Here is a 232,373-nt window from a genome sequence, read left to right as displayed (position 1 = left end):
GGAGATGGGGGAGAGCACAAAGAAAAGAAAACGAAGGTGCACACGTTCGAGGACACAAATGAAATAAAAGAAAAAAAAAATAAGTTCGAGCGCACCAAAAAAAAAAAAAAAAGCGCTCAGGTTTAAGAGCGAAAAAAAAAGAAAAGAAAAAGGAGCTCAGGATCAAGGGCGCAAAAAAATCGAAGGCGCTCACGTTCGAAGGCACAAATAAAATGAAAAAAAAAAAAAAAAAAAAAGAAAAAAAAACCGTTCGTGAACGCGGGGGAAAAAAAAACACACACACACAAGGGCGCATAAGGTTTTTTAGTTCCGTCATGGGAAACAAGTGAAGGCGCAATCACCTTAGTTAAGGCAGTGACTGCTTGCAGGGACGGACTGGCCCGCGGGCCGATGCGCCCTCGAACGTCCACTGTGTGCCTTCGTTTTTTTTTTTTTTTTGGCTCCCTCTAACCTGTGCGACTTCGTTTACTTTATTTATTTATTTTTGGCGCCCTTGAACTTGTGCGCCTTCGTTTTTTCACTCCCTCAAACCTGTGCGCTTTCGTTCATTTTTGGAACTTCAAAACCTTTGCGCACTTGAACCTCAGTTCTTTCGTGCCCTTTTGTAGTTAAGGTTGGCGCCCTCTTGGGGGACCCAGTCCGCCCCTGACTGCTTGTTGTTCTTTGCGATTTATAATCCTCTCCAACGAGATTGTCCTCTCTCTTCTCGTCTTTCTATGTCAGTGCCATTGATAATGGTCCGCATGCATATCAATATCGAGTATGTAGTGCTTTTGTGCCTCAACGAGATAAATTTCCTGAGACAAGCTAGAACTGGAAAAAAAAAAAATTGATGTTGATTTAGGGATACATCCGTAGCAAAGAGCCGTCTTAATTGAAAAAAAAAAAAAAAAAAAGCCTTTTCGATGTTAATGTAGTGTTACAGAATTTGCCGCCCCTAGCAAAGTGCCGCCCGGGGCGAGTGCCCCCTTTGCTCCCCTACGATACACCACTGCTATAATTGCCCTATCTGATCTGTCAAGTTCCTGAACCGGGTGTTTTAGTTGCGAAAATTTAAGTTTATTGATGGGGGAAAATCCAACACAAAAATTAAACTTTTTAAAGATTTTTGTGATTTGAAGACTGATTCTCAGAAAAAAGGGTAAAACAACCGAATATTAGAATGATTCGCCTTAGCCAGTGCTTGATTTTTATTAGTTGAATTAATAAGTTTCCGGAAAATAAAAGTTCTGAAAGCCACTTTTTGTTTAGGGGGATGGACAGATATAATTTATGTGGGGGAAGAATGACCGCAAAGGGTTTGCTGAAAACAGTATACTTTTATTACTACTGTTTCCAGGAAAAATCCTTGCGGTCGTCACTCTCCCCCCCCCCCCCATAAATTATCTGTCACCTCCCCTAAACAAAAATTACCGCCTTTCAGAACTTTTATTTTCCGGGCATAACGAATTTGTTCTAATTCCAATTTACTTTCCTCGGAATTGAATTACATTTAAAAAGTGTTGCATTAGATCGGGGGTTTACAATTGATATCGTAGACACCATAGACAGGAAACTTATTAATTCAAGTAATAACTAGTATGTTGTGGCCATCACGAAACTTTCTCCTATATTTTTCCTTTTTCTGATCCCTCCCCATGCTTGACGAGGAAGCAATATTCCCAACAAAAACAAAATTACATATGCAAAAACTTGACGACCATCCCAATGTCTGAATTATTGCAAAAGCAAAGCAAAGAGCGAAAATTGAAAGTTATTTTAAAAGCCTCGCTTGAATTAATTACAAATATTTTATTTGTTATCAAACATAAGATGGCAACAGTTAAAAATTTTAAATCATTGAAATAATATTTCCGATGCTTTCCGCATATTGACCGTTCCCAAGCGGTAATTGTGTAATCCACGCTATGGCTTGGTTTCTTCTATGCTCGATAGATGGCGCCACTACTTTTTCATGAAATTGTTTTTGCTTTCTTTTCAAAAATGTCTTACGATCAAAACGAAAATTTAACTTACAGAGTAAAAGAAATCACTGATGAAAATGCTGCAAATGTAAGTTTTAAAATTTTTTTTCTTAATTTAATTGCGGATATTCCCGAAATAAAAAAAGACATTCTTAAAGGGACAGAACAGCCGATTTAAATTATTGGAATTAAAAAAAATGTGAAAATTCATGTGCCTAAAGGTTTAACGTTGTAATTAATAATTTAATCAACGGTCTAATTGATACAACTATATCAATTAGATAAAATTATATGCAGTATTCGGGGGGGGGGGGGAGTACATGTATATAGTGTGAAATGTAAGTCAGAACAGCTCTTTTACAAAAGTACTCCAATAGGCTTTCTAGTTTTTTTATTTATTATTATTATTATTTTTTTTTTCTTTTTTTTTTTTTGAAAAACACAAAGACACACGCATATATATATATATATATATATATATATATATATATATATATATATATATATATATATATATATATATATATATGCCAATGATTTTTTTTGGTGGGGGGGGTGTGTGATCGCTTCATTTTGGGGGGGGGGGACACATTCACCCTTAGTTTTATTTACCCATGTTTTGTAGCATTTTTTAAAATTAATTTTCTGTTTAGTTTGTTCTTTAAGTTTTGTTGTTTTTTCCACCAGTACTTACATGTTCTGAACTTAATTGCTATGTTGGGCCTTTTTTGGTTAAAGATTTTTTTAGATTGTATTTGTGTTTTAATAAAAATTGAATTAACTTCTCTTTTGATTGGCTTATACAGATTTAACTTAAATATGCTTGTTAATTTTATACACGGAACTGGTTACAGCAACACAGTGAAGATACAAAAAGTACTTGGCGTGTTGCAACAACATATCCGAAATCAGGGAGATTTAATAAATACAAAATCAGCTATCGCTGTGTGCATGACAGACAGAATAGTTTCTGGGGATGGTCCTTCAAAGCATACAGGATGCACTGCTAAATTGACAATCACAATACAAAGGCAAGTTACTTTCAATTAAATGTATATATAACAGGGTTTGAAATAAGGTTCAATTTCTAGAAGGGGAATGTCCCCCGTTACTTCAGATTCCAGGGGGAATTTTTTGAATTTCGGAGAGAATTTTTATAAGTTCTGAAAATTTGTTTACAATTTTTTTTTATAATTCATTTTTATTTCATTTTTCTATTTATTCATTTTTAAATTATAATTTTTTTGGTGTAATATCAGTCCCATTTTCAAATAATTATTCCTTAATTTTGCAATTTTACTTTATTATTTCATTTTCAATAAAATATTTTACAACTAAGTAACATCACATACACTCAATTATTTTTTTTCAATAGAACATTTTCTGGTTCTAATTATCCGAATGGGGTTCAGTCCCGATTGTTTAGAAAAATATTTCTGCTGAACAAAGACTTTTTTTCTGGCGATCAAAAAGTTCAAGTAAAAAATTGCCTATAATTTTCCAAAACGGACTGTCGTTTCCAGCAGTTTTCGGATCGCATTTCGACCGGCGGATCGGAATTAGTTGATATTGGCAGATCGGAATCGGTTGATGTAACCAGTTCTGTGTATAAAATTAACAAGCATATTTAAGTTAAATCTGTATAAGCCATTCAAAAGAGAAATTAATTCAATTTTTATTGAAACACAAATACAATCTAAAAAATCTTTAACCAAAAAAGGCCCAACAAAGCAATTTAGTAAAGAACATGTAAGTACTGGTGGAAAAAACAACAAAAGTTTAAAGAACAAACTAAACAGAAAATCAATTTTAAAAAATGCTACAAAACATGGGTAAATAAAACTAAGGGTGAATGTGTCCCCCCCCCCCCAAAAGGAAGCGATCACACCCCCCCCCCCACCAAAAAAAAATTCATTGGCATATATTATATATGTGTGTCTTTGTGTTTTTCAAAAAAATAAATAAATAAATAAATAAATAAAAAACTAGAAAGCCTATTGGAGTACTTTTGTAAAAGAGCTGTTCTGACTTACATTTCACACTATATATATGTACTCCTCCCCCCCCCCCCGAATACTGCATATAATGTTATCTAATTGATATAGTTGTATCAATTAGACCGTTGATTAAATTATTAATTACAACGTTAAACCTTTAGGCACATGAATTTTCACATTTTTTCTTAAATTCCAATAATTTAAATCGGCTGTTCTGTCCCTTTAATAACATTTTTTTTTTCCGGGATTATCCGCAATTAAATTAAGAAAAAAAAATTTAAAACTTACATTTGCAGCATTTTCATCAGTGATTTCTTTTACTCTGTAAGTTAAATTTTCGTTTTGATCGTAAGACATTTTTGAAAAGAAAGCAAAAAAAATTTCATGAAAAAGTAGTGGCGCCATCTATCGAGCATAGAAGAAACCAAGCCATAGCGGGGATTACAGAATTACCGCTTGGGATCGGTCGATATGCATCATTTCCATACAATTACTAGTATGTTGTGGCCATCACGAAACTTTCTTCTATATTTTTCCTTTTTCTGATCCCTCCCCATGCTTGACGAGGAAGCAATATTCCTAACAAAAACAAAATTACACATGCAAAAACTTGACGACCATCCCAATGTCGGAATTATTGTAAAAACAAAACAAAGAGCGAAAATTGAAAGATACTTTAAAAGCCTTACTTGAATAAATTACAAATATTTTATTAATTAACAAACATAAGATGGCAGCAGTTAAAAATTTTAAATCATTGAGACATAGACCATAGACTAATAATAAGAGTAGACCGAGCTATGGCAACCCTTTTGCTGCTCATAAACCAAACCATGTGACTGGTGGATATCCTAGCAACAGCGGGCGTTAAACGTAGCAGACGATCAACGCCAGCGCGAAATAAAATAAATAGAATTGATGGAACACGGAAGAATGATCTTTTATGGAGTCCGATTTGTAAATTTGTTATTCTAAATTGTAAATATTTTGTTAATATAGTGAGTTTTTCCTTTAGATAGTATTGTGCATTTTCTTTAGTCAATTTCAATAACTTTCTAAGCAATAAAAGATGCAAGCGACCAAGAAGAATCAGCAAACGGTAAGATTTTTACCTACAGTTTCAATTTAAGATACCGATTAGTACATTTTTGCGTTAACGCAAAACGTTTACGCCATTTCGTTCACGCCAACGCTGACAGCTCCAAATGAAATAAAAGTTACCGAAAACTGATCAAAAACTATTACTAATGTCAAAATAGTGCATAACTAAAAGCAAATCTCTGCACCTGGAAGTTTTTTTTTAATGAAAACACATTGTCTTAAAATACATGTCGAGTGCCAAACTATAGATAATGCTGCCATCTAGCAACCATGCTGCCAAAGTCTTCGCCAAGCCCTTCCACTAGTCACATGATACATCTATGAACCAATTTTCTTTATCAGCAAGAATGAGAAAGCTCGGTCTACTCTTATTATTAGTCTATGACATAGACTAATATGCATTGAGATAATATTTCCGATCATTTCCATACAATTAAAATCACGAGAAATACGCAGACGACAATCTATTACGATTTATCTTTCTTATTGTTGCATTAATAAAAATATTTTTATTCGCAAAAAAAAAAAAAAAAAAAAAAAAAAAAAAAATCAACACCTCTTGGAACGATCGGCGTCAAAATTGAACCAAAGCCTGTTTACATATGGATTCACATATATTCCAAATTTCAACCAGAACGTAGCATTACTTCTTGAGATAGGGCACTCAAAATGGAAAAAAAGAACGGGTGATTGCGCTACCCCCTTTTTAGCTGTTGACACAAAAATAAAATCAGTTCTTATACCCACTAAAGGCTACTTGCCGATAAATTTTTCTTTCATTCCGTTCATTATTTCTTGAGATATAGCAGTCACAATTGACGACAAAAAACGTTCTATAGCTCAACCCCCGTTTGAGTTATTGACACCAAAATTGAATCAGCACCTGTTCCTGTTAATACCAACATATGGACCAAATTTTGTTTGATTCCACCAGTTACTTCCTGAGGAATAGCAAGCACGCGTAACTCGAAAAACGTCCCATTGCTCCACCCCCCTTGGAGGAATTCGCGCCAAAAACTAATGGGCACAAGTTCACATAGGGGCACATATGTGTACTAAATTTCGTTCGATTTCATGCGGTAGTTTTTGTTGTAGAGCGGCCACAAAAAACTGGTCACACACAGACGTGACACACATACACACACACACACACACACACACACACACACACACACACATACACACAGACAGACAGACATTTTCCAAAAATGCTCGAAATGGACTCAGCACACCTCAAAACGTTCGAATCCGTCAAAATTCGAAATTCGAAAATTTGCACGAATCCAATACTTTCTTCTATATATTAGATATAGAAGAAAGTAAAAATCACGAGAAATACGCAGTCGACAATCTATTACGATTTATCTTTCTTATTGTTGCATTAATAAAGCTATTTTATTCGCTAAAAAAATAATGATAATAAAAATAAATCAGCACCTCTTGGCGCGATTGGCGCCAAAGTTGAACCAAAGCCTGTTTACATATGGATTCACTTATATTCCAAATTTCAACCAGAACGTAGCATTACTTCTTGAGATAGGGCACTCACAATGGAAAAAAAGAACGGGCGATTGCGCTACCCTCTTTTAAGCTGTTGACACCAAAATAAAATCAGCTTTTATACCCACTAAGGGCTACTTGCCCATAAATTTTTCTTTCATTCCGTTCATTATTTCTTGAGATACAGCAGTCACAATTGACGAGAAAAAACGTTCTATAGCTCAACCCCCGTTTGAGTTATTGACCCCAAAATTAAATCAGCACCTGTTCCTGTTACTGGCCACATATGGACCAAATTTTGTTTGATTCCGCCAGTTACTTCCTGAGGAATAGCAATCACGCGTAACTCAAAAAACGTCCCATTGCTCCACCCCCCTTGGAAGAATTCGCGCCAAAAACCAATGGGCACAAGTTCACATAGGGGCACATATGTGTACCAAATTTCGTTCGATTTCATGCGGTAGTTTTTGCTGTAGAGCGGCCACAAAAAACTGGTCAGACACAGACGTGACACACATACACACACACACACACACACACACATACACACAGACAGATAGACATTTTCCAAAAATAGTCGAAATGGACTCAGCACACCTCAAAACGTTCGAATTCGTCAAAATTCGAAATTCAAAAATTTGCACGAATCCAATACTTTCTTCTATATATTAGACTAGCAAAAATACCCGGCGTTGCCTGGGTCAGTAATAATTATTAGAAAAAATCGTTACTTGCTTTTGTTTTCTGCTTTAAGTGAAAGAATTTAAAACACATCTTTTTGGCGTGATTAAAAATCGAGTTTCTTCCTTACCCATGAAACTAAAATAGCAATAAGTATAAAGAACAAAGTAGTATTGATTTAGAAACGAGAGCACTATATTTAAGCATATACAAATTTAAAAAACATGAAATTAATCTTCTCATGTTTAAAAAGATTAATCTGTTGATACTTTTTTTTAACATGGAGTCTAAAACCTTCTCTGTATGGCTAATGAAGTACGAAGTGATTAAAAAATAGTAGCTGCGCTCGTAATCCCCTTATACTTGCCAGGGCCGATCCTAGGGTGTCGGCCGCCCGTGTGCAAAGACCTAATGTGCCGCCCTCAAGAGTAATTTGCATATTTTGACTGATCTTTAACGTCTGTATAAATCTTTCTTTAAATTTCTATATCAAGTTCGAATTTTAAAAGGGGGGGGGCAGAAGAATGATCGTATAAAAAGGAAGAAATTTTTTTATAAAAGGGTGTCCCAAAGTTAACTCAAGATTTGAATTTGCCACCATTTTTTCCATAAATTGTTGGCAGCCATAAAAAAAGAACAATTTGACAATTGAGAGTTTAGGGTTAGTAAAAATGGGGTGTTATTGTACCATACAGCTAGAGAGAGTGAAACATTTCAGTTACTGGATAAGGCATTTCCTGGTCGCGTACTCTTACATTTCGGTGATCAGAATTGGCACCCTAGATCGTGTGATTTAACATTTTTAAATTTCCTCTTATGGGGTTATTTGAATTCAAAGGTCTATGTCAACAAGCCCACAACCACCCGTGCATTACCGTGTTGCGATACCGAGCGCGAATAACAGTAACTGCTTGACCAACCTCAACTTTCATTATTTTTGAAACAATTGTTCAATAATGAAAGCGCGTTATTGTATCGTATAACGCTCCATTTTTGATTACTCTAAACTCTCAGCTGTCAAATTGTTCTTTTTTCATTGTTGCCAACCATTTATTGCAAAAATGGCGGCAAATTCAAATCTTGCATTAGTTTTGGGACACCCTTTAGTAAGAAACTCCTTAGGTGCAATTTATATTTTTGAAGAAATTAATAGATACCAAAATTTACTAGTCGTAAAAACGCATTTTATGGTCTTTCTTCGGTGACATCAGAGAAGGGACGGAGGAAGGGGAAGCATGGGGGGAGGTGTCAGGAGTTCAGGGGAGGAGGCTTGCTCCAAGAAAATTATCGAAATTGGCGTATGAAAAATATTTTTAGTTAATCTTTAGTTGGTTTGGTTGCAAGGAAAAAAAAAAGTATGTCCAAGGTGCATGGAGAAATTTTCGATATTGACGTCAAATATCGCAATTTTAGGAACTTTTTCGAGACTTTAGGTGAAAGTAATGTTGCAGTTCTTTCCTAAAATTCTTTCAAAATTGAAATCAATTTGAAGCTATTTTTTTACGACCGTAGATTAGGAAGGATCGGCGTTTTTCCCGAAAAATCTCCGAATCTGTAATTTTAAACCCGCAATTTTGGGTTACCTTTGTTGACGTTGCAAGTGGGAGGGAGATTCAATCGTCTCCCATCGAAAGATTTCGAGATATAAGTTTAAAACGCAAATTTAGGCCGTCTTTGGTGACGGTAGGGGATCTGGCGGCTATCCTCCGGTAATTTCTTGGCACTATTTTTTCAAAAACCCGTTTTTGGCTAGATTTGAAAACAATAAGGGAAACATGAAAATATTCCGAACCAAAATATTTTTCGAACTGAAATCCATTATAGGCTATTTTTGGAAAAGAAGGGTTTTGGGGCTCTTAAGCGGATATTTCTAAAATCGCAATTTTATATTATCTTTCGTGACGTTAACAAAACTGGGAAGCTTCTACGAATCTTTCGGATATTTTTCAACATTAATACCTGAAAAATATATCTATAGACTTTTGTCCACCTCACCTCGACGATTGATGGATATTCCCTAGTACCGTAAAAAGTTACATAAGCCTGGCAGTTCTCCTCCGGAATTCTTCAGAAATATAAATCCCAAAATCGTATTTTAAGCACTGTTTTATAAGAGCGGGTGGGGGTTCAGTGTGCCCTCACGAACTGTGTTTTTGAAACTGAAGTCAATTTCAGGCTAGTTTAGGCAAGAAGCTGTGGCTCCACGGAACCGTCTAAAAACGAAATTTTCAGGTATAGTGATTGCGATGGAGAAAAGGGAGATCCGGGGTCTTTCCTCAAAAGTTCTTGAAACTGATGCTTGAAAAACGCAATTTTAGTTTGTTTTTCAATACGTTAAGTGAGAGGGGGTGGAATTAGGGGCTTCTCTAAAGACGCTAATTGAGACTGTCTTTGGTAGTAATGTTTGCGAATGGATTTCGTAACTCAAAAACCGTTGATAAAAAGCGCAGGACTTTTGTGCTTAGCACGGCAGTATAGAGCCTGTCCTCCTACCTGATCTGAAACCGGGCAGTTCATTCAAGATTTTAATCAGAAAAATTGTCGTAAAGGGGAAAAGTGCAACATTTTAGTTCGTCATTCATGTATGTTACTCTCAAGGGAGTCGCAATTTTCCACTTTATCTCCACGCATCCACGATTGTTAAACACAGAGTTAGTTACATAGTTTGTTGTTTGAAATGCTTGCGAGAGTATCTAATCAGTATAGCTTTTTTTTTAAATAAATAAAATATGTCTTCATTGTTTAGATCTATAAAAGCTTGGGGAGGGGGGTAAACATTAGTGGTCGCCCTCGGTGCTCCTTCTAGACGGCACCATTTCATGCTTCAGAAGGGGGCCTTTCCCCTCCTTTGTATCCATGCCTGATTACCGGTTCTGTTACAAACGTTGCAACCAAATGAAGCATGTGTGTTAAGAGCAGATATTAATGGACAATGAACCACCAACCACAATGTTCCTTGACCTTCTATTTTTCTTAAACTATGCTATGCTGTCGGGAAATCGACACATACTTTGACAATTAAACATTTAAAAATCAGCATATTTATTCTACTTATTATAAGTTATCTTGTGAAAAATTCTTGAGGAATTTTGTTTGATTATAAGAACTATATGATGCGGCCTGCGGCCGCCCCTTGCTTTGGCCGCCCTTGTGCGGCGCACACTCTGCACACCTGCTAGGATCGGCCCTGATACTTGCTTTAGTTATTTCGGGAAATTTCAATCATTGTGGCTCTTGGTGCGATTTTACCGAATTTGCGAAAGTCGTTTCGGGGTACCTTCGATGATGCTCCCCCATTCTTTCCATACTTTGTAAAACGATATGATATTAATTTTCGTTACAGAGATATTGCCGCCAGATGCTGAGATATTTTTGGTCACCATAAAATGGCGCTAAACAGTTTCATCCGAAATGTTACCAAAATAAGTAATAAAATTTGGTGATCGTTTGAAATTGTGCAAAAAGGAAAATTAATGGAAGTTTTTGTGCTGTTTATGGATTTGCCTAATTCAGTTGCTGGATTATTTAACACGGTAAAAAAAGTCTTTTGAAAATTCTTTGATTGGCGATATTTTGTTTACATGGTGAAAGCTGAGAAACATTATGACGTAGTCTTCGGCTTCAAAAACAGCAACGTTGAAAAAACTGCCAAATGCATCAGCTACGGAAATCTTTCTGCAAAAATTTTGGCGATCTGCTGGTTGTTTGGATAATGAGTAAGTGTTCAATCAGCATAAATAATGATAAAAACCATTAATTTCATTAAAGTTCCGTTTAAATGGAAAATCATCAGCCAAATCATGTATTATTTGCCAATTTTGTGCAAAAATCTTACTTCAAGATTTGACTTGAGAAAAGCCTTGAACAATCACGAAAAGCAAAGAAAGTCAACAATACAACAATTGTCGCTATCGACAGGGAGTTGAGATGATACACTAAATACTGTACTGAGTTGAGGAAAGCCTTCGAACATGGATCTAAAAAGCTCATAACTCGTTTTTTATTCTACTTAGAAATTTCAAACAGGTGCCATCTTCAGCAGAAAAATCAGAGCTTTCGATGGACATATAATGTAAATATGTGCAAGTATTTTTTCATCCCAATATTAGAGAATTTATACAAAAATTGTGTTTTATTGCCCCCCTAAGGGGGTTTTGCCCCCCATAACGGGACGAAAACTACCCTATGTGTTATTCTGATGCATAAGCTATATTATTGTAAAGTTTCATCAAAATCCGTTCAGTAGTTTTTGCGTGAAAGAGTAACAAACATCCATCCATACATCCATACATCCATACAGACAAACTTTCGCATATATCATATTAGTAAGATATAGAAGAAAGTAAAAATCAAGCACTGACGATGGCAGATGGTGTTTGGAAATCTTATCTTTAAAAATTTTTTGTCCGTGACGATTTTCCTCTGTATAAAAAAAGTGTCTTTGCTGTTCTGGTAACGTAACTGCCAGTTTCTAGTCTGTTTTACTTTGCTTCCTTTCATTTTTCGTTTATTTGTCGTTTGGTTTGCATTTGTGATAACTACTAATTCTTCCTTTTTATGCACTGATGCAGAGGAGTTTTTAACTCGCGTTCAAATGCTTTTATTTGTACAGGTTGTGTCATTTTACTTATTTACTTAAATAAACAGAGAATCAATAAGTTTAAAATATGATTTTGGTGGTCATAAAAAATTGATTCAAAAAAAAAAAAATCAATCGCGTCGGTCATCGGGTGCATGACTTTCACTAGCTTCGGAGTGCTAGTGTTGCACATTTTTATACATTATTATTATCTTTTTCTTTTCTTTCTTTCTTTTTATTTAAAGTATATTATTCTGAAACAGACGTCGTATTTTTGTGTAAAAAATTTCGATATTTAAAGCACTATACGTTTATCAAAAAACAATTTAATTAACTTTGATAAAGTTTACATAGATATTTTCTCCGCCTGCCGTTCATTTGAATGACTAAAATAAATTATTAGTAATAATTGTGAAGTAAAAGAAAAAAAAGAATGGAAAGAGAGATTCACTCTCTTAATAGCTTCATTTATTCTTCACATTGCCTAGAAGTTGAATCAAAAAAGGTCACAAACCTTTTTTTCTTTTGTTTTTTTTGTTTTTAAGAAGGTATTAGAAAAATTAACTTCAATCCCGCCTTCTGAAAACATAATTTAAAGTGCAAGAACTTATTGAAGTGGTGACTGCTTGTACAACTAACCAATAGATGGCAGCATGATTGATAATTTCGACGTCTAATTTTCGTGTGACGTCAGAGATAAGACACAAGACAAGTCTGAATTTAACCGTTTGTGTTAGTTGTCGCATTCTCTTTCATCAGATTTATTATTGTTAATAATTAATGAATTAATTAATTTAAGATGTGCTTCTAATTTGTCTCCATGGATTCTGATAAGCCTTTGCCTAAAAAAACTTTGTTTCCTAAAAGAAGACTTCCATCAAAACATTCTCAATCCCTCAGTGAAATAGGTACATGTCCAATTTACTTTAATTTTTTAATTCTTGTAAATTTAAAATAGTGTGTTCCGGTTATTTTGTTACTCATTTCATTTTTTTCTTATTTGAATTCTTGAAACAATCCTATTAGTTGCATAAGTGTTGGTTTTGTGCTAATCCTGAATAATATCTCGAAGCATGCCATAAAATTATCCTAGTTGTCTAAAAAGTTTTTTGAAATATAATGTGTGTTTTGCTTGTTATTAACTGAAAATATTAAGTTCAATGTATTATCTTTGTATTTTTCCAACATCTTTCACGCAACCAATGTAGTAATTGAAGGGTTTGGTCGCGAAAAGAGTAATCATCTGGAATTTTGTATGATATTGGAAAATGGAAAAGTAGTTTTGAAATTTGTGTGCAAATTTCATGAATTATATTTTCCTTTCATATGTTTTGTATGTCTTTATGCTGGTACTGAAGCCCGGGACTTCCGTTACACCAAACAGTAAAATGATTTTTTTGACCAGGATGTTAACTTCTCTCAAAATTTCCAAAAGTGATTGCGAACCCCCTTTTGCGGGGATATTTCGATAATTGAAAATCTGCCGCGGTCGTCCCATTTTTGGCGGAAATAATTTTAGTTTGGTAAACCTGCTGATTTGTAATCCGATGTGAATAGATATTTCTGGTCTCATTACAATGAAAAAAAATATCTCTCGCGCAGGCACTGAAGCCAAAAATTGACGCCAATGAAGAAAGATCGCCAGATTCAAAATTATCGAAATCTTCCCTTTGTCATGCAACTTGAGAAGAAATGGGCGGATTTAGACAAAAATTGGTCTAATGACATATGTTGGTGGGTAGAGATGCTGATTAAATCGTAGTGCCAATATCTCAAAAGGCGGTTGATCAATTGAACATATTTTCTAGTTACTTGTGACTATCTCAAGAAGTAACGAACAGAATGTAGCGAAAATTTGTCCACATTTGGAGCTTTAAAGGTACAAGAGCTTATTTGATTTTGTCATTAATAGCTCTTAGGGGCTATATTCTTTCTTTTTCATTACGACTGCTATATCTCAAGAGCAAATCCTATGATTTGGGAGAAATTTGGAAAAAAAGTGAACTAACTCAGAAACAGGTGCTGATTCAATTTTGGTGTGAATTGCTTCAGGAGGGGGGGGGGGGGGGGGGATTTTTGATATCATTTGTGCAAGTAAAAATTAGCGGTGCAGCGCATACGTTTTTTTTAATATTTAAAAAAATATTTTGTCATGTTTCGGAGAAATTGAACCACATAAAAAAGAAGAAAAACAAATTGCAATGAGAACATTTCAAAAACTATCTTAAATGTATATAAACTTTCAGCCTAATTTTTGAAAAGGTTTTATTTTTACAATTCTGAATGTTGAAACTGGTTATTTCAGCAATTGGTTTTCATGTTAATTGTTACTTTTAATTTAAATTAATATCATTAAAATTCTCCTATTTAATTTTTTGTAGCATTACTTCATGTGCATTTTTTTAATACACTCATACGTGATAACTATGTAAAAAAAATGACAAATTTAGAATTTGACATTTCTCTCATTTTTTGAGGCTTGACCTTGACTGTGATTGAAGCTTTAATTAGCTGGAAAGCGATATAAAATTTTTCTAGTTGTGTTGGTATTTCTTTATTTAATAACTAATTACAAAAATTGAACAAAAATCAGAAAAATGTTCAGATTTTCGAAAATTGTTTGTGAAAAAATTTCAGAACTCTTATCTCATGAATAAGTCTGATCCACCAGCTTTAAACATAGTTTCTGAAACTAAATTGCTGAAATTGAAGTCTATTTGTATGGTAATTTTTTCAATGATAGTTCATAACTGTTTAAAACATCTTTAAGGTTAGATATTTTTACATCCAAAATTTTGACATTTTTAGTAGCGATCTAAAAATGGGCAAAGTCTAGTTGGTGGATTTATGCTAAGTAATAACATTATTTATGTATTAGCGGCAGAGCTCGTTGATTAAAATCATGATTTAAATCGTGATTATAAAATCATGATTTAAATCAAGTGATTTTTAAAAAAAATCATTCATTTAAATCAGTTGATTTGAATTAAGTGATTTTTTAAACAAAATTATTAATTGAAATCAGTTGATTTTACTTTTATTAATTAATTTTGCATTTTTACGATATATTGCTCTAAATTTAACTACACTGCATAATACTGTCTTAACTTCAACAGGCAAAACTACATAGAGCCCTCTTTCTGTTTGTGTAACAGATTTTCACTCTATATTGCTTTTACTCCAAAATTACAGTTTAGAACAAAATTAAAATTTGGAGTTTTTCTTATACACCATGACTAATCTAGTTCAGAAAAGTAATTGTTCAACATCCATCCAGTACCTCTCTAATTGGCATAAAGTGGGTGATGGTACTTGTGTTTCTATTACGTATTAACAAACTGGAGCATATTTCTTCTTTTCGAGAGGTGCATTTTCAGTGGATTCCATCTCACGTTGATGTACCACGGTAACGAGATGGCCGATATCTTGGCTAAAAAAGGGACTGGTGAGCCATTATATACACCTGATTCTTTGACTTACTTGGACTTTTTTCTAGGGCTAAAAGAGATGCAAAGTCCTCCTGGACTGTCCCTCCTACCCATAATTGGTACCAGGCAAAGTGCCCGGGAGGTGCATTATCTCTCAAGTGTGGTAGGCGAGATCAGACGACCATCACTAGGCTCATTAGTGGACACCTAAAATCATTGACTTGTTGCAGTGGAAAAAAGACTTTTCTAACCTGTGTGAAGTGTGCCGACCATCAGGCCACCCCCGAACATATACTGAATTGTCTGGGACTTTCAAGATTGGATGTTTTGGTGGATCCAATGTTGGTGTTGGATTTTTTGAGAGTGATGAATTTCATAGACCTGGTTTAGCGCTGCTAAGCACCAGAGATTTGCAACAACAACAATTGTTCAACATATTATTTTACACTAAAAATGTACATGAAAATGGAAACCTTATCTTTGAGCAAAACATAAAACAAAATCACATCTTATTAAAGCATTATAATGTACAGTAGGCACCGGTTAATGTATGTGATCACAATTACAGTTATCATTCACTTAATGTTATCAGATCACTAAGTCCCAGAACACTTGTATATTAACACATGCTTTAAAAATCGGATATTGTAATCAGTCTCTTAGTTTATTGTTATCATTTATTCATAAACTTTCAATTCTACCCCTCCCCCCCCCCATTTTTTGTCCTCAATCAACAGAAATACAAAGGCAAACATTGAGAAGACCAGAGGCGTAGCTAGACCCGACTTTCGGGGGGGGGGGGTCTTCTTTTATATATATATATATATATATATATATAAAATTAAGCAAACAGAATTACAAATATTAAACAAATTATAAATAACAAATGATGATAAAAAGGAAAACTGCAAACAGCTATTAAGTAGGAATAGATAAAGACTGAATCCAGAGCTCATCAGCCGTGGAGGACTCATTAATTATGGTCAAAAGACCAAAATTTTAACTATAAACTAAAATAGAATGTTTAAGCTCCAGTACATGTAATATAGAGTAACAATGGGCAAACGCACCACTTGCTAAGCTAAAAACAATAAACTAGAGCTCAAACCTAAAACTAAAAGCAGGGGGTTTCGCCTCGACTAATTAAGAAAACAAGTTCCGATAATTAGCCTTCCACGGGACAGTACCTGCCAATAACAAAATTGTCTTACCTTGAAATCCGCGTAACCAAATCCAATCCATTGTTCAGCCTGATAAAAAAACCAATCCATTTGTCAACAAAACATTAAAAACATAAAAACATATCCCGAAATCGGTCCATAGACATACCGAGTCGCTTGTTTCGCACGTGTAAAATTCATCCACCACGGTGTAGAGGTGCAGATTAGCGGTCGCCACTCGCCAATTGGCGACCAAAAATTTTCAATGGCTACCAAAGATTTCAGCGCCGATCGCCACCGGGTGACTAAAGGGGAAAAAAAATCCCCCCAAGTTGAAGTTATCGTAGTCACTCGTAGTACGCGACGTCACTTACTGACCCTCAAGAAAAGTTGAAATGTTGCCTCTCTCCTCGTTGATTCGTTGACCACTTCCCATTTGCTACACCTACACTGCGTTCGGGGCTTAGAGCATTGTTCGGGGGGGGGGGGGGGAAACTGAACCCCCCCCCCCCCCGCGGTCCAGTAAACATGATCCCCGAACCCAATCAAGGTCAACACCGCAGTGCCTGAGGAGGGGAAACGTAAATACGGCGGCGTAGCTAATTCTGATGACTTTTTAAAAGGTTGAAAATGGCGAGTAGAGGTAGCTCAAAGAGAATAAAATTGGATACATCTTCCAAGACTTTATTTCAGTTCTTCAAAACGAAGATAACCAGCATCAAGTCAGTTCATTTTTCATTATTATAGAAAAAAATTTTTTTTTTTGGAAAGATTACTGTAACGTGTGTAACAAACTAAACATGGCACCAAATACATTATTTTTCTGCTGTATAATACGCTATTGATTTAAAAATCAATTTTTAGAAGTACCAAATTACTTTAAAGTGGCCGACTTACACCAGTGTCATGAAACTTTTCACGACTTGCTTCGCGAAAATATGCTTCCCTTGTTCCTTTTACATCTTGCAAATATTTTAATATAATATTTTTTTTTTCAATCTGAAAATATTTTGACAGATGCAGCGTTAAATTAGCTTATTTAATGTTTAATTTTCATGACTTTTTATTTAGGGAGCCATTACTTCGTGCGAAAAATTGCACTTCGTGATTTAGATTTCAATCCTTTTACACCTTGTAAATATTAAAAATATTTTTTAAAATCGGAAGTTATTTTGCTCAGGCTAAATTTAATTAGCTTATTTCGTGTTTGATTTTAATGAATGGATTTATTTTTGGATCCATGCTTCCTTTGTAATCGTACTTCGCGGGGAACTGCACCTCGTGGTTGAGTTTTCAATAGTTTTGCATCTTGTTCATTTCTTAATATTTTTGACAAATGAAAGTTATTTTGACGTATACTACCTTAGATTAGCTTGGTCTATGTTCCATTTTAATAAAAGAATTTATTTTTGGATCCATGCTTCCTTTGTAATCGTACTTCGCGGGGAACTGCACCTCGTGGTTGAGTTTTCAATAGTTTTGCATCTTGTTCATTTCTTAATATTTTTGACAAATGAAAGTTATTTCGACGTATACTACCTTAGATTAGCTTGGTCTATGTTCCATTTTAAGAAAAGAATTAATTTTTGTTGCCACGCTGCCTTTGTAATCGTACTTTGCGGGGAATTGCACCTCGTGGTTGAGTTTTCAATCCCTTTGGATCTTGTACAGATATTAATATTTTTGATAATCAGAAGTTATTTTGGCACAGGCTGCCTTAAATTAGCTTATTTTTATGTTTATTTTAAAGACTTGATTTATTTTTGGAATCGTGCTTTCTTTGTAATCGTACTTCGCGGATAACTATAACCACGTGGTTGAGTTTTAAATCCTTTTGCATCTTATACATATATTAATATTTTTGACAGCCGAAAGTTATTTAGATAAATGCAACCTTATATTAGTTCTTTTATGTTCTATTTTTATAAAAGAATTTATTTTTGAAGCCATGCTTCCTTTGTAATGCACCTTGTTCAGCACCTCGTGGTTGAATTTTCAATATTTTTGCATCTTGTACAATTGTCTTCATATTTTTGATAAGCAAAAGTTATTTTGATGTGTGCTACCTTAGATTAGCTTGTTTTATGTTCCATTTTAATAAAAGAATTTATTTTTGGAGCCATGATAACTTTGGAATCGCACTTTGAGGATAATTGCATCTTGTGCTTTAGATTTCCTTTTGCATCTTGTACCAACATATTTTAATTTTTTTGGCAGTCGGAAGTTGTCAGCTTATTTTAAGTTTTGTTTTAATAAATAATAAATGCAATTATTTTCGGGAAACGTGCCGACATTGCACACCAGTTTTGCTAATCTTTTTGCATTTTTTAAATACTTCAGAAGTTTTGATAATTGAAAGTTATATTTTAATAACTAAAAAGTAATAAATCCTGTTCATATATTTATTTTTACAAGCTTTATTTTAATCAATTTAATTTTATCCTAAAATATTAAATCTAAACATATTTTTTTTGCTGTTGAATTTGAAATGTATTATTTCTATTAACGATACTAAATGTCGTATGTTGATAGGCAGATTTCTAGAGTAGTGGATAGCTACTTTATTATTAGTTCAATTCTAATTCAGATTTTTAAAATAACCATTTGTTTGCAAACTACAAATATTTTTCTAGTTTGTTTTTATTATGTGGTTTTAAATTTTAAAATTTGGTCCTACAAATTTAAATTTGCAAATATGTTGTCTAGGGGGATTCCATGAAAAGTGAAACCAGTAGGTCAAACAAATATTAGATTTTTAACTTAAGGGGATATCACACGAGAGAAATTACAGGACATCGCAACCGCAATAGCAACCGTAACGCTATCCGGAACTGGTTTTTCCACTCATTTCCACAAACGATTGCTCCAAAATTCTCGTGTGCTATGGAAATTTGCAGTTGCTCGTATAGGGGCAAACTTTTTCCTCCGCTAGAAAAAAATTGCCTTTAATTCTGGGCAAGTTACGAAGGAACCAATCAGGGCGCTGGGATTTCGTGACGTCAGGCAGCGTCACTGTAAAATACATTTGCAATCGTGGTGACAGAAATGTGGGGATTCCTTTTTATTGTTCTATTTATTTTATGTTTCAAAAATTTTCAGTTACACTTTAAAAAACGGATGAGCGACATTGAATCTTTGGTTTTGCATCTGATTTTGAATTTAAATTGCTACTTATATGTTAGTTCACATCAGTGCAAATTTTATGCATTTCTTAATTTATATTGGTGTTTTTCGTTTCATTAGGTTTTTGAAAATTGTTTTGCACAAATGTTACAATGGGGTCGTTTCTAAAATTTTAAACGTATTTTTTTCTGAAAGAGCATGTTTAAAAACATAGGATCTGACTATTTTTTAAATAATTTGTTTTTGTTTAATATTTTTAAAAAATTACTTAAATCGTGGCGCTTTCATTGTTTACATTTCTGTCGTGTGACGTCACGAATGATGAAATGCCATTCGTGTTGACATTCACAGAGCCAAATATTTAATTCGCATCTTTACTCACGTGTATTTGTAACGTCATCAAGACCGCGCTTTGTTTGAAAAATCGGACATTTAAAAAATTAATTAAAAAATAACGGTTGGGAAAATAAAAGTATTTTTGGGTCCAAGTTATTTTTTTTTTTGCTTATTCTATCAATTTCAGTGATAAAAGTACTACTTTTGACTGGAGGAAGCCACCCCATTCTGATATTTGAACAATTACAGTAAATTTTTTCCTTGAAAAAGTTACGTGAAAATTCCTTTTTAAAAATCATAGCATTGAAGCTGTACTTTTCTTTTTTCATTCAAACTGATGGGTACATACGGTATGTACCATTTGAAAATACTTAAAATGTAGGAGAATGTGAGGCTTAGAGAAAAGGTGAAATATTTACTCTACTTTTAGCTCCACCTATTTAGTAATATTTTGACTGTGTAGTAACACATGTACTCTATTCCAGTCAAGAAAAATAATCCCTCTGAAAATCAAAGAATATGATAATACAAAGATTTTTTTTAAAATGATACGCACATTGTGATATTTTGTTGAGATGTCAAAAATTATGTTTGGCATTATTAAATGATAAAGTTATTTTTATTAACATTTGAAATATTGATTGAGACGTACTAATATTCAATGCAGTGTTAATTTGCTCAGTATTAAGCTTATTTGTATTATAAATGCTTGTATAGCTTGTATAAATGCGCATCATCGTTTCATTACATTTTTTTTAAAGCGTCACTTTATTTTTAAATGTCTGAAACTATTTTAATAAACTCGGCCACAGATTTTCCTGTGTGCAATATGTATCTAGTGGCGTTATATTTGTGTAAGTTAAAGTGTTAGCACATCTCCAATATATGTATGAACTCGAAGTTTAAAAAAATAATTATAAAAGGCCTATTGATCAAAGTTTGCTGGCTTTTTTTTTTTTATTTGTCATGTTTGTTTTTAGCTATGAATTTAGGTATAATTTGTTAGAATTAAAATTTCTTCTTACCTGTCAATAAGTGACTAATAAGTCCTATCTAAAATTAAGATTTAATTTAGTAGTTATGGGAAAAAATAAGCCTAGAGAAGTCATATATTCTGTATGTCTTCTTTAAATGTAACAAGAGTATCGCTTTAAATCAAACATTCAATTAATAGTAATAAAAGTTTTCTGTTTTTCTGAAATTTTCACCATAAGTTCTACAAATTAATGTTAAAACTCAAATATGAATTTAACAGGAGGAGCTTTGGTGACTGCATGAAATAATAATTGATGCTCTAGCTCTGAAATCAATCATTGCCTTGATCATTTCCCCCTTTTTTTTTTTTTTTTTGCCATCTTTTCACAAATCCACATACAATTAAAGCTGCAAGAGCTGCATTAAGTATTCGATTACTAATTTCATCCATAAGTGTCGAATTAACGCGACGCAGCGTGATAACCAAATGCGGAATTGACGAAAAGCGATGAACAAGCGCAAGCACATGGATGTACACTAAAAAATGGTAGCCCCCGTTGTGAGCAAATCGAGCAACCGTCCGAGCAACCGGCAGTAACCCTGTAGGCAACTTCCCGCCCGAAAAACCAGTTCCAGATAGCGTTGACGGTTCCTATTGCGGTTGCGATGTCCCGTAACTGCTCTCGTGTGATATCCCTTTTAATGTGTTCCTCCATCCTATTTCAATCCAAATCATTCTCAGATTTCTTCAATGAGAGAAGGAAAATACTTACCTCAATCTTCACTGGTACTGATTTTTATTGTGCTAAGATTTTTAATACATAGATATATAAAATATATGTACAGTGAAGCAGAGTTTATACGTTTTTGAAGGGGACTGTATGAAAAAAGTGTGTAAGGGGAAAAACGTACAATAGGTATGCATTAAAATGTATTGGATTCTGCAGGGACCAATTCAAAAAATGTAACAAAGAGAAATGTATAAACAGTGCTTTTCTGTATATATATATATATGTGTGGGTGTATGTTTGGCTACCAAAAATTTGAAGTGGCTACCAAAGTTTTTGGTGTTGGTAGCCACTGGCTACCAAAGAAAAATACCAGTCTACACCTCTACCACGGTGATTCATAAAAAAATGGTTTGTCACGGTTGTATCATACATTTACACAGTCAAACAGTTTCAAAGGAAGCGAAATGTTCATCGAAGGCTATACTTAAGCAGATGGTTTCAACTAGATTTTTAGGGAAGTTATTAAAAAGTAAGTTTTTGAGTACTGAAATTTCTTGCTTAAATGCAGAAATGGTATTGCAAATTCTTTTAATTCTGAAAGCTTGCGAAACAATAATGCAAATAAAAACCTTTTTACTTAGGCAGGAGGAAAAATCTTGTAAACTGTTAACTGTGAAATTGAATTCACGTCTTTTATCATAGATTGTAGTGGAACAATTTGAGTCGATTTGTATGTTGATATCCAAGAAATTAAAGCTATTTTGATTCGAACTGGTCTTTTTGAGCGTTAATGAACTATGATAAATAGTTTTGCTGAGTTCAGTTGCGCATCTATGGGCTTTTGGTGTGGTCTTTTCAATATTTTTCACTTTTATTATTATATATATATATGTGTGTGTGTGTGTAAATTTTTTTAGTATTAAAAAAAATAAGAGGGAGGTGAATCTTACATACTTTGGAATGGGGTGCCCCAATTCCGATACTTGTGTCAAACAAAACAAAAGCAAAGAATTTTTTATTTTTTTAATGTTATGGAAAATTCAACTTTTTTTTCTTTTCCTTCCATTTAATTTAAAGTGAAATTTTCTAGCAACGTCTTGTCAAAACCAGTCTATCCAAATCAGGGGGAAATCAAATATCTGATGAGCGTGTTCCGTTCATTTCAGTGTGACTGCTTAATTTAGAGGCTAACACACATTTACAAAAGCTGGCATCCCTGAAAGCTAATAGATACTTCCATTTCCGCCTGTAAACTGGATGTTTGGCTTTCAATCTCATTGGTGGTCAGACTATAAAGATATTATATTTATAAAGATATATCTATAAAGGTATTTATTTTTATTTTATTAGCTGCTTTAGAATTTACATAAATATCTATTTGAGAGAGCAACAGCAATTTTCGGGTATTATGAACAGAAGTCTTTTTTATTTTCTACTTTTTAATCCGAACCAAGCTAATAGAAATAATCTAGATTCATCTCATTTTTAAACATTTTATTCATGTAATGCTATGCAGTTTTTGTTTTTTTTTTGAATTAAAATAAAATTACCTTCAGAAGGGTCCGATGGGACTAACGTTGCTTTGCAGACTGTACTTCGTTTTCTTCAGACGACGTTAACTTTCTCTTTTTAGAGCAATCCTTTTCGTCATTTAAATTTTTTTTCTTTGAGTTGAAAAAAGCTTGTTATCGGTCTTGTTCGTTTCATTATGCAACAACTTTCACTTAGAATGTACTACTTTAAACAGACTGTACGTTTCCAAAAGAATATGCAGTAAATACTGGCTGAAGAATCAATGTGATTGCAATGGATACTCTGGTTAGCAAAGGTAGTTTTGACTATGACCTATGACACACACGAGACCAGACCAACAAAAACCTCTATCGTCTCGAATTCCGGTTATTCGGATTCGAATTCGAAGCCCAATGATCTTCAAAGCAGCAAACAAGAACATTTTCTTCAACTCAGAAACAGAGGAATTGTCTTCGAGAGCTGAGGAGGCAGTAAATGCGTTCCACAAATAGGCTTTCCGGGAAGATTAACCAAAGGATAGTCGTTTCGCGCACTCTCTTGGAAGAAGAGTTAAATGGTGAAATTCACAGGTTTGGCATGTTAAGATGAACATTAAAGTTCATAGTTAAAGGTCATTCAAGTTAAAAGTCATTTCGCTCTCTTATCTGGATTAGTACTGTTCTTTGGTTGATCTCTTTCTTAAAATTGTGATTCCTTAGAAAACCGAAATGATAGGAGTGAAAAGAAAGTATAAGTTTTTTTTCAAGTGATGGAAAAAGGAAAATCGTGGACTACTGGCCAAGTTAGATTTGCTGCAATTGCTAACCTCAAGAGGATAAATAATGAATCCAAAAAAAAATCAGGTACCAAATAGCAATAAAAGACTTTTTCTTGAAAAAGACATGCTTAAAGTTTCTTTTACTGTCAAAATGATTCCTTAAACTCGCAATAAAGCACTTAATAATGTAATAATAGAATAAATACCTAACAAAACTAATAAAGAGGAATTTTAATCAAGAGCCCATATTGTCTTTAGTATCGATTTCAAATTTTCACCATCATATTTCAAATTTCTATAAAAAGTTTCTTAAAGACTCCGTAATTCAAAACCTCATTATCTCGATTTTTTTAATGTGAAATTCGAAATATACAGATTCGACTGTATGCAATATTCTCACTGCGCGGCTCATAAAATTAAACATATTTAAAAATTTGCAGAATCTATGACAAAGAAAGGCTGCCTATACGTGGATTTAACAAACAATCTAATTTCTAAAGTGAAGTGTCAAATTTCACTCAATTATCAAAAAATTGTCGCAGCAGAGGGAGGCGTCTTTATACTTGAGGGTCACTCATGGAGCAGATTTTCAATGGCATTGGGGGGGGGGGGGAGCGAAGTGAATTTTTGACCTTTGTTACACAGAAAAACGTCGTAGTGATTTTCTTTCTTTTTCTTCTTTTTTTCTTTCTCTTCCCTCTTCTTTTTCTCTCTTTTTTTGAGACTAACGTTTCGAGGGGGGGGGGTTGTCCCCAACCCCCCCCCCCCTTAGCTACGCCCCTGGAGAAGACCAACTTTCTGTGAAGCATTTTGTAGTTTTCAATAGCAATGCTATCTTTTTCTAGGAGTGGAACTACAGGCAGTTCTTTTTTAATCGCCACCAACTCCCCCTAAGAGGCCTTTTGTTTGCATATGAAAAAATTCATTAACGTCAATTGAAGACTTATTTCCGATCGGGAGTCATATTTTATTTCACCTATTACTATGCGTTTAAAAATTACATGTTTTAATTTTTCTCTTTTATGATTTGGATATTCCCATTCTACTAATTTAATAATTTATAACTTAAAACTGCGGCTTATAGAGTCATTGTGATTGTAATTTGCAGTTCAAAGAAAAAATGTTTCTTAATTTGAAAAAAAATCATTATTTAATGTCGCCGGGATTCTTTTCTGTTATTGTTATCAATCGGTTATTGTTATAAAATTGTACATGTCCCAAAAAGATCACATTAAACAGCGCCTACTGTATTTATAAATCTTAAAATATTATTGAATAGTTCGAGAACTTACCTTAATTTTAAAAGTAAGTTGAATGGATTCATCTATTGTATAAATATATTATATGTTTAAAAATGTAAAGTTATTAATATCTAAAATATTTTGAACATTAAAAAAAAAAAACATTTAAATTAAAAAAAAAACCTATTTTTTTGATTTAAAAAAAAAAAATCACAAATCCTGATCAGCGGTATCCGCACGGCCTTGCCCGTGGTGAAAAGTTAGTCATGGCCGCTTATTAGAATATCTGTTTTAAGAATATCCCGCTTAATGTAATAATATATTTTCAATGTACCAAACCGTTAATGTCTATTATAATAGACCCTCGTTTTACACGGAGGTTATGTTCCACGAAAAGGTCACATAAATTAAGACCTAATAATAGTGTTAAAATAGGGGTTAGGTTGCATAATAGATGAAAAAAAACTTCATTCTAGTGATAAATGATGGATAAAAATAATACATGTAATAAGTTTAATGTGTACATATTCCAATACATATGCACTACGTGTAAAGAAAACATGTATTAACTTAGTGTTTATAAAAAGAGCTGATTATGTTTTTTTTTTTGGATTCAATAACAAAAAAATTTCTTCTGTAGTTTTTTGTGGGACACTTCCATTATCACTCTAGGGTTTCTCCTATGGTCAGTAGCAGATTAGAGGGGGGGGGGGGGCTGACACCCCCAAAAGGAAAAATTATTTTAACTATTTCATTTTTTTAAAAATTGACTTCTCTGTATTACAAGAAGAAATGTTTTAGAGTTATTCAAAAAGAGAGGCAGTTTAACTTATTCTTTTCGAACTCAAAGGAACATAACACCTCCATTCGTCTGTTAATTCTTCTTTGGATGGAATCAGTATTTGATATATTTTTTAAAAATATGTGAAGATGTGCCTGGAAAAGTCATTTCAATCCAGGAAGCTGCTTGTGAAGTAATAGATTTTTTTTTCAATATATAAAGAATGCAAAATTATGTAAATCACATGATAGTTTCTTGGCAAAACCTTAATATTAATTGAAACAGAATGTAGTGTTTAAATTTTTCAGAACAAATCGGCAACTACTTCCAAAAATTAGTATGATTCGTTCCCCCCCCCCCCTGACGAGTACCGAATGCCATTGCTTCTCATTAAATCGCCTTTTATAGCCTAAAATTGCATTTTTAACTCTGCAATTTCTAAAATTTCTTTCAGGGGAGCACCCCCAAACCCCCTTTGGCTTCAAAGGAAGACAAAAAAAGAAATACATCCCTCATTTTGTTAAAATAAGGGGAAGCGCGAAGTTTTTACGTGTTCCACTGGATGCTGCTAAGCATCTGAGAATGGCTTGCGGGAGGGGGGGGGGGGTACAATTTCATTAGAAAGCGGATATGTGAGGTGGGGCATAACCCCTAATTTTGGCCTAGGGCTTAAATAGATGCTAAACCGGCCCTGAACAGGAGTGTAAAAATTGACAATTAAGTAGTAAAATATCAGAGATTGGAAAGTACAAATGAAGTGAGTTGAATAGTTTTAATTGTTCTAGAGTCTTTGAAAATAATCAGATAAGTCTTTGAAAATACAAAGCAAAGTTGGACTCCAATTTTAATTCTTATCAAGTGTATAAATTATGAATTGTTCAAATGGGCAGTGTGATACTCTCTTTTTACCTATATTTTCTAAATTTGTACACCATTTCTTTTAAAGCATTTTTTACAATTGATTGTTTTATATTTAATTCATTCTTGTATTTGTTGTTGGATTGGAGGGGTGATTAATACCAATTGCACCAATTGCCAATGTGAGCAAGTAACAATGCATTGTCTTTTCTCTTCCCACGCTCTTTCTCTATGTCAACTGTTGTCAATGATTTGTCAAATGAGGCAGTGAGAAGCAAAAGGATGTAAGTGGCAAAATTTAAAATTTAGAGATAGCCAGTTTCAAAATCTGGACTGGACAGTTTTTGACCGTTTTTCCTATCCAATCAAAAATTTTTTGTTTTTTGAATGTGCTTTCTTGAAACTTTTTTATGGTTACATCACTGCATGCAGGGGCAAAATTCAAGCAAATTTGGTGAGAGCTAGACAAAGAGAAGTGCCTTTTGTTTGATTCTAAACAGTTATGTTCTCAGAAATTGTATCTGCTTCAATGATACAAAGAAAACAAATGTTTTGGAGACTTGGAGAGAGGAATATTTTCGTACCCTAGGAAAAAATAGAGATTCATTGCAGTGATTCTCAATTTTGTGTGTCTATGACTGTGTATCTATGATACACAAAATGAGAGGGCGCAGTAAGACCCCCCTAATTTTATACAATTGGGGCATTTTATAAGATGATGGGGCCCGAAAGGCGCCCCTCGTGAAAATGTTGTTTTCGTGTGAATGCTGTTGTGTTCAGGGTTGGCAAAAACCCGGTTTTTTTTAAAAAAGCCCATGGACCCAGGGTTTTTTGGGGGTTTTTAAATAAAACCCAAAAAAACCCAACTAAAGCTTGGTTTTTTAAACGAAATGTGGGTTTTTTTGTCTTTTTTTAAGGGAAAATGTGGGGTACTTGTAGCATATTGTAGCGTAAGTATATGGACAAAGCAAAAAAATCGTCTTGTAGTAAAAAAAGCTGGGAAATTCAGCGTTTTCTGAAGAAAAGTAAAAAAGACAATGAAACCCAAGAATGGTGAAGTTTCAGATTTTTTAGTTACCATGATTGCCAACAGTTAAGAAAAAGTTACTTCTCGAGTTATAAAATCTATTGTTCGTTTGTAATTACTACATTTTTTTTTTGCATTTTACTTTATTGTATTTCATTTTGTTACGCAAAACTACTGTAGAACCTCAAATAGTTTAAATCCCTTTTTAATGAATTCCAGCTTAATCGAAACATTTCTTTGAATTTTATGTTGCCTGTTTTTCTATTTCTGTGTACAGAGTAAGAAATATTGAACTTTTTCGTAAGATAATGAAAATACTGTACATCCTATTCTGTTTTCTGTCCGACCGTTTGTGAAACCTGTTAATTTCTAAAAAATATACCTTGTTTATTCGAGATTTGTGACTTGTTGGTTTGCAGAAAATTGGTTTGCTTTAATTCACATGAAAGCCTTTTAGCTAAAGTAGTTTCCTCTGTACAATCTACAAATATTGAGAAAATCAGACATGACAGGACTTAGTCAAGATAATTTGAGTTATTTATTGACCAGTTAAAGAAAAAAGTTAAAAATATTTATTTAAAATCTTTGAAGTATTTTTTAATGCTGTTAAGAGTTAAAAAATACTATTAAAGTTCAAAATTCATTTTTTATGTCCATTGGCTGTGGTGAAGAACAAATAAAAAAGAAGTTTAAATTGTTAAAGTGTTTAAATTAATTAATTTTTTTAAAAACTTCTCGGAAAATTTTAAAAAACCCAAAAGAGGGCTAAATAATGGGGTTTTTTTAAATGGGTTTTTTCAAAAAAACCCATTGGGTCCAATCCGGCCAACCCTGGTTGTGTTTCGTCGAAACAAGGGGTGTCCTCTGGCACCCCCTCATTTCGTGGTGCTTGGGGCGATTGCTCCGCTTGCCCCCCCCCCCCCCCCTAGGACGGCCCTGACCACAGGAGGTAAAAAAATTTGCAAAGACGTTTTAATATTGAACTTTACTGAGTATGTGTTCTTTGTTTAGAAATTTTTTTAATTATGAAATGATTTTAATGAATTAGGTCATGATGATATAGTGCTTTTTACATTCCTTTGTGTCATGGTGATTTTTTTTTTCTTTTCAGCTTTTGAAAAAAATGAAATGTCAAACTGCAAGGCTAAGATACAGTTTGAGCATGATTTAGAAATAAGCTTAAAATCTTTTGAGAAAGGTAAGTATTATAAACTTGCTTAAAAATGTATTATTTTACCAAAATAAATACTTTTGCTTATTTTTTAAATTTTTGGTGGTAGAACTTTCTAATTTCATTCTTGCTAGGAGAGTTTGGTTTTTGTTGTTTTGAGTGCCTTAAGTTTTCATACTGTATGAATTTGTATTCTAAATTATAATTCTGGAAATATAATACAAACTAGCAAAAATACCCGGCGTTGCCTGGGTCAGTAATAATTGTAAGAAATAATCGCTACTTTCTTTCATTTAATGTTTTAACTGAAAGAACTCAAAACATACCGCTTTGACGTGCTTAAAAATCGAGCATCTTCCTTACTTATAAAAGTAAAGTAGCAATAAGTATAAAGGACCAACGAATATTCATTTAGAAACAAAAGCACGAATTTAAGCATATAAAAACTTGAAGAATTTTCAAAATATGAACTAACAAAACCAAAGATCACAAAAAAAAAAAACCGTGCGCTTGGTAAATAGCACACACAACACAAAGAAAAAAAAAGCTCTCTACTATGTTTCCCTCAGAGTGCGAAAAGTAGAGTTTCCAAATGTTTAAATGACTTTAAACTCATGTTTACTCCGGAGAAGCCTTGATTCAAAATTTTCATTATGATTACTTTTAATATTCCTGTTGTTTGGCAACGAATTTTTGTAACAATGAGTTTTATATTTAATCACATAGAGTAAAGAAATTAAATAGAGAGGCCCTGCTATACTAAGAAATTGAAGCCGGAAGTTGCACCGCTGTATCCCAAGATCCTTAGGTTCTTGCTAAGTATTTTAAGATACATCTTGATTCAAAACATTCCATTACTGAATCTCAATTGGACGTTAATTTAAACTTAGACATTGTTGCAAGTATATGAAGCACGTTTTAAAAATTGCATTAAAACATTAATTAAAATGCAAATTAATCCGCCAGCTACTTTATACGGTTTCTTTGCGAAACTGGTGAAAGCTATACTCGCGAAGCGATCACGTTATCAAAACCCCGCTCATCATTGCACCGCTGTATCCCATAATTCCGGCTTCAATTTCATCTCCTTTTTACCGTAGATAAGGCCTCTCGATGTATATTTCTTTACTCTATGTTTAACCATAACATGGGGAAATTACATGAAATTTTCTGTTTTCCAACATAACTTTTTAAACTAAGCTTTTAAGCAATAAATTATAGTATAAGTTGCTCCCTGATAATGTAGCTATCTATGGTGAAGAAATGGTAAAAATCCGCACAGTAGTTTTGAAGTTTACGCCGGACATCCGGACAGAAGTAGCCCTTTATGTATAAAGATAAGGATGCAACTCCTAAGAAAGCAATAAATGTCATGCTTGCTCTGGAGAAGCCTTGATTCAAAATTTTTATTGTGATTACTTTAAATATTGCTGTTGTTGGGCAACAAATTTTCATAACAATTAGTTTTATATTTGATCATAACATGGGGAAATTGCATGAAAATTTTTCTATTTTCTACCATAACTTTTGAAATCTAAGTTTTTAAGGAATAAATTATAGCCTAAGTTGCTCCCTGATAATATAGCTATCTATGGTGAAAAAATGGTAAAAATCCGTATAGTAGTTTTGAAGTTTACCCCGGACATCCGGACAGAGATTAGCCCTTTATGTATAAAGATACAAAAGTGATGACCAGCAACAGGCTCTGGGCCCAGCTAGACTGGTCCTAGTCAATTTAAAATCCCCAGTGAAGATCAATGACCCTCTTAAAACTATCTACTCCTTTGCTCATTACCACCTCTTCTGGTAAGCTGTTTCAAGGTTCTACTACCCTGCTAAAGTAATAATTTTTCCTAATATCCATGTTAGCCTGAGATTTAAATAGCTTAAAACAATGACCCCTTGTCCTATTTTCAGTGCTAAACTTCAGCCCCCTAACATCTTTCATTTTAATTGTCTAAATGAGAAAGTCCATTTATTACAGGGTTCGTACGGGTCATGGAAATCCTGGAAAGTCATGGAAAAAAAATAAGCAAATTTCAGACCTGGAAAAGTCATGGAAAATTTAAATTTTCAGTCTAAGTCATGGAAATTTATTTTCAGTCATGGAAAAATGTTCTGGGAAAAAAGTAACAGTAGCTAAAAAAAATTCATTAGAAATCTTGAGTGACTTAGTATTGCACCATGAAAGCTAGTTAAACAGGAAAATTGAACGATCTCAAAAAACATTGCATCCAAGTTCGTTTCCATCACTCCTAAATCTTTATTTTAAGATTTATCAGAGTTTATCTCAATTTGTTGAAGGTTTTGGACAATCTTTGGTCAGGCGATAGAACACAGAAATCAGGGAATTTTAATGCTCAATAACAGTAGTGCCCAATATACGGCCCGCAAAACTAATCCATGCGACCCACTGGTACGTTCAGTGTCATTATTCAAACATGTTCTGGAATTTCTGAACCTATTAATTTATATATGCATTTGAAAATGTACAAATAAGTAAACAAGTACATTTAAATCAAAAGATTTATTTACTATGAAACGTTTTTTTTTAAAAATAAATATCTGGTTTAGAAACATGAATTTACTAAAGAATGTGACTTTATTTTAAAGAACCAAAAAATTGTCAAGTTGACATTAAAAGACAACTTTTGAAGCAAATTTATTGAAACTTAGTAATGATTCATTCAACCTTTTCCCCAATCATTATCATTCTGCCTGTTTAAAAAAAATAGTCGCCATGTTTAAGCATCATTCACTGTAGTTTTAACTTAAACTTATCTGATGAAAACAGGTAAGAATTCAGTTTTTTAGGTGTACACTGATATTTTTTCAATCAGGCAGTGGCATTCACATAAAAGTTTTGCTAATGGGTCATTCCATAGAAATGTCAACCTCAACCTCAGAATTTTTTTTTCAGCAAAGCCCTAATTGTGACTTATCATTTCATTCAGCATACTTTTTAGCACATTAATCCAGGAACAGTTTGCAAAAATTTCATTCGGTCATTTTCTTCTAGCTCTAAACGTGCGAGGTTGTAGAAAAGGCTTAAAATATGCTAAAAACATGCGTCTAAGTTTTCTTGTGTAACGTAAAAGTTTTTGCAAATTTTTAAAAGAACTATTTTTATTCTAAAAGATTAGATGTTGGCCCAATAAAATTGACTGTTCTTTTTGCATACATTATAAGATAAGTATTTTAATTAGTTTGGCTATTTTACTGAAAATATTTACGTTACGTTAGTCACGAAAATGAACTTTTTTCTGCATAAAAACTAAACCAGATGATTGAACCAAACATCACTTTTTATTTTCTTACATCTATGTCATATCTACTTAAAAAGTGCAAAATATTTATTTTTGTATCAGTAGATATAAAATAATTAGTGTGACTAACGTAACAGTTTGAATGTGACTAACATAACATTTTAAAAATGACTGCTAATATTTAAAACTTATTTAATTTAATGTACATTTTCATGAACAATTTTGAATAAGTAGGCATTTTATATTGATAAAAACTATAAAGGGTGAAAAATGTCAGTAATATTACATTGTAGACCTTCTGTCTATTTAGAAAAATATTTTTTTAAAGGTCTTTAAAAATATACTTTCAATTTAAAGAATTATAATTAAAAAAAAAAGGGTGAGTGAAGCAAAATGAGTACTCTGTTGAATGTGCGTGCATTCAACGCAAGAATCCAAGCTAAATAATTAAGAAAATAGAAAGACATTTTTAACAAAGAAGAACGTCTATTTTTTAGAAAACACATCTCCACCTATTATTAAAATGAAGTAATGGCAGCTCGTTGGAAAACATTTGAAGATGTTACATGATACACTGAGAATAAGCACTGCTGCCATACATTACAGAAAATGCAAGAATGATCATTTAGAAATTCAAACATTTGCGGTGATATCCGGAAATAAAATTCATTCTGCAAAAATGTTTGAATATTTTTTTTCAATGTTACATTTTGATTAAGGATGCACAACACTATTTGTTCGATGAATTAGTAAACCTTGAAAAATAATATGCCATTGAAAAGTAATAGGAGTTTCTTATGACGATAATTAGTAAATCTGCAGAATATTAGAATTCGGCGAAACTATCAACTTGAATAAAGTTAATTTTTTAAAAGAGAGATATATATAAGATTTAATTAGCCCAAAATAATATTATTCAGTTTGTAAAAGCAGTTTTTATTTTTTTTTTTTTTTTCGCACATTCAAATTGAGTTAGTTGAACTGAATCCTTCCATTTAATTTTTACACTAATGTAGAAAAAAAGTAAAGAAAGAACCATAATGCAACGCAAAGGAGGTTCCTAAAAAGTGTAAAAGTAATATAAGAGCAAAAGATTAATTACAAAAAGTTTTTTATATGCATTCATTGCTTGTTATCCGATGGTTACGTTAGTCACGTTACGTTAGTCACACACAGTTTTTCGTAAACGCACCATTAAGGGCCAAAAAAGATTTATGTGTAATAAATCTGTAGTATATTTTTAAATATAGACTGTTTACCTCTTACAAATATATAGGCCAATGTTAAATGCCTGCGTAACTTTCAGAAAAATTTGCCTCGTAACATAAGCATTGTTTCTCAGGGTTGCAAAAATATTACGTTAGTCACGATGCCTTTTTTGGCAAAAAAAATACCTGCCAGCGCTTATTTTGCTTTAAATTCTTGGTAGAAATGAAAAATAGTCACTTTGTACATTTTAAATCTGCATATTAAAGCAAAAAACATTTATTTTTACTCCCGGTGTAGGTAAAAAGAGTAAGAAAATCAGCTGCGAATGTTATGTTAGTCACTATGGAATGACCCTAATGCTCATTTCCAAAAAAAAAAAAAAAAAAAATCGCAAGTTTGATATTAAATAGTACTATTCTCTTCGTGTAACAAGGTCATGAAAATTTTCATGAAGTCATGGAAAAGTCCTGGAAAAGTCATGGAATTTTTTCATCCAAATAGAGAATGAACCCTGTTATTAGCCTTGTAGCCTGCCTTTGAACCCGTTCCAATACATTAATATCTTTCTTAAGATAAGGAGACCAAAACTGAGCAGCATACTCCAAATGAGGTCTTACCAAACTTCTGTATAAGGGCAGAAGAACTTCTTTAGATTTGTTTGAAATAGATCTATTGATAAACCAAAGCATCTCATTGGTTTTGTTACTAGCTATGCTGCACTGTTAGCTAAGCTTTAAATCCTGACCTATTAAGACGTCCAGATCTGTAACTTTTTCTGCCTGACTAATGACTGAACCTTGTAAATAATAACTTGTACACTTATTTCCATGCCCTAAATATAGCAAAAATGGAATTTAATGATTGAAAAAATTAATGAATTTAAACAAAACCAATTTATCAAAAAATATATCAAAATAGGGGTTTTAGGAATTGAGTTAAAGAAAATTTTTACTGTCTCATACTTGAAACTAATAAAAGAAATGCAAACTTTTCTCTTAAATTTCTACGCAGTGACATCTGACAATTCTAAGAAGGCTTTTCTGCCTTTATGTAAAAGTTTAGTAAGATCTCATTTGGAGTATGCTGTTCAGTTTTGGTCTCTTTATCTCTTGAAAGGTATTTCTTTGTTGGAAGGGGTTCAAAGAAGGGCTAGTAAAGGGGCTTATACAGGGTTATTCAGAATAACATGTCGGAAATGTGCAAGCGCATGGAGGTCCGGCATATAGTAAATACAACTAGAATCCTATGGGAACATAGGGTCGCATGCGGAATGCAGACCCGCAAGAGGGTGTTGAATGTCGGGAAGATAGCTGGCTGGGGTGAAGTGTAAGTGTCTGTTGAGTGTAGGTACTTTAAATGTTCTTGTTAACGGGTAACCTTACGGGTAACCTTTGTTAACGGTAACCTTATGTAAACTTCACTTTCTGTAGTAAAATTTCTCAGTTTTGGTCTCCTTATCTTAAGAAAGATATTAATGTATTGGAAAAGGTTCAAAGGCGGGCTACAAGGCTAATAAGTGGACTTTCTCATTTAGATTAAGATTCCAGGTTTAGAATGCTAAAAATGTACAGTCTTGAGCAAAGAAGAGACCGATGGGACATGATTCAGTTGTTTAAATTTATTAAAAGGAAAGATGTTATGGGGCTCAAGTTTAGCACTGAAAACAGGACAAGGGGTCATTGTTTTAAGCTATTTGAATCTCAGGCTAGCATGGATATTAGGAAAAATTATTACTTTAGCACCTTGGAACAGTTTACTGGAAGAGGTGGTAATGAGCAAGGGAGTAGATAGTTTTAAGAGGTCCATTGATCTTCACTGGGGATTGTTAATTGACTAGGAACCAACCTAGCTGAGTCGAGAGCCTGTTGCTGGTCGTCACTTTTGTGTTTGTAGTAAAATTTCATTCTCTCTAACAGTTTTTACGTTTTCTTGTGTGAGTAAAACCAGCCTAGCTGGGCCCAGAGCTTGCTGCTGGTCATCACATTTCCATTTGTATTAAAAGATTTACGCTCGAAATAAGTATAAATAGTGAAAGATTCATAAGGTATAGGGCATCTCACTGGTGCATCCACACACAGAGAGGCCCACAAGGCCTATGCCCACCTTAGCATGCTAAGTTGAATGTTTTTCGAATGTATTCTTTCTTACTGAACAGAAGAAAAAGAACATGTCTTTGGATATTGAAGTTATTTCAATAAGAAAAACTAAAGAATATTGAAAAAAATTGGAACTTCTGAACCTCAAACCCGATAACATCATTTTATTAAAAAATCTCTTTTAGCAGTTCAAGTTCGAAAAATTGTGGGAGGAAAGCCCTTGAACCCCCTTTTTTGTAACCTCATTGAAGATTGTTTATAATTGCATTTTTGGAACTTCAATTTTGAAATATTGGAAGGAAGATGTTGGCAGACGATTCACGAGTAACATTATTTTCTGTAACCTCAGCAATTATGGTATACAATCATGTTTTGAGACTTCTATTCCAAAAAATTTCAAAGAAGGGCTCCCAAACCTTTCCTTTCCTTAACATCACCAAAGATCATCAAAATTACTTTTTTACACCTGGAAATTTGAAAATTTTCCAGACCCCCATTATTTTCACATGCTCATACTAACCAACCCCCTTCCAAAACTAGAAGTTTTATCTGCTCATTCTCTCCATATTAAATTGTATATCATCACCTCAGAGCAAAAGTACAATATCTTAGTGTTATTTCTGGGATTAGATATCTTACTGTTGCTCTGAGGCGACGATATATTTAAATATGTTTGAAAAAATGTCTGCGAAAGAGATATAGAGATGATGGACGGATTGACGTTAATTTCCATGTAGGAAAAAATTTTAAGTGCCCCTTCTAAAGTGATTTTTCTGGTTACGCCACTGCAGAATCTGTTCAAAATTTCTTCATTACCTGTGTTTCCTAACCAGATGCAAAACATGTGCAAGTATCAAAGCTAAGTTCAGGATAAATTTTCGCCTACAATTTAAAATTAAAGAAAATGATTAAAAAAAAGCGTTTTTTAAAAATTTTTCCACTTTAAGAATTTATTAAACTGATTGTTGTTTTTTTTATGAGTTAGCCTTTTATGATTTTTGAATTGTTTTTTAACAACAAGTTTGACTACTCATACATACAAGGCATATCAAACTCACTCAATGTATACTGTGTCATTTCTAGATAGGGTGTAAAATGTGATGCAAGTACAATTGGGGGAAATTTTAGATGATAAATCTGTTTCTGTTGTGGGAAAAGTTTAGGCCTGGAAAATGCAGACTCTTTTTGGATCTGCCCTTGAACTTTTTCAATGTTCTTTAATATTTGTCATTTATGAATCTTCTTTTTACTGAAAATATTTCTTAAATAGAAACTTTCTTAAATGAAAATTATTTACCTTTTTTTGCAGATCTTCACCTCTTGCGTTTAAAAAACCTGCGTCATTTAGCTGAGACTTTAAAAGATGATGCTTGGATGTACCCCGATTTGGAGGCAAAACTAGGTATTTGATTTGAGCCCACGCCATAGGAAAAACCATGTCTTCTTGTGACCCTGTAGTTGTTAGCTATGAAAACAGCCTGCTACGACAATCTGATGTTGAATTGTTAGATCCACCAAATTGGCTCAATGATAACATTATTGCCTTTTGGTTTGAATACTTGGAATATGATGTTTATAAAAAGCATAAAGACAAATTTGGGTTTGTTTGCCCTCAGGTTGTACAGTACTTAAAATTTGGACTTCCAGAAGAGGTCAAGTCAACCATTGAAGAGCTTGAGTTAGATAAAAAGCAATATGTATTCCTTCCAGTTAATGACTGCAGGGCACAAACGGTTCCAGGCGGGACACACTGGAGCCTCCTAGTTTATAATGCACAAGATCAAGCATTCGAGCATTACGATTCTTATCCAGGCAGTTATAATTTATCAGTAGCTGAGAATTTAGCTAAAATCTTGGGAAGTTTTCTGAGGAGTTCCTCAACATTCGGACAGCAGCCTGTAATACGGGAAATGACCTGCACTCAGCAGAATAATACGTATGATTGTGGCATGCATGTGATCTGTAACACTGACGGATTGTGTAGAAAATATATTCACCAAGACTCAAGACCTCTAACGGAAATCGTGCCTTCAAAAGTTGTTTCAAATTCTCGAGATTTTATCAAAGACATTATTCGTTCCCTGAAAAAATAATGTTGATTTTTCATTTTAATAGTTTTTTCTTGCGTAATTTATTTGTTTCTTTTCTGTGATCTTCTTACCAAGGGTACTTACTGTAATTGAAAATTCGCTTTCAAAGTTGAGAAAATACAAATAAGTTCTGTGGATATCTAGAAAATTAAATATTTTGCTCTTGCTGCAGATATGTTTTTGTAATATATTTTGTGCTGTTCTTATACATTATATTTTCCATTCATTTTTCTTGTGTTGTCACAGTGATTCAATTATAAGACCAAACTTCAAACTAAAACTAAATGAATTCCTGCTTACTTTGAATTATTTTTTCCCAACTAAGTTCTTAAGTGAACACTATGTTACGTACGTAAGTAAAACGTTGGCTTTATGTGTGATATGGAATACTTGTAACATTTACATGCTTCAACTTTGGTGTATTAATTTGTAATTTTTTTACTTTAAACTTAATTTAATAACAAAATATATTTGAAATGAAAAATTTCGGTGAAAATTATAAAAATGACCTCTACATTTCCTCCAGCAGTTGCAGAATTTTGCCTTGTTCAGGTAATTTAATATCTTATTTTTTTTTATGTGACATGAATTTGAAAAATATTCAATATAATTTATTTGACTTTTTATTATATGTATTGAAATTCTCCTAACCAAATTCATTCTAAATTTTCAGATATTGTTCAGGATTTACCAACAGTGGTGCATGTATGCATTTAGGAGAAATAAAAAGGCAAACACTTAGTATATTAGGAATAAAATATATTTATTTACAGTTGAGTATACACATTTTTGTAGAGATTTTCAACAAATTGAACATTAGTTTCTAGCAAGACACTGGAACGAATTATGTTACAAAATTAAACTGTATTTGCAAACATAGTCAAATAGAAATGTACAAAGTGAATAATATCATATATACTGTAAATTTGTCAAAGGATTTTGAATTTGTTACATACACTATTCAATGACTAGATTTTTTTCCTCAAGATTTTCTGTCACATGTACAGGGTGTCCACAGGGAAACGACCATGCTTTAGAGCTGTCTAGTGGTGAAACAATTGCTCAGAAATTAACAAAATTTTATGTACAGTGTAATGAAGGGATGGGACTTGGTTTGAATGAAGAAAAAGAAAGGCTAAAAATTTCGCTGCCAAAGGGTGTTTTTAACATTACTTCCCGATCGTCAAACCTCGGCCCGTGTGACTTTTAGCTTTTTAGGCGTTTGAAACATCTTGAAGATCGTGATAATCCTCGATTGTTACCTGATCTTAAATACGGTATATCATGACATGCTCTTAGCATTTCTCAGAGCATATTACTGTATCCTGTAAAACATGCTATCTCATGTTTTCAGGAGGTAGACGAAAATGATAGCCATCATGTTGAACATGTTTTGATGTAAGATTTGTTTTAAAACCATCGTAAACATACATTGTAACATATGCATAATAAATGTAACTCGTAAAAATCCGCCTCAAATGTTGACTATGTTCTGAACTATTTTTTTATTTGATCAAACAAAGTCCCATCCTTCAATATGTTGTACACAAAATTTTGTTAATTTTTGAGCAATAGTTTCCCGCTAGACAACTTTTAAGTTGGGTTGTTTAATTATGAAAGTCCTGTATTAATTGTCTTGTTTAATTTACATTTTTATTTGTTGCTTTTATAAAAACACTGTATTTTAGTAATAAGTTTGAACTGTTTTGTGATACATTTTGGAAATCAAATTCTGGATTAATTTCTTCATAGCCTAAGTCTAATAAAATTGGTTTTTCACTGGAATGTTTTTTGTATTATCATGATTGTTTTTATTTTTATGATTTCAAATGGCTCACAAATTCTCTTGGAACAGTGGTGGATTTACATGCTTAGGGGCCAATCGCAATGCACTTTAGGTGACCGAATGTCTATCACATGCCTGTGTTAAATATCTATCAGACATTTTTGTACTTTCTTCTGGGCGCCTATGATCCTGGGAGCCTCTCGCAATTAGGACCAAGTAAATACGCCACTGCACTTGAAACCTGCATTTTCAGGTTTGATTGTGTGTCATAAAGGACAAAATTAGCAGTTGCCACTGGTCACAAGGGGACTAAATGAAAATCAAAAACAGAATTGACAACCTTCAAGTGTGCAAAAGGAATTAAGTAATCTTTTTCCACCAAAATCAAGATGCAGCCTTCATGTACTTGAAATATACTACTTACATTAATTTACATACTTAGCTATATTAACAAATTATTGTGTAAAAAGGGCTACTAGTGAAATTATCACTACTGACCATTGGTGACTAAAGAATTCTTTCCTTTACCCCTTTTGCTCACCAAATAGAATTTGATTTTGCTCATATTTTAAAGAAGTATATTTTAACAGCAAAAAAATTCTTGAGTTTTGTTTCAATAAAGCATAATATATGCCTCAATTATTATAGAATATCATAAGATAACATTAAGTAAGACAGATGCACAAATGTTAAAGAATATAGTAAACTGTCTCTCCACAGTTGCTTTGGAATTGACAAACATCCAGCTATCTGAAGGAAGAGGAAAGTGATTGATGCACGTGTTTTGTTCTTTTCAATGAATCTGCTTAATTTAGCAAACATCTGCAAAAGTTGGCATCCCTGCAAACTAAATATTCATCCATTTCCACCTGTAACATTGATGTTTAGTTTTTTCCATCACATTAGTGGTCAGACAATGTAAATGCATTTGCAGATAATTAACTTATCTGAAATAATGTTTTCATCAAAAATTTGGGTTTCTTTTGGTACTTTTAAGATTTTTTTAAAAATATTTTTGAACATAAGCTTATTGTTTATTTTACAAGATTAATCTTGAATAAAAGTAGAATATTTTGAGCTGTACTAGAAATAATTTTTATCGAGGCATGATGGTATGTTTTCTAGCCATCTAAATAAAGAATCTGGATGCCATATTTTAAGTCAAAGTTTTATTTAGTTCTATTAAATAGAAATAATACTTTTCTGCTAGATAACACGAAGTATATATTTAAAATATTTTATTGTAAGCATAGAAGGAAAATGATATTTAGCAAAGACAAAATTCACTGTGTCGGGGGGGGAAAAAAATTCTACAAATTTTAGCTGTTGTGCAACATTTGACAACTACTTATCACTTTTTTATTTAAAATTGTATTAAAATCTTAACTTCAATAACGGTTTGCGTTCGCCATCAATTGGGAAGAGTCCATGAGATCCAAAATTACGGGAATCAGTTTTGAATTTTAATTTTTTAAATGTTGTGAAAATATTTTGGTTGTAAAGTAGGCTTAACGACACCTTAATTTTAGCAGTGATCTTGTGACAGTTTTAATTTAGTTCTAATTTACCCCTTCCAATTCCATTTTATTTCGGTATTCATATATATAATTAAGTATACAGACATATATTTATATTTCTGGAATTTCTTGAAATATTTCTCACCTTACCAAAGATTTATTCTGTTGAAATCAAGCTAATCCATCAGATAGTAAAAATTTCCCCAGAAATTGATTGATACAATGGAATGCTTTAGAGACATATTTATTACATTTAAAATCGTGTTTAAAATTCATAAATTTTTGTTCAATGATTGGTATAGAGTCAATTACATTTTCACCCAATTAGTTCCACTTTTTAAATATTCCTCAAATTCAGTTTTTAAAATTCTCTTTTGACATGTATGCCATTCTATTGTACAGTTTTTCCGTAAGTATATTTCTAACCATTTAACAGTAAAAATTACGACTTTAGTGTCCATGCCCAGTAACTTCTTTAAAGAGATCATCTTCACCAGTTTGTCTTTGTTTTGGCAGCTGAATTCCTCAAATATTAACACAGTTTTTTTTGTTGTTGCATTTCAGCTGATTTTACTGTATTTCTATGTTTTATTATTAGAAGAAAGAGTTCATTTCCTCACACAGAAAATAATGGCAAAGTTGCAGTTGATACTGTACATGGCATAATGGCTTGCTTGACTACATTCATGCTGAGGTTTCTCTTTTTGCATCACCATTTGATTGTTCTGTTTGAGCTGCAGGCGTGGAGTTTTGCTGAAAAATAATATAAGGTTAATACATTTGAAACAAAGGTAGATCCAGAAATTTTCCAAGAGAGGGACGATTTTTTAACTAAAAAGTTTTTCGCAGCTCCTATAGATCTGGAGTGTCGTTCTAGGTGTCATTTTAGAGCTCTTTTGATAGTCTTTCATATGATATACTTGGCAAGGTTATGTGACATTAATATTTCAATGTCATGCAAATCATTATTTGACCTTGAATATTTTAGTGAAAATTAATTATTCCTTTTCAATTAACAACCGCATATTGGGAAAATTACATTATACTGCGGAATCGAAATATTTCATAATTAATTTTCAGTATGATCCCATTGCTGTCCGATTCTGAAATTTTTGCCACGTATAGACCACATTAGTAAGCAAAAAATATATTTCTTTCAGATTTTTTTAAAAAATCTACTTTTTAAAATATTCAAGGTCAAATAATCATTTGCATGACCTTGAAATATTAATGTCGCATAACCTTGTCGAGTGACATATGTGAAAGCCTATTAAAAGAGCTTTAAAATGACACCTAGTATGACATTTAGCTCCTAAAGGATGTTGTTTGTATTGATTGTGGACGTTGTTTATATTGATTTTCAAAAAGCTTTTGATAAGGTACCTCATGTTGCTTTTCTCAGCTACCTAGCTGATATAGGAATAGGAGCAAAAACTTGACTTTGGGTTAGAAATTGGCTGACTGGAAGGAAACAAAGAGTAGTTGTGAGGAGAAATCATTCTAACTAGAGTGATGTTTTAAGTGGGGTTCCTCAGGGTTCATTTTTAGGGCCATCATCAATGAGAATATTTCTGGAAGTATGAATTGTTTTGCTGATGATGTGAAAGTTATGAGGATTGTAGAAAATGAAGAACAGGTAAAACAGCTTCAACGGGATTTAGATTATATTACTAAGTGGGCGGATATGTGTGGTATGACAGTTAATGTAGGGAAATGTCAAGTGCTACACTTAGGTCATGGAAGTAAGCGTACGAGTTATCGTTTACAGGGTTCAGTCATTAGTAAGGCAGAAAATGTTATTGATCTGGGTATCTTAATAAATCAGGACTTCAAGTTTAGTCAACAGTTCAGCATTGCAAGTAACAAAGCTAACAAAATGCTTGGGTTTATCAATAGATCTATTTCAAACAAATCTGAGAAGGTTCTTCTTATAGGAGTTTAGTAAAACCCCATTTGAAGTATGCTGTGCAGTTCTGGTCGCCTTATCTGAGGAAAGATATTATTGTATTAGAAAGGGTTCAAAGAAGGGTAACTTGACTAGTAAGGGGACTTTCAGATTTAGATTATGATGCTAGACTTAATAGGCTTAATATGAATAGCCTGGAGCAAAGGAGGGCCAGAAGGGACATGATTCAGTTGTTTAAATTTATCAAAATGAGTGATACAAGATGAGTGAGCTGATGTTACTGGATTAAATTTTTGCACGGAAAGCAGGACGAGGGGTCATTGTTTTAAGCTATTCAACTCTCAGGTTAATCTGGAAAAAAGGAAAACGTACTTCTTCAGTGGGGTTGTGGGCACTTGGATAGCTTTAAAAGGGCTATTGATCTTTATTGAGGACTAATAAATTGACTAGGACCAGCCTAGCTGGGTCAAGAGCCTTTTGCTGATCGTCACATTTGTATTTGAATTTTTCGAGTATTTTGAGGGGTCTCACAGAAGAAACTAATGGTTAAAAAAAAAGAGAGAACTATTTTTTTTCTATCATCTTGTGGGTAGACTGAAACCTGTAAATTTTGTAGAAATCGATGATGGATCAATTTCAGAGGCTCATTGATTTGGCGTGTAATGACCCTATTATGTTGTGACAAGGTTTCAGTTGCACTAGAAAATAAATGGAAGTGGGTTGGTAGACAGTCTTTAGAACTCTAGTAGAAAATCTTAATTTTTATTTTAATTTAAAAAATAAAGTCATAATGTGTATAATTTTACAAAAAATGTGTATACATGGATGAATTATTACCTGTGGCAGGTTATCTCTCATGTAAGTAGGGTTTTCGAAAGAAACTCCAGGCGTTATTCCTGGTGGTAGCTTCATCAATCGGGATCTTTGGTAAAAGAAAATGCCTAGTCCACCCACCAACACTAAAAACAGCGCTGTACCAATCACACCTGCTGTTGTTTTCGCAATTGGACTGCTCTCGTCTGTAAAAAAGAAACAAAATTGAATGAGTTGTTTCTGTAAAATGATTATAAATATACAATTAAATACTTGCCTGCCAAGTTTTCGAGTTTTAGGTGAGAGTTCCAAATTTTGGGCTGATTTTATAAGCAAACGAAACAAAAAAAAAAACTTTTTTTTTTCTCTCTCTCTCTCTCTCTTTGTATACTTCCAGGGCCTGATTAACGCACGGTCCGGCGGGCCCGCGGACCTGGGTACCACAAATTTAGGGGCACCAAAATAGACTAGCCTAAATTCACTTACTTACTTTAAAAAAAAAAAGCTTATTTCACTTTTTCTCAACTTTAAGGGAGAGGAAACTCAAAAGTTTTTAAAAATCAGCTCAAAACCTCATAAAGTTAAAAACATTTCGGGTAAAAAGAAGTCGTTGTCCCTTAGCTCTGGAATTTCGAAATAATTACTCGGATGACATAGATGATCATTTTCCAGAAGAATTAACACACTTTCAAATTTTTGCAAAAGGTAACCCTTTTGGGAATGTTGAATGTTCCTGGAGAATGTTTAAAATGGATAAGATCACTAAACATTACACATACATTTCCGAATGTGGATTCAGCCCTGCAGCTTCTTCTTACCTTGCCTATCAGCAGCTGTTCCAGAGTGAACGTTCCTTTTTATTTTTGAAAAGAATAAAAAATCATTTGAGAAGATGCGTTTCTCAGGATAATTTACAGGCGTTTTCCTTATTGACCATTGAAAATTCTGTGACATCAAACATAGATTTCGATTATTTGATCGACACATTTGCCTCTGTTAAATCCAGACAGAAGCCTTTTTAAAACTTGATGGCAGAATTAGTAAGATTTTTTTTTTTTTTTTGCAGTTTTAAATTGTTTTTTTAACTTTTTTTTTTTTTTAAGGTAAGGCAATTTTAACTGTGATTAGTATGGTGACTATCAAGTGTTTGGTATTCAAATCCCAGGTTCCGTTTCAAATGTAGTGATGTTCCTTTAAAATGTAGTTTCTAGTATATTAGGTTTCTAGTATGAAACATTGATTTTAAAATTGTGCGGATTTTCTCATGGGGGGGGGGGGCGGCACCAAAATCTACTCAGGACCTGGGCACCAGTTTGACTTGATCGGACCCTGTATGCTTCCCTTGTTATAGATGAGCAAACTAACTCATATTGTGTCTGATTGTCTATTATTACAAACAGGGATTGTGATTTTTTTTTGGTTCAAATACATTTTTTTTTATTTATTTATTTTTTAATCGTCTTTAAAATAAATAAATAAATATTTTTAAAATAGACTTCTAGAATTTTAGATATTAATTATGTTATTGTTACAAAATCCTTTAACTTCGCATTCCAAATCTGCCTCTGGGGGGGGAGGGGTACTGATCTGGGTCTTGTTTGGCTTCTGGTTTGGATCAAAATTATCGCCATGTTGATAGATGGTGCTTCCATTTATCGTATGCTGTCTGAGCTAAATCCGACCTCCACGTTAGCGGTGCTCTGGAAACGGAATCCTCACATTTCTGCTTTAAATTGAGTAGCATTGTCTACTATAGCTTTTGTACCCGAGTGCGGTTTATGCAACAACAAAATAATAGTATTTTCTTCTTAATTTTGCAAAAGAATTAAAGACTTCGAAGTTTGTACAAGCTTTATACATTTTAAGTAACTCCTGTCATGAACGAAAACTGCTTGATTATGATGAACTTTTTTTCATTCTGTAGAATAGAGGCTCCAAAATTTTGGCATTCAATGATTTTCATTATTATTAAGCAATTCGAGAACATCATGGAAAAACTTTGTTATGGAAAAAAAATAAACAATGAAAACATATGAAATTTCGTCACTTTTTAATTCATATTTTCTTAGTTCTTGTTTCATGGTAATTATGAAGTTGCTACTGAAACATTCCGTTACATTTCATTTTATTAACATTTAAATTGCGATCGGTGTTCCATTATTTTTTTGACCTTGATATATAGAATTGGACTAAAAAATACTTACAGCTTGCTGATTCTGCGATGTAGTTGTTCATTCCATCTATATCTGAAAAGGAAAAATCCGAACTATAGTAACGATTTTTTAAGTACTAATAATGATTAAATATCACATTTTACTTTCAAATGATTAACACTATGAGCTAATAAACTATGAACTGACTGAAGAAATGCTGATATAATTCTAAGTAGGGGAGACCGGGGCAAGATAACTATGTTAACAATTTTCGTTGTTTATTAATTTATTTTTAAGGATAGTAAAATTAATTTCACATGAGCTGTTACAGTAGTCCTTTGTAGCATTAAATATATTACCATTTAGTTTTTAAGATAAAAATAAAATAATATAAATTTTTAGTTTTTCATAACCTTAACAAATCGTTATCTTGCCCCAGTACTGAGGCAAGATGATTTTGACGTTGGGGCAAGATGACAACATTGAAAAAGGTTGGAGATAGTTTATGATTAGAACATGTTATCTAGTTTAACAATTGATAACTGTGTTTTTACATCTTACAAAGTATTAAATTAAGCAATTTAATAGATTGCAGCGTAATGTTAAAGTAGTAAGTTGTGCAGCTAACAATGGGCACAAATAAAAATGCCATTTTCATAATTAGAACATTCATGCCACCACTCTTGACTTTTACAGCACTGAATCCATTCATCTGTTGGATGGTCACAATATTCCTCTGGCCAAGCAGGGCATATTATAACACCATCCTTTGAAGTTGATACAACTGGATTGCTTGGCACAAATTGTATAGACTTGGAAGTACAGGAACTTAGTTCGTGTTGTTTTTACTCCCTTTTTAGCGTCACGTGATTATTTTCCCTGGTTTTTTTTTTTTTTTTTTGTTTTAAATAATCTATTTTTTCCTTCCGTTTTGCTCCTTGTTCTGACATTTCTCTGATGGGTGTGCTTGTAAGAATGTTTTTGAGCTCAGTTTTCTGCCTTTTCTTTTTTTTCTCTTATTGTGTTGCTTTAGGAAATGCATTGAAATCAGAAACACTAACAGGCTTCTTTGGTGTATCGGAATCAGCAATTGCCGTAAGTTCTGCTTCGTCTGGAGGATTTATATGTTGGTTATCTATCAAGGACTGAGTATTAGCACTATTATTCTCAGTTTCATCACCAACGAGCTCGTCATCTTGCCCCGCGTTTCGGCCCGTCATCGTGAACCACACTGCCTGTTTGAACGGATTCGTCTCCATTGCCATAAAGGGTGGCGATTAATTGACATTTATCCATGGTAATAGGTAGTATTTAAACTAAGTTACTCATAAATACTAAAAAAACACGAGAAATCTTATCTGTATCTATAGCAGAGCTTATTTACATATGCACAAAAGTTATATCGTAGCAACTATAAACATTCAGAACTTCAGAACCAACACAAATATGGCGATTTCAACGTCTCTATACTATTTCTGAGCGAACAGCGGATAGGAGAGCGAGCGATATCCAGTTGATGCTGTTACCTTCTGGAAAACGGAAAAATTAAGATATTCGTCATCTTGCCCGGCTCGTCATCTTGCCCCAGTCTCCCCTACATGTTGTAATTTTTAACTTTTGAAAAGGCTGAATGCAGACAGGGGTGGATACAGAAATAGTTTTTGGAAGGGACACCAGAGAGTAAAAGTAAAAAGCGCCTCCTCGTACAATTTTTCGTAAGAAAGTTAAAAATTTTTTTTAGCTCCAATAATGTTGATTACCGATTTTAACAAAGAATTAAAGGCCAAGTTGCTATATTATGTACCTTTCAGGGAATTAAGTCAGTTTAATATATTCTTTTATATTGATCTCTGAATCCCATGTTACTCCATGCGAAACAAAATGATTTTATTTATGTGCTATGAGTTTTTAAAATAATAGTTGAAGGAATTTGATTTTTGCTATTTAAAAATAAATTTAAGAATATTTAATGGGACAGTTAAATCAATTTTATCCCTTTGGGAGGGGACCTGGACCTGGGTGAACGCATCCATAGAACTCGCCAAAGGAGAAAAGATATATTTTTTAGATACAAATTTCAAGTACACAACTATAGAATAAAGTAGGATGATTTTTCAGAGCCATGTCGGTGGTATGAGAAACTTCTTTTCTTAACGCAAAGTGGTAAAAAGCTTGCAAAAACTTAAAGAATCCGGGGGGGGGGGGATATGGGGTGTGGCTGTGTCATGGACACGGCCGTGTGTTGTACGTGAATACATTTATGTAACGGGTACGGGTTGTTAGTATTACCATTGGATTATTCTTGAGAAGCCCTTTCCAACCGTATACGATCTCTATATTTGGTTTTGTCTTTTCGACGCGTATAGGTCGACATTATATATTTTTGATAACATTTTTTTATTCAAGCACCTTATTATATTCACTTTCTAAACAAATGTTGCATATATAATCGATAGATTTTGATGATAGCTGACGATAGAATGGCGGCGCTTCCTCCTCCACGCTCGATGCATCACTATTCTCGTTTATCGTAATGAATTCTTTGATCCTTTAGCTGTCCCGTGGTATAATTTAATTTTGGATATAAAGCTTAGATTCGAAACTACAGCGAAATTTTATGTATCATTTATAGTGCTAAGTGTAATAGTTTATGAAATATAAAATTTTAAAACTGGGGTATTTTTTTATGCTAGCCCTGTATATTTACGATCAGCAAAGATAAATTTAGTTCTTACCAGCAACAGGCGCGATTTTTCCACTTTGAGTGGCATCTATTAATTAATTACATTCTAAAAATTTCAGAAAAATATTTAAAACCGCAGACTAAAAGTAATTTTAGAAGGAACGTACATCAACGAAAAAGAATTTTGTCAACCTTTCGTGTTTCACAAAAGCTAATGAAACTGGCAAGAAAGCTCAGACAATATTTAATATATATATATATATATATATACACACACACACACTGGTGTGCAAAAATTAAGGACGAAGTCGAAAAATTAACATATCAGCTGAGCGAAGAGGCAGAGCGGACAGAAAGACCAATCAGGAGATTAAGTAAGGTGATGTACGGTAGCACATGCGCAGATATGCAGGCAGACGTAATGGGGGAGTGTCTGAGTAGTATAAAGCATGTTGTCGGTGTAAAATCAGTATTTCTGGCAAAGAGATTGCACGCCGTATAGCAGTTAAAATCACAACGAGTTGCTGCCTCAGCGAGAAATGGCGAATAATCAATCTGTTAGACGACATCTGGATGCTTTTACCCGAGGTCGAATCATTGGGAACTTGGAGGAAGGCCGCAGTGGGACAAGTGTGGCTGCAGAGTTCGGAATTGCTCACAGCATCGTTTCGCGACTTTGGAGACAATTTCAAACTACAGGAACAGCTATCCGGGGGTTCAGTAGTGGTCGTCCACAAGGAACCACACCCGCAGATGACCGGTATATTGTCTTACAGGCCAGAAGAAACAGGCGGCAGACAGCGGGAGAAATCGCTAGACATACGACACATGCGACTGGACGACCGATATCGCATTTTACCGTGGCCAGAAGACTGCACGGTGGTGGTCTGTTTGCACGACGCCCTATTCGGTGTGTACCTCAAACGCCTGCTCATCGGAGAAGGCGTTCTCTGTGGTGCCGGGAACACCGAAATTGGAGAGACAATGAATGGGGACGAGTACTCGTTACAGATGAGAGCAGATTCAGTCTGAGTAGCGATTCTCATCGCATACTCATCTGGAGAGAGCGGGGAAGCCGCAATCATCCCTCGAACATCAATGAAAGGGACAGGTATGGAGGTCGCGGTGTTCTCGTTTGGGGAGGCATCATGCTTGGTAGTCGCACAGACCTTCACATCTTTGACGCAGGTTCAGTCAGTCAACGGGACCCGTTATTGTAACGAGATTCTTCTTCCATATGTGCGTCTTTTTAGAGGCGCTATGGGTCCGCAGTTCCTTCTCATGGACGACAATGCACCATGTCATCGCACAGTAGCTGCCGAACAGCTCTTAGAGAGTGAGGATATTGAACGTATGGATTGGCCGGCACGATCTCCGGATCTCAATCCCATCGAGCATGTATGGGATTTTCTGGGCAGACGCTTGGCAGCTCGTACCTTACCACCAGTAACGATTTGGGAGCTTCGATTGGCGCTGCAAGACAAATGGGCAGCAATGCCTCAACAACTCATTGACACCCTCATTCTCATGCATGGGCAGACGCTGTGAAACTTGCCTAACAGTCGGGGGAGATCATATCCCCTACTAAAGACCGGATGTTTCTTGCTGGACACCCATCACAGGGATGTTTCGGCCTTCAGTCGCATTGCGCTCCATGCTACTCTTTCAATAAAGCTTCTTTTTATCCCTCTGATTTCTCTTTTAGTAAGTGTTGCTTACACTACACATGTCCTTACGTATTGGGGATCTTACGGTATTAAATGTGTTGATTTGGAAAGCTTTTGTATAAAGTTATATTGAAAAAACCGTCTCGTCCTTAATTTTTGCACACCAGTGTATACTAAACCTATTATTTTAATGTATAAAAAAAAATCTTTTATTCATTTTTCATCAAATAACTATGATTAGCATTAGTATCTCAGAGACCTCCGTACCTGCCTATTTTCTTGAATTAACCGGTTTGGAGTGGGTCTCTGGGAAATTTATTAATATACTTGTAGAACAAAATGCAATCTTTTTTTTTTACAATTAACGATTTTGAAGTTACGCGTTACAAATAACTGATTACGAATCAGACGATATTTTACTAAGAGAGATAAATTTTCTTTTTTTTTCTTTGGGAATCTAATTTTACAATTTCAAACCAGAAGATAATTTGAATTGTTTATGATGTCTGAGCGTTACTCGATCAGTGTTTTGACTATTACATATGAGAATTTCGTTTTAAACTCAAATATTTGTCATTAAATTTATCCACGCAAACTCTTCCTAATTTTTAGCTTTCAGAGGTTGGCAGTTATGCAATTGGTACATGACAGTAAAAAAAGAAAAAAATAATAAAATCTATGAACTTACGCTATTATTGAAAGAAAAATAAACTTGGTAAACTTCAAAAGATTTTCTGACCTGAAGCAGAACTATTAAATTACTCGAGTGGTTTTATTTTCATATTTTTAAAGTGCATTTGGTAATACAGTACAACATCGTTTATCCGGACCCTGTCTTTCCGGATCTTCGGTTTATCCGGATCAGAATTCCAGAGTTAAAAAATATATTCATTTAAATTATAACTTTCAATTCAAGAACGAAACTATAAATGCGCCAAATAGTTGCTTTTATTTTGAATCAATGTACAACTCCTGCATAGATCGTACAATAATTATATATTAATAGTCTAACAAACAACATGGCGTAGTACACGTAGTAGCGTCACACAGTGGGGAGAAAACGCCAAAAAGCGCTTAAAAATGTTTTTAAACCTCTCTCGCTTGTTTGTTTACACAGGCATGTTATTATGGAGTTTTTTCGATTTGTTTGGGCTCAAGGTTCAAAGTTCGCAGGTTTACGCAGCTAATTCTTTTTCAGGGTCTTTCTACAGACCATTTATGACTAATTAATATTAATTTCTAAGAGGAAATTGTTTTTGTAGAGCGTTTTGAAAAAATAACCTTGAACTCCAAAGTTTTTGGTGCTGATCAAAACCGATTTTCGGTTTGAGAAATCAATTACTCATTTTTTTTCGTCCTATTACTATCATTGCACACGGGAGAAATTAAAGCAATTTTTTATAAAAGCAACTTTTGTAAATTTCAGCACTCATGGTTCTTCAACTTTCTAAAGGCTTCCTTCAGCTTTGTAGTGGACGAAGGGCTCTAAAATACCAGTTCTGATTGGTTTAACGTAGGGAAAAAAAACCCATTTAAAAGCGCTTTTTGGCGTTTTTGCCCCACTGTGCGTCAGTCCGACACCACTGCAGCTGAACTATGAATGATAAAGTTTGCGAAAAACTACAGGGTGTCCTGAAATAGACTGACTGTTTTCAAAAATTTATAATAGGAGAACGGTTTATGATAAAAAGAAATTCTCGCAGAAAATTCATGTGGTGGGCCCTAATTTTTTACCCTCAGAGTTCCAGATTTTAGTTCAAAAATGTTTCAATACATGGATAGTAAGCCTGTAAGTCAAAAAAGAAGAATTGAAATTCACCGATTTTTCCTCCGATTGCGACATGGGATTAGAGCCAACGATTGTTTGGAATTATGGTGTAATTTTCTATATATATATATATATATATATATATATATATATATATATATATATATATATATATATATATATATATTTATATTTACGGCCTTACTATCTACAGCGCCATCTATTGTAAAAATTTTCAAGTAAAATTTGGAACTCAGGGGGGAAAAAATTTACCGTTTTCCTGTTATAAATTTCTCAAAACAATCGGTGTTTTTCAGGACACCCTGTATACAATGCAATTTTGTTACAAAGATTTTTTTTTTGCTGCAATGAAAAAAAAGTCTGTTTATTTGAGAATGTGTTTTGCTTATTACCCATGCTACTCGGATTATTCGGATTTTTTTTTTTTTTTTTTGGACTGTCTCTAATCTCCGCTAGGCCGGATAAGCAAGGTTGTACTGTGAAAGTAAATAAATCAAAAAAATTAATCAGAAATGCATATTTGACGATGTTTTTGATTTTGAAGGTTTCAGCGAAAAACAAAAAGTAAGCTTAAAACGTACAAAAAAGGGACAGTTTTATTTGTTTCCTTTGCTTAACAATATATATGGTGGAAGAGAAAAATAACGTACCTGTTACAGTAAATTGTAGAGGTTCAGAATGAAGACTGATTCCATAATGATTACCGGCTTTCACAACAACTTCATATGTTGTTCCAGGTTCCAATCCATGCAATGAAATCGAACGTTGCTTTGTGTTATTCTGATTGGGAAAGAAATAATAATATTAATAATAATAGTTATGGTTAAATAAAAAGAATGAAAAGAAAAATCAAAATAATCCAAATAAAGTTAAAAACAAACAAACAAACCAAAACAAATGAAGAAACAAAGAATGATAAAATTTTTGTAAAATGTGACAAAGCAATCACTCCAAGCAATAAGCCCACAAACCACGGAAATTCTACTCTTTCATTAGTACCGAGGAGTGTTATCCTTAAATCTTTTTCAAGTAAAAATGTCTAATAATTGAAAAATTTTCCCTTATTTAAATTTTCTAAATGCGAGTACTAAACTGAAATGTTGCTAGTTCTCTAAAAACTTTTCACGGTACAGTTAAGTTTTAATATACAGGGTGAGATTGAAAAGTAACCGAACTTTTACTAGAACATCAATTTTACTGAGCTTTTTGACAAATGCACTTAATATTCTTTGAAATACATCACTTGGGCTTCAATACACCAGCGGCAGCTGTCCTTCCACTGTTCAAAGCATTTTTTAAACGCAACTTACGGGATGGCATTTAGATTGTTGGTTACATTTTTTTGAATGTCCGATATCGACTGGAAACGCTTCCCCTTCAGGTTTCTTTTTATGAGCTGAAACAAAAAGAAGTCTGGGACAGACATGTCTGGGATTCTAGCACTTCACGACTCATTTGCACACGTGTTTCCTTTTGCTCGGCGGTCAAAATCTTGGGGAAAAAAATTGGGGGATAGTTGAAATCACAAAGCAAGCCATATGTAGGTACCTGCTGATTCCTAACAATGTTTTATGTTACAGTACAAGGTAGGAACTCTTCAATTTAACCAGATTTTACAAATACAAATTTTAAACACTCATTAAATATCCTGCTGTGTTTGAGTCTAACAGTACTATAGTTGAGTCATGGATTTTTTTTCCACTGATATTTTCTTTTTTGCTTGAGTCATTGCTTTCTTCTTTTCTCTTTCTGAGAGCACGTTTGAAAAGACTCGGTACTTGTAACTTTTTACGTTTTATTGGCGTAATTGCATGAGTTTGAACGGTGGTTTCTACAACATGCTTTGTAAAATTGTTAGATTTAACTGGTGTATTGAAGTCATTATAAACAATAGCTTCTACAGTTATCAACTGATGCGGCTTAAACTGGATGGATCATCCAAGTCTGTTTTTTTAGAGGTGCTGGAGATGGGAGGGGGGGGGGGGTGCGAAAGTTCACAAAGTCTTTGAGGAATTCGGAGGGAACGAGATCAATGGCATTTTCATCTGCCAGTAGTGAATGTTGATTGGAAAGATATCGTTTGCATTACTCATCCCATCTCTGAGTGCATCGTCAATGAGTTCTCCTTGAAATGTATCCAATATCTCTTCCCTAGCAAGGTTCATGAGGCAACACCTTCGCGTTCTTTTCAAAGTTATTAGGAGAGATGAATCCTCAATATGACCAGTACCTCGTGGTGATTCTTTAAATATCTTTATGGTATCTTCACCGATGAATCGCTCCAGGACCAACAACGCTTGCTGAAAGCCTTTGGAATGAGGTTTTGAACCAGTAGGATTCGAGGTAACCGTTTCTTCATAGAACTTCCACTGTGACTGTTATGTCCCAGGGTACAAGTCCGCATTTTCTGAAACCACTTTTCACTATTGCTGGTGAGATCCCTCCTATGACCTCATCCAATAAGGGGCAAATGTATTCTTTTCAGCATCATGTTCATGTGCTCCACTCACCAATGATGCATTGTCGTCTTCCAGATTTCTTTTAAGGGCCTAAACACGGGGACGTCCATCGCCGGCTTGGAGTGGGTCTTATTCGGGGGCAAGCACTCATAATTATATTTTCCTTCGCACAAAAGTCGTTCAAATTGACTTTTAGGCGCGATGAGTGGCCATCCATGAAAAAAAAAAAAAAAATAAATACTGGGCGTGGAATCTCATTTTCTTCAAGCCAAGGTTCAAATATTTTTGCGATATTTTCAAAAAATGTGGCCCCACACTGTAAAAAATCTCGGAAAACTCTCTGAATATACAAAAAAGCTTTCCGTAATAAACAGATTCGTACGCCCTCAGCAGTTTTCTGCTCTTATCAAATACCTTTCCCGTTTAACAAAAAAGTAAGAGTCGACGCCTGCGCAGCTCACACGGCAATTTTATAGTCCAGCACCAAATCCAAACTGAAACTCGTGAAAGCACGCAATGAAAACAAAGAATCTTATTGCGCAAGAAAAAAAAAATCGGTATTTTTTTTTCAGAGAAAAATTCTTTGGAATAAACAAAATCCTCCCGTCAAATGCATTTTTCTGATCTAAAGCAATAAGTTGTTCTTCTCTCTAGAAAAATAATAGGAAGTGCTGACTCATGTGCGAAGTAACACTCATCAATGCCATTAGCAGAAGTTTTGTTCCTCGCATGAATTCACTGAAGATAATTTTAAAGTCTTATATTCTTGCTAATGTATCGTCATGAGATTGAATTTGAAGCTATGTCACTTATTTTTAAGTACGAAGTGCAACTTCTCAACGCATGCTCGCGGAAGGAATACAAACTGAAATTAAAAACCAAATAACTGCCGAGAGGACGCCATGTAAATTCGTTGCGTAGCATAACTTATTCTATTCTATTCTATTCAAGAGTCACAACTGACTACAACTGTATTTATGTCGAGGACTGCATACTAAGTGCCTTGCCTCCATTATTTTTAGCATAACTTATGTAGGTAATTTACTTTTTTCTTGGATACTTTTCTTCTTCCTACCAAATGGGTAATTTTTGTAGGCAGAATTTTATTCTGTCGTAAAAATCACCTTTTTGGTGACCAAAGCCTGCAAAAGACCACCACCGACGAATAGGTAAGTCGCTTTGCAACTCTATTACTTTAAAGTGATTTAGTTCATATAAATCTCGTTTAAAAAAAAACTATTTTCCTCAGTATCATTTTTTCATTGTGAACTATTGCAATTTGAAAATATTTTACATTACATAGAACACATATTTAAAGTGCAAGTGTGTCTAGTTTTATTCTGTAAAATTTATGAATTGAAGATTATAAAAAACTTTAAATAAGTGTTATTGTGTACTTTGTTTTTCATGTGTCAATCTCAGTAAATATTTGGCTGAACATTTATGTATCAAGCATTATGAATTAAATGTTATATTATGCAAATTGTCAGGTTTGATAGTTCGTCTTTAAGGTTGCATGTTTTTATTCTCTTGTAAACAGTGTAGCTAGATTGTATGAAGTAAAAAAAAAACTATCTCTTGTAATTAGGAACATAGTGCTTCAGTATTATCTAAATGACGATATCTCTTTAAATATTTGCATTAGCGAAACGCTTTAAATTAGTTAAATGTGTATTAATTTCTTTAACAAATAGATTTATATATGTATTTAAAAGTGTCTTCATTTTTTTTCGTTTTACAAGCCTCAATTTTACCAAAAGCAAAAAAAAAAAAAAAAAAAAAAAAAGACTTAATAAAATAAATAATTTTGTATTTTTACCCCATATTAAAGTATTTGACTTATAATTTATATGATATTTTGATTTAAAATGTATATGATACTTTGATTTATAATTTATATTATACATGAAATATTATTTATCTCAGCAGAGCTTCATTAGTACGATTTATTTTAGTTGCAATGTACCTGCCCTTAAGGGAAAGAAGCAGCAAATATAACAAACAAGAATTATTTCTGAATAATATATTTTTGTATATATATGAAATACGCAAGCAATGAATAGCAATGAGAAAAAGAAAATTAAAAGTAGCAATTATTAGAATAAAGTTGAAAGGTTGAATTCGGAGCTCATCAGCCGTGGAAGATTCGATAAATATGGTCAAAAGACCAAAAGATATTAAACTACTTACTAAATAGAGAGTGTTTAAGCTCTAATATATGCATTACATTGGGCCAAACGCACCATATGCTAAACTAGATGCAATAAACAAGAGCTTAAACCTAAAATTAAAAGTAGGGGTTTTTTACCTCGGCTAAATTAAGAAACAAGTCCCTATAATTTGTCTTCCTCAGGACAGTACCTACTGCATGCATACTAGTTTAATGCAGGACAGTCAGGAGGAATGAGTCAGTGGCAAAAATGGAACAGTTGCATTTACATGCCAAAATAAAAAGTAATATCATTTCATGTCATTGTTTTAAAAGTGAACATTTTTAAAAAACTATGTTATTAATATACAATGTACATATGGGGAGAAGACGAGGGGCGTTCACCACGCAGACTGTGCCATTGACATTTTCAGGGGGTTGCTTTTTTAAGGGGGGGGCGCTTTATAGCATTTTATGTGTGCACCATCACTCTTATGGTGGGGGGGGGGATTCTCGTATATATGAAATGGAATAATCATGTAATAGAGTTCGATGTTTTAATAAATAAAATATATATTGCATTTTGCGCACACTGCAAAAATAAAATCAGTAACCTATTTTGAATAAGTATTCATATTTGTGATGAGCTGGAAAAGGGCAAGAACAGAAGAATCAATCCGAATGGTTCCAGCAGGGGGACTTGGTGTCATATTTAAATTCATCAATTTCTCTGTTGGTACTTTTCGGTACACTTTGTTCGTCAGCGAAATTGACTTGAGGTGAACGAATTCCGGAACGCGAAGGGTAAGCAAGTCCTGTCAAATTTTATCCGAAGATAAAAGCTATCAAGTTTGATACAAGATATGTTTTTAAATTCTGCATTAAAAATACAATATTTTGATAGTTTTGTCTTGAAAATATTGAGAAAAAAACTGAAGTTTAAGATTGTTTAACAAACAATCCCACTTTTGAGAAAGAAATCCCCTTCCCTCCCCCGACGATTTTGTGATTATGAATGAAACTACTATATTATTTCATAAATTTTCACAAATTTATAACTGTGCATATGTTATGCTGTTAACCATGCTATTTTTCATTAGAAATTCAGAAAAAAAAAAAATCCACGAATGATTCTAAAATTGCTTGTTTCATTGCTCTTAGATATGAAAGAATTGAAACTGATATGGCATGCAATACTATAGTAAAGAATTATTTTTTAGAAAAAATCACGGAAAAAGAATTCCGAAATTCTCGGAAACGTTTTTGAAAATTGTTTGGAGAATTCCGAAATACTCGGAAACGTTTTCGAAACTTTCATGAACCACAGCTGCACAGAATACTCAAAAATATTTCTGGAAATTATGGAAAGAGGATTCCGAAATACTCAGAAATGTTTCTGAAAATTACAGAAAGATGATTCCGAAATACTCAGACACGTTTCTGGACATTACAGAAAGAGGATTCCGAAATACTCAGAAACGTTTTTGAAACTTTCATGAACCACAGCTACACGATATACTCAGAAACGTTTCCGGATTTTTTTTACAGTGCAGTCATCCACCTGTTTTCAGATTTCCCCATGCCCCATTCATCAGGAACGCTTTCCGCAATGACGTCGGGCACTTAAATACCACCATTGGAGGAGCTATATCACCAAGTGCATTGGCAGTTATCAAAACAGTGAGATATTCTTTTCCGTCGTTGTTAACAGTTAAACATTTTTTGCTCCTATGGGAACCAACACTGTTTTCTCTTCAGGATAGAGAAAAAATGCTATCTCATCCCCATTGAACACCCTTTGTAGATTTTCTAACATATTAAACAATTATTTAACACGTAAATATTTTTCAATACATTGGAACCCACCGACTATGACTTCTTTTGTGACTGAAGATCTGTTGACTGTTCTCAGCTAAATTCTGCTCGATCTTTGATAGACGGTTGTCACTTCATGAAACATTGAATCCCCTTTTTCCCAGGCTGATTGTCTTTGAATGGTGACTGTCTTTTTTGTTCCTTCCAGAGTAGATGTTGAACACTGCCTTTTAGTTGCTCGCCAGTGACAGTTAACCTTGCTTTGAACATCTCAATGATCCATTGAACGCGAACTTATTCTTCACGGTTCAGAATATTAGCAGGACCAGGTTTACCAGAAACAGAATATTTCCCAGTTACCTTACACTGAAGAGTGATACGAGGTTCCCTGTGATTCCGAGCTGCAATCGCCACTGGAAGTCCTTTCTAACGTCAGCAATGGCTACTAGTATCCTCACTGCAATGTTTCCTGCTTCCCTTCTGAAGCACGCGATTCTTCTTTTTCTTGGGGGTCCTCTTAAAGGGAGCCATTTGAACTTCTCTGAACAGAAAATGCACAAATTCGAGACCGTTCCTAATGATAGACATTAAGAATAGGAGGGTAAGTACGAGCAGATTCTGACCTGGTAGAGGGGTGTCAATGATTGGATTTGCTCACTGTTAGTATCTGGTGTGTGTACATCTGAATTACTAACACTCCCACAACTAGTTACTGACACTCCCTGTTAGGAAATGGATCCTTTGCTTTTTTCAAAAGGCGGTTAGCACCTTGATTTTCTACTTAAAAACCCCAGTTAATTGGGCTTTGGAACTAAATTTTTCCGAAATCCCCAATTACTAACACAAGTGTCTGTAATGGGGTCGTTTCCAAAATTTTAAAAGTATTTTTTACTAAAAGAACATGCTTAAAAACATAGGATCTAACTAGTTTTTCAATAACTTGTTTAAGTTTAATATTTTTAAAAAATTACTTAAATCGGTGCGCTTTCATTGTTTACATTTCTTGCCGATGACATCACAAATGATGAAATGCCATTCTGTGTTGCCATTAACAGAGCAAAATATTTTATTCGCATCTTTACTCACGTGTATTGGCAACGATATGGTTGATAGCAAGCATAGAGCGCAATTTTAATTCGCTACTTGATTATCATAACGTGGAAACGCGGTACACAAAGATGCGCCAAAGAGCATCATTTGTGACATCATCAAGACCACGCCTTGTTTGAAAATTCGGAAAGTTAAAAAAATTAATTAAAAAATAACTGTTAGGAAAATGAAAAAAAATTCTGAGTCCATGTTATTATTATTATTATTATTATTATTTTTTTTTTGCTTATTCTATCAATTTCAGGGACTAAAAGTACTACTTTTGACTGAAGGAAACAACCCCATTGGGTAAAGGTATGTTTCTCGTAACTCAAATCCTAACACTACAAAAAATGTTGTTTTTATCAGTAATTTTAACAGGATTTGTGAATGCTTACTACCTAGCTAACATCAGTGTTGGAGTGTTAAGAAATAATTCGAATATGGAGACAAGCATGAAATATAATTTATTAAATAGCGACTCACTTTCTTAGCAAAACCGCTAACGATCAGTCAGCTTGAGTTAAACTGCTGATAAAACGTGATTTCTGAACACTTTATCATGAATACTGACTAGATTTTGGCCGGAATCGGTAGCATTTTACTGTAGCATTGATTTGACGCCGATTTTGAATTCCTAGGTGACCTGAACCGATTGTTTTTCAAGATTGAATGAGCATGTGTCAGTAATTGGGGTGGTGTCGGCAATTGGTGCCTTTACCCTATATGGAAGACGTCGTCTGCTACGATCAACGCCCGCCGTTGTTACGATACACACCAGTCACATGGTTTGGTTTGTGAGCAGCAAAAGGGTTGCCATAGCTCGGTCTGCTCTTTTTATTAGTCTATGCGTTTTATTTTTTTGTCGGCCAACAGTGAATTCGGTTATCAATCGCGTGAATAAAGGCTTAGCCGTTATTAAAATCTGCTTTAAAAGAACGTTATAATTCGAATTCTATGAAACATGGAAGTTCTAAACATTCTATCAGACGCGGAAAAAAATTATTTTTATTTTGGTATTAAATTTTAATATTTCTAACTATGTTTTCACAGCAAAAATCGCGAAAAACCTTTTTGGAGGTTTTTAATTAATATCTTAGTTAATTAATGTCATTCAAAGATGCAACCTAGCTAAGAGCACTCCCGATCAACTTTCTTTTCGAACGTTTCTTTTTTTTTTTTTTTTTTCCAAAATCGGTCGATCCGTTTATGCGCTCGAGTGCCACAGATACACAGACACGTCAGACTTATAACCCCCTTCCTTTGTGTGCCGGGGGTTAAAAACAATGCGACTCTTTTGTCGTCATTTTTACATGGAAGAAGTTTTTTTTATATTTTTTTACACCTTTTTTAAGAGTCGTTTTTTAGGAACTCGCGCTAACAAAATATTTTTATTTTCAAATAAAAAGTAACTTAAAAAAAAAGATTCCTGTTATATTGCATGATAAATGATAGCACTTTGTTGTCGAATATCGCCAATTTGCCAATTTGACCTACGTTTTCGCCAATCCCTTGTCAAGTAAATTTTTAGAAGAGATTTGAGGAATTCTGTAAAAGTAATTTTTTTGCGAGCGCAATATCAATGCGGAAAAAACAACCTGCCCGTCCAGCAGCATTCAGGCCTCCTCATTAGCCGTTTTATTAATGATTGTGCATTAAAGTCAAATAAAACGTGCGTTGGTTGTTTAAAACATATTTCACTAACATTAATACATAAGAATTCATAGTGTTACGTTTATTATTTAAATGTAAATGTACAATTAGGAGCGCAACTCCGACGGTTTTATTTATTTGTTTATTCATTCGTCTTCAGCAATCAAGCTTGCTTATTGATTTCCTTTTGCAGTGACTTAGCGATACTTTTATTCATTTTGTGATTGGTAGATAGTAAGTCTCAATGAGCGTGGTCTTTAAATAAAACAGTGTCGGTTGAGTGCCTTACCTTAATCCTTAGATATGGTAGATACGATAATTATGAATGATTATTCCTTAAATGATATCGAACTTATTCCTGGTTCTAAATGTATTTAAATATGTTTTTCATTTTTATTTTGACTTCTTTAAAAAAAAGTCTTTTCTTTGAAATATTACCACTTTTTATTTTTTTTAATTATTACAATTTCACACATTTCTTATTGCAGGCTTTTTTTTTTCTTTTGATGATTGCTTTGTGTGCTAGGGTATTACTTAAAAAATATCATGACTGATGAGTTCTCTCTTGTAGGGTATTTAGTAGTGGCGTAGCCAGCAAAAAAATTTGGAGGGGTATAATTGAGTTTGGGGGGGGGGGGCAGAATAGGGGAGGAATATGGTAAGTTTTAGTTGCGTTCTAAGGTGCAAAATGGAAATTCCTGTGTTTCGTGTGATATATCATCAAATCACACCTTGGATACGCCACTGATGTCTCCTTTAACAAAATCTGTAAAGGTAGACTGAAATGTGTGTGAAATTATATGTTTCAGAAGCACGGAGAAACCATCTATATATAGCACAGAGATTCAAAAAACGTTTCGAAAAATAAATAAGTAAGGGTCATTCCATGCGAAATGAGCAAATCAGCTGTGGCTGACATGTCACAGATTTCAATGAAAATTTTTATTTAGGTAAACCATGCATATCTATGAGGGAATGCAAAGTATGGAAGTTTAAAAATTGTTTGTTGCTTTGTTATTGACATTAGAAGTTGATGCTTATGCTAAGCCTAAATTTTCAGAGTTCATTGCTGCCAGTTTGTGACTCAATAACTCCATAAGTTATAAACGTACACTTAAAAAATAAATATTTCCGCATTCTATAAACAACACTCTATTGAGAAAAAGCAAAGTAAAATTTATTCGGATCTTTTTTTGAATCTGAGATATTAACAAATATTGAAATTTTGCCAATTTACTTCAGATTTCAAATCACTCTTCTAGCTCTTTTAATGAAAATATAAGAGTAAAAATGATTCAGATTGAAAAACTATCTGTAACTAACTATCTGCTCTAATTTAGTTATTGTTTATGAATTTCTTGATGACGAAATCGTACTTTAAAAATTCGAAAATTTCAGTTTTTCCTTTATTTCAGATGTTTTTTTGAAGATGAGGGAATGCTCTAAATTCACTCAAGTTTTTTTATGTAATATATTGAAGTGTCTTTTAGATGCTATTAAATTTTAATCATTGGTATCAGCGTATTTTTGTTACTAGAGTAACTTGAACTTAGGCAAAATTTCATTAGTTAGTTCTTTTTATTGTAAGTTTAGCAAAACTAACCATTTCTTTCGTGTTTCATTTTCTCAAAAGCATGTTTATGAAGTATTTGCTAAAATGTACATTTTTTAAAAATCGAAATAAATGTTAGATATACTTGCTTTTGCATCATTGAGTCTTTTATCTAGTGTTTTGAATTCTTGTAATTTCACATAAAAGTCAATCCATACAGGTTTCATACAGTGTAAACTACTCATTCATGTTCAAATATTTCTAAGTTATAAAATTAAAATAATTATTTTGAAAATTACAATATGTTTTTTCAGTATAATGTATTATGTAGGGCACAATATATGTAATTTAAGAAGGTGCAATGAAGTTTTCACACTTTTAATTTCTCTTTTAGTGTGTGAATTGACTAGCAAAATTGCTCAATTTCAAAGACCTGTATCATTTTTACAAATCAAATACAAAAAAACAATATATATAACATGTATAGTACTTGAATGGAATATTCCAAATTGCTCAATTTCAAAGACCTGTATCTTTTTTTTACAAACCAAATACAAAAAACAATATGTATAACATGTATAGTACTTGAATAGAATATTCAATTGGCCAAGAAATTTTATTTTTAATTCCATCTCCTTTTGGTTTACAGGGGTCTAAAAATGTCATTTTTTGTCATTTTTCCGATTTTTGAGGTATAGCCCCTCAAAAAATTAAATTTCAAAAAATTTCAATTAATTTCAAAAAATTAAAAATGGTCGAGCGCAACCATCCGTCGATCCTGTATGGATTAACCCATAAAACAGAAAGAAATCTATAAAGGGCGCACAAACACACAGCAACAGTTACATATTCTTTTTAGCATGGTTCCAGTGATTAATTTTTGCCGTATTTCATTTTGTGTTTCCATCCCCTACGCGAGTTATCCCCCTTTGAAATGAGTAAAATTTTTACATTTGGTCTTGAACTAACCTGTTGCCATTATTTTAATTATTAACGTACAGCTACGTAACTCAGCATGTAAGACTATCAACTTATGCACTTTAACATCAAAGCGTTAAATTAACTGTCATAAATGTAATTCAAATAGATTTTGGCCATAATGCAAAGGTCTAAAAGTCCCATTTTTGAATACGAAAATCACTTTTGATGACCTCCAAAAAATCAAAGTTGAGATAAAAAATAAAAGAGGTTTTAAACATCTTTCATATGCAGCTTTAGGGATATGAATTTCAAAAAAATTAAAAATGGTCGAGCGCAACCATCCGTCGATCCTGTATGGATTAACCCATAAAACAGAAAGAAAATGCTATTTTTCTGAATTTTATTTTACGTTCGGAAATCAAAAATCAATTTCGAGTTTCTTCAAGCAAATAGTAGAAACACAGTTCTATATTCTTGAAAAATTTTAAAGTTGTCTGAATTTTCCCTCATTTGAATTTTTGTGTGTACGTGAAGGGGAAAATCATCATTTTACAAAATGTCACTAAGTTTAAAACTGATTTTGAAGACAAATGAGTTAAAATACAACTTCAAAAGTAAGGTATTTCTTTTATGATGCTTAGCACATTATTGGGTATTAATTTCATCAAAGCTAATGCATTCCTTAAAGATTGAGATTAAAAAATAAAATGCTTAATTATGAGAAAATTGAAATATTTTCAGTTTTTGAGACTCGGTTAAAAGTTAACTCTTTGAAAATTTTACTGATACCAGATTGATTACCCTACTCCATAGATTGCAAAAACATATAACTTTTATTTTTTCATTAAGTAGTTAACAAGATACAAGCCTTCAAAAGTGCAACATTTAGCATTGATGGGAATGCTGTTCAGTTTGACCAATTTTCAATCGCATGTAACTATTTAAATAAAAAAATTTAAGCAAAAATATTTTAGATATTTTTATATAGGCATAAAAGGAACCTGTATACCAAATTTCATAAAAATCTGTTACCATGCGGCCACCACTTTTTTGCGAATTTTGCTCATTTCGCATGGAATGACCCGTAACTAAATTAAAATAAATAAACAAATAAATAAATAAATAAATAAATAAAATGATATAAATAAATAAATAAACAAGTTCAAACACTTATTACCATTTTTGTAATCGAAACTTCAATTTGTCAAAACAAACTCAGTTTTTTACTTTGTTGTCCGTGCCACAAACACTGGTTAGCGTGAACTAAACCAACCTTTTCCTTTGTCAAGATTAATCAGTGGCGGATTTACAATGTCCTCCGTCATTTCTTCTTCGTCTTTATCACTACCATCGGAAACGGGTGTTAAATCCTATACTGTAGGAATTCGTAGTGTGATGAGACGATACATGCGTCATCGAGTTCTGGACTATTTTCAAGAAAAAGAATGTCTGTATGCAGCCTCGGTAGATTGGGCGATAGGAGGAAACCTATCTCATAGACAAAGTACGACTTGATGACTAAAAAGAATGCCAGAGACTTCAAACAGCTATAAAACAAATTTATATTGAAAAAAAAAAAAAGGAAATCTAAAAAAAAACCGTTTGCGTGAGTCTAGTAGATAAAAAAAATATTTTGTTCAGTTTGTAGAAAAACGTATTACGCGGGGTTTTTTTTTTTTTTAAAGGGTAACGTGAAATCCGGAATATTTCAACATTATCAGTTTAGGCTTTTTCAAGGACCAGCAGAAAATGACGTCGGAAGCAGGATAACGTATAAAACGGGCACCGTAAAATCGGAGTTCCACTATATCTCTACATAGGGGTTCAAAGGGGATTTAAAAAGGCACATGAAAAACTTTTTTATCATTCTGTTCAAATCTAAGGATCCTCAATAATTTATAGCGACGGGTCCTCAAACCTGTAAATCCACCATTGAGATAAAATAGTAAAGCAAGTCAATTTTTTCTTTATTTTTAATGGAAAATTTACCTTTTGAAAAAGCACGTTTGTATAACCATCTTCTAAAATTTTTTACCATGTTATTTAACTAAAACGTACTTACTCTGTACATGAGACGAGAACCTACAGGTCTCCAAAATATTTTATACCACTGTACAACTTTAGGGTTCTTTTGAGGAATATCCCACGTGATCTCCAGATCGTTGTTGCCGATTTTATGGTACTGGATATTCTGAGGTGGCCCTGGTAAGACGGCTGCAAGTACGAATTTCAATATTAAGAAAACGGTAAAAAGGGAAATGGTACATTTATATCTGTGTTGCTTTATTGATATTTTGCTTTTAATTTTGCATAGATTTTGATGGATTTTTTTTGTTGATAAATCTATAAAACGCTTACGAGCTTGCTTGTTGTATTTAGTGCTGCTCCCTCTTTTTTTTACCCGGGGGTCGCACGTCATTTAAAATAAGCCTCGCTTGTCATAACTTTTATAAAAGTTTAAAACGTTTAATATTTTTTCTAACATGAAAAAACATGAAAAGGGAAAGAAAACCACAGACAAAAGTTTATTATTACTTGATGCTTGAAGCTATTTTATTAATTTCATATGTTTTCCAGAAATCAACGGAGAATGATTCCAGAATTTCGGAATATTTGGCTCAAAATTAATAAAATTGGGACTAATTGTGGTTTTTGATTTATAACATCGAACAAAACAACAGTCACACAAGTTAGCTTCGCAGGCCACTTGTTGGCCGTAGGTTTAGCACCACTGGTTTAAACAATTAGTGACTTATGATTATTCTTACGTTAGCTCACATTAAGAGAGTTAATTTAAACAGTTGACACCATTCGTGAGAAGAATATCTTTCTAAATCACTATACTTTGCCGCCGTTGAAGCGTTGAAAGTAATATATTATTTTAAAAAATAAATAAATAAATAACGTATCATTTGCCGATATTGACGTATTTTATTGCAAGGCATTGATTCCAATAAATTGTCTTCATCTTACTAAGGCAGTATACGCTGACGACAATTTTTCACTGCAGAAATTTTTAACATCTAACCCGGGAATCACACGAATAGTGTAACAATGAAAAAAGTTTAAATAGGTTGCAATCGAAAAAGCATTTTTTAGCGCAAAAATTATTTGCTCTCGTGCTCCCGTTATCGAGATATATGGTCTTCTGAAATTTTAAGTAAAGTGTTAAATTTAAAGTCTTCGTGAGAAATTGCATGTGGCCGGACATCCATCTGCAAAACGTGTGAAAGATGTCTTTCATTACGCACTGACACCCGCAAAATTCGGCGACAATTCCTTTCTGCAGACTTTAGGACTTCATACTTCTACAACAGGGATACGAGGGCAAATAATTTATGCGTTGAGAAACATATTTTACTCTGCTCTTTCAGTTGCTGATTATGTCTCATTATTTTCATTATTACTCTGCCGTATAGTTTTCTTGTAATTTTACTAGTAACCTTTCTTTATTCATTAACGCATCACTCTTACAGAATGTATGAACTAAGGCCCAGCTCTAGTATGAACCAAAGTAAATTTACTAATAACTTTTCTTTACTCATTTAACGCACCACTTATATTGAATGTATGAACCGAAGTGGGCTCGTGTTTCGAGCGAAAACAGTCAGCTATCCTTGAATGTTAAATGGAAGACGAATTCACGCTGTCACTACTGAAAGTGCTCAGGAAACTTGAACTTCCACTCAGAATTTGCCGGAAGGCCTAAAATGACTTTTAAATATTGATTAAAAAATCCAGTTTCTGTTTTCAAATGCTTTTTTTTTTTTTTTTGAGAAAGACAGTCAAAACAAGATAAAAAACTGATTCAGAAACTTTTGGTTATTAAAGCCAGAAAATAGCTACCATTTTGAACGAGTTCAGGCATATGATTTAACAACTAAATGTAGAGTTACATTGCAGCCATATATCGTAAGCAAAATTTCAATGTTATGGAAAAGAGGGGGGAATTAGGAATTAGACTTGAATCTTAATTCTTTTGGACCAGTTTTTGAAATAATATTTGTAGCAAAAATGAAATTGTTTTCAATGTGTGTAGAATTTATAAAAAAGAACCCTCTTCCCCCAAAAGAAACAAAAATTAGGGCTTCCCGAAATTACGCCCCTTTCGCTATTTCCCTACTCATCCCCCGATTATTTTTCAAAAGTGAATGCCTTGTTGCCTGTTCAAGCATCCAAAATGTTCTTAATCTGGCGTATTTTTTAGGACACATTGATTATCGTGACGAATTATAATACACATAATTACCTTTTCCTTCTTCAAAACAGCTGACTATTTTGGAAGCATGGAGGATGCAGAGATGTGTGTTGATTATGGGTCTTCCTTGGCACCATCTGAGGCAGCTGCGTTGAATTCCTTTATCTCTGCAGCATTTTCGATGATCACTACCATCTAAAATACAATTCAATTGTCACAATTCAAAAGCTATTAGTGAAGTGCAATTCGTTTTTTCATCTTCATATACAAAGTTCGAATACTCATTCGAAGAAACGAATCAAAAGTAAGTTTTGTATACATAAATCATGACGACGGAAATGGTTTTTAGGTTAGTATGCAAAACATTTCGAAGAGCGGAAACGAGTGGGTAGTTATAAGCGGAAAAAGGGTTAATTTAAACCAACATACTGATGTTTTGTTAAAATTTCTTTCCACCAAGTTTTACACGATGGAAAGAAATTATTAGTCTAATTTTGAATGAATATAGACGTTCAGGATCCAATTGCAATTTTTCGCTTTTTTGGAAACATGATTTAAATTCTACGCATTAAAAATGGTGTTTCTTGTAACACTGACACAAGTACTGCAAAAGCACTTATTTTTACGAGGCTTTAATGTTCGCGAGCTTGTCGTTATCGCGAAAATTTAAGCCTCGCAAAGTACTTTTCTAGCGAATTTATCAACTTTCGGTTCTGTTCACGTAAAATTTGCGAAATTTTCACCTCGTGAAATAACTCATGTTTTGATTTTCGCGAAATTACGGCTCGCGTAAAAAAGTGCTTTTACGGTACACGATTTACTATTTTCTTCTGCTATTTGTTTACCATCAATTACGTTTCGCTAGCAAATAAGCATAATGATTTTATCTATAAATTTTTCAAATTCATTTGCAGTTAGGCTGCAAGTTCAATTTATTGCTTTTTTCACTCCTTGATTGACATCTCAGACAATTCGTTCTACGAAGCGGACGGCATAGGCTGGAGTGAATACATCGGGGACTTTGATTGTCTGTAAAATATTATCTAGTGTTGTGGGCCTGTGAAAGGTTCACATCATAACTATTATAATTAAAAAAATAAGTTAATGCTTATTATAATGTTCATTTTCTCGGCAATGCTGTGAAGAAGAATTTTTATTCTTCGAGGGTACACAACTTGAGAAAGTATACGAAGCAATTATAAATGCAAGAAAATTAAGCAATGCAAAATTTAACCAAGATCCTCATGCAAATTTGGAGAAGATTATCACTTTTGTGGGCTAGAACAGTTGAGATCATTTTTATACGCTACGCCAAGTAGCTTGGAAGTTTCCGAAACCTCCCTTCTTTTCTGGAGATTTTATATTTCTAGTAAATTGCCAATTCAGTGATTAATTTCCTTGCCTAGTCGTTCGTTAAGAAATTTTCTTAAACTATGAAGGAATTCTGTAAAAGTTGTTATCCTGCTAGCTTAGTGTCGTTGCAGTGGAAACATAATCTGTTCTTGTAGCAGTACATACTTATAATACTCAGATGACCCAAAAAGAACCCATTATTAAGCAATAAATAAATACCTTTGTGGCGAGAAATAACAGGAAATATCCAACGTTGTTTAGCACAAATAAACAGTTTTCAGAATACAAGTGTTTCGGGGTTTCAAGAAAACCCTTTTTCAATTCAAAGGTGTGAGCTTCTAGATGTAAAGACACCCAGTAAAAGCAATGAAAAATGGACAGCAGACAGTTTAAATACCAAAATAAGCAATAACAAAAGCAAAACATGACAAAACGGAACTCAAAGTCAAGATTTATTGCATGATTCCCTCCCAGAGAAAATCGTTAAGCAATTAATTTCAGTAAAAAGACCCATAAAATACATGTTGCTGTCAAAATGAAACCGCTTATTAATAAATTAGCAATAAATTTATGTCCGAAAATTTTTTACTACGAATCAACTGCCACATTTAGCGAAAGGAAGAATAAACATAATTTAGGAAAACAGAAAGAGGTTGGGAAACAACAAAAAGTTAAACAAGTACAAAATAAAACATGAAATGGAAACGTAAAGACAGAAAGAAATTCCAAAGAAAGACATTACCATAACCACAGTACCATACCGCAACGAAGAAAAAATATGAGATCAAAGAAGAGGGGCGAAAAAAGACTACCAATTAATGGATGGATGCCACACTGCAGAAAAATGCGGAATGGATTTAAGATCGTTAACTAGATTAGAACGATTTTTCAGAATGTGGAAAGACTCCCAAAAATCAAGATCTGATGAATTTGTGCATTTCTGTATAATTTTAAATGAGTTGAAATCAAAGGAGTGATTTGAGTCCCAGCAGTGTTGAGCAATACTAGACTTATTGAATTGTTGTTTTCTCACATAAGTTTTATGCTCTTTTAAACGAAATTTCAAAGAACGGCGGGTCTGTCCAATATAGGCAAGGCCGCAAATGCAATCAATTTTATAAATTCCACAATCATTAAGAGGATCAATGGAATCCTTAAGAGACGAGAACGAAAGTTGATTAATTGGTGAAAACACAACATGGAATTGGAAACGTTTAAATATCTTAGCGATCTGAAAACTAACAGAAGGAAAGAATGGTAAAACGACCAAATTCTTAGTGATGTAAGTTCTTTTTCGAATATTACTTTGGGATCTTTTAGAAAGCTTTTTATAAATGGAATCAATCAAAGTAGACGGATAGTCTCTATCAATTGCCACAGCTCTAAGATAGTTAAGTTCAACATTAAGAAGTTCCTCTCTATCAATTGCCACAGCTCTAAGATAGTTAAGTTCAACATTAAGAAGTTCCTCAAAAGAAGTTCCTCTTTTGAGGAACTTCTTAATGTTGAACTTAACTATCTTAGAGCTGTGGCAATTGATAGAGACTATCCGTCCACTTTGATTGATTCTATTTATAAAAAGCTTTCTAAAAGATCATAAAGTAATGTTCGAAAAAGAACTTACATCACTAAGAATTTGGTCGTTTTACCATTCTTTCCTTCTGTTAGTTTTCAGATCGCTAAGATACTTAAACTTTTCCAATTCCATGTTGTGTTTTCACCAATTAATAAACTTTCGTTCTCGTCTCTTAAGGATTCTATTGATCCTCTTAATGATTGTGGAATTTATAAAATTGATTACATTTGCGGCCATGCCTATATTTGACAGACCCGCCGTTCTTTGAAATTTCGTTTAAAAGAGCATAAAACTTATGTGAGAAAACAACAATTCAATAAGTCTAGTATTGCTCAACACTGCTGGGACTCAAATCACTCCTTTGATTTCAACTCATTTAAAATTATACAGAAATGCCCAAATTCATCAGATCTTGATTTTTGGGAGTCTTTCCACATTCTGAAGAATCGTTCTAATCTAGTTAACGATCTTAAATCCATTCTGCATTTTTCTGCAGTGTGGCATCCATCCATTAATTGGTAGTCTTTTTTCGCCCCTCTTCTTTGATCTCATATTTTTTCTTCGTTGCGGTGTGGTACTGTGGTTATGGTAATGTCTTTCTTTGGAATTTCTTTCTGTCTTTACGTTTCCATTTCATGTTTTATTTTGTACTTGTTTAACTTTTTGTTGTTTTCCAACCTCTTTCTGTTTTCCTGAATTATGTTTATTCTTCCTTTTGCTAATGTGGTAGTTGATTCGTAGTAAAATTTTTTCGGACATAAATTTATTGCTAATTTATTAATAAGCGGTTTCATTTTGACAGCAACATGTATTTTATGGGTCTTTTTACTGAAATTAATTGCTTAACGGTTTTCTCTGGGAGGGAATCATGCAATAAATCTTGACTTTGAGTTCCGTTTTGTCTTGTTTTGCTTTTGTTATTGCTTATTTTGATATTTAAACTGTCTGCTGTCCATTTTTCATTGCTTTTACTGGGTGTCTTTACATCTAGAAGCTCACACCTTTGAATTGAAAAAGGGGTTCCTTGAAACCTGGAAACACGTGTATTCTGAAATCTGTTTATTTGTGCTAAACAACGTTGATATTTCCTGTTATAACCCATTATTATTTCAAATCTTTCCCAACACTGCGTTTTTTTAAAAGAAAGGATTCTGTGCAATGCATGGGTCCGATAGAGATATGCTACGAAAAAAAAAAAAAAAAAGTCTTAAATTTTTTTTTTTTGAGTTACGAACGTTATTAAATCTACATGCGACTTAGAAAAATTTCTTTACTTTTTACGATAAGAACTATTTATGTAGCAGCTTTATTATCAGCATTTCCGATGAAAAAAATATTGCAAAATTAATTTTTTTTTCACATTTTTTAAACTGACCTGCTGCACAGTACATCAGTTTATCCAAGTCTTTAAAACACTTGGGTTTATTCAAAGCCATTTGGATATCAATATCTATATTGCAAGCTTCTTGGCATTCGTCGCTTACTTTCTTTTCTTCACAACAAGCTGTAAGAACAAAGAAAAGTAACAATTTGAACAATGATGCTCATTTTAAAGATACATTTATCTAATTAAAAAGAAGATAAATTCTGAAGTGAAGAACGATTGTTAATCAGTATTATAGTTTGAATAATAAAATCATAATTATATAAAGTACAATTCAACTGTTATTTTATTCGAAAAAAGAAAAAAAATCACAGCTTTCGAATTTAGCTAGTGAAATAATATAGTAATAATAAGTAAAAAAGTCATGGTAATATCATGGTAATCATGGTAAGTCATGGTATAAGTAAAAGTCATGGAAGGAAAACGGTGGGGAAATATTTCATGATTCCTAATCTCGCCATTTAAAGATCAAATGGCGTGGTGAATTAGGCCCAATGCGTCCTAAATGAGCAGTAGCGGGAGAATATTTTAAGTCCCAGGATTATTTTTTTTTTTTTTTGAATACCTTGATGGTGCTGATGTCGCTATAGAAACATCTAATCGTTTCATAAGGCAAATACAGGACCGTCATTTCGAATTTTTCCTGGGGGTGAAGAAAGGTACATACTCAATGTAAATTATATCAAAAAAAAAAAAAAAAAAACCGCATGAACCACGCTACATGTAAATGCATTAATTTTTCAAAGCCCCCTCCCCCCAAATGATTAACCTGGACAAATACTTCATGAAACTTAAGCTACGTTGTACCAAATTTAAATTCAACAAAACATTTTCTCTAATTGGTCGTTTAAGAAATAAGCAAATTTACAAGAATTACAAATAATAACCACGGAACACGCGAAGAATTAAAAAAAAACATTTTCACTTGGTTACACATGACACTTAGAAAAAGTTACCCAATTTCTGCATACAATTGCACTCAATCTTGTTTTTGTATATGTTATTGAACATGCGTACTTACCAGATGCATTAGTGTACAACTTTGGCAACACATCAAGGTTTACGAATACTGTATCTTTGCCATATTGGTTTTCTGCGTAGCAAAAGTACTGGCCCTCATGAACAGTCGTAACCTGAGTTATAGTAAGCGTTGCAATGTATGTGTACAGCTTCTGCAAAGAGCAAAACAGTTGTAAAAGCAAAAATAAGAAAACAAAGCCAATAACTTGTGAGAAAGCTTCAACAAAAGTAAAACCGTTGTAGAATAATACCAATGTATTAATTCAATAGCAGGTACGTGTTTCGAGGTTTCAAGAAACCCCCTTTTACATGAAAAGTCATCTAAGGAAAGCATAGACAGTCTTTTTGGCCTTTCTCGGATGACTTTTCATCCTATAGCTTACACTTCGTTGCACTGAAAAAGAGGCGCCTTGAAACCCCGTAATACGTGTCTGCAACCAGTTTGCTAATTTGTTCTTGATATACGGTGCTTACTATTGTTACTTTGTTCCACAAAGGCATTTATTCATTTCATAATAGCAGTACTGTTTAAAATTATTAGGGTCATTCTGAAGAGTTACATTTATAAGTATTGAATTGTATTTTGAAAGTCTATGTTTCCAAACAACTGTTCAGGCGTCATCATTGTTTGAAGACTGTGAAAAAGTGGTTATTGTTCCCCTCACTATTGTTGGTACACGACAAACTGCAAACATCAATTTTTTTTTATACACACCGCTAGCAAAATTGTACACAAATGACGAAGTTTTCCGAAGAAAACATTGTCGAAACACTTGTTTCGAAAACCCTGATTTCTCCTATTTTCAATCAGTTTTGAAACAGATACAGCAGACGACGAATGCCAACAATCGTGAGGTGCACTGTAATTAACGTTTTGTGATTTAATATTTTTCCTTTCAGCAGATCGATGAACGTGAACAAGGTTGTTTTTTTTTTTTGTCAATGAATTTCAGTTGAACCATAGTAAGACACCTGAACCGTCGATCGTTGGCTTCTGATAATCAATCCGCTGATGGCTTCAATCGGCGGTCCAGATGTCTGACTAAGGTTCAAGTGAGTTGGTGATTATAGCCATAATTGTGGTTGAAAAAGGTTCCAATCGACTGCTCGGACGGCTGACTGAGGACGAATTCGGCAGGTGATTACGGCCTTAACGGTCGCATTCCGATTCCGAGTCACAATTGACTACAACTGTATTTATGTCGAGGACTGCATACTAAGTACCTTGCCTCCATTATTTTTTATACCGATCGATGGCAGCACCATTACCGGATCGTACAGTTAATGAGAATTTAGAACTAGTCCAGGAACTAATAGCTACCTGGTGCTAGCACCCCCAAAGGTATCGTTTCACTTGGAGGACATTGAGACCACGAGCATATTTAACGTCGCCCAGTCCCCTTTAATGACGACGGTGGATCTTCGACCATCGAGGTTCAAACTCAGGACCCTCCGGCCCCGAATCCGACACTCTACCGATCGGGCTACCACGGCCCACGGTCGCATTCACCATCGATTTAAACCTTGGTCATGCAGTCAAACCGCCGGTCGAAGCCTTTTTCAACGAACCACAAAGCTCCAATCGATGGTTTGGGTGTCTGACTGAGGTTCAATTCAGCTGGTGAATATGGCCGTAAGTAGTTTAAGATATATTGCCTGTTCACACAGTCCAGAGCAAAAGTGCTCGTTTTTTCAGTATCGAAAAGCTAAGAAAAAGTAAAATGGGTTTAAAAATAAGGAGCTTACCTCTTTGTAAGGTTTCATGCTGAGGTCGAAGTCCTCCCCTCGAGTGATTGGTTCTTTCAGTTTCCGATCTCGGTACCACAAAACTCGAGGTTCGGGATGTCCTGAAACGCGACATCGTACGGTGGCAACGCTGTCCTCTTCAGCAGGAATTCGTTTATCCAGCGCTTCAACGTGGGCTGGAACTGATGGTGAAAGAAGATTCACAATTAAAAATGAAACTTGCTCAATCCATTTGCATGGATGTGACATTTTTGCGAATATATTTACACTTTATCACCGTAATTTTAAATTTTGGATTTTATTTTTATGCATTCGAATATAAGGAAACATTATGTGTCATAATGTATATCATCAACTCTTTAAATCCCCCCCCCCCCGTTTTTTAACTAGTATGTTGTGGCCATCACGAAACTTTCTTCTATATTTTTCTTTTTTTTTCTGATCCCTCCCCATGCTTGACGAGGAAGCAATATTCCCAACAAAAACAAAATTACACATGCAAAAACTTGACGACCATCCCAATGTCTGAATTATTGCAAAAGCAAAGCAAAGAGCGAAAATTGAAAGTTATTTTAAAAGCCTTGCTTGAATTAATTACAAATATTTTATTTGTTAACAAACATAAGATGGCAACAGTTAAAAATTTTAAATCATTGAGATAATATTTCCGATCATTTCCATACAATTAAAATCACGAGAAATACGCAGACGACAATCTATTACGATTTATCTTTCTTATTGTTGCATTAATAAAAATATTTTTATTCGCAAAAAAAAAAAAAAAAAAAATCAACACCTCTTTGAGCGATCGGCGTCAAAATTGAACCAAAGCCTGTTTACAAATGGATTCACATATATTCCAAATTTCAACCAGAACGTAGCATTACTTCTTGAGATAGGGCACTCAAAATGGAAAAAAAGAACGGGTGATTGCGCTACCCCCTTTTTAGCTGTTGACACAAAAATAAAATCAGTTCTTATACCCACTAAGGGCTACTTGCCGATAAATTTTTCTTTCATTCCGTTCATTATTTCTTGAGATACAGCAGTCACAATTGACGACAAAAAACGTTCTATAGCTCAACCCCCGTTTGAGTTATTGACACCAAAATTGAATCAGCACCTGTTCCTGTTAATACCAACATATGGACCAAATTTTGTTTGATTCCGCCAGTTACTTCCTGAGGAATAGCAAGCACGCGTAACTCGAAAAACGTCCCATTGCTCCACCCCCCTTGGAGGAATTCGCGCCAAAAACTAATGGGCACAAGTTCACATAGGGGCACATATGTGTACTAAATTTCGTTCGATTTCATGCGGTAGTTTTTGTTGTAGAGCGGCCACAAAAAACTGGTCACACACAGACGTGACACACATACATACACACACACACACACACACACATACATACACACACACACATACATACACACACACACATACATACACACACACACACACACACACAGACAGACATTTTCCAAAAATGGTCGAAATGGACTCAGCACACCTCAAAACGTTCGAATCCGTCAAAATTCGAAATTCGACAATTTGCACGAATCCAATACTTTCTTCTATATATTAGATATAGAAGAAAGTAAAAATAGTGATTTGTACATCTTGTGGGCGTGACCGTACAGTCACACCCGCAACATTAAGAATTCATTAATTTTAAAATGCAAAATATTTTCTAGAAAGTAATTACTTCATATTAGGATACATAATGGTTCCTTCTATTCAAATGTACAGAAATTTAAGGTTAAACTTTAAAACTCCGAGGAAAAGGTGCAAATATAAATGCCATGTCTGTGCATATGGATGTAACAAACTAAAATATTATAAGAAAAAAATTGCAATAGCAACCTGGTGAAAAGCACAGTAAATGGCACCGTAGATTTTTTGTGAAAAAGTTGTAATAAAATCGTAACAAGTGTTTCGTATTAACATGTAATTTAATTATCAAGCTCGTTAACACAATGGTTATGCAAAGTAGTACTACTTAACAAATACATAAATCACAATCAAAAATGTATAGATTCTTTTTTTCGAGGTTGCCGTAGCTCTTGCGTTTACTTGACACTAATTTTTTTTTTTTTTTTAAACAAGGCTAAGTTTTTTAAGTTGCTTCTGATGAAAGCTTTTCTCTGATTTACATTTTCTATGATTCTGAGCGTATTTACGACTCAGGTGTGACGAGATCGTTAACTTTTTTAAAATTTTCAACTGAATACCAATTTTTCCGTATTGTTATGGCAAATAATTTTATCGTTTCACTTGAGGTCTTTGTAGTGCTTCCCAAAACTTTTACAAATCTCTTCACAAACTCTTTACAGTGACGTCTGATTCAACGTCCTAGCTGAACGCATTTTTACACTGTACTAATTTACATGATGGCCTTGAGAAGTTTCTACTTATATGCATGTTGAATAAGGCTTGTGAATTTTACTATGCATTATGCATACAATTCCTTTTTCTACGTTAATTTCATTTTAAAGCTTTACACTTTAAATTGTTATTTTCTACTCATGACGTCTTCTCACAGAACCTTTTATAATGGTTGGTGTTATTTGTATAACTAGTCACTAAATAACAGGAAGATCTATAGCGGGGAACAAGGTAAACCTAACCTGGAATCGTTGTAATGCTGTGATTAGGATCCGCGTAGCATTCACACCGCTGTCAGGGTCAGGTTAAGTCTGCCCCAACTATAGATCTAGAACCTATCAACTAAATAAACACTTTTCAGCTTATCTAACTTTTTGGATAAAAGTTTGATTTTTGAGGGAAAAAGTTGGGGTCAGTTTATGCCAAAAAATTCGGTATAAACTTTAAAATTCAATTTTTTTTATAAATAATATTGAAATCATGCACTTACAATTGACTTCTAAAGAAGTAGAACTTTGTGCCCCTTGTCCTAAACCATTATCGGCGAAACAATCCACTTTGGTGACATTTCGTTGAATATGAGGCACAACAAGAGCTACATGACTTTGCTGTTGTTGAACTATCAGCTGGCCATTGAGAAATAAAGACACAACAGGAACTGGCATCCCTGTTGCCACGCACAACAATGTAATGTTAGCACCCTCGACGATGGGTTCAGGAGGTACAACAACAGGTGGGTTTAGGAACGCTGGAATTGCTGGATCAGTCCATGCTAGCACTATCTCGGAAAGTGGGCTTTCTTTTTTCGAAGTTCGAGCCCTGACGGCTATGGCGTACTGAGTGTTCACTGTAAGATTGTCTAGAGTGATGTAGTTGTATATCGTGGCTAACCTAGAATAAAAAATACAGCATATTGTTAAACTAGCAGTGCAATGGATTGCAGTAAGGTGCCTAGATATACTGATTTGATCAGGATTGTCTTGAATTTTAGAAATTTGTCTGATTCTGAACACTTTCTGATTTTGTCCTGAAATTCGAGTTCCACCCTCATTTATCATGAACTTTTGTAAAATTTTTGAAAAATCAAGTTAAAGGCACTGCTATTGACCCCTAAAGCGGTATATTACATTAATGTCCGTGATGAAAACCGAAATTTAAGATAGCATATTTAAATTTTATCCTGGATCATCGTGCAAAATAGCAAGAAATATTGTGTCAAAAAATTTTCTGCATCACGTGATGACATATTTGCACCTTACCACCAGATTAACGCAAGCCCAAAAATGGAGATTTTCGGATCACTGCTTTTCATACAAGCGGCGGTTACTGTAGAAGTAGATTCCACGTTCTTCATAAAGTTCGTGTAATGAAGCAATAAACTAATATGTATTTGGGTCTTTATAGGCTGTTTTGTGCAGCAACTGATACTTCTATCAAAGTGGAATTTCCCGTGAGTAGCAAATCAATAAATGTTGTCGTGAGAAGTGCTATTTCTTTAAAACCTGTTTTGAATTTTGATCAAATGTACCGGTGCACCTTAGACTACAGTCATTAGATACCATTTAAATTTCTAACTTGTAGACCATCAAATTTGTGATTAACTGGTTCTAAGAACAATGAATTACCTAAGAGGAGTATCTTCAATGTCCTTGGTTGAGTTGGCAGGTTGATAAAGTATGATGTAACTCAGAGTCGATTTGGACGGAACGTGGAAAGGAGAGCGCCAACTAAGTGAAACGCTGTCCATTGTCTGATGCGTCACTTCTAAAGAGTGCGGCGGACTCAGTGTTGCTGAAAAGAGAATTATCAATATAAGAAACTAACAATAAAGTTGCCTCAAATTAAAATAAACTCCATTACTGATATGCTTCAAAGACTTTGTTCAGAGGGCTCGCCAATCTAAATGATTCAATGAAGAAAGAGTAAAAATAATGAGGCATGACATGCAACAAGATGCATAATTTAGAGCAAGCATTTCTATAAGAAATGAAAATCCATTAAGACTGATTTAAAAGAAAAAAACGAGGAATTTTGCCTTTTCCGATTAGTCCAGGATCTGACAGCACTTCTGTAGGAAAGTTCGAGTAGGGAGAGTTTCTTTTCAAAAATGTTTAGTAGGTGTCCTAGAAAGTATTTTGGACTCGGGTGGACATCCGCCACCTGGTCACTTCTCCTGCTATGACGTCATCAAAGATGGCGACCGCTCGCTCTCATAAATGCTTAGTACTTCGATAGGAAGATTGAGTACGGAGAATTTTTTTTCAGAAATGTTTCGTAGGTGTCCTAAAAAGTATTTAGAGCTTATGTGGACTTCTGCCGTTTCGTACATTTTTTAGCTATGACGTCATCAAAGATGGCGGGCGCGCGCTTTCGTCCCCATATAAGTTCAAATTTATGTTAATATTTAACCAACAAAAATGAAAATTTGGCCAGTAAGTTACAATTAGTGCTTTTAAGGCAAATAACAATGTATTTTTACTACTGCTATAGCTTAATAACTATTTTTTTTTTAATTTTTTTTGTTGCACTTAGTAAAATTATATTTAAAAGGGGTTGTTACAAGTTGGTTGCAAACCCGTACTATTACACTTACAGAAAGAGCAACAGGTTACTTCATTTCCTCTACAAGTACATTAAGACTTGGCACATTTCAAGCAATTACATGCTCCAATAAAATCAGTTGGAAATCTCTAAGTTCTTTTCTGGTATCAAATCATCATCTACCACTGCAAAACCAAATTCACAAGGATCTAAGTCAACAGCAACATCGTCAATGCTATGTCGTTGTAGGAATGTGTAAAAATATGATCTTAATAAGTGGCCCTTAGCACTTCTGCAAGTAGGCGGCAAGTTATCAGTGTCAATATTTTTCGCATGCCATATAACCTACAGCCATATAACCTAAGTTCATCTAAAGATTTACAGAATGACCCTTTTCGCAGTACTTGCACTAAGTATTCTTCTGCAGATTTAAGGCTTTGCTCTGTATAAATACAGTCAGACGATACGCCAAAACTCTCCAAATACTCTACATATGCACAATGAAGAGAAGATGTTTTGGTATCAAATTTACTTGTATAATCTGATCCAGATAGTGTTTGGATGGCAGGAAGCAACTAACATAAATTTTCACCTATTTTTCGGTGAATATCATTAACAGATAAAAATCGTGTATTATCATCAACTCCAGTACGCATCCCAAAGTTCCTGAACACCAAATCGTTGAAGAGTAAGATAGTGAAACAAAACTAACTCCATTATATCAGTGTCAGCGCTAACAATAATGATTTTAGTGAACCCACACAGGGATGCATGTTTTGAATGAATCAACATTCTGAAGTCAGCTTCCTCTACTGTCAGACAGTTTAATTCTGGGTGATTTATCTGTTTTCCACTTTGCACAGATGTACAGTTAAATATTACATCATCCCCTTCATCACCATGAAAGGCACTAAAAGTGTGGTTGGTATTATGTGGTGTTTGAGTCAAAGAAGCTGTCACTGTATCAGCAATGAACTTTTGCAACATCAGTTTGTTTCTTGAAGATCCCCAAAAGCTGCTGAGTTGGACAGGCAATGGAATATCTTCTGAGATTTTGACCACATCCATAACGATACTGATTGATATTAAAAAAGTCAAGTATTAAAATAAATATGAGCATTTATGTGATTGAGATGCCGCCATCTTTGATGACGTCATAGCAGGAAAAGTGACCAGGTGACGAATGTCCACCCGAGTCCAAAATACTTTCTAGGACACCTACTAAGCATTTTTGAAAAAAAATTCTCCCTACTCAAACTTTCCTACAGAAGTGCTGTCAGATCCAGGACTAGATCTTTCTGAGTTAGGGATAAAGAAGAGAAGTTTGAATTAGGTTAAATCTGAGAGTCGATCGCATGCTCAAAGTATCAAGTAACTTAACCAAATAAATAAATAAATAAATAAGTAAAAATTATTTGCATTAGAAATAAACAAATGTCAAAATAATTTACGAATCATAAATGTTTCCAGTCACAAAGGAGCGATCGCAGAAAAAAATGTGATGATAAATACAAAATTTATTTATTTGCATCTCTTTACGACATTTCAATTCTTCCGGTTTCCGTTGGATATTGAGAAAAGCTCAATGTTATATTTTCAAGTTAACCCTATACGTATACTATATGTGTTATTCACCTATTATCATATAAGTACAACAATCTTTTTTTTTTTTTTTTTTTTGAAAAGGTGGACAAGTGTTTCTTGGCAAAGTTTAATATTCTTCTACGTTTATTTAATGAGGATGAGGGAGAATTGAAAAGAAAATGCATCCATCATTTTCTAGTTGCCGGCATGTTCATGTGCTACATTTTAGAGCCTGTTCACTACGTAACAGAGCGTCAAAAACTTACTTTATAAAGGGATAGATCATTTTTAAAATTTAAACCATGCAAATTTCACTAAGCTAATATAATTGAAATTAATGTCCATTTTTTTCTAGACTGAACTTTTTCTCTATACTATGTTAGAATCTATTTCATCGCAAGTGATATTAAACGGTAAACAATTGCTATAGTCGTGACTGCTTTTAAAGAGTACATCATCATCGCAAATACAGCTCTTTTTTTGCCGGATATGATGTAAATCAAAGAATGGATCCTACTCACAGTTTTGCAACAGTTCCTTCAGCTGTCGGTCTGCGAATATTTTGACCAACTGCGCAGTGTTAGTAGTGCTAAAACAAGTCGTTTTATTTAATGATTTCAGGACTTCATTTGCATCATGAACATGCTTAAGGCTTGTTCAGACTTATGACTGCATGAAAAATGCCGAGTAAATGGAAAAGTAAAAAGAGAATTTTAAGTTTTAACCATGTTTCTGATGAGGAACCAAGGAAGAGGCTTAAAACCATGAAAATGCTATTATAAAGAGAGTATTTCGTATTAAATGCATCGTTCATCATTCTTTTTAAGCGTTTCTTAGTTAAAAACTTCGAAAAGATATTTTTTTAAATAGAAAGATGAGTTTATAAGCCGCATAAAAGCAAGTGTTATTACACGCTGTAGTACCGGATTTTTGTCCGCTACAATACCCACAATGCAATGCAGTGACGTCATATACCCGCAGTGACGTCAGGTAATTGGGATCCATTATCTTCTTATTAAAATTAGTCATTTTGATCTGGATCAAACCAGATCCATGAGTTCATTTGACTTCATGACCTAAATAGGGTCTCTTCAGAAGAACATTCCTGCTTAAGCCAACACAACAAAGAATATGTTATGCTGTAGATTTTCAGGTGTTAAATTTGGTAATAAGCTGGTAAAGGTTTTGTAACATATGAGAATCTGAGCTTCCTCAATCGCCCAGAAGTCATTTAAGCCAGAGTCCCTTCTGTTATCTTTGGACCCAGCTGCAGTAATAGGACCAGAAAACAACGCAAGTCGGGTGAGGTGGAGAAAAGTATTAGGATACCATCAATGTGTGTGTACCGTCACAAATAATTTCCAGGTTTAGACTTGTTTCTCGCAAAAAGCAGGTATCTTTGCGAAAAGTTTCCTGCATTGCTTCAAGTTCCAAGCATGCGGACTTCTCACTGCTATGAAAAATATATTTATCTACCTGTATGAAAAAGATACTCAGCTTCTTTATTAGGTGTTTCGCTTTTAGCTACATTACGACCCTTACTGAATAACTGAGATCCTAAGAGAGAGCGAAATGCATCCTGGATATACTGTAGCATTGCAAGAATGGCAAATAAGCTGTTCGGTATTTATTGGTAATTCTGTCTTCACTTTGAACGCATTTTCTAAAATACTTTAGGAGATTTCATGGTAGATGAGGATGGTGCCAAGCTATTACTATAAACATATCTAAGTTTTCTCGAAAGGTTTCTGATTGATTCTATTTGCGAGGTTGGTTCTAATTTGAAAGGTCTATGAAGTCTTCAGAAATATTCCTAGTTAATTTTGGGAAGGTTATGGACTTTTAGTCAGAAACTTTTTTCTGGGTATTTTACCAGCAGAAATTGGGTAGAGTAGCTGCCCATTATTTTTCAGGAACGTTTCTGAATTTATTTACAGTGTAAAAAGTTGAAAGGAAACGAGAATTTTTTTTTTTTTTATAACAAGATTAAAATCTCGTACAAGCATTTAATGATAATGAAAGCGTACTTACCTTCAATTGTCTCATTGTATATCTCATCTCTTTCAGGCGTGTACACTAGCAGCACCAATGATGGAAGAGAATTCCCATGATTATTTGCAGCGACTACGTAGATGCTATAGTACGTACCGTTTTTCAAATCTTTTAAGGCAAAAGAAGTTTCAGTGGTATTTACACTCTGGAAAAATAAACAACATGTATTTTACTCTCCCGAAATGAATTATAGAGAAATCTAATTTTAAACCGATGAAATTGGTACTACAGTTGCTTATGACAAGCCCTGATTTAACGAGAAGCTGGATTTAATGAGGAAATCAGAATTACTTGGTTGGTTAAGTCTACGGGAGCACAAATTTATAATATAGATTAAGGGTACCCGACTTCAAATTATATTTATTAAACTGAGGAACAGAAAATAATTAACTTACAAATGAATAATCCAAAGGATAGAGGGTAGCCTTTTCTTCAGTCTCCATATATCGTATTTCGAACCAAATGGGATCGTCTGATGTCGCATGATGTTGCCACTTGAGATGGATTCTTGTGGGTAAAACACTGTCCGTATGCAAACCTTCAGGAGCTGTAGGTAACGATCCGACTCCATCAGACATGCACTAGTGTATAAAAACGGTTGAGCTTACGTTAAAATTTCATTATTTATTTAATGATGCATCACACAATGCGTTAAAGAGAGTTTAAATGAAAAAAAAAAAAGAAGTTTTTACCCCTCTTGGCACTAACTAAGAAATTCCATCGCACTTCATTTTATAAGAAAGTGGCCTTTTGACGACAAAATGAATTTGCTTTTACAAAAATGACTTGAACGAAAATTTTATTACTTATTTATATTGATGTATCACACAATGCGTTGAAGAGAGTTTAAATACATAAAAGTAAAAAAAAAAAAAGTGTTTACTCTTTTGGTTGGTTGATTGTATTTGGTTTAATGGCGCAAGATACTCTGCTTGGAGTTCTAAGAAATTTCTTCGCACTTCATTCCACCATAAGATGGCTTTTGACAATGAATTTACTTTTACAAAAGAGGCTTGAGCATTAAGTAATCCGTTCAATCACTCATTTTATCGCTCTCAATTTAAGCAATTAAATTTCTTTGTTAGCTCCGACTCAGAATTGGAGAATAGCATTAAAGTCAAAAATTAGCAAAATTTCGAAGTATTGCATGAATTTCAAAAAATATACATGTTCTGCATTTTTTACCGGCTTTAACGTGTGGCAAAAATTGAAAATGTAAGGCATGCTTTTGATTAAGAGCTCTCAGTCTTAAAGTTGAAATAAAAAAAGAAAAAAATTGTTTCGAAAAAGTCACTTTGAAGTGCTTTAGAACCTGGTTCAAGGTACTTGTAGTCAACTTCGTACCTCTGATCTTTTGACCTTTTAATACACGCACCTAAAGAGGGGAAGAAATTTTGTAGTCTAGCATAGAATTTTTGCACGTTCTATTAGCTAGATTCTGGAAATTATTCATTATTCCTGGCTTCTTCATAAAGATCTCAGTAGGCGCGATTATTTAGCATTACATCATTTACTGAGCAGGTGCAGTTAAAAGGGAAAGTCAAATTATTACGCCATTATCTGTAAAAGAAACTATTACATGTGATGGTAAATGCTAAGTTTTGAAAGAGCTAAAATATTTATATTCTACTGTATGATGACGAATATAGCTAAAATTACGAAATTGAAACTATGGAAACATTATACGCACGTTAGCTTTGTGATATATTTTCAAAATTGTTAAGCTGGTTTCATACCACCAGTGACGGTAACGATATGTTTTTACCACTCTTTTACGCTCGCCCACATACTTAAATGTCATAGTTACGACTAATAAAAATCACAATATTTGACACTAATCCAACTGCCTTTGGCATATTAACCACAATAAACAATAAATAAACAAATAAATATCTTTTTTGAAGCATAAGTTTTGAAATGTTTAATATTTTTCGGAAAAAATCGAAAATAATCATTGAAACATCATACAGGGTGTCCGAAAAGTCCTTGACACATTTAAAAAATTCATAGAAAACCAACAAATTGTCGTATGAATTTGCGGCCATAATACTTCACAGGTTCAAGAGTTTTTATGACATCGAAAAAAAAAAAGAAAAAAAAAGAAAAGGGGGAAAAAAGAAGAAGAAAAAAGGCATTTCGCAACCATTGATTAAACAACAGAGATGGAAACAATGTATTTTGTCTCCGTTGCAGATAGTATGAAACTACGAGTAGCATGAGTTCCCCGAAGCCTTGCATTGCTACTTTAATAAATCATCTTCAATTAATTGTAATGACATTGATCTACAATTTATATTTTTCATTTACCTGTATGATCCTTCCTGCGTCTCCAATACAGGTGCTGACAATGGCTTGAGGTGGCATCTCAAAGACAGCAGAACAGATGGGCAGACACTCGTTTCGAATGCCTCGCCTTTTGCAGCAAGGAGCGTGGTCACGTCCGCCTGCACCACATCGAACAAGTATTTCGAGCTGGTCTGCACACGCGATGGCGAACATCTGCAGATCGGACATCTTCATCTATGGGACAAACACTGAGATTGCCTTCAAAATGGCATTTTTTTACAGTAACAAGAAATAATTGTGAATTAAAAACTTAGCCCTCCCCCCTCAAATTAACATGAATCTCGCGAGTTAAAACATTATTTTTTTCTAGATAACATGGGAAAGCATGGATAAGGAAAGATAATAACAACTCTCTCAGCTTTTCTAATCACAAAAACAGAATCAAGAGAGAAAAATTGAAAATCCTTTTACAAGCTTTGTTGGCTAAAATCAATTCCAAGTACTTTGTTTCGTAACAAATAGAAACTGGCAAAAAATAAAAGTTTTAACTCATTGAGCTTTCTTTACTCAATGAAATCCTCATCAACCGCGTGAATAATGGCTTAGAATTGCATTTAAAAGTTGAATAAAAAAAAGGTTATAATGAGAGTTCTATGCAACATAGATGTTCGAAACAAATTTCATTACTTTCAGAAAAACTTATTCTTTCGATTGGTATCTATATTTTAAATGGGCGAGAAGTTTTCCTTACCAAAATTGCAAAAGCATGCCTTTCTGGTTATTAATGAATACATCCGGTAATTTAAGTTTGCCAAAGATGAGACCCAGCTGAGAAAACTATTTATCAAGTCACCTTTTGACCAAAAAATAATTAAATCGATTCATCCGTTTAGGAGCTACGATGCCTCAGACAACCTCTCTCGTAGCCTTTACAATGCTACAAGGTTAGGTTTTTCTCAACTATAGGCAATGAAGATGTTGAATTATTGTTTTGAAACAAAGTTTCATTGTGACTTTTTTTTATCCTGTAGTTATTTTGTGCTTATCTATTTTTTTTATCCCATCTACTAATTACTTTCCATTGGTTCCATAGCTTTCTGGATAGTTTCTTTCCTCGTCCCTTTTCCAAAAGGTTTCTGTAATTTCTTCCACAGACATAACTGGCTTTTACCGGGAAGGTTTTTGAATTCTTCAGAAAGATTCCAGGTTAATTTCTGAAAGGTTGCTGACTTTTAGCAGAAAACGTTCTTGTTTTGTGCAAGCTATCTTACTGTCATAAATTGTGCACATTAGCTGCCCACTGTTTTCCAAAAACGTTCCTGAATTGTTTCTACTGTGTAGTATTGTTACTGTTGCGATTTTATCTAAGAAAAAACTTCAGTTTTTTTTTTCAAAGGTGGTGTGTTCATTTTCTGGTTTGGACTACCCTATACATGTAATCAAATTTGCCGAGTTCTTCGATACGGGTTAATACTCACATCATAAGTACAAAGATCAAGACACCCTTTCTTGAGACCAGCTGATACGCAGCATGCAGTTTCGTTGTAGGCTCTCGGTGGACCTACAGCAGTTTCCGTAGATACTGTTTCAGGAGGTGTGGTGAAAACTGCTCGCACAGAGCCTCTGCTCAAACCAAATGAATTTTTCGCTGCTACGTAGACTTCATACCTTGATTTAAAAAAAAAAAAAAAAAACAGAAGGAATATTATAATTTGCGATGAAGTGCGAATAAAACATACTTACTTTTGTTCAAAGAAAATTATACATGATTGGTTTAATGGTAAGATTATAGGCGTTAGACTTCTCTTGCTTTAAGAAAAGCTGTTTGAGCGTGGAGGGATTTGGTCTTTCCGACATTTGAGGCAGTGAGAGGCAAAGGGATGTAAGTGGACGTTTTCAAGCTTTGAGTAAAACCTATTTAAAGATAAGGTCCTAGGTAGGCTTTGATTGAATTTTTTTTTCTAAATCATGCTGTATTACAGAATCTACCATGCCTACTAGTACCATCTCTAGCACCAAGAGAGACGAGAGGTTCACCTACCATTTGTACTGGTTATCTCCAAATGTTTAGTTTTGCCACTTACATCCCTTTGCTTCTCACTGCTTCGTTTGATCTTTTAAAGTAGCAAAATTTATAGGTAGGCTGATGTCTGGTCAGAGCACGTCTTTGCGGGGCTGTCATAGTATCGCTTTTGGGTGGAAGTCGATGGTAAGGAGACAGATGATAAACGGGCTAAAGAGGCAATGGATCTAAACAATAATACCAACAATCTGGTCACATTAGATGACGCAAATGCAATTGCCCGATATCGACTCAAAGAGAAGACCACCAAAGAAGATCATCAAATATGCGAGATAGATGCTAACGGAGAGACCACAAAGACAGTAACCAGATTAAAAACAAGCCACTTTGGTGGTATGAAAATAAATGCAGACAATACTAGAGGACTTAAGTAAAATGAAGAAATTGTTCTGATAAAAAACTTTCTCCTGAGTCATATTTTCAACTGCTCAGCAATACTGGCAATTCTCCAGGACATCGATCATCCCCATTCAACGGAGACCTATACACAAAAGATATAGTGGCGCTGGATAGAGCAGTCGACAAAGCCCACGGATCCATTTGACTTCTTGTTGGACACGCCACCAACCAACAATATTTCAGAGCGAGAAGTTTTTGGCGGATGTTTTCATGCTGCTCTTTTTGTACAACTAAACACAATTCGTGCTCTATAGTGCTCAAAATATTTTCCGCTGAACAAATCGTCATATTATACCTTAAAAAATAGTCACAGAACTTCGTTTTTAAATGCAAAAATCTAACCTGCAAATCCAACGTGGCGGTTATATATATATATATATATATATATATATATATATATATATATATATATATATATATATATATATAAATACATAAAACTCAAAGAAAACTCAAAGGTGACTGACTGACATAGTGATCTATCAACGCACAGCCCAAACCACTGGACGGATCGGGCTGAAATTTGGCATGTAGGTAGAGGTTATGACATAGTCATCCACTAAGAAAGGATTTCGATAAATTCTACCCCCAAGGGGATAAAATAGGGGATGAAAGTTTGTTTACCGAAACACCCATGCAAAAAGAGTCAAAGGGCAAATTGAAAATCAAAGTGAAAGCCTTGCTTGAATTAGTTACTCAAGTTTTATTTATTAGCGAATTGAAAATGGCAACAGATAAAATTTTAACTCATTAAAAGTTTTCAGGCATATTTTGGATTTCATTTGCTTTGTTTCGGTTTAGTAGTTTTGGTTATAGACTCTGCTTTGTATTTGGCATTTGTTGGGGATATTTCGATAACTGCGTTCAGAAATTGTCAGATATGTGGTTAATGACTGGAGCAAGTTTTCAATTATGACCCACGACAGGAATGGTGATAACTACTTAACACCTGACGAATATTTTGCTGATATGATGAAAAATGCTACTTATGGCGGACTTTGTGAGTTAATAGCAGCATGGTTAATATTCCCATTTACGTTTGGTTGCTTAGTTACTACGGTTCAAGAATTACTGTCTAAAGTTTATCCAGACAGTATTCATATACATGACAAACCTATTCAATGGTTGTGTGGGCGTGCCAAAGAGCGATCGAGCAGCAACTATCAACGATATGTCGATTGAGGGCGAAGAAAAGGTCTATACTTCGATTGATACTGTGGTTAATACAGATGAAGCTACTAATTACCCTGTAGAATTTTTTAATTTATTGAAACTGCCAGGTTTGCCTTATCATAAGCTTATTCTGCGCGTGGGCGCTCCAATAGGGAAGTTGCAACCTACTAAATGTTCATATTTTGGCTATTGGATATTGTTAATTGACCCTCAAAACTAAAAAATTCACCATCGCCGAATTTTAAAACACCGTGGTTGATTTTTAATGAATTTTTAAAAATTCACGCGCAAAAGTGCGCGCTTCTGAAACGTCACGAGCCTACGTCACAGGGCGCGAATGGGCAGCCTTCCGCCGAAGATCCCTTGTTTTCGCTAGGGACATTTTGAGCGCGCTGATATTTATATTTTTTAGAAATTCAATAATCCTTTTGAACACACTATGGAGGCCGGATTCGTTAAAGCACAATCTAAATAATCTTCCTCAAGTAACACCAATGAGATATTCGAATATTTTTGAGAGGATGAGAGGTTTAATGTTCCAGAAACGCGAGGAGTTAAATGCGAGGAGAAAGCCTTTTACGTTTCGCCTTCGAAGTCGAATGCGTGACTTTCGCTTCTCCCCTATCAGAAGAGGGGATGACGTCACTTCCTATGCCATTTGACGTCACAAGAGCTTGAACTTTAAAAATTAATTTAAAAAAAACTACTTATCGTATCTCAAAAATTTTTTCACCTATGATGTTCATACATGCTACTCTATCATATAAAAATAAAATTGAAAAATCGAAAACTTCCCTAATAGGGGCGAAATTTAAAACCACCAAAACTTTGTAACGGTACGAGACTGCAAGTGAAAGCGTTACATCGCAATATAGTGGAAGCCACTATATTCACTGGGTGTTCGAAAGGGGAAACTGTATTTATACCTCGAATCCCATTAATACCGAATGATATCCCGTTCGAATTTAAACGATTACAGTTTCCCCTAAAAGTCTGCTTTGCCATGACAATAAACAAGTCTCAGGGGCAAACTCTCAAATTTGCGGGTATTGACTTGAGAGAACATTGCTTCTCTCATGGACAGTTTTATGTTGCTTGCTCACGAGTAAGTTCACCCAGTAGCTTGATAGTTTTAGCGCCTAGTGAGAGATTAGTTAAGAATATTGTGTACAAAGAAGTTTTGTAGGCCCTAATTTTTTACCCACGCTAAACAAAAGTAAAGCCGCAAACACTATACCTAATTAATAATAATATTTCTTAACGCGAGCGAAGCCGCGGGCAAAAGCTAGTATATATATATATAGATGCTTTTTTTGACACTTAAACTTTCTACAGAGAGAGCTCTTTCAAAACTTTCGACTCTTTATCACTTTCGCCGGCAGAGTGGTGTAGGGGTTAGATTTTAGTCTCTTACGCCCAAAGGTGCAGGTTCGGTTTTGGCTCCAGTCGGTGGATTTTCAGGTGCAGAAAATCGACAGTGTTCATGTAGTATGATTATGCGATCTGTAAAAGATCCCTCGAGCACTGGTTTAACCTAGAGTGTTCGTAGTAAAAATTAAATTCCTAAAGCAATTTTGCATCAAATAGAGCTCAGGTGCCTCCATCTGGTGGGGAAACTGGGTGTAAAAATTCTCGTGGTAAACCATCCGCCGATAGTGGTGCAAAGTGCAAGAATGTATGCTATTTCCAAGAAACGCTCTATAGGTGTGCAAAAGATAGTGATCCTTACGCAGCCGCATCAGGGGAAAAAAAAAAACCTTTCTACAGTTTAAGCGAGATTTGACGTTGTTTCGAAACTTCGATTTGGTAACCATCGGTATGTATAATATATGTAATAGTAGCTCAATGGTGGTAACCCTTGCTTTTCAACAGTGAAAAATTTGAATAAAAATGTTGGATGCATCGGCTCATACATATATTATTAGCCTGAGTTTTCACCAGTGATTGCGTCCCGTGAATTTAACTGTTTTGGTAATATAATTCTGCCATCAAGAAGGACTAAATACAAGAGCCTCCCTAATTTTTTGAATGGTATCCGCCTCGCCCTGACAACCGTTTGAAACAGTGAGACTTATTTTATATCACTTTTGCCCTGAGAATGTAAACTCTTACTCATCGTAGTCATGTGAAGAAATATTTCAATTTGAAATAGAAAAACGTACCTAGTTTTTGGGTTCAAATTGTCCAGTAAGTAAGGTGATTTGATGTCATTCACAACATTATATTCAGTGATCTCATCCATCACGACTTCTTTCCAATAAAGGGTGTAACTGAGAACGGTTTCTGGAAGAAAACTAAGGAACATAATTATTTAAAGGGAAATAAATAACATTATTTATTAAAACACTTAAAAAATTTAGATATTTATAGAAGGATAGCCTCTCAACATGCTCTATAGTCCACTCGTGATTAATATCTCATGAAACTACGTATAATCTCATTTCTTTTTATGAGCATCTATTTAGCTAAACTTTAGAGCAGGAATTAGTAACTGGAGGGAGCAAGTTCAATCATTGGCTTAAGAAACACTGAGGCAAAGCTCTCAAGTCGCATGGTTCAACTTCGGCAAACGGGAGACATTTTTTACTTGAAACGAGTGGAAGAAACCGGATTTCTCACGTGACTTGGGATCCTTGCATCAAGGCTTTAAACCTTCACTCTTTACACCTTTTATTCCTTCTCAATGAGCTAAACCCGTTTGTAAAACGCAGTCCTTACCAGAACCATTTCAATAGTGCAATAATGAAAAAAAAACCTATTTAAGTAGCAATCGAAAGGTATAACGAAACATGTTAATGGAGAAATAACAATGTTTCATTGCACAAGATTGCAGATTACTGCAGATACGTATTTCAGGGTAACAAGGAATCCCTTTTTCAATGCAAAATAAGTGAACTTATGTATAAAAAGACATCCAACAAAAGCTGCAGTAAAATACAGTAATCTGCAATTTCGTGAAATGAAACATTGTTATTTCTACTTTTACTTTTTAAGCACAAAGGTATTTATTCAACTTTATAACAAGTATAAGTTATTTGCGCTGGTCTTCCCATCCTTGAAATATGAGGTCTTAAATTCTTCCAAAATTTTAAAAGTCACCAAATTTAGCGAGTTTCTGTGCGAAATGGAAGATCTCTTTCACACGCCTGTCACATGTAGAAGGTGGAGTCTTGTGGTATTCAATTTCTTGCCAAGTCTTTAAACTTGGTAGCTTTTCTAAAAATTTCGCAATCAGAGTCAGACCTTATATCTCATGTAACAGGAAGACGAGGGCAAATGAATTATGTGTCAAAAATGCTTCATTATACCCTTTTGATTGTTATTTTTTATTATTACACAATTCGTGTGGTTCTTTGGTCAGATTTCAGTGCCAAATCCTATCAGAGGTAGCAGATTGATACAGGAAGCGATTAATACCAGCAGCAAGAAGGTTTTGAAATTGTGGATCTTTTGCTAAAAACCATTTCGTGGGGAGACCATCATTGTCCATAACACATGCTCTTTTACTTAAAGACTTGGAAGTTTCTTGTAATTAAGTATTTTAATTAATTATAAAGATACTCCAAAGTAGTCACCCTTGAGTTAACCCACTGTTTCAAGCATTTTTCTCTGCAATGGGCCGCTACTCATTCACAGAAACTTAGTCCCATTCCTTTTGTTAAACATATTTTTTAACGATACAGTGAAACCTGTGTAAGTTGACCACTAGCGGTGCAGTACTCTGGTGGTCAACTTACACAGGTGGTCAACTTACAAAGGGTGGTTGGTAATGATTTCATTTAATTATTATTATTATTTGTCATTTCTTGCACCATATTTTCACTTTTTGACTAATTGACACTTACTCTTTCTGTTTAACTCACTTTTATTGTTTAACATTACTTTGAAACAATAATTAAAAATGTTATTCAAATATTTTTGTTTTATCTCCCTTGTTTTTTTACTATATTAGACACTAGTTTTAGAAATTCCATATCTGTCAGCTAATTTTCTCTGGCTTTCTCCCTTTTCAATTAATTTAAATATTTCATACTTTTTTTCAATCTCAAGTTCAACTAACGTTCTTTTTGAAGCCATTTTATGTAAAACTTATAACACAAAAAGCAACAAGCTGGACTCTCCTAGTTCATAAAGGTCGCTGAAAATGAAAATGTGCTATCCAGAAATAAGTAACTGCTGTGCAGCTGTTTTATTTAGTCGGTAAAATACTGGTCTGGCATCAAAGCATTAAAATTATTCTTAGAAAGCTATAAAAAAAATAAATAAATAAATGAAATAATTTGCTTAGTTAAATTAAAAAAATAAACCAAGTGGTCAACTTACAAAGGTTTTTTTAAATACTCCAAACCAAATTCGGTATTCATTAGTGGTCAAGATAGACAGGTGGTCAAGATAGAGAGGTGGTCAAGTTACAGAGGTTTTTCTTCATTATATAAGATAGGACTAATTCCGTTCCTGACAAAAGCGGTCAACATAGGCAGGTGGTCAACTTACAAGGGTGGTCAACTTTACAGGTTTTACTGTATCACTTTTGAGATTCAGTACATAAACTTGCAACTAAGATGATTCATATGCATGTATAATTTATAAGGTTCAAATAAGGGGAGTAAGAAAGGCAATCCTATGTAGTAAGAAAGGTTAGAAAATATGCTTTGCAGACGTTTTAGTACTTTTTGTCAAGCGCCTCTGTGCGCTGATGCAGAGTTATGTTGAAAGATCCGTGATTGGTTTCGTTGGTTTCGAAAATACTTCCGTGGCCACGGAAGAACATCATGCAAAACTAGCTCACAATAGATTTTTTGGCCGATTTTCACAACAACTGATGTGTGACCAGCGCATTTGCTGTTTATCGTTCACTTTCTTCTTATTCCCAGTTAGTCCCAATCTTCAATGAGTCATTAAAACAGTTTTTTCTGTTTGAAACAGTCTACTTTAGGACCTTCAGCAGACAAACAGTTTCATATTCTGTCTCAATCTTCACCAAGCCCTTAAAACATTTTACTGTGTATGAAACTGCTTCGATTCCGCAAACAAAGAATTTAATTCGCTCTCTTACTTTTGGGTTGCCCACAAAGGACGAATGGAGTCCATGGCACTCTGTGCCATTGACATTTTTATGGAGTGTTTTAATCTTTTTTTGAGTGCTTCTTATTCTGAGGGGGTATTCTGTAGCATTTGAGAGGAGGGCGCCATTGCTGTTGGGAGGTTACTGCTGGGAGGATTCGGCAACACTGTTTTTTTGTTTGTTTGTTTGTTTAGGAAATGCTAAAATAACACTCGTTTTCTTTGCCATTCTAGATATGTGTCATTACGAAGTTAAATTAATTTTGTAAACGTGTAAAGAGTTTATTTAATGTATCGTGAGCCTAAAATTGCAATGGTAAACACATTTCTTTCCAAATGTTGTCCAAATTCATTCCTGTCACCCTGTAGTACTTATTTTATAATAATTTGGATTAGTAACCATATTTCTTTACTTCAGGTGGTACTAATGTCCCTACTGTCGATAAAATATACTTCGTGAAAATGATACGTGAGTGAAGTATTAGACTCATCAAGATAAGACTTGATCACGTGTGCATGGCTGACGAACAGAATGGACCATTTCTATGCATACGATTCGAATCCTCCGCTCTTTTAATAAGTCAAAAATCATCGCTTAGTACTTCAAAATGGGAAACTCACCTTGGCGGCTGCCATTTTAGTATTGCCCAGTTGGAATGCACGCTGGTAACAAGGAACTGCTCCGGCGGTCCTGGCAACACTTTGTAGTACTCCAGCAAGCAGTTACCGTATATATCTATGTGATCCAGACAAACAAAATGGCGATAGTCCAGTTGTGTGACATTCCCGCGACAGAAATCCAGACAAATATCAGGCAGTCCTCTTTGGTGACAGCACTGACTGTGATCCGCCCCACCAGCCATACAATCGAATGTGATGTTGACGTAGGGAGCACACATCAGCACATCTGATAACCTAGAAATGAGTTCAGTTTTCAATGACAGTTATTTAAAGAAACCACCGATTTAACCATTACAATACATAAAAAGAAAATTTAATTTCAATTGTATCGTCTTTTTCAAAAAAAAAAACAAGTTCTTGATTTGTTTTTGAAATTAAAGTAGGATGGGAAAAGAGAAAAGATTATTTAGAAAAAAAATGTATTGTTCTTCAGGTAAGACAATAGTGGTTACAGATTATAACGTTTTCGAGCATTAATTACATAATTCATTTCATAAAAAATCAAATTTCATATTTGCCATTGTAAATGACTTTTCTAGTTGGGTTCGTTTATGGGTCTGTCCACGGTGACTGACGTTACAATTTGACTCTATTTTTAACTTACAAATTCAGCGCTGTCTTGAAATTAAATTTTGTTTCTTCTGAAATTGATCGAAAATATCATGATATGGTACATCACTGCCCCCACACATGTTTTCAGACTTGGGGAAATTTTTTTTGTGTGAAATTGAAGGGAATAAAAAAACGTGACTGATGTTACGCATAAGAAACATTGAAAAAATTAACTTATATACAATTTGAAATTCTCTTCAAACTAATAACGTAAAATCTAAACAGATTTTTTCCCCTTAAAGTAGAGATTTTAGACTTGATGAAAACACTTTGTTTTATTGGAAAAACTTAAAAACGGAGAGTATAAAAATTATTTAGCACCCGTGACTGATGATACAAAGATTTTGTGACTGATGTTACATTTACAATAAATTGCTGTAATTATAAATTATTTCTCCTTAAAAATAAAATTAGCATTTAAAATTGTAAAATTGTATTTAAAATACTAGAAAAGTTCATTTATAAAGTTTTAAAAGTTATATTTTTCATGTATTTCACAAAGTTAAAAGTCAGCTTTCCTTTACTACATCTAGTGTGATAAATATTTTAACCTTTCTCATCTGAATAATAAATTTCATCCACATTGACAGGCTATTTCCAATGTTTTACTGCTTGGATCTTGACAGTTACTAAATACTCCTAGTTTTCAGTTTCAATGCATCTAACTTCTCGTGATACAATTGTTTCTCATATTCTTCAAGAATCCGTTCTCCATTTGCAGTCAACAATTTTGGAACATGTTCTGCTGGAAGTGATTCCCTCCTTTACTCTAAAAAAAGGGTCGTTGCTAAACACCTAATACAGATTTCGAATTAAAAATAAAGTATCATTTGAATATAACTCTTTATAACATGATTGCAAGTCGGATGGTGATAGCTCTGAAATTTGCATGAAGCTGTGACATTTAGAAATATTTCTGTATCGATGACATAGCACTTTTATTCAAACGTACTGCATGAAGAACTAGGAGTATCTGTTTATCAAATTTCATACCAGAAAATTTTTTACAGCAACTGTTTTCTTTTGTGAAGATGTAACAAAGAGCGCTTTGAATGACATATTTTACCAAGGTTTCATTATTCTAAAGTGGGGCATTGCAGCTGCTAATTTAAACCTGGGACTTCAATACTTTAAATTTGTTCTATACTTGTTCTATTTCTTCACCTAATTTCTCTTTTTAATTTTATTATAAACCAACTTTGGTATTTATGCTAGATTTTTAAAAATTATTTTATTTCTTTTTTATCATCCACTCTTTTTAGTTTCTACTTTGTTTTATTTTTTGTGATTTTCATGTTTTCCTTTATTTCTTAATTTATATCGCTTCTTTTTTTGCCTTTCTGCAACAGGCAATGCTATTTGTGCAATTTGTTTGAGGTTTATTAACGAAAACTGAAATGTGACTGATGTTACTGTGACTGATGTTACATACTTTAAATAAGTTTTAAATAATTAAATTCAACTATTTCTAAATATTTAAGGGACTAATACTAAAGATATCACCATAAATGAAGAGAATATGACATTTTATAAACTTGGGTTTGTTTTTGTTTAAGCAATGCAAACTTTTATACAATTTTGTGACTGATGTTACATTAGTATGAGCCCTAGTTTAAAAACATTTGCTACAAGACAGTTATAACAGTTTAAATTTTCTTTGTTGGTCTAATCTCTTCCTAGATAAACCACATTTCAAGAAAAAATAAGATTATAGATATAACAATTAATTTCCTAAGTGAAAAAAAGAGTAACTTTTGAATCGTTAATGCAACGACACATGGGCACTGAGAAGTGTTGTCAAAATTTGCCTATAAAACTTATAAAAAATGTGCTGATAACTTTTTTCGCATAGTTTTATGAAAATAGTCTTTTTTACCTCATATGAAAGAAAAAAATTACTGATACAAGGAAGTTTTTTTTTACTGTGATGTCCCTAGTTTCATGGAATTGCCCTTATGCTTAGATGTAAAATAAATAAATAAATAAATAAAAAAAGTACCCAAGGTCGCAAGGGTGGTTTAGGTATTATACGCAAAAGTATCAAATTTTTTTTAACATTACGAGATGGTTTTTTCTCAATTTAATTGTGAAGCGACGGCTGAAGCAAATAAAAGGAAATTCGGTATACAAAGTTAAATGATGATGTTAATCAGAAATGTGCGTTTAAAAAAGAGAGTTCTAGTAGAAAATTTTGAAGTTGATGCACATTTTAAAAGGAAGACGGCCCCTTGGCAACAATTAAGTAACTTAATTATGTAGAGCTTATTATTTCTAAAAAAATTAAACCTTTCACTTGTCTCTAGTGTCGATAGTCTTGGAGTTTTTCATTCTTTTCCCCATGACTGTACTTGTGCATAAAATATGGTTGAAATTGAAGAAGGTCTATAATGAGTAAATTTCTGTCAAAGTTACTCCGTTTTCGAATCAAAATTTAGAAGTAAACTCTCGCAGGAAAAAAGGATTAGAGTTGTTCAAGTTAAACCCTATTTAAATTCAAGCTTACATCATTCTGAACGAAATTCAAAAAAGTTAAGGCTCTATGACAATGTTTGAAGGAATTTCAACAATTTATACTCTTTTATATCATTTAAAATGGCGCCAGATAAATCATCCAGGCATAATTTAAAGGCTCATAACTTTTCAACTCCTTCCCCTAATCTCAATATAATTTATATTTTTATAATCAGCATCAAAAAATCTACAAGTACGGCAAATTTAAATAAAACCAGAGATAGTGGATGTCAGTTTTGGCAAATCCTGGGTGATTTGACATGGAATTGGCTCTTAAGTGAAAATGAATAAGTAAAAAAATAGTCCTAAATTCAGTATAACTCATCAATTGAATAAATAATAATAATAAAAAAAATAACGTCGTTGAAAAATATGTAATTATAATCGTATTTTATCATTATGTGAAACCTGGACGAAATTATAAACCCAAGGGTAAAAAATCCTGAATAACGGTGAAGTTTCTTCGAATACGTTCATTTAAAGCTTACCCACGAACTAATGTTGCCATTATAGATTGTTAGTTGCTTTATTTTTTTAAATTAATGACAAACATTAAATTACATTGCTAGACGAAATTATAAACTTATACTATGTTTTACTATGCACTTTAGATAGCTAATTATTTAATTTTTTTTCCTTATTACACTATCATGTGGTTTCCTGGAGAGTAGCAACATTGGATGAATTGACTACTACCACTTAAAAAATACGAAAAAGTTGCTTAAATACAGTGGTATCCCGATTTCACGTCCCTCGTATCTACGTTTTTCTCCCGTATTTCACGTTTTTCCTCAGGTCCCAGTCTTTCCACATACTAATAAGGTTAATTTAACCTGGATTGTAAGTTTGTATTTCGTAGCCTCAGAGCAACACTAAGACATTTAATCTTAGGAATAACACTAAGGTAGCCAGCCTACTGTTGCTCTGAGACGACGATTTATCAATTTCCAGCATTTTACATTTTCCCTGGGAGGTTATAAAAAAAAAGCAATATGTTTCATTTGTGCTTTTTTAGAGATAATCCAAGTTGTTGAAAGTTATATCTATAAAAACACTGCTCCATTTGTAGCCGTCCTTATGAACTTTCGTCCGCCAATGAAGATGGAGCAAGAAGAACCGGAAGCATAGTATTTCCCTTATTTCAATATTACGTTGAAACGTTTACAAATAGTGAAAGACTTTTCTTTCTCATAAAGACCAGGATAAAACTTGCCAAGTATTTCAATACTAGAAGATGCTGCATTTACTTTGAACTCAATGATTAAAAAACAATCCACTTTTTCGGACAATTTTCAACCTAAGCTTCCGGATTCGCAAATAAATATTTTAAAACTAGAAAATCGCCCGTAAAGATATGACGGGTGAAAATTTGCTTCTACATTTGAACGAAGCAATTGCCTGTTTGGTGATATTTTGATGGTTGAAATTTTTAACCCCTCTAAGACTCCAGTGAATTAACCCTAAACTCCAGTAGATAGAGTTCATTGTTGACCATTTTTTCGTTTCTTCATTTCTCTTACCAGTAAAACAGTTAAGTTACCGGATCCAGTTCAACCTTGTCACAACTAAGCATTTCCCTGGATCCTGGATATCAGACACTACCAAAACATATTATCAAATTATCATGTCGTGGGGCGAGTTTCATTGTTGGGGACGTCAGGAGCGTTACTCGATCACTGGCTATTATATATATGAGGATGATCTAAAATTATATGCACAATAATTTTTTTTGCAAAATATAGACATTATACCTTTTGAAAGAGTTATCTTTACTACCTTTAATTATTTTTCAATTTGATTTTTGCTTTCTATATATTTCTCGTATTTAACGTTATTTTATCCAGCCTTTGAGAAACGTAAAATCGGGGTTTCGCTATATTAATGCAGTGAAACCCCGATTTTGCGTTTCTCAGGGGTCTGGGTTTAAAAACGTAAAATACGGAGCAAACGTATAATACGGGAAATACATAGCAGCGAAACAGATAATGCGACCCGAAAAAAAAGTTAAATGCGGGAAAAACGTAGATTCGGGGAGCGTAAAATCGGGGCTTCATAGTATTTTAATTTCATGAAAGTATTCGTTCGAGTGAATTACTTAGCATCCTCATCATCCGCCGGATCACACAGGCTCCGGAGGCACTTCCCTTCCGGCACGCCCTTCTCTTCGCAGCATTTGGTGATGTTGGGCAGATGGGCGAAGTAGACGTCCGACTTGTTGGCAGGTGCTTTCGCTCCCACATCCCCCGTCGCCAGAGTCAGTGCCCTGGCCGCGTATGAGGGCAGGCTGCTCCCTTGCTCATTCTGAGACGTAATCTGGACCTCGTACATTGTCACTGGTTGCAGGCCGCTGGCGACGTAGCTCGTTTTATTGCCGTCTACCTAAAGGTCGATATTTAATGTTTAATTTAAAATGTCTACAGATGAACAAAACATAACAACTGTCGGCAACCTAAATCTAATGAAAATCTACTTTCCAAGTTCGGTGAACATATAGATCGACTGGGACGATGCATGCACATAGATTTGAACTGCTCTGTTTCGTACACGGTGAAGTTGAAATCATGCAGGCTTCAAATTGTACACCTACTCTCATCAAAATCGACTTTGAAATTTTTAATAGTTGCTTTAAATTGGTAAAATAATGTTATGTGAACACTGTTAAATCACATTAAAACATCTTCAGACACAAGAATATGACTTGTTTTAAAATCGATAAAATAGTGACTGTAAAAGAATTCGAAAATATTCAAATATTTTTTTGATTTAGACATTAAATTTAGTTTTGTTTCACAAAATAATGTTTACTGATGGTACTCTGATGGAAAACCAAGTCCAAAAATTAAGGATTTAATAATTAAAAACTTATTTAAAAAAAAGTAATCTTAACATTAATATTCGCGGGGGGGGGGGGAGGTTTTACTGTATAAAAAAGCAAATTTCGTAGTTGAGAGGTGTCTAGACTAGAGATAAGCGAGGGAAATTTAAATTCTATCAGCTTAAGTAAAACATTTATATGTAACTCGGAAAGAAAAAAGAAACAAAGAAAAATAAAATAAAATAAATGTAACAATAATTTTGTTTCTGACAAATTAAAGTTTTCGCAATTCAGGTTTGCAGCTATGTTTCGATATTGTTTTTTATTGTAACTTTCATTTTCTTCTCTTCGAATTCCTATGCTTCACGGTGGATTACATCATGCTTCTAAAAGACTCAACTTTGTACAAATTTCAGCTTATCTTTGCAGATTGTTTCTCCTGCTAAATATCATACATGAAGCACACTAATTAATCGTAACACTCCTTAAATTTTTTCCACACATGAAGTAATCATGAAAAAATAAATTATTTATGCACTAAGAAATGCGTAAAATTGTATATTAAAAAGTAAAATGCATTGTTTAAAGCATTTTAATATTAAAAATACATAAGTATTTCAAAGCAGTTTAAGTAAAAAGGAATAACATATTCGAAATAAGTTCACTGAAATATCTTTAGCATCAAAAATTTTAAAATTGGGTACATTTAAAGAATAATTATTTATAACTATCGAGTACTAAGCGTTTATAGTTAATTCAGTGAGGTGCAAATGAAATCAAAACCCACTGCTGCGCCACGACATTGCCTACTTATAGTGTTCATTCGCCCTGTGAAGCAATAGATCATGTTCTTTACCTAATAGTCACGAAACGAATAAACCTAATATCAAGTTACAAAAAGGTAAAATAAATAAGCGTTATTGATTACCCAGTAAAAAAGAGAATTTAACACACTATAAATTTATGAAACGAAAAAACATTTACCAAAACGGTCATGAAGGATTTAACAGAACTTCCTTTCTTCATTTCAGGCATCTTGTTAAATTTCTTTTGATCAGTCTAGAAAAAATGAATTAAAAAAAAAAGTATTTTACCACAAAAACTGAATAAGTATCATTTATGTATACAAAAAAAACGGTGCACAGTTACGTTTTGTAACTGTGAACTACAAAAATAAACATGTTGGTTCAGAAACTTATTAACCAAATCATATACCACATTTTGTGAAGAACTTAATTTTGTGCAAACTTTTAAATTTAATTAAAAACCTGTGCAATATTTTGACATAGATTTGCTTCGTTTGTAATTCTTCATTTCAAAAGCCAAGTATTAATTTAAATTTCTCTTTTACACTAATTTCCACAAGTTTAAGTTTTAATTCTAGTTTCAAGTTTAGCTGGGAAATTGGTTTTAAATATTATTAATGATTACGAATTTTTCTGAAAAGCTAATTTTTACCTTAAAACTAAGTATCACAAGTTCATATGAAAAAGCAGCTCTTAATTTTAATACTAATTTTAAACCTATCTTGAACGTTAGTTTCAATTGAAATTCTAAAAGACTATATACAGTAGACTCCCGATTATCCGCGAGCGGTTTATCCGCGGGGCGGATTATCCGCGAATCAATCAACAATCACGAACATGTATTTTCGCAGTAAAAAGCGAATACCAGTGGCTGTTTTTTTCTTTTTTTTTGAAAAATTGTAAATTTACACTCAGTTGTTTTTGCTTGATTGATTGATTATCATTATTATTGTGCGTTCTTCATCGTACATACACTTGTTTGTTATTGATGTTAAGTTCGGTTGTGCAAAAATACAAAACATTTGTACTGTACTCTATATATATTTTCACTGTTTGCAGAAAGTGTTATGCATCAATACACAGTTAAGAATTTGAGATAAGACAATTTTTACCTGATTTGTCCCCCATTTTAGTCTTTTTGCGGTTATCCGCGATTTTTATTATCCGCGGCACTTGTGCCACCCAATTCCGCGGATAATCGGGAGTTTACTGTAGTTCACTCACCGTTCCTGATTCCAATTCTTGTAAATCACTGAGTTCTTTGATTAAAGTGATATTGATATGGTATTTCTCGACTGGAATCTGTTGACTTGGTGGCATCCATTTGATTTTCAATTCGCTATCGGAAAGTGCTTCTACGGATATTTCACGAGGAGGGCCAGGTAAGAGCACTGAAAGTGAATTAGTTCATAGTCAATGTTATTGGTGACAAAAAAAAAAAAAAAAAAAATCAACGCTAGAAGTATCTTCGAAGTAATTGTTTTAATAACTCCTATTTCTCGAGGATATTTTATTTCAAGTGGTATCTCGTTAATTCAGTTGGCCTGAAAGTCCTGTAGTGGTCGCTAACAGTTACCATAGGTGCAAAGTTCGTCAAGTCTTTCCCATCCATTCAAAAAAATGCTTTGATTGTGAAGATGGCGTTGCCAAATCTTCTCCATTTGGGGGTTTCACTCTTACAGGAATCATTTTCTTCTGTCTTAAATCCTTATCCTCTATGCGAAATAGTACAAGATTCTAAAGAAAACTTATACAACCATCTATTTTTTAAACAAAACACAATGTTTATACATAATTGTGATTGGAGGAATGTATTTCTGCCTGTTAAAATTAGACAGGAAGAGGGAGGAGCTCACGCAACCGTCTTTGATTTTAGGTGCGTTTTTGTTTTCGGTTTTTGTTTCATGTATCAAAAACTATTTACTTGTGAGTAAATAAATTAATAAACAAAGAATGCAATTATTAAACAATTAATAAATTAATTGCTTAATAATTAAAGAATGAATAAACAAAGAATTTAATAATTAATAAACATAAATATTTATTAACAAAGAATTAATAAACAATTAATAAACAAAGAGCATAAAATGACCTTTGAAAAAGTGGCTTTCATCTTCATTACAACTGCAAGAAGTGAGTAGATATTTAATTTCAAAGTAAGTAAACTTTAAACTCGAGTCCGAGCTAAAAAGAAAAGCGATCTGTTACTACCGTGGGCAGGTAAACGGCAGTATCTGTAGAAATGAGTTTTTGAGATATATTTGAAGAAATGTGTGTTGGATTCAATATTAACGATAGAGAAAAGTTGGAACTAGACGTTTTTTTTCCCGTGCATTTTTTTAAGCGGAAACCAAATAAGCAAGCTTGTGCAATGAAGCTAACGTACAATAGATGACAAAAATGCAAAAAATGAAAAATGAAAAATTGCAGTTACTGTTCTTTCCCTGCCCACGGCAGTGTAGGCCTTTCACTGAACCACAAAAATAAAACAAAAAGGGAAAATAGACAGTTTTTCAAAAATTAACGAGCGAATTAAAATCTCTGTACCTTTAACAGTACAATAAAAATAAACACTTTTTTAAAGGTAATTTTATGCACTTAAATTTATAAATTAATGATTTTACGCGCAAAAAAAAAAAAAAAAAAAAACCCGCACCTAAAATCCAAGATGGCAGCGCGAGTTCTTCCTACGATACTTTGTTAGACAACCCGGCAGAAACATTTTTCTAATCTTATTAATGTACTTTTTTTAAACGGATGAGGCACTTTAAATTGCAGTAAGATTGTAGACGAAAAGGGGCCCTATGCTAATGTGGCATCATTAATAACAACAATCAAGAAGATCAAGACCGTTACCCGGAATGACTTTGCCCACGTTTCGAATGATTGTTCGTATCATTCATTAAACTTGACAACAAACGTAAGCGACAAATGCTTCATTCAATTCAGTTCTTTTAGCTAATGGTAAAAAGAAAGTTGTCAATTTTTATCAATAACTACCTGCATTGCTCGGCGTTGCACGGTCTACCTCAAAAATATACGTATATTCGGCGTTCAAATCATTTTATATTATGATGTAAATTTTCCCGTTTTCATAACATTTTTTATTGCTGCTCCACTCCTTTTAGTCATAGCGTGATGTTATATAGCCTATAGCCTTCCTCAATAAATTGACTATTCAAAACAAAAAGAATTTTTCAATTAGATCCAGTAGTTCCTGTGATTAACCCGTTCAAACAAACAAACAAAAAAATTCTTCAGCTTTATATTATTAATAATATAGATACACATTATAAAAGTTGAAAAGTGGACAAAGTTATCCCAAATGATATACCACAAATTTCAAGATGTTTACCTATTCCATCAGCTATGCAGGATAAGGTAGGTATCGTGTGATCCATGCAGGAATAGTGCTGGAGGACAGTTGTCAAACCGTAATCTCCAGTGCATACAGATCTGCACACTTCCGGAATTTGTTGCCTGATGCAGCATGGCATATGATTTCGACCATCTGCAAGAATCCAGGAGATTAATTCAAAAAATGCTTTACATGTAGTAAATCATTTCATATGGAAGACGAAGACATCAATTTCTTTCCTAAACAAATTAATACTGGAAAAGTAAAGGAAAAGTGCTGGAAAGTGAAAGAAAACAACGTCATAACAAAGATAATAGAACTAGTGAAGATTGGACACTCGACGACCGGTTTTTACGCATGGCAAGGAAAACAAGCGTAAGTAGAATGAAAACTGGTGCTTGAAAAAAACTGACATTCAGAGCTATAGCCGCCAAGTTGAACTGGAGATTCTTGGAATTGGCGCAAAGGTTACAACACTAAGAATTCTTAGAAAAAGTGGGGAGAAAGGACGGGGATACTAACCACCGGTTTCAGTTCCCGCGACAATGATAACAAAACCTAATTGATTCCAGATTTCCTACGGAATCTTGAAACTCAATTTACATCCTCTTCCCATTCTTTTGAAAATCAATTTAACGGGACGCTGATTAAGCGGCGATGTGTTCTTCATAATGCCATAGAAAGTCTAAAGTACAAATACGTTTGGAGTGGGCTGTCAAAAACTAAAACTAAACAAAATAATTTTTCTACACGCCCCTTTAATTCCAACGCTTTTTCTTATTAATGCTTTAAGTTTTTGCGAACAAACAAAAAAAAAAAAAAGAAAAAAAAATGATGTTGTGAACTACTAAGAATTTTTTAATTTTAAGTTCAAATTTTTTCTTCTTGATCAAATCAAACTGTGCCAAAAAAAAAAAAAAAAAAGATGCAGTAATAGATCAAATATCAAAATATATTTTAAACAAAAATCTTTACTCACGTGTATTGGCAACGATATGGTTGATGGCAAGCATAGAGCGCAATTTTAATTCGCTTCTTGATTATCACAACGTGGAAACGTTGTGAAAGATGCGGCAAACTGCATCATTTGTGACGCCATTAAAACCACGCCTTGTTTGAAAAATCGGACATTTAAAAAAAATAATTAAAAAATAAGTGTTGGGAAAATGAAAGTATTTTCTGGGTCCAAGTTATAGTTTTTGCTTATTCTATCGATTTCAGTGACTACAAGTACTACTTTTGACTGAAGGAAACCACCCCATTTGTTTGTGAAAATTAAATAACCACGTCAAACAGACTGAATTGCAGATTACTGCAGACTCGTGTTTCGGCGTTACAATGGATGGCTTTCTCAATGCAAAAGAAATGAGCTTTTGGTTGAAAAGACACCCGACAAAAGAAACCTAACCATTTCTCCGATGTTTTTTCAAACATAAGCTCATTTCTTTTGCATTGAAAAGGACATTCATTTGTAACGCCGAAACACGTATCTGCAGTAATCTGCAAAGTGTGCTATTTGGCGTTGTTATTTCTCATTTTACTTTTTGCACATAAGTATTTATTTGACTTATAGTTCGTTTTTTTTAACCCAATTAATATACAAAGTAAAAGAAAAATAAATTGAAATAGAAGAGATCTAAAAATTCAAGAAAGTTACATTAAGATTTAAAATGAATCAGTTTTGTAGACATTTTTTTTTAACGAGAAATAAATTTTTAGGTAAACACGCATTTGTCTGTGTGTCTTTTAACCCAATCTCCTCTGGATGAGGAATGTCTCAGGTCGAAACTGGTCTCGTTGGATATCGAACATCCAGAGAAAGCCATTCCGCTTTGGGCTTTCAACATCCAGTCTTGAGAATATCATGAACCCTGTATGTCCCGAGGACACCAAGGAGTAAGCATTAAAATTACCAATCGTTACGCGCCACAAGTGGCGAGCGGAGGTTGGCGAACAAAACGAGCAGGGAGTGGAGCCCCCTAGTACAAAATTAACAGGAGTGAGAATTTAAAAAATAATTGTAAATTCATTCAATCTAACGAATTTGTCGCCCACTTCACAGTGAAAATTGAAGGGAAATCTTGCGAGATAAAAAATTTTAAGTAATGTAGTCGATGACTGAGAAGTTTTTTAAACCTTATCAACTTCTGCAAAATAGTGCAGCGAAGAGGAGAGCAAGCGGGGGGATCATCCCGGGCGCCAAAATATGAGACGGCTCCATAAATTATGGGTTTCCTGATATAATAATGGTATACCTGTGTATAATAATATAGTTTACATTTGAGAAATTTGTGAAAGTAATCTTTGTAAACAGTGGCGTAAATAGGGATTGGCCGGAGTAACTCTCTCCAGGGGCGCAACAGCGAACGGGATGGAAATTTCAAAACGTTATTCCCAAAAAAATTTTGATTTTTTAAAACTATTTCATAGACTTTTTTTTAGAAAAAATAGTAAAAATAGAACTAAGGGAGTGTGGGGGTTAGTTTGAGACCCTGCTCATTGGATTTCTTGTTTCTACTAATGGTTTTTATCGCGGCCGTAATTTGAATTCAAGACCTCAAAATTCAAATGAATGCCAGGAAGAGTGTTTCGAATTTCTATACTTTGTTACAAAAGATGGCTTGCTTTGGCATTTTTCGCACTTTACGACTTCAATTTGAAAAATTTCCTTCGCTTAGAATTACGATTTCGTGAAATTTGAAGGGAAAACACACGCACACGTATGTACATGAATTGCGTAAATGTTAATTAATTTGTTGATAAATCTAATTTGGAAAAACATATTTTTAAGTTTAAAATTTCAGTTAACATTTTGAAAAATTTCATGTCACGCAACCCCGTAATTGTGGATGAAACCTACTTTTTTTTTTTTTTCTTTTTAATCACAAGACTTTCAAAACTATTTTCATAATTCTATACTTACGCTTGCTAACATTAACTCCATACCGAACTGCCTTGCATTCAAATTTCAAAGGATTGAGTTCATCTTCAGGGTGTAAATCAGTATTTCAAAGTGCAGTAGCCGTTTGCGTGAAATCTTCCCGCGTTTGTCCACAGCTTTGCTTATCTGCCTCATTGTCACCAATTTTTCTTTGTTATCTCCTATTATTGTCCTTTCTCCTTCGCAGCCGAAGACAGCGCAGAAGCAGGGGCAGAAGAGTTTTTCCTACTCTGGGCTTCACACAAAAGAATCTATAAACTCTTATCGTCGACCGCACTAATTTACTTCCTTCACAAAAAAACTTCTTAGGTGTTCTCATCTCATAAGAACATTGTCAAGTTAAGAGCCTGTGTCGAATTGAAATCCCATGTGGTGGAATAGCAGAGGAACTTCCAAACTACTGAATCCGATATTAAAAAAATAGCAACACATCAGTCACAAAAAATCATCTTGGAAAAATGTGCTGCAAAAACGCGAGAATCGTGTTTTTTACATTTTTTACTCAGAATGTATCAAGGAGCTGAATTTGGCACATCTTGGTAACCAGATAATAGCCTAATCAGAAACTTGGGGCCCGGTCCTTGGAGAGTCCCCGGCTCGAAATCGGTGCAGTGTAAGTTTTATAAGAGTTTGGGGGGGGGGGAGGCAGGGGCGTTCACAGGGGGGAGAAGGAACACCTGTTGGTCCGAGCCTGAAGAGGGCCCAATATTTTTATGACTAGGGGTGAAAATACGGGTAAACAATATGGAGAGGGGCCCGAAAAAGTCATTTGTGACGGGCCCCGAAATTTCTGTGCACGCTCCTGGAGGAGGGAAAGTCTACCAAACTGATAAGGGACCTACCTGCCTTGACCCTGGACGACCCAAAATTGAATTTGGAAAGATAGCAGAAAGTCCTATTTAAGGGTCTAAATTTCAAATATGCTTTGTAGTTAATGAGAACTAGAATTGCTTTTTCTGTGTTTCTTCAAATTTTCACTCGTTTCATAGTTTTAAAATTCAGAATTAAAAAAAATTGTTTCTTTTCCTTTACTGACATGAGAAATTAAAAAAAAAGAAAAACTTTCTTCTGTTTTACGCTACAAAACGTTCCGGATTTCTAGAGGGGGGGGGGGGGTTGATGGTCAAACTCTTTTAGGAGTGAGCGAAATACATAAAGTTCGGAATAACACATTTGAATACTGATAATCCGGTAAATATAGAATTTATAGTCCCCTTGAATAAGCAGTAGTCACCGTTTTAAATAATTTATCTTTGTATAATATAAAAAATTGAAACATTTAAGTACTCGCTCACGTTCTTTTTGAATCATTTATTCCTATAACATATGCTTTATTTATTTATTATTTTGTTTTTTATCATTTTATCCTGAAAATGAAATTTTTTTCTTCGAAATTAATTCAAATATTAAAATGCTGAAATACCTGTTGTAACAAGATTAGTTCGTTAAAAACGCATTCCTGTGAGATTCGTTTCATACTTTTCAGCAGTATAAGTGTTGCATTTGTCCCAAAGAGCCGATGAACAAAGTTTCTTAACTGTACAGTTGCAAATAAAAATAACTCATGAAAGGTAGGCTAAATAAAGAGAGGAATTATATCTACGTTTACTGTTACAGTAGAATGCAACATTTCTACGGTTCAGATACCAACGCTTGGGCGCTGGGATGGATGGAGAATGAGAAAAAAATCTATTTCTATTGCTTTATGTATCCTAATTTAATGAGATTTATAACAACAGCAGTTTGATAATTTTAATGATTATTATTAGTATTTTGTTTCACTTTTTATTTATTTTTTGAAAAACCTTCGCCAAGTCATAGGACATAACATGAAAGAACGAAATTAGGTTACTAAACTTTATAATGAAGGTATCCTTGAATTCTATGCCATGAAAGGAGGAATAAGAAAAAAATCAATTGGTTGTCGATTAAAGATCCGATTCGACTGAATGTAAGAAATTAAACATAAATAGAAGGAAAATAAAGAACCATATGTAACTGCGGATTTCAGAAATAATTATTATTTAAAACATTGTTTTTTCCAGTTGTACTTAGAAACCTGTTGGAAAGATAAAGCACGCAATAGAACACGATTTCTTAATAGTAAGCACAAGAATCTTACGAAGTAAGTCGTGTTATATGCATTAAAAAAATCATTAACATATTCTAACAAATATGCATCAAAAATACCTAAAATATTAGCGAAAAATTAAAAAATATGCATTAATAATACTTTAGTTTCGTCGATAATTTTATCTGAACTGAATACAAAATACTTAGCCATTCTATTTTTAAATTATTTGTTATTCACGCGATCCAGGGCCGGATTTGGAAGTGTGGAGGCCCCGGGACAACGAAGGAGTGGAGCCCCCCCCCCTTTCTGATATATCCATAATAATATTATCTTGTGCAATCATTCTTTGTAGAAATACCAAAAAAAAAGAGGATATTTTGTAAAAATTTTATTGTGGGGGCCCCTTTGCTGTGGAGGCCCCGGGGCAGTTGCCCCGCCTTCTTTCTTCTAAATCCGGCCCTGACGCGATCAATATTCGGTATTAAACAGGGGGATACGAGGGGAGAGTCATGGGGATCATAACCCTTTTCTAACCGTCCGCAGATTATAAGCCCACGTTGTGTTCAAACACTTTTTCCTTAACTTAAATACATTATATTTTCATCTTTTTCTTTCTGCTAGTTTGACATCTTGAACTTAATTGTAATGTAATACAAGATTTGTTGACATGAAAAAAATAAAAATTATAATGTGAATAGAGAAATTATAAAATTTATAAGTTAAAAAATTGTGACAAAAATGAAAATACATCTCTGCATTCGCTTCACAAAGTAAATAAATACAAAGTCAATGAATTAAATAAAAATAAATAGGCAGTAAAAAAGGAAAATAAAAGTAAATAAAACAGCAAAAAAAGAAATGAGAAAGATCTTTGCATCTTCGTAAACAGTCTGTTATTGATACAACACACTTCTGTGTTCCTTTTGCTTATTTATTTGCTTTCATTTTTTCTTAATGACCCTCTCTGAGGCTTAAATGCCCATATAATTACCACCCTTCGCCAGAGGGAGGGGAGAAGAACTGATTCAAACACGGCACACGGCGCACGACGCACAGTGGCTGAACTTGGCGATTAATCGCTGCACACAGTATAAAACATTTTTTCCTCCAAAATTCAATCGCCAACACGCCTGTGAAGTTTTTTTTATGTGCTCAACGACTTTCATTGAAGTGGGAGAAAACGCGAAAGCATTGATTTCTACCGGAGTGTCCAGTCTTATGCGAAGCTATATGGTCTTTGGTCATAAGTTCACAAATTTACAAAAAATTGCAGACACGTGTTCCGGTGTTACAAGAACACCTTTTCAATGAAAAAGGTGTGAGAGTTTGGGTGTAAAGTCGTAAGATAAAATAAACTTTTGTCTGATTTTTTTTTTTTTTTTTTCAAAAACAGCTGACACGTGTTCCGCGGTTTCAAGGAACTTTTTTTTTTTTTTTGCAAAAAGGTGTATGTATAGTCGTAAGGCAAAAGAAGATTTTGACTTATTCATTTTTGCAATTTTTCGAAATTTTAACGTTGTTTAGTTAACTTTTATCAAACAAGTAATTTTTTAAAAATTTAGTTTGAAACCCAAAGGTTGATACTTTAAAGACGGAAATTATTGAGCTAGAGTTATGTGAAAATATGGTCAAACGTTAAAGATCCCCTTATCTAAATGGAGAAGTTTAAGAAGAAAAATAACTCCAGTTGTTTAACTACAGTCGGACCCCGATTTAACGAAATCATCTCGACCGAAAACTTTATACGGTAAATCGGGGTTGTTCGTAACATCGGGGTGTGAATTTTTTTTTAAAAAACGCACTTACCTTATCTAAAACCCCGCCCAAAAGTATCCATAATTCGAAAGTATACACTTTTTATTCAGCATTCCTTGACTTATTACACGCTAGTTAATTTGAAAACTTTAACTACTGAGTGATAGATGTTTGGACAATATCCTTGATACTTGACTCGAAATAGTTCTCTTTCGACTATATGGAGAGAAAAAAAATTACTGTGTCTTTTGCAGCCTGCTGCATGAGATATGTTTTTAGTTTCCAGGCCATGTAAAGCATTTGAAAAAATAAGTTTTAATGGAAATTTCACTATCGCTTTCAGCATCAGAATCACTTTTCGTTGGTTGCCCCCCTCGCCCTCGCCCGTCAAAAATTGCTGATTCCAAAAATAAAGTCTTTTTCTGCTTCGGATTATATGGATGTAACATTTAGAAAACAATCCAATATTTCTAACTCCAATTAAGAAAAAAATTTTTTTTAGCTGTTAAAATAATTCGTTACTTCGGAGTTTATCATTCGGTAAATAGGGGTTTTTAACCTTCATTTTAGTCGAGAAAAAAGGAAAATTCGAATTTAACGAAGCAAATTTCCAGCATGTACATTCTTCCGTTTTGTTTGACTTCTTACCTGTGAGACATCTGGTTATGACTGGCAAGTGATCCATGCACTGCCATGGATTGGGATGACCTCCCATTATCACAGACTGTAAATTGCAGAAATCCTGACAGGAACGTGGCACATTATGATTCACACAACAAGCTGAAAAATAGAGGAAATACAAGATAAGAATACCAGCCACAAAAGCCAGTCAGATCCCCAAACCTAATCCCATGTGATTTTTCATGAGGTTTCGTCAAAGACGGTGTTTATACACCACCGTTGCCTACAACATTGCAAGAACTAAAAGATCGCATATGTGTAGTATTAGGAAGAATTGAGAGTGAAACACTCCAAAATGTATGTTTTGGTGTGTGTCGCATTGCGAAAGGGCTCGCACATCGAATATTTGTGAGTGAAAAGAAACTTGAATAGTTTATCTTTACGTTTATGCATCATTTATAGTGCTAAATGTAATAGTTTATGAAATATAAATTTTTAAAACCGGGATATTCTTTTATGCTAACCCTGTATATAAAAAAAACTGCTGTTAAAATACTGAAGTTAATAATGAAGACAACTTTCCATCCCCGTCCAACAAAGAAGCCCTGAACAACAGCTGACTTTATTGAAATTTTGACAACACAAAATAGAGTAACATCATCAAAATTAACATTTTGTGTACATAATTAAGGTTGATTGCAATTTGAAGAAAAACAGATATATGATTTTTCTTTTTTTTAAGTACAATTTTGAAGAGAAAATGGTGTTACTTCAAAAACATAAATAATAAGGATAATTAATTACAAAATCATTAAAAGTTATTTAACATTTTAGAAACGACATATTTTTCAAAAAAAATCTTGCTTTGAGATAAGAATGATTAATTATATACTGGTGCAGTAACAAAGTCGTGATCTGTGTAGAATGTCACAATTGGTAATATGGTCATAATCAGTAAATTGTTGGCTTTATTAAATTGGTGGAAAACATAACTAGTTTTTTTTTTTTTTTGAATTTCATTAAAGTTAAAGTTTAAGAGGAAAACAAAAATAACAATACATGTTCACAAAAAATAAATAAATAAATAAATAAATAAATAAAATAAATAAAAATAAAAAATAAAATTCTCAGACCCAAAACATTTATTTTTCTTTATTTCAGTGAGGGGAAGAATAAAGATTTGTACTTGTAAATAAAATTGAGAAGGTTTTGAACATCTTTAAAAGCATTTTTATCAATAAAACAGTACGTTTTCCAGTTTGAGTCGGTAATAGAGGCGGAAGTTAATACTGGAGCTAGTAAGTATTCATTATGAAAATGTATAGTGCTTGAAGAGGCGGGTGGGACCGAAATATAGCCATTTAGGGCAACTTTGAGCCATGCCGGTTGTTTGCGTCACTTCCAGCTTTCAAATAAAAAGAAAAGTAACTAGAAGCCTTAGGGCTGAACTCTCCAAGCAAGGTTATGAAACAAGTTTTCTGCTCTTTACTTTATAAAAAACAAAGTTCGCAATATTATACTCAGCGCATTGCGGCATTCAATAATACTGAAGTTACCTTATGGAATCTATTTTTGAAATTGTTGAAAGTATCAAAAATCTCACATTGTAATATTCTACGCAATATTGTAACTGGTAGAACTCTTGTGAATGTTGTGAAGTGCAAAGAGGGAGTTTTTAAACATTTAGGTATTTTATTTTTCTGCATTAAAGTTGCACTACTTTTAATAATATAATTTATTTTTCATCCTATCTCTAACGTTACTCATAGTTAGGACTGATTATCATTATGTCTACTTGATAAATAAACAATATTTTCTTTTAAAATTTAAAAATATGATTGCCGCTTAAAAACAGCTCCTTTCCTTAGCCTGAATAATGTATATATAACTTAAAATGTTTTAGCCATTAACATATGTTTCGGTATTTGTACATTTTGTTACATCACATAACTTACAAATATTTTCATTACCTGTATAATTGTGGTCCATAGAAATAATTCTGCTATTAGGTCTACTCCGTTCAACCACTAAAATAGAAAAGCAAGTTTTGTGATATAATCTCATATCAACTTTACATAATACTAATCAAGCAGTACATATATTCAGTTAAAAGGCTTTCTTTTGTGCAAAAAATAAAAATACTATAAAAGCGTAAAAAATGCACGAATTGTGAAAGATTTACAGACACGTACTTTCACGTTACAGCGAATCCGTTTTCGAAGAAGTAAGCTTAAGTAAGCTCAATAAAAATACATCGAGCAAGCGACGAGATGGAATAATAAGCAGTTTAATTTATTTAAATAGAGCTTTTAACCAAACAACTAAAAAAACTAGAAGTATGAGTCGAAAGAGTCAAAACGAGCTCAAATCATGTTACAGAACAGAAGCTTTACCAGAGGTAAGTGATAAAACAAAAGAAAGAGTGAGACAAGTCTCTAACTCTTCGCAAAGAGACGAATCAGAACAAATTGTTAAAATGGAAGCAAAAATAGATAAATACGGAATTGCTTTAAGATCAATAACTAAATTAAACTGGTTTTCCAGAATATGGAACTCTTCCCAGAAATCAAGATCTAACGAAGTTGGGCGTTTAAAAATAGTTTTACTAGTTTAACGTCATAAGATTGATTCGAACTCCAACAATGTTAAATAATGCTAGACTTACTTATTCTATTTTATTTATTTATTTTTTACACGTAATTTTTATAATCTGACAGGAGGAATTTCAAAGCCCTTTTATTTTCTCCAATATAAAAAATAAGACAATCGCAATTTTATTTCACAACATTTTCAGGGGCCTCTGTGGCTTTGATGAAGAAGCTTTGCTTTGTCTGCCGAAGGTCGTGGATTTGAATCCCACCGGAGCCCTGGGGGTTATTTCCTCTCTTTATGATGTAAATCTTTCTTGTGTTGTCTTATATGTAAATAAAGATGTCCAACCTCTCGAGGCACCCCATATCTTCATTGTGATTAATAATAACAATGCATGAAAACAACAACAACAATTAAGAGGATGAGTGTAATCGTTAACGAAAGGGAGCGATAGTTAATTAATAGGACAGAAGACCGATTGGAATTGGAAGAGTTCAAGAACTTTATCGACTTGATAATAGTGGGATTAAAGAATGGTAAAACAACAAGGGGGTAAACTCCAAGCTGGGCTGTTGCCCAGCACAGGACCTTCCCCGGCGCAATGCACCATGATGTGAGTGGATGACTTTTGGCGATTAGATCGCGGACCCCTCGAGTGGTAAAACCTGAGATGAATCGCTAAAAGTAGTGTAAAGTGAAGAAAAAAGTAGTGAAAGTCCTGTTAACAATACTAGTTTGAGAGTTTTTGGAATGTTTCTTTTTAATGCGGTCAAAAAAAAACCGATATTCTGTATTTTCTATCAATATCTACTGCTCCTAGATAGTAAAGTTCAGCATTAAGAACTACTTTTGCTTTGAAAAGGGGTTCCTTGCAATTCCGAAATATATGTCTGCACTTCTTTTACAAATTTTAAATTTTTTACATTACAGTCGAACTCTCTTTTAACGAGCGCGAAGGGATCGTTCTATTTGCTCGTTATAACCGAGTGCTTGTAAAAAACGAGTTCGTGTAAAGAATCATAGAAATTCGCACATACTTATTTCTTTTACTCCTGCCAAAGAAGTTGGCTAATTTGCTGTGAACTGTCTTATTGTCTCTTTCATATCTGTTTTTATTTCTCGAGGAATACTTATGACCCGAAAAAGATGGTCATTTGTACCTTGGCTTCGAAAACAGTTTGAAAATTTACTGCACGTCGAAAACCATTGAGTGTGTTGAAACTTGTCCAGCTTCGAATTCTTCACACTTATAGTTACAGCTTTCATTATTTTTTTTCAGAATTTGCTTGAATTTGAACTTCTTCAATATCCTCGGAAGTATACTTCAGAAGGAATGACATATGCGTGAACAACTGTGCAAATTTCAAATACTTATCTACTACCACAAATTAAAAAAGAAGACCGTCATCACTTGTTCTCACAATTTATGACTCATCATTAAGTTCCGGTTGACTTTAGAATGTTGAAAGAAATTTTCTAAGAAAAGAAAGGCTGAGGTAGAAAGCAATTGAAATTTTATGAATCACCAAAATATTGCTCGCTTTAAGCGGGGTTTGCTCGTTTAAAGCGAATTATGCTGATGCAGACTTTGTACCAACCAAATCTTTCAGATTTCTTCGTTAAATCCCGGTTCTCGTTAAATCAGGATTCATTATGAGCCACTTCGACTGTATTTTAATGTTTTAGCTCGCACATATTAATATATTTTCAAGCCTTGGAGGACTGGAGGTTAGCGCATATATTTGACATCGATAAACAATTTTCAACTTGATCACTCCTTGTAAGATTTAAACAATTTTAAACAGCTAATGCTTAAACTAGAAATTTGTATTAAAAACAAAAGTAATAAAAAGGAAGCAATGTTGAGAGAAAAGAAATTATGGCGGCTGATAACTGGCGTAACTTTCAATTAAAATTTTCTGGTATAAAAATATTCTACCCTGAATCAAGTTTGTCCATGTATTCGTTCTAATATTTAAGTGATAATGTTGAATGTGAACTTAAACTACGTTATTCCGTGAAATGTTTACACTATCTACAGGTTTAATTTCACTTTTAAGTTTTCTCAACTTTCAATCAATTGAGAATGTGAAAAGAAAGATAGAGAGAGAAAGAAAGGCGAAATAGACAGACAATTGAACATGCTTTTGTTCTTCAAGTGAAAAGAAGAAAAAGTCTGTTTCTCATATTCAGTTAGTTAAAATCTTTTCAAGAAACTAATTCGCAGCACTCAACTTCATGTATTCCGAAAGCTGACTTTTTTCGGACTCAATGTACCTAGTCCAATCAATAGATACATTTTACCTTGCAAAAAATTGGATCAAAGATTTTTTTTTTAATTTGTACATATTGGTGCCGACATGGAAAAACCAAGTTATCCAACACGAAAGACTCCGGGAGAACTTTTGGTGGCCGAAAAACCACAAAAATCTATGACTTTTTTTGTTTTTTCCAAAATATCTCCAAAATGGTTCAACTTAGAAAAAAGTTTAAAGAACATAAAATTTCCTACAACTTTTGTATTTACAACTTTTTTGTAGCACAAATAGCAAGCTTGCTATAGCTCTTTGAAAATAGGCAGTTTTCCTCCACTCCGAAGAAAAAAGCTTTCACACCGAAAGTAAGGCGTCATAATTATTAGAACTTGAATAGAAACTTTAGTTTCAGAGAGTTTATCGACAGTTAGAGTAGTTTGAGTTTCTTGCTAACCCCCCCCCCCCCTCGCTGGACACAGAGTAGCAATTCTGGCTGACAGATCAGTTCCCACTAGACTCCAAAAACAGACGATGTATTATGAAACTGAAATACATATATACACATTCATTTAAAGCACATACGACGATGCAATAATAATAAAAAAAAACCCTTCCCCACTGCTCACGAACAAACATTTTTGGTCTGACAGAGGTAGCCTTCATCAGACTCCAATAACATATGATTTATATTGCAGTTTGTAATTGAATTACATAATCTTCTCATTCATTTAAAGCACATAATTCGTACCATCTGTTCTATTACAAGCGAAAACGCGATATTTGAATATAAATGTGAATGAATAAATATTAGGGTGATAATAAGCAAACAATAGACATAATAATGCATAAATGAAGGAACAATAGTAATACGTAATGAACACTTTGAAAAAATTCTGCAGGAACTGACTTTTTGAGGCATGAAAAAACCAAAAGAATTATCTTTAAAAATGAAAATCCAACTGTAGAAGCTTAATACATACATCTAAATTACAGGGCGATTCATTCAACCTTAAAGCAAATAGAGAAATGACAACAAAATATGCTGTTTATCTTCTTCGAAGCTGTTTTGAAGGCCCAGGTTCTCAGGGTTCAGAATCTGTAGGGGGTAGAAAAAAGCTGTGGTTCTTTAATTGTTCATCTTCTTGTTGCGGTAATTCCAAAAGCTCCTGGAACAAATCATCTTCTTCAGCAGTCTCATCCAAAGATGAAATTTTTACAACATTTTCACAATTTGTGCCACTGCAGTGTTTGCACGTGCTGGAGCATTTTAAGCCTGCCTTGCGACAAGAACAGGCTCCAGTGCAATTTTTCTTGCAGGTACAAGGTACGATCTTCAAAAGATTCTGAGTAACTGGATCTCTTTTCGTGTCAACAGGCATTAGACCTTGCGTTCTGCGTTCCCAACCACATTTCTCTAGATTAATTATGTTGCCCAACCAACTTTAAATTAGGATATAGCACCGATATGAGTTATAACGTCCAGCATCCCCCCCCCCACATGCTGGAGGTAGCCCTGCAAGATTTATTTTAGTCCTGTATACTAGTTTTATAAAAAATATTAAATCGCAAAGTATCCAAAGATAGGTTCAAATACTTTACGTCACCTGTGTATAATATTTTCAAAATGCTTTCTCCAGCTGCAGCTACGGCCTTATGATAACTGATTGGGTCCATAAATACTTCAATAGATTCCTTAAATTCAGTTTTTTTTTTTTTTGACTATTTTGTACAACTTAATTTTGCCTTGGCCAAAGATTGCCGAAGTCGTATCACACCCACCAAACGCAGGGATGAAAAGAATATTGCTGGGGACAAACTTAAAAGATTTAGTGGGGAAAAAAATCATAAGCATTCCCTCTTCCAGGTTTTAAAAAGAACAAGTTGCTGAAAGCCTGTCCTAAAGCTGTCATCAGCACCAACAGATCTATATCCTCGCCCGCTATAACAACCTTTTCAATTTCCTTCGCTTTTGAAAGAGCAGTAAGTAAGTCGGCATCTCTTCTTGAGTCTGCCTGACTTCAATGCCACACTCTTCGAAACATGTCTCAAGAAGTTGAATAAGACGATTCTTGTTGTTATAATTTGTCAGAAATCTTTCTTGAGGAATTTAGTTAACATGTTAGGTTCAACCATTACTTTAAGGGATGTGATTGCTCATTGATATAGCATTTGTGACAGGCAGTATGAATTGTCACTTCTTTTAACTCCTTCAAAAAACGCTGATGTTCTTCATTTTGACGTTTTGCGCTGCATCTTTGAAGATTTTCTATTCCATTCTCCTTCACAATCTTTATTTCGCATTCATTGAAACTGATTTCACAAATAATAATAATAATGAAAAAAAAAAAAAAAAAAACACACACACCTTTGTCAGGCGTAATTATTTCTAAAAAAAAAATTGTAATTCGGAACACACAGATTGATAAAACATACTCTCGCTCGAACTCGGAAGTGACCAACATGAGTAGCTATTGAGTCGATTCATCTCATTTGGAGAAAAAAAGGGGGGGGGGATAGAATGGGGGTGTTTTGTTTAAGTTAAAATGAACGGAGGCATTTACCCTCAGCTGCGAAAGAAATCATTTCCTAAGTCGGACTGCCGGCGTTTCTCCTGTTTTTCCGCGTTATTCGATGCGCTTTCACGCACTTTGCTGAGGGGTTCAGAAAAAGTGTGACTTTCAAGAAGTTGTAACTCGCTTGCTTTTCATGCTACAAAAATGTTGTAGTGACAAAAGTTGAAGGAAATTTAATCCTCTTTAACATTTGCATTGGAAGTTTTTTTGTAATTTTAACCATTTTTGAGATATTTTGAAAATACTACAAAAAGTCACAAATTTTTGGGGGTTTTCGGCCCCCAAAACTTCTCCCGAGGTCTTTCGTGTTGGATAACTTGTTTTTTTTCATATTGGCACTAGTATGCACAAATTTAAAAAATAAAATCTTTGACCCCACTTTTTGTAAGGCAAGCCCGTTTTTTTCTACCTATTGACTGGACTAACCACCATTTTTTCTACTGCGTCTATCAACTATAGCAGGTCATAAAAAGGCACTTTCTCATTAACCTTATGCAGGCGATTATTCCCTGAGGAATCGGCGCTAAATATGTGAAGACACATTAATCTAATGTGAACTAAAGGAAATCCGTACTACCCTTAAAAAATCTATTATTTTGCGAAACGTTTTAAGGAGCGTCAATGCTAAGAATTATAATCGTCCATTGCATGTGATTATACCAAAACACCATAAACATGGGTGTTGGCATTTTTCTCAACTTTTGTAATGGTTATCGTGAGAATATGAAGTAGGTGTTTGTTCATTTCATTATGCCGCTAGAGAGCTATTTCAAAATGCCTTCATTTAGAATTTTATTTGCATTCGTTGATGAAGAACAGCTAAGGATTCGTACACCGTCGGAAGTTCCAGACATATCTGTGTACCATAATGCTTCCGCCGCTGAAAGAGATAACTCATGACAATGCTTGATTTTTTTTTTAATTTTATTGAATTACGAATTCTTTATTTTTGCAAGTTAGACTTATGGTAGGTAGATGGAGAGCCCTTGTGAACACATCATCTGGTGCTGATGTTAACGGTTCCCAAATCTTCTCCATAATAAATTTTTAGTGTAGGCGTAGGTAAATTTTAAGTTTTTAAACGCATGACACACACACAGAGAAAATAAATCAATCAGGGGGGCATTTTTGCTTTCTCTGAGAAATTGATAATACTTTTTGAAAAATAAAGAAATGAAACACGTGTGTACTTTTGAATTATATATACTTTTGCTACTTGTGCACTTTCCCCTACATACTAAATTAAACTAAGGTAAAGTTGTTTATTTTCTTTTCAGGTGTCGCATTGCTGCTGCTATTAATGATGCTTTTGGCAGAACTTCGGTTAAAATTTGTGAAGAGTATGTTAAATGTATAAAAACTACAAAAGTCATTAAAATTGTTATAAACAGACATACTTGCTCAAACAGTGAGAAGGGAAGTGTTACCTGTCAGGAGCCTAAAAATCTGCATGCGAGGGTTTGTGTTGACTTCACAGATATATCTTCCTGAGTCATTTACCTGGGCTTTTTGTATCTGAAGCACCCATGTTTCGTGACCTGTAAAAAGCAACCGTACAGATGAGATATTGAATTTCAAATAAAAAAAGCATGCTCGGTAAAAATTAAAATAAGTTCAAAATCTAATACCAAAAACAATAAGCGTTTGTCATTCTTGCATTTTCATTCGTTGAAAATTATTTGAGACACAATAAAGGGGCCATGTGTGTTTGATATTTGACAAATACTACAGTTAAAACTTTAAAACTTATTTGTACTCTGTTCACGGAATACATAGACCTAAAGTAAATAAAAAGGTTTCCAGAAGGTTTGCTGCTTTGCCCTTTTTTTGGGACTTTTGTCTTGAATAATAAAAAAAGGAAAACAATAGAATTCACATTCGCCGTCTGCTTGGCACCAATTTGTCCTTGTTCAAGCCAAGCACGTGATTGAGGTTGCCGAATGGCGCAATTCTTTGTTCATATCTAGTCTATCTTTCCCGTGAATGAAGTTTATACTTCTCAAGGGATGTATCGAGATGTTTTTACTCGCCAAGAAAGCGAAGTAGACTTATAAACAAAGTCTCTTTGATGCATCAGATGGAATTTGAATGAATCAATTAAATCTTGATACAATGAACAAATTTTGTTGCATTGAGAGCTATAAATGGTTTTTTAGCGTCTATTCATCAAAGCTAAAGAACGACTACAGACTACAGATGAGGTAGTGAGAAGCAAAGGGATGTAAGTGGCAAATTAAAAATTTGGAGATAACCAGTACAAACGGTAGGTGAACCTCCCCTCTGTCTTAGGGCAAGAGAGAATACTAGTAGCCCTGGTAGGTTTTGTTACACAGCTTGCTTCAGGAAAACTTTTCAATGAACGCCTACCGAGGACCTTATCTTTAAATGCGTTTCATTCAAAACCTTTTTATAAAAATATATTTTTTAAAAAAATAGCGTGACACGTGACAAAAAGGGAGGAAGAGAAGGGGTAGGGGGCGAGGAATCAAAATGTTAAAAAAAAGTGTGACATCATTTATGTATGGACAGCTCCCTATCATATATTCGTGTCATCTTACGTCATAGGATGCATCAGTACTCAAGATAATTAAACGAATTAAAGAATTTGCTGTGCATAGATGTAGGATGTGATGATAAGTGATGACAATGAAAATCATCTTGATGTACCCTTTTCCATGGAAAGCAAAATATTTCACTAAAGTTTGATAAAACACGTTTAACTCAATCAACTGTTTAGTTTGAATATGTAGCCATTCTAAAGTTCAGTATGTGCACGTAAGATAAAAAAAAAAATCCTTAGGAAGCACTTATTGGCTCATTTATTTCTTATTTGACCCGCTTTTAAAACTTTTACTATTCGTCAATAAACATTGGAATCAGTTAGTGAATAAAATAATTGCAGAAAGCTATGAGTGTATTGTTCTCCTCTTAAAGCAATTAAAAAACATATTAAAATTTTGTTTGGAAAATATTTCCATTAAAAGTCAAGGAGTCTCTTTTTTACTTTCTTCTATATCTAAGATATAGAAGAAAGTATTGGATTCGTGCAAATTTTCGAATTTCGAATTTTGACGGATTCGAACGTTTTGAGGTGTGCTAAGTCCATTTCGACTATTTTTGGAAAATGTCTGTCTGTCTGTGTGTGTGTGTGTCACGTCTGTGTGTTACCAGTTTTTTGTGGTCGCTCTACAGCAAAAACTACCGCATGAAATCAAACGAAATTTAGTACAAATATGTGCCGCTATGTGAACTTGTGACCATTGGCTTTTGGCGCGAATTCCTCCAGGGGGGGTGGAGCAATGGGACGTTTTTTTGAGTTACGCGTGCTTGCTATTCCTCAGGAAGTAACTGGCGGAATCAAACAAAATTCGGTCCATATGTTACCATTAACAGGAACAGGTGCTGATTCAATTTTGGTGTCAATAACTCGAACGGAGTTGAGCTATAGAACCTTTTTTGTCGTCAATTGTGACTGCTGTATCTCAAGAAATAATGAACGGAATGAAAGAAAAATTTATCGGCAAATAGCCCTTAGTGGGTATAAGAGCTGATTTTATTTTGGTGTCAACAGCTAAAAAGGGGATAGCGCAATCACCCGTTCTTTTTTTCCATTGTGAGTGCCCTATCGCAAGAAGTAATGCTACGTTCTGGTTGAAATTTGGAATATATGTGAATCCATATGTAAACAGGCTTTGGTTTAATTTTAACGCCAATCGCTCCAAGAGGCGTTGATTTTTTTTTTTTTTTTTTGAATAAAAATAGCTTGATTAATGCAACAATAAGAAAGATATCGTAATCGATTGTCGTCTGCGTATTTCTCGTGATTTTAATTGTATGGAAATGATCGGAAATATTATCTCAGTGATTTAAAATTTTTAACTGTTGCCATCTTATGTTTGTTAACAAATAAAATATTTGTAATTAATTCAAGCAAGGCTTTTAAAATAACTTTCAATTTTCGCTCTTTGCTTTGCTTTTGCAATAATTCAGACATTGGGATGGTCGTCAAGTTTTTGCATGTGTAATTTTGTTTTTGTTGGGAATATTGCTTCCTCAAGCATGGGGAGGGATCAGAAAAAAAAAAGAAAAATATATAAGAAAGTTTCGTGATAGCCACAACATACTAGTTTCCGTAGTGCATTCAACAAAGTTTTCTTGAGAGTGGTTGTTCCTCATTCATTTATTTCTCTGTGCTCTAATTTTGATTTTTTTTTGTTTTTCGGCCTTCTCTATGAGAAGAAAATTTCTCACGCAGTTTTTGTTCATCTCCTTTTTTTAACAGGAGTTCTGAATTTTCTCTGCATTCCTTGTGTATTTAATTCTTTCTTAGTTTAGGCCCTCCCTTGAGAAACTTTTTCTCGTTAATATTTCACCTTTACTCGTTGCAACGAGGTGAAAATTCACTTCGAAGGTTGATCACCCTTCTGAATTATAGTGAAACAGTTTAATGCTTTACGCAAAACCTCGGAATCGAAGACTATGACAAAATATATATTATAAAGTATGACCACAAAGAGTTGAGCCTCCGCACCGCCTTGTTTTAGATTTGTTCATTTTCGTGGAAGTACGATACGGAAAGGACAGTTAAAGATTGGAATTTGAAAGTGCGTTATTGGTTCTAGAGCATTTTAATTTCATGCAGTCAAGGCAGATGTCTCATTGGTACAGGTCACATCCTACGTAAGTGGATGGGTCTTAATTTTACTTCTTTCAGTAGTCATTGGTTTACAACAACGCTTCTTGCAATTTATTGCAATTGAAACTTGCCGAGAGCAGGGTTACCGTAAAAATTGCAAAGCTTGGTACTTTTACTTTTTCGCCAACTTAACGCAGTTATTACTGCAAACTAAATTTTCAGGTCTAAATAATCACATAACGAAAATGTACTAGGAGTACATTTTTTTTTATATTCCCAAAATGTTGCTGAACTCGAAAATATGGCACGCGTCCTTTCTTCCTTCTCTACCTATTTCAAAGAATGGACTCGTTTTATCAAATGATTGACAATGGGCATTTGTTCGCGGTCGAACTATAACCTGTACTATGACCTTTTCATTTATAACCCCTTGTCAGACCATGCCTCCCGGTGTTATCAAGCATTACAATAATGAGTTTTAATTTCTTTTTTTTTTACATCCTACTCCCCATTATGGTGTCACCCTCGCCCCCCCCTCCTGTGGGAAACATCACCTATGCTGTGTCATGGGTGATATGGCGGATGAACATCAGGAAGAGGAAACAGAACGCTTCATTGTGTAATAGGTAAGAACGCCATGAAGGTAGGTTCTTACTGCTCGCGCGATTTCTCTGATCCTACCTATATATAGCGGAATCCTACCTATGATACTCAAATAAAGTGTTATCTGTCTACTTCCAGTTCATCCACCACCACCCCGTAGCGCAACTATATCTCGATCAACGTAAGTTAAGATTTCTGCTTATTTACTAAAATAAATTAATTGAAAGCAATTTGTGTTAACAGTTATAAACAAAGAAATCGAACTCAACTTCTGGAACAGGTTTTTGTTAGAAGCTTTAATTTTTCCAAAGTCGTTTTCGTAGACTCAAAAGGTCTGTCATAACGTTCAAGATTGCAATGAATTGTGAAATTGAGTCAAATCAACTGTCGTCTTCTTTTCCATTAGTTTTTGACACTGTCGACATTGCAACATTCGCTGTACATCTTGATTGTAAGAATGGATTCTGCAATTTGACTTACTCATCCATAATTTTGCTCTGCTTTTGTTTTGCTTTTATCATTGTTGTTTATGGCTCCGTAAATGTTTCGCAATTATTGAATTATTTTACTTATTTCTCCTCTAAACTTGCAGACACACTTGTATTTGAATAAATCGCACGAAGAACTGGATTTTTCAAATCTTTGAAGAAAGTGTATTATCATGTTCTGTTGGAATAAAACGATATCGGCTATGCATTTATCTTTCATTTTTCCATTTGCAGATAAAGAAATGTGGAAACTTACAATATACCTGCAATCATACTTGTCGCAATACGCGTATGCAACAACAAAGCAAGTTATCGGTAAGCTTCATTTTTATAACATTTCCAGCTGTAAATTTTTCCTTTGCGATTTATTTAAATTGATTCATCGTTAGCAACCTGTCTACTTGTAAAACTGCAACCTTACGACTCAGGGAGCTATTTAGCAATAAATAAATACCTTTGTGACGAGGAATAACAGGAAACATCCAACGTTGTTTAGCACAAGTAAACAGATTACTGAATACGCGTGTTTCGAGGTTTCAAGGAACCCCTTTTTTATCTCAAAGGTGTGAGTTTCTAAATTCAAAGAAATCAATTGAAAAGGGGATTCCTTGAAACCCCAAATCACGTGTATTCTGTAATCTGTTCATTTGTGCTAAACAACGTTGGATATTTCCTGTTATCAGGTTGCTATATGTTTTAAAAATTAGTAATAAGAGGAGAAAGTATATTATGTTTAAACTCAATCAATACATTTTAAATGATACAACAAAAGTTTGGTAACAGAAAGTAGTCTTTAAAAATCAAAACCTTAATAATGCAACAATGAGACACTGTTATCTGAATCAGTATTTCAACTCTCTGAAGTTTTAGAAACAAATCCCAATTAAAACTATTTTATGTTTGAACTCAGAAAATCAGTTTCAAATGACGCGATAAAAGTTTGGTAATGAAATGCAAAAAGTCACAACCTTTCTGATGCAGCAATGAGAATCTGTTATCTGGGATAATTCGAACTTCTCCGGCGCTTAAAATTTCTGTTTTGTTGGAACCTGGTACTACTCTCCGCCATATTATCTGAAATGCAAGAATAAAAAGAATTTAAAAAAATATATTTGACTTATTCCAAATGCCCGGGTGAGAAATATTTTCGTATATATTTCCACTTGAATTTTCTTTTCTTGTTTTTTTTTTTTTTTTTTTTTTTTTTTTTTTTTTTTAAAAGAAATAATACGTGTACGTTAAGATTAAAAAATCATTTCAGATAGTTGATGAATAGTTGACCTTATATTATGATACATAACGGAATATACAAAAATTAAATGCAAAAGTATAAAATTCTGAGAAGACAGTGCAAATATATACGTTAAAATGGATTGAGCAAGTTTTATGTTTAAAAACAGCCATTAAGTTGTAATTCAGATGATTTAATAAGTAAAAATATAAACTGTTAATACATTCTTAGGGGGAAAAATAAATAAAATTCTTGACAGGTTAACATTTTATGCTTGGTTTCATAGCAATTTTATTTGCGTGTAGAAGAATAGCGTGCTAAAGCTCTAAATAATTAATTAAAGGAAAAAATCATGACATTTATAAGGAAAACCCTGTGCTTTTAATAATAATAATTATACATAATAATAAAAATTACAAGTAATATTAAAATTATACTTTTGTTACTACTTTCTATATTAACATCAGTTAAGGTCAAAATGTTTCGGAGTCTAATGTTCAGCGTAACGCTTTTGAGCTGTTTATATAATCATCAATTGATTCAGATGAAGTAAGGCTACTTTTAATTAACATTTCTTTATTGAACATTTCATATTCTTACCGTGTAATTTTGTAGATTTTTTACAACGCAATCAATTAGTACAGCATCCCCAGCCACTGCCAGCAGGGGCTCTAGGGGTGTAGCTTCTAGAGTGGGAGCACCTGAAAAGATAATAATTGGCTAAAAATATGGATTACAAATTATAGCATTTGTGTAAACTTTCATTTTTCCTTCACATCTATATATTTTTACGATTTCAATAACTATATTTCTCATTTATTGAGTTATACTAAAACTGCTCTGTTTCATGTTATTCGTGTGGCAATTATTATTTAAGACATATCGACATACCAATAGGGCACATCAATTCAAATCAACAGTTTACAAAACTCTCAATACCCGACTTTCAAGAGTGTGTTAAGTAATATCCTTTTGTAAGGTGGGTGCGTCAAATGATATAATTATTTTAATAAGTTGTAGATCAGTGAAATTCAACCTTTTACACTTTGAGGAACACTTTGAGTTCTACTTAAAGGAACCTCTTGATCAAAAAGCAAAAAAAAAAAAAAAAAAAGACATTAATCCTACTCAAATTTGAAAAATGCACTGAAAATTCCTTGTGCACATTGGAAACACGTTTAGAACACTTAAATTCAGAAAATGCATTCCAGTTTCCTGAATGTGTTCTAAAATGTGTTCCGAATTTGCTCCGTAGAAAGAAAGTGTACCGAAATGAGCTCCGAATATGATCGAATGTGTCCTGCTTAGGGTATTTTTTTTTAAATTTAAACTTGAGGACATATTTGAGAATAGATTGAAGGCATATCTGAGAACAGTTTCGGGAGACATTTGAGCACACTTGTAAAGTTATATCTTTCTTTAGTTTGAATATACACTCATGTTCATGAAAATTGCAACACCAAGAAGGAATTATGCTAATGAACCGAAATTCACAGGAAATGTATTGCAGGGAAAGATATGCAAATGATTAGAATAACAAAGACGTCGCTCATGCGTAGACCGACAAACGCCCTCTGAACTGCAGTTTAGACTCTGTATATAAAGGACTGTAAAGGTTTTTCGAAATCAGTGTATGATTATCTGCCGATGGTAGATGTTTCTCTAGTACTCAATATGCCGCGTCCAAAACACAGGGAGTCATTCGAACGAGTAACGGAGTTCTAATGGGGCTGCAAGATCAGCATGCATGAGGGTGAATTTACGTATAGAGATTTCAGTGCCCGCACAGGGCGTAATGCCTTAACTGCGACGCGTATTGGTAAAAGATGGACAGAGGACGATGAAATTAGCCGAAGGTTCGTATCAGCCCACGCAACCGAACGCAACCCACTTGTTTGACGATATGATAAAAATATCATTCAGCAAAATTTGGAGAGTTCCATTAGGCGAATTATCATCATTCGCGGAAATTTGGAGTTCCCTTCGGGCGATTGAGAGTTTCCACCCTGATAAAATTTGAATTTCGGGACGCACCTGAAAAGATCCCACATTTGGGAAGTTAGGAGACTTCTTTTTAGCAGCCCCCCCCCCCCCTACCTTTTTTGTTTCAAGATTTTGGAAGCAATGAAATTCTAAAATGAGTGCGATTATTAACTCAACTAAAAATTAATTGCTTTCTTTTTTCAATGAGTTCCGAAAGATGTATACACTTTCAAACTCAGGAACAAGTTACTACATCTGAACTCTTTGATAAATTTAGAAATTGAAACAACAGTCATTTTTTTTAAATTCAAAATATTTTTTATTTTTGAAGTTAGGGAGGAGCTGCCCAGCCTTGCCCCCTCTGGATACGCCCATGCGTAAAGCTGGCTATCGCCATCCCTATCGAACGAATATTGTGAAGCGCTAACTCTTTCATTTTAAGCAATCTTTAACAGCTGGCAACCCCCACTTGCGGCCATTTTTGCATAGACAACCTTAATTTATCACGTTCAGAAAAAAATAGCTTTAATTTGATATATAAATGATGACTATACTTTATGAGTGCATAAATGTGCACCAATAGTACCCGTTTATAAGTGGCTGCGAATAGGCCAGTTGCGCAATGGCAATCATAACTTTTCAAGTTTTTTAGGTATATTTCTTTGAAGTAGGGTACAGTTTATTTCAATAGCAAATGCGTCATTTTTATCCCAATATGTCAAACAATATTAATTTAATAAAAAATACTTGCGGGCACTTCTTGCTAGGCAACCTAGCCAAAACACATTGCCCCTTTCATATTGTAATATAAAAATTTGATTTTGACTTTATACTCGATGAGTGCAGTAATTCTGCAGCCGGATCTCGTACTGTATTACTCGAAAAAAGAAATAAACATTATCAACTTCGTAGCACAAGGTATGAGAGCCACACAATACTTCCTTTAAGCAAAGCGGGTTTAAAGCAGGGTTGCGGAATTGGATTGATTTTGGGGTAAAGGAGTTGGTTTCGGAGTCGATTATTTGACCTCGGAGTCCACCTCTCCCAGTACTACGGAATCGGAGTCGTAGAGTTAGAGTTAAACTGACTTGGGGGGGGGGAGGAACCGGAGTTGCTGGTTGTAAAATTCCGAATCCGCAGCCCTGGTTTTAAGACCAGCGGTATTTTGATCGTTTGCACCTACCGCCATTTGGTTAGTATTAGAGATGTAAAATTTCCGGAAATTTTGAAGTGGTGGAAAAAAAAACCGTTTTTTTACCGGGTTTTTTCGGGAAAAATAAAAAAAAATGGAAAATTTGATTTTTTTATGAACAAAATTTGGGTTTCTTAATAGCTCTGTGTTTCTTAGAACATATGAAGAGTTAACCATTAAAAAATATATGCTACCCACACATCTTCTTTTTCTGCTTGACAGAAATACACATAAAGGTAAGATTAATTAGAAAAAGAAAAAAACTTTTTTTTTTTATAACTGAGAGCTTTCATGGTCAAACACCAGAAATAAGTCAAGTCGTCGTTCAACCAATAATATTGGGTAATGTGTGTCTAATCATAACAATTACATTTTCTATTTTAGATTGCCTTTGAAACTTGAAATATTAATTGAAATTTTCGACTTTCAAACATGATTGATATTTTTTTTTTGAAAGAAAAATAATACAGTGTAACTTTACTGTCTAAAATGAAAGCTATTGAGTTTTGATTTTTTCTAATCCAGTCTAAGTTCAAATGAAAACTAAATTGGTTTTCTTAAACTGAACCAAAACTTAAACTGGAGTTTTAGTTTATTCATATGGCCCTGCTAAGCACAGTAGTAAAAGTAGTCATATCAGCACTTTTGAACGAAACTGAGTTATTATAACCAAGCTGTTCTCTGTTTCGTATTTTACTTGATAAATAAAATGTTTAAGGGTCATTTGGTCAAGAACTGTTTTTTTGAAAAATTCTTTAAAAAAAAGACATCTGAATCAAATATATGGAAGAGTCAAACTTTAAAACACAGTATCTCAGCATGAGCCCTACTGTAGATTCCACTTTTTTGCTTAGCACGGCAGTATACAGGGTGCCGCAAAAAATGTCGGACAAAAATTGTATCATCGAATGGAAGAAAGGCAATTTCATTTTAATGAGTGCCTTATTTATTTTTGTCTCCCACTTTATTAGAAAATAATTTACAATATATTTCTATGTATTGTTTTTCGGTTTTCTTACAATTTTAAGCAAAATAACTACTACTTTGTGCCCGATAAGTGTGACTAAGCGAAAAAACAGCTGAAACAGAAGTTTTACGAGTTCCAAAAAGTTCAGGCATTTGTATGACTACACAAATATGCCAGAAACGTCTGAGACGGGCTTCAAGATCACGCTGAAGAGATATCTTTCACTGATTTACCGTTCAACCAGCTCATATCACCCAAAACAATAAGATTTGGTCTGTAGACACGCCAAGTACCTTAGAAAATGTTAAATATCGCCAAAATTCGAAGTCAGGCTTGATCTGTGATGGAATCAGCACAAGCAACAAAAAAATCTCTAGTTTTTTGTGGATGAGGGCCGTAAAATGAATCAAAAAGTGAACTAGAAGGACATTTTAGAAATTATTGTACTTTTGTGGGCCTAAGAGCACGTCAGCAATCTAGACTGAACATTTTCCTTAAACTCCACACTGATTCAAATGGCCGAAAAGACAAGAGTGGTGTAAGGCACATTGTTTTTGACATGGTATCATCTTTTGAGTGGACGCTCTACCCGCTAGACCTCAATCCCATTTATTACACTGTATGGCCTATTTTAGAGTCAAAAGTCTACCCTAAACTACACATAAGTTTGAACTCCCTAAACCAATTGCTTTATAGGGAATAGGATTGATTAAAGGACTTGGTGCTCTTGAATGAAAATTTTATTAAGCAGTTGAATCTCTGTATTACTGCAAAAGGCTGCCAGTTTGAAAACAATTAAGTTTGTTGATTGTTAAAGCTCTTCTCATATTATTATTTTTTTTTGTTTTGTTAATTTATTAATTTTTAATAAAGTTTCATGGAAGATTGCTTGCCCGGTTTTTTTTCTGCCACATCCTGTACATTTGGTTCACACAGTCAGCAGAAACATAATTTTGTGATTAAAGTTATGCTTGTTTGTTTTATGAAGAAGGAAAATAAATTCTTCGCTAAGGATATTGGTTTAAGCTTTTTATGCAAAAAGTATTATTAAACGTTTTTTGATTCATATGCAAATCATATTATCATACAACAACTGGCATTAAAGTTACAGTATTTTAACATACAGGGGGGGGGGAGGGAATTGCATCAGAATTTAAGTGTGAGAAATTTGTAATCACTTTTTGCTGAAAATTTCAGTTAAAATTTCCTGAAAAGTTGAAAAAATTCATTTTTTCAATTTTTCCGCAGTGGAAATAAACCCCTTCGGAAAAATACGGTTTTTTTTCCGTTTTTTTCGGAAATTTTCCGTTTTTTTTCCCGACCATTTTCATCCCTAGTTAGTATAAAAACAGGAAATGATTCAGCTTTTCGCATGCGCGAATTCCTCATTCTTTGCTCTTTTCTGACCTCTTTTCCGGTCAAGCAGTGTGGCGATAACAGGTGTTATTCAAACGCAAACATCATCATTTAGTTAATAATATATTGTAAAATATGTTAATGTCTGGTTTAGTGAAGATGGTGAAGATGCTAGAGAAAAGGCGGGCAAGTTTCAAAAAAAAAAAGTAAAAGAGAATGAATGAGTGCAGAAATGAAATTAGCCGAAATAGTTTTTAAAGGATATAAATATTATGTCTTGAATACTTGAAATCGCAGCGAGTGAAAGAGCTTAATCCTGATTAAAGTCATAACTTTCATATAATTATCTTTATAACTCTTTAATGGGTAGTTAGTTATGTTTAAAAGCAGCGTTAAATCCAAGTTTGAAAGAAAGAAAGAAAAAAAAACAGACATAGAGAGAAACTATAAGGAAGCATCAATGACCTATTTATGCATCCGTGCAACAAGTAAAAGTAAACACAACACTATTTTTAATGCGTAGAACAATTAATAAATTTCCTGTATAATATTGTTTTTAAGTGTTGTAAAATGAAGAACCTTAAATATGTTGAAGTCATCTTGAATCTTAAATATCTTGAAGTCATCTTGAATCTTAAATATCTTGACTCACTGCACAAGAGGAGTTCGTAATAACTCCTCCGGTCTATGAAGGAAGCGTTAAAAAAAAAAAAAAGTTTGAATTTTGACATCTTGAATTCAAATTACGTATTTCGCAATCACGAGTGTGTGTATGTAGGCGTGTGTGTTTGTGTGGGGGGTTATGTGTTTGTGTGTACGGGTTATGTGTATGTGTGTGTGTATGAATGTGTGTGTATGAATGTGTGTGTATGAATGTGTGTGTGGGGGGGGTATGTGTATGTGTGTGTAGGCATATGTGTTTGTGTCTGTGTGCATGCATGAATGTGTGGGTAGTTGTGTATGTGTGTGTGTATGTTTTTGTGTGTGTATGTGTTTGTGTGTGTGTGTGTGTGTAGGTGTAGTTGTGTATGTATGCGCGTGTGTGTAGGACATGGATGCAACCTGGAAACGGCTTTCGCTAGAGGTGCAGCATCGTGAGGAGCCCGTCGACAGTGATGGTGCGGAGGGTGGCGGTGGGAAAAATCAAAGGAACTCCCAAAACAGTCAAGTGAGAACAATAAGCAATCGTGATTGCTCAAAAAAAGAAACATTTTGGATTAGCAGTGAAATCCTGTTGAATAAATTGCATACTAATTGGAATTTGATACTAATTGGAAAAATACCCGAAATGTTTCCTCATCCAAGGAAAAACTCACTTTTTTTAAAAAAAAAATTGTGTCTGACCAAGAAGGTGGTATTTGGATTGAAAAAAGGATTCGTGAAATTGTGACAGTTTGCGACAAGGGGAGGAAGGGGTTGTCAATAAGTGTGACATCACACTTATATAGTTCTTATGCATTTTTCATAATGACGTGTGGCAAAATGGGAGTGTTAAGGCGCAGTGTGAAGTTTTGTGACACGAAGAAGGGGGGTCAAATTTGGTGGAAAAAATTGCTGCATCATTTATAGACAGCCCTTTTTTTCTTTCGTTTTGCCAAAAAAAAAAGAGCTTTTATTCCTATTGTTCTACATAATCGGGCATGGGAGAAATATCTAAATGCCATTTTCACGACCCTGAGTTTCGAAAGCGGTCGAAAATGCTTCACCTTGAAGACAGAACAGGTTGCTGATGATTCTTTCTTCACGTGTAGTTTCCAGTTTGGAAACATATCAGCTCAGTTTACCATGACGGGAACAATTATTATTTTTGTTACCCTTCCATTACGCTATCGTCAACACCTTCGGTGTTTTTCCCTCTTTGCCTCTATTTCCAGGGAGGAAGTATTGAGGGAAAATTACGTAAGTCTTCGGAGACTTCTTTGCTCTTTTGTGTGTGAGCGCGTGATTTTGAATACTGATGTGATTTTTAAATGATCGTTGAAGGAAAAGCAAAGAATAGTGTCCGAATCATTAACGAAACATTTGCATGCAAGGTAACTTCTGTGCAAGTAAGCTGCCTTTTTATGATGGCTGTTTGAGATTCTTTTAGAGTAAACACATCATTATTTAAAGATGTGTGATAAGTTTTATAGCCTCTAAATATTAGAGGATAGGAAGTTTCATATAAAATATGCTGATGTTTAAAATTTTCATTCTCTCAAAGTTTCCATCATATTTCAGACAAGCAAATGTTATGCAAGATTTAAGAAGCCCACATATATTCACAAAACTACGTAGCTCTCTAAAACAACAATTAACTTCTTTACTTTTATTCTGAAAACATAGGTAGCAGTGGTGCCCAGCCTACGGTCCGCAAAGCTGACCCGTGTGGTATGCTGTTTTGTTCAATTACAAATCAAAAACCGAGATAAGTCACTGAGTCCCAAGTTTGGGGATTTTGGTCTCATTTTGGATGGATTAGCCGGTATAACTTGGATTAACCTGTTCAGAATGGGTATCTGGAATTTTTTTTTTTACACAAACAATTTTTTTTTTACAAATAATAATTTTGAAGTTACAGGATACACACATAAACAGAAACATAGTTCTAAAACATATGATACATAACATATAATTCTAAATAATACGAAAAAAAAATAATAATACAAGCTCTACTTAGAAGAACAAGAAAAGGATATGTAAATGAAATACAACATGTTTAATTCTAACTTATTATATTGATAAAATTAATATACATGTATTAAAACTTTTATTTATGTGCCTTGACATCGGCGGACCGACACCGGTCCACAGAAAATATGACCGAACCTTAAAGATGTTTTTTCTCATCCGCGTTAAAAAAACAAATTCCTTACAAAAAAAAAAAAAAAAAAAAAAAAAACTATTATAATAATCTGATATAACATCATTTGCGTGAATTTTGTGATAAATTTCCGTAGCTTTCTATCTGTTTTCAGCAATATTTATTTCTTATGTAAAATTATATTACAATAATTATTTATTTTATTTATAACATTTAAATATTTTTTAACAGATATTTAGCACCAAGTAAAGTTTTATTTATATATTCATTAATTTATTTATTATTATTATTATTATGCAAAAAGAAGAAAAATCCCCAGCTGTTTGGAAAAAATTTTCACAAGTGCATAACGTTCTCCAAGTCGATTTCGTTTTCAAAAAAAAAAAAAAGTAAGACGAAGAAGAAGAAGATTAGAAAGGGAAAAAAGAAAAGAAAATGGGGGGGGGGGGAATCGGTACAAAAAATCACCTGTTTTTTACTGTCTGCAAATGAAAGGTTTTTTTTTCTGCAAAAAAAAAAAAAGAAAGAAAAAAAAGAAAAAGAAAGAAAGAAAAACATCACTGGTTCGCAATTTCTATACAGGTCTGCGGATCAGAAAAGGTTATGAAACACTGACCTAGAAGTTACTACGGAATAAATTGTAGTATGAAACAAAAAAAAAAAAAAAAAAAAAACAAAACAAAGAATTAACTAAAATTAAAAATGAAAAAAAAAAAAAAATAAAACCTCCGACTGAATCGGAAATGTAGAACCAAAAGGGAAAAACTGAAAATCCTTTAAAAAGCCTTATATTATTAAAAATCAATTACAAGACTGGTAACGGATAAAAATTTTAAATTATATTTGTGTTTTCTTTATAATTGTGTTTTCTTTCGTTGTCGGCCAACAATGAATTCGGTTACCAATTGCGTGAATAAAAGCTTATCCATATTTAAAATTTGCTTTAAAAAACGTTATAATTCGAATCCTATATAACATGGAAGTTCCAAACACATTCTATCAGACATAGAAAAAATTACTCTTTATTTTGGCACCAAATTTTTAAATATGTTTTCACTGCGAAAATCGCAAAAAACCTTTTAGCGGTTTTTAATTAATATCTTCTTAAATTAATGTCATCAAAAGATGCAACTTAGCTAAGAACACACTCGATCAACTCTCCTTTCGAATAAAATTCTTTTTTTTCAAAATCGGTCCGTCCGTTTAGGCGCTAGATTTCCACAGACAGATACACACACACACACACACACACACACACACACACACACACACACACACACACACACACACACACACACACAGAGAAACACACACACACAGAGAGAGAGAAACACACCACACAGAAACACACACAGATACACACACACATAGATACACAGACATGTCAAACTTATAAACCTTCCTTTGTATGTCGGAGGTTAAAAATGTCACTGATAGAAAAAAAAAAAAAAAGGAAAAATAAGTACGAGAATCCAAGACCTAGAATAGAAAGGGACAAAACACTTGCATTCTTAAAAAGAAAATCAAATGTTTTCTTACTTTGTACTTTAATCGTGCAACAGGTAACAAAGCAGAAGAAAATGAACAAAATTCTAGAACCATTTGCTGATGGGAATTCCATACAGGCGTTTCTCCAAACACTTTCAGTGAAGTATAGCCATCTGAAAGAAGAAGAAAAAGGTATTTCAAAGGATCATTCACAAATAAAAGTAATGATGATCATGAAAACGAAATGATGCTTTCTTGCGCTATGGTAATAAAAATGGCTTATTCATTTATTGGATACATCTGCTCCTTTTGTTTTCAAACGAAAATACCTTATTACATTCGATAATACATAGTTTACAGAACTTTAAGAATGGGGCTATTAAAATATTTTACAATGTTTTCAACCTAAGATAGTGATTGCTAGGAAATGACATTTTATTGTTATTTTTAAAATTTAGTACTGTCTTTCTTTTTCCATTTTTTACTCCCTTTTTCAAAAAAGGAAGTACTGTATTCGCGAAAAAAATTTCACTGACAAATCGACCTTAATTTCCATTTTGCTCACCCCCGAATGAATGTCGAGTTTTTCTTTTGACTCGACCACACGTGGATAAGTGCCTAAGAACGTATAGACACGCGAAATATCCATTTTGACAATTCCCGAGTTAGTTACAACGAGTTTTCTCGTGATGTCGGTATGTACGTATGTATGTATGTGTGTATGTGTGTATGTGTGTATGTGCGTATGTGTGTCGCATAACTCAAGAACGGTATGTCCTAGAAAGTTGAAATTTGGTACGTAGACTCCTAGTGGGGTCTAGTTATGCACCTCTCCTTTTGGTTGCATTCGGATTTTTCTAAAGGGGCTTTTGCCCTTTTTGGGGGGAAATCGTTGTTAATTTCGAAGGAAACTCAAGTGGTGTTATAATTTGGCAGACACTTGGCGATATATCGCCAGTCTTTAGGTCGCCAAGTTTTGTCGCCAACTTGGCAACAAATTTGGCGATTTGTTTATATAATCTGTTTCAATTTGGCCACTGTTGGTGATATTTAGAGAGTAAACTATTGAATCACATTAAAATTGCCAGTAATGGGGAAATGACATTAAAGTGGAGTAAAAGGAAGTCATGTAATGCACACTTCAGCTCGTTTTTGCTTTTAGTTTTATATCTGTTTTGCTCTTTACAGAAGCTGTACACCTACATAGCAACGCTTACTATAACACAAGTTACGACTGTGCACGAAGGTCAGTACTTTTGCTACGCAGAAAACGTCGTAATGCGGTGCCTTAATGCGTAGCGTCGTAATGCGTAGCCTTAACAATGCTGCCAGGTTAGGATTGCCCCGACTAGTTTTTTTTTTTTTTTGCTCTCAACAGACTGATAAAGTTTTCGTTTGTTGAAAATTCCGCACTTCATTCTTTTTCATGTTTTGGCACGCTTTGTTTGTTACAATTTTTTCAAGTTTTCCTTGAATTATTTAAACGCATTATAAAATAAAGTAGCGTTTCCAAGTGGTTAAAGGGGCGGTGGGTTGCTTATTTAGTTTATATAAATTTTAGCATCACATACATTTTTCAACAGTGAAAAGAATGATTAACATTTTTTACGCCACAAAACTTTTGTTTTTTGAAATGGTCGTAAAGAAATGATTTTGTACCAATTCAAAAATTTATCTTCATAAAAGCTGATGGATGAAACTAAAAAAACGTTGACACACACACACAAAAAAAGGCAATTTTTTCTTTAGATCTCGGAGTTTTCATTTTTGATGAGGACTACAACCTCAGTGTTTCGCCTTTCTTACATATGGCACATTTTTACTCCAACAAGGTGACTTAATATACAAATAGCTAACTCATATTCTTTATTAATAATAAAGCTAAAAGTTTGGATGTCTGGATCTCTGTGACGCGCATAGTGCCTACAACATTCGGCAGGTTTTCATGACATTTGGTACAATATTATTTTGTGACTTGGGAGTGTGCACCTCGAAGCGATTTTCCAAAAAATTCAATTTTGTTCTTTTTCTATTCCAATTTTAAGAACATTTTACCGAGCAAATTATCATAACATGCTCCTGTAAATCACCATAACATGGGCGAGAAAAATACCATAACGTGGGCGAGCAAATTAACATTTATTTATCTGTTTATTTAAACCCCACCAATCACCAAAGTACCAAGCCTTTGAGGGTTTAATCGGATGTTGTGATTGAGGGGAACAGAACAGGTAACCAGCGACCAAGCACTCGCTTGAAAAATTTTGATGTATACTCATACATAATAAATACATAAACACATACAAAAACATATAACATTTAAAAACACAGTAATCAAGTGAAATAGAATTGGGAAAAATCTAGTTGACTAGAAATGCAACAACAAATACAAATAAATGACAAATTAACAGAGCAAATTGGCGATAAATTCATCATCCACTATTTGTAAGTATACAGGCGAACCAAATGACCTTTTAACTTTCTACTACGAGCAAAGCCGTGCGGGGTACCACTAGTTAAGTAATAAAATCCAAGGAATATAGCAAAAAATATACATAAAACAGTCCCTAGGGAAATATGGACCTTAATTCTAAAAACAAAGGAACATAATGAGACTTTAATCTTAACTTTTAAAGATTAAAATTAATAATGCACAGTTAATCGTTTATCTGTCATTTAAACGATTTATTTCTGATCGACCAGTTTTAACAGATTAATCGGCTGAAAAATTATAAGTTTTTAAATGAAAATTACTACTTATGCGTAAAAAAAGTAACAATGGGTGTTCTAAAAGAATTTTACTCGATTAATCGAGTGAAAAATTCTCCTTTTTTATTAAAATATTCTTTTGCTTAGAACAATTATGTGTATGCTGAAAGATTTTAGCCGATTAATAGGCTGAAAAATTATTTTGTAATTGAACTTATTTTTGCTCATAACAAGAAACTATGCTAAATGAATGTATTACACCTAACCAATAGTTTCAAACAGCCATCGTGCTTCTATTTGATTCAAATCTTACACGTTATCATGGTGGGGGTGTGAAATACATGTTCATTTTTTTAGAGAGAAAAAATACAAATGAATAAAAGAGGTACCAGGGAAAATTCAAAATGAAATCGGAATTTCATAGGAAAAATAGAAAAGAATGGAGACCAAATTTTTAAAAACGAGCTTTTAAGAACTTGAAACTAAAAAAAGGACTTTTAGAGGGAAAAGGGCCTTTTTGGAAGTCGAGAAAAGAAAGAATCTTCGGGGAGTGCTGAATATTATTTAAAACGGCTTTTTTTTTTCTATATGGTATACAAATGATGTTAGGCTTTGAGGGGGATCGTAAAAGTGTGACAGTTTGTGACACGGGGAGGGAGGAGGTAACAAGAATTGTAGCATCACGAATGTTTTTCAAAAATATGCTTATGAAAAATAGAGTGACATGTGACAAGGCGGGTAAGGTGAAGTTTGACATTGTGACAAAAGGGAGGGGGGAGGAGGAAAGAGTCCAAAATGATGGAAAAAAGTGTGACATCATTTTTGGACAGCCGATTGTTGAAAAGCTTTCGTAATGTAAAAAAAAAAAAAAAAAAGTGTTTTAAGGAACTACCCGGAATGCTGTTGTCTGGGAATTAACCCCGTGTGACTCAAAAAAGCAACAACACTAAATAAATTCATCTTGACACTTTACTTTCATAGCTCTGAAAAGGATGTATTGGCTCTCTAACGTATAATATACCCGTAAAATTCGAAATCAGATTGCAGATGCTTTCTTTCACGGCAAATAATATTTTCCTACCCCTTTATTCATGAGCTTAAGCCTACATCTATTGTTAGCTACATTTTGTTCACTGAAATATTTCACACTGGTATGAAGTTGTTTGTTTTTTATGATTCATACTTAACTGATTTTATGATGTAAGTGAAAATGATTGCGACTTTTATGTATACTTTTCTCAGGTGTGAGCGCGAGAAATTTAGACGATAGTTCTGACAGGAAAATTTTATGCTGAATTATTTTTAGAAGTAATAGTGCAATGCCCAGAAGTTCCCACATAGTAGTGGAATATTCAATGCTCATTGGAATATTAAGTTTTGGATGATTTGTATGATTATATGCTTTTTGTGAACGATTCTATGCGTATTGGAATATTCTAGACTTTTTCAATGGATTAATATACAGTTTATATAACATAAAAGAAATTTTAGGTATTCAAAGAGTTTGGTTTTGTATTGTATGTATGTAAAACAGCAATCGTAATTTAGAAGTAGTTTCCTGTTTGGTGGTGTCCAATCGAAAAGTTTATAACGCACAGTAGACTACATTTGAAGACATTTCGAGTAGAAGTAGCACTGTGCTTTCTTACTAAATTCTTTTTCGCTAAACTGTATGATTATAAAATATTCTTGTTGGTAAAACAGGATAATTCGGAACACCTGTCAAAAATTGCATGGAGGTCAGGCAGATAGTAATAAACAAGAATCATACAGAAACATAGGGTCGCATGCGCAATCCAGACACACAAGAGGGCGCTGAATGTATTGACAAGAGATGAAATGGAGGGAGTGAAGATTTTCATTCATGAAATCAAGGCCCCAAGTCACGCGACAGATTAAAGCAAAGCATTGGAAGAAATCAGGTTTCTTTCATTTGTTTCACGCATAACGTGCCAACCATTCGTCGCTGTTGAGTCACGTGACTTGGGGTCTTTGAGTCAGCTTTTGCTAAGACATGATTGAACTTGCTCCCTCCATTTTAATTCCTGCTCTAAGGCTGAATGTCGGGAAGATAGCTGGCCAGGATGAATGTTGGTACTTTAAATGTTCTTGCAAACGTATCTGGTGTACAAATACATTTTAAAGGATTTTCAAGAGATGGCCTCACTAGTATTAAATTGAAACGGACAATGCTGCAACTAATTTCATTTTATAACCACATCGTTAGGCTTTCATTTTCAGTATGAGACATTTTGCTGAAGTAGAAAGAACCTATTTTTGTGGGCTCTGAATATGTCAACTATTGTGCCAACAAGACACATTTTGCGGGAAAGTTTAATTTTCTGCTTTCGTTTGAAGAAAAGTGCATCTGAAGGCCATCGAGTTCTGCCAGAAGCTTACGGGAACATGCTTCATTGACTTCCACATGTGAAGTTTACTACAGACGTTTTAAAAGTGGTGATTTTGACACCAATAGCAAAGAGCCCTATGAACGGCCACAAAACTTTGAGGATGCCGAATTGGAGGCTATTTTGGACGAAGACTTGTGCCAAACAACTTTACCGAACTCAGTTGATGCATTTGAGCAGAGCATTGCGGGATAAACGGCCACAATATAATAAGAGGCATGACAAGGTAATTGATACGCTGAAATGGGAAGTCCTACCCCACCCCGCCATAAAGCCCAGACATTGCCCCTTTAGACTACCATTTGGTTTCGTCGATGACGTATGCTCTCGAGGAACAGCAGTTCCGCTCTTTTGATGAAGTTCAAATGGGATCGATTCGTGGATCGCATCAAAAGACGCAGCGTTTTAACGAGATTCCATCCGAAAATTGCCAGAAAGATGATGAAAGGTATTTGCCACCGATGGACAATACTTCGAAGAATAAACACGAAACCACTTTTTCACAATAAAACGTCAAACAAAAAGAAAAATCCTTTAAAATTTATTTGTACATAAGATATAACGTTAGGTAAACTTCACTTTATGTACTAAAATTTCATTTTCTCTAACGTTTTTTGCGTTTTTATGTGTCAGTCTTTGAGCCCATGTAGCGCGTCTAGATTGACCATGCGACCTTATGTTCCTATATGATTCTTTTTTATTACCATATGCCTGACCTCTATGCCCATTTCTGACATGTTGTTCCGAAGCACCCTGTAAATAAGACGAACGAATCGTGGTTGTGTACCTGTTTTAGTATTTCCCTACTTCTTATAACTGCTTACACATAAAAGAGACTGCATTTAATTGATACTAAAAATGTTTAGAGGAGTAAACTGTAAATGCCGTGGTGAAATTTCAGTTTCTTTAGGGATCAAAAAATAGCAATTTAAATTATTGTACCTTTGAACACTTAAACATACTTTATATACCCAAATCAAATGCTTTATTTTTGTGAGTTTCTAAGATTAAATTGTACAAGTAAGCGTATTAAGCATCAAAGTATTTTCTTAATAAGAAAATAAAAAAAAAAATGGTAATTACGAGACTTGCCGACAGAAGCTATATTTTTATTAAGGGTTATTGAAAAGCATGGAAACAAAAAATCAAATTTAGTTTGAGTTAATGCAGTTAAATTTATTAAAAAGTTTATTCTATTCCCACACAACCATTCAACCTAAACAAAACAAAAATTTATTAATAAATAACAATTTATTGAAATGAATACAGAAGCGATTTAAAAGATCGTACACATTATAAACTAAAGTTATTCATATTCAGGTATTTGTATCATATAAACAAAAAATGTTTAGTTTAGTTAAAATCCAATTATCTTTGGAACGGCAAGACCTATCGAGCTGGAACTTGTTTTGTTCGATTCAGAGTATTAAAACCATATGAAAGGCTTAGAGAAATATGGAAGATTAAAAATTAAAATTGCTTGTTGGTCAAGCCAACGTGTCGCTTTTTCTTTTCAGTTCAACGTCCGACAAGATGTATAGCTTCAAAAGACCGGCTTTTTTTTTTTAAGTAATATAAAATTGGAAAATTGTTCAGAGGATCTTTTATCTTTGAACACCGCAGCGTATATGAACATATATGATGTAAATTAATGCAAGGAAATACTGAGCTAAATGACGCATTTTACATAAAAACACAAATCCCGTTTGTCGAAGAAGTGAAAATTCTGCTATTCCAATTAATTTGAAAATGAAATTATGTATGAAAAAAGATTTAAAAACAGCCTTTTCAATCATGCATGATCCCTTTCATCACGCATTTCTTTCATATTTTATTTAGGGTTTCAAAAACGATATTTTAATTTTATTCTCAAAAAGTACCATATTTCACTAGATTTGAACGTTGCATTGACTATGTCAGATTGGCGAACTTGAAATACTTTTTACTGGAATAACGAATTTTTCTTTGTTTTTACAGCTCCCCTTAAATATTTCCCTTGAAACTCCAAACCTATGTTATCAACAAGCTTAATTTTTCTTTTTAAAAACTGCTTTTCATCTAATCTTAAAAACAAGTTGCTTAAAATTATTATTTATGTACCATTTTAATATCCTTCGCATTCTCTGAAATAATTGCCTTAATTTTATCATCACCTTACCGATTTATAAACATCTAATATACATTTTGCCCTGGTAAGAATCAACCAACAATAGTTGTTAACAGGAAAAAGCAGTGCACGTTGAAAACATACGAGCGCAGTAACTATTTTAATTGCATATCTGAAACTTTAAATGTTCTGAGCAACTTTAACTTAAATTTTATCAAACAAAACAATTGGATAATGCAACTGGCACTGGCACAGTCAGTGCAATTAATTTTTGAGACTGAGTAATTGAAAGTTTAAAGAAAAAAAAAGTTACAGCTAAAAATGTTTCCGCATTTTTCACTTTTATTAATAAATCACATTTATTTACTAATTTAGAAGATAATTTCCAATCATTTCTTAAAATTACTTTTCATTCAGGACATTTTCACATCAAATAGGAATAAGTTTAAACATAATTACAATATAATAAAATTAAGAATAAATTTAATTCGCAACTCCAGAGAGCTCGAATACGCTACCTTGCGGTGATTAACAATAATAAAGAAAAAGGTAAAACATTCCATTCCACGTGTTTTCTTTGGAGTAAATTCAGGCTTCAAACAGTTTTGTGGTGTAATGTAATTTTAGATGAATTAAAAAAAAAAGTCTCTCCCAAACACAATGAAAAATTACAGCCATTCACTAAGTGTCAAAGCAAGTTATAATTTATGGCATTTGTTTGTTTTACCTTTTTCATCCGCCATTAGACAGTGGCTGCAGCGCCCCAAATAGTTTTTTGGAGTTGCGAATTACATTCCAACTAGACGTTGCACATTCAATACGTTTACTCATGACGTATAACATATTAAAGTATTAAAGTAAGTGAACTCAATTTTACAAGCCAGTGTACTTTGAGTATACTTTTACATTATATATGGTTTTAAAAAAGGGGAAGATGAAGAAATATTGCAATTAATTTTGAAGAAATCTTCCTATTCAGGACATTTTTGCATTAATTAAATGTGGGCAAAAAGAAGTGGAGCAAAATTCCGACTAATCTTTGAAGATACTATGAGAGCACTACATATTATGATGAATACAAAAATAAGAGTGGTTACAATCAACTCGTAAAGACTCTTCACATCCTGAATTAATTTTTGTAACAAATATTTTTTGCGTTTCCTTAGAGTCACATTTTATTCTTGTGATAATGATGTGACGTAGTCCTGATTGACAAATATATACCACTTTATTTATTTTCAACATGAGCACATGTAATTTTTTTTAGCATGCAGAAAGTTTTTTACACATATTAATTCATTATCGAAGAAGGAAGAAGTAGTAACAACAACGTAAAAGTAGAAATAATTAAAATTATGGTTTTTAGTATTAAATAACTGCAGACGATAATGCATACCATTTTATTTATTTTCAACACGAACACATGTAATTTTTTTTCAACGTGCAAAACGTTTATTACATATTAATTCATAATCGGAGAAGGACATACAACAACAACAACGTAAAAGTAGAAGTAAATAAAATTACGGTTTTTAATATTAATGCGGACGATAATAAATAACAATTAATAAATATGAAATAAAATTCGCAACTCCAATTAACTATAGGGGTGCTGCAGCCACTGTCTAATAACGGATGAAAAAGATAAAACAAACAAATGCCGTAACTTTTAACTTGCTTTAAAGTTTAGTGAATGGCAGCAATTTTTCATCGTGCTTGTGGGAAGCTTTCTTTACTATTCTTCTGAAACTACATTACACCACAAACTGTCGGAAGCTCTGGAGTTGCGAGTACGCTACCTTGCGGTGATTAACAATACTAAAGAAAAGGGTAAAACATTCCATTCCACGTGTTTTCTTTGGGGTAAATTACAGGCTTCAAATCGTTTGTGATGTAACGTAATTTCAAAAGAATAGAAAAGAAAGCTTCCCACAAACATGATGAAAAATTACTGTCATTCACTTAGCGTCAAAACAAGTTATAAGTTACGGTATTTGTTTGTTTCACCTTTTTCATCCGCCATTAGACAGTGGCTGCAGCGTTCCCTATAATTCATTGGAATTGCAAATAGACAAAGAATGAATTGTGGCAGAACTGTGTGTTCTGTTTCCTTGTAGAGTTTTGTCCGCTGAAAAGTGAGAGTAAACAAACAACTCGCAGTTGAGATGGAAACAACTTCTAAAAAAAGGATAAGAGAAGAAAGAAAAAGAGAAAGAAAACTCAGCCAATAAGTAAATTAAGAAGAAATCAAAGTTTAACCTAAGAACATAAGCTGTCTACGTCATTTTACTTACTCTTAGAACAATAAGTAATCTCAATTCATAAGGGCGTACAGCAGTTTAGTGAGGATTGAACAAAATTGATGATTCATACCTATTTGCAAAGAGGCATTCAACTTACGGCACGCTGCGTGTGTCCTAAATAAAGTTCGAAATCGAAATTTATTTTGTTTGAGTTTTTTCAAGAAGTGAACTTGATTTTTTCGAAGTTAATTTATTATCTAACGTTGCCGCATGAGAAATGCATTTGTCAGTTGCGTTGCATTTGATTTATTTGAATTAAAATTGAACTTTCTTTTTTTATCTTCGAGATTTTTTAAAGTAATTATTTGTGATATGTTTTGAAAAAAAAAAAAAAAAAAAAAGACAAAACATCACGTGCATACATACATGGTTTCGAAGACAGAGGGACAATTTTTCGATATTACCCTGTATTTCAGTAAAAAAGATATATTTTTAAATGGTTTTTTATGTTGCAAAATAAAAGCAGATTTATGTGGGTTTTGAAAAAATACTTAAAGTCTTCCGAGAAAACTAATTACTTTTCGGAAAGTGTTAATTTCCAAAATCACGCATTTTTAACTGACCATACACGTCTAATGGAGAAGAAATAGAAAATTAATAAATTCTGAAATATATATAACTTGATTGCGTACAGTAACGTTTTTATTAAGTAGTGATATTTTTTGTGAACTATATGTGTTTTGCTAAGTTTTATTAAGGATGAAATAGAAAAATCTGAATCCAAACCCTTATTGCTGATCGCATCCTTTACTGATTAGTTTTTTGGAAGCAGCAATTTTTCAACGATTTATTGCAGTTTTCTTATGACTCTAGGTCAATGAAGAAAGCTCACTGCTTTTTATCTTTCTTTGCATGTGGACATAGTACAGTAAAAGTAATAGACTACTTCTAGCAATAGGCTAATACACTTGGAGTATTCGAAAAAATTAACAACACATTTTCACATTTACACTGATTTTACAAACTTCTATGGAATACATGCCAAAACATTATACGAGTTTTGTGCTCTTTTGTACGAGGTATTTTAGAAAAAATGCAGAAAAGGACATTCCCTATTTTTGTAAGTCACTTTCCATAAGCTTTCTTTCAAAACAAATAATATGAAACGCACACACACTGCAAAAACCCTTCAAAAAATGAAGACACATTTTCCAAGTTCTTAAAATAAAAAATTTATAAAATGTTTTCTTTCTTTTTCATTGAAATTTGAATTTCTTCTCATTATTTTTTCTTTAAAGGAAAATAATTACAGAATAAAAATTAAAACTGGAGTGTATGACAACATTTTCGTCAAAAACGGACTTTTTGATAACGATAATTTGAACATTGAAAGCAAAAAAAAGTAAATAAAGTATAAGGTTGAAATTAGTTGGATTCAAAAGAAACGAGTCGTCTGAGCGACCTCCATAGAAACGACGGGAAGTCCATTAAAATAAAAAACTGTTTTTTTTTTTTTGAGCAATCACGATTGCTTATTGTTCTCATTTGACTGTTTTTGATGTTAGCTGATTTTATTTTCCCACCGCCACCCTCCGCACCATCACCGTCGACGGACTCCTCACGATGCTGCACCTATAGCGAAAGCCGTCACCAGGTTGCGTCCATGTTCTACACACACACGTGCATACATACACGTACACACACACATACACACACATACACACAAACACATATGCCTACACACACATACACATACCCCCCACACACAAATTCATACACACAACTACACACACACTTATGCCAGCACACAGACACAAACACACATGCCTACACACATACCCCCTACACACAAACACACATACCCCCTACTCACAAACACACATACCCCCTACACACAAACACACATACCCCCTACACACAAACACACATACCCCCTACACACAAACACACATACCCCCTACACACAAACACACATACTCCCTACACACAAACACACATACCCCCTACACACAAACACACATACCCGCCACACACAAACACACATACCCCCCACACACAAACACACACGCCTACATACACACACTCGTGATTGCGAAAAACATAATTTGAATTCAAGATGTCAAAATTCAAATTATTTTTTTTTTTAACCAACATCACGTTTTTAAAAAACCAAGTCTACTCTGACATATTTTAATCGTAGTCAGTAAACATAAACTGTGCTACGTGAAAATGTGTTGTACTCAATGAATCATTCAAGCACTTAAACCATTGGTACATTGCAAAAACAAATGAAAACTTCCTTTTTTGGACTCTAATATTGACCAAAAGAGTGGTTAAACAACTATGGGAATATTTAGCGATTTGAGAAATGAAAATATTGAAAAAAAAAAAAAGAGAGAAAAGAAAAGAAAAGAAAAACCAGTCGTCATTCCACGTCTAATCGCCAGAAGCCACTGACCTCGAATCCTTTTGATTTTGCAGAAATTTGATGCTACTTGAAAACTTAAAAATATCTCAAACTTTTTCAAGCGTGAAATAAATCAAATATTGCAGAGGGTAACTTCACATAAAAATCCCTACTTCGAGTTGTCGCGTTTTACAAAATGATCTGTACCTTCGTTTTCTTTTATTTAATATTCTTTTACTTATTTGCTTTTACTTATTTTCTCTTTATTTGTTTTATATCTTTAGAAACTATATAGATTTTTCGCGAAAGATATTTTTCTCAAATGTGCAATCAAATTAGGTATCACGAGCAGAAAGTTTAGATCTAGCGAAAAATTTGAAATGAAACTTTTACCTTAAATTTTTCGAAACACTGTGATATGAATTTTTTCAAAAAAAAAAAAAAAAAAGATCTATTTTTTTTAAAACTATTTCTCTAACTTTCAGACATGGTACCGAATACGGGTTTAAAAAATACAAAATACGTTTGACTAAAGCGTAAGACTTGATTATTATAAATAGAGACATCTGACAATCTTTTAATAGCATGTAACGTATGAAGATTAGATTTAATTTATTCTCTCATTTAGAAAATAGGTATCAGAATAAATGTTACTTACATTATGACGCTTTCTACAAATGGCAATGCAACGTAAACACAATAATTTTCCAAGAAAATTACTCCATTTTAATTGTTTTCAAATCCAATAACATATTTTCAAGCATTCTGGAACTGAGTCAGGAATGTAATGAATTTAAGTAGTACTATTTAAACTAGCTAAAGATACAACTTAGTGCGAGCAGGCATCTTTTGGCGACTATTTACTGAATGCCATCAGTTGTGCAGGTAATATCAGCTGTTGGATCAACACGAAGCGGTCACTGGAGAATTTCATCCGATTCCTAAAAAAATAAATAGTTCTGTCTGTGGCAATACAAGTAAATTGCCAATTGGATTGCAATGTTTCTCTGAAAAGGGTTCGTGTTCAAAGTGAGAAAAGTTTGTTTGTTTCAATATGTATCAATAATTGAAACTTTATTAGTTTTATAAGGAAGAAATTATTCGTTTACATTTTTAAAGAATAATCTTTCAAAATATTTCTTCAAAATGCTTCGAACAATTTTCGTCAAAGCTTTGGGAAGAATAAATATGTTTTTAAAAAGAAAGAAAGAGATTAAAAGATATCGTTTAAAAAAAAAAAAAAAAATCAGTTGTACTAAAAACCATCCTGCATTTTATTCTAAACTGAGAAACAGATGATATTGCAAATGCGTCGGCCGGCTTTGCACGGTCTACCTCGAAAACAAAAGTTATGCCAAGTGACGCGTGATCAACAATCAGGCTTGAACAAAAAAAAAAAAAAGAAAAGAAATTAGTAAAGATTTGTGACAGATTTCGGAAAAATAACCAAAAAGGAAATATTTTAAATCCTCCGATTACTGGAAAAGCCTCAAAACAAAAGCTAGAATTTTACTTGTTCATATTCGAGAAAAAAAAATGACAGCAAATGTTTCGTCTCAATGATTTTCTTCACGCTACAAATTTTAACAAAAGCATTGTTATGGAAAGTTGAGATGAAGTAGTGAATAATAATTTGAATAGAGGAAAGCCTTCGAAAAATAGGGATTTTATGTCGAAATTTAAGTATTATATTTAATAGTTTTTAATTGATATCTCCGCTAATTATTATCGGAGTATTATGTTAAATAGCTAAACATAAAGACGGGAAAATTACGAATCTATCGATACCTGGTTCAATGGTCCGTTCACTGGCATTAGGGAGAAGTAACTCGGATATAGATACATACATAGGTTACATACGCTCAGTTTTTAATCATATAAGATTCCTTAGTGAGCGTTTGTTCTTTTCTCAAAATGGGACAACAAATTTAATGGCTAACAAAGTAGTTTTCTTCTTGACTAGAAAGTCGCCCGTCAAGGTATGACGGGTGAAAATTGCTTCTACATTTGAACGAAGTCATTGCCTGTTTGGTGATATTTTTGTAGTTGAAATTGTAATCCTCCAGTGGATGAACCTAAACTCCAGTAGGTAGCGTTCATTGTTGACCCTTTTTTCGTTTCTTTATTCCCCTGAAATGACACATACCAGTAAAACAGTTAAGTTACCGAATCGAGTTCATTCTTATCACAATAAAGCCTTTCCCTGCATGTTAAGCATTACCAAAACATATTATCAAATTATCGTGCCATGGCGCGAGTTCTATTGTTGAAACTCGCGGGTTACTCGATCATTGGTTATGATATATATGAGGATAAGAGAAAAAAACATCATGATTTTAATATAATTTTGAAAAAATAGTCACTTTTGCTTGATAATGCGCATCAATTTTTGTACAATTACTTTTTTAAAAATGTTTGCTCTTTTGCAACCATTATTTTTTCTTAATGTTAGGAAATTTTCAGCACATTTCCCATCTTTATGAAATAGAGGAAAGGGGGGCTCAGGTGAACAAGGGGCACATGTGAACATAGTATGTTTTACTAAGATAACTTCAAGCAAAAAATCTTGAAAAATTCTCTAGTAATGGCATTACCAGTCCTACGTACCTCTTAGCCAAATTTTTAGAGCAATGAGCCATTTTATGTTTCTGTGGTAACAACTTCTTTGTTTTAGCAGGTGTTGTATGTGATTTTATCCCTGTTTTCTTTACATGAAAACAGATTTTAAACTCACTGGTGAGATCCTAAAACAATAATTCTGTTTTTTATGATTTTAAATAGTTATGATTTTAAATAAATTTACTATAATGTAAAAAATACGAAGGGACGCAAAGTTTTCCAGACTGGCCCAAATACGTTCTGAATGACAGTAGTTCAGGAGTATTATGAAGATTTGATGTTTAGTACACTATTTTTTTTTAATTAATTAATTTATTTTTATTTTATTTATTTATTTATTTAAGAAAACCAGCCTCTTGCCGATTTTAAATAATTTGATATGACCGAATCAGGTCAAAAGACAGAACTTTTTTTTGTATTTTTTGAAATGACGAGATAGTTTTCTGCAATTAAACAGAACGTTTATTTCGCTAAATTTCGTAATTGAAGTCAGATTTTTCTCAGTTTCTTTATCTTTTAACTAGTTTACAAAAATGTTTACATTTGTAATTTTTTTTTTCATTTCATAAAATGTGAGAATATGGGATTTGCTTTGACCCTTTACGCCACTTTCCCCTCTGTTATGAAAGTTACAGACAATTCGTACTTTAAAAAAAAGCTCTTTATTTACATCTTTTGTAAGAGGATTAAAAGCTTAAATGGTTTTCTATTGAAACATGATATAAGTAAAAAAAAAAAAAAATGCAACGTTATACTTGTGCACTTTTATTTCTACCACTATTCTTCGGTTGATAAACCAGTTGTGGAAATCCTTTTTGATTACGCACGTTAAAATGTTATTTATGTAAATTTAGAATGTTAATCCGTAAAGTGATATTTCTGCTTTTATTTCTTACTTTCTAATCCTTGCTTTAAACAATAGACGATACACATCGGTACAATATCATGCATTTTAAATCTCTGGATAAAATTTCTTTTGCGAAGTTTGAGTTCATAAAACCGATTTCTTTGCGATCTGAGGAAATTACTTCGCAGATTAAAAAGGTAATAATGGGGTGGTTTCCTTCAGTCAAAAAAGTACTACTTTTAGTCATTGAAATAGATAGAAAGAGCAAAAAAAAGGACCCAGAAAACACTTTCATTTCCCAACAGTTTTTTTTTTAAATTAATTTTTAAAATGTCCGATTTTTCAAACAAGGCTTGGTCTTGATGACGTCACAAATGACGCACTTTGCCACATCTTTTTACCACGTTTCCACGTTATGATAATCAAGAAGCGAATTAAATATTGTGCTCTACGCTTGCTGTCAACCATATCGTTGCCACTACACGTGAGTAAAGTTGCGAATTAAATATTTTGCACTGTGAATGGCAACACTGAATGAAATTTATTTCATTATTTGTGATGTCATCGGCAGAAGCAGTAAACAATGAAAGAGCTCCGATTTAAGTATTTGTTTTAAATATTAAACTTAATCAAATTATTTAAAAAATGATCAGATTCTATGTTTTAAAGCATGCTGTTTAAGAAAAAAATACTTTTAAAATTTTGGAAACGACCCCATTCGTTATTTTAAAAAGTCTTTGGAGCATTACATTGTTATGAAGTAATATTCCTGTATTGCAGCGGCGTCACTGCGGGAGGCGAGCCGCCCCAGGTGTCATCCGTCTGGGGGGTAACACCCAAAGGGGAATTGCAAGTTTTTGAGAAATATAAATACGTACTTCAATTCGGAAATTTTAACCCAATGTTTTAAATAACATTTGCTCTATCAAACGTTGTTGCATCATCACGGAGGGGATAGGGGGGCTTTTGTGCTGGGAGAAAACCCCTGGAGAAGGGCTGATACCAAATTGAATTTAAGAGTATATGAGAAAAATGTCGATACTTCAGTTCTAAAATTTTCCGTCAACATTTAAAATTATATTTAATCTTATCAAACCGAGGAGCATCACTGCGGCGGGAGGGGGGCGACTGGCATCCTTCTGGGGTAGACACATAAAATACTTTTAAGAGTTTCTGAAAAATACAAATACTAAAATACAAACGTAGCAACAAAAAAAAAAAAAAAAAAAAAAAAAAAAAAAAACGTAGCGACAATGCAAAAGTAGTAGCAGCATAACTACTGGAAGTCTGTGGGGGAAGGGAGCTGGATGCTTGTGTTGGGTCCCAACCCTTTAGAAAGTAACACCCAAAATATAATAAAGAATTTTCTAGAAAATTTAAATCTGAAATCTCAATACATTATTTATTGAATTTACATCGAGCACTTTAGTTAAAAGTATCGGAAATTCCCGAACTCCATCATGGAATGAATATTATGCTCACGATTAGGTTCATATTGTCAATACTTAGACCTTGTTGGGATATTCTCTTAAACCGAAAAACTGAACCCCTATTACCTTTTCCTATGTTTGAGACACATTTGAAATAATTAAGAGGGCAATAATTTTATACACCCCCTTACTTTTTTGACCTCGCGACGACCCTGCACATATGCGTCTAGAACAAGTTTTTAAAAGCGTTCTTAGTTTTTATTTGTCTTTTGTACTAGCGAACTAAAATCTGCAAACGGATGTAACACCTAAGGAAATTAATGGTGACGCAAGGAGAAACACACACAGAGGAAGGATGGAGCTTGTTAAGCACGCAGAAAAAAAATATACTCATTATGCGCTTTCACACCACCGCAGTCATTGTTTGCGACCGAAACACAAAAGTTTCTAATTCACGAAAACTGCCAATTTTTTAACTAATAATAAAATTACTAGTTTATTGCATACACTATTAGTAATATATTAGGTGGACCGGAAAGTAATTTCGTTTTTTCAAACGAAATTAAAAAAAAAAAAAAAATTGTTTCTAATCAACGATGAACTTTCTCTTGTAATCAACAACCTTTTGCGATATAGGGCACAAATTTCAATCCTGGATATATAAATTAATTAATTTTTGAAAAAAAAAAACATCTGGAGATGTTTTGGATATCGAACAAATTTTCAACTTATTTTGTCCCATATAGATCGGAAAAAAGGGAAATCTGATGGTGCTTTGTCAGGTGAAGCAGCCCATCAGTGTGAGCTGCCAGCTACAGTTATAGAGGTTTAGGTGCTTTCTTGTTTCACTTTTTCGAAATTATTTTACAGCTCTACAGTAATCCGACTGCATCGTTCTTATACGTTGAAAATTGTAATTTTATACCTGTTATAACGTAAGTAAGTGTATTTTCAGTATTTATTCGATTTCAAGCATAAGTTGTGCATTTGACTCAGAATGGAAATCAGGCTGGAGAAGAAGCTGGAAAAAAAAAAAAAAAAAAAGAGCAGAGTGCACAATATCGAGCAAAATACGCAGCACGAGGCGGAGCAAATTTCTTTTTCCTCAGAAAGTGAAGATGAAAATGGGACTGTGTATATTCATTGCACTGGGTCAGTTTCAAATTATCAAGAGGAAACAGTAGGTTTGGTGTCGAAATTGCCTTCAATAGGCCGCAACATTTTTCATGTTCTCACAAATCTGCACTGTGCAACTACTATCATTTTATGAATGACATATAACATTTGGATATTTTATTCAGTAAAGAACGTCGAATGTATATTGTACATGAAGAACGTGATTTGCTTTTCAACACTCAAGTAATTCACATTCTAATCAATGTAGTAAACACATTAGGTTGTCGAAGAATTGCTTTTCTAGGCACAATTTTAGAGAGTGGAAATTTTTGTCAAATTGTGCAACTTAGCATGACCAAGGACGGCTACAAAAGAGGTTTGATAGGGGCAATCGCCCCTCCCTAGATTGACTCTGCACCGAGAATGTAATATTCGCTGATAATAGAGAACATTATTTGTCAGAAGTGCCCATCGTCGCCTCAGAACAACAGTATAGGATATCTTACTGCTGTTTGTATGATTGGATGTTTTACGATTGCTCTGAGGCGAGATTTATGTGGTTCAAACTTTTGTTTTGTAATGTTATTCTAGAGTTATCCCATAATCGGAAGCATCCTATGCAATGACAAAAATGTGGAAACCTTTTCCACATTTTTGTCAAAATTTAAATTTATGGCTAAAATTTGTTGTTCGAGCGCTTGAACTAATATGATTCTATTCCCAGAATTCTAAATTTTATGGCTCGCTTAATTTTGTTATTTTTTTCTTAATTGTGTCATTTATAGACGAAAAAAATCAAAGGTACCCCACATTCGATGCTTTGAGTTAAAAAATGTTTAGTCTGAAACCTCCATAGCTGTTATTATCAAAATAACATTAAGTCATGTTTTTTTTTTTTTTTTTTTTGTTTTATTTATTGGAGAAGATGTGTGACAAGTTGGGGAAAAAAAAGGATACCTGTGCAACAAAGCAACTAAGCACGTAGAACTCGAATGTTGGAGGTAATCAATTTCTGTGAGCATTACAATCGAAAAAATGTCACGTTCTTCCGACATGGAGACGTGACCAGGACAAAAGAGATTCGTGACCAGAGCGAAATGAAATTCCCCGGCGGTCGCATCGCGCAACACCTCATAAGTATGACGTATCGACCAAATAAAAACGGCAGAAAACGAATGTACGGAAGGAATGTTCGCGATCGAATCAATAAATATGATAAATTGAGATCAATGAATGTGTAATATATCTTTGTTCTGATTTTTTAAAAGCTTATAGTCTAGACTAGTTAAGCCCAACCGTTTTTTTTTTACCCTTTTTACCGGAGGGCCGCACCTCATGGTAAAATGAATCTCACGGGCCAAAACATAGAAAAAATATACCGTGAAATTCCATTACAACGAATATTAATACAAAGAAATAACTATTTCAACAAAATAGGTTTTCAGTCTGGATTTAAAGTCCACTACTTTACTATAATAGAGTTGTAGCCTTTAGTCAAAAGTACTGCTTTTAGTCACAGAAATTAATAGAATAAGCAAAAAAAAAAAAAAAAAAAAAATACTTGGATCGAGAATTTTTTTTTTTTTTCAGACTTTCAAACAGTGTCCCAACGCTTAATTTTTAATTAATTTTTTTAAATGTCCGATTTTGAAAACAAGGCGTGGTCTTTATGACGTCACAAGTGGTGTATTTTGGCGCATCTTCACTAGCACGCTGAATGATTACGCTTGCTGTCTACCGTGTTTCCAGCTTATAATAACTCAGTAGCGAATTAAATATTGCTCGCTACGTTTGCTATCAACCATATTGTTGCCAGTACATGTGAGTAAAGAAGCGTATTTAATATTGTGCTCTACGCTAATGGCTTCAGTGAATGTCATTTCATCACTTGTGATGTCTTGTGAAGAAGCGTTAAAGAGGAAATTAAACGTGCGTGCTGGTTAAATTTTGTTAAAAAAATATTAAACATTGTCAAATTATTTTAAAAATGGTCAAATCCTATGTTTTTCAGCATGCTCTTTCAGAAAAAAACACTTTTAAAATTTCGGAAACGACCTTATTATTGTTGGGTACGATAAGAAAATACAAATTGATAACGAATAGATGAACACAGATAAAGATCTTTTAACAACTAAAGCGTAGAGCTGAAAAAGTGAAAACTTTTTTTGGGCCATTCCGCATCAGAAAACCGGACTCTTTGTTTCGCACGTGACAGCTAAATATATCAGACGAAAAATAATAATTTAAAAAGTTAATAAACAGAATTTTGTTGCTAAAGAAATCACAAACGTATGCATGATTTCCTTAAAAAAATGTTTGTTCATTAATTTTTTTTCTAATTATTATGTTTTAATGAAATCTAATAGCTGTCACGTGCAGGAGAAAATGGCGGCATCTCCATGGAATGACTCTTTCAGGTTGTTACACTCTGAGCTCATCATGATGCCTGATAAAAGTTTTCTCGTTTTTCTCATTACCGGAATAAAAACAGCATGGTGGCTTTCTCTAATGAGAAAAAACTCGATGCAGACTGACTGGGCTCACCTGTGGTGTATGGGAAAATTAATTCTGATTTTTGCTCAAATGACAGGAAGTCAAAGTCACTGTTGATCACGAAGGATGGAAGGACATGCCCAGGAGTCAGTCAACTTTTTAAAGGCAAATCAAGAGCTAAGTAAAAACCGAAAGTCATTCGTAAAGTGTATGAATATACCTAAACATATTTTTCAAAAATGTTAAGAAAGCTAATTTGTTGAATGGTCAACTTTAAGAGTAAAGCAGGTGCAAATTCTCAAGTGCCGAAAAGGGGTCGTTTCCAAAATTTTAAAAGTATTTTTTTTCTGAAAGAGCACGCTTAAAAATATAGGATCTGACCATTTTTTGATAAATTTATTTACGTTTAATATTTTTTAAAAATTACTTAAATCGGAGCGCTTTCATTGTTTACGGTTTCTTCCGATGACATCACAAATGATGAAATGCCATTCACAGTGCAAAATATTTAACTCGCATCTTTACTCACGTATATTGGCAACGATATGGTTGGTAGCAAAGCGTAGAGCGCAATTTTAATTCGCTGCTTGATTATCATAACGTGGAAACGTCGTAGAAAGATGCGGCAAAGTGCATCATTTGTGACGTCATCAAGACCACGCCTTGTTTGAAAAATCGGACATTTAAAGAAATTAATTTAAAAACTGTTGGGAAAATGAAAGCATTTTCTGGGTCCATGTTAATATTATTATTATTATCTTTTTTTTTTTTGCTCATTCTATCCATTTTAGTGACTAAAAGTAGTACTTTTGACTAAAGGAAACCACCCCACTGTATTATGTATTTCTGTATCGGTAATATAAATTAATTACTAGCTCTGGGAAATCTTAGATAAATAAATAAATAAATAAACAAATGACGCAAGAAACCAATTTGTGATGCGTATACGTAATAGCAAATTTGTATTAATGGCGTGGTAAAAATGAGTATGATCATTTGTTTTCATCAGTTTTTTTAAAGCCTCTTCTTCCTATTTACTTATACGGTTTAAAAGGAAAAAAAACGTATAAATTATTTCAAACGTACGCAACGTTAATGTTATTTATAAAATAATCTAGCAAATTGTTTTATTTCCTTCATTTTTACGTACTTTAAAAGCAAAATAAAATAAAATTAAAAATAAATATTTAACGATAAAGACAGCAGTTTCTAAACAAGATATTACTTGAAGATATTTAATGTCTGCATTTGTAAAATATTGTCTCTTTCTGAGATATTCCTTCAGCGTTTTATCCTCATACGTCAAAAAAACTTCAATAATTATATTAAACATTCGAAAAACTAACTTTTTATAGCAATATCCATATGACTTTAATTCAAATCTTTCTGAATATGTGAAAAAAAAATCATTTCAATAACAATGAAGTAATAAATGAGTGTTTTAGAAAATAACAATTCAAAGTATAATATTGTTTGCAAAACTAATTACACAGCTCGCTGAACTCGGTCAAAGCGGTTTTCTGCTCTTTGTAAAGATCAAAAAAAAAAAAGACTTGTTTGAACGACACTCAATAGTCTGAAAATAATGACAAAGCATTCGTTGAACTAAATTTATTCTATTTAGCTGAAAAGATCTTTTCATGAAAATCATAGCATGAATCAAAGCACAAAACCAAAATTTGTCGTTAACGTTTGCAGCACTGAGAAGCTTTGTTAATTATTCGAAATAAACGTATAACAGAAAACCCCATCACGTTCCCAGTTGATTGTCGGTCAGAATAATTTTAATCCTCTAAAGATCATGGGACATGTGTGTCTCCTAAGTTCAAAATTAATTTTATTAAATGGCCGCCATAGCGGCTAGATTAGCCGCTTTTGGTGCTCGGCTCGTGCAAACCACCTGTGGCGAGTTGATGTACTTCAGGAGCTTCGCCGCCTCCTTGCCACGGCCTGCTGCGCAGCATAGATCTCGCCGCCTGCGGCGGCTTGCTCGATCCATATGCTGCAGATTTCTGCAGCACCAATTTCCCTGGAGGTACCACAGGAATACTTTTGGGGCTTCACCCCGTATTTGCCCCCTGAGACAACTTAAGCTAATGAAAGAATTTGAACTAACGTTTTTGGGACGTAAATTACATTCCTTTAAAAGGAAAGAAGAAACCATGCCATCAAAAAACGCGCTTTAAGCCAATCGAAACGTAATTTTTCTTTGCACATCGAAACACGTGTTTCACTTACACTTCGACCGATCTATAAACATTCGCTTAATAATAAAGCGTCATGATAAGCATTCGCTTTCCGTACGTGTTTTCCTGTCCGCGAGTCACATCGCTTTCCCTTCTTGCCAGCAGCTCCGGAAGAAGGACTGAGGTAGAAGAATAAAGATTTTTAATTAATATCTCCGCTAATTAAAGTCGCACAATTATAACACCTAGAGAAACATGCAGCCAGGAAAATTACGAATCTATTGATACCTGGTTCGATGCTCAGTTTTCTGTCGTTCACCAGGAATAGCGATAACATAAATCGATAGTCACATGCAATTAACTTTTATAAATTTTAGATTATTAATTTTAGATTATCGAACAAATATCATTTATGAATTATATTTTTTTTCTCTGTTATTGGGACATCGGAATCGTACTATTAGGAAAAAAAGTTATTGTTTATAAAATGAAATAAGTTTGTCTTGAAAATTTTTCAGACAAAATGCAGCGATTGAAAACATCGCATTCATAATGCCATGCTTCTATTTTTAATCGAGATTACTTCTGAAGTGAAACTTTTTATGCGAGGGCTCTGAAATTCTGAACCTTAACCTTTCTTCATTGTTTTAAAAGTGCTACTACATTATCTGTCCGTTTATTTTATTTTTATTTTATTTTTTTTTATTTATTTATTTATTTTTTTTTTTTTTGCACATCTACAAGTAGACCTTAGTTTTACGTGGGTTTATTTTACGCGGTTTTCATTATACGCAGTTTAAGATTTGACACCTATGTTTTATTTTACGCAGACGAGTTTTGGTGTTACACGTATGCGACAATGCAAACAGTTAAAATTTTCCCCTCTTTCAAAATCCAAACTCTTGAAATTGCATATTAGATGTAATAAACTGCATTTTGGCTTGCTAATAAACACGCTTAGACCACTGGAGACATTTAATGCAATTGGTTTTAGAGCTCTCTCCAGAAGTTTAGTTATTAAACTTACACAGCTCAGAACTCACTGGAAAAAGAGCTTTTAGTGGTGACAAAGGATGACGAAACCAACGAGGATACCGACATCGATGACATACAACCAAAAACGTTCACATTGAAAATTTTGAGTCATTCCTTGACACTAGCAAATGATTTTTATGATTTGTTAGTGAAGGAGGATTCTATCATGGAAACGGACGCAAGTGATCATAGTTGCGATAATGCATTCATTTAAAGAACTACAGAGAAAAATTCTTAATGGCTGCCAAAATACTATCATTGCCAGCTCCTTTTAATAAGCACAAAATTAATTTACGTCTTTTTTATGCATTTTGTGTATATATATCGATTTAAAAGTATACATTAACCTTATTATGAAATTAGTCATCACTAGAATGAAGTGCTGTTTTTATCTATGGAATCTAACCCCTATTTTAACACCTATTAAGACTTAATGTACGCAGTTTTGATTCACGTGGCATTTCCGTGGAACGTAACCCCCGCGTAAAGCGAGGGCCTACTGTACTTGATTCCAGAAAAAGGTTTTGAAATTATATGATCTCGAACTATAAAACTATGCAGAGGATTCTACACATTAAAATTTGGAACCCTAATATGATTAGTTGTTGTACCACACTCACAACCTATACTGCAGCGAACTAGTATTTGTTAGAAGTGGCCGACTGTAGCTCAAAGGTTGCTCTCGAACTTACCTGTTTTACCTTACTTTACTGATTTTGGACAACAGTTCTATTTTGCGCAGGGGTTTCCAAACTTTTCAAAGCCATGGCATCCTTTGAACATTTAAAACTTTCTAACGGCACCCTAACTATTTATCTGAACTATAAATCTATGTTTATTGATTCATATATATACATATTTAACTGTAATTAAATAGGACTGTAAATTAGGACTGAACTTAGAGTTAGATAAACATTGTGTTTATATGGACGATTTTGCGAAAAATACTAAAAATTATGAAGATACAGGGTTTCCTCAAATAAAGACTTCTATTCTTAATCTAGAGGAATTACAAAATATATAAAATCGGGTGAGACTTTGATGAAAAAGTTTTTCACTTTTTGTATAATTGACGACAATTGGTATCGTGGACACTTCGCGGCACCCTTCGCCCATGTCTGAGGTACCTCAGGATGCCGAGGCACCCAGTTTGAGAACCCCTGCGTTAAAACAATGCTTCAAACCACGTAGCTCACTGCAAAACTCAGCTATCTTGTTGGAAATCATTCCGTGCTACAGGAACAGGAATGTTCATATTCTTCCTTAAATGAGTACTTATTTTGGTTCAGAAATTATTTTTCTTTTCCAGACAAGACTCTTTTTTGTTCTAATCACTGGTTATGGTTGCAGGTTAGTCTGGACTGCCGGAGAGCTTTATATACTCCTCATTTGTACTTCCTTCACAATGTGCAAGGAAGTAAACATCATTAACCAGGTAACGAGTAACTTCGAATGTTGCTAACGAATAGAGAAATTCGTGTATCGAAACCTGCTTACAGCACAACGTGTTGTAAACCTAACAGATTTTTTATAGTCTCCTGAAAAGTTATCTATCATGGAATTGTCTGGTTTACAGTCAAAGCTTTATATATAGGATTATATAAAGCACCTAGAAGCAATGGGGTGTAAGAACCAAAATGGAAAATTTGGTAGATAAGAAATACCTATATTTGGGACAAGCTCAACTGCAGCATCGCAATATTGTGATTAGGATCTACGAAGTCTTCAAAATGCTGCAGGTTAGGTTTTCCCCGACTATAGCAAGAACCCTCATCCATGTCCCGAACGATTGCAAAATCTCGATTTGGTTTTGAAAACTCTCATCAGCTTCGGAGAAAGAGATGGTAATAGTAGCTCCATCAGGGGCGCACCAATGGGGGGGGGGGGTCACTGTGACTTCCCAAAAATGTCCTTATTCTGCAAATTTTCTCTGATGATTCGGCAAAATTATCATTATTCGGAAAAATTTGGAGTTCCAATAGGCAAATTCAGAATTTTCGCCCTGGAAAATTTTAAGTTCGGGGCATCCCGTAGCTCTAGTACGAAATACTCTGCAACATGGTTCAGAAAAAAAACCTACTTAAGGTTAGAACTCTGCACGCGATTTACTCAAACCTTATAAAGTCCACTAATACCACTTTGCTTCTCATTGCCTCATATATTCTTCCTGTTGTCTGTTGTCGGAAATATGTTAATGTGACAATCAGTGGGAAATTTTGCCTCTTCTAAATGCATACAAACACCTGAAATGCATAATTAATTACAGCAAGCTCAAAACAAGGGATTGTTGTGCTTTTGTGTATGTAATCTTGTTTGTCTCCTGAAAAGGCTAGGAAGCAGATATTACTTAATGCGTATCTGTGTAAGGATCTAAAAGGAAGAACCGAAAGAAATATAGATTCGTTTCACCAACAAGGCGGCAGCATTTCGATCACGTCTGCCTATCAGGTCAACCAGATCCGAATGCAGTTCATGCTCCAACTAACCCACAATTCTGGTACGGTAAAGCTTTCTCTTAAAATATGTATCCTGGGGCGCGGAACTGTAACTATATTTCTACGCACGGATCGTTGAATACCATACAGTGAATCAAACGAGCAGGAAGGAGTTGGGCGGCATGCCTTTCCCTTTCGGCTTCGTCGGTTGAAGAATTCCGAAATGGTTCCTTTCGAGTGAGATAAGGGTTAGAATGCTAAGGATACAGAATTAATTTTGTTCAAATACGTGAAAAGGGAGAAAGAGAAACCGAAATTCTTCTGCTTACCTCTTCCAATTTGGGAAAAAGGACATTTTTGTCAAAAACATTGTGTGCAATTTTATGTTTTTAAAAGCTTTTTTTTAATACAGTAAAAACTGTCCTTTCCATAGAAAAAAAACCACAGTGACCTTTTACAATTTTTTATGCAATTTTTCTCAAATTACTTCTGGAGTGAATCCGCAGGTCATATCTTCTATTGTGATTAAATAAAAACCGAGTAAATTGTACAGTTATGGTATCTCTACAATGCGAAATGTAAAGTTTCTTTCTGTTGAGAAGAGCAACTGCTAGCATTCAGCTGGTGCACTAGCAGGAGTGTTAAGGCTGGAGATTTGGAATTCCAATCAACTGCTAAAAAGGAAGGTCGAAGGTCGAAGTGTAACTAGAGTGAATGGTACTTTTTCATATTACAGCGAATAAGACGATGACTTTCTAAGTTTTTATGTCAAGAAAACCTACTGTGCCCTTTTCCGTCTTCAAGATATAAGGTTTTATATTTGCTCTGCTATGATGCTTTTGACTACATGATGAAATAAGTACGGTATTGCGAGGCAAAGTAAAATGATGCAATATTTACCTCGCTTTTAGCGCCACCTATCTGGTAATATTTTAACTACGTAGTAACACATGTTGTCTATTCTAGTCAAGATGAGTAACTTCTGAAAATCCAAGAAATGATAATAAAAGCAATTTTCAAAAATTGATACTCATATTGTAATATTTTGTTGTGAGTCAAAATTATTTTTGATATTGTTAAATAATAAAGTCCTTGTTATTAACGTCTTAAGTATTAATTGAGATCTACTTATGTTCAGTGCAGTATTTATTTGTTTAATATTAAGCTTACTACTGTTTAAAATAATTTGAACAGTTATTCAAGAGCAGGCGGGGCAAAGGGGATGGGGCAAAGTGAAATACTTATTGAATCCTTTGTCAAATCACTTGCGTATTTATTTATTAGTTATTTCATATACATTCCTTCATTTAATAATTCCCTTACTTATTCATTTATTCATTCATTTTCTTATTCATTCACTATTTTATTCACTCATTTATTTTTTCTCGTATATTAGTTAATAAATTTATCTTTTATTTGTTTATTTTTTCGATTTATTTTTATTTACTCATTCACTGTTATATTTACTCATTCATTTGATTAAAAATATCTTCAATATTTAAATAAAAAATGTTTGATTCGAAAAAGAAATCATTTTTCACTTTTCCTCATTAAAAAAAAATGTAAAAGATCTCCATCTTTTTTTTTTTTTTTTTGAAGGTTCAAAGTTACTGCCAAAAATAAAAAATAATGTATCAGTGTAAGTTTCATTGTAAAATACATTGTCCTTTCTTTATGAGCTGTAAATTTTAGAACAAAATTCCAATTTGTTCATATTGGAAAAAGTAAGTGATCTTAACCATTTCACTTTGCCCCACATTCCCCTACCTTAAAAGGGTCACATTGTAAAAATTCAGATTAATTCCATTACGTTCAGTTAGTTACTATTCGATTTATTGAGCAATGAATAAAGAGAGGGGCCATACATGACATAATTAATTAACGTAATTAATAAGTAACAATTAGTCATAACAAATGGAATATTTATAACCGCACTTTTTTACAACTACAATAGAAGCCTTGCATTATTAATTACATTACAAGTTAATTTATCATATTACACGTTTGGGCGTGTTTGAGCGTGCATGCAGAAGTTTAAAAATCTTTTTAGCGCCATTATTTTTAGCTTTCGTGCTCCGTTGTACTCTACTTTGTTTCTTATACGTATACAAGGGGGAGCGACTATGGTCGATACGCTTTTTACATTTGATTTTTCTAATTTTCTTTATTAATGTTACCGCACCAAAATGAAATTTCATGTAATAATATTACTATTTTTCTATCAAATAATGATTTCAATACGTTTGTTAACATAATTTGTTCCATATAAAAAATCTAGAAATTCTTTTTCGAATAACTAACAACGAGGGTCAAGTTGATATACTAATGAGTAAACTGTTATGCTGATGTAATACGCAACAAAATAAAGTTTTCAACAGCTGTTTTTAAAGAAAGCGTTAACAAAGTTTGAAGTCTTAATTCCATTGAGTTGATAAACAAATTTGCTTTTCAGTTAACACAAAAGTAAGTATGTCTATCTTCTCCAGAATACGCCTTTTCAAATATTTCAGGGGGAACTTTTTTTCATTTAACTTTTTTTCCCGTCGTTTTTAAGCATTTCAGGAAAAAGAAAAAATATTCAAAATTTGTAATTTCAGAAGTTATACCATCATTATTACCCATGCGCGATGTATCAACTTGAAACAAACGATGCCATTACGTTAACTCAAAATCGTTGAAAAACAGCTTCGAATAGGAGCATCAGGCCTCCTATTCAAGGAACGTATCAGTATCTTCCTTAAGTTGATATTACTACTTAAGCATCTAAAAATAGCAGTTAAAGGCAAACCATAAAAATTTCCTTTTGTGCACATAAAAAAATATTTTTTTTACAAATAACTCCCAGACAAAAAGGAAAAAAAAAAGGAGACAAGTTCTCCTGCACTATACAACAAGGACAGATCCTGAAATTGTTCAAGAAGGGGGCAGTTGATTTTTTAGTTTATCTCTACTACATATCCAATTTACATATGATTAGGGGGGGGGGGAGCACCACATCATTTTTATCTGACAGAACTAAAATATATAGATTTATCCAAGGAGGTCCTCAAACCTGTTCTTTCCTTTTCCGTTGAAAGAGTTATTCTAAAATTGTGTTTTAGAACTTCAATTTCGAAGTAACTCTGTGGCAAGGTTTCGAAACTCGCTCTCCCTAACATGATCGAATGCCTAAAATTACTCTTTTTTAAAACTTTAGTTTCAATAAATTTCCTGAGGAAAGTCACTAAATTCAATTTTTCCATTAACATTTACTGAAATGTCTACAGGTGTCAGGTTATTAAGACTTAAATTTTGCAAAATACCTGGTGGAAAGCCTCCGAATTCGTCCCCCTATTATCAACAAAGATCGTCTGAAATAGTCATTTTAAAACTAAAATTCCAAAAAAGTCCCGGGTGGAAGATCCGAATCGTCAAAGATAACCTAGCACTTGCGTTTTAGAGTTTCAATTTGGAAAAATTGCTGATGCAGGGTCCCTTAAGGGAGACGATCGCCCCCCATCACCCCTCCCTTGTATCCGTCCTTGTTATGTTATAATTATGTCGAATAAATATAAGTTGATTGCATTTTCAAAACGTTCTCAGTTCCGGGGCACTTGCACTCACGAAAATTAAAGCCCTTCTATTAACTTAATCCTGTATCAACTGGACCTAAGCTCCCCAACATGTATTCGTTTTTACCAATTCGGGAGCATTGCTGCTGTCAGTTTGAAAATAAGCAGGATTTGTACTTTGTTTATGTTTTTTTTTTCTTTTTTTTTTCCCTCTGACGCTGTTTTGTTTATTATCTCAAACTTCATTCCAAAGCTTCCGAGAGTCTATTCATTTCACCCTAATTTGCTGAGCATTCCAAGTAGAAAAACAATCTACTTTGTCAAGCTACTTACTTTCAGTGCGCCACTTTCTTCAGGACAAGATCACGTCTGCATTTATTACTCCGGGGTATTACTTGTTAGCAGATGATTTCCGCTTCCCCATCTCTTGATAAAAAGCTACGAACATTTATCAAAGAAATTGCTCAAATTACGAAACTAGTGCCATAACGTTTTTCCTCTTGTAGCCTTTTATTTTCAAATTTATCCTTAAGTTATTTAATCAGATTAAGCAATTACACCTTTTGACACAACGACATTCTGTCGAGAAGCATGTCTTTTTTTCTTAGTTTTTCAACTACATGTAGAGCATGTCCGAGAAATATTCTAAACATTAAAAAAAGTTTTGTTTAATACAAGAACTTTATTATAGCATGTATTGTATATTTTACTCTTAAAAAACAATTGTCTGCAAAATTTTAGAAGTATATTTGAAAATATAAATAGTAAAAAAGTGCAGAGATATGAATTAAATCTTTTGGAAAAATTAAGTTTTAGTATATTTTTTGTTAAATAATTATAAAATGTATCTCTGCTCTTTTTGTCCTAAGTTTTTATTACAACTCTAAACATTAATAACGAAAATTACTACACTGTGAAACGAAACGCTGTTTTCTACGAAATATTAAAATATTCTGCCTGTTTTTTCTGGCATTAGGTGCCTGAAGCAGATGACAAGTTGCCAGTCAGTTGATATAAGAAAAGAGAATGGCAAATGAAGAAGAATGCACAGTGTGTCCTGTGGTTAGCCAAAACGATATCACAGATCACCAGGCAATTAAATTTTCCACCATAAAGAACCACCAAGTGAGACAGTTGGTGAATCTTTATAGTACATTGGGTGGACAGTCTTAAAATACGAGCACAAAAATGTGCATTAAAATTTCAGTTAATTTTAGTGAAAACAATTCACAATGACTATAAAATAATTCATAATTTAAGGTATAATCCAATATTCCATTCACAAAAGAAGCGAAAAAGTATAAGTATGAAAATTAAAAACTTGGGGGTAACTAGAAATACACAGAGGTGTAGACAGAAATTCCAGGGCCCGCCACAAATGACTTTTACGGGCCTCTCTCCATAATGTTGACCCCTACGTCCCTACACATATTTAACCCCTCATTTTAAGAATATCGGGTCCCTTGCACACTTAACTGTTCCTTCTCTCTCAACCCCCTCCCCACCCTGCGCACCCCCTGGTAATACAGCATGATTTGGAAACACGTTTCAATAACACCCTACCTAAGATTTGAACTTTTCACGCGTTTGATTCAAAACTTTAAAAAAGTCCCCTTTTGTAACCCTTTGCTTCATATGTATGCCTTCATATGAATGCCTCCTATGTATGCCTCATATGTAAGCAATACATAAAGAGCGGATAAAAAAAATGCATACAACATTATCTTCAGGTGTAAAAATCAAATCAAAGGTAAAACTACAGGATTAATATTAAGTGAAACAAAAAGTCAATGAGGAAGTTTTTTCGCCTTATTCTCGAGGAATCATCTTACGTTTTATGAGAGAAATGCTTGAATCTAGATTTTTGTGCATCAGAATAACTTTACAATCAGAATACAAGTCCTAGAGAGAGAGAGAGAGATAGAGGGAAAAAAAACAGGAAAGCTTGCTACTAAAAACCAGTAACCTTCCTGAAATTAACCAGGAATCTTTCTGAAGAATTCAGAAGCCATCCCAATAGAATAATTCAGGAACCTTTCCAAAAAACTTAGATAGGTTTATGCTTAACTTAAACAGGTATAGCTGCACCCAGGGGCATGCACAGGTGTAAGGGGGGAGAAGGGGCACCTGTTGGCCCGGGCATAAACCTGAAGGGAGCCCAATATTTTTAAAATGAGGGTTGAAATACAGGGGTAAACAATATGGAGGGGGGCCCGTAAAAGTCATTTGTAACGGGCCCCAAAAGTTCTGTGCACGCCCCTGGCTATACTCCTTCCTGATTCACCAGGAAAGTTTCTAAAGCAAACATAGTCAAAGCTAAGGCAGAACTGCAAGCTAAAATAAAACAATTTATTTTCCTGCAATTCTTGCAAAGCTGCAATATCCAGAGACTTCAATTAGGCCTCCTTTAGGGCTCCGTCCATCTGGTAGGGCCGCAACTGAGCTGAAGGCAAAATATCTAACATAGAAACTGAGCACAACTTTATACTGGTAACTAAAAATATTTTTCACAACAGTAAGAAATTTGCATTCATGAAACTTCAAATCAAGAGCTTTTCAGAAATATACTTGTTTTTCACAGGAAACTGATGGAAACCCGTGAAATTCCAGAACGTCGTTCGGAAATAATCCGTGACGCTTTGAAATTTTCTTACATAGTATAAAACCAAAAAATTGTTCTCTGAAAGTATGCTAAAGCAGATAAGAAAGGTTGACTTAACTCAAATCACGCTGGCTTTGACAGGCAAAAGACAGCAAAAGTGTATGATATTGCTACCCAAAAAAGTTATAGAATAAAGTATGATTTTGAAATAATTTATGCAGGGTTCTGTTAAAAACTACATCATTTATTTCCAGGCTATTTGCATGATGATAACTCCCGTCCGGACGCCGTTAAAGATAAAACAAAATGTAATTACTTATGTCACTTCATGAAATCCGAATTTTATATATGACTAGCTTATTATCCGGCGTTGCCCGGGTGCTTCTCAATGCAACATATCATGTAGATAATTAAATGGATGAATTCTATCTAAATGAGAGTAAAAAATTGCACTCATACCACTCTTTAGGCTCAAATCCTCAAAAGACTGTAAATAGCACAGAAAACCGCGCATTTGCAGAAAAATTAGCATCAAATAAAAATGAAAAAGCATGAGGCATGTTGTCAGGGTTCTGTCGTGTCCACTGGCACGTAGTCTGCGGTTAAATCCAGACGATCTGTACATCCCATGTCTTAATGCAAAGACAAATGATTGTCTTTGGCACATCTTGTGGGACAACCTTTTACATGATGCTTCGAATACGAAAAGCGTTGTGCCGCATTAGAAGTTTTTTGTTTACCCCAGGACATCAGAGCATGCTATTATTATTTTAAGTTACATAAAGCATCATTAAATTGGAAGTAGGTGTATGCAAACTTATGGAACGAACTATATAAAAACCGTCAATTGAACTGCGTTATAGAGAAAGAGATAAGCTTGCACATTTTGGTCACTATCCGCTTCAGTTTTTTTTTTAAATATTTGCAGGCCATGAAATTAAAAATTAAAAAAAAAAAAAAACACACACACACACACACACACATCTTCTTTGTACTTACAACTGTATAATCGACAATTCTTTTGTTTATATTTTACAAAAGCTTGTTGCACATTTTGTTTCCCTTATCCGCAGTTTCAAATCGAAGGAAACGTATATCCTCGCGTTTTGAAACATAATCTAAAACCTAAAAAGTTAAACGATTCAAAATTTTCTAATTCGTAAATTTAACTCAAAACTTGCTCCTAAATACTGTTCTTAGTCCCCCTTCCAGCAGCAAGAAGAAATTCATTTTTGAGAGAACCCAACACTAAGCATGCAACATAAAGCTATCTATATGGGAAATAGGTAAAAAGACTGATCTATTGCGAATAATGGTTATACGTGAGGTACAAAATGCTTCACTTTATACCTCCACTGTTAAGAGAGATGCTTCGATTGCCCCGATACATGTCCATTCTTATCTTACAGCATTTTTTCAATGACAGTTGAAATGCTTAGTGGTAGTTACAAACTTCCAATATATTTAATTATTTTCAATAAAAGTTATCGAACTGAGCCTTTTAACTGGGAATGGAGTTTTGCTCAACTAATTTCACGATGAAGACTATAAGGAAAAAACTTCATAACGTGGCGCAATATTTCATCATGCCCTTTTCAGTAGCAATCTCTTTGTGTCAAAAGTTGCATCATACCCGCTAACTGGTTTACAATTATTGCTAGTCAGTGAAGAAGTACACTGAAGTTGCTCCATCAGGTGTACTATTGCTCGAGCATTAAAGTAATATAAAATTTTAAACCATTAAATAATTTGTTTATGTAAAAAATGGAGCAATTTTATGCATTTTTAAACAGTTTAAATTTAAAATAATATTACCTTACATTTTTTTCAAACTTTACTCTTACCCTTCCAAAACTATATGAATACCGCCGTATTAAACTTCCGTGTGCTTTTGCGGGTCTAAAGGTCCACAACATTTTATTTAACCACACATTAGCAATCCTAGTATGGTATTTTATGTACATTTAATAAAAGTCTATAACTATCCCCCTCCACCCTGATAGATAAATTCCAGCTACACTACTATGCACAAAAATGATTATTTTGCAATTTATTTGCCATATTTGTATTTTTACTCCTGATCTTTGATAACCTGGAGCAATTTTTGTTAAACTTAGTTGAACCGAATTAGATAAATCATGGAATAGTATAAAGAACATATACATATTGCATATCGATTTGTTAAAGGACAATACAATATTAAACTAAATTTCAGTAGCAAGGATGTCGTTTTCCTGTAATTTTAGTATTCTAATGCTAAAACTGTCAAAGATTGTACATCGATAATGAATGCATTATTAATACCTATCTCATTTCGGTATTTTCTGTGCTGTTCATGTAGAAAATACTGATCAAAAATTTCGTTCATTGTTACGGTATTATTACTTGAAAACTTATTAGCGAAAGGTAGCAAGCAATTTAAGTAGAACTGACGGTGACTTCAATGCATCCCTGTGTCTTTGCAGGATGTAGTTCAAGAAACACTGAACAGCAGCATTCCTTTTTCTTTCGGCTTTCTTGCCAAACATGCTCTACGCTTGTCGCTAATCGACATTAGCGACCATTGTTGAGGATACTTTTTGTGTTGATTGCATTTAAAATATCTCCAGGTGGTTATATGCTGCTAAGCATTTTCATTTGCTTTGAACCAAGCTTCACAAATTTAACGATTACAGTTAATCTTTGAAGAGACTTTATTTCGGGTATTTTTTACAGGCTTTTCATTCAGACCAAATTCATAGCAATATAAAAATTCGACATGTCGAAAAGAGCATTTTTATGATTAAAAATATAAACTTTAACCTCTTTAGATCTTTTATAAATTCCAAAGACCAGCGTATATGAATTCTTCAGCAATAATTTGCCTCTGTGTCAAATTAATGATAAATAAAATTAATGCAAAACACAAATCACACAGTAAGTTGTCCTGAAGCAGCCATTTTCACGATGTTGAATTCGATATTCATAAATTTTTGGTTCACTTCGAACAACATTTTCATTTTGTACTGTTTTTTGTCCTATATATTAGTACTTATTATGTCCAGTTTAGTGACATTTCCGGCATTTGTTGACATTTTTGTCACATTGTGCACATACGTGAAAGTAAGACTGTCAAGAGGAACATTCAGTTCTAGATAATTTATTTCTATGACTATAATTGAGTATCAAAAGGGCGAAAAAATGTCCCGTGCGTAACGCTAAGTTTTTTATTTTTTCCAGTTAACCAAAACCTTCAAAAAATAATGCTGTTGGGGAATAATACATGCTTCAATATACTATCAAAGTATAACAGTTAATCCCATATTTAATTAATAGTTACTTGAATAAAATAAAAAAAACTAAGCGTTATTCACGAGCCATTTTTTCGAGAATCGCCCGAAAGAGGAAAATAAAATTTCGTTCTTTTATTTAGCTGGCGCAAATTGTTTTATTTATGTAATTGAGTTATTTCTTCGAATCAGTTTATTTTAATTCTCGCTGTTTCATATGTTTCTATTTTAACTTAAAATTCTGTCACTCTATGCTGTGTAAATCATCTAAAAAATGCTCACGGATATGAAGTGGCAGTTCTGTTTTAAATCTTGATGCATTTAATTCATTTGTCATAGAAATAACTTAACTGATAAGCGAAATCTCGTCAAGATACATTATTCTTTCACACAATACTAAAACAATAACAGTAAAGTTCCAAGCTTTTATTTTTTATTGTTTAAATTTTTAACGTTCTTTCTGGATTTTTCAATCCGTTCTGCGATAAATATTTTCAAGAATATTTATTTGCATGCTGTCCATTTCAGTTAGATGCTGTAGTAATAAGGTTATTTAAATCAATTACTTGGAATTAGGTTAAGGAAAAAGCAGTAATTTTCAGCATGGCCCTATTGTCCAGCCAATGTTATAAAGTCCGCTTTTTTTTTCATCGAAATGAAAAACTAATATTTATTCAAATTCGCTCAGATCAAGATAAAGAAAATGTGTACTCACAGATTTTCAGTAGATATTATTGATGTTACGCTGTTGCGGATGACGTTTCCAAATGATGAATCACGCAAATAAAAAAAAAGAAAAAAAAATACACATAATAAACTGCTTGTTTCGCCCAAAATGGTACACGTGGAACGCAATGTTTTACCTTTTTCGGCATTTTTTTAAATCACCGCAAGGTAGCGTATTCGAGCTCTGGAGTTGCGAATTCCCAGTTGATGCTTAGTGTGAAAATATCGGCTAATAGTTAAAAGTAATTTTATTTCAAAAGAAAAATTAAATAGAACCATTCTATTCATAATTCCAGAGCTTGAATACGCTACCTTGCGGTGATTTATTAAATTGCCGAAAAAGGTAAAACATTGCGTTCACGGGTTCCATTTTGGGCAAAACAAGCAGTTTGTTACATTTTTTTTTTTTTTTTTGCGTAATTTATCATTTGGAATCGTCATTCGCAACAGCGTAACATCAAAAATATCTGCTAAAAAACTGTGAGTAAACATTTTATTTATCTTGTTCTGAGCGAATTTAAATAAATATTAGTTTTTTATTTCGGTGAAAAAAAGCGAACTTAATAATATTGGCTGCACACTTAGCCATGCTGAAAAATTACTGCTTTTCCTAAACCTAATTCCACATAGTTGATTTAAATAACCTTGTTATTACAACATCAAACTGAAACGGACAGAATGCAAATTAATATTCTTGAAAATATTTATCGCAGAATAGATTGAAAAATCCGGAAAGAACGTTGAGAATTAAAATAATAAAAAAATAAAAGCTTGGAATTTTTATTGCTAAAATAGTGCGTCAACTTTACTTTATTGCTCTGCAAAAGCTGTCATTATCGGTGGAAGAGTTTCGCCAAAAATCTGCCGTGGGAAATGGGTTTAGTATTGTGTGGAATAATAATGTATCTTGACACGATTTCACTTATCAGTTAAATCATAAATGACGAATGAATTAAATGCATGATGATTTAAAACAGAACGGCCACTATATATCCGCGAGCATTTTGTAGATGATTCACACAGCATAGCATGAGAGAATTTTAGCATTTAGTTGAGAAATGGAAACATATGAAACAGCGAGAATTAAAATAAACCGATTCGAAGGAATAACTCAATTACATAAATAAAACAATCTGCGCCAGCTAAATAAAAGAATGAAATATCATCTTCTTTTGATATTCAAATATATATAGTCATATAAATAAATTATCTAGTATTGTATGTTATTCTTGACAGTCTTACGGTCACGTATGTGCAAAAATGTCAACAAATGCCGGAAATGTCACGAAACTGGACATAATAAGTACTAATGTATAGAAAAAAATAGTACAAAATGAAAATGTTGTTCGAAGTGAACCAAAAATTTATGAATATCGAACTCAACATCGTAAAAATGGCTGCTTCAGAACAATTTACTGTGTGTTTTGCATAATTTTTTTACAAATTCGCAATACTTTTTGATTTCTCATCTCTTTCTACATGCATCAGAATAACCAAAAGACTTCAAAAAATCTTTTCAAAAGAATTAACAAAAAAATTATACATACGAACAAAAATTTCTGTCATTTACTAAGCTTCTAAGCAATTTATACGTTACGGCTTGCGTTTGTTTTACCTTTTTCATCCGCCACAGTGGTCAGTCCTTTTCATCCGTCATAGACAGTGGCTGCAGCGACCGCTATAGTTTGTTGGAGTTGCGAGTTACTATGACTTTTATTTATCGTTTGCCAAATTTGGCTTATGTTTAATATGATTTTTTATGACTATGTTTTGGAAATGATTAGAATTACGTATTACGATTTTTTTAGAAGATGAAAACAATTGAATGAGGAGGGAGAGAGAGAGAGCGTTATGAGTGTTTTCGTTTTTAAAGTGGTGATTTTTTTCTGTTAGTGAGTTTTTTTTAGACGCCCGTTTTGTTAAATTAATACTATTTAGTAATTTATTTATTTATGCATTTTGTGAAATAAATTTAATCTTGTTTAGATAAAATATCCTAATGGAAGCATATTAGTTTAGTTTCCTGCAAAAACCATATAGGGGCAAAGCATTAATATTCTTTGATGAGGCATTGAAGAAATTCCAAATTTTTCTAAATTAGGACAAAAACATAATGTGAAAAAGAAAGACATTTTACGAACTGAAGGTACGAAAAGAGATCGTTTTGAATCATTTTTGTAATTTTTTTTTTTTTTTTGAACAATCAGGAATTAGTTATTGCTCTCACTTGACGGTACTTTATGCTCCTTTGATTTTTTATGTCCCATCTCTTGGATATTGGCTTCTATGCCTCCCAGAATCGACTTTATTTGTACCCGTTGATTCCTTCACATTGTTAAAATGGAACAGGTGGCTCCTATTCTATTTCAAAATTTGCTCTTTTTATGCAAAACATTCTTAGAACTCTTAGAATATTAGTAACATGGATTTGGTTATAGATTTATTCGATTCAGCGTAAGAAATGTAATTAGAACAATACGCCACTTGTCTATATCCTTCAGATACCTTCCCCCCCCCCTTAACAAAAAAAAAAGAGCGCATACAATTAAAATTAGGAGATTTTGAAGTTATCATTTGAAGGGAAAAAAACATAACAAAGTGTTTGTGTAGAAAAACTTTGGGTATTAGTTTTTTGAAAAAGAAAATTGCTAAAGTGGTTCTCAACTTGTTCTGAAAATTGGTCTTTTCATGCAAAACAACTCTTTAAGTATTTTTAATATCGATTGAGTTAAGGTTTTATTCTATTTCATTGTACAAAAATACCTGTAAAACAATACCCAAAGTGCTTAGACATATAGGTTTAAATTCCTTCGCTCCCTTTCCCCCAAAGAGGGGGCTGGGAGAAGCGTACAGCAAAAAGTTGGAAACTTTTCAGGCATTAATTAGGAGGACATAACAAAGTTTTTTTTTTTTTTTTTTTTTTGCAAAACTTGGGTTCTAGTTTTTTTTTTCAAGGAAAATGCTAATTTTGCTAGACTATATACTTACGCAGAAAAGCTGTATGCCTTTATAACTACGACGAGGTCTGGCGTCACGGGCTTTTGCTCTGTGGTGAAGAATTCAGTGAAAAAAGGTAATCACATATTATCTTTAAAAAGTACTGTACGCAAATGCAGTTTAAGTCATGAGAAATATAGTCGTTCTTTTTGAAAGAGAAATAACTCTCTTTCTCGTGACTTAAGCTGCATTTGAATACAGTACTTTTTCAAAATAGAATGTGATTGTCTTTTTGCACATCACATACCCCATTACTTTTTTAACAAATACCAAAAGGAAAAAAGAAAATTCTAATTCACATCCCAATTGCCATACGAGTTTCAAGGTGATTAATTATTTTACAACCTTCCAAGTAATGAAACAAACGTAAGTTTTATTTTCAAAAAAAAAAAAAAACACACACACACAATTAGGGCGATTCTCGAAAAAATGTCCCGTGCGTGTACGCTAAGTTTTTTATTTTTCCAGCTGACCAAAGCCTTCAAAAAATAATGCTGTTGGGGAATAATATATGCTTTTAATATAGTATCAAAGCATAACAGTTAACCTCATGTTTAATTAATAGTTACTTGAACAAAATAAAAAACTTAGCGTTACGCACGTGACATAGGGAATTGCCCATTAGTCGTTTACATTGTGATGTGTGTATGTAATGTGTTGAAATGTTGAAGAATTTCTTTTTTATGCTGAATTTTCACTGGGTTTGATTTTTGCTATAAATAGGCTTTTCTGTATTTTATTTTAATTTAATTTTCTTATTTTCTTTTCGTTTATTACATACTAGCAGTACCCGCATGGCTTTACCCGTAGTAGAAATTTAAAAGGTCATTTGGTTCGCCTGTACATTTACAAATAGTGGGTGATGAATTTCTCGCCAACATGCTATATTAATTTGCTCGTGCATGTTATGGTAATTTGCTTGACCATATTATAGCAATTTGCTCGTCCATGTTATGGTAATTTACTCGTCCATGTTATGGTAATTCGCTCAGTAAAATGGGCTTAAAATTGGAAGAGAAAAAGAACATAATAGAATTTTCGAAAATCTCTTCGAGGTGCTCAGTCCTACGAACTGATTTTGTGCCAATTTTCATGAAAATTGGCCGAACGGTCTAGACGCTATGTGCGTAACAGACAGAGATCCAAACATACAGACTTTTAGCTTTATTATTAGTAAAGATTTGTTTATTTATTATTATTTTGAGCAATGGGTACTGCTGCAAATTTTCACTCAACTGACTTCAACAGTACTCTGAATCTCATTTTTCTTCTTAAGAATATTTTTACTGTTGCTTTTAAGCAACATACGTAGGAATAAATTATGCCTATAAATTATGAGATAAATGCTGATTTTATAGGATTTACCAGGATGATCCTACGCAATTCAGCAATTTCCGAATAAAAAAACCTAGAAAACATATTCTGCGCAAAATTTTCCGGCGGAGCAAATAGGTTCAATCTTTGCTAGAAACTACAAGTAGAAAGTAATAGGTTTACACGGCGTGAAAGAAAAACACTTTACTGCTTTTGTACCTGTTTTAATGCCACAATTGTAGGAAAAACATCCTGACCCAAAGAACGACATAACTGTTCGTATGAATAACATATGGAAAACATCTAATCTTCTCTTAACGATGTGGCCCACCGGCAAACACTGTCAACGGGTAACCACCAGTAAAATTCTGAGAGATGATCTCGAGAAGGAAGTATGCAGCACAACTCGTGGTCAACTGAACGTGACGGTGTCATTGAACTAATAGGAGGAAAGATGAGGCGGAGAAATGGAAGGACTTTTTTTTTATCCATGCTATACAGACACAATAGAACTTCACGACAGTAGAATTTGGTCGCTGTATTTAGGGGGTAGTAGGTTAATGCTGTAATATGATGTTGCTATTTCCCTTTTTTTTTATTGTTTGGCATTTAGTGATATTTTTGGGTTTCAGGAAACGATGTGTATTATTGTTTTGTGTGAGGCACGAAATTGTTAAACATGATTTTTTCAGCAATAAAAAAAAAGTGAGTAAACCAACATTATTTATGCATAAAGCTGTAATTTTAAGTGATCTAAAAACAAAACTGCGCAATACTTAAGCCTCCTTTAAAACAACCAGAAAAAAGAAGCATGTTTCACTACCAAAGAAAGCAAGAGTTTTCATGAAACTTTTTTTACCTCGCTTTCTCCCAAACAGAACTGCAATCGCTTTTTTTTTTTTTTTTTTATTATTATTTGTTGCAACGTACTAGCACATTGAGAATGTGCCTCCTAGAGAGGATGGGGTGTCACAACAATTCTCACAGAGATATAAACTGCAGTATCAGGATCGGCAATATATATTTAAACTACGGGCTCTGGATGGTTCAACTCGCAACCCTTCTCCCCTCTTCGCGCAGAGTCTACTCAAGAACTTCTAGAAGAGAGTGACGGACGGCTCCTCCCCCTCCTCTACCCCAAGCGCTTGAAAGAGCCAAATTGTATTCTTATCACTTTTAAATCTCTTAAACCGATCTTACATTTTGAAACGGAAGGGCAGATTTCTTGTGCTTTTTATGAATACTTTCAAAAACAATCTTATACAAATAAACGTACTTGTAGGGAATCTAAAACAAAATATAATATCTTCCTAACAAACTTTTGTTAACTGGAAATCAATCACAATTATGCGCGGACACAAAAGAGGGACGATTGGCGCGATCCCTCCTTCCTTGAAGGACTCTACCAGCAATTTTTCGACATTGAAGTTTAAAAATTGCACTTCTAAATGATCATCGACGAATTTAGGGAGGCTCTCTTTACCAGAAATGTTTCAGAATTGTAGTCCTAAAAGCGCAATACCAGGTCATATTTGATGATGAAAGGGGAAGGAATACGGTTGTTAACTCTCCCTGCATTTTTCGTAATTAAGTTCTAAAAGTGAAGTTTTATCTTCTGAAATGTTAGGGAGAGGAGAAGTTCTGGGGCCTTCCGCAGGACATTTTTCATATTTGAAGTCTTAAAAACGGGATTCTAAACCATCTCTGCTAGTGTTAGAAGAAAATATTTCCAGGCATTTCCTTCTGATAATTTTTCGGAACTGAAGTTTCTAGAAACACAATTTTAAACGTTTTTCGTTGATGTTGGGGTAGAACTTTCCAGAATTCTCCCTTAGAACATTACCGATTCTGCAGTTCTAAAAACAGTTTCGCCTCTTCTTGACGTGTTGGTGTGGATATAAAAACTATGTATTTTTCAGCAAATGTTTTGAGGACGCTGTCTAAAAGAATATACATTAACAAATTCTGAAACCACGTTACCGGAGCCCTTCCAAGTTATTATCACTTTATATATGCTAGTTTACCAATCTATCAAACCCAACCAGTGCACTGTAAAAAAATTCGGAAACGTTACTGGTTATTTCCGTGGAATCTTTCGTGATTTCAGAGGTTTTCACCTATTTCCCTAAAAAATCAAGTATATTCGCAAAAAAGTTTCCTGACTTCCTAAAAGATGCACGAATGCAGATCTTGCACTGATGTAAAAAATATTTTTTGCTACCAGTTTAAATATTGGCTGAGCGTGTTTATTTGTGCATCGGCTTTAAAATGGTTATGGCCTGTCCGGATTGACTAAGTTTCCAATAGGGCCGTTCACATGACGTTTTTCTACCTCGCATTTTCTCGCTCCGGCTCTGCAAAAACCCGGATCGAAAAATTCCTCATTCACATGTGAAAAGCTGGTTTATCCCAGAGAGCGGATTTACCCAGCATCCTTTGCGCAAATCCTAAATGGAGGAAGTAAACCGTCACAGTTGGCGCAGTGCATTCTGGGTAACAACCCGGCTTTTCTCCTACCCCCAAGCAGGAGGAAAAAAATTCCAGCATTTCCCCAGCAAATAACCGGCTTGCGGTCGAAAGCAGGGTTTTTCCTGGGTCGAAAAGCGTCATGTGAACGGCGCTAATGAGAGCAAATAAGTCACTGGATAGCTACACCTTTGCGAGTAGGAATTGCTTGCAATTTTTGCGTAGCTTTGGCCGTGGTTGCTCTAATGCCTCTGGAGCTTTGGGTAAATCAGGAACGTTCCAATCAAATAAATGAAACCTATTTAATTTTTCTAGAAGGTTTACGACTATTTCAGAAAGTTTACTGACTTTTATCGGAAAGCGTTCCTGGTTTTTCCAAGATATGTTACAGGAAGAAATTGGGCACATCAGCTGCCTATTATTTTCCAGGAACGTTTCTGAATCGTTTTTACAGTGTGGCGCACACAATGGAGGGGTCCAGGGGGTCCGGACCCCTGCCATAGCTCTTGCCTTTTTTCTCTCGATTGATTACGATTCCATGTATTTTATACGTAAAATAATTCCAAACTAAGTAAACAACAATTTCAGTTCTTATGAGTGAAAAATTAAAATCCTCTTGTTGAAAGATTTTTTTAAAAATGTGCAGCTCTCCTATAACGAATTGCACAAACAAGAGATCTTTCTCGAATTTGAGAAAGCTAAAAACATACTTAAAGAGAACTACTGTCTGAATACGGATTATATGAAAAGACAAACATCCGTTTTAAAGCCGGAAATGGACGAATCTATTATTTTTTACCGATGTCAGCTTTTGCAGAAGCAGAGTCTCATTCAAATGAGCGGAATACGCTCATCAAATTTTTACTTTTCCCCCTTATTCACATAGATTCGTCTTATCTGGACGTTTGAAAATTCCATCCAATCCGTGGTTGGACAGTATTTATAATGAACGTTTAATGGATGTTCTTGCACTCTACTGAATTCAAGCAATGTCACCATCACCACCATCACACTGAGGAACTTATAAATACTAAAAACGAAAAACGAACTAGAAAACTAGATTTTATTCTACGATATTTTGTAAGAGACAGACTGGTGTCTGTAAATGAATACACTGTAATAATCAGGTTTTTAATTTTACAATTACAGATTAAAATGATATTTTTTTTGGTCTTCAGACTTGGTGCTCCTTATAACTGAATTTGTTTCGCTGTTTTCATTTTCGTATAACGAAAAAAGTAAATGCATACATTCTTGTGCTTTTTGGTGATTTAATTTAGTGCCTGTTATTAACATTTTTTATTAATTAGTGCTAATTATTCATTAAATAATTTATTATTTAGTGTTTTTTTTCTCGAGATAAAATCAAATGAATATATTTGACGGCATATTGGGGAAGTATATGAAAATAGGACTTTTAACTCTGGACCCTCCCCTTGCAAAATTCCAGTGTGCGCCACTGAACCCAACAATTACCATTTTCGATCAATTTGATTTGACTTTTAACGGATAATGCTTCAATGATTTTTAAAGGGGATTTTAAATTCAAGCATAATACAAAAAGTCCAAATAATTGGTAATTTACAAACGGCAATGCTAATCTCCAAATTGGATAATAATCGCATTGAATTGCAAAAAGTTCCATGTGTATGTCTCCAAATAGACAGCAACGCGATGTACAAACATGCTACTAAGGAAGACTGAAATTGTAGAGCGTCAACATTCGCCGGTGATTCACCGGAAATATTCCCGCCTTCGCCGATATCTTAGTTATGTGAATGTCAACATTCACCCCAAATTTAATATTTACCAGGCTTCAGTATTTCACAGTAACATATATACAGTGGACTCTCTCTATCTGAACACTCCCCTATTGTGAACACCCTGATATTCTGAACACATTTTGGTGGTCCTGGCGAAACTCCTTACACTTAACATAGGCTGACCTATCTGTTCTCTGAACACCCTGTAGTATGAAGACCCCAATATTATGAACGCTGTTTTTAACCCCGTTCAATTCCTACTTCTTTATATACTGAAAATATTCACAATCGGTACTCGGGAATTCCTATGAATCAAAATGGAAAGCCTGAAATTACATTCACAATTTTCTCTCAATGATTAAAGGCCATTAGGAGGAAGATGGAGATAAGAAGAAGAAATTATTTTCCTGTATAAAATCATTCAGCTTAGTAATATATTTGCCTGGAGTTTCTGCTACTGAACTATATTTCAAGAATCCAACGATTGTATCGAGCAATTTTCAGGACCTTCTCAGTAAGATGCCGTGAACAATGCCGTGAACTTTTGTGTCTTTTTTTTTTCTATAATGTTCTACATAATTTAATTGGCTGCTCAGATATCGTCAATTCGATACAACTTGCTGTCCTAAGTAGGACTCTTAGGAGTCGTTCTTCTTTTAAAATTTTTTTACCAGACGGAAACTATGTTGATGACTTTTGTCTTTTTTAATTTTACAAACTTTTTAACATTTATTGCCATTATTCAGATATTTTTAACTTTTCATTTTACAATTTTAAGTCTTCATGTTTTAATATTTTAAATCTATAATTTGTTTCATTTGATATTTTTATGTTATTGTTGCCACTGTAACTGGATTCTTCCTGTAGTGTGCAATATTTTCAATAAATAAATAAATAAAATGCGGCTGAGAATCCCACGAAACACTTTCACTTGGATGATATTAAATACCTTCCATGAGAAAACTCAATGAAAAAACAGATTAAAAATTACTTTTTTTTCTCCAGATATTGTACCGATAGCTGTGTTGTAATATTTTATTGTTGAATGTAATATAAAATTTTTAACTTAAAAAAGAAAGAAGTTAATGCGAGATTATAGGCTACTACTAAGTTTAATTAAACATTGCACTAGCCAGAGCCATCAATACAAAATTCAGCACCTCTATCTCAGTAACTAGTATATAGCTCACTAGGCAAAGCGCTGAACATACTCCATTAACACAATAGAATACGTATGCTTGCATTGTTTAGTCTCTATCTATAATGAGCACCCCCATAATCTGAACACTTTTGTTCGGTTCCATGAGTGTTCAGAATAAAGTGTCCACTGCATTTCAAATACGTTGATAAAATAAAGATTGCTTTCTTTTAAAATCCTCAAAATATATTCTACCTGTAAAAATATTTTAAAAAAGAATTCCTTTTGTACTTGTGAAACGCCAAAGTCCATTTTCCACGGATCTTTCAACTTTTTCCTGATGCTCATATTGTCGAGGAAATAGAAGACACCATAGTTATAGTCACCCGTCAAATGGTTTATTGACATCTGCTTGAAACTAAATGAACGACAGCGCCACAGAGTTTAAGTAGGAAAAAACTCTAACACCGAAGACATTTATTACTTTTCTTATTGCAATAGGCGGTTTTTACTGATTACACGCTTGGAAGACTTCATTGTTAAAACTATAAATTTATGAAACAGCTTAAAAGTATGTTTATGTTTACTATTTTTCTTTTATTTGACATGTGTCAGTGCGGCTGTAAAATACGTGTATTTTTCAACGACCGTGTCAAGGACACTCGTAAAGGGATAAATGATTCTACAAAGCACAAAGAAACGTTCGTAAAAAAGACTCCTTTTACAGTACAATAGCCAGTTTCTTGCAATGCAATGATGAATAAAATGTTCTTAGTTCCCAGTCTTTTGAAAACTGTAACATTTAATGACGTTCTCCAATAGCATCACAACTTACTCTATAAGTTAAAATGTCTGAATTTACGCTGTATTTGCAAGAACCTGAACCTTTTTCTTATTTATAACTATCGATACCCGCACGGCTTTGCCCGTAGTAGAAAATTAAAAGGTCATTTGGTACGCCTGTAAATTTACAAATAATGGATGATGAATTTCACGCCAATAAGCTATGTTAATTTGCTCGTCAATGTTATTGTAATTTGCTCGTCCATGTTAATGGCAATTCGCTCGGTATTGCTGCAGAGGAATTAAATCCATCATTGGTAAAGATTCGATTAAAATTAGCATTAACCTTTCTTAAAATTAGAATCGAAAAAGAACAAAATTGAATTTTCAAAAAATCGCTTCAAGGTGCTCACGCCAATGCTATGAACTAATTTTGTGCCAAATTTCATGAAAATCGACCGAAAAGTCTCGGCGCTATGCGTGTAACAGACATCCAGATAAACAGAGCATCAGCTTTATTTAGTAAAGATAAAGATTGTGCAGCTTTTCAATCAACGAGTTGCTTTTTACTCTCACTTGACCGAAGTGGATGTTCCTATGACCTTTGGACCCAGGTCATTTCCGAGTATCGCCGCTCACTGACCTCCGCAGGTGAAGCTCCTCTGATCCTGGGACTCCACCAGCAGCACTGTCCACCGAAATCCGCTCTTCCTGGGTGGTGGCCTCCATGTCCACCTACACATACACACACCTCTACGCACACGCCAACAGGCACACACACGCACACTCACACCACCGCCCAGGAGGAGGGACATGCTTGAAGCCCCTGGATCAAAGAGCATGAACGCTACCGCACAGAAGGGGGAGGGGGGCAAGGTTGCAAAGGTTTGTTGTTAGGTGCTGCTTATGTCTGAAGAGGATTGAGTGAAATCGAGAAGATCGTGTTCGAAGTCGATTCCGAGGGAAGGGAGACGTTTGCAGCAACAATAAACCCAACAACTAGGGTCTTAACGTAACTCGTGATTGCAAAAAAACATAATTTGAATTCAAGATGACAAATTTCAAATTAATTTTTCGATTTTTTATTATCATTATGATCTTTAAATGCCCAACAAGTGCTGTTGACCTCATCGACGGTAATTGTGGTACAGTTGCGGCGGTAGGACAAATGTCCGAACATCATACTTGTTCCAGCATTTTTTTGCGGTCCTAAATAAATTTATATAAAATGAGCTATGAATGCAAAATACCGTCAGCCCGGTGATGACATCCAGAGATGACATTTTCGTCCTTGTTATGGACTCATCAGTCTGGAATAATCAGTAACCGAGCTAGAGGCAAATATCATCACATTGAAACTGAGAGTGCGAACAAACTGGTAGCTAAAATTAAGCTACCACACCGGCGAGCAGGATTGCCAGACGTCCCGGATTTCAAGGGACAGTCTCGTATTTTGAAAAATTGTCCCGCGTCCCGGGGAACTTCCGTACGGGACGGCTAAAGTCCCGTATTCTAGCTTATTACAATATTTTACAAAACGAGCCATTATTTTAAGGGAAAAATTAAGTAAAGCATAAAATATGAAAAAAAGAGCAAAAAGAAAATCATGTGGCAGCAAATGCAAAAATTATTTTCGTTTCAATTTGGTTTTTATTTTATCATGGGCGACAGACCAATGATTACTTCCTCTTTGCTCATTGACTAATGTTGGAAATATACCCCTGCGCACAGGGCCGGATTTAGGGGAGGGCAAACGGGGCTACTACCCCGGGGCCTCCTCAACAAAGGGCACAATAAAATGTTTACAAAATATCCTAACTTTCACGGGTCAGCAAATTTTATGTTTTTCTCCAATATAAATTATAACAATAATAATATAAAAAATAAACAGCAGTAACTTCAGGATGTATTTACTATTGAAGTGCTGATCGAAAATATCGGATATATACATATATGTCAAAATATTCGGATATAAATCAAAGTATCGGATATTTTCGAAAATATGATGATCTTTTTGAACCCTGATTAGGGGCCTCCACTCCTTCGTTGCCCCGGGGCCTCCACACTTCCAAATCCAGCCCTGCCAGCGAATACGTCGGCAGTCGCAATGAAAACGATTTTTATACTTTGATCTGCAATAGTTTTAAAAGTTTAATGCTTTGATACAATTGGATTTCTCAGATTTTTCATGAAGAAACGTTCTACGTCGGAAAGCACCCCTTAAAAATACACCATATCCAGTAATTGCCCTCAACCTTAAAAAATATCCCCCCCCCCCCCCCCGCTTTCACTCCTAGAAACCTGTCCCGTATTTGCTGTTCTTAAATCTGGCAACCCTGCCGGCGAGAGTCCGTAAGCAATTCATCTGTTCAACTTGAAATTGAAGGCAAAGGCTGAGGTAATAAGCAGCAAGTTACAATCCTTAAACAAAGGCATAGCAATATACCGGCAGCCTGGATATGACATCTAGAGACTGTAGTTTCATGTAGTTCTGCCTTAACCTTGGTTTAAGGGTGATAACTTACGATTTATGAGCTATGCATGGTTTAAAAATCGTCTGCGCAACGTTTATTTATTTCAAAGCAAGACTGAACTCAAGCAGCGGAAATTTAATTCAGTTAAATGCTCAACAAAAATCATGATGTTTTTCTGGTTATAAGTAAATAATAATAATAGCAAAAGTAATAATAATAATAATAGAAATAATAATAATAATAAAACAACAACGATAGTAGTAATAACGATAACAGTAATAACGATAATAGTAATAACAATAATAATAATAATAGAAAGAATAATAATAATAAAACAACAACAATAATAGTAATAACGATAACAGTAATAACGATAATAGTAATAACAATAATAATGATGATAATAATAACAATAATAATGATGATAATAATAATAATAATAGTAATAACAATAATTAACTATTATTATTGCAATAATAGTTAAAATGACTATTATTGTTGTTATTACTGTTATCGTTATTACTATTGTTGTTGTTGTTATCATTATTAATATTAGTATTAGTCAGTAAATTACCGCCCATTAGCCAGGGCTAAAGGTTTTCCATTTCCAGCTCAGTCACTTTCCTATGCCGGGCTGATGAGTGCTAATAAGCACGAAACTGCAGTCCTCGGCTGGAAATAACTGAGCTGGCGGTGTATTCCTTGTATTAGTATTAGTGTTATTGTCTTTTTTTTCCTGTAGCGGCCAGCGTGAAATATTTATGTTCTCAAGCGGAAAAAAAACATGTTTATCGCTGATTTAAACTTATTTTCATAAAAATATCACGGAGAAATGTTGCAATGATATCCCTAAAAAACAAGTTCATTGAAGAAGACAAATAGGTTTATTAACGCGGTTAATCTATCGATTTTTCAGTTTATTTATGAACATCAGGAAGTAAATGTTTTAATAACGAATTTTCGTTTACATGTTTATGCAAGCTTTTGTCTTCTGCTGCTTTACTTTCAATTCAAAAAACAATAACAACAATAATCGTAAACAAAAAGGCAGCATCAAAATCTGTCTACGTAGCATTATTTAGCAATTTAACACGGGACATAAGATTCATGTCATAACAATAAAACTCAACGTCGTGGAAAATAATAATAATATCCTGAAACGTTTTCCCTGAACAAAAGTGGCAGATATGTAACAAATTTTTGCGGCGTCGATCTATTTTTGTTCTGCGGAGCAAAAAAAAAAAAAATAAATAAATAAAATAAACTAGTTCTGGTCTGCTTCAAAACGACAAAGCAGTCGCAGTTCATTCTGTCCTGCCTTTCGCAAGAATATGCCACACAAACGTCAGCGTGGTCGTTTTAAAAGGGGAAAAAACGTCATTGTCACTTCAAGAAAACATTTATAAGAAACTGAACCAAAGAAATCCGGAAAGTGAAACTAAAAATTCTGGATTAAGTGACTGCATGGTTTTAAAAGATTAAATTAAAACATCTGAAACCGATTAACAGAACTTGCATACATTTTTTTTTTTCATTAACGCATTTGTTAGCTCTATTTTACAGTGTATTTCAGTTACGAGAAGCTAGTTCAAAGTTTTCTGAGCAAAACATAATCGCTATGCATCTCACTGTATACATGCAAGAAATTTTATGATTGTAATTCAAAATAAAACTTTTTTAAACTTTTCGAGTTTCATGTACAGTAGCTAGAGGTATTATGATATTCTAATGATAATAATAATAATAAGTGCAAAACAATAATCGAAAATCTGTGCCAAAGGGGTTGTTTCCCTCAGTCAAAAGTACTACTTTTAGTCACTGAAATTGATAGAATAAGCAAAAAAAATAACATGGACCCAGAAAATTCTTTCATTTTCCCAACAGTAATTTTTTAATTATTTTTTCAAAATGTCCGATTTTTCAAACAAGGCGTGGTCTTGATGACGTCACAAATGATGCTCTTTGCGAGTTTTGTACCGCGTTTCCCGTTATAATAATGAAGAAGCGAATTAAAATTGCGCTCTACGCTTGCTATCAAACATATCGTTGCCAATACACGTGAGTAAAGATGCAAATCAAATATTTTGCTCTGTGAATGGCAACACAGATTTTCATTTCATCATTTGTGATGTCATCGGCAAGAAATGAAAACAATGAAAGCGCATCGATTTAAGTATTTTTTTTTTAAATATTAAACTTAAACAAATTATTTAAAAAATTGTTAGATCCTATGTTTTTAAGCATGTTCTTTCAGAAAAAAATACTTTTAAAATTTTGGAAACGACCCCATTGGGTCATTTATTTTTGAGTATACGTTTTATCTCAAAACGTTAACTAAACTGTAATCTTTGTGATTGGTAGGTACTAATCACGTGATGCTTTTAATTTCATTGAAATCCTTCCATGATCGTCAATCTTTTGGCGAAGGAAGATCAATTAGCAATCTTGAGTGCTCCAAAAGAAATGACCCAATTGACATACATAGTATCGATTATTTATTTGCACTTATTTTTATTATTTTTATTTTTATTGTCTTGTAATACTTCTAGCTACTATGCGTAAAATTCAAAAAGTTTTTAAAAAGTTTAGTTTGAATTACAAGATTTCCTGGATGTTTTACCAGAACCTCTTCCCTTCTTCTTTCCCCCTCCCTCCTTCCCCTACGTTTTTATCCCTCTGCTGCACACCTCTCCGTGACGAACATCGTAACGGAATTTCAAAGACGAGGTACCAAAAAAAAAAAAAAAATTACACACACACACACACACACACACACATAACTAATTCATGCATGAAGTTTACGACTAATTTAAATTCAGTTGCAAGTTGTGAAACATTAATAAATATTTGAAGAGTTTAATGCTTGGTTGTAGTCATTTTTTTTCTTTTGAAATTGTTTTGGTGTATTCAAAGCAATAACACCATCATATAGATCTAATGAACGCATTATTTCCATAGCAGTTTTAATGCCTAAATTAGGAGATTTATTTAACTCAAATAGCTTTTTTTTTCTTCAAATATTAAAAAACATTAAAAATGTTAGCCGTTTGATTCTAGAAAGCAAAACTTATAAAATTGCTGTTTGTATTCCTGTCACATAGATCATGCGGCTTCTCTGCTGTTGATGTTTTTTCCCCTTGCTCTGTCATTACCTGGGCATGGGAGCGCGAAAAGAAATGATTGATGATTGAGTCCTTGAATGGAAAGAATAAAAAATAAATAAACAAAATGGTTACTTAAAGCTCAAGTAACACTAAACAAAAGGTACTCAGGAACCAAATTTATTATTTTTTTCTTTTGGCTCATTACTTCACAAGGGCAGGAAAAATAAACGTCAGTTTAAAAATCCTTTTTTTTAGTAAATGGTGTAACAAAATGTGGTTTTAAAAAGTCCTGGAATAATTAAGAAAAAGAAAAAAAACAAGAGAAAATAAAATGGGGGAGGGGGGGGAGGGGGACACAAAAAGAAAAAAAACCGTAATTACAGTAAAATACCTATAATTAAATGCGTCGTATTTCTGAACGATAACAAACTAAAATTGTTACAATGAAATCCCTCTTCTTTTCCTTCGAGTTTTCAATAGCCAAATCAATTGCAACACATTAGGCTAAAAAAAAAAAAACGTATCGAAGAAGAATCATGGGGTCTTGCTCAAATGTGTTCCCTATATGGACAAATTGCTTTTAAAAATGTTTGACAAGATAAAGTTTCCACAATCAAGGATCACAGTTTAGATTTTCTTTTTCTTCCGAAATGTTCTTTTTCTCTCATTTAAAATTTCTCTGATCTTTTGTTTTGTTGATTACACTGTCAAAACTGCGGGCTGCATATGGCACCTTTTAGGGTGAAGCGATGTAGCACCTGCGGCATCTCCCTAAGGGAGCCATATGGCTACCTATGGCACCCTTAAAGGTGTCAGAGGTTGCACTCTTAGAGGTGCTATAGGGTACCATATGGAACCAAATGGCTCATTTAAGGGGGCCATAAAGTACCTTAGGTACCCAAATGGCACCCTTAAGGGTATGCGCTGCTGCTTCAACTTTTCACCTAAATGGTGCCATACGCAAATCGCTGTTTTAACAGAGTACTCCATGCCTCTAGAAGTTAGTTTTGCATAAATTTGAGATATTTCATCAACACTAAATATCATACGAAAATAATACTATTTAACTGGAACATTTTAAAAGTTAAGCCTTAATACACAACGTTATCATCAAAAACAAATCGTTTAATCAGTAAGAAATGTGCACAATTGTACCTAATATTTAATGCAGGCCCATAGTTTCATGATTTTTTATGGGGAAGAGAGCAAAGGTCGTCTTATAGACTTTGTTTGTTAGGTATAAAAGAAATGAAGAGGAAACATACGCAAAATATTTTATAATTCTTAACAAAACTTTATAAAAAAACACCACTTTTTAACACCATTTTTTGTAAAAAAGTGAAGTGAAAAAAAGCAAATGATTTTTCCCGTATTTTACATCTATGTTTATTTTTCGTAAGTAATTCAAAGAAAAAAACTTTCATACACATTACTCTTTCCTTTATTATAATGTAAAATCCATACATACTTCTTTAAAAAAAACAGGAAACAATTTTTTTTAAAGCGATATAACAATATCCAGACGTTTTTTGCACGAACTTTATTCTGTCTCAGCATTAGATAATCAATTTCTATGTAATAAAAAATGTAATTACACTAAGCACGTGTGAAACTAGGTAACAAGTAACTACATTGCACGTATGTTTTAGGAAAAAAAACTATTTTTCTAGGAAGTTCCGGCTGTCCTTGTTGCGGGGACCTTTTAGAAATTTGCAAACAGCTTTTGTGCTCAATTGAACTCATCACGCATCATTAGCCCATTAGTTCACTCTTTTTGAAACTTCAGTCATTTAGAAAAGTTCTTTATTGTTTCATGTGTATGCATCTGGACACGCACCAGGTTGATAAGGCACTAGTTTACACTTCTCATAATGGTTCATTTTTTTAGTGCAAACATAATTTACATTTTTTACTGTATGTTTCATTTAACATTAAATATGTATACATCCGTGGGTGATTTGTTTTTAATGGTTTCTTTATGAATTATGTTATAACTCTTTAAGTGTTCCAATTTCTGTAACTCAGAGTCAGAAAGATGTGAGTCACATTATGATAACTTTGCAGGAGAGAGAAAAAACATTTTTCAGGAGCATGCAAAAGATGGGACTCTTGCTCTTTTAACGCTGGTAAAAAATTAAAAAGCATTTTTTTAGAAAAAATTAAAAATTACGTTCACACAGAATAAGCTTCTGCATACAATGCATTAATAAACGGAAAATCGCAATTTTTCGACTTAGCCAGTCTGGCTCTGAGGTACAGATTTTTAAGTGTTCTTCTTTTTGTGTGATATTTATCGGGGGATGAAAAAACTGAAAAGATGATCTGAAATTTGCGCAAAACAAGCTTTTAGAAACATAGAGTAATCACCTGTCCAAAATATCATAGACATTTTAAATGAGGAAAAAAAAGAAAAAACAATGCAAAAAATTAGAAAACCAAAAAGTTTCATACTGCGATCCTTGATCACAAAAACTTACGTTTGTCCGAAAAATTCGAATGCCGAGTTTCCCCGAAAATAAAATCTAATAAAAAAATAGGCCCTAGCGCGGTTATTTCTGGGTACATATAACTCCTACCCTACCCCTAAAACAAGCCATAGAACAACGTTTCTCAAAATGTTTTAACCCGAGAACCGGCAAAATCTTTTGAAAAAATTTCGCGGCCCAGTGAAGTCTTTTTTTTTTAATTTTTTTAAACCAAAGGAAAAAAAAAAACCCCTCCGCTCGTTACAGATCTTTCAAAACTTATGAAAAAAATGTTTCGGACGACTAAGGGTCTCCCCCGGCCCCTTCTCCCCTCAACATTATATTCTTTTAGCTTTAAATTTTTAAAAAATAATAACTTTATTTAGTACTGAAAAACTATCATAAAAAATATTTAAACGTATAGATAATAAATTATTGTAGTAATTGAAACATGAAAAATCTAGCATTTGGGAAAAAAACCATAGAAAATTATAACAATTTTTTTTTTTTTTTTTTTCAAAAATTCACATAAAAAATGTCAAATACGGTTTTATTATTACGTATTTCTTTTTTTTTTTAATTAGAACAATTATTTTTTCCAAACAAAATCTCTAAGGACCGGATAAACTTTTCTGCAACTGGCACACCGGTTGAGAATCAGTGCCCTAGAAGATCGCCTTTCAGATGACTGCCTTCTGACACTTCAGCTAGGAGTCAATAAAAGAAGGGAGGGATCGTATATGTAATATTCGAGAACAAATAGGGGCTCTGGGGCGTAGTTTTGGGCTATCTTTGGTAGCTTTAGGAGGAAGGAGGTCCCTTTGGATATTCTCTCTAAGACGAGGTTGTTTTAAAGATTTCTTTCATGTTTCAACATTTATTGAACGAGAATTCATATATTGAGCTTGAAAAAAATGTATTTCTTAAATTACAGTAAATGCATTTCTTGAACCTGAATCAATTTATGTCTTGAGCCCAAACTAATATTCATTACTATGCATTAAAAAAATAAGACATACCCTGAAAGTATGCCTTACATAGAGTATCTTTTGCAACAAAAATTAATATATACTAGCTACGTCGCCCAGCTTTGCACGGTCCACCCCGAAAATAAAAGTTATGTCAAGTGACTCGTGTTCAACAATCAGGCTCGAACAAAAAAAAAAAAAAAGACTACAATTTTGCGGCAGAATTACGGAAAAATAACCAAAAAGTAAACATTTTAAACCCCCGATTACAGGAGAAGCCTTTAAAACAAAACCCAGAATTTTATTTGGTCACATTCGAGACAAATTAACGGCAACAGATCTTTCGTCTCAATGATTTTCTTCACTCTATAAATTTTAATAAAAGCATTGTTGCGGAAAGTTGAGCTGAAGCACTGAAAATTTGAATGGAGGAAAGCCTTTGAAAAATAGGGATTTTATGTCGCAATCTAAGTGTCATAATTAATAGTTTTTAATTGATATTTCCGCTAATTATTATCGGAGGATTATGTTAAATAGCCAAACATAAATACGGGAAGATTACGAATCCATCGATACCAGGTTCGATTGTCAGTTTACTGTCGTTCGGGAGAAGAAACTTGGACATAGATGACTACATAGATACATAGGTACATACATAGATACATACACTCAGTTTTTAATTGCATAAGATATGACCAGGTCTTATTTTCAGGAAAACATGGTATGTGTATTTTTTAAACATTAAAGCAGGGAGAAGCAAATCGATGAAGATGATTTTTTTAAAAAGTTTTGGGTAAAAGAAGTGACAAGTTCAAACCACAGGTAGGCATCCACCCCCCCCCCCCCCAAAATCATACTATGTACTGCAATACTAAGCACAAGTGTCGTGTCTGCAATTTCTGTAAAAATTGAGTTGCGGTCACCAGGTGGTTCTTTGTCACTTATTTCACTTAAATATAATGTTTTATATTGATTTGTGAATGGAAAATATGTTTTACGAAATTCTGAAAAGTTGCGTTTGACACAATTGTATGGTGACTTGAATCTATAAAAAGCAATTTTGCATTCTGTAACAGCTGCAGATATGACTTTTGCACTTAGCACGGCAGTATAGTACCTGTCAAGGCTACTAGAACTATCTCTTGTCCCAGAACAGATGAGAATTTCTTCTGCCATCTGTACCATTTATCTCCAAGTTTTTAATTTTGGCACTTACACTCTTTTGTTTCTGTGTATTTCAATTAATAAGGAGCTAAAACGTGACGACAAAGTAAAAAAGAAAACCTTCTAATGAGAAAATCTTGGAATTAGCTAGTTTAAATTTTCTCTTTTTGGAACTAAAATATTTACTAATCAGAGTACAGTAAATATTGCAAGTATTTTTCAACAAGTGAATAAAAACGTCATCATCACTTCTTTCTTTTAAAGATTTTTTTTTTCTTCTTTACTGACTCTCTTGGATGTAAAAATACAATACAAACGGTGATTATAAAGATATACGATAATCGCAAAGGGGATGCACGTTTAGTGGAAAGCTAAATCAACGAGTATGAGAGAGAAAAAAGAAGTTGAGAACAGTTGGCTAAGACTGTTGCTGCATTGTCTTTCTCTGTGAGTTACTGGTTTTTAGTTCCAAAGTAAACGAGTTACATTTCGTGATACAAAAAGTATTTTTGATGCATGGATGTGGACTGAAACGTGCAATGATTCTGAACATACCGCTGTTTCGTGTTATTGAATCTCTAATATTTATCAAAATTGTATTGAAAGCTATTCGGAAAAGAAAATAAAGCCTGGATTTCGATCAACATTAGAATTATTTCAAATTGAATTTCTTGGTAGCTCTGTTAATGTTTTCTCTTTTTAAAAATAAGCTATTATAAAGCGCTTTTAAGAGTAGATTCTTCTACAAAATCCAATAACAATAATTCTCCTTTTTTATCATTTTCCTAGCAGAAAAAAGTAATACATTGCCAATGAAAATCTTTATAACTTTTTTAAATAATTACTTATTACTTGAGTTACAGTAGTATATGCGAAAGACATGTATTTACTTATTATACACATGTACATATTAAATATATATATATATATATATATATATATATATATATATATATATATAGAGAGAGAGAGAGAGAGAGAGAGAGAGAGAGAGAGAGAGAGAAGAAAAAAATGGAATAGATTTTAAAAATTGGAAAGAATAAAAATACTTTAATGTAAAATTAAACAACATAATAAAATTAACGTCAAAAAAAATAAATAAATAAAAAATAAATAAATAAATAAAAAATCTGAGTCGTGTATGCTGTGAAATTCACTAAGCAAACGTTAATCGACATAAACATTTTCTCAAGAATATGAATTCAAAAATTATTATAAAAGTAATACTGATAATCTTTACTAACAATAAAGCTGAAAGTCTCTCTGTCTAGATATCTGGATCTCTGTTTGGATGTCTGGATCTCTGTGACACGCATAGCGCCTAGACCAGACGGCAGATTTTCATGAAATTTGTCACAAAGTTAATTTGTAGCATGGGGGTGTGCACCTCGAAGCGATTCTTCGAAAATTCGATTTTGTTCTTTTTCTATTCCAATTTTAAGAAAATTTTACCGAGCAAATTATCACAACGTGGTCGACTAAATTACGAAATTATCATAACGTGGAACCGTAACACGGACAAGCAAATCAATATAGCAAACTGGCGAGAAAACCATCATCTATTATTTGTAAATATAGAGGCGAACCAAATGACCTTTTAATTTTCTACTGCGGGCAAAGCCGTGCAGGTACCACTAGTAATAAATATATAAACCATCTTAAAAGAAGTTTTAACTACGCAGTTAAGGAATTTCTTACTTTTATTATTATTTTATTATCATACGGTACATTTGTACAGTTTCGTCCTAGACTAATCTCACAGATATTTAAAAATATTATTACAAATTGATTTTCTATCCCCAATTAATATTATATTCTATTCACATAGCGTTTTGAAACATCATTATTTATTTTAAAAACCTCAGAATTTCTACGAAAATATAGTTTTAATAAAGGTTTTATTTATAGAATGTTTTTTTTTTCGTTTCATCATTGAAGTATTTAATAATTGCAGAAAAGTTACTTATAATTTATTCTTTTAGTATTATATATCATTTTAGGCCATAAAATCAACACTAAATAAAATCGATGATAGTTTTACATAAATAGTAAGTAGTTTTATATTTAAAAATAAGAAACGGATGAACAATAACAGCTTTTTGTTTTCTATTTGTTTAGCTCCGTTTAGCACGTAAACCATTAGAGTGAATTTCCATGGAAAACATTTGTTTTGTATCCGCATGACTTAATGGAAAAAACCAACTCCAAAAGTTACCGAACTTCAGAAAATTTAAAAACTTTAAAATTGTCAGAAATAGTGCGAATAGAAGTTCTAACCTCGGAAAATTACTAATATTAACAACAACGGGGACAACAATTAATCTGATGCTGTTTATTGATTTTTGGACAACTGTAGTTCTTAATATGTAAAACTTCAATCTTGTTGGAGAAACTAAAATACGGATTAAGTTAAACTTATTCTTCGGGGGGGGGGGGGGGGGGGGGGGGGCAGATAAAAAAACTTGTAACATGTAATAAGACAAATTTAAAAAAATTTCTTAGATATGTAGTTTGTCCATCAATTCAGAAGCAATAATTCTCAGTAAATTTAAGCAACAGAAGTGTTTTATAATCAATGTAAATTGTACCGGAAAACAATACAAACCATAACCACTTGATGCAAATACATAAATTTCCTAAAGCCAGGGAAGCAATTGACCTCCTGACTCCCTTAAATGACGGATCTGAGAGGGGGAGGCCAAGGGTTGCTACACAGTGCATTTTATAATGGGAAAATACGCGCAGAAATGAATAACTACATTATGTTTCTAAAATCCAAGGAAGGGATTAACCCCTCCCCTCCTGGGTTGTCAAAATGACGAGCCAGAATTCCTGCTTTTAAAGGGCTTTTGAGTTACAGTAAGCTACATATTATCGGCAGCCTGATTATCCGCGGCTCGTATTATCCGTGGGTCTTTTCACATTTCTTTTCAAACGGCTTTTAAACGCATGATTTCGTTTTTTGCTTTTACATTTATTTTATACACTTAATGTTAGTAGATGCAATGTTTTAACAATGTATGGTGTGAGCATTACTTATATTTTTAGCTATTGTATACACTAGTATCGTTTTTGATCTATCATTCGGATTATCCGCCGTTTTCACTTATCCGCTCCGCGGATAGTCTGGAATTTACTGTATTTGAAGTTTAGAACCTTTCCTTACAGATTTGATTGACTTGGCAAAGCTGGACCTTGAATTCACTCGTCCAACATTTTTCCCTATGCATAAATAAGAAATAACGATGCTACTGCAATGAACTTTGAATATTACCTTTCGCACATTGTTAAATTTATCACTGCATAAATAGGAAGCGCAATATTTCCATGTTAACATTTGAAAGTGCTCGTTGTTTTGTACATAACAAAGTCTTATATTTCACAATTCTTAACTATGTACGACATTATCTGCAATAACTTTTGAATGTCCTTCATGTATGCACATCTGAAAATATTCTAGACAAAGCTGGACTTCGAACTTTTTAATATTTCACTGCGTATGAATAAAAACAATGTTACTGCAATAATTTCACTGTAAATAAGAAATATGATGTTACTGAAATGTGTTTGAAATATTTTTTTTCCCTCAAAGCATGAACAAGAAGTACTATTTTCTTTTAATGACACTTAAATATCCTTGTTTGTGCATTACAAACAGGAGCATACTGGGTTCCCCAAAAGGGAGCCAACCTTGACTCCCAAAGAGCGCACAGGTTCGAGGGAAAAAAAATTAATAACAATTCTGGAGTCGCACAGGTTTGAGGGCGCAAGAAAAACAAGTCGCACAAGTTCGGAGGCAAAAAAAAAAAAAAAAAGAGCTCACAGGTTCGAAGGTGCAAGTGCGCACAGCGGGAGGACGCACCGGCCTGCAGGCCGATGGGCCAGTGTGCCAGTCCGCCCCTAATTTACAAATGTCTATCTTTAACAATTTTTAACGAAGTACGACACTTTCTGATGCGTTTTTTTTTTTTTTTTTTTTTTTGAATGTCCTTCATATATTCACATCAAAAGGTTGTCTTTGCAACGTAAAATGAGAAGTAGAATAACACTGCAATAGTTTTTGAACGTGCTTCGAGTTCAAAATATAATTTAAATCTAATAGTTTGAATCTGATTTTCATTTTTTCCCCTTGTTTACACAATTTTTTTTTCTTTTTTGAAATTTGTTGAATTTATAGTTAAGAAGTTAACTCCTTGTATAAAGAGTTGCAGTGAGCTAACTCTGTTTAAAAAGGGGGAGAGGAATTGTCAAAATTTTATGAAATGCTTTAAAAATACATCTAATTATAACAATTTTCAAGCAAAATTCTATCCATTTTTGATTCTTAATATTATAATTGAAACCAAAATCGAATAAAACACTTTGTAAAGTACGTACCAGAGCTGGTGACGAGTTATTGTAATCCAATCGATATTAAGGAAAAACTGCACAATGTAAGCGCGTTGTGTTCTACTACTCTACAGGTGGACGGAGAGGCGAACAGGTTGCAGCAACGGCAACTTGCGTTTTTCTGAGCGATCAAGCGACTGGTCCTTTACCTACCCGTTTGTTCCACAGGTAAAAAAAGCTCGAATCGTAAATACGGGTGATAGGGAAAGCATACATATTTCCCCAGTATGCCTGTAGGTCATTGTTTTGCTTGCATCTGGGTATATTTCATTGCGGCTGTCAATTGGCGAGTCCTGAAAATTATGATTTACAACTTAATCGTGTTTCGTTTTTTCACAAGTTTGAAACAACTTTTGACTGGAGTAAGTACAAGCTTAGAATTTTAATCCGTATTAAAAATATCGGGTTCTTTTCGAGATAGGGTTGGATTCTTTTGGATTTTTCATCTCTTAAATTAACCGTATGATTCATGTGAAATACATTAGATCAGGGGTTCCCAAGCTATTCGCGATACCCGTTGAAGAATTAGGACTTTCTCACGGCACTCTCTAGTCTATCTCTACTGTATATGTTACCCAGAAAAACCAAAAAAGGAGAAAGTCGATTTTTATCGTTGATTCAGCGGAAATATTCGATCTTTTGCCAATTTCTTAGGTATGTGAATGTTGATATTCAGCGGCTAATGTCGATATTTACCAAATTTCGGTTTTACACAATGGCATATATGATACCGTGCACACTTCAAGCCACTCCTCTCCTCTACCAGCGGCATCCTAGTGTGCCGCGGCGTCTACTTTGGGAACCCTTGTATTAGGTTATGAAATAACAAAATGATTTTTTCGAGATCATTTAGCAAAATTCTTCGGTAACTATGTTTTTGATTTTATTATCTGTTTTCTTAGTGCTTGTAATTGCATTTGAAGCATTGTAGTTGCAAAAAGTTCTTTGTCTCAGCTAAAATTGATCCCACTCTTGAAATGCATTATTTTTTATTCAACTACAGTAATTCCTCGTTACATCGCGCCTCGTTATATCGCTCATTCGGATACACTGCGGTTTTTTTTTTTTTTTTTGTCTCCCGAAAAGTTATTAATGCTGCTTTACATTTGACACTACAGAAATTATTTCTCCGAAAAACATCCTTTTTTTTTTAATCAATGTAAAAAACTAGCATATTATACATGGACTTAAATCGTTGCAGTTTAAGAACTAACTTTCAATTCGAATTAAAACATAAAGCAATAAAAATATTTTAAATTATTTTTTCTTAGTAGTCTAAGAGAAGAATTGATAGACAGATTTTCTTTTGTTTTAATCGAGAAAATCATCCTCATATGATAATAAACTTTAATTTTTTTGATGCAAATCTCCTTAATTTTTACGTTAGTTGAATTGTTATTTTTTATGACTTCGGTTATAGCGCGCGTTTTTGTTGTCTCCCGACAAGCGCGATATAACAAGAGGTTTACTGTATTTACTATTGCACAATTTCATGTTTTTTTCCGTAAAAAGATGCTGCAGGGTTAATATAATTATTCTAATTACAAAAAGTTTTAGGAACAGAAAAAGGTTTCTTCACTGAAAGTGGATATCGAAAATAGCAAAATATTCCGGGGAGTGGGGATGCATGTAAAGAATACGTTCGTTCACCACCTCTCAGCTTCTTTTGACCCAAAGACTTGTAGAAATTGGTGAAAAATGAAACAAAAATTGCAGATTGGTGAGGGGTTTTTTTTAAAGGAAACTTCGCTAAGAAGTAAAAACTGCTACGTAATACAATAAATTCGCGATAACTCGAAGTCCAATAACTCAATATTACTATAACTCGAAGTTTTTATGAAGTCTCGATCTCTTTGTCTTTAATTCTATGCTAATTATACTCAATATCACGAAGTTAACTTCATTTAACTCGAAGTTTTTTCAAAAATGACTTGAAATTTATTTTTAAGGAACAAAAAAAAAGGGAAAAATATGTATATAATTCAAGTGACTATAAAAGAAAAATTCATTCACCTTCACATGCAATTCCTGCACATTAGACCTCTAAAAAAAGGAGAAGCTGACCTAAGTTAAGATGTGTTCCCATTCATTCTTTAGTTCGATCATTTGCTGATAAGTTCACAAGAGAGAGAGAGATCGAGTTTTCTTTAGATGTCTAAAAGCGAAAGCTAAAAACCTTGAATTTAGAAAGTAAAGTAAATCTTATTTATAACATTGAAAGGAATCCAGTAATCAAAAAGAAAGGTAATGCATTGAAATATTGCTCCAAATACTCTGTCAACGATATTAAAAGAGAAACTACAAAAGCGATACGAATCCGTGAATCCGAATTTGAAACGAATGAAGATGTGCATATTTCCTGAAGCAGAATCAGCTCTATTCAAGTGGTTCCAGCAGTATCGAATTCAAGACCATGCCATTCCTATAAAAAGATGTTTGCTGCGTGATGAAGCAACGGATTTTGCTATATTACTGAATACAGAAAATTTCCACGTGCTGGATGGCTGGAGAAGTTCAAGACCAGACACAACTTTGTCTTCGGAACTCTTCACGAAGTTGCATACTTTTAAGCTCTGTAATTTTGTCTGTTATATGTACATGTAATTAAAATATTTGGTGGTTTTTGACATTAAAATGTCGAGAACCAAAACTAGCGGTAAGTCAACCTTCCGAAAAGTCGAAGTTTTGTTGGTCTCCTTACATTTGAGTTATCGAGAATTGACTATATTTGTAAGATTTTTATTACAATTTTCTTAAAATAATGTTTCACTGTAAAGATAAGTAGCTCTCGCAATTTTAATACAAAGTTTACTTTAATACAATTTTAATTCAATTTTAATACAATTTTAATATATAAAATTCACAGAAAATAATAAAAATTAATCATATTATTTATGCAAAAATAACACTACCGGTCTGCCGGGGAAGCGGTGGAGGGCCTCTGTATTAGGTCGTAAAGATAAGGAAAGTCGTAGGATAAAGAAGTAATTGTATTCAACAAAGTATAATTATTTACAAGTGTGCAACACTTTGCGAATTGTATTTTGAGTTAAAGTTAAGGATAGAAACTACACACAGAAACAAATTATAGTGTGGCGCTGATAAATTGGGCCATGACCTTAACAATACTCACTTGTAGGTTGAGTTGGGTACTTTCGTAGTAGTTTTACAAAACTACTTCAACTAAATCTGCGGCTTTCACACATCCCCTTTTCACGAAGCATCCTAAAAAGAAGTAAAAATCGTCAAGTTCAGAACTCAGCGTATTAGGGCCACACTGTATTTGGTTTTTTATTTAGTTTTAGGGAGCAAAGATTAAATTCCAGTTCGGCTTTGACCTTGAATAATTTAAAACCGGATTTAATGGAAATAGTATTTGCAAATAGATCTTTTATAAAAGCATTTACAGAACAATTAAACATTTCTTTTTCTTTTTTTTTCTTTTTTTTAAAGTGAAAACATTTAAAATAATTTTTTTTCTCTCAGAATTCAGAATACTTACAAACTATTACTCGTTATTCTGCCTTTAATTCACTATAATGTACCTTGTAAATCGTGGTTTTTTTCCGCTTTTATTGAAAAATATTTTATTTCGGTATTTTCCGCTTTTATTAAAAAATATTTTATTTCAGTTTTTTCACATCAGTAGATTAATTACCAGTTCAAGTTTTAAAACAACAAAAATAACGCAAAAAATATGGCTGCTTTAAATTTAATTTAAGTTATTCAGTTTTCAAAAAAAAAAAAAAAAAATGCATATTTAAAGAAAAACAAGACAAATGATGAAAAAGTTACGGAAGTAGGCTATTTTTGTAAAGGATAAAGGCTATTTTTGTCCCCATCCCCATTTTGCATCCCTCCTGAGATTCCGAGTTCTGGTGTCTGGGATTTTCGCCCTGTTATAATACTTTTATTATTCTTCGTAGATATGCCTTTTCTTTTCCTTTTACTTTATCATTTTGCGGTTTTCGAGAAGACAGAACTCCGCAGATTAGCGGGAAACTTCAAACCGGTCCTTAGATTTTTTTACCTCTTTCCACTTTAAATCGTTTTGTCTATTAAAAACTAATGATAAAACTTTGTGCTATATTTTTTACTCTAATGCTCTTATTTTCGGGTAAAAAATCCATAATTTTATCTTTAAATGGTTTGCCTTTTTTTTCAGTTTTATTTTTTAAAAGATAAAAAGCCTTGTCATTACTTGTCATTACATTTAAATATTGCTGCAACTAAATAACAGTAAAATTTTAATTATTAACTTGCATAGTTTTTAATATCTAGTGAAGTTTTTTTAATTAAAAAAAGCACCCGTTCACGGAGTTTTTCCAAAAATTCTACCGGTCCTTGAACCAAAAAAGATTGAGAAGCACTGAATAAATCATTATAGACTATGCTTAAATGCATATTTATATGGTCATCATATAGATATAAATTTGAAAAGACTGATGAGCAGGCAGAAAAACAGATACATCTAAAATGAAATAAATATTTCAACATAAAGATGTCCAAATCATTACCATATTAAGTCGGTACCACAACAAAGCTGAATTAAAGCTGTATTTGTTATTATGCAAACGACCCCTTTCTTTCCTCCAAGAAACCAGTTCGTCTTCTCCTTTCTGCTTGCCTCTTCTTTCTCCTGCTTCCATTACTTTATAATCTGGTCTCGATACGAGTTGAATTAACGGTCTCCGGGACAGAATGCACGCAAGATTAAACGGTCCGTATCAAGAGACAATGAAATTCATAAGTCTACCGTATTAAATTACCCATTCCCATATCAGTGTGGAGTGCAGGTGGATAACTGAAAGATCATTATTTGAGTGTCTTTGTATTAATTACTTCATGATGAATCATAATACATATCGCTCATTTGGAAGAAGAGTTCCACAATACGATAAAATGAAATTTTACAGGAGAAGCGTTTGAAGTTGAACTCTTCGGGCAATTTGCGAAGAAAAATAAGTTTGCTGTGCTCGCCAGTGGTATTGGAACAAAAAATCTGTAATTATTTTCCAAAGAAGATAACGTCTTTTCAAGGCCTTTAAGCTAAAAAAAAAAGGAAAATTAAAAATTTTGTATTTTGGCACTCTTTTTCCAAACGAGCGATATGCTTTTTTGTTTGACTTAGCTCTTCCCATATCAACTAACGGGATTTTACAATGTGAAATGGATGTGAGGTACGATGTGACGAGAAGATTTTCGTTGTGTCTTTTGGCTTACTTGGAAACAAATAACGAAATAAAAGTTAAACGAGCTGATGTGTGCCTCACATGACTTCCTTTTACTCCAATTTAATATCATTTCCCCATTACTGGCAATTTTAATATGATTCAATAGTTTACTCTCTAAATATCACCAACAGTGGCAAAAATCGCCGAATTTGTCGCCAAGTTGGCGACAAAACTTGGCGACCAAAATGGCGATATATCGCAAAGTGTCCGCCAAATCATAACACCACTTGAGTTTACATCGAAATTAACAATGATTTCCCCTCAAAATGGGACAAAAGACCCCTTTAGAAACACCCGAATGTAACCAAAAAGGGAGGTGCACAACTAGACCCCATAAGGAGTCTACGTACCAAATTTCAACTTTCTAAGATTTACCATTCATGAGTTATGCGACATACATCCGCACATACGCACATCCGCTCATACGCATATACGCACATTCATACATACGTACATACAGACGTCACGAGAAAATTGGTTGTAATTAATTCGGGAATCGTCATTACGGATATTTCGCGTGTCTATACGTTCTTAGGCACTTAGTCACGTCTGGCCGAGTCGAAAAAAAAAAAAAAAACTAATATTCATTCGGGGGTGAGTAAAATGGAAATTAAGGTGAATTTTTGAGTGAAAATTGTTTCGTGAATACAATACTTCCTTTTTTGTAAAAGGAAGTAAAAATATAAAATTCAAAAAAAAAAAAAAAAATGTCGACAATTTATGGTGAAATCATTGAGCATGAAATTATCAACAAATTAATGAAATTTAAATTTTGAGGGTAAATTACCGAAATGCATAAAATTGTTTTCTATAGATATGTCTCCGTACTCAAAACCAACGTTTTGTTGCAAGCTTGTGCAATATTCGTTGCTTCTTGATCTTATTCCGTAGTTCTATCTATGTTTTGTTGGAAATCATTCGGCAAAAATTTTGAGTTCTATTCGAAAAATTTATCATCACTCGGTGAAATTTGGAGTTCCATTCGTCAAATTGAAAATTTCTGCCCTCGTAAAAATTTAATTTCTAGGTTTCCCTGGCTATCTTCTCATAGCGTCGTTCTCTTTTCATAAAAGTTTGTTCTTTTCATATTCACAAAATTATTTGTGCATCTTAATTTTATCACAATTCAAATATCTTAATAAGATCATGAATGATATGGTATAGGGGTTTTTCCTAAAATATATTTCTATGATAAATAAACAAAGGCAAACATATTTTAAACCATACCAAATTAATAAAAGGAGAATTTTTCTTATAACGTGGCCGACATTTTTTTTTATTGAAAAGTATTTTTTACTGTTGTAATAATTTTCTTTTAGCCACAAAACATTTACCAATGTGTGTTTAACTTTATAAGCAATCCTCCTCAACAAATTCTATATTTAAATGAAATTCAAATTATGCCAAAATTTTAGACTTTGATTAGGCAAATGGGGATTGCTTGTGAAACCTATGTCCAATATCCAAGAAATTCTACGAATACTTCTGCAGAACGCAGGTACAAAACCTCTGTCCTAAATCAAGCATCGAAAATAGTTAAATGTTACACTATTCTAAAATATATTTCATTTTAATTTAAAAAAAATAAAATTGCATTATGTTGGTTTATATTATGTTGGGTCGATTGCAAATTTTGTGATGAACATTTTGAGGCACAAATTTGTGATTGAAAGAAACAGCTTATTTTATGTCAAAACGCCATCTTTTTTTTTTTTAATCCTGACGAAAGCGTTTCTTGGAGTCTTTCTTTCCTGAATCATGTGTCCTTGCAATTTTCGTCTCGATTATTCCTCACGAAACTTGCTGTCCATTCAAGGAGAAAAAAATTCTGAATGAGAAAAACAACTTCAAATTGGGATCATCACACATCAATTTCAAGAAATTGTTCTTTCAGATTGCTGCAAAAGCATGATTTTCGCGAAAACAAATTAGAGTAAAAGTGGTAATTTTTTAGTAAGTTTTTTGTTTATTTTTTGATACTTATACCCTATACCAGCTCAGATGTATATTGTATTTGGACAAAACAAATTATCCTATCTAATAGAGATGTAGGCAAAATCGAGAAAAGTATTTAATTTTTTTTTTTCTCTCAGTTAGAAATAAAATATAACTGTCGCCACGCCACTCTAATACTCGAACGTGTCAAAAGGTAAAGTATAGAATCAGAAATTGATTTTCTACCATTCTTAGTTCATTTTGTCTGTAGTTTGTGAATAAAATTGCAGTTTGTAATTCAAATTAAGAATAATCACATATTTAATTTTATTTTCTGTTAATTGTTTTAAAATTAGAATAAAAACGAGAGTTTCTGAAACTCGAGTAAAAACGGCTCTCACGTTGAAGTTTAAATTTAAACCAAACGTAATCGCGTGTTTAATTCATTTTAAGCTAATGGTTTCAAAATTAGAAGAAAAAAAAGGTTGTCTAATTTTTAAGCAGAAAATGACTTTTGTGTAAATTTAATGAATTCATACTATCAGCAGAATGCACAAGTAATTCCTTGCTTTATAACAAATTTTTTTTTCTTGTAAGAAGTCACTAAAATCTATAAGAGAAAATGAGAGAAAAAAAAGTAAATAAATAAATAAATTACGTATGTTGTAAAGGCACAAGATTAAGGAGTAAAGCTATTATCTTTCGTTTTTTTTTTTTTTTTGAAACAATTCATTTTAAAATGATTTTTAATTTCATCAAAAATATATCTATTTAAACCTGCCAGCATTTTTTTAATAATATTTTTTATTTTAGTTCATTTTTGGTTCACAACATGTGAATTCTCACCTCCGTGGCATGTCACGCACCTTGTGTGACTGTTTATGTTGCTTAATACCTTGTTTAACTAAAAGTATATACTTATTTATTTATGATTCCTTTCACAAGTATCTGAAATACTAATTGTTTAAGTACATTTGATTTTTAATATTGTGTTTTAGTTCATTTTAGAAGGACAAGGAGTCATGTCACACAATAAATTTTCACCTCCGTTACCTAAACACAAAATGTCATTCCTCATTACACGTGACAGTAATGGCATCAAATTTTATTTTCCATAATACAAGGGAGCCTCCTTGTTTATTTTCAGCCATAGTTGAAGCTGCGAGATTTTTGTCGAAAAACAAGAAGATAGATTTTGCTGTAAAAACTTAGTGTGGTTATTCTGACTTCTCACCTCTGTGAACTTGAATTTCGGGGATGCATATTAATGTAAAAAAAATAAGTAAACATGATTTCATATGCTTAACATGTGCAGATTGTAGCAACGAAGAAAAAAAATCCATGAGAAATGTATCTATTAGACCTATATTAATGGAAAGATCCTCACCTCCGTGAATCTCACCTCCGTGACAGACCTTATCAATATCATTATTTCTGAGGTGAAAATAACTGATGGAGGGGAAATACATCAATAATAGGCATTCTACCAAAATTATAAACTGCCAGTATATCCTCAAATTTACTAAATAATTTTTTTAGCATAAATTTGAAACTACTAATTAAGCCGTACTTTAATAAAGAGAGCTTAATATTATGTTCCCTGTAATCATTAAAATGATTTGTTTGCACAATTAGCAAATATACTACTTCGATATTAAATTTGCCTCGATTTTTAAACATTAAAAGTTTTTTTAATTTCTTTAATTTCCGTGAACAAGGCATTTTTTTATTTATTTTTATTTATGAGTAAACTAATTGGAACTTATCTGGGCCAATGTTTATGGTTACTGATAGTTAGTAACACTTTTATGTAAGAATGAGAAAAAAAGAAAACAAAAGGTTTCGAAATTGAAAAATATTTGCGTTCAAAAGTTACGTTTTCTGGAGAATAACCCTTAAGCTTATCAAAGTGAATCAATACCTCTGAGCAGGGGCGTAGCTAAGGGGGGGGTTTTGGGGACAAAACCCCCCCCCGAAAAGTTAGTCTCAAAAAAAAAAGAGAAAAAGAAGAGAGAAGAGAAAGAAAAAAAAAGAAGAAAAGGAAAAAATTCCAAGCGATTATACATATACATATATGTTATATATATATATATATCTATATATAATTATATATATATATATATATATATATATATATACATATATATATATATATATATATATATATATATATATATATATATATATATATATATATATATATATATATATATATATATATATATATATATATATATATATATATATATATATAAGAAGTAACCCCCCCCCGAAAGTCGGGTCTAGCTACGCCACTGCCTCTGAGGATGCTGGACCAGGGATTGATCGTTTTCTGGTCTGGATCAAAAAACAGAGCTGTCTTCAGGGCGCCATGTAACTGATAGAACCGCAAATTGTGGTAGGTACAGACGACCCTAAAGTGTGGTATGATACGATTTCTACCAAATCAAGAACCGATTAAAACTTAAGTTAAAAAAAGTTTATCCATAAAAAAATTACAAAAATGACACCTTTTGCTAGAAAAAAGAGGGAAAGTATTAAAAAAAAAGAAAAAATAAAAAATAGTTCTTAATTTTTCTTTTTTTGTCCTCTTTGTGAGCAAATACAGTTGCATCCGTAGTTCAGTATTCAATCAATTCTTTTCGCTTTTACCTGTGCATGCTAAAGCAAGTTTGGTTACAGGTAAGCTTTTTTCTGCAAAACGAGAGACGCAGAAACGAATTTCGCATCTTTCCAGAGGAAAAACCGGTATTCATTATGTTTTGTCTGACTGTGAATTATTTTGAAAACTAATTCCACTTCCTAAACAATCAGTTCAAAAGCTCTAGGAATAATAAAGTTCAAGGCTTTCGATCCAATTTTCTTCTTAAGAACCTGTTCGAAAATGAAGAGAGTTATGGAAAATATATTTTCTTTTTTTCTGCCTAATACATTTTTCCAGTGCCTAGAAGGAGACATCCATTTTCTGAACGAAAGTTTTTTTAGTTTACTTATAATTAATGGGGGGTTTAAATAAAGATTTAGCACACTAAAAGCAGGTCAATATTTTTTTATGAAGGGAAGTGCCAAATAGCCGACTGTCAGATGTTAGACTTTCTATATATCTTGAGTGCTTCTATAGCATCAATTACGTAGGGGAAGCTGCTGTACCCTTGGACGGTTGTACCTACGAACGTTGGTCGGGAAATTCCGGGTATCATCGAGAAAGATCCTATTTGGGGTTCAACGTGTGAGTCACAGCTCTCTCCAGTACCCCAGGAAGTTTCAACGCCATCAAACGAACATTTAAGATTCTATCACATTTTTTCGGTTTTAGTAGGCTGTAAGTAAAAAAAAATCATGAGCAATTTCTTTTCTTTTTTTTTTTTTCGTCCATCGTGGATTGTATTATTCATTTTTGCTGTAGGTATCATGGTTCCCTAATTTTGAAGGTTTGGTTTCTAATTTTTAATGTTGTAAAACTGTGGTCCTGTCAATGTGACTGGCTTGCAAAACCAAAATGGCGTACCTTTGTACCCAAGGACACATAACCATGTGTACCCACGGACGGCAATTCATAGTGTCTTTGGGCACACCTCAGTCTTCTTACAGTGTGAAGTACCTCAAAATGGTGCCTTGACATTGATCTCAGAAATTTACTTTCAACAATGATAATTAATCTGAAGTAGGGCTTGAAGAAATATTGTTGAAGTAACCCCCACCTGTTGTAGGGCCTATAGATCGTCAACCCCAGCTGTTTTCATTTGAAGTCGACTTTTCTGGGTTTTTATTGGGTTAATCTAAACTGCGTTTTTTGTAACGGGTTAGTTTTGTTAAAGGTTTCAATTTTATATAAATTGAAGTCATTATGTAGGTACATAGAGTATGGACGGATACAACGGAGGGGCGATGGGGGCAATAGCCCCTCCTTGAGGGATCCTGTATCGGCAATTTTTGCAAATTGATGCTCTAAACGCAAGTATTGTAGACCATCTTGGAAGACGTAAAAAAAGGGAATGAGGTTCGAATCTTCCTCCCGTAAACTTTTTGGGATTGAAGTTTCAAAAGGGCTATTTCAAGCGATCTTTTGTGATGTTAAGAGGACGAGTTTGGAAACCTTCTCTTGAGTATTTTTCAAAATTTAATTTTTAATCTTGACGATGCGATTGCAAGGGGGGAAAATGGATTCAGTGACTTCCTTACGATAATTTTTTGAAACTGTAGTTCCAAAAAAAGAAAAAACCTGTTATTTTAGACGACCGTTGATTATGTTAGGGGAATGGGGTTCCCAAACATTTCCCTGGAATTACTGCGAAATTAAAGTTCTAAAACGCATTGTTAGAAAAACTCTTTCACCGGAAAAGGAACGGAATAGGTTCGAGGACACCCTACTGTATTTTAGTTGAGTCAGATAAAAATTATGTGCCCCCCCCCCCTCACAATCATGTGTAAGTAGGATATGTAGTAGAGGTAAACTAAAAAATCAACCGCACCCCTCCTTGAACAATTTCTGGATCCTCTAATATAATCAAAATAGCTTTCAAAAATTAAGTTATTTTATTTTCAAAAGTTTCCAAAATAACTGCAATCGAAAACAAAAGGGACACTGGTTCATTAACGGTCTATATCATAAGTTTCGGCGCCGCGATGCTTTTGGAATGTTCCGCCATCTTACACCACGAGACAAAGCTGAGAATGGGTCTGAAGCTCCAAATCTCTATTCTTTTCCATACTTTATTTGTTATTCACGATTGCCAAATAAATTAAACTTAGCCATTCTGATGTTCGCCTATCGAGTGGCTTACGAAATTTTCATTCAACAAATATGCAAAGCAAAACTGGTTTATGCCTATTCTTCCCAGCAATAGTATCAGTGAAACAATAGGTGAAGGAAAGCGTGCACGCATTACTTAACGTTATGGCCACTTCTTCGTGAGAAAAGAACAAACTGAAAATATGGTATTGGTTGTCTATTTTTCTGGAGATAAATAACTTTGTGCATTGGATTTATTTCTGACAATGATGAAAATATTCAATTTACTGCACAAATAACCTCTAAATATCTCATGCTTAGTTATAATAAAGCGTGAGAAGTAATATTATTTGGTTTTAGAAAATAGTAGAAACTAGTTAATTCAACAAGAAGTTCTGTCTAGAGCTAAACGAGCTTAGTTTCCGAATACCAACATCGATTTTCTTGCATCAGATCAGTATTTTCTCAACTATTTAAGGTTTCAAATTATGTCAAACACACCTTCTTGATTTTCAAAATCGATTTCAAACAAAAGAAAAAAAAAGCCTCCTTTATGAAGAAAAAAAATTATGCTAAAAAATTTACATTTTGGGTTCATTTTTGAGTAAATTTCAACTGTTAAAGAGTATTCCACTAGGAACACTTTAATAAAGGTAGTTTTGTCTGATGTTTATATAAGCGTATGATTTTATAAGAGGAAAATTGAAGAAAATAATTGCAAAAATACTACTTCTCCCTACATATAATTTTGAATGAGCATGTAAAAAGCTAGTAAATACACAAATCAAATAACAGCACCTTTAAAACACTACAGGTAGTTAATATATTAGAATCTACTTTAAATAAAAAAAATAAACTAACTTAAAAGCTAAAACAATTGACTTAATTTATCGGCACTTTTATGATATTATGGTACTTCATTTGCGAATTTAAAATTATTGGTAAATATATTATTTAATTAATTAGATTGTTTATTTTAAACCTTAAAACATTTGGCAAAGGCAAAGTAATTTAAGCTTTTTAAAACAATTATTTTAGAAATAATTAAAGATGCACTCACACACGCAAAAAAGAAAGAGGGTAAGCCTGTATATACATATATATAATATATATATATATATATATATATATATATATATATATATATATATATATATATATTATATATATATATATATATATATATATATATATATACACTATACAGTGGCCACCGCTTATATGAATCACGTTTGTTTTAAGCTGCTTTGATTCATTAAAACGGCTAATCCAATAAAGCAGCAAGTTCAATTAAGCTGGATTCTGTTCTATTTTTGTCGATTTGATTCATTAAAGTGGCTGATTCAATTAACCGGCGTCCACTGTACATGTATAGAACGCTTGAAATTACTTTTCTGAAAAATGCTAAAACTACTAGCAAAATTTAAATGTTTGAAATCTTTTTTATTTCAACATTAGTGGAGGAAGAGGTAAAAGGAGAAAAGTAGTCTTGATGGGATTACTTAAAAACGTTAAAAGACCCGCATAGAAATGATTTATTTAAATAAATTTTTAAAGCTTTTACTCCAAAATTTGAGAGAAATTTTGCCAAAAAGTTTATTTTACGAATTTCTTTTTCTTCAGTCTCAAGGCTTTGAGGAAGTCCTTTTCGTATAATAACAGTAAATGTGGAAAATCTCGCTAGAATTTGTGTTCAAATATGTCCTAACAAATGATTTAAAAATCTTTAGAATTACTTAACTGTGAAATGCATTTCCGAAAAATGGACCAAAAATGGAAAAGTTTTTTGACTGTTTAATTTTGTTCTATATACCTATTATAATAAAATTTAAAAAATGCTACTTTTATTACAAAAATAAAATTTTAAATGCAATAACTACTATATTTATTATTTTTACTTACACATAAAAAGGTAACGGATTACACACATATCTTTTTCAATTAGAGCAAATTAAACAAAATTTTAAAGCTATGTATAATATGACTAGTACAGTTGGCTTTCTGCTTAACGATGCTCTATTCAACGACGGTTTTTCATGGTCCCAGATAGTCCTCTATAGTGTTAAAAGCATTCTATTTAAGGACGCTTTCTACTTAAGGACGATTTTTTTGTGGTCCCTTGAAAGTCGTTAAACAGAGAGCCAACTAATATAATGTAAAAATACAACAATATGATTTTCAATACATAAATTTCACAAATATTTTATTGTAATGTATATTCGAAAACACGGTACTGCTCTTAAGCCTATATCATACTCTTTGAAGTCGCAATTGGTGAAAAACTAAGCCCACTAACTCATTCCATTCAGTTGGAAAATAAAGAATTAAGCATCCTAAAGTAGAAATGAACTCAGCCCGGGCTTCATAAAATAGAAACGTTAATTTTTCTCCTGCCCGAAGTCAGTTCGGTAGCATCAGAAATACTGCACGTAGTTGCCCGAACTGAATTCAAGCCACACTGGCAAGGGGTTAAAGACTAAGACGAAATTGCGCACTTTATTATTCTCTCAAAACGAATGTAACCTCGGATTCTGACTAGAAAAAGAAAAAAAAAAATAAAGAAAAAAAGAGAAGAAAATTAAAAAGCGATGTTCTTTTCCTGAAATTGGGGAATTAGTGCTAGTTATGTTTAATTCCTATCGAAAAAAAGAAAATCCTAAACGCTAACTTAGCTTAAGATGAGTGTCATAACATTGTTTGAAAAAAGCGACAACAACCACAATGACAAAAATAATTTTAATAATAATAATATTTTTATTATTATAACAATAATAATATATAATAATAATAATAATATAATAAATATTTTTCTGCACGTGTTTTTCCAGATATTGTATTGAATATCCCAAATCTAATAAACCAAAACAATTCTGTCGATTAATTGAAGAAAAAAAATTAAAAACAATTATTTCTGGAATATGTAAAATACACGAAAAAAAAATAAAGAAGAAAAGGAATTTCTTTTTTCAAAAAACATGACGAGGAAATTTTTTGAACCTCATTATTATCCAATCCTAAATGAGTAACAAAATGTATATCAAGCAAGCAAAACTTTCTCACCGTAAAAGTTTTCGCTGCTTTATTCCTTATCAGAAATAGAATCTTGCTAATAGAACAAGTATTTTCCGGGAAAAAAAGTATTACATTTTACTTCTACAAAGCCAATTTCAGTAAAAATGTCGGAAAAGTAATTTTATTTTTCATTTGTGTTCCCTGAAGCCTGACGGATCCGATAAATGAAAGCAATCTGCCATATTTTCCCTTTCAAAAACTTCCCCCAGGCAAAACAAATAACTGCTACTGTCACGTTCTATTTCCGAGATTCATTCAGTGGAAGATATTTTTCTAAATTTTCTGCCACCGAGATAATGAGCAAGACTTTCTTCTTCTTTTGAATCTATTTTCAGTCTAAATATATACCTTGCACCGTATTGAGGGAGCAGACATTAATCCTAATTTGATGTAATCGATAAGGCCTTTTGAGGTCATTCTGAATATCACTTACCAAAAGGACTTTACGGGTACCTATTATCTTAAATTAATCACTAAAGGGAGTGGAGTAAAGAGGGTGGCGATGGTGAAATGTTCCCTTGGTGGTCCCTTGGTTAGATTTTTTCAAAAATAATACCTTAAACATTTTAACTGATCAAATAAGTACAAAATAATCAAACGCTTTTCTACCCTCATACCCTTCTTAACTTTTTTTTTGTTTTTCTTTCAAATTTACCTGCATGGATTTACACACTATTTATCTACACAAATAGTCATGTCGCTAATTGATAATCAAGAAAATCTTGAAGATCACAACCAATGAAAAAATATTGAACGCAGGAACAGATCAAGCTCTAGAATTTAAGGGATACTCAGACTCCTTTCTTCCCCTTCCTTCTATTTTCTGTTTGAAGAAATTTTTTGAAAATTCTACACACATTTAAACAAAACTCGATAATATTACAAATAATTTTTTCTAAAAGTTGTCTAGCAGAATTCAGACTAAAATTTATTTCACCCCTACCCACTGACATTAGACATTTTATACATAGTACATACGGTTGCACTCTGCTGAAGTTGGAAAAATTAATGAGGAACTCAATTACATTTGCATTATGTTTACTAAGAAACCAAATATTTCAGGAGATGGCGTCCTCCTTCCCTCCCCGCATTTACAGCACTGGTTGAACTGCAATTCTATAGCGAGGTATTAAATCAGATTTTTGCTTCACAGATCAGATAAAATATTATTAAAAATACAGTAGAACTCGGTGAATACGAAATGTCAAAAATCCACGAATTTCATTCAATTGATTTTCGAAAAATCATTTCTTATAAATGAATGTTTTTGGAAAATATTGAAAAAGGAAAATGATAATCAACAATCGCAGAATAGATTGTAATCTGCAAGGGTTGATGAATAGTTTTATCTCTGAGTAAATTGAAATGTCCACAGGTAAACAAATGTACGGGCGTTCTTTTCTACGCAAAATATTTAATTGTATTTTCTTCTCTTTACACAATGGGATTTCTACTATCTAAAAAATGATGAATAATTTCTAAAAAAGAAAATTACAGTATTCAGCCACGAACATTTGCAGTAAAGAGGTCAGTAAATTATTAATGTAACGCGATAGCAAACCAAACTTAAACAAAATGTTCGTTTCAGCCGTGATTTCGTATTAAACGTGATCGTATAAGGAGAGTTCAACTGTACATTTAAAAGTGATGCCAAATTTCACAGTTAAAACACCTAGTAAAAACCGCAATTTTATAAATTTGACCCCAATGGTCTACTTTTTCGAAAAAAATTAATAAAGCTGTTCTTACGTTTATATTCTCTTCGGAAATGCATTTAAAAAAACAGAAACTTGAAAATTTTTAATCACAGTTTTTTAGTCATTTTTGCGCCCCCTTAAAACATTAAGAGGAAGCTCAAGCTTCTCGAGCCTTTTGAGTTACCAGGAACTGCAGGAACGGCTTTGGTCTTAAAGATTTTTTATTTACATTTGCATCCTAAATCCTAATATGCGGCGTATCTTTACATTTATATCTCCTTGTAAGCTCCCTTAAACTATCAAAGTGTTAAAAGTTTAGCTTTGGTAACAGACCAAGTGTTTAACTTGCTAAGCTACAAGCACATTAGCAGCAGTTTATAATTATGTTTGTTCATTTGAGTTAAATAATTATTGGATTTTGTTTGTGCTGTTTCTTTTTTTTTGGTCAATTTAGAGCTAGTGATATCAATTGCTGAGCAGGAAACGTCCTATGTGTTATACATTTTCTATTAAACAGTTTAGAGCTGTCCATATAAACAATGTCAATTTTTTTTTCAACATTTTTAACCCCTTCCCCCTTTTCTGTCACAAAGGGTCACATTCACATCACCCCCTCTGCCTTCATGGCACATGTCACACTATTTTTCATAAACGTATCTTTATTAAAATAATATGTGATGTCACACTTCTTCCCACACTCTCCCTCTTGTCACAAACTCACAATTTTACGAGCCCCCCCCCCCTCAACTCTTGATATCATTTGTCGAGAACTCCTTAACCTGTTTTGGTATTGTAGTTGTAAAGTAGTCGCGTTAAAAAAGTACTCCTTACGTCCTAAATTAGTTGCTACAGTTGAATACTTTTGCATTAATTATTAATACTTACTGATGAATTCAGGGGGTTTTTTCTGACAATTTTTGAGAGATTTTAGGGTAGTGTGCTGATCAACAACATTTATTTACCTTATCGAGCATTCCCTCCTTAAATCCAAACCAAATTAGTTTCAAAAATCTTGTCACGCCCCATTTTGTAAGGATTCAACCAAAAGTACTATACTCCATAGCAGTGGCGCACACAAGGAAGGGGTCCAAGGGGCCCGGACTTTTCCCATAGGGCTTGCTTTTTTCCCCCAATTAATTACGATTCTATGTTTTTTGTACGTAGAATAATTTCAAACAAAGACAGTTCTAATAAGTGAAAAAATAAAATTCTCATGTTTAAAGATTTTTAAAAATATTGTGCACTTTCCCTACAACGAATTATCTATAAGAAGCAGAATGGTGATTATAAATGAATACACTGTAATAACCATGTTTTTAGTTTTGTTATTACAGATTAAAATGAGATTCTATGAACTTGAATCCATTTTTTTAATTATGAGAAAAGTAAAAGCCTAAATTATTTTGCTTTCTGGTTAGTTATTTAAGTATATTTCATAAAATGAGGCTATTTTTTTTTATTCAATAGTTTATTTTTTACTATTTTTCGTTCTCGAGAATCGATAAAACCAAGTCATTTTGTTTGACGGCGTATTGAGGTATGATATGAGAATGAGTTTTCGACCTTGGACCCTCCCCTTGCAAAATTCCTGTGTGCGCCACTGCTCCATACACATACATAGAGGGATCAGGTTGCTTTTTTTATGAATTTGTAATTAATTAGCTAAACGATGCTACTTTTATGTGATTATTAGTTGAAGAGCTCTTACAAAATAGGGCGTGGCGGAAGATTCCGTATAAATTGGGGCGTGGCTTCAGAGTGTGCGAACTCAGAATTTTTGAAACTAACTTTCTACTAAATTAAGGAGGGAATGCTTGGTGAGTAAATGTTGTTGATTGTTAGCAAAGCATCCTGAAGTTTCCGGAAAATGCTTAGATAAAATCAAAAACTCATCAGTTTCAATATTTAGTACAAAAGTTTTCAAGTGTAGCAACTAGTTTGGGAAAAAAAATTCAATTTAATTTGGGACCGAGGGAGTTATGTCACGGAGGAGGGATATCTTTGTTGCGATAAAAGTTATCGGCCAACGTTTCCAAATGGTAGTTCTTCAGTTTGGTGGGTTATATTACCATTTGTTTCTAGAATCGCTAAATATACCTCAAAAGCAAAGTAATTTAATCGAGCTTCCAATTGAAGCAAACTCGCTGAAGATTGCGTCCTGTTAAATGTTACGCTCAATTAACAAGGAATGAAGAACAACTTGTTTAAGATCATATGAAATACGTTTTCGTGATTTGAATGTAACGAATGGGGCATGAGTGTTCAGTGGGTCAGTTAAGTGTCATCTTGTTTTTACATTCAGCCAGTCAAATCATAGTAATAACTAGCTATTGTTGTCACATGTCAAGAGATGAGATAATGGCCATGTGTATAAGTATTATGTGATTACTATTAAGTGGGTTAGTCTTTTTGTGTTCATTAATGTGGTGTGCTGACGAAGTTATAAAAATTAAAGAAGTGCAAAACGTTTAATGGTCATTTAAGAAACCACTTAACAAAGCTGAGTATACGAAGATCTTGATATCAAGAATTTTTTATGATAACACCGTTGAAAAGCGGTGTATGTGTTTTGCCGGAGTGGAATCTAGTACTTCATCATATTAAAATGTTTTGAAAATACTTTCGAACAAATTACACAAGAATATCGTTTTTTACCACTGTTGAATTTCTCATATGTATTTTGAGGTTCTCTACTAGTGATAATGCTTTTGAAGAATTATAACAAGAATAAATTGACGGAATGGATTTGACATTGTTTTTACAATAACCAATCAGAAATTTATTAATGATTATTAGTAATTTTTAATTTATGATTAGCAATTAATTAATTTATTATTAGAAATTATTTAATTTATAATTAGAAATTTTAAGATAGTTTGTCAAACCCAAGCATTTGCAGCATTTCTCTTTTTGTCATAATTTCTGTAGTTTCCGATTTTAAGAGCGGCGTAGCAGGGAGTAATACACCCTTTTGAATATCGAACGTGCTAAGCCAATAAGAGAGCCAATAACACAACCATTTTCCATTTATCGATCTCCTGTGATTCGCCAAGTAGGTAGCTGGCGTAGTCCAGCTCAAGATTCTTTGCACTCGGGTTTTACGAGTCCGCCTCAAAATCGGTTGAAAACAAGTTAAACAATGGGTTCCTATCAAGAGTTGGAGGAACAAGTTTTTCTTGTGAAGTGTCGTTGTTTGTTTACAATAAGAAGAAAGAAATTTAAAAAGAAAATTCGCTCCAAATTTCCTGAGCACACTGTGGAAGTTTTGATCTCCTTTTCGAGTTTACTACCCTCCCCATTTCCAACATATCCGTATATTTTTGAGTCTTCCTCTGAGCGCCATGAATGCTGAGCTACACTATAAGTGAGACGTCTTATCTGTTAACTGGACCTTCCTTCCGCTCTTTGTGACGTCATAGAATAGAAACATTGCAAAATAGTGTAGTACCGTCTCTTACCAAAACCAGATGAGAGTTTCTTTTATCATTTGTACTTGTAGTTATCTCCTAATTTTAAATTTTGGCACAAATACGCCTTTGCTTTTAGATGCTTCATATCCTGTTTTCCATTCTCAAAACGTTTTAAATGCATCTGATGTTTATTTCATTCTAGTGCCCCGCCCAATATAATTGCAATCCTGTTCATTTATAAAATCTTACAGCTGTACACATTCACATGCAGACCGTTAAACTTCAGTATAATATGAGATAAGAATTTATGAGCAGTGTGAAAAACCGTGGGTTGGAAATTAGTAGTTTTAATTGACCTTCACGTCTGCATTGTTATGAATGAGATAGCCCTTTCTCCTTGAGCAAGGTGTGTGTTTACAGGCCTTGACCACTACTGCTGTCAAGATGCATCAAGGCTGAGGAATTGAATGTCGGTATTTCTAGTTCTTTATATAATGAAAGTGGGCACTAATTAGTGATCTGAAATTAATAAGAATGGTTTAAAGCTGAAGGGAGGTTTTTTTTTTCTTTTTTGGAGTGAAAAAAAAAAAAAAAAAAACGCTCCGACGCAAAAATGTTTTAATAATGGGCGTTTAGAATGGGGTTGTTTCCTTCCGTCAAAAGTAGTTGTTTTAGACATTGAAATTGATAGAAGAAAAGCAAATAAAAATAATAATAATAATAATAACATGGAACCATAAAAACTTCTATTTTCCCAACTGTTATTTTTTTATTTAATTTTTTTTTAAATGTCCGATTTTGGAAATAAGGCGTGGCCTTTATGACGTCACAAGTGGTGTACTTTGGCATGCTACTCCATTGCCGCGCTAAATGTTTACGCTTTGCTGTCAACCACGTTGCCAGGTTATGATAATTTGCGCGGAGTGCTAATGTCATCAGTGAATGGCATTTCATTACTTGTGATATGTCATGCGCAGAAGCGTAAAAAATAAACTTCAATCTGCGCACCGATTAAAATTATTGTTGAAATACATTAAACTTTGTCAAATTATTTAAAAAAAGGGTTAAATCCTATGTTTTTGAGCATGTTTTTTCAGTAAAAAATACTTTTAAAATTTCGGAAAGAACCCCATTGAATAAAAGCACTCCATCTCTCTCGTATTAGTTGCTACATTAAAATACTTTTGCATTGTGATTGGAGGTTTTATGAATTGCTTTGAACAATTTTCAGAGAATTTAGAGTGCTATGTAATCAACCAACAACATTTTCTCTTTAAGCTTGCGTTCGACGAGCTCAACCGGTAGCTACCGGTTAACCGATCACGTGATAGCTAATGATCACGTGCTTCAATCAACCAATCAACAGCTTAAAATGGTAACCGTTAAGGTAACCGATAGATGATAGAACGCTGCGGTTAGTAACCGGTTACTCACCGGTTGACCGGTGAGGTTCGTCGAACGCAACCTATAAGAAGGCTAAGAGGCAGCTGCAGCCCTTACCCAGAGGTAGCAACTTCTGGGGATGGCAAATTCACCCTACTTCTCTGGAAACTCGATGTAAAACTTGAAGGAATATGTTTAAGAGCGACAGTTTCAAATAAATACCCTCTCTAAAATTAAATAATCAATTGCAGTTTCTCGTCGAAAAGAGCCCCGGTGCCTCCGTCTGGTGGAAATCGGGCTTCAAAATTATCTGCATCCATATTTGCGCCTTAATGGTGTCACATGAAAGAATGTATACCATATCGGAGGTTCTACTAGGCCTGCTTAAATATAATTTGAAATATAAATGCTTAAAATCAGCATTGAAGTATTTTGGGTCATTCCACGCCAAATCAACGAACCTCTGAACATGCCATCATCGATTTCTACAAAATTAACAGGTTTCAGACAACACCCGTGATAACAGAAAAAAAATAGCTTTTTTTTTATTTTACTTATTTATTTTTTATTATTATTATTTTTTATTTTTTATTTCATTTATATATATATATATATATATATATATATATATATATATATATATATATATATATATATATATATATATATATATTGTCCGTTAGTTTCTTCTGTGAGACCCCCCAAAATACTCGAAAAATGGCAAAAAGTGACATTTCGGTCTTACAAAGGCTTATTTTTCCCAGTTTCTATAGGAGCTAGAGTGTCGTACTAGGTGTCAATTTAAAGCTCTTTGAATGGGCTTTTACGTGATATGTCACTTGAAAAGGGTATTGCCATTAATATTTTCAACGTCACGAAAATCGATCTTTGACCTTGAACATTTAAAAAAGTATAATTTTTTTTAATCTGAAGAAAAAAAAAAACTTTTTAGGTTTCAGAATGGGACTGCAATGGATCATATTGAAAGTTAATTATGAAACATGTATATCGATGCCGCAGAATAATACATTTTTCCATTGTGCGGTTTCTGTAATCGATAAGGAATAAAAAAAAATCCACTCGGTTCACTATTACAAAAATGCGAAAAACTTCTGAATGAGACTGCAGTTGGTTCATGATGAAAAAGAAATAACTTTTCCCCGCCTCAACATTTAAATTATTGAAACTGAGCTGTGAACAGACGATGGCAGCTGGAGATTTTTGAAGAAAAAATTACAAACCGGAAAATAATCTTCATAACCTATGGTTTCTGTACATTGTTGAATTCTTGCTTTGACAAGTCGTAAACCCTTCTTTTAGAGTTTCTGCTGCGGTCAACTTTTGTAATAATATCAATTAGTGTTGGTGCATTAAGAACATTCTTAACGTTCGGATTGAAGAAGGAACCTGAAGGTCTATGTAGATGTAAAAACATTTTCTGCTCTGTTTTAATTTTATTTTCGTTGTCTGCATCTAAAACACAATCTTGTCTCTAATATCTTCAGAATCCAACCATTTTTCAAAAGCATTCAAAATCATTCTCGAAAATTGTGACGCGTTCTACTGTTGAATTGTGAAAAAAGATAAATGCTTCACTTATACCAGATTCTTGTTAAATGAAATAAAAGAGAATCTGAGAACAACATATTACTATCGTTTTCCTGCCCTTTACACGGCCACGGCAATGGTGTGCTGAAGATGTATTGACTTGATTTCCCTTTTTTTTTTTAAAAAATCAAACTAATGTTGTGGCTGCTGTAATTGGCGATTTGTGCTTTTTTGACGTTGTTTTTTCTTACTTTACTGTTCAGCACAAAGGTATTTATTTATCTTATTTATCTTAATGTTGTGGAGTCATAATCAAAGGTTACCATAGGTCGTTTGATGACTGGCTCTAGAAATAAGTGAGTGCCACCCCCCAGAGGTATCGTTTCACTTGAAGGACATTGTGACCACGAGCATATTTAACGTCGCCCAGTCACCGTTAATGACGACGGTGGATCTTCGACCAGCGAGGATCGAACCCGAGACCCTCCGGCCCCAAGTCCTTACCGATCAGGCCACCACGGCCCAAAAAGCGAATTAAATATTGCGCTCTACGTTTACTATTAGCCATATCGTTGCCACTAGAGTCCCTATATAGTTGCCACTACATATGAGTAAAGAAGCGAATCAAATATTTCTCTCTGCGCTAATGGCATCAGTGAATGGCATTTCATCACTTGTGATGTCATGCGCAGAAGCGTAAAAAATGAAATAGAATCTGGGCACAGATTAAAATAATTGTTAAAAAATACTAAACTTCGTCAAATGATTTTTTAATTGGTCAAATAATATGTTTTTAAGCATGCTCTATGAGAAAAAAATGCTACTTTTAAAATTTCGAAAACAACTCCATTGTTCATATTTTTCTTTTTTAATTTTATTTATTTATTTATGTATTTTTTAACCGAGGAGATTTTTACTTTTTGTTATTGTTTGTACATGATTAAAATTAAATTAAAATTAAATTAACGCTCCCATTTCTGAAAAACTGGGAGGATGGATTATCGGAAATGTGCTGAAGTTGAAGTCCCCGAAAGGCTATTTTAGGCTGTGTCTGGCGAAGTTCGGAAGGGAGAAGGATCGGATAAGCTTCCCTTAGAACTTTTTTTAAAAATTCCTTAAAATGCAATTTTAAGTTATTTTCTTAATGACTATAAAAATGGGTATCGGGATTCACCCCCTGGAATTTTTCCGAAATTGAAAACAGCTAAAAAGGCAGTTTTTAGATCTCTCAAGGTCTCACATCAAGAAAGGTCATGCAGCCTTCGTCATTTATTAGCGGATTTTTACATTTCAATGAGAGTGTTTTTGTTGTTTTCCGATAAATATAACATTTGAGTATTACACCCTTTACCCCCACCCCCACTGGAAAACTTTATCGAAGTGATACAGGCCGAAGGTCATGATCCTTCTGCGAATCTGCGCGCTTCGCTTGAAATTTACCGCCTCTCAAAAACTGATGTTTTTGGGTCATTGTTCCCTCCCTCGTCATTCTTCCGTCAATACCAAAAAAAAGCCCCAAGAGAAATTCTGGCTGCGTTAGTATGGCAAGCAGTAAAACAAACATTGAAAAAGTAGAAAAAAAGGAGAATTTCTTTTTTCTCTTTTAATTTTAGGAAAAAGAAGACCTGAAGCAACGACCGCTTGCCTTTGTGCCAGGCATTTTATTGAATTACGACGTTTCAATACTACTAGTCGACTGCTCGATTAGCCGTCTTCGATCGGCCGTGCAATAAACGTGTGTGTTCCGCCCCCTCGTTGCCGCCTGTAGCGTTACATTAATTACATTAATTAATGAGCAGTATTTTCGGCGTGGCACGCGTCTATTATAATCCACTATATCCGCGCGCCTCTAATTTTTCCTCAACGGAACGGATGAGACAATCATCGCTTCAAAACACTCGCTTTAATATGCGCGAGTGAAACGTCTATTTCGAAAGGAATAAAAGAAGGAGCGAACAACCAATTTAGGAGAAGCAGAATACCAGATTTCGGAAGAATAAATGACAAAAAGGACGTTCTTAATAAATATCTACGCGAATTATATAGTTAGAATTATATGCTATCTAGCTAAACATGATTTGAAAAATGATGAATCTATCGATGCCTGGTTCCATAGTCTACTATCTGGCGTTCCAGAGACGAGTTACGATGACATCAGGATTGCCCACCTAGGGAGGGGGAGGGGGTTCATGGCACAGGCTACGATATTTAGTGGGTGGTGAGCGCTTGCTCTTAAAGGGGATGGCATGGGCACCCTGATGAGATACATATACTCCTTTAGGATTTTAATATTAAAGATTTTAGAATGCCGAATTCATGCATGCGTCTGCATAACATTCATGTAATAAATTTGTTCTAAAGTAGAAGCCTCCGTCCCCACCCTCCCCATGAATACATTTCGACGTTTTCATATTAGGGACTCTAGAGATAGTTTGTTGGTGGTGCGAGAGCAACACACGCTAGAGACACTAGTTTGGCGTTGGGTGAAGGAGATGAGACGCGTAGAAGCGTGCAAGGGCAGGGAGTTCCATGGCCTAGTTGTAAATATAATTCAAAAGTAAACAAAACTTCGTTTTGCCATTTTTATTGTTAATCGGAGTTGGCCACGAAGCTTCTCCTTCAGTCTTCTCCACCTCCCCCATCCCTTCGCTCAATTAAAGATGATTCTCAGCTAGGGTGGTTCCACAACGTTTGTTTTGATAGTTTTCATGTTTTTAGTCTGATTTATTTGTGAGATTTTCAGAATAAGAACGTTAAAAATATGTTTTTTTTTTTTTTTATGACTAATCGGTAATCGCAAACTCAGCCAACATTATTTTTGTTTCCAACAGTACTATTATTTCTCACTAGCAAATGGCATCATCGTATGATGAGTCAATTTCGATGAAACTTGGTTTGTGTCTCAATGCAGACTTGGTTTGATGATCCAATGTCAAATTCGAGAGAATTGCAGCATCTAAGAAGTTTAAGCGATGGTAGAATGTCTGGAAGAAAACATAGACGGGACAAAAGTGAAATTAGTTGCTGCTTAAAATATTTAATTTTTGGTTTTAATGTAATATTTTGGGTAAGTTCTTGTTTTGTAGGCTAAGCTCCCGCATCGTAACTTTCATTTGATTTTTTGCTTTCGCCTTTTATTAATCATATAATGCTTGTGAATTTTACTATAGAGCATTCTTATATTAAAGTTTATGTTTCCGATAGTGCTTTAAATGTTATTATGAGCTTGGATGGCCATCACGATAATTTTATTCCAATGTAAATATTAACATTAGAGGCTCTCGAAACATTTCCTATTGTGATCGCTGTATTGATTTTTGAAATCTTTTTCACTTCATAAAATATGCTATTTTAGGAACTTTTTCTTCCAACTGGATATATTTTTTTTATTATTTCTTCCCCTTCGTAAATTTAAGCGATGTACGGTTTTAAGTGAACTTCAAACGCTTGCATAAGTACAACGACGACGTTTTGCATTCCTTTAAATCGAGTAATATAAATATTAAGTTTTAGTGTGCTCTATTGTTGTTTAACGATCGATTAAACTCTATAAGCTAATTATATTTATTAATATTTAAAAAATTAGTTAATTTATATTTAAAATGTCAGCTGCTTCATAATTTTTCGCAAAAGTAATTATGATACTCGTTTTCTTGTACTGCTGGGAGACTTTTTTTAAATTGTATGGAACTGTAAGAATTAAATTACATTCATCTGTTTCAAGGTTAGACACCCTCAATGTAGTTACGTTATGAGGGTGTATTGTCTAAGGGTACTTAAAAAGCCAACAATATTTTGTATCAGGAAAAAAAATAATAAAAAAAAATAAAATTGAGTGGAGGAGCTCACCTTGGTTGTTTAGGGAAATTCATCATAAGAAAAGTTGGTTGGAATGGAATTTACAATTATATACCAGCAATTACAAATACATTTGTTTTATTTTACTTTAAAAAACCAAATATCTTGGGGAGACGTTGTCCCATGTCCCTTCTCAGCTACAACCCTACTTGTAATCAGGGCTGAAGAGTCGGAAAGAAATTCTGCCAACTAGATTTCCACAAGTTTCGGATCACTGCCAGAAATTTTGACACTGAACATTTAAGGATTGCTGTGATGGATAATTAAAAAAATTGTGAACTTTCATTGAAGTGATTACAATCTCCTAGATTTCAGCACTGTAGTCCAATAAATGATGCATAAAGCTAAATGATCAGATTTATTTGAAAGATATAAGTTCCAAAACATGTTCCTGAACTTCATTCAACAATCTTGATATTTTCCCAATTTTAGCTCAATCCTTCTAATTTAGCATTAAAGTTTCCCATAGAGTCACATGGAAATTAGTTCGTTAAAAATACTGCATGTGAAATTACGTTAAACAAGAAATTCCAAAAGAATTTTTTTTTTCATTTCAGTTCAATTAAAAGCAACAATTAGAATTTAAAAACAATCTTGGTAGCTAATCTGTTTTAAAATTTGGAATTACAAAAAAAAAACCTGTCAGAAACAACACATTAAAAATTGGGCATATTTCCTTTTTTTTTAAGTACAACACATTTGGTTTTCCTTCTTTTTAACCTGTAGTTAATTTTCTCTTATGTGCGGCAAACCATTTAAAAAACAAACATGGAATGCACCACACATTTTGTACCTGTGTTATAGGCTATTTATTTTTTCTTGTAAGCACCTTGGCGCTTACTCCCAAAAGCAAATAAAAAAGACCCCTTTCACTAGTGAATACTTTTGAGCAGTTTTGGATGGTAAAAACCGCCTGTCCTATCCAAAACCCTAACCCTGACTACAGGACCATCATTTCAAAATTTTCCTGGAGGCAAACGCAAAGGTTTTGTGTTCAATATATTTTTTTTTTGTAAAAACAACGAAATATGCACAAAATTGCCTAATTTAATTATAATTTTAAAATCCAGGCCCAAATGGAAGGACTGCCTGATTAGTTGTTTTTTTTTTAAATTATTAGTTGTGGATGTATGCCTTGTAAGAAGAGGACCACACATGAAATATTTGCAACAGGAAACCAACTTGGCATATTTCATTTTATATTCATGTTTGTAATATGTGGTAGTTTTGAAAATATGATTTTTTTTGAAATCGGGTCCATCCTTTGTGCTTCAGGACCCTGTATTATGCATATCAATATAAAATAGAAAATTTATGTTAAAACGTTAACATTGCTTCACCCTTTAATTTTTGTGAAAAAAAAAAAAAAATAAAGAAAGTTCATAAAATTGTGAAAAATCAAAAGATATTGGATGATACTGAAATCTTTGTTGAATGAGAGAGAAAATAGAATAAACTTCTTAAGAGGGAAAACTTTTTAGATGGTTAGGGATAACTAGGGAGCCTTGACCATAAGGGAGGCTTGACCCACCCTTCAATTTTTGTATTTAAAAATATTTTAGCTGTTTCCCACTATATGGCAGTCAAAGCTAGTGATGTCATCAGGCACCCATCTTAATTTTATCCATCTAGCTATCAGATGTGTGGAGATATTTAGAAAAAAATGTTTTTCAACCTAAAAACTAAGAATTTTGAGCATAATTTGTAAGACCTTTTCAGCAAATGTAATTAGTTTATACTTTTGCAAATGGGATTTTCTAAATACTATGATATTAAGCTTTTATTATAATTATAAAGTTTGTTCCTTGAATTAGACTTAACCTCACCATGTGCTACTCTGTACAAAATGGGTAGGTGGGGAGGCTTGACCCACTCCATGTAAGGGAGGTTTGGCCCACTGGGTCAAGGCTCCCTTACTTAAATAGTTTAGGAATTCTAGAAATACTATTTATCGAAAACATTAATAATTACAATAGTTACTTTATGGAGATAATATATATGGTTATTATATATTTTGTATGTTTATAATAAAACCAAGACATTGATTGTTAACAAGTATTAACTTATCAGTTATTGTTTACAATGGAATTTTTGTTGCAATAATTCATAACAAAAACTAAATTATGATTAATTCATATAGTAGGCGCCGCTTAATGTAATCACGGTTAATGTTTATCATTCACTTAATGTTATCAGAATCACGAAGTCCCGGAACACTTGTATGTTAACACACGTTAAAAAAAGTCGGATATTGTAATCAGCGTCTTCGTTTATTGTTATCACTTTTTCATAAACTTTCAATTTTTTCCCCGTTTTTGTTCCTCAATTAACAGAAATAGTACATGGGCAAACCCTGACGAGACTAACTTTCTGTGTAGCATTTTATGGTTTTCAATAGAAGTTCAAATTTTTTTTAGGAATGAAGCTACAGAAATTTTGCCCCCAGTGACCACAGTCTCCCCCTAAGAAAACTTTCTTTTGCACCTAAAAACATTCAGTCGCTGGACATGTTGCAGGCATTGATGTAGGACCTCCATTGTTGCCATTACTTTGTAAACTATTAAAGAATTCTGTCGAGATTGAAAGCGAAGTTAAGTTAAAATTTAAACAACAAGCAAAACCATGCTGGAAAATATAGAAAAGCTGAATGTGCTTTAAAACTGGTTTACGAATGTCAGGGAAAACGGTCATGTTTAACTTCACCTATTACTATGTGATTAAAAATTGCATTATTTAGTTTTAACGTTTTATAATTCAGATATTTCCATTCTGTTAATTTAATAATTTATAATTTAAAACTGTGTTCAGTTGAGTCATTGTGATTTAAATTTGAGGTTGCCAAAATAAATGCAACTTAATTGGAAAAAAATCATTATTTTGTGTCTCCTGGATTCTTTTCGGTTATTGTTATCAGTTGGTTATTGTTATCAAATTGTATTCGCCCCAAAGTGATCACATTAAGCGGCGTCTACATATGCCAATTCTCTAGATTTATTCCAAAAAAAAATCTGGTTTGAGGAAAATTTGCAAATTTAAGTTAATTTTTCTCAAAAAGTTTCTCTGTTATAATTATTTTTTTTTTATAAATTGTGTTATTTTGTTGGGCGAGTTACACAAGTATTGGTACTAAATGATGAGTATGAAGTCACCTTCTTACGAGGATGTGAACAATCATTTAGTTTTATTTATCCAGAAAACAATGATTCATAAATTCAATTCTAAATATTAATGTATATATGATCTTAAAAATAATTTCTGATCATTCAATTATCATGATAAAACATTTATACTAAATATTTACATAATTAATAAAAAATATTTTCTATTTCTTCTTTTCACAATTATATATCACTACCCGGGTCAAGCCTCCCATACCATGGGCCAAACCTCCCTTAGTAAGGGAGGCTTGACCCGCTAATCTGAAAACGTGGTCAAGGCTCCCCAGGTTCCCCTACCTCTTAAAGAAAGTTTTGCTGTATTTTTATTCCAGTCTAAATATGTATTTTAATGTTGCATTTAGCTCAAATATTTCAATTCTTACATCTTTGTTTTACTTAAAATTTACTTTTGAAATTTACAATTTTCCCTCTTATATAGCTTTTAGGTTTGTGTATATTTATTGTGGGAATATGGGCATGGACTGAGAAAGATATCTTCAACAATCTTAGCAGGTTAACAAATATCACTTTGGATCCTGCATTTGTTTTTATTGTCTCTGGAGTAATCACATTTACCATTGGATTCACTGGATGTGTTGGAGCTTTGAGAGAAAATACCTGTCTTCTTGCTTCAGTTAGTATTATTTATAATTTAATTGTGCCTGCTTGATATTTCTTCCAAACTTTTTTAAATGTAGACATAATATTTGTTCAAATGTGTAATGCAATTCAATGTCAAAATTTATTTTATTCTTTCAGACTATTGTACCTATAATAAGATTTACTTCTTCTGTATTTGTGTGAAATTCGAGAATTTTTTTGATTGTAAATTGAATTGTGTTATATTAAAATTAAAAGGAAAATAATTATGTTTAGATATTAATTATGAAATAGGATTAAGATTAACATTTTATCATATATGCAGTTTCAAAGTGATGTAAATATATTACAAAGCATTGTTGTTAAACCACATTACCAGAACTCATCCTCAGAACTCAATGTTTTTGGAAATTTCTTTTTGCTTCTTATTCAAAGATAGGTAGGTATCAAAATGGAATAATGCTCAACTCATTATTCGCTGAAATTTTGCTATTTTTTATTTTCAATTACTTGACACTTGTGGCCCGTCCCGACCTTGTTCGAGTCAAAAAGCTATCTATCTAAAATAAATATTGTGCTGGTACTTTTTAACTTAGAATTTAATAGTAAGCAACATTTTTTATTTGATTTTTATGATTTTTGAAACAAATTGATTTACCACATTTCCTTTTCAAGAGAGACTAACATGTAATTCCCACTAAACAATACAATCTTCCTCTATGTAACGTTGCACTACGTATCATATAGTTGTATTTTTTAGCTTCAGATTTGATGATGGTGATGGCATGAGAAATTTTCATTGGATATTGTAATCACTTAAATTGGAAAAAGAAATATACAGGGACCATGGGGATTCAAGGAATTAGAGCCAGCTGATCTTCTGCTGGTGCTGTAAAGACAATACTTGAAATTATATTATTCCATAGTGAATTTAATTGGGGTCCATTTCCATTGCATAGATTAGATAAATTAAGGTTGTGCAGTAAAATTATTAGGGTATTGCCTTTACTTTTTTAAAAAAGAAGAGAAATCCTGGGGAATTAAGAAATTTATTTGGATGATGCACATTGTTGTTGGCAAAAACTATAGCCCTCTTGCACATCCACATAAAACTTTCTTGACAATGAGTCTTGGTTTCAAAACTAACATTAAGAATCAAATCATTTACAGAGAATTTCCCAACTCGTCATTTTTGATAAGTTATCCTTTTTCCGGTATTTTCCTGTTACTTGTAATAAAAGACTCCTGGAATGCTTACCACCATCTCTAAAACTGGCTCTCATAGTTGTTTTTAAGATACAGAGTTTGTAAAGGGCTCCTAAAAGGAGACAAGTTTAAGAAGGCTTGAAGTACATCTGCTCGCATTCCTCTAGGGTACCACAAAAAGTGTTTGATGAAAGTCACCTTCAGATACGAAGGTTGTTTTTACACCTCTCATATTTTTTCTGAACCTTTTTGGCCTTTTAGGGTTTAATCTTTGCCTTCTATAGCCGAACGGTAGCTCATTGAATATCGGTCCTATATTATGAGACACCCTATTGAACTTCTCCCAATTGCCAGTTTTTTTCTAGTTGAACATGTAGAATCTTTCTGGAAGAGCTATACAAATTAGTTGAAATGTGGAATGGTCAGTTTTTATGCCTCTAAGTCAAATCTTGGCTGTTTTGTAAAAAAAAAAAAAACTTTGCAAAAGCCTGTTGATTAATATTTTGATAGTGTCGAATTTATTATTTTTTTACAACTCCACTGGGTATGCCAATCAACAACTATTTACGTTCCTGGATTTCATGTACCAATCATATATTTAAATAGAACTGTTTTCATTAATTTTCTGTAGCGGTGGCAAACAAAAGTCCCCTATCGAGTGTTTGCTTCATTCAAAAATTTATAGCCTTTTGTTTTTATGTTGCTTGACTTGAACAACAATCATAGTATTTCTGCTGACGCTCTGCTCGCAATATGTCACCACAGAGATTTAAAAAAGTTTTTTGCCATAAAGCAATAGTACCTAAAAGTTGCAATAAAAGTTAAAATAGTTGTAAACAATTCTCTGAGTTGAGGAGTACATATATCAAATTAGGTTAGTTTCCAAGGTTTGTCATTGCCTATAAGACCGATTCCTTTACATGCTGCTTTATAGGTTGGCAGGATCTTTAACTGTCAAATGACTTTGGAAATATGTAGGACAATGAAAATGTTACCAATTAATTCTTATGTGACAAAATTCCAATAAGCCAGTAGGATGAATATTGTATATGCTACTCTACTAACTAAATCCCCTAGTAATTGCGCATTTTGCAAAAATATTTTAGGTGGTATCAAAAGGTGATGATTTTCTTTTTAAAACATAAACCGTAAAATGAAAGATTAAAAATATAAAAATTTATATATTATAATTTTTTTAACTAAAGGCTTAGTGAAATCTTATCAAAACGAGCTGATGTGTTCATCACACGACTTTCTTTTACTCCAACTTAATGTTATTTCCCCATTGCTGGCAATTTTAATCTGATTCAATAGTTTACTCTCTAAATATCACCAACAGTGGCCAAATTAAAACAGATTTAAAAAAAATAATAATAATAATCGCCGAATTTGTCGTCAAATTATAACGCCACTTGAGTTCACATCGAAATTAACAATGATTTTCCCCAAAAAGAGGCAAAAGACCCCTTTAGAAACATCCGAATGCAACCAAAATGGGAGGTGCTCAGCTAGACTCCACTAGGAGTCTACGTACCAAATTTCAACTTTCTAGGACTTATAGTACTTGAGTTATGCAACATACATATGCACATCCGCACATACATACGTACATACAGACGTCACGAGAAAATTCGTTGTAATTAACTCGGGAATCATCATTATACTGTCTGATCACGGATTGTATGGAAAAACAAACATCTGTTTTACAGCCGGACGGAAATGGACGAATCTATTTTTTGTTTTACCGATGTCAGCTTTTGCAAAGCAGAGTCTCATTGAAATGAGTGGAATACTCGCATCAAATGTTTACTTTTCCCCCTTATTTACATAGATTCGTCTTACCTGGACGTTTGAAAATTCCATGCAATCCGTGGTTGGACAGTAGATATTTCGCGTGTCTATACGTTCTTAGGCACTCATCCACGTGTGATCGAGTCAAAAAAAAAACTCAATATTCATTCGGGGGTGAGTAAAATGGAAATTGAGGTCGATTTTTGAGTGAAAATTTTTTTGGGAATACAATACATACTTCTTTTTTTGTAAAAGGAAGTAAAAACTGTTAGAATTTAAAATGAACTATCGTAGGCTCAAATTTTCTTCTTTTTAAAATACTATTTTGGGATTTTATTTTAAGGTCATTCCATCAGTAACAACAAGATTTTTGAGACAATATCAAAATTCTTTCCTGCTGCAAGTGCAGCTATCTTTAATTTTTCTTTCCCATTATCAGTTCTTTATCATTTTGAAACAAACATCAGCAGTTTCTTTCCTTTAGAATTAATAAAAAAGAATTTTAAACATCTTCAAACACATTTTACTGAAAAAGGATGCAGAATGCACCTGAACAATTGATCTAGGTTTGGAGGAAATTTCTGCAAAAGATATAGGTAAATAAATAGTAATAATAAATTGAACGACATTTTGTTACATTTTGATGTCACGCAGGGACATATTACTGGGTTATAAAAGACTAGGATCTTAAAAAATTGATGTTTGCTTTTTTTTTTTTTTTTTTTTTTTTTTTTTTTTTTTTTTTTTTGTAGCCAGTTAAGCTTTTTACTTTTGGTAAAATGGCTTTTTTATATCTGAAA

The 232,373-nt window shown here is 33.5% G+C and overlaps 2 protein-coding genes across 3 annotated transcripts; one reads left to right on the top strand and one right to left on the bottom strand.

Annotated features, from left to right (window-relative positions):
• The first annotated feature begins 12,548 nt into the window (after positions 1 to 12,548).
• LOC129221356 (sentrin-specific protease 8-like) lies at positions 12,549 to 39,389 on the top strand. The gene is made up of 3 exons (XM_054855827.1): positions 12,549 to 12,730; positions 28,884 to 28,970; positions 36,824 to 39,389. The coding sequence occupies exon 3, from the start codon at positions 36,951 to 36,953 to the stop codon at positions 37,605 to 37,607; it is 657 nt and encodes a 218-aa protein (XP_054711802.1). The 5' UTR covers positions 12,549 to 12,730; positions 28,884 to 28,970; positions 36,824 to 36,950; the 3' UTR covers positions 37,608 to 39,389.
• LOC129221355 (Ig-like and fibronectin type-III domain-containing protein 1) lies at positions 38,347 to 198,071 on the bottom strand. 2 transcript variants are annotated; one of them, XR_008580499.1, is made up of 29 exons: positions 197,938 to 198,071; positions 136,793 to 136,914; positions 127,553 to 127,653; positions 126,690 to 126,795; positions 121,422 to 121,532; positions 114,545 to 114,601; positions 112,602 to 112,733; positions 105,181 to 105,336; positions 103,050 to 103,216; positions 102,004 to 102,078; positions 100,300 to 100,583; positions 95,022 to 95,315; positions 91,499 to 91,630; positions 87,160 to 87,349; positions 85,703 to 85,915; positions 83,791 to 83,976; positions 83,375 to 83,540; positions 78,844 to 79,009; positions 77,709 to 78,109; positions 74,834 to 75,015; positions 73,089 to 73,239; positions 72,059 to 72,187; positions 67,806 to 67,949; positions 65,619 to 65,770; positions 52,569 to 52,698; positions 45,831 to 45,872; positions 43,651 to 43,832; positions 41,528 to 41,660; positions 40,137 to 40,259 (listed from the first exon to the last, which is right to left on the bottom strand). XR_008580499.1 is itself a non-coding variant. In XM_054855826.1 (28 exons), the coding sequence occupies exons 2-28, from the start codon at positions 136,872 to 136,874 to the stop codon at positions 41,592 to 41,594; spliced, it is 4,200 nt and encodes a 1,399-aa protein (XP_054711801.1). In that variant the 5' UTR covers positions 136,875 to 136,914; positions 197,938 to 198,071; the 3' UTR covers positions 38,347 to 41,591. The 2 variants fall into 2 exon arrangements, 1 of the variants encoding a protein (XP_054711801.1); XM_054855826.1 differs by having other exon boundaries at positions 38,347 to 41,660.
• Between the last annotated feature and the right edge of the window lie 34,302 nt (positions 198,072 to 232,373).

The sequence above is a fragment of the Uloborus diversus genome, chromosome 4 (genome assembly GCF_026930045.1).
Source record: "Uloborus diversus isolate 005 chromosome 4, Udiv.v.3.1, whole genome shotgun sequence".
Lineage (NCBI taxonomy): Eukaryota > Metazoa > Arthropoda > Arachnida > Araneae > Uloboridae > Uloborus > Uloborus diversus.
Note: the sequence above shows the minus strand (reverse complement) of the source record. Positions and strands in the feature narration are given on the sequence as shown.

Excerpts from the sequence above, each read along its gene's own strand:
- LOC129221356 (XM_054855827.1), top strand. The coding sequence starts at position 36,951 with ATGTCTTCTTGTGACCCTGTAGTTGTTAGCTATGAAAACAGCCTGCTA.
- LOC129221355 (XM_054855826.1), bottom strand. The coding sequence starts at position 136,874 with ATGGAATTCCCATCAGCAAATGGTTCTAGAATTTTGTTCATTTTCTTC. Across the intron at positions 87,350-91,498 it reads AATTTGAACCCAAAAACTAG|GTATGAAGTCTACGTAGCAG; the intron begins GTACGTTTTTCT and ends TTTTAAATCAAG. Across the intron at positions 75,016-77,708 it reads TACTTCTTTAGAAGTCAATT|TTCCAGCCCACGTTGAAGCG; the intron begins GTAAGTGCATGA and ends TTTCACCATCAG.